General features: G+C 40.7%; 6 protein-coding genes and 2 long non-coding RNA genes across 16 annotated transcripts in view; 2 read left to right on the top strand and 6 right to left on the bottom strand.

The window, feature by feature from the left end:
* Positions 1-60,086: 60,086 nt before the first annotated feature.
* On the top strand, positions 60,087-66,921 carry LOC119008166. 2 transcript variants are annotated; one of them, XR_005071347.1, is made up of 4 exons: positions 60,087-61,699; positions 62,463-62,499; positions 63,162-63,354; positions 66,734-66,921. It is a non-coding gene; the product is annotated as an uncharacterized LOC119008166 (long non-coding RNA). The 2 variants fall into 2 exon arrangements; XR_005071348.1 differs by lacking the exon at positions 62,463-62,499.
* On the bottom strand, positions 63,113-83,024 carry emx3 (empty spiracles homeobox 3). The gene is made up of 3 exons (XM_037078271.1): positions 82,168-83,024; positions 68,621-68,805; positions 63,113-63,336 (listed from the first exon to the last, which is right to left on the bottom strand). Exons 1-3 carry the CDS (start codon positions 82,526-82,528, stop codon positions 63,163-63,165), a joined length of 720 nt encoding a protein of 239 aa, XP_036934166.1. The 5' UTR covers positions 82,529-83,024; the 3' UTR covers positions 63,113-63,162.
* A 7,361-nt stretch (positions 83,025-90,385) lies between these two features.
* On the bottom strand, positions 90,386-126,428 carry ccdc69 (coiled-coil domain containing 69). 2 transcript variants are annotated; one of them, XM_037077467.1, is made up of 9 exons: positions 126,229-126,428; positions 107,670-107,730; positions 100,210-100,388; positions 99,355-99,442; positions 96,382-96,455; positions 96,195-96,296; positions 95,986-96,105; positions 95,547-95,644; positions 90,386-94,808 (listed from the first exon to the last, which is right to left on the bottom strand). In XM_037077467.1, exons 1-9 carry the CDS (start codon positions 126,247-126,249, stop codon positions 94,640-94,642), a joined length of 912 nt encoding a protein of 303 aa, XP_036933362.1. In that variant the 5' UTR covers positions 126,250-126,428; the 3' UTR covers positions 90,386-94,639. The 2 variants fall into 2 exon arrangements, with proteins under 2 accessions (XP_036933362.1, XP_036933361.1); XM_037077466.1 differs by having other exon boundaries at positions 107,670-107,733; positions 126,229-126,426.
* A 6,363-nt stretch (positions 126,429-132,791) lies between these two features.
* LOC119007989 lies at positions 132,792-137,101 on the top strand. Of its 2 annotated transcripts, XR_005071298.1 has the most exons (4): positions 132,792-132,864; positions 134,840-134,915; positions 135,604-135,990; positions 136,535-137,101. It is a non-coding gene; the product is annotated as an uncharacterized LOC119007989 (long non-coding RNA). The 2 variants fall into 2 exon arrangements; XR_005071297.1 differs by having other exon boundaries at positions 132,793-132,864; positions 135,604-137,090.
* ltc4s (leukotriene C4 synthase) lies at positions 133,714-138,970 on the bottom strand. Of its 2 annotated transcripts, XM_037077998.1 has the most exons (5): positions 137,949-138,970; positions 137,348-137,447; positions 135,905-135,975; positions 135,742-135,823; positions 133,718-135,006 (listed from the first exon to the last, which is right to left on the bottom strand). In XM_037077998.1, the coding sequence occupies exons 1-5, from the start codon at positions 138,010-138,012 to the stop codon at positions 134,865-134,867; spliced, it is 459 nt and encodes a 152-aa protein (XP_036933893.1). In that variant the 5' UTR covers positions 138,013-138,970; the 3' UTR covers positions 133,718-134,864. The 2 variants fall into 2 exon arrangements, with proteins under 2 accessions (XP_036933894.1, XP_036933893.1); XM_037077999.1 differs by lacking the exons at positions 137,348-137,447; positions 137,949-138,970 and adding an exon at positions 136,533-136,718 and having other exon boundaries at positions 133,714-135,006; positions 135,905-135,985.
* Positions 138,971-140,932: 1,962 nt separating this feature from the next.
* Positions 140,933-175,444, bottom strand: maml1 (mastermind-like transcriptional coactivator 1). Of its 2 annotated transcripts, none has more exons than XM_037076857.1 (6): positions 175,067-175,444; positions 173,814-174,315; positions 156,995-158,368; positions 148,688-148,945; positions 147,220-147,349; positions 140,933-144,410 (listed from the first exon to the last, which is right to left on the bottom strand). In XM_037076857.1, exons 2-6 carry the CDS (start codon positions 174,138-174,140, stop codon positions 143,356-143,358), a joined length of 3,144 nt encoding a protein of 1,047 aa, XP_036932752.1. In that variant the 5' UTR covers positions 174,141-174,315; positions 175,067-175,444; the 3' UTR covers positions 140,933-143,355. The 2 variants fall into 2 exon arrangements, with proteins under 2 accessions (XP_036932752.1, XP_036932753.1); XM_037076858.1 differs by having other exon boundaries at positions 173,814-174,108.
* A 3,999-nt stretch (positions 175,445-179,443) lies between these two features.
* On the bottom strand, positions 179,444-200,247 carry canx (calnexin). Of its 3 annotated transcripts, none has more exons than XM_037076694.1 (16): positions 200,097-200,247; positions 193,675-193,911; positions 191,806-191,879; positions 189,938-189,996; positions 189,700-189,841; positions 189,529-189,610; positions 189,218-189,410; positions 188,882-189,071; positions 188,535-188,648; positions 188,282-188,438; positions 186,976-187,191; positions 184,562-184,681; positions 184,229-184,324; positions 183,789-183,918; positions 183,619-183,707; positions 179,444-183,206 (listed from the first exon to the last, which is right to left on the bottom strand). In XM_037076694.1, exons 2-16 carry the CDS (start codon positions 193,906-193,908, stop codon positions 183,147-183,149), a joined length of 1,956 nt encoding a protein of 651 aa, XP_036932589.1. In that variant the 5' UTR covers positions 193,909-193,911; positions 200,097-200,247; the 3' UTR covers positions 179,444-183,146. The 3 variants fall into 3 exon arrangements, with proteins under 3 accessions (XP_036932589.1, XP_036932590.1, XP_036932591.1); XM_037076695.1 differs by having other exon boundaries at positions 183,619-183,701; XM_037076696.1 differs by lacking the exon at positions 184,229-184,324.
* An 11,050-nt stretch (positions 200,248-211,297) lies between these two features.
* mgat4b (alpha-1,3-mannosyl-glycoprotein 4-beta-N-acetylglucosaminyltransferase B) overlaps positions 211,298-270,000 on the bottom strand; it is a 110,702-nt gene continuing 51,999 nt past the window's right edge. Inside the window, exons 5-15 of one of the 2 annotated variants that reach the window (XM_037077379.1) lie at positions 263,589-263,635; positions 262,119-262,232; positions 250,365-250,440; positions 243,993-244,107; positions 234,921-235,051; positions 234,418-234,525; positions 231,401-231,594; positions 230,583-230,661; positions 221,418-221,505; positions 215,746-215,858; positions 211,298-212,942 (exon numbers count right to left, since the gene is read on the bottom strand). In XM_037077379.1, coding sequence (XP_036933274.1) covers positions 212,919-212,942; positions 215,746-215,858; positions 221,418-221,505; positions 230,583-230,661; positions 231,401-231,594; positions 234,418-234,525; positions 234,921-235,051; positions 243,993-244,107; positions 250,365-250,440; positions 262,119-262,232; positions 263,589-263,635 — 1,089 coding nt within the window. In that variant the 3' untranslated portion in view covers positions 211,298-212,918. Of the gene's footprint in view, positions 212,943-215,745; positions 215,859-221,417; positions 221,506-225,253; positions 225,496-230,582; positions 230,662-231,400; positions 231,595-234,417; positions 234,526-234,920; positions 235,052-243,992; positions 244,108-250,364; positions 250,441-262,118; positions 262,233-263,588; positions 263,636-270,000 lie in introns of those variants that run through there. The other variant, XM_037077380.1, reaches the window with a different exon arrangement.

Genomic DNA, 270,000 nt, shown 5'->3' with positions numbered 1-270,000 from the left:
CAGTCTCATCCAGATTGACTGAATTCAGCTTCAATAAGACTTCAGTTGGAAACACTTGATAACTGAGACAAAATAAAATAATTCCATTATATTTTCCAACACATAAACATTTGTTAAATTGTTGGCGATATCATTAAGCTTTCTCTGTTATTTTTGTCATAAAACAATATTAATTTGAGCCTTAATTATGATCAAATTATTATTTTCACAGCCACTTAATTAGAATAGGGAACAATCTCCTAGAAAATAATGAGAGAAGAGGAAAGAAATCAGCTGGACCTGCTGATGTGTCTCCAGGCAACGCTGGTCGAGCGCTCCGACTGTGAGACTGTTTATTTAAGCTCTTAACACCCACTTGAACTCTGTTTTAGAGGAAGAAAAACGGCTCTGAACCGCAGGCTGAACTCAGATCTGTGGAATCGCTGCGACTGAGTCAACAGAGTACACATAGCAGCGAATGACGAACAGAACTTTCAGACCTTTAACCTCCAGCTTCCTCAGAGGTCAGAGTTTTCATATTTTGCCTCGTTTCCAGCTGTGGTTTACAAACTGGACTGTTTCAGAAAACCATTACTGTAAAGGTATAAAACCTGGAGACAACACTGTGTCTCATTCAGTTTCTACACAACAGATTAGCTCTGTGGCGCAAAGTTAAACAGATCAACTCACTGATTCGTCTAAAAGTAATTAATCTTTGTTCTTAATGTTGAAGTGACCAAGTCCTGTCTCACATATAGGGAGCAGAGTGATAAACAGAGCGGTGACACTCCCGTAGACCTCGGCTGTAAAAAAAATGGTGGTGCTTTTTACCACCTACTTCTGGGGTATGGAGCTCGAATTAGTTCCAAAAACTGTCATTTGTGCGCTGAACCTCATTCACTTACGTTGCTGCGCGTTGAGTAGTTCCAGAGGTAAGTTGCTGAAATATTGACCTCTTTTGAATTGTCTATATTGTATCAGAGGCCCTTTGTGATGCTTATACTGGTCTTCATTTGTAAATGCACAGAGTAATTCTCTATATTTTATCTTGGTTGTTAAAACCAATTTTCAAGCATTACCTGCTAGCTAGTTAGCTAGCTCGACTTTGCCAGCTATGAAGGTAACGTAAGAGTCCAGTAATGAATCGCTAGCAACTTTTATATTAATGATGTTGGGTAACTAACAAGCAGGATTTACATGTATTATCAAGGGGTTTAATTTATTTTGACTTTTATCTGCTGAACTAGATCGTGTCAGCCATCGTTAGTTGGTTACGTGTGTGATATAGGACTAGTTCTAGCTGCTAGCACTAGTAGTGCCTACTGACTTTTGATTATGTGACATGTTGGCTGTACTTAATTTTTTGTACTGTTCTGTGTTCACTTGGCTGCAGTGAACAACTTGCCTAGCACTTGCTGATGCTTGATGGCATGTTAGCTGATAGATTCCACTATCCTATCCTTTCTATGATCTTGTGATGAAGGCATGTCAAGGCGTTGTCTGTGACTGGTGATTTGAGCGAGGGTTATTTAATTAGGGAATTTCAATTAGTGAAACATTGCTTTGTGGAAATGGATGATTTATCATTGGTAGGTAACCAGAGTAATAACACTAGTGAAATTAACATTCCTTCCTCTCTCTCTTTCTCTGTCATTAGTCCTGTTATAATGCAATTGATGTGTATCACTCACTTTTTTTGTCAGTCAGACTCTTTCTCTTTAAGGCTGTCGTGTCCCCCAGAGATGTTCCAGGGATGTGCCTTTCATTGGTGTGGACTTCACAGGCAATTTTTCACATTTGTAAGTTGACTTACAAATGTTAAATACTACTACTGTATACTGTTATGTGTTTTTGCTGACATCCACCTGGATGGTCATAAAGCCTACTACTTTTACACAGTGACTGTAATGAATGCAACCATCTATTATCGCATTATTTTAAAGACACCAATACTGTCAATGTACATTTTGTGAAACAGTCTCATTCTCACTGTTCTCTTGACCCACCCAAATTTGGAGTGAAGGTTTGCCTTTCCCTGATGTGGAGTTTACATGTGTTCCTTTTCTTTCATTGTGAGTTTGCTAAATAGCTCTTATTCTAATCCCGGAAGAGACGGTATCAGATGAATTTAGCATATCAGACCTCACCTCTGCTTTCTGTCGCCCTCAGAGCACCAGGGTCCATGCAGCCTTTTGTCTCAGCATATGTAAGTACAAAATAAGCTATTATCTCTCTGTTCACCTAAACATTATTTAAACTATACCTTAACTGATCCCCGCTGTCTTTCTTTCCTTTGTCTGCCTGTCTCTGCATCTGTCTCTCTATCTTTCTCTCTCTCTCATTCTCTCTCTGTTTTTCATGCTTTAAGGTGCCACTTTCGTGAGGAGGTCTTTGTTGTACATGGATATATGGTCTTACTGTGGGCATAATTGTGTATTTGTATAAACAACACTGAAAAGACATCTCTAGCAGTGTTCCTTTGACATCCACTTTCACTTCAAGATGGGAATTGTGACACTGTGGCCATCTCTCCCAAGATGAAAGTCTCTAGAAGCAGTGACAGAGCGCATCAGTGTTTTAACATGGTTACTCTCTTCCATGTAGGCTACTGCACTTTATTTTAAGCGGCTGCTGCTGGTGGTGATGGCGGTTGCTGTTGGTGAGGGTGCCTGACAATGGTGGCGGTGGCTGTTGCTGCTCTCCTTTTAATTCATGTTACTTAATTTTTGTTTTAACACACATCACTTTTTTCATACACTGTTCTTAACACTGGTTCACACATGTGTTTGTCACTTTTACTCTGTTCTTCCTGTTGCTCTTGTCCAAACACACCTATCAGTTGTTCATCCACAACACTTCTTCACACGTTTTGCTCGTATTCCTCCCATGATTAACTTTTGTTTTATCCACTGATACTCTCCCCTAGCTCTACTTTGCTGTTTGTGGTTCACACACTACCTTTGCTTTGTTGTTCTTATTGTTGTTCTTTTTCATACTTGTTCACTCTTGTCTTTGTTCCACACTCTGCTTTTTAATGTTGTCTTTAAATGTTTTGTAGTCAGTTTTGTGCCAGCAGTAAATCAGAGTTGCATGGGGTTTTGTGTTATGTATTGTGTTCACCTTCTCCAAAAACCATGAAGTGGTAAGGTAGGGCTCTGATCTGTGCTCCTCCACCACCATGTACCTCAGGGCAGCACTTGTTTTGTGTTCATTGCCCCATCTTATCCCACTTTATTGTTCTGTTGTTCTAGTTGTACTAGTGCTCTAATTTGGTCCTTCTCCTGAGGTGTTTTTTTTTTCATTTGGTTCTTCATGGTTGCAGTGTCATGGATCACCTGCCCCTGTTTTTTTTTTTTTTTTTTCTTGATCACTGGAAGTAGAAGGATGGCAACGGCGGTGACGGCAGCAGCGGTGGCTTTCCTCCGAAATAACCACAAGCAAGTGCGCCATTGTGCATTTAGTTGGTGGAATTATCATGTACACCATATACCAAATGTACAGAGATGTAGCTTCTCCTTGCTCTTTGTATGGCATCTTTCTCGAATGCCGAGGCAGCTGGTGACTTAAAGAGGTCAGCCGGAGGTGGCTCTCTTATCACAAGTGTAATGAAAATGTAAGTTTTCACAGACTGTTACACTGTGATATATGATGTCACTGCTCACACACTCTGGATCATCCTGACTGTAGGAACACTGAAGAGCACAGTGGATCATTTATTAGAAACACATGAATCCAAACGCAGAAATTAACAGTTGACAGAAGCAAAAATAAACACAAACTCCTGATATCATTCTGAGATTATTTATGATTGAGAAACTGTGAAATGTGTGTGTGAGCGTCTGTCATGTGTGACACTAGTGTGTTGTGTGATGTGAGTGAACAGTAACATGTCTTGATACTGGAGCTGAAGATATGTGAAGTTGTTGATTCTAATTGGGCCTAAACATGACTATGAGTGTGACAGCATGTGTGTGTGTGTGTGTGTGTGTGTGTGTGTGTGTGTGTGTGTGTGTGTGTGTGTGTGTGTGTGTGCAAGTCTCATTGTGGGTTGGAGACAGTTTTTTTTCATTTGTGCATCACTTGTGATTCATTTGCAGTTTTACTCGCGCTGTGAGAACCGGAGGCGTCGACTTCACTTCCACTCCGGGGCCGAACATGCTGCTGTGACATATTTCACCGCGCAGTCGTGCCAAACACGCCCTGCCACACAAGGCAGCCATTGTTTCCAGCGCCACGTCGTGTTTTCACAGCAGTGTTGTTGTTGTTGTTTGATCAAGTTATTTTGCAGGTCTCTTGTTTAACGTGACATATGCTGCTGAAACTATTTGTGTTTCAGACCTCAGGAGGGAGGTCAGAGGCTTTCACACAGATATAGTTAAATCATATTCAGTTATACATCACACACTGCCATCTGTTTACATACCTGGAGGACCTGTGAGGTTATTTGTGGTGTGTTCAAAGTCATTCTGACAGCCAGCATTTATGACTCTGGAGAAACATCTGCCTCAATATCTGGAGACATGTACCTGGGGCATTTATCATTTGTCAGTCTTTTGCTTCTGACTCAGAAAACCAGGATGTTTGTATGTAACCTCCCTGAACGGGCCCTTGCAGTCCACGTGTGTCGAGGCATGCTGCTGTCGGGGCGTGCCGTGTACCCGGCCCCATTGCCTGATTATTGTGTATGCATCTCTTAACTGTCTGTGTTTGTAACAGTGCAGGATGGGGTTAAATGTAATTTCCTGTGTTCAACATGTGGCGCTGTGACTTTGACTATATATTGTATATGTGTGTTCAGGGCTGGACTCTTATCAAACATGTGAAGTTTGGTCCAGATCGGAATGAGGAAGTTGTTCCTTTATGACCTGGTGGCCTGTGTCTGCTGGTATTAAATAATGTACGCTGAAGTCAGAAGAACTCTCTGCAATCTACATAAAAACAAAATGGACTACAGGTGAAAAGCATGAAAATGGACCGTGCCATGACACCCACCATGTTTGACATAGGCGAAAGCTTTTGATAACTTTTCATCTTCAAGATTTGAGGATGATACTGAGTGAATTGGAAGTCTTTGGTGTTCAATCTGTAGGAGGAGTTTGTCAAAGTACAAGGCATGGAAATTGATCAAAATGGGTGACTTCCTGCTGGAGTGACAGTTTGGTATCCTAATATTTTTTGTGCGTCTGGTCCTGATACATATGCATACTGAATGTCATTCATGTATATACATGTAGGAGGCGGGGCTTGGATTTTTACTATTCCACAGGGCGCTCTAGAGTCCATTTTTGTCAGGAGGGTGTGCAAAGTTTCGTACAAGTTAGTAAAATCACCTGGGAGGAGTTGGAGAAAGTAGGTTTGCGACATTTCGCGAATTTGAGAAAAACGCATGGCAGAAATGGGCGTGGCCTATATCATGAGATTCGAAAGAATTCACTGAAGGCGTGGATATAAGGTCTTTGAATGTGCGATAAAGTAAAAAGGTCGAGACCTGCTCAGGCCCTAATTAATGTTGTGGAGTGGAAGTATGTATTATGGCCAGTTAGCTCAGTTGGTTTAGAGTGTGGTGCTAATAACGCCAAGGTTGCTGACGTTTGGACAATGAAGGTGAAGAAGGTTATGGGTCCAGATGGGATCAGCTCCAGGCTCTTGAAGTCTTGCGTATGTAATAGATATTCAATATAAGCCTGACACTGGGAAGAGTGCCAGGAGTGCCAGAGTGGAAAACCTCCTGTGTGGTACCAGTACCAAAGATCCCTCACCCAAAAGAGCTCTCGCATGCTGTTATATACAGACGATGGAGCTCAGGAAAGGCTGCCTCTTGCAGGTATTTGCAAATTGTGGAGAGGTCTGCACCAACAGAGGAGAACCTATTTTCCAAAATGACTTGTGTAAAAAGAATTTCATTACAAAGTCTGTCACTGCCTGTACTACCTGTCAGCTTCTGCAGGGGACCCCATATGCCAACATCCAGAAAAGAGGGAGCCTGGGGAGGAAGGCAATTCACTGCTTTCATGAGATCAAAATTGCCTCTGGAGAACCTGGTCACCATCTCTACAATGGCTCTGTCTAAAATATTGAGAAGAACTCTCTTCAGAGACTTGCCTGGTGTCATGGAGTCTTGAGTGTGGACTACAGTGGACAGAACAACACTCCCTGTGAGCTGTGAGCTCATTGTCCTCTTTCCTTTAACTGCTGGAGTAGTATGTCAAAATTGGTTAATGACTCATCATCTCTCATCTCCCTCAGGGCCTCCAGAGATGCACTGACTACTTCACCAGCACAGCACCGGCCAACAGAATGAGCCTGTAGAATGGCATTTGCAGGCTTCAAGGTACCGAGCACTTTCGGGAGGAATCCTCCCACTTCAAAGATCACATCAACAGCCCTGATGCCACTGTGCATATATCCACAGCTGCTGCGCTGTCCTCCGAAACCTCTGAAAGGATACTGATAATACCATCCTGATTCTCCATGAGGCACTTTATCACGTTACCTTATCTCTAACAGACATTTAAGGGAGGGGACGTCAGTCTGTTGTGACACAAAATGTCGATGGAAAAAGGAGTGCAGTGATCCAGAAAGGTCAAAAAATGTTTTTGCACATGACTCGGTTTGCACAGCATGGACCACTGCTAAGTGCAGCTGGTGGCTGTAGCAGTGGATATATGGAATGTCCTTCCCTACCTTCTTTTGCAACAAGGCCTGAAACCCACCCCTGATCCCACTCATGACAGCAGCTCCATCATAGCATTGACTGATGATTTCATCTGCACTGTAGCCTGAGTCAGAAAGATGCTGCAGAATTCTGCATCTAACTGATTAAGATCAAGCAAACCAATCAGCTGTCCCTCTGGAATACATACGTTCACATGCACATCTTAGTCAGATTACAGCCATAGTTCAACTATGCTACTCAGTCAGACAACTACAATTGTCCTAGTATACATGCCGGTGAGAATGTGTGTTATGTCATTCCCCCGGTACGCTAGGTGGCGCTGTAGTCATTTCAACTAGTGGTAAGACAGTCATCTTCCGCTGCCTCAGCATTTGAGAAAGATGCTATATGAAGAGTGAGGAGAAGCTACATTTTTGTACATTTGCTATCTGGTGTACATGATAATTACAAAAACTAGATGCACAATGGTGGTCTTGCTTGCGGTGATTTCGGAGGAAAGCCGCCGCCGTCGCCGTCCTTCTACTTCCGGCCCACGGCTCCGCGAAAAAACTCTTGAGCCTGCACAGACTGCAAAAATCTGATCCGATCTGATTGAACGTATACAGGCAGGAGTAATGCGACTATCAATCGAATAATCTGGGTGTATTAATCTGACTATGAGAAATCCAATCTAGTCCCATTTTAGTCAGACTAAGGTGTATACATGCATCTTAAAAATCCGATCATAGTCAGACTAACCCAGTAATTTGGTTTTCTCGAGTGTCATGTACTGACACACTGACTGTTACAGATGAACCGAATCATAATCGAAAGATTTTCCACATTGCATCTGTCTATGGTCCCATCACTTTTAATGCTAAATCCTGCGGGATCTGCATTGTTATATTCATTTTTGATCTCATGTAATACTAAATTAGCTAGCATGTCAGTTATTTAATTTTGGATATTTTGGACGTGTATTTTGCATTTTGAGGAATACTTTTGGTAAATTCATTAAGTTTGGGGTCCTTTGCCAGAGTGAATTCAACCAGTTTAGGAAGAGGCATCCTGGTCATCATGTATGCTTTCCAGACTGCCACAAAGCGGAAGCTCATTAACTGCAAGGAACTTCACTATTTCTCCGATGCTTTTAATGTAGTACCTACATTTTTCTATCTCAGTGGGCCTGAGGTTTGCAGTGGTTTCCCCCGTTTCCTCTCTTTCCTTCATTTGCAACCAGGCTACAACACTCTTCAAATGGCACTGACTAGACGCCTGTTTGGTGAATCCCTTGTCTTTCTCCAGTGCAGTTTTCCAGTTATTGAAACCTTGCTTTGTAAAAACTAAATTTCTGTCATTATTTGCACCATATTGCGACAAGGGAAACAGAAGCACGCATCTAGCTTTGCTGAATTCTCCAGCCATGGTCTCCCATGGTACCAGCCCGAGTAGAATGCACGAGCAGTCTGGCCAAAGTGACGTTTGGGGAAAACAAGGATGGGCTGCTATGGCTCCAGACTGTTCAAGCCACGGTTATTGTCAGCCATTGCTGCACCACGAATGCTGTCAGGGGTTGCCGTACTTGTGCAACTGGGGGTCGGGTTGAGTTGAGTTGAGGAGCAGTAGCATGAGACGACACCATGGAGCCTACCTCTGTTGCAGTGGCATTGTGAGGTCTAACCAGACTATAAGCAACTACAGAGAGGAAGTGAAGTGATTAGCTATTTATTAATTGTAAGTATTAAAAAAAATTATAGTAGTTTAAGTTTAAAACAAAGGGGAAAAGAACAATGCAGGGTGGGAAAGAAATAGTGGTCAGTGATTGGTAATTGGGCATATATGGCACGCATGCGTATCCACAGCAGCTGCCAATGGGACGATGCTACTGCTATGCTACCACTCTGAGCAGCATTTATTGGAATAAATTACCGTATAATGAATTTGAATATACTTCTCTTTTTTTTCTTTTTTAAAATTCGGAATGAAGCGGGGTCAGTTGGTAGACTAGTCGAAGCATTTGGGGGGCACTGCCCCCCCGTGCCCATGCCTAGATCCGGGCCTGACTTCACCTGATTTTATATCATCATGGTGGGAAGTCCTTTTAGTAAAAAGATCTAAAATATACATTTTGACCAACAAACATATTTCTCCAAAATGTGTGCCCCCACCTGGCTCCTGAGCTCTCAGCAGGTGGCTTGTTGAGTAAAATGTTATCTGAGTGAAGTTAAAGATATAAATCACAGTTTAAAACATCAGAATGGTCCTTTAACAGTCAGTCAGGTGTTTGAATCATCAGGATGCCAAAGTCGGACGTGTCGTTGGCCGTCACGTTCGTCACTAATGAGTCTCCATATCACCTAATTGTCTGACAAACTGTTCCTTTAATATCGGCCAGTGTGTAGAGTGTGTGTGTGTGTGTGTGTGTGTGTGTGTGTGTCTGTGTGTGTGTGTGTGCATGCTTCCTTAATTTATGCAGGATAATACAGACGCCTTCTGCTGAGCTGCTTCCACAATAACACACATCTCCTCCTCCTCAACCTTCTGTTCTCCTCCTCCTCCCTCATTTCCTCTCACTGCCCCCCCGTCTCTCTCTCCCAGACAACTGTGACTGTTTTAATTCTGACCACTGATTAGCCCGAATCAATTAAGTCCTCCACGCTGTGTCCAACAGCACAGCAGCATGGGGTATTTAGAGTATTTAGGCTCCCATTCATCAGGCCCAGCCTCTTAATCACCCTTTAATTACAGACTACGACTCTGGGAGCTCGAGTGGGACATTAGGCTCGCTGCTTTCTCTGCGGCGGTTTGAAACGGGCTGTGGAGTGGACACGGGAACGAATCAGGCAGCAGCTCTCAAGCTGTCGTGGTGTCGTGTCAACTGATTGAACACAAAATCTCCCTGTGTGTCGAACAGACGCAGCAGCAGGACTCCAGATCAATTATTGTGATTACGAAGCTGTAAACAGGAACATTTAGATATAAATTTAGATGTAATGCACCTTTATACATTTTAAAGAGGAAATTGCAAGGGTCCCAACCTGAGGGTCTGGACCAATAACAGGAAAATGAATCTGGGGGGTCATGAGAGGGTTAACAGAGGAGAAAATCCAACACGCAAAAACAAACTGGGAACATGACACAACTCACAACTTAGTCAAACAAGATGTCGTTGGTAGTTGAGTTGAATGCACGAGCAGTCTGGCCACCTGTTTTAAGCTTTAAGAGTGACATCTAATATGTTGTGTAAATATGAAACCAGTTAGCTTAACTTAGCATAAAGCCTGGATCTGTCCAAAGGTAACGAGATCCAACAACCAGCACCTCAAAATGGGCTTCAGTTTCATTCATGGCGGTCCAACAAAGGATCGAGGGGTCTCTCAGTACATTAGCCTGCAGCTAGCTTAGCATTAGCCTGCAGCGTCACCTCCAGACTCTTCTCCTGTGTGATGAAGATGGTCAGCTGATGATCAGAGGAAGCTCTAACAGCATCTGAAATGTTTCAGAGATCCTTCATAGATTTGTTTCTGAGGAGGGTTCACTTTGGACAGCTTTGAGAAACTGAAATTTTTAACAAACTGAATTTCCATCTTTTGTTGTTACTGCTGAATCACTGAAGGCTGATGTTTGTTGGGTTTTTTTTTTTGGCTAATATATTTTAACTTGTCAAAAAGCCTCCTGTTATTGTAAACTACTCCTCTCTTTGTAAAAAAAAATAGTTTGTCAGGACATGAAAATAAAAATCTGTTAATCTTTACTGATGTTAAAGACACATTTGATTGTCTACCAACAAAAAATCTGTACAGAAAAACAACAGATTGTGATTTTACAAAGGACAAATTTATATTTTCCATATATTATAACTCTTGGAAAGAAATATATCCAGATAGTTCTTCAATTCCTTCCAGGATGAGAATTTTTCTTTTGCTACTTTAACTAAGTGCTGTGAACACATGAATAATGCTGTAGAAACTGCAAGTACATGTTATATTGTAAGACTGGATTTTACACAGAAACAGTTGAAATATATCATCACTAAAGATCGTGCAGCTACTATGGTAATCTGCAACTTGGCAGATATTTTAATTAACAAGTTTTCTCATTATATTGAGAAAATAAAGTAGCTGTTACTAAAGCATGTAACTTCTCCAGGACGGGGTTGTTATGACCAGAAGGTGAACAAAGTAGAATTAAACTAAAATATCATTAGATTATGTGGCTGTAAAGGACCAGAGGTGGCCATGAAATTCTGTCCTCGGGCACTGAAACATCTTATGAGTGGTGTGATATTGGCTCAACAGAAACTATGAGCCCTGATGCTTCACTTAAATATCTTCATTTAAATTAACTGAAACTTGTGAGGAGGAAGTTAAACTCTGCTCTTTCTCCTCGCAGCTATCAGCGTTACTAATCCTTTTTGTGCCTCTCTTGTTCCGTGTTCAAAGCAGCGGCGGGGATAACATCACTTCATTGACGATCGGCCGTCCTGGTTTGTCAATTAGACCTTGTAGTGGACTAATCTCCTGCAGGCCTGCTCTGGGTTTTCACTTGTATGAAGGGAAAGAAAAGCAGAGCACTTTAATGCCATCTAATGACGTTATGGGAGGAATAGCCCCATGCCGCTGGGAACCTAATAATCCCACTTTGTTCCTTTTGGATTTACTTGAAAAACCCTCCTCCTCCCCTCTCCTGGAGGCTGATCCTCTTCGTGTAGCGCTGACACAATGGGGCCCCCGCCGTCGAGCCCCATCCACCTCTTATTCTCTAAACACCTCTCTCATTTGTCGGGCCACGGTCGGGGGCGCGCACCTTATTATTTTCTCCTCAATTAGCAGAAAAGGCTTGTGTTGGTCACTTCCTCTGCGAAGGTGAGCAGACATTCCTCCAGGCTGGTTTCACGCAGGTCATTAAGGAGGTTATCAGTGGTCAGGAGGAGAATCATGAACACGAGGAGGAAATAATATTCCGCGCTGATCTCCGTGCATGGATTCAATCCAGAATCTCACCAACCGCTGTCGTCTGAACCTGCACAGAAAGCCCCGATGAGAGTTTCATGTCACGTCTGGTTGGCAATGGGACGCAGGCCCTCAAAAGCTCCTCCCTCCTCTTTCAGCCTCATTATGGCGGCTCCTGTACAAGGGGGAGAGGAAGGCTTTGATGAACCTGTCCTCCCATTTCCGCTGGACTCTCAAGGACTAAACTCTGCCAAATCCTTCAATCCAGGAGCCCTCCCCCCTCTGTGGTGGCACAGGAAAGGTGAGAGCTGAGATCAGGAGCGGAGACAACTGATAAAAACCAAGAAAATAATAAAGACAGGGTGGCTTAAAGGAACAGTTCACCCAAATAAGTACTCCAGTCAGATGAAGTGTCGTAGTCCACAGAACATTTCTGGGGCTTCACAGTAATCGAGAGTTGCAGCATTCTGCTAAACAACTGAAGTAGCTGGAGACTTGATTTAAAACCATCATTCACATATTTAAAAGGAATCAGACTTATTATGTGTTTTCTTGTATTTCATCGGAGCTGATCTGTGGTCATGTGATCATCTCTGGTCTCAGCGGGGTTGGTTGGATGAGCAGTTGCCGTTTTCTTCTCTTTAGAGACTCTTTTGTCTCGGCGTGTCGAGGTCGGGGCGACTCTTCTGCCACCCCCTTCCGGGCTGCACCCTCGGGTGCCAAGAAAAACTCAGAGAGGAGAAAGACAGATGGCCGCTCTTTTTAAAATCAGTCCTCAGCGACTCAAGACGCCGTCGTGGTGCGTCCGCGGTCCTGCCGGAGTCACAGGAAGCAGATGCACTTACATATGCTTTTCCCTCAAATGATCCTGGAGACGAAGAGGGACACGGAGCGGACGGTCTTGATCCCCGAGGTCGGACCTCTATGGTCTGTGTTTGTAGATGATACCAGAGGTGAGGAGGACTGCACAAGTACACTCCAGTGCTGCCCCAGTTCACTCTAGCACAGAAACAAAAACGCATTGATTCTAATATGGGTCATTTTTGATCCACTTATGGAAGAGTGTAGGGTCCAATCACTCATGCATCTAAGGGTTAAAACACTTTGGTGTAAACATGCTCCAAACACATTCAGGTCACTGAACATCCATCATGTCGAGATAAGACTGAGCATGGACCAGTGTGCAGTCAGTCATGTGTCTTGGCTCACAGTAAGAATATATGACTCTATAATCTAAAATCTGACAGAGAGACAAACTTTGTCTTGAATCGCAGCAGTGAAAAATCATAAACAAATAAAACTTCATCATCAGACCTGCGACCTCGTCGTTACAGGACGGTGAGTCTCATCACATCCTCCATCATCTTGAGCTAATTACTGCAGTAACAGACGGTGGCTCTCCCACACCTTCAGACACCAGCAGCTCACTGGCAGCAACATGTGACGAGATAATAATAATTTTGGAAAGATTTCACAGTTTGTCTCTGAATGTTCAGATTCTGAGTCTAAACTGTTTGTGTTCAAACTGTCGCTGCATCTGTTTTTATCTGCTGACAACACAACTGGAGAGATAGCAGGAACGGAGGCAGGTTGTGTTTGAGTACAGCTGTACGTGACGGTGTTTTGAGTTTATCTTCGGTGTCATGAGAACTCTTCTCTGTAAATAAACTCCTTCATCCCTCTGTTTTTCTTTCTTTCTCTTCCTGTGTGTCTTTTCTTTAACTCCCTCCTTCTCTTTCTCATCTCACACACCTGCAGCGCCTCAGGGCCGATCTGTCGTCCACTGCTAACTCCAAACATATCACACACACACACACACACACACACACACACACACACACACACACACACACACTCAGCAGGAGGAAGTGAGGAAGTGTGACACCTCGAGTGTTTTTCCACAGGTCAAAACATCTTAAAAGATTCTTCTCCATCCCTCCAGGAATCAACACCGACAACTCAAGTTTACCTGTCAGGTTACAGTGTTGTCTTTGACTCTGTCCTTCCTCCACTTTGTCTAAAGAATACTGAGCTGTATTCAAAAGATTACTTCGCTAAAAGTACAGTTTATAAAGTACAAGTACAAAAAGGAAAACTACTCATTATGCAGATTGGCCTGAGAGCACAGTATAGGATTGGATTTGAATTATTGATGCATTAGTGTTGCAGCAGGTAAAGGTGGAGCTCATCATTAAGATCTAATAATACAACGTAATTAATCAGCTGATCTTTCCTCGGCCACACACTGATCTTTGTGGTACCAGGAAGCTTCAACAAACAGCTGAGTTTATGGTTTCATGAGACATTTTAGTTGAAGCAGCTCTGAAGTTACTAATGTGCTGACATGGGATGGATGTGATCAGGATCTTATACATACATTCATACACTGATGGTGGTGGCTGCCATACAAGGTGCTGACCAGCACATCAGGAGCAGGACACAACCAAACTCTCTGTAGCTGTTCCGTTGTGTTAGCTTGTTGTTGTGTCAGCAAGTTAAGGATGGTCGCTACTTTCAAATTAAAAGCCCCTCGCTAAGAACCCAGTTCTAAACTCCTATGGGGTGCAATGTGAATCTCTTATTTTGAAGACAAATTCTATGTCAGTGTTCACAGCCCAACTTCGAGCTTCACGTCACGTCACATGTTTACGCCTACCTCAGTGGCAGCTTTTGGAAAAGGAGAAGTATTACGCCTCGGTTTTAGAAAGACCGGCCGGCACATTGCCGCCCTTACCTTGGAGCTAATGTGCCACCTTTCCTATCTAAAAAGGGATACTGATAGGGTGTGACCTCTAGTGGCTGTAGTAATTATCATGGCAGCAAAGGAGGAATTCAGGTGAAGTAGAACAAAGAAGGACAGAATCCACATAGTGAATAGGATGGAGTGCAATGTTTGGTAAAAACACAGGACTTTCTCTCATTATGACTGGTATAAAACCAAAAGTTAACAGAGAGTCAGTTGACGGCCCAGAAACAACAAACAGACTTCAGAGAACTAGTGTGCATGAAGACCAACTGCAAAGACTACAGCTGCCGGCCAGTTCTGCAACTGTGTGACAGGAAATATATCTCAATACCACGAGGTGGTCCGTATTCTGAAGTCTCAGGTATATAGATATACTAGATATACAAACTGATGACAGTGTTTTTTGACACCACTCTCACTAAACAGAGTCACAACTGATGGAGAACAAGTCTGATAACAGGTTGTAAATGTCACTGGTGGAAGAGGAAAAGACGGGAGAGAACTTAAAACAAACAGCACCTGATCAAAACTGATCTCACTGAAAAGCAAACTGATGGTGAGCTGATGAATAAATACATAATGCAGCAGTGAGTTTGTGTGTGTGTGTGTGTGTGTGTGTGTGTGTGTGTGTGTGTGTGTGTGTGTGTGTGTGTGTGTGTGTGTGTATGTTCCCTGGTGGTATTGGTGGGAACCGAACCCTGCACAGTTATCCACAACCCCCTACACCCCACCTCCATCAGCACCTTCCTCCTCCTCCTCCTCCTTGCCTTGTTTAGCATTGACACCTCAGCTGTTCAGCAGGCTGCTGAGAGGAAGGTGTGGGGCGAGAGAGAGAGAGAGAGAGAGAGAGAGAGAGAGAGAGGGAGGGTTGATAATGAAGGTGGGGTGCTGTCACTGCACTATTGCTCAGGACCTTCCGTGTGTGTGTGTGTGTGTGTGTGTGTGTGTGTGTGTGTGTGTGTGTGTGTGTGTGTGTGTGTGTAACTGCTCCACCCCTCCAACATGGACTCCATTACTCTCCAATCATCCTCCAAATACACACGCAGTTGTAACACAGTACTGTACTGAAGTACACATTTGAGGTACTTGTAAGTTCCTTGAGTATTTCCATTTTCTGACACTGTTTAACCTTTTGCTTTAATAATTGTTTTACTTTATATATATATTTAATTTATATTTATATTATATATATATATATATATATATATATATATATATATATATATGTATATATATGCTGAATTTTTTTTAGTGTACTCATTAGTGTACTCTTCTGCTTCATCTCACTGTACAAGTACTGTACAAGTACAAGTACAAGTACACATTTGAGGTACTTGTAAGTTCCTTGAGTATTTCCATTTTCTGACACTGTTTAACCTTTTACTTTAATAATTATGCTGATTTTTTTTTTGTGTACTCATTAGTGTACTCTTCTGCTTCATCTCACTGTCAGCAAACCAAATTTTAATTGGATGTAATTTGATTGGATGTTTCTTACCAAATGCATCTTGGGAATTGTAGTTTACGTAATGTATACAACTTGTACCTTAGACTTTTGGCTTAGTGTCAGACATTTCCAGACTGAAACTGAAATGTCTCAACAGTTAATATATAAACATAATATAATATTTAGATACTATATAAATATATAAATATCAATTTAACCATCAGTATTGATTTTGAAAAATTTCACATCGTCGCCATATTCACTTGTCTCATTAGCTCCAGTTAGCTCACAGCGTTAGCTCCTTAACGATGGGGAGTTCAGAGCCCCTTCAACTGTTTATCACTGACAAAGAAAAGAGCAGGAGTGCTGTCAACGTCCACGTGCAGGTGATACAAGAGATCAGTGCTACCAAGAAGTGCTAATGTAACAAGTGTAGCAAAACACCAACATTTTGTGAGGTTGGTGACAGTTAGCATTTCAACCTCACTTAAGTGTGAAACAAGATGGCCCAGTTAACTGTTGTACAGTGTGTGTTGTCCTGTTGTTGAACCAACAATCTGTAATGCTCAAAGCTAAGCTAATCCCCCTTGAGGACTCCCAGGCAGAGTCCCTTTTAGTAGGAAAATACTTTGATAATCTCACAGCACCAACTTAATGTACTTGTGTCACAGTCAGACAGTTGGAAGCCCCGATAAATGTAACAATTGAATATCTGTATCAAATATCATCATCTTTCAAGGTACAACACGCTGACACACACATCTAAAGACACGTCTCAACTCCTGCAGCCATATTCCTGTGAGAGTGACTGCATGTTGACGAGGGTCACCTCTCATCACCTAGAACCAAATCAGTTATCGTCAGTGTTGTTTTTGGCAGCCAGTCTTTGGACTAAAATGCTTTTTAGTTTTAGTCTAATTTTAGTCATTTCTAAATGTGATAGTTTTAGTCCAGTTCTAGTCGACGGAGGTGTCCATCAGATGTTACTAATGTTATGCAATAATGCCACACCATTGTTATCAAATACAATAAAAGATCATTTGTAACTCTTGCACTTTAAACAGGACAGTCTTTTCCTTCCTCCCTACAGTACTCAATAAATGTTCTTCTTAAGGCTGCACAATGCAGGACTTCCTGTCACTGCACACATTAAAGAGTGTGTGTGTGTGTGTGTGTGTGTGTGTGTGTGTATGTGTGTGTGTGTGTGTGTGTGTGTGTGTGTGTGTGTGTGTGTGTGTTGATTAAAGGCCTTCAATCATGCTGAAGAATGGGAATCATGTGAGGACTGATGCCTCCTCCAGCAACAGTGTGTGTTAATGTGTGTGTCGATGAAAGTGGTGAAACATTTCCCCTGGAGCTGCAAAGCTTCCGGTATTTGTAAAATGTGAGCTGTGAATGCACGTGTGTGTGTGTGTGATGGCATTAAGCGGATGTATAGGCTGTTTGTGTGTGTGTGTGTGTGTGTGTGTGTGTGTGTGTGTGTGTGTGTGTGTGTGTGTGTGTGTGATGGCATTAAGCGGATGTATAGGCTGTGTGTGTGGGTGTGTCCTGCGGGTGTAAGGATGTACACTGGAGGTGTCGGTGGGCAGGGTGATAGATGTGTGTGTGTTTTGGATCTATATTACTGTGTGTGTGTGTGTATGTGTGTGTGTGTGTGTGTGTGTGTGTGTGTGTGTGTGTGTGTGTGTGTGTGTGTGTGTTTTTGTGTGTGTGGATGTGCGTCACACTGCCGCTGTCAGCAGCTGAGGTGGTAGCTTCCCCACAGAGAGAGGAGCAAGGCATTAACACTGCTTGAGCTGCTGGTTTGATTCCCGTCGGGGTCACCTGTCTGTTGATGACAGCAGAGAATTAAAGGAGTAGCTGGTGAATCGGACATGTTAGCAGGGTGGAGCAGACCAAATGAGATTCTGGACATGATCTCAAATGTTCTGATTCTAGTGGAGGAACCAATTTCAGTCCCAAAACAAAACACATTTGTTTGACACTTTACATATATATATATATATATATATATATATATATATATATATATATATATATATATATATATATATATATATAAGAAATACAAATCTTTGTTTATTTCCAAACCAAATGGTTCAGCTATCAATGGAAACAAAAAGTCAAAGAGAAACAGACAAACAGGAACATGTCTATGTAACATTTAATAACGTCTGTCAGTCCTCACAGACATATTTACATTTTCTTTCCATTCTGACATAATGAAAAAGTTATTCTCATGAGAATTATAATGTGTATTTCTGCCACGGCAGGAAAACAAACTGCTCAGTGTCACTGCATAACATGAAGAGTTTGATGTTAAAACATCATGTTAAAACATGTTATGTAACACACAAAACAAGGCTACACATCATAACAACACACTCAAACTATTTATCTTGCTATAAAATGAAAACTGTTTGTTATAGCTGAAAACATTTCACATTATTACTGATACTTAAAGTGAAAAATATCTTGTCAAAGCACGAGAACGAATTGCTGTACCAGAGAAGAACTTATATTGTTATTGCAAGAAACTCTATAATGTTATATGTGATAACTTGTTACTTATGATACAAAATGTGTTGCGTTATGATGTAATTATAAAACGTGAATCTATCTTGTTAAAACATGAACAGAGCATTTTGTGTTCTGGCATTATAACTTTAATAAAAACTTGAAACCTTTCAGGTTATTATGTGATAGTGTACCATTATAATACACTGTTATAACTGTAATAAAAAGAAAAGCTTACTGTGTCAACATAACTTTTATTATCATTCTGTGTATTTTAGAATAGTGTGAAAATATTTTTAATAACATGAAAAGTTATTAAATGTTAAATGTTATTATGTGATAATATACTATAAACATGTTTTGATGTTATGTGAAACATTCTATGTTTTTACATTAAAATAATATATACTGTCATGTAACAAGCTTCTTGTTTTAACGTAATAGGTTCGTCTTATGTCATAATGTGAAAACAACTTTGTAACAACAACAAAAACTCACATTAAAACGTAACACTGATCCATTTTTATTAAAAAGCGTTCATAAATCATAAAGGTTTAAAGGCCTTTAGTTACATATTCATGAAACCGTTGCTGCTTTATTTCCTCACAGGTTCAATAATGTCCATAATATCTGGAACATCCTGTGTTAGCTCATCACACATGCAGGGTTATGAGATAATATCATATGATTTTTCAGTCTGCAGTCAAAGTGCTAATGTAATGTGTTGCAGCCATGTCGTACCAACCACAGGCTCGCTGCTAGAAACACTCTGATCCAACGTGAAGATTGAGTCGAGCCGTTCGCTGCAGACAGAGCTGCATTAGCAAACACTGATTCATATGTTCATAAGTTGAGATGACAAATCATTAATATCCCTCCCTCCAAATAAAAAAAAAAAACTTGCTAATGATACAAAACAGGCTCTGCTTGGCTGCAGATCTGCAGCCGTTTGCCACCAGTGTTTCTCCTCGTACTATTTGCACCATCTCTCTCTGAAAGTGAGAAGTTGATTGGCTGTCAACAACTTTCCACATTTCTCTCTCTCTCTCACTCTCTCTCTCTCTTTTTTTGCATCCACACTGTTCTCCTGCAGCCTAATTAACACAAAATGTGCCACCGGGCAAATGCAGAACGCATGGCAATATTTGATTACATGAACAATAAATTACCATCAACAACACGCTCATGAAACACACTGGAAAATAGTGACAATGATAATTATGTACAGTTAAAACCACCATGTCAGAGGGGGTGGCGAGGACAGGTAGAGCTGTAACACCGTGCTCGCTGTTATCATAATCACCGTTAACACGGAATCTGAGCCGCTCTGCCAGGTCGTCTACCGGCCAATTATACATGCGTGTCAACAACACCTGAGGAGACGATACAGACGAGATAATGAGCCGGAGGATGAGCTAACACTTTATTAATCTGAATTAACCCGTGCATTGAGATATGACAGCACACTGACTACGGTAAATACACAGTAGAGTGGAGATAAGACGGTAAGGGCCTTCATTAATTTAACAGTTATTGTCTGTTAAATGGCGTATGTGTTGCACTTCTCTTTCAAAATGCCATTATTTATTTATTTTTATTTTCTATTTACATCTGTCCTCTTGTTGCTTGGCTATAAACTCTATCATTAAATGTCCCACAGTTTAGTTATCAAGCTCTTCATGTGTTAAAAACAGTTAGCGGTTGCTAACAAATGTCTAAATGAGACTACAGAGGTTGTCGGGGACATTAAAGGTCCTCACAGCGTACAGGCCCACGTTAGTTACAACTATTCTAACTCTGACTTCACAACTTGTATACTCATCAGTGTAGAGAAAACCTGGATAATAATTGTGTAGTAAGACTCCTACTGGGGGTGACATTTAAGTCATGTGACTGTGATGTTGTCTGTTTATAGCCTCGCTTCTAACTTCAAACATCACAAAAATGTGTTTATCTTTGTGATCCTGGAAGGATCGTAAACTTCCAAGTCATAATCAAAAATCCAGTTAAAAAACCCACAGCTGCTAACTTCAGAGTTAGCCCACAAAAATACTCTGAATGGTTTTGTTGTGATTTATTAATTAGGTTCAACAGTTGGTGTCAATGTCTTTCTTCCAGATATAACTGAATCTATAATCTGATCTCCACTGGTTTTATCATATTTTTCATTTTTTCATCGTACATCGACTCTTCTTTGTCTCTTTATCTTTTCTTCTTCTGCTGCTGATGTCTGTTCGCTCACAGACAGATGTGGAGCTGCTAAGCAGTGATAAATCCTCTTCAAACCTCTGATTTCCGTCACCGAATCCAAAGATTGTGACACGTTAGAGACACGAACTGTGACATGTTTGTCTTTTTATCTTTACATGTAAATCTAAACACTCTAAACACATTTTTTATCCTTTTCCACTGCCTACATTAACCCTTTCGATCACTCTCGTTCTGATCTAATTTTTGTCTCTGGGTATTTTTGTTTTCTTCCTTCCTCCAAGCTTTCCTCCTCTCTCAACATGCTCTCGTCTTTCTCTTCTTCCTCACCTCTCAATCTATTTTTATCGCTCTTCCTCCACACTCTCACCCTTCATCTCTCTCCAGCTCTCCCTCTTTTCTCTTCCTTCTCACCACACTTTGTCGTCTCTCTTGATTTGATTTCCCATTTCCTCCTCTCATTTTCTTTTCATTCTCTTCTCTCCGCTGCTCACTTTGACCTCTCATGCTGCATCTTTTTCCCCCTTTTTCAATCTTCTTACTTGTTTCTCACATACCTTCTACTTGTTCTGATCAATTCACAGAATTGCTCCTCCAACATAACAATTCTTTTGTCTTCATCCTCCTCTTCAAACCTTCACTGTCATCTCTACAATCTTTCTCTCTTTTCTTTTTTCCTCTTCTTTCATGCCAACATTTGCTCCATCTCTTCCTCCTCTATTTCTCAGTCTTTACCCCCGCCCCTTGTTTTACTGCTTTTTCTTTTCTTGTGTATTTGATTGTTTTAGAGGTTCTTTTGCATCATCTTCATCTTCACTGTGTTGTGACAGCTAGCTTTATTTGCATTAGCAAAAAGGACAGCAACAGTTTTCTTTAATGAGTGCAGTTTGATGAGTTTAATGAGTTTGTTTAATGCAGTGGATTGATGCGTATGATCAGATCATTACAGATCAAACTTTTCCCATGCAACTGTTATTTTTATCACAATCTTCAGATAATTTTCACTAGTAATCTATAGATCTCTAACATTAGTGAAAAATCCTCATCAGTTTCCCAAAGGGACATCTGTAAATTTCTTTTTTTTTTCCAATGTGCTGTCCAAAGCACAACTCCTAAAATCTTTACATTTAAACAGCTGGAACCAGCAAATGCTCTACATTGTTGCATCAATCACTTATCAAAATAGTTAGTGAGTCATTTTCTTGTGATCAACTTATCGATGAATTGCCTAATCGCAGCTAACTGCAGCTCTATTCGAGGCCCTTTTATTTCGATTGACTGGAAATCTTAATGTTACAACATACAATTGGACCTTTGATGACCTTTGTTCCATCAACACAATAGAGAGCCTGAAGCCCACAGGTCTGATGTTCCTAGAATACACTCTGGTATCATCGACGTATGTATACGTAACTTGACTGACGTTCTTGACTCGACGATCTTTTCCTCAAACTAATCAAGTAGTTTTGATACCTGAACGTGACCATGTATTTATTTTTGTTACCATGACGATGAACGTCACTTGATACTGTCTGGATAATAAGCTGTTGACAAAAGAGCTTAAGGTCAACTTGGACATTTTTTTATTTTTTTTTACCGTTTATGTTTCAGGATAATGGACAGCTGAAACAATCTGTGGTGGACAGTAACTCAGGACATGTCCTCCAGCACTGGACTTACAGTGATAGTGATAGTTGGGGTCTTCTGATGTGTTGTTGTACGCTGCAGTGTGTTTCCTGCTGTAGATGACTGTCAGTTCTCCATCTGTGTGAAGCAGCGAGTGGCACCAGCAGAAAATTGTACTGCTAAACGCCACCGACAGCAGGACGTATTTTGTCCATCTTAAAATATATCCGTTTAAGAGAACACTATGTTTTCCTTTGGGACTACATTCCCTCAACCATAAAACATCCATATGCCTACGCACAAGCTCAGCAGTGTTACGCGTAAAATGTAAAATCTGAGTGCGTGGTTTTTACTTTGAGTAATGGTGCACTGTTGCTTTTATAAATCAATCTGGCTGAATAACTGTTCATCAGATATCGTACTGTGTGTGACTGCAGCGTTAACGTGTCCACAAACTTTTGGCATCTCCTCTCCTTGCTTTCATTTTAATTCTCTCAATAAATCTCCATCTTCTTCTTCTTCCTCCCCAGCACGCTCTGTTTTGTTCCGCCTCTCTCTTCTACAACACGTTTTCATCTCCCGTCTTTCTTTTCTCTCTCTTCTGACACATTTCGCCTTCCCTCTCTCTTCTGTCAGGACACACACACACAGACACACAGCGGAGGTGAAGTCGAGAGGCTTGTCTTAGCGTGCCATCTGTCCTCGGCGCTGACGTTGGCTCTAATTACTGCGTCTCCCCTGGCTAATGCTGCCTCATTAGGCCGCCGGAGCATGTGCAGCCGACACAAGCGCCGCCGAGAATTTGCACCAGGAAACACGAGCTCGAGCCATTATGGGATCAGGAAATCTGTCTGGTGCGACAGGCAATTCACACCAGTGGCTAAACGCTCATTTTGCTTCTCTCCCTCTCTTCCCTCCTCACTCTTTAGTTCTTCCTCGCTCTGTCGTGCTCTCTCGCTCCTCCCGTCTGGCTCTGGTATGCATTTTCAGAGGCCTGAGTCCAAGCACCAAAACAAAGGAGTCAAGAAGGAGTCCTGCTCCAAAAGAGAGGCACACAATCCACGAAACATTAGTTTCTGAAGCCTGATACCACGTCAAGATCTTTAAATTTAACCATTAATGTCTGCTGTCAAATGTATTACAGTTTGACTTTTTATGAGCCGCTGAAGCAGGTTTATTTTAAAATGTGTCTTTCTGGGACATAATGGGACTTCAGGTGAAACATCATGGACACAGTAATAGAATATTTAACTCATACTCTTATCATAGATAAAGACACATACCACTCCTCATACAGTTCTTAATACAACACACAAGGAGGAACAAGTAAAGTAAAACTCAGTCCTCCTCTCGTCCTCCTGATGATATAAAGTCCTCCTCTCGTCCTCCTGATGATATAAAGTCCTCCTCTCCTCCTCCTGATGATATAAAGTCCTCCTCTCCTCCTCCTGATGATATAAAGTTCTCCTCTCCTCCTCCTGATGATATAAAGTCCTCCTCTCCTCCTCCTGATGATATAAAGTTCTCCTCTCCTCCTCCTGATGATATAAAGTCCTCCTCTCCTCCTCCTGATGACATAAAGTCCTCCTCTCTTCCTCCTGATGATATAAAGTCCTCCTCTCTTCCTCCTGATGATATAAAGTTCTCCTCTCCTCCTCCTGATGATATAAAGTTCTCCTCTCCTCCTCCTGATGATATAAAGTTCTCCTCTTCTCCTCCTGATGATATAAAGTCCTCCTCTCCTCCTCCTGATGATATAAACTTCTCCTCTCCTCCTCCTGATGATATAAAGTCCCCCTCTCCTCCTCCTGATGATATAAAGTTCTCCCCTCCTCCTCCTGATGATATAAAGTCCTCCTCTCCCCCTCCTGATGATATAAAGTTCTCCTCTCGTCCTCCTGATGATATAAAGTCCTCCTCTCCTCCTCCTGATGATATAAAGTCCTCCTCTCTTCCTCCTGATGATATAAAGTCCTCCTCTCCTCCTCCTGATGATATAAAGTCCTCCTCTCCTCCTCCTGATGATATAAAGTCCTCTCCTCCTCCTGATGATATAAAGTCCTCCTCTCCTCCTCCTGATGATATAAAGTCCTCCTCTCTTCCTCCTGATGATATAAAGTCCTCCTCTCCTCCTCCTGATGATATAAAGTCCTCCTCTCTTCCTCCTGATGATATAAAGTCCTCTCCTCCTCCTGATGATATAAAGTCCTCCTCTCCTCCTCCTGATGATATAAAGTCCTCCTCTCTTCCTCCTGATGATATAAAGTCCTCCTCTCTTCCTCCTGATGATATAAAGTTCTCCTCTCCTCCTCCTGATGATATAAAGTTCTACTCTCCTCCTCCTGATGATATAAAGTTCTCCTCTTCTCCTCCTGATGATATAAAGTTCTACTCTCCTCCTCCTGATGATATAAAGTTCTCCTCTTCTCCTCCTGATGATATAAAGTTCTCCCCTCCTCCTCCTGATGATATAAAGTCCTCCTCTCCTCCTCCTGATGATGTAAAGTCCTCCTCTCCTCCTCCTGATGATATAAAGTCAGGTGAAGTGTCGTAGTCCACAGAACATTTCTGGAGCTTCACAGTACAACAGAATTGCAGCATTCTGCTAAACAACTGAAGTAGCTGGAGACTTGATTTAAAACAGAGAAACAACCAAAGAAACATCAGATGTCTCCATACAGCTCATCTGCTGTGATCACAGTCTGCAGGAGAGAACACATCACAACCTGATCTGAGACCAGATTTACACCCTCAATGTGCGGTCAAGCTCGTGCACGCTAACACTTTTAGCTTAGCAGCTAAAGATTTCTGCTTGAACAAAAAAGTGTAAATAACATCTTATGAAATCATGTTTGGTTCATTTTGGGGCAAACTGTTCCTTTAAGTCAAACTTCTGTGAATACATCACAATTTGGTATTTTATTTTTATTCTGTATCCCTGATCTGAATTGTTGAAGCATCTAAGCTTGTAAATTAAATGTAAACTACACCAAGTAGTAAGCTAGTTAGCCAGTTATGCTAACATGTTTTGGGTTCCTCACAATTTGTTCATGTTTTTGGTTTTGGAGATTATTTAAAATGACAATAAGCAGCAAACTGTTCGGTTCCAGTAGTATAGTGATGTTCACGCAATCCTTTTAACAAAATTAGGTCTGATGTTTTCATGATTTATTGGAAGTTTCATTGGTTTTAGTATCTTTTATCTGGGTTATTTGCTTCTGCCTTTACGGTGTCACAGTGTTCATAACTTGTATTTTTCTGTATTTATCTGACAGACAATGAGAGAGAGTGCAGAGGAATGAGAGAACAGATTTAAATGTTAGATGAAGTACGCCTGCAGGCAGCTCTGTGTTTCATGGCTCGACATGCAGCAGCTGCAGATGTGCATTGTTCCTCACAGTGTTCTCATGTCGGCCTCACACTTGACGCCTTTGTGTGAGTTGGTAACACTCTTTATGTTGAGTTCAGCTGTACATCTGTGGCTTCAGGCTTTTATTTCAAGTGTCAGGGCCCTTTTTAGGCTGCAATTAAATCATTTTGACAACACTGCGACGCAGCGCTTTGGGACCCCAAAAGCACTTTATAGAAAGATCAGTAGATGATCTATAGTTAAGAATTCAAATATAATATGTGAAAATTAGATTGGATTTCGTTGATGTTCTCATGCCTGCAGGTTGGCCCTCATATGTGAAAATCAACACCTGCCAAAAACCAAATGCTGTTTTTAAAGACTGCAAATTGAACGCTACTTGGAGCTTTTTTTATTTTAAGATCCAGTTTGGTGAGCGGAGTGTATTCCCTGCTGTCTGTCGAGTAAGACGTGAGTCTCTGCAGCTCTTCACCATGAATCATCTGACACACGGCAAGATAAAGATCTTAAGTCTTTATCTCATGTCTGTTGCGGTTTCCTCGCTCTGACAGCAGTAAATCTGTGGAAATTGATAATTGCAGTTTATCAGCGACAGACGTCTGGTGTCAGTAACTGTAAGTGGTTCTGCTGACTGTCTGAAGTCTTTGTTTATCAGAGATGTTCACAACAGGCACTGTGGCAACTGGTTAACCAGAAACACAACAAAAGAGCAGGAGAGGTTTATGATGTGACTGCAGATCAGACGAGACGAGCTCAGGAGGAGAGGTGTTAGTCACGTGATCGAAAGACTTGTTTGTCAGCAGACTCACATTAATTCAAGCTGACATAAAGAACAGAAGCTGTAATATGCAGCATGTAATATACATCCAACCCTTCAGGTTGTTAGTGGTGTTTTCAATTGGATTTTAAACCAGACCCACAGTATTCTCCATTTGTAATTCACACGACAGTTACAAACAAAGGCTTACGGCTAACTAGTTTATTTCAATAGAAGTCAAAGCGGTTTTCCACCAGTGCAGTGTGAAAATGCAGCACGGCAAGACATCTTTCATCTTTCTCTGTTTAGTTCATAAGCACATTTCTCCATCAGATTTGGTCATTTATGTTTTGTGAATGGGTTCATAGCCTTTCTATGACCAATGTACAATGTTATAAAATGAATGTCAGCTGAACATTTGCTGAGGTCACTGATGTGTTTGTCACACAGTGTTGGATGCTGTGAGACTAGATTAATGAGGTCTTCTCCTGTTTTGACCTGAGCATCAGCTGAAAGGGCTGGTCAAACTTACATTTCTGCAGACAGTCCACTTACATCGAGGTCCGTCAGGATATTTTTTCCCCTGTGCGATTGTTCCTCAGTGATGTGCAACAATATGATCATCAGAGCATGTCATTTGCTTTCTGCAGCTTTTTGTCTGGTTACAGTTGTGTTAGAAGAAGCCTCACAGAGACCTGCACCAGAATTTAAGCTAACAAGCTTGTGGTTAATAGGCCTCTTCATACCTCTGTGACTGGCGTCCATAGATCTGTAAATATACTGTACGGATAATGACCCTTGTGTCCAACAGGAGAAAGTCATTTCTGTATGGATGGATAGAAACTACCTGTTTCTCAGATTCTCATTGTTACAATTAAAAAATTTCTAATGATAGAAACTCACTTGACATCAACATGCGACTGAATTGAAGGACGCAGCCTGTTAGCTAGTTAGCAGCATGTTAGCTAACTGAGCACACTGTCACACGGCCTCTCTGAAATCCAAAAATTAAGGCAAATTCCAGACCAAAATATTACGGAGGAGAGCAGTTTCACAGGCACGTCTGGTATCACAGTGATTCTCAAGGGAATGAATGGACTTCCTCCATTCACATACTTATGTGGAAATGACTTGTAAGACGTAAGAATAATCCAGCAGGTGACATAATGGAGGAAAAGCAAATGCATAAAGATAAAGGGAAGGCTGAGGCCGTTTTCTCACACAGACAGAATTCAGACAAAACACTCCAATACTGGATGGCAGTATATTAAAAATAAAACAATGAACTTCCTTAGTATCGTCATCTTTAGCAAAAACATTAGCAAACACATCACATATCGCATTGGTCTCCGAGCTCTCAGATACATGTCCACTGCCGAGTCTGTGACAGGCTTTTATCCGTCCTGCTTATTTGAAGTTTACTTTGCTTCAGAAAAGCATTAACTACTGAACACTGAAACCTTTGAGATTTAAAACAAGTTTAAATAATTATTTTGTGAGCACAGAAAAGTCGAGTGTCACTATAACTTGATTTCATCTACAACTATAAGAAACAGCAACGCTTCTCTGCAAAGTCATTCTGATAACATCTCTGCTGATTGAACACTTCTTAAGTTTTCTTAAAGTCTGCCAAAAATAAACAATTTATTGAATAAACAAAAATATTAGATTGTTTTCAAAGCTGTGGATTGATGGATACAATCGTTGGGGTTTACAAAACAATACATTTTTAGTACTGGATTCATTTGGTCCAGTGAAATTTGAAAAGTTTGACAGACTTCGTGAGACGAACGGGACTCGATGTCGATTGGGATATTTGTTATTTTCTTAAAACGTCTGTGATTTTTGTGCCTACAGCTTCTGAATGATGTTTGAAGGAGATGTGGTGGCTGGAGGAATAATATCACTTCAGCGACCATGTTTTCTGAAGTGCTCCAGCATACTTTCAAAGAACCTATAAGATTATAAATGATAAGCACTAGGCAGATCATGCCTGAAATATGTAGTATATTTAATTCTAACACAACATAAACATTATGGAGCCAAAAAGACCATTAACACATCTCTGTACCAGCTCTCCACTTGTGTTCATGAAGTATTCCCCCGGTGTCGTTTATCTCATATCCTCCATATGTTCCTTATTCCTCATGAAGTACTAATGGAGGTGATATCAAGATGATGGCCAACTAGGCTGCTGACCAACTTCCTTTAGTGCCAGAATGTGTTTTATTGCATGTGTATTTATGCATGATTTCACTGCAGAGGACTAAAATAACCATTGTCTGCTTGTTTCTTTTCATTATGTGGTTTTTAATGTCACCAAATGATTTGTGCAGATTTAATTGAAATTTTATTCTTAAGGGGGGTCTTTGTGTCCACATTTAGTTTTAAGACCTACTTCACTTCAGTTTTCCTAGATGTTTGCGCCTAAATTGATGTGTTTAAAGGAGTAAGATGTGAAGTATGTCCAGAATTTGAGGGTTGCTCCAAAAATATAGAGGGCAGCACATCACCACAGTGACAAACACCTGCCTGCAGGTATGACTGTTACCGTTGAGACAGAACATGTGATCCAGAAGTGACTGCGGAGACAAACCAATGCTGTTCTGGTGACTCTGATTGAGTTTGTGTCCAGTTTGAGTGAAGTGTGTTTGACGATGAATTAGCAAGGTGATTAGACTCGTCTGACTTCAGTGAGAGAGACAAACTTGAGTTCAGATGGTGGACGGTTGTGTTTTTCTGTTCAGAATGGGAAAAAGGGGGCCATAATATTTCCTTTCTTGACATATGCATGTATTTTGTACATGTGTAACACTTAAAGCTAAGAGTGCTTGTGCAACATGTCTGTCAAAGAAAGCTGATCCACCAGAACCTCATCCTCTCCTCTGTTCTCATTGTCTGCAGGATTATTATGCTGTTTCATTTGTAATCTATGTTTATTGTTTACAGCTGGTTTAGAAATGTAGAGATGGCACGTTTAACGCCAGCAGGGAAACATGTGGAGCCTCCACACAGTCCTGAAAGAAGATATTTTTTTAATTACCTTGGTGATCGCTTTTACTCATTTTATTATCTCCTTTATTGTTACATTTACTTCATCATAGTAAATAAAGTGCATACAAGTCACTGACTGTGCAGGAAGTTTGAGTTCTACCAAAGTCACTTTTTGGTCAATGGGCTTTTATGCTGTGCAAGAACTTGGTAATAAGTGTTTGTCTTTGTTTTACATGATTTATTATCTTGTGTGCACAAAAGTTGGATCAAAGATCTTGCACGAACAAGATACGGAGCATTTGCATACAAGATAATAACCTGCACGGACAAGTTATTATCTGAGGTAAGCGGGATTTAAAGATATCACTCATTGTTTTGTAATTATGAAGCTCTGCAGAAGCTTCAAAACTTCTTTACTGTGAGAACTTTAGGCTGAGATACCTGCAGGTTTCTGTAGTTATACTCATTTCACTGCATGTTTTGGAGAACTTCAGGTTTATACTGTGATTCTACATTAATTTAAAAGATTAAAAGTTACAGACTTCTTTTAAATGAAGTTTTTATTTTTGAGTTCAGAACATTCTCCTGCTCAGTGGATTAAATGCACTGATTAAAACCCATTGAGTATTTTAAGGCACTGTTTGTTTTGCTGCTGCTGAAGCAGTCCAACACGGAAGAGCTGAAGTTCATTGAGCTGACCGTCAGACCATGACCCTGAAACCAGTTCACCAAACTGATCATCATCACGGATGAGGCCGAACGCCCACTCAGCTTCATCCCAAACCTCCACCGTCCACCCGAAACGGAAGGCCAAATCCAGACCGACACCCACGCTGCGACGTCAGGCCCAACCGGGCCAAACTCCCACCGCCGCCGGCATCCTCGGGCCTCGGCCGCTTCCCACGTCCGACCACATCATCTGGGACGAAGCTGGGCTCTCACCGCCGTCGTCTGTTCGGGTCAGGCCTCAGACACCCACCATGAGAGGAGGGGACGCACAAATTATCCCTCCAAGCGCTGAGGAACAATGGAAACATGCTGATCCAAGAATTAAAAATCACTGGAAAAACAAAAAGACACCTACACTTATGATTAATGGAATGAAATAATGAGAGATAATTGTGCTTTTAGAAGGAGACTTGGAAGACGACATTTTAATTAGACAAGAGAAGAAGAAAATGTAAAAGGAACTAAAAGTTTATCTTCCTGATGGTTTTTCTGATTTTATTAACGACTGATGACAGTAAAAGCAGCCAGCATTCATTCACTGAAACATTACTTGTCGACTTAAAATACCCTGACAAACAGTTATTTCTGAGCTGTCCTGTGCTTTCTATCCATCTATTTTTAGTTGAGATTGAGCAGCAGATGAATAAGCGTCTCCGTCAGCACGTCTCAGACTTCTGCAGCAGGTGGAGGGTTAAGATGTCAACTCGAGGCCCGTTTGCTCAGCTCACGCTTTGCTTTGTGCAGCGTTTCGTCAGGAAGGAGTGACTGGACGTTCGTCATTGTGTTTGCAGCCGGCCGTTGGCGAGCGGGAGCCGGTCCAGCCATCTTGTGTGGAAAATTTCGGACTGGGCACGAGCCGGCCATCTGCAGCTCCAGGCCTTCAGCAGCCAAACGCAGAAACACTTTCTGAAACACGCTACTGGAGTGTTTGGAGGAGGGAGGAAGGAGGAAATCAGCAGCAGAGATGTCTCTGATTTATTTTTTTTTATCATACATGACTGCAGAGTGATGAGATGTATTGAAGGAGACGAGGTTCTGCTACCTGCACTGGACGGGTTCCAGTTTGGGAGACTTTCTGTATTTCCTGCACTACATTTAAAATATAGAAGTACAGCTAACAAAACCAACAGGCAGGCAGGTTTTTATTTGAATCATAGAAACTGATGTTGTACGTATTGGTTTAAAAGATGAGGCTCAGTCACCACAAACATAAAGTCCCAGTTCTAGAAAATAAAATATAGTAAATCACTTTATCTCATTTGTAGGCAGGTTTTTTTTTGTTTTTTTTTGGTTTTTTTTGGGCCATGCTGGGTGGCGATCACTTCCACACTTTAAATAAAACATTGACTTGTGGGTTGATTGATTGACTGATATTTTCTTGTACAATGTGTGCTGAGTTGTCATGTCTTGAATTTTATTCTCATGTTTACTGTCGCAGATTCAAAGCAAGTCGGATGCACAATTGTTGGATCATTCTGGCAACTATTGTACATTAAGTTTTTGTATTTTGTAGAAGATGCTAATTTGTTTTAGTCACATTTTGTTGATTTTTATCCCGCACAGTTTGAGTCTAGCTTCAGTTTAGTTGTAGTCTATGAAAAGTCATGCAGGCTATTTTAAATAAAACACACGTTTCTTCAAGATTTTTTAATCAAATATCTATTTTAGCTCGTCAAACTTTGTCAACAAATATGTTCAGTCGTAGTTTTCATTAACACACAAACAGCTGTTTTACCTGACACACACACACACACACACACACACACACGTTCTATATTTCCATCAGAATCTCCATTTTCTCCTCCACGTTTGTATTGTCTGCAGGAATATTTCACTATTTCTTTCACAGAACTCCAACAGATGGTATCGTCTATGATGGTATTTACAGCTGGTTTAGAAAAGTGAGACTCAAGTCTCTAGTGTAGTAAAGACAGCAGAGATGATTATGGGGTGATTACACCCAACAACATCTTCCCAAATCAGGCTTTATCTGATTCCTTTCTTTAAGTAGAGAATCAGTTACGTAATCTTATCTGTACTTAAGTAACAATGACAGCACACAGTGAAAATACTCCACCACAAGTAAAAGTCCTGCATTTAAACAAGTATGTAAATATCAACAAAATATTTCATCATGAACATTAAAACCAGCATATCTGGAGATGATCGATTCAATCAGAAATCAACTTTGAACTTTTGAATGTAGAGAATTGACTCCCATGCTTCTCCAAGTTTTCTGTAATAAAAAATGTTATATAAATCTAATCTGTTCCTCCGTATCTGATGTTTGCATACTGTTTGCTCTCTGGGCTGCTGCCCGAGCTTGACTTCCTGTTTCAACAGGAAATTCAGGACAATAAGGAAGTCATACAGAGGTTGAGGCTTTAAGATGGTCTGCACCGTTTGAACAAACACTTGAACACTGTTCATCCACCTCCAAACACCTGAGGAGAGCAGAGTTAAACCCATAGTCAGGGTCGGCGTTCCATAGTATTTAGATATTAAACTCATGTATGTGTATCTTTCATATTTGTAAAAGTAAATAATAGCTCAAGATTGAATAGATATTTGTGATCATCTTATGGGCAGAGAGAGCTGTTGGTGACATGAAGTAGACTCAGATTGCTTTAATAAGACAAGTGTCATAGCAGCCTTTTTGCAAGTTACCTGTAGAAATCATGTGAATTAGAGCTTGACGGTGAAAGGAAACCATAATTACCTCAACATAATTTTGCCTCACAGATATTTAACATACAAATGTTTGGTATAAATACTGTAAACCACCCTCACACCCAGCCCACACGCCAAGAGAGGGACACTAATGTGCTTTAAACTGTAGTTACCACCACCACTGAACAGAAGATGAACAACCAATCATGTCGCAAGACCAAAATTATGATTTTTGCATTATTACTGTTGTCTAATAGGAGTATAATGTTTTACTTGTCACCAGCCGAGACTTTGTTTAAGTATTTTAATCAGTATCTCTCCAAAGCCTTTAACATCCTGCATTTCCTGTATTCATAAAATGGCACAGGATGGTAAAAATATTAATAATTTGCCCAATATCAGTGATCTTTTCTGGTTCAGATCTGGGTAGATAACTAACATGGAGTCAGACATCAATCTAAACCACTGCTCCTCTTTCAGACGAGGAAAAATGTCACTAATTGATTATGATTATATGAGTTCTCTGAGTCAACTTAACAGTGACTGAAAAAAAACATCCTTTCTCAGCCTGACATGTGAACTTTTTCCATCTTTTTTTTTTTTTTTCAGACTCCAGGTAGAGCGCTGTGTGTGTGTGTGTGTGTGTGTGTGTGTGTGTGTGTGCGATCACGGTGTGCAGCGGGGATGCTTGTGCAGTTCCTCTTGTTGTTTAGGAGACGGTCGTGGAGGGAAGGTGACATCATCTCTACACCTGAGGCAGGCGGCAGAGCTGACACCTCCGTCTCTGCGACAGGTGAGAAGGCAAAAACAATCCAGAGCTCATAATGAGGTTGACTGCTGGTCTCAAACAGATGCAGATCCTCGCTTTGTTTCAGTGGGAACGCTTTGGTTTTTTGAGGGTATGTGCAAATGTTATCAACTTTTATTTTTAATTGTGTTAGAAGTAGACACGTTCAGCCTTCAGGCTATTACAGAAACTAGTGTTTAAGTTTAGCTCTTTGCATATTTTTTATATGAGGGGACCATAATTCAGAATGTTTTCTACTTTATTTAATGAGCTTTGTGTAAAATCTGACTGTGACAATAGAGGCAGTCAAAAATGCATCTGCTAATCTGATGCTAACGCCAACATGTGGACCTGTTAGGAATCAGAGCATAAAACCAAACAAAAGCTCATCAAATATCCTGCTGTGACGTCAGCGACACTGATATTCCATTTAAAACCACACATTTTAACCTGATATTTGTTTACATTTTGTCAAAAGGTCTCAGGACACTGAATTATCTGTTAGAATCTAATGTTAGCAGTGTGCACATAGATGTAGAGAAAACTGTCTCTGGATCACTTTGACACTGAAGGAAAAACCTGAAACACTGAATGGGCTTTTTTCAATGATTTTTTTAGTGTATTTATGGATGTTTATTCTGGATGGAAATGAGAGATCATGATATCCTCAGGAAGTGTAAGTCACACTGAATCAGATCAATATGTGTTTCATGGCTGTGTTTGGAACGTATATGCAGATTTTTTTAAGGAGACTGACTCCATTCCCATTGCTAGGAGACGAGTTTACCTTTCTGTTTCTGTTTTTCTGGTGCTGTGTTCAATGTAACGAAAAGGCTAGAAGACATGAAACAGTGAAAGCAGCATGAAGGCCAGGGACCAAACTATTCACGCCCACATTTAGTGGCATCGTGCTGGAAAAGGGGCAAAAATGAGCGTGTCCACCCGGGTGACTCCTGCAGTCATGAAGACAAAACTGAAGACAAAAGCCAGATGTTTGAGGGTGTTAGTGGTTAATTGTCCAGTGTTGAGGAAGGTTTAGGATTTTAGGGTTTCAAGGTGTCATCCATTTGACGGTGCAGCTCACAAAAGTGTCTAGTGAAGTAATTTCAGGCTGCAGATGTACAAACAACAATGCGTGAAATCGACTTTGGAAATATGGAAGATGGAGACGCTTACCTCGTTCACACCTTTGATGAGGGAGCTGGGGTGTGTGGGTGTGTGTGTGTGTCCGTGTGTCTGCGTGTGTGTGTGTGTGTGTGTGTGTGTGTGTGTGTGTGTGTGTGTGTGTGTGTGTGTGTGTGTGTGTGTGTGTGTGTGTGTGTGTGTGTGTGAGAAGGTGGGATAATTGATTTGGACAGCAGCCAGGAGAAGCAGGGACATCTGCTGACATCGCATCGCACACCTGAAATCTGCACATGTTGATTTCTTCATATATTCTGAACACAGTCTGGATTCATCAGCTCCTCATTAACAAACAGGGAAGATCAGCACTGAACAGAGGCTTCAAACAGAAAGGACAGACAAATGAGAACATTTCTGAGTGAGACTTTCTGGTGTTCTGTTTATGTGATGATGATACATTGCAGGTCTGTAGTACTGTTATCTGAATGACACATTTTAAACATTTTAAAGATGGTGTAAGAGCTCAGTCGTAGTGGCTGCTTGTGGTGAGTTAACAAGCTAGCACTACTATTGCGCGAGCAAACTAACTGTTTTATAGGTTTTATTTAGAAAAATGTGATGATGGTTTTATTTCAGAGGGACTGTGGTGTTAAAAAGACAAAGACCGTGCGTGATATTGTATAATCCATGGATCAATTAGATTTTCAGTTTAAACTTGTTTTTCAGCACAGACGGCTCTGTCATTGTCAGACAATCACATGTGGATCAGTAAATATCAACAGATCATGGGTTTTATGTCCTGACAAACTCTTCTTTATGAAGCTAGAGGTATTTCACAGCAGCAGCTTGACTTGGCGAGAGGCTTTTAGGCAAGTTCAAATCAAACAGCAGCCTTGAGTGTTTCAACCATAAACAGCATGAGACAAAAATTCAGTTTGGTACAAAGTTCATTTCTCTAATCTGTCCAGAGTGAACCCTCTTCACGAACAAATCACTATAGGATCTCTGAACAAAAAAACAAAAAAAAACAGAGTTTTCTTTGGTACCAGTCAGCTGATTGTCTTCATCACACAGTAGAAGAATGACACCCTGCTTAATGACTAATGATGAAGCATCAATGCAGGTGTTTTTGGGTGGAGTCAGTCTTGCTCTGCTCCACCTGTAACCCTACTCAGCCGTGATGTCACACTTCTACATCATCACAGCAAAACGAGCGGTTAAACCGTCTGAGGTCTGAGAAAATACCATTATTCACTGCTGTTGTTAGTTTAGTTTTTATAAATCTTTCCAGCCGTTCTAATGAATCCTAACGTCCACGATTCACTAATATTAGCCAAATACGTTTCTGCAAAGTAAGTTCAAACAGAACATTTCTTCATGTTTAGACTTTATGTATGTTTAGGATGTATGTTCTATTTATTTTCTTGTTACAACTCTCTGTTGATGCTCTGGTTAGGCTTAGGCTCAAAACCCACCTGGTTAGTGTTAGAAAACACCATGATGATCACCTGGAGATGATTCAAAATGTCCCTGCAGACTTGAACTGCAGTCAGATGTTTGGCAGCCTCATTCATAATATCTCCACCTCCTTTGCTTATAATCATTATGCGAATGTGATCTGACACGTTTGGGACAAGTGTCAACCTTGGATGTATCTGTGGTTTGCAGAATCCTCAATTCTCACATTGTATCCTGGAGACTGAGCTGAATACAGACACCATGAAGCTTTGCAGCATTTTCCATTACATTAACTGTAATCAGTGAGTTTATCTCAGAGCTCTCCTCTCTGGCTGGCCTCCTAGTGTAAATACATTTAGTCTAAAAACACTGAAATCACCTTAAAGATGTATAAGCATCAGCTGTAGAATGTAAACGTGGCCAAATCCCCCTCAGAAATACTTCAGACATGACCTTTTAGGTCCAGGATCAAACAGCGCAGTCTCGTCTTAGTGTGATCTTCAGTTGTGTTGTGTGTTTTTGTGTCATTTGTTTCCCTCTTTTTCTTCTTTTGTGTGTTTGTCTCGCTGTGTTTCTCTCTCCACCCACCCGCTCGGCTCAGCGCTGCCTCAGAATCTGTTTCACTCACTAAATTGGCTCCTCAGACACCCTTCCCCTTCTTCCCCATCTCTCATTTAAAAAGTGAGAAATTATAATTATCTGAATTATGCTTTTAATGATGCGTTAATTAGAGTCATGCAGTGAGATTAGCCTATGAAGTATTACTTGTGAAATCCTTCCAGATTTGTTCGAGCTCCTCATACGGGCGCAGAGAGGAGGGAGAGGAGAGAAATGTTGCTGTGCTCTGTGATTAGCGCACCAATAAATAACAGAACAGATTGTGGTGCATATGCTTACGATTACAACTTTTAAACCAACGCTTTAAACTCACACCGACTGTCTTGTGCTGGCAAGAGGTTTCTGTACCAACAGCCCAGTCAGTTCTGTGCAATTCTCACCAAATGTGAACTATTATTATACGGTGTGAATAGAAGCTGATCCCTCAGCTTTTACTGCCTGAGAGCTCCACTAACACTGAGGGAGGAGGAAGTGTTTTGAAATGTAGGTTATGATCTTCTTAAAGCTCCATTTATTTACATTTTGTCAAATGACTGTATTGTGAAAGGTGATGGTAATATTCATAAACAAATCATCAGCATCTCTGCAGCTCTTCTGATCTTTTTAGCCTTTTCTAGTTTTGGTTTTGCGGCACATTTCCTGACTGCTCCGGTCCTACTGGTAAACAGTGTCTGGTGTTGACACCACAAACAAGGCTGAAAAAAAGTCCCGATAGCAGCAAAATTCAGAGATTATCAGACTTGTGTCTGGCTCAAACTACACAAAATCGGCCCAACCTGGACAGCTGGAAATGTCTTGATACATTGTTAAAAATATCCACTTTTGTCACCACAAACACAACAGGAGATGTCATGACACCTTGTTAAAAACACCCAGTTTTGTTCCCTTAAACATGGCTGAAGATCTCCTAATGTCCCGTTAAAAAAAACACCCATTTTTTGCGCCACATTATTGGTTGGAAGAGTCCTGATGTTTCGTTACAAATAACCATGTCTGTCACCACAAACACTGCAGGAGATTTCCCGACATCCCGACAAACCGATTTTGTTGCAACAAACACAAGTGGAAACATTCTGATGTAAAATATCTATATGTTTAAAAATATCTGTTTTTTTGTCACATCAATTTGTGACAACAAATCATTAGAAATATCCAGTTCTGCCACCCCAAGTGCCGGTGGAAATGATCAGATGTGTTGTTATAATCACCCAGGTTTGTCCTCTCACCGATGACTGGAAAATGCCCCAATGTCTTTTTAAAGCACCCTTGTTCCCACAAACACAGCTCAAAATGTCTGATGTTTCAATAAGACTTTGTGGTTTTGATGCCAGAAACATGGCTAAATGTCCTTGACTGCTCCTTAAAAATATCCGTCAGAAATAACAGGGCAGGAAACATTTCTTACAAAATATCTGGTTTTGCTGTCTCTACCACAGCTGAAACATCGATTTATGACTCTATAATCTGTAATCAACACTTGAATACAGTGACTCCCAAAGATCCTGTACTCTGAACCCAACATTAGGTTCAACAAGTAAATACAGAAACTGCTCTATGAGTTGATCCTGATACTGTGCTGGGTATGGAAGTAGATGAGATCAACTGTCGAGAATTATTTAATCTGTAATCATGTTTCGATGTTTTTTTCAGATTATTATTATTATTATTATTATTATTATTATTATTATTATTATTATTATTATGTTCCTCAGTTATCAAATAAAAGATCATTTTCGTCATCATCATCATCATCATCATCATCATCATCATCACGGGCTCATGGAAACAATTTTAAATTCCCCTAAATAGAATAGAATATATGTGGTGACACAAGGGTTATTACTATGTTATACACCAGATACCAACAACGCCACCTTGGGTTAGGGCCCAAGGACCCATACTAAAGGTCAATTATTACCTTCTAAATGAAAAGGACCCTCAGGTTTGTTTACTCAAGGAGGGAATGAGGTGGCGTTCAATGATCACATATGAATTCTGTTATTAAAAATAAGCACAAGGAATCTCTGTCTTCTGTGTTTGTGTGTGTGTGTGTGTGTGTCTGTCTGTCTGTCTGTCTGTCTGTCTGTCTGTCTGTGTATGTGTGCCTCAAATATCTCTGCAGATCAGGATCAGACTGACCTGAGAGTTTCAACATGGCTGCTGCATGGTTCAAGGGTGTGCAACGTCATATTTGTTTGGATTGCAATGATACCGTTAATAAATTATTTCATAAATGCTTTACGAATTTCACTAGCATTGTTTGATTTGTGACATAAAGCATGTTTGGAGTGTATAGTTAGTGTGTTATATAGTGTTTAGTGTAGTGTGTTTAGTGTGTGGTGTAGTCGTTTTTTCTTGTTGTCAGTAAAAACAAGGAGGAGACTGCTGAATGTGGAACAGGCAGGAATGTGCTGAGGAGCCCTGAGCCTGAGGCATTGCCTGCATTTAAATGTAAATAGTTATATATAACTTTGTAAGTTTCAAAAACTTATGCACAAATTTAGCAAACAACAATTTATATTTGCATTATAACTAATGCAATTGGTTCATTAAACATATTAGTGGCTTTCACAGTAAAAAATCTAACTTTTTCTTACTCTGATTTTCTGGGGGGGTTTTTTTTGTGATTTTAGGTCCATAGTGTTAATATAGTATGTCAAAATGAAATAACTGTACACACACATGTGAGGTTGTGCTGAAAATAATGACACCAAACAATGTAAATAGTTTTTAAGATGAAATATAATGGTAAATCAAAAGTAGTCAAAAAAAGCCAATTGTATCCCTGATGTCCCACCTTCAAACACAGCCTCATTTGGCCATCCATGAAAAAGCTACTGAACCTCCCACTTTTCTATAGGAATACATGCTTCCTATGGGCAATGCACAGTAGCAAGAAACAACAGAAGCACGTCATAACTCACCAGTGCTCTGATCGGCAGTGGTAAACAACCCAGAACGATCAGCTCAACCGCGGTGGAGACGCTGGATCTGTTAAGGAATGATGGTTTTAATTACATGAAACACGGACGAATATACACAAAGTAGCACGGCATAGTGCGCCTACCTGTGCTCAGATGCTAGCGGCAAAGACAATGACTCGGAAGTGGGCGGGCCGAAGAGGCAGGAAGCGAGAGGTCAGGAGGAGGGACACGGCCTACTTTTATCCCTTTGCTGAGAGCAGTGATTGGCTAATAAGCCAGAGGGGCAGTGGTGCAGCCAAACCAAGTTTAATATGACAGTGGTGCCTCATACCACTACATATACTTATTGTCCCCTCGGGGAAATTTGTTGTGGACTCAAAGTGCATAGTGCATAGTAGTAGCTGCCCTTACAGATGATAAATACACATAAAATACATATAACAGCTCAAGGCGTACACGTAGGCTACATACACACTCAAGATACATCTAATAAAAGATTAAACAAATAAAAAAAAGCTTCACTGTTTCATGCTTCATGTTTTGCTCAGTTAGCTGTTAGCCCTGTTAGCTGTGTTAGCTCTGTTACGTGTGAGTTGTTCACCCTGCTGGTTAGCTGTCAGCCGAATGCACCTGCTTCTAATAGCTCACAGTGAAGTAGCTCTCCTCCTGATGATTTCAACATGGTGCGCTGTGTCCTTTCTGAATTTAACGCAGCATGTTTTGTGTCAGTCTTGTGCTGAGCAGCCAGTCAGATAGCTTAGCTATAGTAACAGCATGTGCGGACGCACTCCGTCGTAGTCGGCACTCAGTTCCAGCACCAGCACCAAAATACAACATATGCTGGTCTTGCAAGACTAGTGTTTTGGTGCTTGTTTTGGTGCTGGTCCATGCTGTTTTTTCCTGCAGTGTTGTTGCCTCAGGATGTTTTCATCAGTTTACTTAATCTTAACACATTTATGAAATCACTGAATTTAATCATTATCTAAATGATCAGGTGGATGTTATTGTCACAGTTTTGACCAACATTTCTACTTTATTACTTACCAAACAGAAGAAACAGAAGAATTCTTTCAATGAGCCATGTTGGAAACAATCCAAAAGCAAAACTGACTATATCTGTGTGAAGTTTTCAGGAGTATCTGATTTGTTTTGTCTGTGTTTGTCTCTGCTTGCAGAGAAACAGAAAGAAAAAACCCAAAGCAGTTTACTAGCTCATTGCTCTTTATGTAAAACATGTGTGCCATTATTAGTCTCCATGTTCCAGTCAGCTCCTCACATTTACATGAAGGGAGGAGGAGGAGGAGGAGGAGGAGGAGGAGGCGGCTTTCCTGTCTCAGCCAGAAAACCTCGGCTGTTAAACACGGCTGTTAAACAGGGTTAATGCCTCCATTAGTGGTGAGTTCGCTCACTTCCTGCAGCAGAAAAATTAATCTCTCCCGCCTGGTTCATCCAAGGCCTCCTCAGAACAGTTGAGATCAGAGAGGATTTCTCCTTCCAGGAGCTTATTTGTGCATGGAGGCATAGTCATGTTGAAGCAGGAAAGAGACAAACTGCTGGAAGTGTCTAAAATATCATCGTATCCTGTAGCTTCAACATTCAGATTCATTTGAACCAAAGGACCCAAACTAAAAGTCCTGTAGAGGATTAAGTATACAACAGAAATCAAAATGCAATAATCTAATTTGCTGATGATCCACTTTTCATTTTACTATTCAATGTTTACTCATAACACAGACAGTATTCACCGACTACATTTACATATCATCTTGATAATGTCCCCTGCGGGCTGCCATATTTGGTTACTTGAACTTGATTTTGCCTAAACGTGCAGTTCATAGTACTTCATGTCACTGTCAGTCTGTCCCTGTGTACAAACATGACTCTCACTGTTTAACCATTAATTCTGTCCCAACAATTTAGATTACATTCATTCATTATATATATATTTTTTTTGTACTTTAAATGTTTCATTAAAGGAGCAGTATTTAATTTATTGAAGGAATTCAAAGAATGTCACTTTTTACAATATTAATGAGGTGATAACACAAACTTTCTCCACAAGTGAATAAACTCAAGCTCAGAGAACAAAAAGGTCCCAGAACACTGTTTGAAGCTAGAAAGGTGGTGGGGTCTGCCATATATAAACACAGTAAAACAATTTAAACTGTGTTGTCCTTTCAGAGCAGTTTGCTTATTCAGTTGATGAATAAATGATGATCAGTGATCTTCCTCTGCTCAGTCCTCTACAGACTGCTCCTTTAAACTTCATTTTAGTTTTTGTCTAAACCGAGATTCAGTCTGATTCTGTTGCACCGATATTTTAAACTGTGATCCAGCATTTAGTTCTAGTTTATTTTTTTAAACTTACACTCGAGGACTACACTTAAATTATTTTTTGATGAACTGAGCATAATAATCAATTTACCAGAATAGAAATGAAAAAACTAACTCAAACAAAAATTAGTTTTATGATGCTGCTGAATTTCTGTCATGATACTACGCTGGAGGTTAGCAGGAAGACAGAAAACAGGACAACCTGCTTCAGGGTTTATCTCTCAGTAATCTTTAAGTTTGTCTTTAGTCGATGACATTTAAAATCGCAGGCTGATCCATGGCTGTGACTAACAGTCAGAGGAGAGTCTGTCTGAATAATCAGTGCTAACAACATTCCAATAATTTGGTACTAAACACATTTCATTTCCTGTAAGTTCTTAATGATATTGTCTTGATATGTCTTTTGTTATTTTGGTATTTCAAAGCTTTTATTGTGAAGCAGCAAAAGCTGAATTTAACACAAGTCCTCAAAAACACGAATGTGATGAAACTAAGCTAGGAAATCAGAGCAGCCAAGAGAATTACAATGTCCACAGCACACACATTGATTTGATTTATACTGTTTGACTCTGGTTTACATCAATACATTTTGCTTTACTAACTTTTAAAGATTAATTTTTAAAAGAGCTACAGAGCTCTGCTCAATTTTAAATCTGGATTTACTCTTTTTCCAACCAGTTTTGCTGGAATTCTAATTAAACTCAGACAAAGTTAATCCTTGTTGGTGTCACTCAGCCAGCATGTTCTGTCCTTTGGTTTGTCGGATCTGATTGAGATCATGGACCTCTGAACTCGCAGACTTCGGTTCAGGTCATAAACTTCAGTCCGTGATGATGACAGTCCTTCACTTCCTCTGCTGCCAGATCCAAACAGACCGTGCAGTGGACATTTGGGTAATCCATGTTTGTAAAAACACTGGCTGGAGCGTTTTGAATCGGAGGCGGCCATCTTCGCTCAGCCACTGTGACGCTGGCCTCAGTGTTTAGGGCCTGGCGATGAGCCACGGGAACCCTCTGTCAAAACCCCGCGAGGGAAATCAGCCTGCTAATTTGCAGGATGTGCTCCTCCTCGAGTTAAGCATGCATGGCTGCAGCTAAACAAGCAGAGCAGAGGAGGGGGCGCACAGAAAAAGGCTCGCTTTCACTGTTTGAAAAGACGGAGCCGGATAACGAGGCCTCCTCTTAACCTGTTGCTACCTCTTTAAACAAATTAACTGAGCTCACTAACTGAGGTCTTTACTGTGGCTGGGAAACCTGAGGGACGAGGAGACGTCATGAGGAAACACTGAGTCACTATGATACCAGTTTACGATGACTAAATAAGATATGAGGCAGAAATAAATTCACAGTCAGAGGCTCAGTAGTTTCTGCTGTTATCACGCAGAATCTTTACGTCTTTACTCGTCAATAACAGATCAACATGATCTGCATCCAGCTCGCTGCATGATCAGCAGTAGTCTCTGAGAGTTTATTTGACTTTCTCTCTCTTTGATTTGACATGCATATTAAATACCGTGACAACAAAGATAATAACTCATCCTCAGACAACATCTTCTTCAGGTTTTAATCTGAAGCCAACTTCCTCAAACTCTGTCATCACCTGTTTAACAGTTTCACATTTATGTATTTAAAGGCATTTTATTGTATTGATAAATACATTTGACAGCCAGTAGAACATTAAGATCAATTGTGACAGGACGACTATAAAAGTGGATTGATTGACAGTCGTAAAAATGCAAATGCAAAGTTTTTATAGTAGTAAGTCACCTGACGACAGAAAAACAAACGTGACGTTACGAAACCTGCTGAGACTTCACTCACTCATAAAATGAGTCATTACATGTGAAGACGGAAACCTTAAAGCCTCTGAGACGACTATTTGAAGTGTTTATGTTGTTGAAAGTCATGCAGTAGACATACTGACAGCTTTTATGATTCATGATGAAAATTATCCAGAAAATTCAATTCAAGCCAATACATTAATGTAATTAAAGTTAAAGGTAGAATCAGTAGGATTTGTCCCAGCTGTTCCTGAACGCACCACAAAGACAGTTTATTGCTGAGTTTCATTCCCAGGACGTCAAATAGACACATGTTGGGTTGGTAAAGCGTCCCGAGCAGCAACAAAGAGAGAAAAATCTGAAACTTTCTGCAGATACGAGACACTAACACGTCTTTGCTCCACATTCCAGCCTCCCTCTCTGTCTGTTTACGGCTTCTTACATCTTTTACGTCTTTGTCTCGTCTCGCTGCGTCTGCCGTGCATGATGTGCACTGAGTTGGATAGATCAGTCTTGTAATGTTGGGATGGTGGCATGCAATGATGCCAAATATACATTATCCATAATTCACCTCAAATGCTTCAAAGTAAAGTAATGAGCCTGTACAGTATGTATTTGTACTTGTGTACCTTTGACACCAATGGAGGCCCACTGTTGCGTCACCACATGTTTCCTATGTCTTGTCCAAAAAAGATGCACTTGACCACACCTCAAAGACAGATTTGAATTTTTAAATCTGCGCTGCACAAGCTTGACGTCGAGGGTGTAAATAATGTCTGAAAATAGTTGGAGAGATCTGAGAATGAATGGATCAGTTTACACATCATGTAGCAACGTTCAGCAGTAGACAGTGACCCATTTCAGGATGAAATAAATCATCAAGGTGCCATCAAAGCCCGTCTTAATGTGTCCAAGTCATCATCCAGCTTGCAGTGTTGAGTTCACTTCCACGTAAGTCGTATTTTATCTGAGTGTTTGGAACTGACGGAGGAGAAGAGGATGATGGGATTTAAGAATTCTGGATTCTGTCTTATGAAGAGGTCCAGCCTGGTGTTCAGGTTGGCGTCGGTGTCTCCTTCAGGTTCTGGATTATCTCCATGCTGCTCTATTTCCTCTTCTCATACTTCCTCTTGTTCTCTTTGACTCGGTAGTCACCTGCTCCAACACCTTTATTGGTGCCTAATTGCAATTCCTCAGACACTGTTTTAGTCATTTATAAGAGTTAAATATAAGCACTGCAGTAAGTGTGTGTGACTGTGTTCATCAGACCTGCTAATTGTTGAAATATTTAATTTTCCTTTGTCTTGAATGTTATTAGCACCTGGCTGGTATCAATGAAATCAAACTTTATTTACACGTTCAAAGGCCTGAAGATTCACCTGAGACCTGCAGGATCGGTTTATTCTCCTCAATCTAACACTTCGATTCTGACTCAGAATAGAAACAGAAGTCTAGCAAGTTGTTGAGACTCCTTCCTGATGAACACTTTGCACACCAACAAAGGAGAAACAAGAAGAAGAAGAGGAGAAGAAGAAGAAGAAGGAGAGGAAGACGAAGAGGAGCAGGAGAAGAAGGTGAAGAAGAACAAGAACAAGAAGAACAAGAAGAAGAAGAAGAGCCACTCTGGGTGTTAAAACGGCTCGGGGGCCTGCAGGAACACGACCGCCCTCCTGCTGAACAGGAAGACTGGAGGTCCTCTTGTTTTTCTCTCTTCTCCTGCTCCACATTATGTTAATGAGCCCCTCCACCTCCTCCACCTCCTCATAACATTAATTAGCACAGTGCTACCTTGCTCAATATTTGGTAACAGAGCTGCTGTCGGCGGATGCAGAACTTTGCAGGATTCGGCTTTTAATTAGCTGCAGGAGAGCACAGGTGCACTAACGAGGTAAAAGAAGCTAATTTGAATAGAGATCGTCTTGTTTATGAGGAGGGGGATTTAATTAGCGATAGCGAGGTAAACGGTGACACTGTTTATAGCCTCTGCTGCACAGAGTCGTTCTCCAATTGAAGTCTTCCAGCGGCGTTTAAAGATCGGAACAGCCTGACACACGTTTACTACAAAGAATCAGACTCATGTAGAAACAATAATCAAATGACAGCTTTCTGTCACGTTAAGATTCAGGTCAGCAGAAAATGTTTCAGAAAGTAATACAGTGTTTAAAATACAAGATGGACGGAGGATAAACTGGTGACGCTCATCAAGAACCAGTGTTTACATGTGGTGTTAAATATTACTTTGCTATGTCACCCATATGAAAAGTACTCACAAAGTAATCACAAAGTATCTGAAGTAAATTATACAAATATTTACAAATGTACATGTATGTATGATGATAGCTTGAGATGAAGATGAATTCATTTAATTAATTTAACTACTTTGGCTCTGATGCATCATGTCAGAAGTAAAAAGCACAATATTTGTAATAGAGTAGAAATATGAAGTAACAGAAAATGTAAATACTCAAGTAAATATTACTTTGATTACAGTGAAATTGTACCTGATCTTAAAGGACAAAATAAATTAATGTAAAAATATGCTTATTTAGCTCACATACAGCGTGTAATCTGTAAAGTAACTAGTAACTACAGTTATCTAATAAATGGAGTGGAGTGGAAGTATGACGAAGCAGAAAAGGAAAAGTCATGCCAGCCTCACAGTCTGTCCAGTGATCGACAAAGTAAAAGAGAACCACAGCAGCTGGAGGTGAGACAGTGGAGGACACCTCAAGAAGAGCTGCAGCGGAGGGACAGAAACCCAGCAGCATCATAACACTCATTTGGTTTGAGTTCACTTCGTCATTTTATTCCAGATATTTTTGCTCGGTTCATTTGAAAAAGTTAGCGGAGTTAAAGTTAAATGTCCTCAGTTAAAATCTAATGTGCTTTAACTATACGATACATTTCATCACTTTGTTCTCAGGTTTGCTCCACACAGTCAGAGACAGTTTTGACTTTGCTGTCTTAAATTTCTGGCAGTTTGGGAAAAATGTAACTTTCATTCTTGATTTGGAAGACAGAAACATGAAACAGCTTCTAAAAAGAGGACAACAGAAGAAGTCTGAGAATCAGATCGACGTCTTTTCAGAAATTTTGCAAGAAATGCCTGGAAAGGCTTTTCTGTGTCAACGCACACGGCTCGATTCCATCATTTAAACCTTTTAACTTTACTGTAGGTCTCAACATGAAATCCAGAGTTTTAAACATTTTGCTCTCAGATAAAGAAAAATTCTCTTCGGGGCTCCATAGTCAGAATTCATTGTGAGATAAATTTGTCATACTGAACAAAAATGTACTAATCTTAATGTTACATTTAGAAAGTCGTATTGAGCTTCATCTGTCTAGTCTAAGCTCCATCACTTCATCAGTGCTTCATCCTCTGCTGTGTTTCCTACAGTGTGTGCTGACCCTCCTCTTCTTTCCATTTTCGATGTCGTCAAACTCGAGTCGTAATGAGACCCAGCGGTGACAATTAACACCGAGCTCTGCTCACCTTCAGCTCGCCGGCTCATCTTCAGAAATGATGGTGTTTAAGACTTCATTTTCACTGTCTGCATGTCGTAATGAGACGTTGTTTGTTTGCATTGGAGCTCCAGCAGCGAGAGGAGAAGAACCCGAGGCGTAACGTTAAAACGCCTCCCATATCTGCATAAAGCTGCAATTAGTGTGTGTTGTGAAACAAGTGTCGGAGATACAGGCCCCAAAAAACCTCCTTTCCCGCGACTCGAAGTAGACACCTCCACCCACAGATCATACCTCCACCTTTTGTTCGACACCTTCAGACTGCAGCAGAGGCCTGTTGCGTTTCCAGCTGACAGGAACAGGAAGTCATCAGACAGACGCTGGGTTGATCAGAAGAGATGGGCAGAGGTTAAATGACACAAACACCAGAATCCCCACAAATCTGTTAAAACGTTCAGAAAAGATCATGTTTTTTCCTAGACTGACATGCGGGCGTCTGACACAGGTGGGTGAGTGTATCAGGTGGGGATGGCGACCGTTTGTTCATGTAGAACTAAAACAACTTTCCATTTCTGGGAATCCAAACCGTCGCCGCCCCATTCCCTCTAATAAAGAACCACAAGAAGAGTCTGTCTTGAGCTGGTCTCAGCAGGAGACCCTGCAGCTGCCTACCTGTGTGTGATCACCTGTGCTGACTTGTATCAGAGGTGAATTAATGACAGAGGACCGTCCGATCTGCAGCTTTTACAACAACGTCACCCTCACATCGCCGCGGGCTTCACCAGGAAGCTGAATGCCAGTTAGGAAGCTGTCCAATCATGTTCACCGGTTTCCTCGCTGCCATCAGCTTTCACTCGTCTGTTTTCCGCTGCAGGCTTTGTGTTGAGCTGTTCCTGCACAAGGAGTGAGTCAAGTCCGGTTGGTGATGAGAACAAATAATGAGTGTCAGTGGAGGAGAAAGTTCTCACATTGTTACTTATTATCTATTATTTGGAATTCTGACCCTGTCTTTATATATTTTGGTGTCTGAATGATTAATAGTACAAAAGCCACAAAAACCACTTGAATATATCACGTTCCAGCTTAGAATACCTGCATATCTGCGCTAAACCTGTCTGGAAATATCCAGACATCACATCTAAAATATCTAGTTTTCACACCACAGACTAGAAATGTCTTGATCTCTTGTTCAAGAGGTAACATTTTGCTCTGTTACCACTAGACCAAGTGGTATCATTCTGACTTCTCGTCAAAATGTCCATATTTGTCATCACAAACGCATCTAGAAACACCAGAAACATCTATTTTTTTTTAATTTTTTTTTGCCTCAAGCTCAGCTGGACACGTTCCAATTTCTTGTTGAAAATATAATTTTTTTATCCGTCAGGAAATGTCTTGTCGTCTTGTTTTGTTATCATAATACAGCTGGAAATATCTGGATGTCTAGTCAACCAGAGCAGGTTTTGTTGCCACAGATTTGCCTGGTAATGTCCTTACATCTCATTTAAAAAACACGCTGGATGTGTCCTGATGTCTCATGAAAAGTTCAGTGTTCAGTGGCTGACAAATGTTGAAACACAGTCTCAAACTCTCTGGCTTCACAGCTGTCTCACTTAGCTGTAACACCACCTCCATTTATAAAAGCTCTGAACAACACGAGTGAGACGACCTCAGTTTGTCAAAAATATATTAGTAAAACTCAGGATGAAAATGAGAATATGAGCATTAAAATGTGTGTAGATGAGTAAAGCGAGATGATGCAGTGAGTCAGAGGACCGTATGAAGACTTGTATAATGTCTGTGTGTGTTGAAGAGCTCCTGGCAACCAGCCATGCTCTCTTAATGAGCTCTAATCCTCCATCAGACACGCAAAACTGTCCATGCTGTAAACAAAGACGACAAAGCAGTGGCCCATCGGCTGTCAGTCAGTCACAGCCGCAGGTCCACCGCCTGTTACAAACACTGCGCCGCCGGGCCTGATGGGAAATAAAGATATGAGGGCAAAGACTGGTTCCTGGAATCTTCTTCTAAAAACTTTATTTAAAACGGGACCCTCTGGCTTCCTGTGAGGCTCTAACACATCATCTCTGCAGGCTGAGGAATCATGTCATTTATTCTCTTTACACCTGAGGGTTTGGACATCAGTCAGGATTGACATTGTTATATATGAAGCATACATAATTCCCTGACAAGTTTCAGACTTAATGTTGGTGGTGTGCAGAAACATTTCCTGGAAATTTACAGTCGTGTTTGTGGCAACAAAGCAGAACCTTTTTGACAGAACTGTGTTTTTTTAATGAGACTTCTTCTGGCTGTAATCTGGTGACAACACCGGTTATTTTTGGCAAGCGTCTGAACATCTCCAGCTGATTTTGTGGTGACCAAAACAGACGTTTTTAAATGAGAGTAGAGACGTTTTCCAGCCGGGTTTGTGGCAACAGAGTTGGATAATTCTGTTGAGTGCTTGGGACATTTCCAGCCTTGTTAATGTTGACAACACCGGATATTTTTTAAAAGACTTTGGGACTTATCGGTCATGTTTGTGGTGACAAAATCTGATGTTTTCCAGCTGTGTGCGGGGCAACAACAGTAGATATTTCCATTGAGACATTGGGACTTTTTCCAGTTGGGTTTGCGGTGACTAAACTGGATGTTTAAAACAGCAAAAGGGATTTTTAAAAATTTTGATCTAAAGAAACTCAAAGTTGCAACATAAAGACAAGTAATGTAAAAGTTTTTCCATCCGTGGTTTGCAGAACAGCCAATTGCCAACGTTTATTTGCAGGCTGCAGCCGACTCCTTATATCTGAAGTCAGTCTGGTGTTAGTATTTATCTGCTGCTCTCCTCATTAACCCTCTGGTGACACTATTAAAGTGTCTGAGGGGTTTAAAGTGTTATTAAGTGTAATCATCGTTATTAAGGCTCATTATGTGTGTATCAATAGTCTGCAGTTCATCAATTTAACTAGAGATCCGTCAGTCGGGTTCAGACACGACATCCCAACGTTTTCCCAACGATGATGCACAACTTCTGAAACTGAGCGACTCAGCCGTTTTGATAGCAGGTGCTGGTTGGTGACGAGACGGACACGATCGTCACCATCCAGCCTCCGGAGCATGATGGGCGGCTGTTTGTCGTCCAAACATTCATATAATTGGTGTTTTTGTGTTTTTCTGCTCACCAGTACAACAGGTTGGGTCACATCGTCCTGGAAACAGTCAACTTGTGTGTGTGTGTGTGTGTGTGTGTGTGTGTGTGTGTGTGTGTGTGTGTGTGTGTGTGTGTGTGTGTGTGTGTGTGACACTTTCTACATTTTCACCTTTTTCTCCGGAATCAGAAAACGTTGCAGGTCTAATCATTATTATGTTTGTCGTGATGGCAGAACCATTATTTTGTGTTCTCAACATAACACGTTTTCCTTCCTCTTAATTATTTCCTGAGCTCAGGTTAACACACATTGTCTCCTCCTCATCATTACAACAAAACTAATGAATTAGTTATTTTCTCACAATCAGATATCAAAGCTCTTGATTAAAGTCGTTCAGAAAATGATTCCTCTGCAGAGATCACAAAATGAATTGTTCACATGATCATGTTGTCTGTGAGTCATTTCATTGTGATCACAATAATGAAAATATATGAATATTTACCCATTATGAATCTTCTGAGCGAAGTGAATGTCCTAATAATAAATGTACTGAAATTCAACAACAAAACGGATTAACTCACTCATAAAGTTGTCACTTACAAAACTGTCTCTGAAACTTGATTATTAAATTAAATTATATCATGTTACAGAAAAAAAACATAATTGTCCAAATCAAATCTATTGTTTTTGGGTCCAATACTATATATGTCAAAGTGAAATTTAAAAAAAAGTAAAGATTGTAAAATTAAATGAAATAAAAGTGATAAAACAAAAGGTACAAAAAGTGGTGAACATTTTTAATCAAAATGAAAGCCAAAATAGCTTTGTGAAAAAAAAGTTTTTCAATTGTATTAACTTTATTAATCAATATAAGACAGGCTAAATAAACACATTAAAATAAACTTCATTTTATATCTCAAGAGAAGCCTTTGAGAAAGTCAGTTTTAAGTGTATTTTTTTATCATTTTTAACCGAGTGGGCCTCCGTAGTAAAAGTCTGTGTGCAAACATGAAACCGTTAAATTTTCCGACACTGTAAAAAGCTTAGCAGTCGACTTACTAACACAGAAACGAGTTTGAATGAATAATGAAACCAACTCTGAGTTTGTCCAGATGGCTGCATCATTACGTGTAATTAACTCATCGTCGTTGTGCAGCTCTGGTGTCTGAGTCCTCAGCCATCATTACACTTAATCAAAGCTCTTTTTTAAACTGATTCATCAGAAACCTCTTTTACTGGCCAAGCTCCGCGGCTAGAGGCGGCCCTTCATTTCCCCCCAGCTCAGCTCAGCCAATCACAGCGGCCTGTCCAGGTGGCAATGTAGGAAACGCTGCAGGGGTCAAGGTCGCCTGCGGGTGCTGATTCAGGATCAGCTCTTCCTCTGTCTCCTGTCGAGGTTTGAGGCTGATCTGGGAGCAGCTCCTACCGCGTCCCAACCAGCTCTTCCAGTCTGTAAACGCAACTCCAACCCATCATTATCCCGTCATGGCGGCCGTAAATCAACCCGAGCTGCAGCTACAAATCACACTGGGAGCCAACAGGCGTTTGGCAGCTCGAGGAGTTTGAGAGAAAGTCTACTTTAGGTCAAACGAGGTGTTTTATATACATGAATCACCGCCCAGGACACATTCTGCAGGACGAGCCTCCATTTTGACTCGGCGTGCAGAGTTTTCACCTCTCCTGAAGTAAAGCCGGGAACATTAATCATCTTTGGAGGAGTTTATCTGACAGTTAGCGAGGTGGAGCAGCCTGTTGCATAAAGCGCTGACTGATAATTGATGGACGTAAATCAAAGATTTTATAGTCGTTCTTCTTTACATGGTTATTTTCTGGCAGTCACTGCTTCATGTGCTGAAGAGTCACATTGAGATAAAACAGGAAGTAACTAAAAACAGAGTGAATTGGGTTGGGGTTAGGACCATAGACATAATATACGTCTGCTGCCTATTGGAGCTGACATATCAGCGCGGCCGCCATCTTGGATGGGTCTCCAATACGACCCCCCTGCATTTATTTCTCCTGAGGAAGGTGTATCCACAACTACAATGATCACAACCTCCCGAATTTTTTACTGGATTTTCACATGGTTACAAACGGCAGAGATTTAGTTATGGTACAGGGCGCTGTCACAAAAAATATTAAAAATAGATAAATAAAAAAATCTTTTTTGTGAAAGGTAATCCCCACAATCTGGTAACAATACTGCTCCGGTTATTACAACCATAAACTGCACAAAATACAGTCATAGTTGCTCGTTCTCCGTTGATTCCGATTGACTCTGGTGCTAGCCTACAGTGAGGAGACCCAACCAAGATGGCAGCATACATATCTTATGTTTATGGTTAGGACCGTTAGTCCTAACCATAAACATAAGATATGTATGCAGCCCTAGGCATAGGCAGTGTAGGCAAATGCTAGGGGCGCCATCATCCACGGGGGGTGGGTCGAGAGGTCAGTGTGATGAAATGAATGAAATTAATAGTTTAATGATCGTAGTTACCATTGTTGGAGCAGAGTGTTAGCTTGCTAGCTTACTTCGGACGATAGCAGCATTGTTTAATAATAAACAGCTGAGTCGACGTGTGCTAATGTTACTCCACCTTAAATCCATCAGGGACATTTGAAAAGATAACATTAGGCCTGTTTAGGTGTTATTTTACAGGTGTCTTTCCTGCTGGGATGTCAGTTAAAATGCTATTAGTTTTCCATTCCCTTTGTAATAGGGTAACGTTAGTTGTAAGCCTTTGGTTCATTGTGTCACAGTTGATGTTTGTAAAAGTTTGTATCAGTGTAGTTAAAGTGTATTAGCCTACTGTTAATACTCCACACCGTAGCTTTCCCATATCATTCATAGGCATAGGTACACTGCACTTGCACTCTGGGGAGACTGAATTGCATTGTCATGACAATAAAGTTGAATGAATCTCATTGTATTTTCATTATTAGTCTATATTAGTCTTATGTATAGCACACATCAAGCATCTGTATTTTTTGTTTGTTTTTTGTTTTTGTTTTGTATTAAAAAGTAACAACAGTGGTCATATTTACTTCTCTTCTCTCTTCAGATGCACTTTTAACATATTCCAGCAGCAGCCCAGTGACACAGCACCAGGTGCTGCTGTCCCTCTACCTCAGCACAGCAGAGTGACACAGCATCAGGACTAAAGGCACCAACAGACCTGCTGACTGGACATCTCTTCTAACTGACTAAGTGAGATGAGAGTTAGTTCACAGAGGACCGTTTCAAATAAAATAGCAGTTAGACATTTCCCCAAAACAAAGATGGGAGAGTGTCTATGTAACCGGGTTTAATGAAATATGTATGTAATTACACACAATCTGTTACTGCCTGACAAGAAAATGCCCCCAAATCTGCTGTGTTTAGACTGTGAGTGTAGCTCGGAGCTCCTCCTTTTTAATTTCTTCTTCTGTGGTCCCCACCATAAATGCTCTCTGCACCCCCCACCTCTGCCCTTTTGTACAGATCTCCTGTGGGAGAGGTGGGTGTCATTATTTCATTCAGTTGATAATTGTTCACTGTATAATGTTTTTACTGCATAGTCACAGGCCCTTTTGTACAATTCTCCTGCAGGAGAGGAGCTCGAGTGGACTGTGAATTTACATGGAGGTTCTGCTTGTTTTCTGTTCTGTCAGAATAAATGGAGATCGTCTCCAAAGAAGTCCTGGTGTCACCACATCATTCAAACCAACACAACGCAGCACTGGTCACGTCTACATGACTTTTGTAACAGTCTGAATCAATGGGAAAAAATCAAAAGAAGCTGGCTGATGTACTCAAACAGAAATGATAGCTTGCACTGCTCCTGCTGCTAAATGTCTTCTCCAAAGAATACAGACTTAATAAGGAAGGACTAAAGGACTGGAAACATGCTAGCCAGTTGCTGAAGGTTCATGAGGATAGCCAGCAGCACAATACCCACATGGCAACATGGAAGGAGTTGGAGGTCGTTTTGCAAAGTGGCTGACAATAGATAAGCAAGAGATGGCACTGTGAGGCTGAGAGATAATATGTTTGTGCAATGCCTTATTTATATTGTATTTCTATCACTTGTTTCTTTCTTCAGTTTTTATTAGGTGTGATATTTTTGACTTAAAAGAAATAAAATCTTGAATACATACATGCCGTTTCTGTGTGAGTGTATGAAAATTGATTGTGAGATTGACTGCGATGCAGGGGGGCGCCGGCTAAGATCTTGCCGAGGGCACCAAATTACTCAGGGACCACATACTTGTGCGATACCAACAGGATTAAAGTACAGTGTGGAATGTTACTAAGTACCAGTGTTGTAAAAAGTATATATATTCAAAGCATATAAGCATATTTATAAAGATGGTGTTGGTGTTAAAATATTACTTACTGGTAAATGTGAAAAGTACTTGAGTATAAGTCTAAAAGTATCTGTACAAGGTACAAGGTAAAGTAAATGATATTAGTTACTTTGGCTCTCATGCAGCATGTAAAGTAACTAGCAACTAAAGTTATCAAACAATGTAGTGGAGTGCAAAATACAATATTTGTCTCCAAATTTTAGTTTAGTGGAAGTATAAATTAGCAGAAAATAGAAATACTCAAGCAAGGTAAAAGTACCTCTAAACTGTACTTAAATACAGTACTTGAATTCTTAGCAGTGAGTGTGACTAAGAGCAGTTTGGGGGAATTTTTGCTTCATTTTCTTTCTTCTCCTGCCACTTTTTACTCTCTGCTTTTTTACTCCATTACATTTGTCTGACAGCTTTAGTTACTTTACAGATGAAGAGCTTCACAAAAGTGAAGATTTGTTGCTTTTAATGTTGTATTAATAATTCTAATGTAATTTTGAAGGTGAACTATTATTGTTGTCATATATTTATCATGTTAGAACGACAGATGTTCGTGTTAAACGTTTCAAATGTTCATATTATTATCTTGTCTTCAACAAATTTTATGCAGAAAATATTTTCTGTTTGTCTTCTGCCAAAACTTTAACTGATTTATGGAGTTTTCTGTCGTTTTTGCAAAACTAACCACTAACTGCTGCTACCTTTAATATTTGCTGCCATTAGGAAGCTAGCTCAGTTAACTGAGCAGTTAGAGTCTGTTAGCAAACAGCCTAGGATCGCTAACTGTAGCTGTTAACTAGCTGCATTGCTAACTGAAATAACTACCCAAGCAACAAGTCAAACTGTCTGTTCATCCACTTTCTCCATAAAATATGATCCAGTCACACCAAAATAAGTGGCAACGTTTTGAAGTTGTGTTTTTGTGTCGAGGCTCAGTTGAGATGCTTCAGATGAAGGGGGAGACCTGTGGTGTTGCATTAGGGACCACGTAAGAATAAGATTATTTTGAACTTCAAATCATGCGCTTGAAATTAATATAATATTTCCTCATTAATGTTGAAGGTTTCACTTTTCACATTGTTTTCACCAAACAATCGATGATCCATGGAGAAAATAATCAACATAAAGAAAATAATCCTTAGTATCAGTCCTACAAGTCACAAAATGAGCTGAATTCAACAACCACAACAGCAATATCCCACTTTAAACACGTTTTACCGATTATACTTTTACTTACATAACATTTGAAATGGTTGTAACAGAGTAGTTTCACACATGTACCTCTGACACAGCTGACTTTAAACAAGATCAGTGTAAAGTGTGTGTTTGTGTGTGTGTTAAGATGAAGAGAGGAGGAGGAAATCCCCTCCGTCAAGTCCTGACACCAGCAGCTCTCCTCCTGTAACACTCACACACACACACACACACACACACACACACACACACACACACACACACACACACACACACACACCGCCAGATATTCCCTCTGTCAGAGCTTCTTTTACGAGTTATTGTTGTCACGCATGTTTACAGTCACACACACGCACGAACATGCAAATACTGGACCACATGTAATGTGCACACACACACACACACACAGTGGATCCTGGTGTTTTGTATAAAGAACTGACAAACGGGCCATACACAGGATCGGTGGAGGGAAAATATGTCAGAGGTGTGATCAGCAGATATTTGATCAGTACTGCAGTCCTGATCTGCTGAGCTATAGCTGTGGAGCACGGCTGAGTGGATAACAACAGCCTCTGATGCTAATTGCCTTCATTTGCAGCAATTAAGTTGATTTGGCTGATTAGAGGGTTCATAACGAGTAGCTGGGTTCATTTGTTTCATTTGGATAAATACTCTGATTTACTTGAGGAAGCTGTTCAGCCTCTGTGATTCAACACACACAGAGCTGAAGGGGGACTGATGCTAATCATTGCACTCAGCTGATTGGAGGCAACAAGCTCAACGAGTGTGAAACAAACTACTGCAAACAAAAAGGTCCAACGAGAGGAGAACCACTCAGAAGTTTGAATCCTCTTGTGTGTTTACTTGGTTTGTGTCTGGGTATTTTCCTCACCTTGGAATTCTCTTTGCTCGTCTCTTTCTGGCTGATTTAATGTGGTTAAAAAATGTTCTCGATGTTGTTAGCAGCAGTTAACTTAATGTCTGTCATGCCAATCAAAGAAATGTGTTGATTTCAGAGTTGTTTTTCTGTGATATTGGGTTCAGACTACATGATATCAGCGCTGGCCCAGAAAAAGGAGGTGTGACAGTCACTTGTTTAATCCTGTGCAGTGAATCACCATGTATGATAACCGAAGCAGAGGGAATGACACAATGATGATTTTTCTTTGATTTTTGTCCCTGGCTCCTCCCCCCTGATGACCTCACTCACATTGTTTCATGTCGTGTTTGCAAACGTCTCACGGACATTTGTGCGTTCATATTTGTCACGTAGGTTGTTTAACAGAATTCACACATTGTGTTAACTGTGATCTCAAGAATCTGATATGCACTTGTGTCTGAACACTACCTGGTTGAACCAATCAGCGTCCTTTGAGGAACCAGTGTCAGCTGTGGGCGTGGCTTAGAAGTGACAACCAGCAAGAGAAGTGACTGTTGGTTTGAAAACAACAATGGCGGCTCTTCCAGGCTAGCGTAGCTGCTGGCTACCTCAGTAAACAGTTTCCTGACAAGTTTCTTGTGGTCTCTAGTTTCACGTCTTCTTCAACTCGGCTTGATGATAATTTTGTAAATGATGGTTAAACTTCTACAGAACAGCTGGATTCCCTCTTCACGTTCAATCTATCAGCCTTTTGTTTTTAAAGCCGTCTGCTCTTTTTTTTTTCTTAATCCTCGTCCTCCTGTGTGATAATTGACTTTAATAACCGTCAATAACCGCCGTGGCTCACCTGGACTCACCTGTCAGTGTCGCTGGTGTTTAAAACAGTCGGTGTGCTCCGAGGAGATAAAAAGAAGTGATAATTTGTTTCTGTCAGTCGTGCACCTACATGCCTCCCACCATCTGTTATTTCATTTCAGCCTCTCATTGTGAATATTGAAACATTTCCATGGCAACGGCACCAACATACAGGCAGGTAGCAGCGACCGGAGGGGGAGGACACAGCTTCCTGATATCTCTATCAGACTCACATCACTTCATCCTACTGTAATATTTTTTTTTTCATTATGTACCTGCTTTTTTATCTCGTACTGTTGATGTGTTTCTGTAACATTATAAAAAGTTCCTTCTTTAATGCCCCTGGGGAAGACAAGACATGACAAAGTGCCTCCCAGTGGAGAAAATGAAGGGCCCTACAGGCCAGGAATTGATTTGACCAGTGTGAGCCTCTAAATGGTTAAATAGTTAATATCTCCCTGTGTGTTTATTGCAGAATTTATCATTTATCATCAGAATTGTTTTATTGTGTTGTACTGCAGATATATCTACTAAAGTTAGCATGCTAACCAGCTAGCAGATCTAAAGCTCCTGTGCTAGTGGTGTAAACAACAACAGCTATCTGAGCTAGCTAGCTAATGACAGCTAGTTAGCAAAGATTAGCAGTTACTTTCGCGATATGCTACAAGGAGATAAATTCTTACATATTGCACCTTTAAGTAACCTCCATTTAACATCAGATACTTTAAAACTTTTACTCAAATATCACTTGTATAACTTTAACTGAAGTTGTAGATTAACTTGACATCTTTACTTTTACTTTCTTACAACCTTATGGTGACTTTTGGGGAATTTTCTTAAATAGCCTTTTTGTGTACTTTAGCTACTTCAGACTGGGCAGTGTTGTTATTGAAAACAGTTGTTTTTGTTGCCATCCACTGGCAGTCTACTATGAGTGAATTAAACGCTCCTAAATGACCTACTTGAAAGTAAGGGATAATTTAGTTTGACTTGATTGTTTATTCTGTTTATCTGTTTATTTCTATTTGTGAATATTTTTCGTCTCCGAAAATCACACATTGATAAAACACAAAACACATTTCATTTCGACCTTTATTGCATATATCACATACATGCACCCATCATCATCATCACAATATCCCTCACTAATTTTGTTTAGTGTGTATTTTTTTTTGAGACATGACACTTGATTGTATGAAATGTTAACATAAAGTTAAATGAGGCTGAGTCAGGGCTGATGTTAGCCGGTTAGCTTCTTGTATAACCATCCTTGTTGTGCAGAGAGATGTTCTGGCATTAGGAAAACTATTTGGTTCTGACGCTGAAGGAGTGGATCATGTGGCAGATTCTGCTGGTGTGGACGGGTTTCAGTCATGTCCTTCAGTTAATTTAGTTCAACTTCGTTAGATGCTGGCCAGGCCATGATTTTATTATATACACTTTTAACTCGTAAATTCGTTTACAAATACATTGTAGCCTACTGATTATTCGTAAATACCTGATAATTATATTTAATATTTATGATAACAGAATGTAGCTACGAAAGTCAAGATTTAATGTCTTAACGAACTAAAACGAGACTCCCCCTCGTGCTTAATGTTAAATTTTTTTTTATGTTGAAAATGTAATCTTTAATGTTAGAGGCCTCAAATCTCAACACGTGGAGACTTCCGGCTGATCGGCAGGTGAATCTTCGTCAGATATGATGAGTCCTACCTCAAGAGGGACTTCAGTACCGTATATAGATGCAAAATACTGCACTACTATATAAATGTAGCTGTGAATATGTGTCTGTTAATGATCTGTTCGCTGTCTGCACACCCAGATCCCGCAGACACCGGAGCCTCCGGCGGAGCAGCTGCAGACAGAGGCCGCACTCCGCGGCACACCGGGACTGAAGCTCTGCTGCAGCGGGGACCCCCGCTCATATCTCCAGCTTCTTAAAGCTTTTCGTTCCACTTTCAGGAGAGACCGCCGTGTAGACATTTTTTTTTTTTTTTTTTTTTTTTTTTTGATATTGTAAAATGTTTTTTTTTAAATCGTCACTAATCGTGTAAATTGTATTTCATTATCTAACTATGTTCCGTTTCACCTAAACTGTCTGTAGAACTGGCCTATTTCAAAATGTAGGATTATAATGAAAATAATAACGAACCAATACTGAAATACTTTATCATAATTTTAAATTAAAAAAAAGTGTTATTCCACTTCAGCACCAGATCTCACACATTAACATCCATGAATCAAAATTGTCATTTTCTTTCCTGTAATAATGTTCAGTTATTTTTGCACACACACCACATGTGATAGAAATGTCCCATTCTTTTCATATCAAGTGAGTTTTAGTTACATCTAAAACTAAAAACCACTATTTATAACAATGACACCGTTAACTTTAGAGTCAAGTTTTTTTGTTTTGTTTTGTTTGTTTTTTTAAAAAAAAAAAAAAAAAGAAAAAAGAAAGAAAGTTTCAGGGTTGAAAAAAAATGGCAGATTATCATCAGATTTACAACAAAAACAAACATTTGATTTCATCTCATTTTATTCATATTTTTTCCAAATCTGAACACAGGAAGTACAAAGCTTCTATCGTTTTTTCCCCTTTCTTAAAAGGAAACCAGTTGTACAGTTAGTGCATTCAATCCTAAAACGATGAAAAAATAGATCTGACTAAGAAGAAGAAGAAGAAGTGCTACATAAGGAGATGATGAGGTAAATCTGTCCAGGAAGAAGAAGAAAACAAACAAATGAAGGATGCAGTGAGACAAACAGACAGTCCACACATTATTATTATTATTATCATCATTATATACACGTCAGATGCATAGAATACTTTCTCAAATCCTTTTTTTACATAAATACCTACATTTTGTTTTCAAAAAGACAAAAAACTACCAGCAAGATGAAAAGTGAAACCGGTCCAAGTGTTTCTGAGATCAACTCGCCGCTGAGCAGGACACACTGCTGCTGATGCATCATGGGAAAAGCCTCAGTGAAAAACAACTGTAATATACAGCAGACTTTTCTGATCACGCCTCCATTATTACCAGTGTAATTTTAAAGATTAAGTTGGTGTTGTTCTGTATTTTTCTTGTCGTGTGTGTGTCCTGGCTGACATGTTCCTTCATTACCATGAACATACACTGTGCAAAGAAACATACAGAATATGTTCATGTTCTCCAAATCTCAGTCCAGGCGTAACTTCAGTTGTTTTTCATTTGGGCTTTTCAACAAAACTTTATAAGACGAGAAAACTCCAGGTTCCTCCAGCAGGAAGGTAAGATTTGAATTCACACATTCCAAAACGTATTTATTGTGGAAGAAATGTTGTAATTTCCCTGTTTTAGTCTCATCGACATTGATCCTTACTTTCCTAAATTTCCCAGAGTGCTTTTCAAGAAAAGCCAGCGAATAAAGACAGAAAGTGGATGATTCCAGCCTCGACTTTTAACTTTATCTCTTCTGTGTCTTCTATTTCTCTGCACTGTAGCCATTAATGATTTTCTAAAAAAAAAAAAAAAAAATCCCTGAACTGTTTTATCCATTATTTACACACGTATCTGTATGATTATGATTAGAATTACATTTAATCATTTTTAGATCTCTGTCCTGAAAGTCAAAAACATTTGGTAGAGAGTCGAGTTAAAATACAATGAATTTCAAATGGAATTTGGAATGTAAAGAACATCACAACCTGCTGTTCAGGAGGATTATTCCTGTTAGCAGAAAGAAATTAAACTTCCATCTGAATGTTTGCTGTTTCTTCTCTCCTGCTGGAAGAACCTTATTTTCTTTCTTTCCCTCAGACGTGTTGTTGAGTGGAGCAGATTTCCTGCGAGCCGGCCGCCGTCTGTTGCAGACAGACGCTCAGAAACCTTCTCACTTTAATCGTCTCTTTTTCAGGACGCTGGTTTTCGTTTGGCACCAAAATCCACCATCGAGTGTTCAGTCGACAGCTGTGACCACGTCTGGACTCCTGTTGGGCTTGTTTCCTGCAGTCCAACTCCAACAGGAAGTCACAGTTTGTTTTTTTTAATCTCCTCTTTTTAATGTCTTTTTTCATCGTCTTTAACAGGAGAGGTCCGACCTCCTGCTGTCTGCATGAGCGCTGATGCCTTCAGGGACATCACTCGGTCCTCGGAAAGGTGAGTTGTCAACAATTTGTGTGTGTTCTTGTCACTGTGTGTTTGTCATACATGCTGTGGTGTGTGTGTGTGTGTGTGTGTGTGTGTGTGTGTGTGTGTGTGTGTGTGTGTGTGTGTGTGTGTGTGTGTGTGTGTGTGTGTGTGAATACATTTTTGCCAGTTTAGCGGGACATTTTGACAGCTTATATTTTTAAAAAAAAATAAAAATCAAAGCTATCAATGACGATTTGAGAGTGAGTGAAAGAAACATTTAAAATTGGGGCTTCAAATCTGAGTGAGGTCATGTCTTCTGAAAATACTGCAACAAGTTCTTAGCAACTTTCACTTTGAATGTGACTCAGCTCGAGTGACAAGTATGATTTGTTTTGAGAAGTCAAATGTGTTGAAATAAGAGAGATGTTGCAACATTGACTTTTATTTTGAAATTTACCTGCTAACACTACCTAGCTCCATTGCTAATTAGATAATTTGTCTGTGAGCAGCTTTGCGCCTGTTTAAGCTTGAACAGGTTTGGCCTTCATGCAAAAATCAAATGTTAATGTTGCATCATCGACTTTAATGTTGTCCTTTTTACCGCTGTGCTTGACAGATTATTGATTGTGTAATTGTGGTTATAATGATGTGAACTCCAGTTACTGTTTTGATGACAAAAGGTAAATAACTTGATGCGCATAACCTTATTCATGATGACTCATCAACAACTGAGTATCATTATTATAATACAAATTATATTGTCATGTGTTTTTGTTGTTTTTTTTTACAGATTAGGCAAACTAGGAAATAATATCATTATAAAACAGGTAATAATACCTTGTATTTTCACCTTACTAAGACCTGATACTGCTGGTTAGTGTTTGTTTCCTCGCCTCTTTCATTCATGTTTCTTTAAAGAGGTTCTAGACATTGAAAGACTTTAACACATCATCAAGCTCTCAAATCTTCTTCCAGACTAGTTTCAGCTCATAATTGTTTCCTAGTTAAGTATGTTTGTCCTGAACGTCACTGGTACATTGAACACACCTCAAGTTGGCCTTGTGGAGTCTTCAATGTCAGTTCAACACATTTGTCCCGCTGTCACCACAAATAATTTTTTTTATGGTATGTTCAAGTAATTCTATGTCCTTTGACAAAAAGACACAACTTCTCCCTGTATTATTTAGAGCTATTCCTCCTTGGAGAATTTTTGTTGGGTATTTCAACATCCATCCACATGATCCACATTCATGATAGACTCAAATGTTTGCTTCAACATTTTGATGAGCAGGAAAGAAAAGGCCCGTTAACAACATTAGCTAGGTTAGCTAATTGTGTTCACTTAGACCTAATAGTTTTTTAAACATGTGAAAAAGGCTCCTGAACGCACCTTGAAAGTGGTTTTGACATCTGACTGAAATAATGACAATGACAATGTCTGTGCGTGTGTGTGTGTGCACACATTTTTTTTTATGTATGTGTGCTGCAGTCTAGTCGTCGCTGATGACGTCCACGTCGTCTCCACCCCCGCCCGGCTGCTGCGTGGCTGCTCTCCAGCGGTTCACGTGTTGACTGCCCTTCCTCTTCTGCTGAGCTTCAGGAGACTCTTCCTCCAACTTCTGACGCTTGTGCTTCGTCCTGCGGTTCTGAAACCACACCTTCACCTGCAGCGAGACAGACAGGTGAGTGATCAGACAGGTGAGACATGACTGATTTAACACACAGAAGACATTGTTACTATTGATGTCTTTTCAAAAAGTACAGTAAAGTGTAAAATAAATACGGTGTTAAAACATTACTTCAATCAGAGTTAAAGTTACCTATGAGTAGTACTTGAGTAAAAGCCTTAAAGTATCTGATATTATACGTACTTAAGTACCTAAAGCATAAGTAAATGACACACACATTTACATGTAGGTATACAATGTTTTTTGAATTACACAAATAAATGTAGTGGTGTAAAAAGTACAATATTTGTCTACAGAATGTAGTGGAGTGGATGAAGTGGCAGGAAACTAGTTGACTGAAGTAAAGTACAATGTCAAGGTATGTGTCATTTACTTACTTGAGTAAATGTTCTCAGTTACACTCCATCAGTGGTTACAAGTTAAAAAGAAATATTACACTCTGAGAGGGGCTGTTTAGGATTTATGTGCTGCTGAAAATAATTTGAACTCTTTACGTTTCACTGATATAAAAGATTTTGTGTACTGAAGTTCATTTGTTAGAGAGCAACTGTCAGGCAATCAACACATGCAGTATGTAATCTGCAAAGTTACTAGCAACTAAAGTTAGCAAATAAATGCAATGAATGTACATTTATAAGCAGAAAATGGACATACTAAAGTACAAATGTACAATTTCATAAATTCACACATCAGTAAATTTAATTTATTTGAAGTAATTTTTCAGTACTCAAACTTTAGAGGAGCTATTCATATCCTTTATTGAAGTAAGAAATACTATTATAAGTAAAAGTCAGGAAAATATGCATAAAGGATTCAAAGTAAAAGTACTGTTCTTTATGAAAGTACTCAGGTACTTTGTTTAAACATGTTTAGGTACTTGTACTTTAATTATCTGCAACTTTCTACTTTACGTTGGAGGAAGTAATCAGATCCTTCACTGTAAAATTAAAAGTACTGCACTGAAAAAGTGTTATAAGTATTCAAAGTACTGAGTGCAGTTTGAGCCACTGTGACATCAGAGCTGTTTAGTTTGGAAGTGTCTTTGAAGCAGGCAGCTACTACAGCCGTCCTGCTTCCCCTCCTGACAGTAATCATAATAAATGTTCTGGAGCTGAACAGTGATTTAAAACCTCCCTGCTGGTAAAACATGAATGTGACACGTTCAAACACGTCCAGCTGCGTTCTGACTAAGAACTCGTGTTGCTCAATCTGTCAGATCTGAGATCAGTTTGACACGATCCACATTGATGCCGCCAACGGCCTCAGGTGACACTTTAATATCCATGCTCTGTGTGTGTGTGCGCGTGTGTGTGTGATGGCTCGGTGTGTAATTATGATAGCGATGTCACTAACTCTGACGAGCCAGACGCTTAAAAAAGAAAGAAAAGTGTGAGGAGGTGATTTCCTGTCGATTAACGGGCTGACTGTAATCCTCTCACAAATGAAACGTCTTGTCACTCTCTCCTACAGAACGCCTCAGTAAACAGATCTTAATACCAGAGTAAAAATACTCCGTTACAAGTAAAAGTCCTGCATTAAAAATCTTAGTTTACTCAAAGTACAGAAAAGTACTCACTTTGCAAAATGGCCTCCTTCAGACAGCAACACGTTTGACTCCTCTACATTTATTTGACGATTTCAGTTACTAGTTACTTTTCTGATTACATGCTGCATCTGCCGGTTACTTACCAACAGTAATCCTCTTTCAAATAAAACCTATAACCTTCTCTTAAACACTGCTTCCATACACAAATCTAAATGAAAAAACTCAAGGTAAAAGTACAAGTAATGCAAAAAGTAGAGAGCTGAATAAATCTTTTAAGCTTATAACCACTGATGGAATGTAAACTACATACATTTACTCAAGTACTGTACTTAAGAGCAATTTTGAAGTACTTGTATTTTTTGCTATTTAAATAATTCCACAGTGTGGGGCCAGCCACTTCATCTAGTTACTTTACAGATTACATGGTGCACCAGGCCTAAAGTAGAATATGTTAAATTAATTTATTTTGTCTATCATCACATAAAAATTAGTTCAATATCAGATGTGCATGTAATTACATGGATCTTTTCTTTGTACTTATTGGAAATACTTCAAAACTTTTACTCAAGGACTGTTCATATGGTTGACAATCTCTGTTACCAAAGAAATATTTTAACACGATATCTTTACTTTAACTTTAACTGACTTTTGGGTAAATCACTAAATTTGGTGTTCAGTGGTCAGAAGTGTGTTTCTAATTACTTTCCATATTCAAGTTTGTAAAGGTCAAACTTGACTGAGTAACTGTTGCATATTATGGACTGAATCACAGTGTTTGTTTGTTTACAATAAGTTTGAGTTAGAAAATACTGCATCACTAATTAGTTGACACACAATTTAAGTGTTTTTTTTTTTCAGTCTAAATAATCTAAAGTACATGTTTGATTCTTTTATAAACTAGCATTTGGTCTGAGACGGCAGAAAAGCAACACGGAACATAAAATAATCACAGCAGAAACATTAAATCAGCGGCTGGTTTTCTACCCTGAAGTAAACGTTCATGCTCATGTGACATCACAGTGATTCAGTATGTTCACTACAGTCTGAAGTCTGGAGTCCTTAGCTTAGTTCAGCATTTTGTGTGTAGATCACACAAATGAGACAAAGAATATTTATCACTAAATAAGATAAAAATAACTACTTGTTCACTACTGTTGTTAAACTTACTCAGTAACTAAACCTTCAGATAAAAGTAAAGCGTACAGTGCAGGTGTGTTTCTTTCTCAATTAAAACTCAAACTCAAACTCAGTTAGAAATTTTGTGACTACATTTTTCATATTAATGAAAGGATTTTTTTTTCTGCTGCATTTTTAAAGAAACATTACGTAAGTTTCAGGCAATAAATATAATAACCCTAACCCAAAGAAAGTTAGTTAATAAGTCTAATTCCAGGGACATCAAATACAGACGTAATCAATGTAATCTGGATACTTTGAGACAAAACAATAATCAACAGTAATCCATGACAATGTAAGTATGATCCAAGCACACATTCTTCTTCATCAAGTCTTTCTCCAGAACTGATGTACTGAGTTGCTGGATGATATAAATAAATATTATTTTTAGATCTATTTTCAGTGTTTTAACGATCTCTAACAATCTGAGCGAAAGTCGTAATAAAGTCATAATAAAGTTGATGTGAACACTTCAACGCAGCCCTGAGATCTGTTTTGGAAGGCAGATCACTCGATCATTATCTTCTATAAAAGTGCAACGATTGCAAAATGTCTTAATTTATGTGTGATTAATAACTGCTGATGGCTGCGACTCTGTGCTGATTGATGGATTACTCGCTCCTCTCTCTTCCTGTCCTGTTGTGAAATTAGCTCATAAATACTTGAGGATGATTCACTTCGTCTCACTGGCGTCAGTGCTCGTATCGCTGTAGCGACCTGATGACAAACACTGTCAATCACTCCTGAGAAAAGGTGGAGGGAGCGCCGAGGATCTGACTAACCAGCGACTCACTTCCCCCTCCATCATTCCTCAGAGCTGGGGCGACGCCAGCGGCTTCAAACACACCCTGACGTCACATCAGTTTGTCCTCAGACACGTCGAGGACGTTAATGAACAGTTTAATCTGAGACATTAAAGTGGAAACATAGCGAACGAGTTCACACTGAAAACAGATCAGAAGTTTGTCTGAAGCATTTCGAGCAAATAAAAAGCTGTTACTGAGCAGGAAGTCTGTCGTCTTTCATATTTGCTGGAACATTATTTTTTGTGAGCTAATTTTTCTGGACGGTTTTTACTCTTCAGTCCATTCATGCAAATTCTCTGCAGGATAATCTTCAAGTGTTGAGCATTTCTTTGGTACAGCATCCATTTTGATCTAATCACATGTTACTGGTTGTTTCAGTCTTTCAGTATTTTTTGGATGATAATCTGTTCATTTATATTAATGGTCAAAATAGCTTAGTTTCTAGAAAATATTGTCTCGTAGGATCTATCCATACGTTCATCAGTTGATAATTCAATCATTAATTCATTCATTTATATTGTGTGGATAGGTAATTAGTTGATGACCATTCTTTGGAAAGATTTCATTATTAGGAGGATAAGGCTTGCTAGTTTTTCCAGATTCAGTTTGTTTTTGTAATACCCTTTTTGACCACCAGTGGCTGAAGTGCACCACTGCCGCATTTAGGACTAAAAGCATCCATGTATCTTTCAGGGGAGTTTTCATTTCTCTACAATGAGTTTTCTTTGCACCTGAAAATGTGAAAAAACTCAGATGGAAAAGGGAGTGGTTTTATATAAATCTTATAAAATCATCCTGCAAAACTTGTTTCCCTCAAGTTCTGAGGTCAAAAAAATATTTGGGTCAGACTTTTTAATTTACGAAGCTCTGAGGGACAATCAAGAATTCTTTGTTCTGCTGATCCATTTTCTGAGTGTGATCCAAATTGTTTTTCTCCCATGTTCATGACTTCAGAACTGGAGGGAAAACAGTTTTGAAGGAGATACATTCCCTGAAATGTTTTCGCATCTATGAAAGAAAGAGAAAAAATCAGGAGAAAAGATTAGCCGCAATTACAACACACTCTTCTTCTAAGGAAAGACATGACAGTAACGTTACATCACCTGCTGACACACAACAGATGTATGCGGTGCTCAGTGTGCAGTGAAATGCCTTTAACACGAGGCAGTGGAGCCTTCAGCCTGAGAAAAATCACCCTGAAGAAGAAAATTAAATACAGTTTTTCCCACTGTTTTAGATTAAAAGAAAAAAAAGTCCTCACTTGCCCCTGAAGGCTTCACTGGTTCATTCATTTCAATTCTTTTTCTTGCTGGTAACATTCATTCATTCACTTGTCAGGAAGAGATCTTGCTGTTTTGTTTAAGTCATTTGTTCTGAGCATGTTTAATATTTTCATAATCTGCTCTTTTGTTTGTTTACTTTCATGTTACACATAGATTTGTTCATTTATTTTTAATTTTCGGCTTGTCATTCATTCATTCATTAAGAAGTGTTGAAGTGTTTGTTGTGTTTTTAACCGTTTTTATTCATTCAGACACTTCATGTTTTCTAGTGATGTACAAGAACAATTACAAGTAACTTTTTACTTGAGTAAATGTATTTAATTACTTTCCAACACTCTGATCTCTTTCTATGTTGGATGAAAGAAATGTATTTTAGATCATTTTTATTTGATTTTGTATGATTTCAGCTAGTTTAACATTCCCTGTCGTCAGTTACCCATGATGCCTACCTGCGTCTCAGTCAGACACAGCCCACTGGCCAGCTGCTTCCTCTCGGCTCCGACCACGTAATGATTCTTTTCGAAGGCTCGCTCCAGCCGCAGGAGCTGCGACGGCGAGAACGCCGTCCGGATTCGCTTGGGTTTTCTGGAGAACGGGCCGTGAAGCAGCATGTTCTCTGGACTGCTCTCCTCACCTGGACAACCACAGACAACCAATCAGAACAAAGATCAATGAACACGTCGACACCTGCTTTACAAATCAGTTGAAATTAAGTCGTGTTCATTCTTCCTCAGACATGCTGAAAGAGGACAGAACAACAGCTTTTAGGTCATTTATCAGACTCGTGTGTCCAAAGTGACTTACAGTAATTCATACACTGATGGCTGCCATGCAAAGGCAACAGGTATCAACAATGACAAGCCCAAACATTTCTCCAGAATCTGACTGCACCTTTAAATTATTTCGGGATCAACTTGTCGTCTTCTTCATTAAAAGTGAAGCAAGAAGATGTGATGATGTCACAGCTCTATGCAGGATTTGATTTGCTGTTTGGAAATCATGTGAATGCTGCAAGACTGAGGAAGAGAGGATAACTCATCTGTTTCATGGTTGCTCATATTTTTACATTCTGGAAAGACAAACGGATTTTTACTCTAAGTCTCTTAAACTGGTGACGTTAAAGTCTGTCACTCTTTTAAAAAAATCAATTTTCTTTTTCTGTCATTTCCTGTTGTTACTGTTTTGTTCTGTCTGCGTTTATTGAGCTGGTTTGACTGATTGTTTGTACATTTATATACTAACAGCTGCTTTTTAAATTCTGTATGGAAATATGGTCTCTTTTCTGGTCATTTTCTAAAAAGACTAAAATAGAGTACAACGGCATGCAATGATGGAAGACCATCACCAGCATAAAACTACAGAAGCTCTGAGGGGCAAAATGTAATGTATTTTTCTGGTGATGCATTTTCTAAGTCTGATCTTAATTATTTTCACTTCTGTGTTTTTGACTCTAAACAAACTTTATGAAAAAACAATGTTTTTCCATCTGTGAAAAAAAAAACAGTGGAGGAAAATAATTCGGGTATAAATCTTTTTTTATTGTTCAAAACCAAGAAAAATATTCACAAGAAAAAAAAGTTCCTGGTGTGAAACTAAGTTAAAAAAAAAATAATAATTTGTGACCTTTTCGATTTTTTTTCCCAGGAGATAAAAAAAATTGTGTGTGGAGCTGAACTAATTTGTTTCCAGAAGAAATGCAGAAAAAAAATGTATTTAAAAAGAAAATAAATCAGTTCTACACAGGAGAAACATGGATTGTGGAAAAAAAAAGGCTGTCCTCAGCTCAACACAAGTGTGTGTGTGTGTGTGTGTGTGTGTGTGTGTGTGTGTGTGTGTGTGTGTGTGTGTGTGTGTGTGTGTGTGTGTGTGTGTGTGTGTTTTGATTGCATTGGCTCTGCAGTCAAACCACAGATATAAATCTGACTCTGCGTTTCAGTGCTGCTGTATCATCGCAACATGATGTCATTAAAATAAAACAGCGTTTCCATTTCTCCTCTCAAACACAGACATACTAATTATTGAGATCTAATTTCATGTTTACAGTTTTTATGTCACAAAAAAAAATTCTAAACAGATTGTTAACATGTGAAATCAAAGGTGCAGTAAGTACAGATTCAACCTGCCCCCATCCAGAGACCACCAACACTCCCCCGGTTCTCCAGACTCCAGGCTGGTTTTGTTTGTTTGTTTCTGTTTCTATTCCTGTTATAAATAAAGTTGTACTGAATTAAATCAAATCCTGAGCTCCTCACAGCTTTATAATCAGTTGGTGGATTTTTGGTTCTCAATTTTTTTTTGTTACACTTGCATTTTCTTGTGTTCTGTTCATCACCTGCATCAGTTTTTTCATGTGAATTACTGTTATATTACATTAGTTTAACACAGATTGTTAAATGTGCACTGTTCTGCTTTTCTCTGTTTTATGATGATAAACATGCACTTGATGATCCAGCCAAACCAAATCATCTCGAAACAAAAAGAAAATTTGATCAAGCACTGGAACTAAATCTCAAAGTACATTAGAACATCATCAGATCACAGAGACTGATGTGTAGTGAGGAAAATGTTGACAGCAGACCGAGTGGAAACACAGGCTGAACAAAGTGAGTTAAGGATTTGCAAGATGTTTTCTGTGACGAAATAAACACATCCTTGGATCACCATCTGCTCTTCAAAGTGTCCCAACTATGTGGAGAAAAGAAAACTGAGATAATCAAGCTGCACTAAATGTTTTCTAATGATTAATGTTTGATGAGTAATATGGTTTAAATGAATCGTTATTTTGTGATCATTTACTTAGTTTTCCTGTGTTAAATATAATTCTTCAGTAATTCAATTGGCAGTAATGTAACTTCAACGTTCGTGCCAGTAAAGCTTAGGAGTGAATATCTTTGTTGATGAGACTCATGAAGACGTCAGCTTGGATGACTAATGAAGGTTGTGTAACTTGTAGTTTAGTACGAATATGAATAAATTAGTTTTGTTCTTTTTACTCTTTACTTTGTTTGCATGAAAACTGAATTCTGCTCAGTTTCTTCAACCATCAGACAAAGTACAAAAAAAAGTGCTGCTGTTTAAGCTCCTGAACTTCAACTGAACCAGCGTTGACGTTATAAACTGCTTAAATACAGAAATAATTGAATGTACTTTGGTTACTTAAGTACACTTTCTGTTGTGGTTCAACAAATTTTACTGACCACGTGAAGGGATTTGATCAGCACTCAGATTCTCGCAAACTGAGGCTAATTTGTTTGTCAGACATGTTGGCGTGCGGTCGAGCGAATCTGAGACGCCGTTGGTAAAAATGGTCGTTGTGTTTCTTTTGTCTTCTCGCTTTTGCTCCAAACCCACCTGCAACATCTGCTTCATTTTTCTGACCATTTATTGAAATCTCACGTAAATTCTTCAAATCTATTTTACATAAAAACAAATCCTCGCTTGAGAGAAAAGACTTGCCGTCGCCGGCATGCCGCACGCAAAAAAGTCGGTTGCTTGGCGGCTTCTAGGACAATGATGGCGTGCAGACAGCTACACGTGTTCACGCCTTTGATTCAACGTTAGCGTCTATAAAGTCACTTTCATATGCAAACTCTGAGCTGGGCCGTGACTGATGGAGGTCAGCAGGCGTCTCAGAGGCCCCACTTGCAAATGCGACGGTTGATTCTGTTGAATGTGAAGTAACGCGAGATCGCAGCGTGATGTGACAAAGTGACAATGACAGCGTGGTTACAGAGAGGTCGGAGGTCAGAGACGCTCGGCTGGTACGATCTCACGCAGGAGTTGAAGGATTTATCGCCAAATTAACAGTTAAAAACAATTAAAGTCTTACTCTGCGTTCCACTCTGAATGCTGTTCAACACCGAAATTTTAAATACAAGAAATACAAGAACATAAGCGAACACTCTGAATCAACCAAGAAAACCACCGAAGGAAAAGTTTTGTGAAAGAGACACACTGCTCGAGGAGAAACAATCTGCTGCAGGGACACTTCCTGAAATCCTCCAACAAAGGATTTAAAACTACATGAAGCTGCTGCTCTGTTCTGTTTGCTGATGATCCAACCTAAAGTACCAAACACCTGAACAAAATCGGAAACAAGAGTCCGTGCTTGTTGTGCATCACAGTTCAGATCTGTCATTTACCCATAATGCAATAGTGCAATGCAACACATATGATGAGTCAGAACATGTGAATACTCCTGTTTACATTATGTATAACGGTATATCCATTATTGCCTCTCTGATTTTTGTAATTCTATCTAACAAGGGCATAACCAATGTACAGACAGTGAGGGTTTTTTAAAAAAGGAGCGAGTCATTTTCAGCTCCAGTGTTTGAGAAGTGCAGTTCATTAGCTGCAGAATTACTTGTTAACTGTATCATCAAAAAAGCTTTCATGCAGGATCACCATGAGGCAAACAGACTGCAGATGAGAACCAGCTGTTCAGCTAACTCTGCCACACTTGTTTGAAAGTTGAGCTCATTCAGAAGTCTCTAATGACGTTTAGTTTGAAGGTTTTAACCCTTTTAACGACAACAGCTGACAAAGTAGAAGCAGGTAACGATCACTTGCTGCAGCATAATGACAGAACAACAACAACAACAGGAGCAATTTTAAAGACCTGTCTGACCTGCGCACACATTAAAAACCTTTCCACCTTTTCCACAATACATGTATTTCATCTTCGTGCCGCCGTCTGCTACTTTATTTAGGATATTTTTTAAACTGAAGTTGACTGCAACATTTCATCAAATGTACATCGCTGAAAACTCTTTGGTATTATCATTCTGCTGCACTTCCTCCTAATCAACCTAGTTATCATAACATACAACCTGAAGATTTGCTTGTAAATCACACAAGTTTGTCAAGAGTCTGAAGAGCAAAGAGCGAAGTGAAGAGGAAACAACTGAATGGTTTCTCCGCTTTTCATTTCTGTCTGTCTGATTTGGCTTTATGTTGGCAGAAACTTGATTCACAATGACACAGAGTTGTGGTGACCTATAATCTTTCGCCATCTAGATTTGATGCATGTAGATGCTCATCTTTGTTTACTTCCAGCTCAACTAAACGTGTAGATGTTTCCTCCAGAATACGCACAAAAAAAACAGCTTCAACTGACACCTCAACCACAGTTTATCCTCTTAGATCTAATATTTCATACAGTTAATCTCATAAGAAATGTACAAAACTAAATATGTATCAGGTGAAAAAGAGGCCAAGAAGAGAATCCATACTTTCAGCTGCAGAAACAAAACAGCAGCAATGTGAACATACTTCCAGTCACTGACTCATCACTGACAAACAGCTTCAGCTGCTGTGACGAAGGAAGAAAAATGTAAACAGAGGCAGAGATGATGTCAATCAAACAGACTGCTGCTTTTACACTTCTCCTTGTTTGTTCAGTGGCTAATGCTGTGAATGCTAACAGCCCGCTTCTTCTACTATCTCTCATAAACACGCAGTATATCAATATCATATCATTATTCCAATATCCCGTGCAAAAGGAAGGGAAGAGCTTTAGTGCGACAGAGAGAGGAGCTCCAACATGGTGATATAAAACTGATATAAAAATCACTAGGAAATACTCTGGTATGTTTCATGAGACAGTGAAGGGGATTTAATAGTTTGAAAGAAAGCCTGGTCCACTGAGCACCTCTGACTAACTCAACCAGAAATATCAAACATTTTTGATGGATGTCTGATATGCCACAAGGCAGTGACATGAGAAGAAGAAGAGGAGGAGGAGGAGGAGGAGGAGGAGGAGGTCTGTTCATTAATTAAACAAAAAAAAATAAGAGGGGGAGGAAGAGAACGGAAGCAGGTGAGGAAAGTGTGAAAAGACACCAAGCGGGGAAAGAAGTGGAATTATCGCAATAGAAAGAAAAAAAAAAGAACACCGCGACACCAATGGTGTGATGTTTCACTGCACTGCTGACGACAAAGAAACATTTCCCAGGAAGGGGGACACCAAAAGGTCCTGCCAAATGCACTGTAATACTAAATGTATACAGATCACAAAAGGCACAAAGAAGTTTGGATTTCTCAAGTTATATATTAAAGGATCTTTGACCTACATGTCTCCAGTTGTTCATAATCTCAATTATTACAGATTAGAATCTGAGGAGGACATCAGGTGTACATGAAGTACCTTACTTAAAACAAAACTGCAACCTAGGGTCTTTTTGATAATGTACCCGAGTCAAAGGTTTGTTTAAAACAACACCGCTGTGTTTTTGTTTTCAGGTCAAACTCATTTTCAGTGGAGTGCTGGGGGCAAATACTATGTTAGCATCAATATCGCTATTTTTAAAACACTAAGAAGTCTCAACACAACATGAAACTTTGCTCGTAGTATCATCAGGGTCTCTACACATGAACACGAGCATTGAGAACATTGTTTGTGTACACAGAGTTTACTGAAAAGAAGGTTTTTGAACAACTCACTTTACCAGTTGTTTTTTCCACTCACCGCCATCTTGCCACTTGAGAAGTGTTGATCTCCGAATGTGATGTAACCGGGAGGAGGATTGAAGATTTCCCCTCCCTTATAAATCGGACAGTGCTACAAAGTTTTCTCCGTGCCCGCAAACTCAACTGGAAGTGGCGAGCCACCCCAGCAGCTTCAGGAGTTTCCCACCTTTTCTCTCCTCCCTGTTACATCACATTCAGACATCAAAGATCACTGTTCAGAGTCACTGGGTCACGTGACATGGTAGCAATTCAATACAAACGCTTTCATAATAAATGTTCATATTAAATAGCAGATAGATAAAACATTCAATAAAAATCCAACAAACAATAAGGTAATTTGTTGATGGTCCCTAAGTCAGCCTCCAGTGTGGGGGGAGGCTCTGGGAGGCAGCTAACCGTCCTCACACTGCTGATATTGGATGACACTGAGGAGACGCCACCGGGTGTCTCCAGAGTGAATGTCTGTCCAATATCCAACAAACACTAACCTCACCTCAGTCTCCACCCACAACTGTGTGGAACTGCAAGCGAGCTGACAGTGGACAGAACCACTGTAACTGGGGGGCGGTAATCTTTAAAAACTTAAATACACGTTGTTTGTGTGTTTAATTAGGGTTTTGAGTTCCTATTATTCTAATTTTATTATATTAATATATTACCTAACTTGATATGTTGTCTCATCAAACTAATGAAATACCAGAGTGTGAAAGTACGTCGTTATAAAGTCACAGTCGACTGTCATCAGGGATGCGTCTCCTAACTTAAACACTGTAGAGCTGCTCCTGTATATCAGCAGCTCACAGAACTGAACCAGGACCAGCAGTTATGAATATGAGCAGATTTATTGTGACATTAATTCTTGTTAACAAACTTTTCTGAGCCCGGCTGACTCCATATTGGCGTTGGTGACGTGTTGATGAGACTATGTAGTTCAGTGAGCTTTAGCACACAACTACATGAGGTTTGACAACAAACTGACAAACATCATGTGTGATACTCATGACACAGCTCAGACAGGATCAATACTTTATCTATCTCTTCATTCACTACCAGAGGGAGAGAGAGTGAGAATGTCCAAACAAAAAGTACTTTTCTAAATGATAATCAGAATAAAATAATACAGACTGTTAGTGATTAAAGATATAACATATAATGTATAACATATCTAACATTATTTACAAAGTGCTTTGATAGACAGCAAACCCAGGAAACTCAGGAGCACAATTTAAGAAAATAAAAGCCAAACAGCAAGAAGCATAGATTGAAGCAAAGTTAGAACAAGACAGAATGAAGATAAATAAATGGAAATAAAAGTAAAAAACATATATATAAAATAAGTCTATAACGGCCTTTTCTCCTCAGGCAGGTTGTTCCAAAGTCCTGAAGACAAAAGCACGAAGACCTTCAAATCTAAGTCTCAACTTTGAGACGAACAGCGCAGCTTTAAAAACTTTTAAAGTGAACAATTAAATCTTCAGATCAATTCAAAAATCAGGAACGGGGCCAAAGTAATGTGAACTGCCGAAGTCTGGACCAGCTGGGGAGAGAAGCTACATCTCTAAGGATTCGATTACATAAAATGTTTAACAATTATTATAATAAGTTATTTACTGTATTTGTACAAAGTCTGTCTGTTTTGCTTCATTAACGTATTAAATTAATCTTTTTTTAAAGAAAAGAAAAGAAAAGAAAAGAAAAGACGCCAAAATAAAAGTGGCAAACATGATTGATTTCATACAGATTTAACAAAATGAAATAGTCAGAAAATAATGAGAGCATGTGGCTGTTAGAGGAGGACTAAGAGGAGAAGGAGGAGACAAGTTAAAACTAAATGCTCATGTCAGTGTGATGATTAACAAAATAATCAAAGAGAAAATGCTGAGAATATTTTCACTGTCAGAGACGAGGAGGAGAAGGACGACGACGACGACAACAAGGAGCTTTGTTGGAGCAGATGGCACATCAGGTTCCCCTGGCACTGGAAACAAGTCCAGACCTGTGACAGAGAAAAGTGTGTGTGTGTGTGTGTGTGTGTGTGTGTGTGTGTGTGTGTGTGTGTGTGTGTGTGTGTGTGTGCGCGCATGTGTGTATGCACGTGCGTATGTGTGTGTGTATAACAGACACAGACCTCCTCCTCCTCTATGTTTTAAATGATAATGACAGAATTATCATTTTTTGGGTGAACTGGTCCTTTAAGCTGCTGTAACTTGACCATTTCCTGCTGATGTTTCACATTAAAAGCTCGTCACAATCAGAAGGCCTCAGACTTTAAGGAGCTGACATCAGTGTCCAATGAAATTTAAACCTTCAAGTGCTCAGGAAAAAAAATGAAATCTAAGCATCAGCTAGACAAATTGAGGGAGCAGGAGGGGATTGTTCTCAAGGTCAGGGATGAACTTTGACCCTCATCTGCCTGGAGGACGTCCTGTTTGTCCTACCCAACACACACACACACACACACACACACACACACACACACACACACACACACACACACACACACACACCTGACCATAGAAACGGGACACAGGGAGGTGATGGAGGCTGTCAGCTGCTTCCAGCTAATGAATAAAAATGTGTCTGAGTGAACGAAGGAGCTGTGAGGACTGTGAGAGGAGGAGGAGGAGGAGGAGGAGGAGGAGGAGGACGAGGAGGACGAGGAGGAGGAGGACGAGGAGGAGGAGGACGAGGAGGAGGAGGAGGAGGAGGAGGAGGAGGAGGAGGAGGAGGAGGAGGAGGAGGAGGACGAGGAGGAGATAATGGGATCACCTGTGTGGGAGCGACAGGTACTTCGGCTGTTTACCCTGTTACTGTTTGAAAGAAATCTGTTTTTAAACATTTTTCTGGTCGTCAAAATCTTTTTTTTTTTTATTTAATTCAGATCCAGTATTATATCTATTTCATTTTTTATGTAAACAGATAAATTAATAGAACAATGTTGTACTTTGGCTCTGATGCAAATGTAAATGAATGCAAATGAATGTAATCTGCAAAGTAACTAGTTACTAAAGTTTTCAGATAAATGTAGTGGTGTAAAAAGTATGATACCTGCCTCCAGAATGTCATGGAGTGAAAGGATAAAGCAACAGAAAATGAAAATACTTCAGTAAACTACAAGTACCTCAAAAGTTTACTACACTACAGTCGGCTGCTTGAGTAAATGTAGTTTACTTAGTTACATCTCATCACTGGGTATTATTCAAAGTCATTTTATGTGTTGTCTGTGTATCAGACACTATAAAACTGTTGACTTTTTCACAATAAAAGCATTGAATGTCTCCAGTTTCCTTTCAACTAAAATTAAAAGCACAGAAAGGTTCAGAGCTGCGATCACTCTCACTCAGTTGGATTTTCCCTCTCTATGTTTTTACAGCCAACAGACAGAAAATCCACTGACTGAACAGAAGCCTTTAATCTGACAGGTGACGAGCTCAGTGTGTGTGTGTGTGTGTGTGTGTGTGTGTGTGTGTGTGTGTGTGTGTGTGTGTGTGTGTGTGTGTGTGTGTGTGTGTGTGTGTGTGTGTGTGTGTGTGTGTACATTACTCATCCAGGTAGTAAAGTACTAATCCTGAAATAACTGTTGTAAGTAACTGTTATATCCAAGAGGGTATCAAGCTTTATATTAATATTATTAGTAGCGTTGATATTAATTTGACCATGTTGCATCCTCTTACTCATTTATTTTCATTTGCACTACATTGTCCACTGTTTTTTGTTGTACTGTTGTTATGTGTAGTGTCCTTGAATGCTTTGAAAGGCTCCTTCAAATCAAATTCATTATTGTTATTATTATTATTATTACGTTGAGCTCATTTTAAATAATTCATTTATGTTAAAAATCATCTTTCAGTTCATCTGAAACATTATGAAATTATAAATCACAAGTTAGAGATGCATGTTTTTATTAGAGTGCAAACCTGAGTTATATTTTCTATGAGCTACATTTTATAATCAAATAAAAACAACAAAAAAAACTCACGCTATTTGTAGGAATTTTTCACTGATTAATCTATTATTATTGAACTAACTGATAGTGTGCAGGTTGATCGATGATGAGGATGATGGTCAGTCGCTCTGATTGTGATGACACCAGACAGCGAGGGGTTAAAACTAACAACAGGACAATTGATGTGTCGATTGGCAGCCAGTTGTGTCGTATCAATAAAGCTTTGTTGAATTTAAATCATTTCAGCAGTTATGAGTCGTCAGCTGTCAGTTACATATTTCAAACTCAGAGAGCTTTATTTACAATCTTTGAGGAGGAAATCTGTCCTGAGGGTTTGTAAAATGATGAAAAAACAAGTCGTCTCATCGAGCTTCAGAAACACAACGTGTGTGTGTCAGACAGAGAGGAAGGAGAGTATCAGCGTCCCTCAGCAGCTGTTTGACTCAAGAAACTGGACGTGAAAGAGTTAAAACAAAAACTGAAGAAGAAGTCCGAAACTCCACTTCCTGTCTGTGTTTCTTACATTTACATTAAGAGCATCAAGCAGATGCTTTTGTCCAAAGTGAATCACAGTAATTCATACATTCATACACTGATGGCAGTGGCTGCCATCAACAGACCAGGGGAATCAAACAGGCAACCTTAAGATAACAAGATGCTGACTCTACCCCTGAGCCACAGCCGCTTCATTCCTCTTCTATGATTAAATAAAATCCTCTCAGCTCAGCTTTTGTCTGTTGCCAATGACTGACAATAAAGATTAAAAGTGAAAGTCACCCATATGAATAGTACTGGAGTAAATGTATCAACACGACAAGTAAAAGTGTGTACATATACTGTGTACTGTGTGCTGTGTACTGTGTACTGTGTACTGTGTACTGTGTGCTGTGTACTGTGTACTGTGTACTGTGTGCTGTGTACTGTGTACTGTGTACTGTGGGTCGACTGATCAGATCTGATGTTCAACATTTTTCTGATTATTGGAGCCAGTAAATTCAAAATGAGTTACTTCAGCTCTGATCCCGCAATGTAATCTGTAAAGTATCTTGTAATCAAATTTATCAGACAAATGTAGTGAAGTGAAAAGTACAATAGTTGCCTCCAGACTGAAGCGGAGTGGCAGAATAAAAAAAAAATATCTTTAACACAAATACAGTATTTGAGTAAATGTACTCAGTTATATTCCATCAGTGCTGTCAAGTGTTGGAGGAAGTATTCAGATGGTTCTCTTTAAAAAGTACCACAGCACAGAAATACTCTATTACAATAAAGAATCCTGCAGTAAAAGTACAAAAGTATTATGAAGCGTACCAAAGTAAATTATTGCATTATAATTATTGATGCGTTAACGTTTAAGTTTAATTACGCACTTCTGTTTAATGAAGGCGTTCATTTACATTACAAAGTAGCAGAAAACGGAGATACTTGAGTAAAGTACAAGTAGCTGCCTGGAGTCAGTGTACTCAGTTACATCCATCACTGAGTGATGAAGTCTGATATCTAATTGTTTTCATGTGAATCTGAAGGTGAAATATTTTTTTAAATCCTCAACATGATTTAATGTTTTTTTTTATATATAATTTGCAAAATGTTGTCATTTTGTTTGTTTTAATTACAAATATAAAATATAAATATAAACACTGAGATATAATTATAATATATAAAGACTATAAAGACATACAGACTACTTTGATGTTTAGATATTATATTAAACTTATATTTCATAATGTATTCTACTAGGTTTTAAATCATTTCTCATTATCTTAATATTTTCTTCAGTGTTAGAACATGTTTTATTGTTTATCATTATTAGATGTTTATGTTTGACAAAACCTGAGGATTTCATTTTAAATTGTTGTTGGGAAACTCTGGATTGATTGATTGATTGATTGATTGATTGATTGATTGATTGATTGATTGATTGATTGATTGATTGATTGATGATCGTTTCTCTTTTATTGAATTGTGATTTTCGAAAAAAGACTTTCTGTGTGAAACGTGATGATTTGAGTTGATTTTATTTCCACTTTCTTTGATTAGTAGTTAACCGCGGCGGCTTTGACACGTGAGCTGTTGTTTGATTCATCCAATTATGATAAAAACTGATTTTGTTATCGATAAATCAATCAGACCGCAGCCGAACTCAATTAAACCCGCTCATCAAATTCGATATTTGATTTCCATCCGAATTCTTTCCCCGTGAGGTCATCAGGTGGATTTTATGTAAACGGCGCACCTGATTCAAATTACAACTTTATTCAAAATGCATTTAAAAGATGAAAAAATGTGAGAAAATATCTCAAACTAATGCTTTTTCCTTCTATAAATTAACAGAAGGCCACGAAGTTCACATCATTTGTGTTTTAGTGACTATCTGAGCTTTAATAACAATAATGTAGAATCTAATTAAATATCTATGTTTTTTATTCCAACAGCCTGCAGAGTTTCATTTAACTATAGTGACGATTCCTGTCGTTTAAATTAAGTTTAATTGACTTTCTTGCAAAAACACGAGCGCGTTTTATCATCTGTTCAACATGTTATAGATCCAAGTGTTAATGCCGCCATCACATCAGTCTGATATTAATTCTGCATCTCAAATCAAGTTCACACTAAATTCAGCTGTTTAAAGGTTTGACAAGTTTTCACTTTTAATTGAAGGAAGGTTGAATGGAGTTCGGTTGGTTTCAGTAAAGATTCGGGAGCCAAACAACAAAAACGGTCCGGAAAAAGATTTAAGAGATTTAAAAAAAAAAAAGACAAAAAAAAGACAAAACCCGTCACAGAGCAGCAGAGAGCAAACACAGAAATACTTCTGTCAGATCACTGTGAGCACGCTGCGGTATTAAAGGAATAATGAAAGAATATTACAGGAACTAAAATGAGAGGTTAAAGGTCGCTCGAGCTCCAATCTGCACTAATAAGAAATGGGATTTTCGCAGGAAATAATGATTAACAAATCTTGACAAATAAAATGATTAAAATGAGTCATGTGTTCAAGAAAATGATCCAACACATAAATAAGATATATTAGTAATCTGATACTAACATGATATCTGACGTCTGAAGTGAAAATGAGTTGGGGGGGTTGTGTGTGTTTCCACACCGCAGAATTTATGTGACGGAGATCAAAATATCCAATAACACGATCGATTATCGATTATTCAGAAAACGCTGCAGTTCATCTACCATCAAATACGCTGTACTGCCAGTCTGTTCACTAATAAGCATTTGTATTATTTTCAGTAATGATAATTCACGCAGTGGTCTGCACATTCTAAAATACCCAATAATCATAAAAACAGCAGAAAAACACGGAAAACAATAAAATATTAAATGCAAAATAATAAAGAAAACAATATTTATCCTGATATTTCTCTTATAATAACATTATTTCTGATCAGGATCTGTGCAGCTCACACAATAAAAACTGGATCTTCTGTTAATAACTGGACCCCAAACTTGTTTGAGAGAAAATTCTGATTTAAAGAAAAAAAAAAGAAAACCTCCACAACATCAATTTAAACTAAAACATTCATCAGCATAATAATCCATATGTGAATGAAAGCAGCGGCTCACCTTGGAAGCGGTGTCCCAGGTAGCGGCTCCGCAGCACCCACGGGTAGAAGCTGAGCGCGTCGCGGTGCTGCGGACTGAAGAAGCTCTGCGGGGGGATCTGCAGCGGGTGCAGCGGCAGCCCGCCGGGGCTCTGAGTGTGAGTCCCGGCCTCCTGGATCACCAGGTCCGGCCCGGCCGAGTACAAAGTCCTGCCGCTGCCCCCCTGGAAACAGGAGCCGAACACCCCAGGGTGCAGGGACTCCGGGAAGCGGAGCGCCGTGGGCCGGATGGGCTCGTCCCCGGAGCCGCTGCCGTGGCTGATCGCCTCCTTCCCCACCAGAGACTCGATGGTGAAGCACTTCTTGTTATTGCTGCTGAACATGGTGAGCACCTGGAGCACCGGGAGCACCTGGAGCACCTGGAGCGGAGCGGAGCGGAGCAGGATGAAGGTTTCACCGTCCACTAGTTCCTCGGACCTGGGATCAGAGACCCAGCTGGACCCGGAGAGCCATGCCTCCCCTCCGACAGACCCTGGCTGCTGCACCTGGAGGTGAGGCTCCTCTCACCTGTGTCCGGGGCGGTGTCTCGCACGCGCCTCGCTCCTCTGTGGCCGCCGCGCGTGCAGAAATAAAAAGCACAAGCTCCTCAAAGTGTCCGGAGAGTCAGCGGGGATCCTCCGAGCTGCGGCCGGGAGAGAGCACGGAGCGACGGGCTGCGGGGCTCTGATCAGTCCGTGTGTCCTCACGCCTCCTGCCGCCGCATGCTGCACTGAAGCCGGGCGGGAGAGTGTGACTGTCGGTCAGCAGGCTGCCGACAGATACCTGCCCTGCCCCCGGCAGAGGTGCGCTGAGCATGCGCAGAGGAGACTAACCAGACAGCCATTTTGTTGTTGGATGACGGAGAGTGATGATGATGATGATGATGATGATGATGATCTAAATTAATCATTCTTTGATTGTATAGCATTCATAAAGTCACTGGCGAAAAGAAACACAATTTACATTTACTCATACTGTGAAGTTTAAGGTTCCTCCTTACTGAGAATTTACTAATCCATTACAGTCATCTGACAGCTATTACAGATTCAGATCAAAAATATCATCAGCTCATCAAGTACATTTAATATAAGATACTTTAATACTTACCAAACCAAAGTAATAAATAACATTATCAATAAGTAATGATAACCTCATATCTTTGCTATTACTATCATGACCACTTGGTACTTTTACAACACTGAACTTTATTACAATCTCATGAGTGAATCATGGCAAGTAACTAAGTTAATGACCTGAGTAGGCCTGCTATTAGCCTAGCTAAGGTGCTTGTACTTTACTGGAGTATTTTCACTTTCTGCTACGTTATACTTGTACTCTATTTCATTTATCAGACATGTTTAGTTACTTTACAGATTCAAATCAACAGTATGAAATATAATCTACAAGTTTGGTATATTTAAAATCAGAGACTTTTACTTGAGTACTCTTCATGCAGGCGACTTTCTCTTTAACCAAAGTAATACTTTAACACCATATTTGAGACCATATCTTGAATATGACTGTTGGGTAACCTACTTTTTTTTATATAATATTGTATTATTTATCTGACAGCTTTAGTGACTTTAGCGATTCAGAATCAACAAAGAGATTACTATATAATACTTGATTACCCAGCAGAATATAAAGTAAATCAAATTAAAGATTATATCTAATTATAATCCCAAATATTGATAGATATCATTGAGCCACATAATGGGTACTTTGCTTCAAATTCTTTACTACTTCTGTACTTTTACTCAACTGACATTTTGGATGTTTTAACTTGTAACAGAATTTTTCTACACCATGGTGCTTTTACATAGGCAAAACATTAAAAGCAGTGATGAAGTGTAACTGAGTACATTTACTTAAGTATTGTACTTAAGTTGCAAGTTATTGTACTGGTACAGTTTTGAGGTACTTGGCCTCTAAAACCAGTGATGAAATGTAACTAAGTACTGATACGCAGACAACACATAAAACAAAAATATGGCTGCTGTTCAAAATGATAAGAATTCATATTTCATATCTATATCGCACGTGCCTGATATTAATTCATGCACATTTTGACATAATTAAACAGTGCAGTCGGTTAAATGCAGGATTATTATCAGGGATGGAGACCATCTCAGAATTTTAATTGATTAATTCATTAATAAAAGTGTGTTCTTGTTACTGTGTAAAGGTAAGAGCTACATGTAACAGGTATTTTGATGATCCACGATGAGTGTCCAGGTGTTTTAATAGCTATCATGCTAGCCATGATGATGGAGGAGTTGTCAAGGTAATATTAGTTTGGTTATAATCAGTTTATGAAATAACATTGCAGCAGTCAGGACAAATGATTAACAATGGATGCAGGTGCATATAGTAACACATTCATGTGAAAGTTGCGACAGAAAACCTAAATTTACTAAAATACTTTCAATTTTCCATGACATTCTCCCACAGACCACATTCTCTCGCCTTTCACTTCACTTCACTATAAGACAGGTCGTGGTTAACACGCTCTAAGCAGAGGTCAGAGTTCAACAAGATGGCGACTATGTACAAAACGATGCTGCTACTGTGAACTATGTTACAATAAAAGTTGTTGAAGTAAACGGCACTTCAAGTTTCCAGCGTCCCATCATTGTTGAGTTAACACCACAACGTTCACTCAATTCAGTCATTTGAGCCAGAGTGCCACTGCATCTTACTTACTATCTCGCGAGTGAAACTTACTATCTCGTGCACACGAGACAGTAAGTCGCACTCACGAGATTAAAAAACAAAATCCCATGTCACCCCCAGGGCTCCGTAGAAAATGGATCCTGAAGAGTTGAAAAAAAGGCAAGTCGAGATTTTAAAAATAGCTGACAATATCTCAACGACACTCAAGTCTGATGTTTGGGATAAATTTGGAGTTACCTAATGCCAGTCATTTTTTCAAATGTGGGTCGGGCGTCGGTATCAATTTATAGCAGGTAGGCTTGGGTGCGGAATGTAATTTGTGCTGCTGTGGGAAAATGGGTCACATGCTGTTTTAAATATGGAAAAATTAAATATTGCAAAATAAGACCCGTGCAGGTTTACATGTAAATGAATAAAACTCATCTGTGACTTTGTGTCAAAACTGTCATTTTAAACTGGATGGTTATGATTTTAAAGGCAATGTGAGCATGTCCCCTCAAAAGTGTCATTTCATCAATCATAAACTGTGATAGTGACGTCTTTAAATGTCTTAGTTTCTGACAAAAAAAACACAGAAAAGTAAGTAATAGATTTAAGTGTTTTTTAAAGATGTCTCTGAGCTGTGAGACAATCAGCGAACATGACGTGACTTCAGTCACAAACTAAGTCAACTGAAAAGATCACAGAGACAAAACAGACAAACGCACTTCCTCTAACTGTGTGTGTGTGTGTGTGTGTGTGTGTGTGTGTGTGTGTGTGTGTGTGTGTGTGTGTGTGTGTGCGTGTGTGTCTGAGCAACAGCTCAATTGACACGGAACAAGACAATTGACCTCAGGGGCCAAAGGTCAGAGGAAACCTCCCTGCTTTATCTGTTCAATCACAGAGAAGTTTCAGCTCTTGAACCGACAGACTGAGCGTGCATAATAATCACCCACCTGTTCAAACCTGTCAATGATTTACACTTTCATCAGTTAGTTGACACCAATCAAGCTGACATGAGTTTTACTCGTCATCATCAGGTCGTTCACTTCATTCTGCTGGTTCCCCCGACAGACGTCAGGACACCTCCACATGTGGCGTTTGTCACTGGAGAGGTCAGAGTGAAACAGATCAATGTTAAGATTTGTAATTTGAGTATTTTAATGAGTTTGCAGATTCCAAAATATAATCAAAAATATGAAGATATGGATAAAGATATGGTGGCCCTGAAGGTAAAAACACAACAACACTTGTGCTTTTCTGCATTAAATACCAAAAGTCACAATTAAGTAAAAGCAAAGATATTAAGTTGAATATGACTTCAGTTAACTTCTTGTCTTCAGCACACTGACTGAGACATCGCTCGGCTCCAAGGGGAGAAAAAAAAAACTGTATTTTATTGATTGTGTGACTGTTTTAATCTACAGTGAAATCATGAGGCCATGTTTAATCCATCAGTTCAGATAATGTTAATAGGTTCACAACATGTAAGTATCAGGAGCTGAGACTCAGTGTAAAACATGGAGACTCCTGGGGATCAATACATTTGATCAGAACAGCTCATCGGAACAAATGTCAGCATCATTTCTACATCATAATGATCATCTTTAGAGTTAAAGTATCTGGCTCTGTCTCCACAGACGCAGCTGCTAAATGTCCCGACATCTCATTATAAATATCCAGCAGTTTCAAGCTGACAGATGGAACACAGGGTTGAACACTGGTCTCCGGCTTTGAAGCCATCTTGTTGTAACTCCACCTCTAGACATGAAAATCAGCTCATTTGTATCAGAACATAGAAGGGACGGTGGTGGCATTACAGCTAGATGAGATGGCAAACCAGAGACCACTGCTCAGGACTGTGTTTCAACATGTGCAAGTGTGAAATCACTGGAGACATCGGGCCAGTACCACAGAACCTGTGAAATTGAGCTCTGGAGCTGAAAACGCCACTTCTTATGTACTGAATGTAGTTTCACACCTACTGTTTCCATCTCTGTCTGATACCTGTTGAGCTGTTTTTCACTGAGGTTTGAAAGACGCAGCTTGTGATGGTTTGTGACATAATAGATGATGTCATCTTGCTCTGTCACTCCATAAACAAATTGTCATATTATTTCACAATATCAAACTTGTATGAACTAACTAACTAACTTTTGCATGGTTCCATGACCACGAGCTGCTCTCTCAGCATGCTGTCTGTCTGTTTGAATTAAACTGTCAGTACGCTGAACACACATGTTTAAAACATTAGGAGTGACAGATGACACACTCTGTGTGTTATGATTCCTGTTTTCCCGACTCGTGTCTCCGACTGGTCGTCCTCCTCATCAGACACAATTTGGACGTCTGGTTCGACCCGCGCCACCCGGTCTCGGCCTGGACTCGGCTCTTCCTGTGCAGCTTTTGGACCTGGAGGACAAATGGCAGCCCATTCAGGAGCCTCAAATTGTGGCCTGGGAGGCTCCACAAAGCCCCCCTGCCTCCACCCTCAATGAGCTGCCCTGCGGAGGCCCGTGTGAACCGACGAGCCCCTTTTCCTTCCATCCTGCCCCCCCCCACCACATGTTAATTAATAGGCCTCAGTGCAGATTGGATCCCGCTCGGCTTTGATTGAAGGCAGCCATTAGCATCTATTAATTCTGCCTCTGGCGTTTTATCGCCGCTCTGAAAGGAGGAATTAAGTGGTGTGAGTTATTGTGAGGGCTCGGGGTGTGAGCCTGAGTTAAAATGTGATTATTGTCCTGCAGCCCGGAGCCAGCTAACTGCTGCTAAGCCCTCTTGAAAGTGAAGGGGCGCCTCCTCTCATTAGAGCCCAACAAGAGGAAGATATTAACAGGAAATAACTGCAAATTTCCTTTTTCTCCTCGTCTAATCTCTTCTCTTTATGCTCCACATGAAAAGGGCACTTAAAAATGTAAAAGGGGAGACGTGGAGCGCGAGCGACGTGGCGAAACAGCGACAGTGACGATACAGTCGTCCAGCCAGTGGATGTCATTCTGTTTGTCAGAGAGATCAGATTTAATTGGGCGACGAGGAGCAGCTGCACGAAGGTCAAACATGGAGGCAGTTTGGCTCCGATTCTCGTTCATGTTAAGTTTGTTGTTTCAGGTTTCTAACTCACAAAGACTCCGAGATAAAGTGACAAGGAGAAAAACAGGACGCAAAGGTTTTTAAATGTTCTAAAGGTTTATGCATCAAGAACGTCTCAGAAACACGAAGGTTCTGCTCGAAAGCCTGTTCAATCTCAAGCACAGGAACAGGGGAGCAGTTGAGAGATGTGCTCTCATTAATTTATTATTGTGCCGCTTTTGAATGAGTTTTGTTTTGTTGTGGCAACCGTGGATTTATGTGGATTATGTAATGTGGTCATGTGACCTACCTGTTCTGTTGATTACCTGCGGCTGTACAGAATAAAACCCATGTGTGCCGTGATTGCGGTTGTTCACACAAAGAGAGCAAATGTGTGCAGTGTGATACGTGAAACGCTGTGAAAGAAAACTCTGTCAACAGGAGCACACCTTTTAAAAGCTTTTAAATCATCTCTATTACTTTCTACCTGTGAGATAAAAGCTCAGCATCACTGACTGGAGTGAAATCTGTTGTGATAGGATGATTGTCTATTGATCGGTTTGTTGTTTCTCTTCATGGAGTTTTAAATTCATCTTTCTTGACTTTTTATTTGAAATTTGATGACTGAGGTTAATGTTTGTGGGTGAACTATTACTTTAATATTTGATGTTTAATATTACGTGATAAACAATATGTGGTTATAATTCCATACTGTTTATTGATATTGATAATAGTCTTGATTTCTGTTGCTGTCAACCTCCATAAGATGTGCAGGTGTGAAGCAGTGATGCATTGTGGGACACACTGAGCTCTGTGGGTCACATTGAGGCAGTGATATGATGAGTGCTGAACTAAATCATCATGTTTAATGTGTGCAGCTTGATTCATTGTTTCCGGTCTGCAGTGTTTGGTGTTTGTTGCCCTTCAATGGTGACGGAGCTCATCGACACTACTCTCAAAACTCATCCGTACCGTTTATGTGATGATCAACAATAAATCCATGGAGGTCGTCTAAGGTGTTTGACCCACTGATGGACTCGTCTGTGTTTGTTCACACTCTCTCTCTCCTCTTCAGGTGAGTCCAGGTGGCTGTGAAGTGTCATGGGAACACTGTGACATGACAGGAGAGGCTGTGACCCACAGCTAACACACACACACACACACACACACACTCAGCAGGAGCTGACCAGGTATTGTCTCATCTTGTCAAACAGCCTCTGACACACTGATCCTCTTACATCCTCTCAGTGCTTCACACACACACGCGCGCGCACGCACACACACACACACACAGAGCAGCAGGTCAGGGGTGTTGGGCCTCCTGGGCTTCAGTCAAAAATCTCATTGTCCAAAATCAGCAAGCTAATTTCACATTAAAAAATGAAAATATGTATAATATATAATTTTGAAGCCATGAAAATGATGTCCATCCTGTTTATCTTTTAATAAAAAAAACAGAACAGAGGAATAAGCTGTGTTTGAGTAAGCAGATGCAAAAAATATAATATTTTATATCAAATTATCTGACAATCTTATCATTTTCAAACAAGTTATTTAAGAGTAACAGTTCATATGGTACGACCACCGCTGTCAACACATACAATAAAGCTTAAGGTGTCCCTGCAAAACATCCCCTTGCTGCTGCTGGGCTGCAGCGCCTCCTGCAGGCGGATCACTGCGTCACTCTGTTACAGTCTTTGTTCTGGTCTCATGATGTGGTTTCAATCATCATCAGCTGATTTGTGTGGTTGTTTCTGCTGCCGTCAGAGCTGAAAACATCAGACTGATTACAGGAAACTGAGCGCCACAGGTTTGATCTCCCGTCTCAACGGTCCTCTGCTGCTCTCTGGTGGCCAAACAGCTGAATTACAGAGGATCAGAGGAGGAGGAAGTACTCAGATACGTTACTTCAGTTACAGTAACTAACACCACACTGTGAAAAGACTTCAAATTACAGTCCTGTACTGTAAACGTTACTCAAGGAAAATGTATTAGCGTTTTTAAATTGATTTATGATTGATAATATTTGATAGTTGTATTTTATTTCTGTTATTGTGTTTTATTTATTTCATTTACGTGGCACTTCCTCATTTCCTGTTTCTTATTGATTACTATGTGTGTGCATGTGCATTACTGTGATCGATTGTTGTAGTTGTTTAGCTGTGTAGTGAATATTGGGTATGTATTCATTTTTGTATTAAAATAAATGAAAAAATGTATTTATCAGATATTTTTGAAATATAACTTGCACCTATGACATACACATTTTAATTATTGTCACAGTTTTAACTCTTTGAAATCCAAACTCTCACAGTTAACTAAACCTTTGTTCTTTCATTACAAAGTAACATTAAGTCTTCTGAATAACTGAAATACGATTTCATGTCAGTCAAACTGTTGTTTTGTTGTTGTGTCTGGAGTCACATGTAATCCAAAGAAAAGCTCAAAGACGGAGTGACACTCTCCAGTTTGACAAGTCCAAAGTGAGGCATGTTTATTCAGGGACACGGCATCTTTTAAACATGACACTGCTTTAGCTTCTTCTCCATGCTGTCATCCTTCTCTACACATTGCTTGGGGTTATTGTGTTGTCAACATTACATTACACAATAGACATTGTAGTCACAATGATCAGTTTAAGTTTCAGTTTTTTTATTTAGTCAAGCCAAAAAAAAGAAAGAAAGAAAATCAAATATCTGGACTTAAATCCAACCAATGGAAGAAGTTTTTATATACAAGTCGAAAAAATTCAAAACTATACAAATATGGAAAAAAATCTCTCTTATACAAAGTCCTAGTAAAATACTGGTCAAAGTGCTCGTGCATAAGGAGAAAGTTGTCAAAACACTGACAAAGGTTTGGTTTTTTTGGCAATACAAAAAGGTCACATCCCATAAATCCAACGCCCCAGTAACAAAAAAGCAAATAAGGTTGTAAGTTGAGAAGAATATTTTCACATCTTTTAAAAAGTGACACAACAAATCCAGAAACAGAGATATCAAGGCGACAGTGCACAGTAATCATTGTTCTGTGACGGTTTACAGAAGATCTGATGTACAATTAAAATATTATCTAAAAATGTAAACAGTGAAACCTTCACAATAGTAAATAGACTTTACACCGTTTAGTTGCTAACTGTTGCAACAGTTCTGAACTTTTGGGAACAGAGAGCCGATTAATCCAAAATGGCAGATTCTATCCAATGTCCATCATATTTTACATTTGATCTAACCCTGTTTTTACAAAGTATGAAATATAACCGTCATGCAAAAAACACAGTGTGTCCCTGTGTAGTTTGTTAACTCCTACATAGCTAACTGTTTGTGACCCAGCTCACTCTTTGAGCTATACTAGCTTGCCACTGCCTGCATGTTACTTGCTTGCTAGCACATTATTAGTTAGCTCTCCAGGTACAGTACAGAGAGCCAGAGAGTCTGATGGAGGAACAAGCTATGCTAACTTATTTTTGCTTACATGCCAAGTAGCCATCTGGCAGTTAGCAAACTGATTAAAGGCAAGAGTGTATGTACTGAATATTGTTCTTTGATTGTTGGAGTAGTTCTTAATGTAAAAATTTAACTATGATGTAAAAATTAAATGATTATAAACTCTTAAACAGCCTTTACACTGTCCAGATGCTAACTGTTCTGCTGCTAAACTTTGAGTAAACAGGGAGTTAATTAATCCAAAATGGCAGATTCGATCTATTTAGCTTACATTATTTTAGATAATTTTGAACCCTGTTTTATAGTATAAAATATTATTCTCAGTCATGGTATAAACATAGCATGTCTGTTAACTCATACTTGAATAACTGTTAGAGATCCAGCTAACTCTTTAAGCAATGTTAGCTTGCTAGCACATGATTAGCTCTCAAGCTACAGGACTGCCGACAGAGAGCCAGAAAGTCTAACGGAAGAAAAAGCTATGCTCCTTTTTTTTTTTTGCTTCAAAAAGGTAAATAATCATCTGGCAGTTTGCAAGCTAGCTGGCTTGTTAGGCTATTGTAGCAGGCTAGTCGTAAAGCGTGGTGGCATAAATGTGCCAAAAGCAGGTTCAGTAAACCGCTTCAATATTCAGTCCTGATAATATTTGACCAGTTAGCCCTGTAGCCACAGTAGCTGACCAGCTAGCCCCCAATGGGATGCATGGAGGAATTTCGCTGAGTCACTGATGTCTGATGATGATTTAATGCTTGCTAACAAAACTGTTTCAACATTTTTTAAAACAACACAAAAATGTTATGATTTTTATCACTCGTGGTGCTAAAACACTGAACTCAACTTTTATCACTGCCAGCTGTAGTTTGTGCTGAATGTGCTAACTGTAGCATGCTAACAAGATGGATTTTGACATACTGGTATTTAGCATTTAATATCTGGTGTTATGACTTGTTACCACACTCATTAAGTGTACAATCTGAAAACCCATTAACTATCATCGGATGAGGATTTAGCCTGAACAGGTCCAATACCAAAATCTGTGTATCAAGATAAGGTAGCATGTAGCATGCTTCCTTTTATGTAAGGTAACAGTGTTTTAGAAAGTTAGAATTCTAACTTTAGCATTTCATGTTAGCTCTCTAGGATTTTGTCATTTGTCAGCTAAGATGCTAAGATGCTAAAAACACTAAGACTGATATTTTTAGCTGTCATTTTGTACTGACAAAACTAAAACAGACCTCTGTGTGTTGAGAATATGTTTTGATTGTGAAGCTCATGAAACACCAAAATAGAAAGAGCTCCACGTGGTTTGTTTGTTCGGCTCCTGAATACTGGATTCATAGACTGTATGTAAACACCAGATACTGACAGTGAAGTGGTGTCGCCCTCCAACAGCAGCGATGAACAGCCCTACGATAATAAGGTGTCGTCAGGAGGCGTCTGTGTGTTGTAAGGCACCCAGACGAGAAATAAAAATTAAAAACTTACGTGGCATGAGGAAGAGGAAGAAGTGAAGATGAGGAGAACAGTTGATGGTTTAAACTTGTTTAGTTTCAGTGTTGAAATGTTTGTGAAGCCATTTCAGCTCTCTAACTGGACATCTAGGTGTTTTCCAAGGAAAATCTGAGAGGGTCCTCGATGTTTTCCTGTGAAGATCTCAAAGATACTCAGTGACATCTCATTGTAGTTCCAACAGGCTCCAGTGGACACGAGCGTTCAGCAGTCACAGGTTGTGTTTTAGAGCAATGCCTGTAACTACTGTGGCAGTTTAATGATCTTCCTCTGAAGAATGAGCTTGAGCTGCTGCTCAGCCACAAACTGTGTAAAAATCTAAATATATATTTTATCTGCATTTTTCAGTGATCATCGGTTGTTGTGCTGACGGTGGCCAGTTTGAAAACTTGAAAAATCATCCAAACCCTAGTGGACACTTTGTAGGAACTTTGCTTGAAGAAATCAATCTATGGAAACGTCATCCACCTGAATTTACCTCCTGGCACCTTCAATATAACAGTAGCTCTTGGAAGACGTCCAAGTTGAAGCAGAACACTAAATCAACTCAGTCACAAATATGTGCTACTGAGCAAGACAATTTAATTTGCTGGAGCTGCTCAGAGTCCGACAGACAGAGACAGTCATACAATCTGGCATGAAGTGTTGTGTTTCAGAAAACAGAGAAGTCGGTTTTCTTCCATGGTGGTCTGTCGCCTCAGAACCAGAAGATGCAGCTTCATGATCAGTTATTACGCGAGTCCAAGGCCCTTCAGCAGGTAGACTGTGGTCACTCAGGCCAGGTCACACTAGTATGTCATTGTCATGATTAGCGGTTTTGTTCGCAGCAAACTGAATTCGGACAGCTAACTGACTTGAAATAGTCGTGACTGAGCTGACATTAAAGTGAACGGGCTGACAGACACTGTAGAAACAGCCAGTTTTATCTGACCTGAAAGAAGAAGCAGCACGGTCTTCAATAAGCTGTGGGATGAAAGCTGGTGGGGATGAATCTGTCTCTGAAATAAACAATGCTAACAGATTTAGCTGAATGGCTAACCAGCAGCTAACAAGCTTGGCAGGCTATTGTAGCTGGCTAGTTCTGAAGCATGTCTGCATAAAAATGATTACAAGTGTAGCTTCAGGACACTGGAGAGTACTCAGTCTTGTTTGCTTTGACATTAACAGTTAGATAGCATTTCACCAGTCAGCTAATTAGCTCTCCAGCTACAGTAGTAAGCTAACTAGCCTGACAAATAGCCACAACATTGTGACTTTGACACGTGACTTTCTGGTGTGACCAAGCGCAGAGGATGCTGCTACCCTGATCTGTCCATCTGTCTCATAATCCTTTAAAAAACTTAATTTGAGTAAACATGAAGAACTGAAGAGCTAACAGTCATTTGACTAACAGATCAGCGTGGCAGCAGTTTTACCACGACAGCCTGAGGCTCAGAACCATCTGAACCCACAGGATCCAGTTTAGAGTCCATGTAGCTGCTGGAGCAGAGTCGCTTTTCACGTTAGCATCAGAACATTTACCAGTGGAGTCACAGCTCCAATGGGAAATATTCATCCTTGTTGTTGTGGATCGATGAGGATCCAGCTAAAAGTCCTGACAGTTGTGTTGACGCTGCTTGTTGCTCTTCAGACGAGCAGCTGCAGCTGAGTTTAAATCCCAGTCAGAGGAGAACCAGGCCGACTGCAGGTTACCTTGTGAATGATGATGGCAGCTCGACAGACACACAGTCTGCTCACTAGCTACAAGATCATGTGACCAGAGTCACATGATCACAGTCAACTGGGCGTGATCTCTGGCAGCATGGCGGGCAGGTGGATGGTTGGACACGAGTCTCTGTGTCTCAGTTTGAACATCAGCTGCTCTTTTTCCTGAGAAAGCTTCTGGTTGATCACCAGCTGCCTCTCCAGCGCCACCTTCATGTCTTGCTGCTCCTTCGATAAACCCCTGACAAATACACGACAGAGAGAGAGTCAGCATTACTGCATTTAAGTTCATGTTTGGAGTCAGAACCTGGATCCAACACAACTTGATTAAAACCTATTTAGGTGATTCAGTGATGATGAACTGCCTGTTCTCTGTCCTCAGTCTGTCCTGTTTCTCTGCACAGCCGACTACAGTGTGTTACAACATCAAGAGATACACATTTTAAATAAAAAAACTACTGCAAAAGTTGCAGAATTCTATATCATAACTGTATGTTAAACAGAAGAATACATTTTAAAGGCAATCCTGTCTCTTTAAATCCAGAGGTTTAAAGAATAGCAACCATTTTATTTTGTGTATTTCATGTTTAGGATTTAACAGGTGTTGGTTTGTGGTAGCAGCAGGTCAACGTCACTGTCATGTGATGAGATCACAGCCAAAGTCAGATATTTTCTAGCACTTGTGTGTTTGTGTTTAAACAGTTTCAGAGACATGTGGACATTTTGGAGGCTCCAAACTGTGTTGTTGATCCTTCAGTTGAAAAATCCACGAAACCCACTAAAACTGATTTAAAGATGAAGAGCTGATTAACTGCAGGTCTGTGGCGTTACAATAAAATAGATTTAACTCAGTGAACCTGAGCCATTTATAATTTGAAAGTGCGTTACAGGATCTTTGTGCAGTTGTGAACTGTACAGCAGGTGGTGCCATAGTCCTTCATAATGAGCTGCTGGTGGTGACAAAGAGGAGAGTTCTTACTGAATCAGAGTCTGGCAGTTGTCTATCCGGACTCTCAGATCTTCGTTCTGCTGCAGGATGTTGATGATCTGATCTTCCAGAGACAAATTCTTCTCCACCTGAGAACCACCAGAAGACAACAAAGATGAAGGAGCAGGTGAAGGAGGAGAAGACAAAGATGAAGGAGCAGGTGAAGGAGGAGAAGACAAAGATGAAGGAGCAGGTGAAGGAGGAGAAGACAAAGATGAAGGAGCAGGTGAAGGAGGAGAAGACAAAGATGAAGGAGCAGGTGAAGGAGGAGAAGACAAAGATGAAGGAGCAGGTGAAGGAGGAGAAGACAAAGAAGAAGTAGTAGGAGTAGGAGTAGGAGGAGAAGAAAAAGAAGAAGAAGAAGAAGAGGAAGAAGAAGAAGAAGAAGAAGAAGAAAGGTGATGATGCAGTGTTTCTTCAGTTGACTCACCAGAGAGTCCATCTGCAGCAACTTCCTGTTCTGCTCCTGCACGCGCTCACTCTTCATCTCAATGACAAACAGCAGAGACTCCTGCTCAGACTCCCAGAATGCACCTGGGCTGCCGTGGGCCTGGAGGACAAACACACTTCTTAGTTCTTCTGTATGTTCCTCATGAAGAATAAATTAATTATTTGGTTTGTATGTTTGAGTTCACTCACCTGAATATTTCTCTGCAGGTCCTTTTTGAACGTCGACTCTTCCACTCTCATCTTCAACTCGTTATAAACCTGCAGGTCTGACGTCAGTTCCTCCACTTTACCCTTCAGTTAAAACACAAAGTTAATAATAAAAGCATAAGAGCTGATAAACTGATGAAAAGACAGTTACTGATCTGCTCTATCTTACCTTAAGGACGTTCTCAGCAGCCTCAAACCTTTCTGTCAGTTCAGTTTTCTCTTGTTCGTGTCTCTTCTGCAGCTCTGCAACAAAAAACACAAACTCAGACTGATGGTGTCACATTAAACAAAAGACCTGAGAATTACATACAATAAAATCTATTTATTAACATTCAAATGAACATGACTACACAGAGCCACACTGGGTGAGTGCAGGTGTTTTTCTGCATCTCTTCAGTTCCTAACCTTTTATTACTTCTATAACTGTTTCTTTTATAAACAACATTAGCTTGCACAACACATCGTGACTCTGACACTGACTGGATGTGGTCCGATAAGTTCTGAACGGGATGCACGGTCTGGATCAGTAGTCACTGATTTTGTTTTGTTACAGTGCAATCAATACAAATGTATCCCAAAAACACATTTAACAGTGAGACTGGCATTAACACAACTGTATAAAAGTAACATTAACTGCATAATCCAACAATTTTTAAACCAAAAAAGTGCAGAGAAGAAGAAGAAGAAGAGCAGCAGAAACATGCCAAGGAGAAAGGTATCTCATGCAGTCGGCAGCAAAATTGTCATAATAAGACTGTCATAAGACCGGTTTAGACTGCTTACACAAGTTGACGCTAGCTGCACTTTACAGCACTTGTGTGCCATGAAATTAAAAAAATGAGTGAACGTGAAAAGTCTATCATAACTGTCCATATAGCAAAATTAGATTAGACTCAGTTTTGGATTAGTTTTAACTTTACTGTCAAGTTCAAGTACCGTGAAATACAGTTTAATATCTAACCAGAGTGCAAACTAGTGAAGTGCTGAGTGAGTCAGTGCCTCATATGCGGATGAGGATATCAACATGTGGACTTTATAGAGATGAACAGAGACAAGTACACACTGCATACTGATGGAATATTGTATCATAAAAGTTGAGCATAATAATAATAAATGAAAAAACAGTTAAGAGTTATGTTTGTACAGGGAGGTATGCACATAGAGCTGTGAGCATATGGGACTAAGCAAATTTATATAAAATGAATGTCACAATTAAAATACTACCATACTACTACTACCATTAAAATATCTGGGACCACCTGCAGTTGACTCATCAGACCAGGAACAGCCATGCACCTCAGCAGTTTAATGTGTCAGTGAATGTTTGTGATGATAAAAATGTACTGACTTATGTGAAAATGACAATATGTTGTGCCATGTCTCATCCAGTCAATGCATTTGCTCTTGTGTGTTCTCTCTGTGTTTATGGACCTAGAGCCACTAGAAGAGACACTACAAGAGCATGCTGCTCTTCCTGCCAACCTCCCCCTGCCTCTAACCACTGAGCCTGGATGTTCAGGTGAGTGCAAGCTGCTCATCTTGATTGCACCTCTGATTCCACACTTGGTGTGTCACAGGTGTGTTCCTGGTGAATGTAAAGATTTAGAGCAATAACTTGACTGTCCTGTTTTATTCATCAAGTTGGCTCAAGAATGTTTAAAACAATATCAGGTTACACTTTATGCTGCAGTCACACAATAGCATTACAATGACATACTTATTCTATATCTTGTGTGTGTGTGTGTGTGTGTGTGTGTGTGTGTGTTTTAAGTTATCATGAATACAAGGTAAGAAAGTGTGCTTCATGTGTCCTCTAGATGCAGCAAACACTGGCAGTTCCCCTTCAGCTGATCCTGCTGACTGGCCTCTTCATGTAACAGACCTAATGAGAACAGAGTTGGTTCGGAGATGGTCGTATCATGTAACAGATGATTTCATTTTTCCTTTTTGTGTATTTACCATTGAACATATTTATTCATTTGCACATATTGTTATATTATTTGGATTATCATTACTTAAATAAATGAGCAATTCTTTGGACATGGTCTTTGGTCTTTTCTTGTGGGGATGGGGAACTATCAGTAAAGTTCGCCTGGGGCCCCATATGGTCTAGGACCGCCCCTGGCGTACCAGCACGTTATAACTCCAAAGTGGAGTAAATGTAGTGTAATGCCAAGATGGTAGGGCACACTGGTGATTCAAAAACTCCAGGTGACGAAGAAAACCCTGATCCTCTACCACGGAGATGAGCTGGTTATACAGAGCGATTAATTTAATTACCTTCTCTGTAACATCTGTGGCCATGTTGCTGTCTCGAGGATATTTTCTGTCCTTCTGAAAGTATCCGCAGGTGTTTGTTGCTTTGGTGTCTTTGCCTGTGTTGCTTGAGTGAACTCGTTGTATTCTTAGAGTGTTTGTTTTTTATTTGCCATATCAAATGTGTGGTATTAAATGCAGCTCTTTTGTTAGCCCCCCACGTGAAACGGTCATATTGCAGATATTATATGTCACCATTGGACTACTTTCAATATCTAAATTCAAGTCATTTCCACACTGCAGACAGGTTTACCAGAGTAACGTTACGCACGCGTCTGCATTCTACCAAAAATTGTGCTCGGATGTAAAAAAAAGAATAGAAAATCGGTCTTGGGACACTCAAACCAACCAATCAACCAACAGTGTCACTACAGCAAAGTGATGTCATGCCGCACGCATTGTTCCTGTGTGGAGCTGAGATGGTCTATAGATATCTATCTATCTATCTATCTATCTATCTATCTATCTATCTATCTATCTATCTATCTATCTATCTACCTACCTACCTACCTACCTATCTGATCCCTGATGGGAATGTAACGTCCGATTCCGATCTCGAGTCTGATACCACGTGATCAGATCATCCCTAGTTAATTTACATGATTTGTGATTTATCCCAATATGTTTATGTGCCTTTTCAATGAATGTGTGCCTGTTAATCAGTAGAATATGAATAATTCAAAGTTTCAGACATAAACATTAATGGTATATGAGCTCCGGATCACCTCAGCTTGTCTCTACGTGGTGTATTAATAAAGTTATGTGACTGTAAACGCTCCGTCTCTGAAAATCTGTTCGTGCCGAAAATAATCTCGACATTTGTTACCTTCCAAGTTTCTCTCATGTTCTTCAGTGGCAGCTTTATTTTTCTGTTCATGGAGGACATTCAGATCGGCCGTCGTCTCTGTTTTCACCTGAAAATCACATCAGAGGAAAATTAAAGACGAAACATAAACTACATCATTGTCAGAACCAAGCAGAGAGAAGGTTCATTATAACAGCAGATAGATAGATAGATAGATAGATAGATAGATAGATAGATAGATAGATAGATAGATAGATAGATAGATAGATAGATAGATAGATAGATAGATAGATAGATAGATAGATAGAGGGAAATGTTCAACAGGCTCCAATTGTAAGAGAAGTTAAAAATATGAACATGAACTGAAGTTTGTCGGGACACAATCAGAAAGCTGATAAGCAGAGTATTCAGGTGGTCACGTGACCTGCAGGAGCTGCTCAGCTGCTGTAAGACGAGGGTATTAATAACTCCTCTGGCTGACACTTTCACTCCTCCTGCCAGTGAAGTTGAACTCAGATGTGATGTGATGTTTGTTAATCTGCTGCCCTGACAGAATCCATACTTTAAACCAGATGTTGAAGCTGCTGTGTGAGAATCACAGAGGTCAACCCTGACAGTAATCAGGTCTGAGGTCAGGAAGTTCCTCCACAAGAAACATCTGCCTCCAACGAGTTATTTATCAAACAATAGTGAGACAGCAGCTGTGTTCCCATCAACTCATCAAAAAGTTTAATGGAATCAGAAAAATAGCTGAAAATCTTCCTAAATTTCAACAAAGGAGACTTCACATGGCAACAGTTTAATTAACTGAAGCTGTGTCAGAATAAATCCTGTTCACGTTCATCAGTGATGTTGTGATAATAACGAACTCCTCACCTTATCAAGGATGCTCAGGACGAGGGCGCACACCTCCTCATCAGCGTGGTGCTTCAGTAGCTCCGCCCTCTCCGGGTTCCCATTGGACGAGAGCACTTCCTTTAACGTCCTCAGCTGCCACTCGAAGCGCTCCAGCTGCTTCTCCAGATACACATCCTGCTCACCTGACGTTCGTTTACCTGCAGGAGAGAAACGACATGGACACAACTTAGTGACACCCGACAAACTCAAAATTGTTACATGTATGTTCAAATAATTAAAAGAAAAACAGCAAATGGTCACGTTTGTGAAGCTGGACCCATGAAAATAATGTTTTATATAAATTAACTCAGCCAACAACTAAAACGGTCTATTAATCAATTAGTGGAGTCACAGAACAATTTATTGCCAACTTTAATGCAAAACATTTAAATCCTTACTTTGTTTTGTGTTAAAAATCTTAATTTGTAATCTAACTTGTGACTGAGGCCATTTGATAAATGTAGTGAAATAAAACATGATGAGAAAAATATATAGTGCCTCAGTATTTGAGTACATGTCAGTAATTTGTGTCATCTTCTGGGGGATGACCGTGTGAGTATCGCAAGATTTGAGCAGAGGTGAGATCCAACATGGCGGCACGCTGTTGTTGACAAGTGAAACAAGACAAGACTACTATACTGCTTTGTGATTAAAAACTTTGCATCGACTACCACATACACAAGCCAAGCTACGTTCCGACTGCACCCTGGGGGATTTAACGGACTTGGAGGCTTTCATCGAGGACCACTATCAAAACCCTCAGTCAATCATGGACCCTGACCAGCTCGCAAACCAACCCGACTCCATCATTGCAAAGTTTGAACACTATCAACAACAACAAAAAAAAAAAAGCAAGGGAAGACAACTCAAGCACACCAAGTATGGAATGAATGATCAGTTCTCACGTGAGATAAATCAACGGAAAACCGAGCAGACAACATGCATGAAGTATTGGCAGTCGACAAAGTCTATATAAATGAGCAGCTATTCAGAAGCCCTAAAATAACATCATGGCTTTTCTCAATGAATAGCCAACACAAGTATACATTCTTACACCTCTGTAAACAATATTAGCTAGCACTATACTGCGCTTTCACTCTCTCTCTCTTAATTTGCTGAAGTACATTTGCTAGCAATCTCACTCCCTCTTTTACTCACTCTATATCTTTTTTCTCTCATTTGTTGCTCTCTTTATATCTCTCACATACACATACACCCACACTCCCTCTGTCTCTTTCTGTCCTTCTCTCTCTTCCTCTCCTTTCAACTCTAATCTCTGATCTCTGACTACTCTCTTTGTCTCCCTCTCTCTCATCTCCCTTATTCTCTCTGACTTCAACAGAATCTTTATTGTTTTTTTGGTAATTGTATGTGTGTCACGTCTATCTGTATTCACTGATAACACTACATGTGTTGTGTTTCGTGTGTCCAGGCCATATACGTCCTGTGCTTTTCTGAGCCAGCCAGAAAAATCTGTATGTATGAATTGTATATGGTTAATACTCTGAGCTTGGAGAGGTATTGATACACTGGAGCAGATTCAGCATATTCTTACACAAAGTTCATTGTGCATAATACATGTAACTCATTTACATATATACACCTAATCTCCACTCCCTCAGTCCTCTCTTCCCTCCTGACCCCATTTGCTCCTGTTCCGTCCCCCCTCCCCATGCAGACCTATCTTTAGTACAAATGCTACATACTGTACTCTCCCTTCATGCAATCATGCCAACACTTAACCTGATATCATGGAATGTATGTGGCTTTTATACTATCCCTAAAATAATTAAAATCATTCACCACCTCATGGAATAAAGGGCAGATATTTGCTTTTTACAAGAAACACACTTAACAGAGAGAGCTACAACACCTCCATTTCAAACAATTCAACAGAATATTTTTGTCCACATTTAATGGCACACAAAGTGGCGTTTCAATTTTGATAAACAAAAACACCAGTTTCACCCTCAATTCATCCATTATAGACCCAGAAGGAAGATTTATTATTGTCAATATCTCAATCAATCACTTAACTTTTACCCTTGCAAACGTGTACTCCAAACACACTCCAAACATTGATGACCCTCATTTTTTTCATAACCTTTTTTCACTACTGTATAACTCCACAAATCTCATAGTAACTGGAGATTTCAACACTGTTCTCAGCCCATCACTTGACCATACAAACAACCATACCAACTCACAAGTTTGGCATTCTTCAGAGGTAATAAAACAGCACATGACTGACTATGGCCTTGGCGATAACTGGAGAGCGAGGAACCCATTGGTTAGAGAATATTCATATTTTTCTTCAGCCCACCAATCTTCCTCAAGAATTTACTTTTTCCTTGTGAGCAACTCCTTAATTCAACCAACCAATTAATTCAGCCACCCCATACAAAAAAAACCCTCTAATAGATGGCGTTTCAACACATCACTGCTAGAAGATCCCAGTTTCACCACTCTGATAAAGAGAGAGTGGGCCCTCTTTCTCTTTCTGGAGGAAACATCTTTTTTATGACCACCAACACCAATTTACAACTCATACAATACAAAACCATTCATAGAACTCATATCACTTTACACAGTGTGTCCACATTATCTCCGAATGCTCCACGTACAGCTACGGTATTGGTTTTCCTCATAAGCTGCCAAAGACAGTTACAGTTTCTACGTTACTTTTGTTTGATCATGTAACGTTGCTTTGTGGGACATTTCTCTTTATTTATTTGAGTGAAGGACTCGTGTAGTTATCAGACTAGTCAGACCAACCCGCTGCCACTCCAGCTTATCCGTTCACACTGGGGCGGTTCACCAATAATGCGGCCCTCATACTACCTCCAGAGACGGATCAGCGGCGGAATGAAATTTCACCCCCTCTGCATCTGAAACTTTCACACAGAGGAGGGTGCGGAGAATTGGCGCAGGATCCCCACATGCAAACGGCAGAGTGAATGGGGCTACAGACACTTGCTCACAGTGAAATTTGGGGAGCACTGACACCTATTTTTTATGCAACCTGGCTCTGCCAACCTGTTTTTTCTCTCTGGACTACAGTAACTGAGACACTATCCACAATCCTGGACTCCAGAGTCCCACTGTCTCCTGCACTCTACCTTTTAGGCGATACTTCAAATACTCCCGTTCTCCCAAAATACACTATCGTAGTCCTTGTCTCTCTAGCTATTGCTAAGAAAATAGTCTTTCAAAATTGGAAATCTAGAACACCTTGCCATTTCATCCATTGGACCAACCTAATCTCAGAATACATTTCAATTGAAGAAACTGCAGCATACAAAAAGAGCAATATCTCTGCCTTTAAAGATAGTCGGGATCCATTCATAACCTTTCTACAAATCAAAGAGTAAACAAAATCCACATACAGTCCCAATACCCTCACTTCTCCCCTCCCTACCACTTTTCTCCTTTTCCCCTTTACTTCCCATTCATCCCATACAACTCCTTTTACTCACACACTAAATTCAGATACACCAAGTAATTTGTGTCTTCTGAGTGTTTTTGAGGAGTTGAAGGGTTAAATCAAACTTCTCAGATCTACAGGAAGTTGTTCTGGCTATAATTTAATTTCAACCTGTCAATTACATCATCGACATGTAGACACACGCTGACAGACACACACAAACTTTGAATGACGTCTTCAGGTTGGATGTCATCTCTTCAGGCTAAAAAACATCTCAAGTGTTGTAAACCTGATCAGAGTCATTATTATTATCACCACTGCTGTAAAAACCTGAATAATGAAAAAAAAAATTATAAAACTAGGCTTGTGTAGCTCAGTGGGTAGAGCTGGTTGACTAACCGCCAACCAAACCCTTGACTAGTGACTGGAAGGTCGTTGGTTCAAATCCCAGCTCCCCTGGGGTGGAACTGAGCAAGATACTGAACCCCAAAATTGCTCCTGATGTGCAGTTGCACCTTGTGTGGAGGCCTCTGCCATCAGTGATGAGCGGGTGACTCGTCCAGGGTGTACTCTACTTTCACCCATGAAGATATACTTGCAATCTCTGCAACCCTCATAGATAAGCAAAAGAAAAAGAGATTATAATACTTGTTCTAGTTGTCAGAAAATATCTTAACAACAGACTGAAGGAATTAAATGATGAATGTTCCTAGTTCCAACAAGAAGCCAAATGTTTGGCTTCTGTATTTCAGACAGAGGTGAAGCACGTCGCAGCCTGTCCGTCTGCAGGGGAATTGATTTTTAAACAAAGAGGAGCTTTAGCTTCATTCTGCTGCTGTTTGACGGTTGAGAAACAAACATCAGAGCTGTGGGATCGTTCACAGTCAAACAGGAGGACATCAAATATGGAAAAACACAGATGTTTTAGGTAGTTTTGTGACTCAAGTCATTTGATCCATGTCATCTTTATTTGTCAAGCCAAATTATGACGAGTCCTTAGCTGACCTAAAAATGATCTGAGTGTGATCCAAGTCTCTGACGATCCCAAACTGATTTGAAAAGTCGTAATTTACACCGTTGACATGCAGTCGAGCTCTTGCACTGACTTCAGACAGGTCACACTAACACTTTTATCTTATTTCATGTTAATAAAGGTGTAAATCTGGTCTCAGATCAGGTTGTGATGTGTTCTCTCCTGCAGACTGTGATCACAGCAGATGAGCTGTATGGAGACATCTGATGTTTCTTTGGTTGTTTCTCTGTTTTAAATCAAGTCTCCAGCTACTTCAGTTGTTTAGCAGAATGCTGCAACTCTGTTTTACTGTGAAGCTCCAGAAATGTTTTGTGGACTACGACACTTCACCTGACTTTATATCATCAGGAGGAGGAGAGGAGGACTTTATATCATCAGGAGGAAGAGAGGAGAACTTTATATCATCAGGAGGAGGAGAGGAGGACTGAGGTTAATGTTTGAGTGAACTGTTCCTTTAAGGCTTTATGACTCCATCTTGAATTACCAGCTGTTTTCCACAGTGTTTTCACTCCAACATCTGTACAGTGAGTCCAGCTCCTCGTGCCTCAGAGCCTCAGTGATTCAGAGCAGGATGACGACAGCATGTTGGTACCTTCCTGTTTTAATGAGAGGTTTCGGTTATGTCGTCTAACTGAACAATCTGCTCGTAAACAGGAGGAAATGAGGGAACAGCGAACTGAGCAACAGTCAGCGCTGAGTCACAGCAGACGATTCATTTGCTCACATAAACTTCACCTCACACCTGTAATCACCTGAGATCTCTCTAACCGTTAACTGTCATCACTCAGACGTGAGGAGGAGGTTTGTTTTCGTCTTGATTTTTGTTCGTGAGAATCTCCTGCAGCCTGTAAACATCTGAAGTTACTTATTTTATTTTCCACAGCAGCTGTCTCAAACTTTAGACCATTTATTTTTTTACGTGCTTATGGCAGAGTTACTGCATGTTTTAGGTTTGAGTTATTTGTTATTTTGAGAAGTTATGAGACAAAAAGGCTTCGTGTCATTTGAAATCTAGATAATATAAAGGACAGAATTTTATTTATCCAGAAGGAAACTATTGACTACTTGGGTTTTCACGATTCTTGGAATCCACCATGTGATAACATTTTCGATTTAAACTTTTATTTAGCACTGAGTAAGTAAAGATCCACAGATCACTGGTTTTATGTCCTGACAAACTCAAAAGAACTGCTCGACTTTAACTTGTTTAACTTTAAATCATATTCACCAAATACAAAACAACAACCATCAGCCTTCAGAGACTCAACTGTAAACCACAAAATAGAGAAATTCAGTTTGTTTTTCAAGTTCAGAGTGTCCAGAGTGAACTCTTTTCACAAACACATCAATAAAGGATCTCTGATCTCTTATATATTTATATTGTATAGTTATATTTTCTACTTTTTAAAATAGTTTATATTGTTAATTTGTTATATTTTCTATTCTTTAAATAGTTTATATTGTTAATTTGTTATATTTTCACTTAATAGTTATTTGATGCATGCACTAATATCACCACAAAAAATTCCTCGTATGTGTAAAATCGTACTTGGCAATAAACCTTTTTTCTGATTCTGATTCTGATACAGAAAATAAATCAACATGTCTGGTGCTGTTAGAGTTTTCTCTGTCAGCTGAATGTCTTCATCACACAGGAGAAGTGTCTTGAAGTGACACTGCAGGCTAACATGAAGCTAGCTGCAGGCTAACATGAAGCTAGCTGCGGGCTAACATGAAGCTAGCTGCAGGCTAACATGAAGCTAGCTGTGACAACTCTGAAGACTGCTACTTTTGATTGCAATGCTAAAAAAAACTGAAAGCTTATTATAATCCATTTTGCAATCTGCTACTTGTGATCGGATTCACCTGCACTTCATCACTTTTATAATGTTCTTTGTTCAGTCTGACGAACATCGATCATTATTCACCTTTTCACAGCAACATTTTGACTCATAGCAGGAAATTCACAGGTTTTCCGTCCTGTGAAGTGACCCAGGAAATCATGACAGCAAACCAGCATGTAGGTAACTGGGTCCTGAACGAGCTCACCTGACAGGAATGCAGTTATTGGTTACACCTGTGATTTACCTGCTGTGACAAGTCAAACTGAAGAAGGTCTCAGTTCACCTGCAGCTCTCAGATTACTGATACAAACATCAAGGTGACTGAGCACAATGTGTTTGTAACAAAATGATGTCATTGATATTTCTTCATCCAAACACACAGCCAGTTTTCAATCACATTGATCTTATTATCAATTATGTTGTTTTTGTTTTATTGATTAAAAGCTAATTATTCTCAATTATACTTTTTAATAATAGGTTACATGATATCTGATGTATCTAATTAACTTCCCCCGTTTTGTATTGAGACATTTAGCTCCAGTGTTATTATGTTTTAAACATCCAGCTAATGTGCTGCTACATGTCACAGTGAGCTAGTTCAGCTAGCTGTAACCTAATGACCTCTCTGCTCTGAAGACAGTCATCCTCATCTGATTTAATCTGATCTGTGGGGTGGGTGTGTGTTCTCAACTTGTTAATATAGAAATAAAAATAAATTTACTGTAACCATGACAAGGAACCAGAAGTTCAGAGACGAAACAGGAAGTTTTCAACTGCAGCAGCAGCTGATCTCATCAGTTGAACAGGGTGAAGCGTTAAGCAGCTAAAGAGACAGGTGTTTTAATCAGGGGGTGGAGGAGACCAAAAACAGAGCTTAAAGAACTTTTCTGCTGCCCCCAAGTGGACAAACAAATCTGTAACTGGAAGTTTAAATATTTTAGCTCTGTTTTTTGTCCTCAAGAGTTAAAATGATCCAGTGTTTCACAGGATAAAGTCTCAAGACAGACATTCAGTCATCAGTCAGATTCTCATGACATAAAATGAGACATGAAAACAGGAAGTGAAAGAACGTAAAGCGAGTGAGAACCACCAGAGGAGGAAACCCACATATAGTTCACACAGATATGAAAACACTCACCTCCTTCATCTTGACGGCTGTTTTCTTTCCGCTTCTTCTCTCCCTTCTTGCCTTTGCTCTTCTTCTGATAACGACAGGAAGAGAAGAAGAGGACAAAGAAGACGACAAAGAAGAACAAGTTTCAGTGACAGAATCAACAGATGAACTGCTTCAGTCCTTTGCTGCCATGTCAAAGACAGGAAGGATATGAACATTTGTTCATGCATTTATTCAAAATGTGTTTCTCTATTTTTCCATTTGTTGCAAAAATCATAATTTCAGCACTTGCTGACTAGACTTTATTAGGGTTAGGTCTCGACCTGACGACTGTTTTGTCCCAAATGATCGCATTTTTCACTGCCTTAACGTACCCAACTCTCACCAGGCCTCACCAAACTTGGAATATAGGTCACACCTGCCAAAAACTGGTATAATCTATTGTGAATTTCCACCACTAGGTGGCGCTAAAATCAAGGATAGTGCATTTTAGCTTATAAGTCCAATATACTTTATCACACATTCAAAAAATGTTATCCTCCTCCCAGGCGATTTCACCGATTCGCATGAAACTTTGCACACACATCTGTGGACCCTCTTGACAAAAAGTCATTAAAAGAATTTTGATATTACAAACAATACTCAACTTATTAAATAACAACTTCCTGCACATTTCGTTATAAACAGGAAGTGTCTCCACATTGGGGTGTCCGAATGACATGTAACTCAGGTTACTACTTCTCCATGAGCCCCTGAGGCTCTCTGCAAAATGTTGGCAGATTACCACTGGGTGGCACTCTATAAATTTAAGTATTTTATATCTCCATATTGGTAGGTCAGATTAACACTAAACTTAGTACAATCATTGCCAATGCCCTCCTGATGATAGCTGACAAAAGGTGTTACCACAGGACTCTATAGCGCCTCCTGGAATATTAACAATCCAAGCCCCGCCTCCTACATGCATATACATGAATGACATTCGGTAGGCATATGTATCATAACCACACGCACAAAAAACATGCACCGCACCAAATGTCACTCCAACGGGAAGTCGGCCATTTGGTTCAAAGTTCCCATTTCACCCCCATTTTGATCCATTTCCATGCCTCGTACTTTAACAAACTCCTCCTACAGACTGGAGACCACAGACTTCCAGTTCACTCATTATCATCCTCAAACCTTCAACATGAAAACTTATCATAAGGTTTCGCCCACGTCAAACATGGTGGGTGTCATGGTGTCCATTTTCATGCTTTGCCATAAAGCATCAAGTCCTTAAAACTTCAACATACAATTTCCCATGTACACCAAATTTATCACACATGTATACGATGTCGTCCTGAACCTCCATGCATCAATACTGTGTCATATCCACAGCGCCACCTACTGGACATGGGAATTCACACAAACATCCTATTTATAGTTTTTTTCCTCCATATCATACACTACAAGATGACATGCATCTAAAAAGCAGGCCACCAGGTCATAAAGGAACAACTTCCTCATTCCTATCTGGACCAAACTTCACGTTTGATAAGAGTCCAGCCCTGAACACATATATACAATATACAGTCATAGTCACAGCGACAAATGTTGGACACAGGAAATGACATATAACCCCTTCCTGCAATGTCTGAAACACGGACAGTTAAGAGATGCATACACAATAATCAGGCAATGGGGCCGGGTACACTGCACGCCCCGACAGCAGCATGCCTCGACACATGTGGACTGCGAGGGCCCGTTCATTGCTGCTTTAATTTTAATGTTTATTTATGTATTTATATATGTAATGAATCAAACTGCTGATGGCGGTGATGGTAAAATAATCATGACTGTGAGATAACAAGGAATAAAGGCCCTGACACACCAACATCTGGACGAGGTGAATGTTGTTGTGGTGAAACTTTCCACTTCAAACATGTTCAAAGTATTAGGTCAACAGTTTTCTAAGGACAGTCCAGAGCCAGCAGAGGCGGGAAGTCAAAACATGCAATTACTTAGTTACAGTACTTCAGTAGGTGTTTCATGTATCTGTACTGTACTTGAGCATCTCTGTGACTTTCCTTCTCTACATCTGAACACAAACATCTGAACTTTCTCCACCTCACAGCTTCAAAACAGGCTTGTTACTTTGTATGTGTTCTGTGGGATCTTTTTACAGGTAAACAGCAGCTGACAACAATAAAATCATATTTTTATATTGTACAGCCAGGACTTCTTCCACTGCTTCGTCCAGGACTATGACCTGATTAAAAGTCGACTCCCTCTGATCCATTTCCTGCCCTCCAGCAGTGTTTTTTTAGTACCATTATACTCCAAGTCATTCTGGGCACCACTGAAGTCAAACTGTTGTTCCAACTTTTTGTGCACAAACATGATTATAAAAAATCTGCTACAATGTTAGATTTTTATTGAAAAAATATGACATTTTCTTTTGGGTGGAAACCCTAACACAGCGCCAAATATGTTGCACCTAAATCTTCGACAAACCTCAGAGAAAATCAGCTTCAAGTCCACTACTTCACAGCATGTTTGAGAGTTTTATTATTAGAAATGATCTCAGGATTAAGGTCAGATCATATTATTTTTCTGAGCTCACAGCTCCAGACTGAACTGAATTTATCTCTTAAACTAATACAGATAATCTGAAGTGCGTCAGGAACATAAAACAGGTGGTTGGAGGGAGCTGAAGCTTCGTCCCACTAAGGCTCCTGGTTCCTCCTGGTTCAGGTCTGACTGTTGGACTCAGTGAGGCCTTGTGATTCAGGTCAGGCTGTTAAACTGGAGCAGTACGGTCGTTATGAAAGCTACAGATGGAGGTCTGAGTGACTCTGAGCTGCCAGCTTCTGTCACATTAGTCTCCACATGACTGACGCTGTAACTTTCCCTCTTTTCTTTCTGGGTTATACAACTTCAGCTGCAGCTCAGACGGACTGCAAACAACAGGACCACTGTTTGTTTATGATGACAGGGTCTCATACCTGCACATTTAACACTTCACTGCACTGACAACAGGAGCAGCTCACTGGCCTTGTTCACTTTGTATGAAATGTCAGAGAAATAGAGCAAAATGTCACTTGTTTTTGTTAGTTTAAGGGCGATCTGACACAGATTTGCTGTGAACTACGAAAAAGCTGAATAATCCTCCAAGGATCATCAATATGGACAGCAAACTATGATGAAATGACTCAGTTGTCTGTGGATGGAAGCAGATTCTTCAAAATGATCAAAATCATCACTAATAAATGATTTGTACATAAATCGAGATCATATCATCCTTTGATGTGATTTGATTGATTCAGAGTGCGAGGATGAGATTATAAAACAATTATCAATGCATCACAGTTTTATCTCAATACGAGATTCACTTTGTGAAAACGAGCTCCTTTTTGTAGAGAATCATGAATAAAATAAAATAAAATATAAAGATCATATTACACACAAACTCTATAAGAGCTACTGGCAAGTTTTCATCTGTTACTTTTCATCATCTGAGTGGTCCAGCCGTGACAAACACACAATTTCCTACGGTTTTCTTTAATCATTCAAAATAGATTTGCGACACAGGGATGTGAGTCTTTGGCATCTCACGATTTGATCTGATTTAAATGATTGTAAACAGCAGAAACTATCCACTCAGCACATCTGATCAGCAGAGAGTGAAATATTTTGGTTCTTAATGACAAACTTCAGATTCTTAAAAAAAAATAAAAAACAGGAAATAAATACTAGAACTAATGTCTCTGCAGTTTATTGATTATAGACCAAACTATCACATAATTCTACAAATTCTCAATTTGGTTTGACTTCAGTGCTAAAGGTCACCATTCAATCTCATTGTCTATGCAAGTTATTTTGGCATGTACCAAACTAAAGGCCCCCACACACACTGCCCAGATTCAAACCAACAGCCAACTGCCTTTATCCAACCACTCTGTTGCCTCTCTTCTGACCCGCTCAGCAGAAAAGTTGCGTTGAACATTCCACTTCAACGTGCTGCCAGCTCCACAGTAGCATGTACATTCTGCGCTTGCACAAGATGAAATAAGCGGGTGGCGCTACTCACGTGCCAGTGCTCCAAAACATGAAAACAGAAAACGACAGAACAGAGTGCATAGAAAAAACAAAGCACACACAGTGTTCTGCCCCCCCACACACCGCGCTAATTCGCTAGCACACCGCCAATCAGAATGGTCATACAGCTAGCACACAACCAATCAGAGAATCCGATGGCTCCGACAGCCAACGTTCTCAGACTTTGCATGTTGAATCGGAGCAGACAACATCTGCGTGGTTCCAAAAGCTTCCAAAGCAGCGGAACACGCCGAACAGATTTGTTTCCGACCTTGTCCGAGTCTCCCCAAACGTTTCAGACGTCCAACGGTTGGGTCAGTGTGTTCCTACGTTAAGGCCCCCTTGTTACGGTGAACAAAAGTATTTAATGTGCACTGATGGGAACAAAAACACAAAATCAAAATGACGAGTCACTTCAGATGATTATAAATCCTTTGGACATGGAACTTACATTAAGCTTTATAGGGTGCTCCGAGATGTGCATACAACCACCACTGTATCACTCCGATACTGAAGAAACAAAAGATTCTCCAAGGAGCTCTGAGTGGAGCATCTTTTTCTAAGATGTCTGAGTGGATTTATGGAGGTTTATACTAATCAAACATATTGAGCCAGCTGATTTATCCCTCTCACTTTGTCACTATCACAACAGATTCCATAGTTCTGAATAAACTACTGAGGTTGAGCAAACATAACATTTGTGTGAGTTTGTTTTTACCTTCACATGAACGTCAGCAGGAGGTTTATGGAGATCTGTGCAGTAGATATGAAGACAGCTTTAGGCGTGGATCCAAACATCCACATTACACAAGAACACAGATCACACTGCATACACACACACACACACACACAGAAATGAATGCTTACTGTATTGCCTCAGCAGCCACACGCCCTCGCATTGCTCAAGTACAGTGAGGCCAAACAATCACACCCTAACACACACACACACACACACACACACACTATAAACACCTCTAAACTCTGTTTAGCAAACTGGATACCAACTTTATTTAAACTGTGAGCTGAAACAATAAATATCTCTGGTTTAAACAGAGACGGGGAGCATCAGTCTGAGGAGGAGGAGGAGGAGGAGGAGCATATGTTCCTGCAGGCGTTGGAGGGGCCCTCGCTTTTAAAAATGGCCATAAATCAGAGCGAGGCTCCCTCCTCTGTTTGTGCAGAACTTCAGCATCAAGAAAAACCTGACAGCACTGAGCTGAACATTTCAGCAGAGAGACTTAAGCTTCTGCAGATGTTTGTCAGGAGAATGTGAATCTTCTGATTGGCTGGGGGTGGAGCTAAAAAGCTATAGATTTACAGATGAGTGATTTTTAGATTGAAACTCATCAAGGGGACTTAAAAGGAAAAGTTCCCTACAAGCTTTAAAGGCCCAACACATTCAAGCAATTCAGATGAGGTAGTTTCTCACTCACTCACTGCTGCAGTCACCCTGTTTGTCACTGTCACTCTATCAGCAACCATCAACTGTCTCCCATCATCAGCACACAGAGTCACAGCCACATTAACAACATTAAATCGACATTTAATATCATATCACTCAGATCACAACACATTTAAGACCTTACATCACAACAACAATAATTCAAAGCAGCCTCATCATCCAACAACAGGCTGATATCTCTTCATGTCTATATCTTGACTTGTTTTGGGGCAAATACTTTGGGGCAAAAAGCTGACAAATAAACAAGATAAAAAGATCTTGAGGTATAAAAAGGCACAAATAGGAAGTGACATCACACTGCAGCACTATGACACAATGAGGACTTAATACAGTATCAGTGTGTCAGTATGCTGACTGGACAGTATCACCAGATGAGCTCTGACCTCAGTCTGAGAGGGCAGCAACACAGGAAACATCCTCTGACTCATAGATTCAATGCCGTTAAAACTCAACAACAAAAATGAGACGTTAAACTTCACAGAGACGTGCTGATGTGACCACAGAGCATCATTATATTATCGTTGTCTCACTTGTCGATGGGATAATCCTACTAAAACATGATTTTTATTGAAGTTTAATAATGTTGAGTTTGAAAGAAAGACTGCAGTAAAATGTACAAACTTCTGATCAACGTAACATAATGTAACTAGTGTTGTTTCCCATTTCAGTGAAATGTGTCATCTGTGACGTCAGTCATGTACAAGGCAACGCTTCAGATAAAGATCACAGACCAGCTGCTTTACTAGTGTGAAGTGAGAATCGGTTCAATATGCAATTTATAAAAAGGCATAATACAATATTATTACAAGTCTATTTAATCAAAATGTACTTATTTGTATAAATGTCCAGGACAGAAAACTGATCAAAATAACTAAATGTGTGTTTGACATTTTCTTTAGATAAGAAATGTTATGGAGGTAAAAAAAAAAAAAAAAAGCCTCAAATCTCAAAACTGACCAGCACATGACATGTTTTTGCTTTTCACTTAAAAGTGAACCGAATTAGTCGTTAGCACTTCCTGTTTGCAGTGTAAACATGGACGTACAGACAACCATCATTGAATAACTTTGAAGAAAACTTAAAAACAGGATAATTTTCTGCAGAGTTCTGCAGTTAATAGAGCATTTTTTCTTTCTGTGATTTCCAAATGTCCATGTTTACAATGGACATGATATCCTCTGAATCTAGAAATATGTGCATCGTGTCTGTATGTTCAGCCTGAAAGTGTGTCATTATATTTATCTTGTAAAGTTCAACATCTCTGAACTTTGAGGCACAAAGTCACATCTGCAGGCTGAAAGTCAAAAACATGTTTCTGGACAACACTAATGACCGTTTTCCTCCTCTGACAAACCACAAAACAACTCAAGAAAGTGGAATGTGAAACGCTGCATGTTCATGTTGCAGCTTCTCAACTGTGAAGGGATCAAACACACACACACACACACTTTTCCTGATTCATTCATTACTTTGATGTAAAAACTCAACTTTGTTTTTGTACCATTTTGATTTTAAGACCAACTAAATACAAAACACCACTGTCTCATGATCAGGACATGATTCACACAAACGACAAAATGTTTCCCTGAGTGTCTAAATATTCCTCGGAGCTCGTCTGGAAGCATTACGGGACAAAATTCAACATCTCCTGTACAAGGTTAAACTCTCACAAGGTGATGAAGAAAAAGGCTTCTTTTCCCTTTGACGTGTCAAATGTCTCACATTCGAGCAGAAGACGGAGAATTTAGACATTAAACTGAAACTTCTCCTCTGCCTGCTGGAAACAAACAGATGAGGTCTCCTCTGAACACCTGCTGCTCATTGAGGAGCGGAAACTCATCACAAAGACTTTCAGAGTCGAGTCATTAAACCGCTTGCTGTGGGAAAAACAACTCTTCATGTTCTCCAGGACAAACTTTATCAAAAGAAAGAAATGTTTTACTGTAGATTCACTTTATTTAAAGCTTCCTTTGAAGAATTATAAGCCCAGTTTAACTCTAGTAAAGCTGTTAAAGAGGTAAAAGAATCTCTTAAAAGATTAAAAGCAGAGATAAACCTGAAGGATTTGACTTTTCTGACAAATATAAACATTTTAATTTCACTTATTTTACATGAATTGCACCCTTGAACTGGAACAAGCAGTTGGAAGTCACGAAAAAATTACTTATTTGCCGCATTATGTTGATGAAGTGATTAACTATACTCGGCCGAGTACTGATCAGCAGTTTTAATTTAAACTTAAGTTTATTTAAATGTACGAGTGTTTGGATTAAAGGAGAAACCAGTAATGGAAGGTAACTAAGTACATTTTGAGGTACTTATACTTCACTTGATTATTTCCATTGTATGCTACTTTATATGCTACCTCTCCACTACATTTATTTCTATAACTTGAGTTACTAGTTACTTTACAGATTACATCCTGCATCAGACCCAAAGTAGAGCATTTTTAAATTAGTTGATTTTAGCATGACTCTGATAAAACAATATAGACTCTGTTCAGAAAAATGTTGAATAATGGATGAGATATGAGGCCATGTCACTAAAATCATACTTATATAAATGGATTTTTTACTTTAACTTTTAATACTTAACTATATTTAAAATCAGATACTTTAAAGACTTTTCCTGAAGTACTATTCAAATGGGTGACTTTTTCATATTTACCAATGTACAATTTTAACACCATATCTTCACTTTTACTCGAGTATGACTGTTGAGTACTTTTTACAATATTATTTATTAATGATAGAAAAACAAAAAACACAAAAGAAGCAAAAATTATCCTTTAAAAAGGTAAAAGTTTGCACTTCTTCTTTCAACCAGGAAGCTAAGCAACCTACTTTAGCTCAGCTTATCTTAGCTTAGCTTAGCTTAGAGACTGGAAGCAGGAGGAAACAGCTAGCCTGGCTCACAAACAAAGCAAACAAATATCAGTCACAACAGCTGCTTCACACGCTGATAACTCTAATCTGATAAACTCCTGGAAAAAAGGCAAATAAACGTATTTTGCCAAATGTAGAACTGCTCCTTTAAACTGATCAACTAGGCCTGTGCTTCCAGTCGTGGTGAACAAACGTCATCTGGCTCCTTGGACACGAAGAAGCAGCAGCTCTCCAGATGTTTAAAGACCGACAGTAAGAAACTGTGAACTGAGCCTTTAATGACTTCCATCTAAAAGTCTGCAGTTTGTAAAACATGAAGCAAAACCTCATAAGTTCTTTACAGTTCAGTAATGAGATGCAGCAGGTCAAAGGTCATGAAGCAGGACCTCAGTTACTGCAGTGATGAAGTAATATTACTCTAATCAATATCACTGTTTGTACAGTAACAATCAATACATTGATAAGTTCTGTTCTTTTGGTCTGATTGTGACATGATCACCTACTGCAGGAAAGTTTACAACCATCCAAACAGCTGCCCAACCTAGGTCCTGTCAGAAGACAGTTGATTTTAGGTTCCACGCTGCAGCTCAGAGGAAGAGGAGGTAAAACTGGTGGTGTTCAACAGGGGAGTCGTCAGGTGACTGTAGTGGTCCTGTCTGTTGGTGGTACATTTACTCAAGTACAGTTCTGAGGTAACTGTACCTCTTTAAATAGTGTACCATTTACTCCACTACATGTATCAAAAAGGTAAAGTTTAAGTTTAAAAATTGCCGATTTACGTGTGTTTTCATTTTTCTGTGTCTAAATGTTACTCACCAAAAACTTCTGATTTCCCAACTTAACTCTGATTGTATTTTTCATTTAAATAGTTATTAAAAACCCTAACATTTAATAATAAAAAAAAAAAATCTGAGAAAAGTCTGACAAGAACTCCTCCTCAGATTTATCAGATCAAGTACTTTTACTGAGGTCATATACATGTTTTAAATAGCTCTCCCTCCTCCGGCATCAGTATCTGTTCTGTTCACTGTTTCTCTTTGTCTGTATCTGACTGGAGCAGCATCACAACAGATGATTCAGGACAGCAATGTGATGTTTCCTCGTTGCCATAGTGACACCGCCGGTCATATGAAGGACTCGGGATGTGTACATATCTGATAAGAAAACATTTATGAGTCACATGAGGCAGTTTTCTGCTGTGGGAAGTCACAAAGAAACAAACACACGATAATTAAACACCAATTCATTCCTGAGCTTCAAACACAGCTCGCATGCTTCATTAGATGAAGTCGTTTGTTCAGCTGTCATCACGTGACTGAAGGAACGAGCTTCAGTCCGACGAGGAGGAGGTCATGTGACTGGAGATTGACCACAGACACCAGATTAAAGAGAATATCTTCAGGGCAACTTTCATTCACCATTAACAAACTAACAATTAATTCAACTAGACAACCATTAGCTCAATTAGCCAACAATCAGCTCAACTAGCTAACAATTAGTTCAACTAGCCAATGTTCAGCTCAACTAGCCAACAATTAGCTCAACTAGCCAACAATTAGCTCAACTAGCCAACAATTAGCTCAGCTAGCTAACAATTAGCTCAACTAGCCAACAATTAGCTCAACTAGCCAACAATTAGCTCAATAGCCAACAATTAGCTCAACTAGCCAACGATTAGCTCAACTAGCCAACAATTAGCTCAATAGCCAACAATTAGCTCAGCTAGCTAACAATTAGCTCAACTAGCCAACAAGTAGTTCAGCTAGCCAACAGCTGCTCAACTAGCTCTGTGTGTGTGTGTGTGTGTGTGTGTGTGTGTGTGTGTGTGTGTGTGTAGCAGCAGCTCCATGTTTCTATGGTACACACGTCCAGTGGTGCAGGTTATTTATCATGCGGAGCTGCGGAGGGCGAGGTGATGGAGGCTGAGCCATCTCCCAGTGGGCAAAGCAGTAAGGGCTTATCCGAAACAAATACATTTGTTAGATCTGCTGCAGTTCTGCAGAAGCAGGTTGGATTTGAAGAATTAAATGAAAAGAAACACTACCGGCTAAAGAAACATAACAGCACTGAAGAAGACTTCTCTGAAGAAGAGAAACATTAAAAAGCAGGTCATCTAACATTATCATGATGCATCACAGGGTTATTCTGCTGGTTTACTGTCTGCTGCTGCTCTTCTCTCTCTCTTCTTCTATGGATGGGCTCAGGGTGGCTTCTTTAAATATAAATGGAAGGAGGGATGAAAAGAAAAGAGCAGTCACTAAAGAACTGTTTGTACAAAAGAATTAAGATGTAATTCTCCTGCAAGCATCACACTCTCACTCGGACAACTGAGACTGAGTGGGCTCAGTGGACTCAGGTGTTGTTTGTCTTAAGTCACAGAACCAATCTTAAAGGGGGGGCAGCCATTTGTTTTTCTACACGGTTGGATTTTAACATCTTGTCCTCTGTGGAGATTGTGAGAGGACGGGCCTTGGTGGTCGTGGTGGAGATAAAGAAGGTCCCTTTTTCTTTTATTAATGTCTACACACCAACTCAGGGCCAGACAGAGGGCTTTTCTTTGAGCAGCTGAGAGATGAACTGCTTCTTTTAAGACTCAACAACATCATCATGGGTGGAGACTGGAACTGCACAGTTTGTTGCTTCATCTGCCAAGGTCAACTGGGCAAAAAGGCTGAAAGTCTTATCACCACCAGATTGCCTGATAGACGACATCCAGAAACACGTTGTGGACTTCTTCTGGACTGGACAGCAGCACTTTATCTGCCAGTGGAGGAAGGAGGACAGGGACTGGTGGACATAAGATCTGAATGATGTCCTTCAGACTGTCCACAGGCTGCTGTATCAGTGTGGTCTGCAGTGGCAGGAGACCGCGGAGCAGCTTCTGCAGAGGGTAAGCCGACTGGGATATTACAGACAGCTGTTCCTGGTCCGGCTGGATGAAGTGGACCTTACCGGCCTGGCATCCTTCTATAAATCTGTCCTGGAAGCATGGAAGTGTCTGAAGCACACCAGGGACTCTGCTGCCTCACCTGGCAGGTGACTCCTGGAGGAACCCCTGCTGCATAACAACTTGATAACATCTCAAACACTGTCCTCCACCAGTCTGTGTTGTGCTCTGTGGAGAGCTGGTTGTGTAAAACTTGGTCATCTGCTACACAGCTCTGCGTGAAGGTGTGTCGTCCAGATTCCCTTGTTGGAGTGAAAGTGTCGAAGTGGACCAAGTTGTTTGGCCAGGAAGTCCCTGACAGCCGTCTGTAGGTCCTTGTATAAGCTGCCTGTAGAAAAGCGTTCACCTGATCTGCAGTGGAGGATTATACACAGAGCAATAGCTACAAACAGACATGTAGCACACCTGGACCCTGGTCATGGGAGGGGCTGTCTGTTCTGTGCACAGGACGAATCTCTGGTTCACCTGTTCACCGAGTGTCCCCAACTCGCTGGTTTGCTGGGGGTGGTAAAGTCATGGTGCACTGGTTTTGGGGAATAATTTTCTTTAGATCTGTTTATTTATGGACCAAAATACAAGGTGAGAAAAAAAAATGTATTCTGAGGGTGAGCAGGTGATGAAGGGGCTGCTGGCTGCACGTATCAGGGTTGAACATGCTTATTATCAAACTGTTGATGATCTGGAATGCTTCTCAGCGCTCTGGGAGAGGGAGGAGCGTTGTGCTATGTGGGCGGCGCAGGAGAGCTGCTGCTCTCTTTCTGATCATCACACATTTCAAAGTCAGCTCAGCAACAGACTGATACAGACTGATTCTGATTGTCGACTGTTATGGGTTTGTTTTGTTTTGGGTTTTTTTGGTTGTTTTTTTGTTTGTTGTTTTATTTATTTGTTTGTTTGTTTGGTGTTTGTGTGTTTCTTTCCTGGTTGTTTAAATCTGCCAATGCACATTTGATTTTGAGAAAAAAAGTAACTGATAAATAAAATTAATTTTAAAGTCTTCTTCTTCTGGGTTTTCAGCAGCCGGCATCCAAAACTTGCATTGCTGCCATCTATGGGACTCGCACCGTAGTGCACTATATCCTGCTATATAGACCCAGGGTTCTCTCCAGACAATGGAACGGTGGTGCAGCACCGCTATACTGCTAGCTCAGCGGCACTATACTCATTTTCAATGTTAGCTGATTTGTAGCAGGTGAGGGTGACAAGCGACCGTCTCGGTCCATCCCCGTCCAACGATTGCGACCACCCCGCCCCTGAAGACAGTGCACAGCTACACTAACAATTTCTGGGGAGAACCCTGAGATCAGTGTCTTAAGAATTTGAATAAACAGCGTTTTCCCCTAATGCTCGACCTTACTTCTTGCAATTCTCTGAGGAGATCTTGTCTTTGGCAGTCATAGTTTCTACAAGAAATCAAAGCATGTTGCACTGTCTCTGGTTCCTGATTTGAACACAAGCCACAGAGCTTCTATTGACGCTCCTTGCATTACTTATAGGCAAGATGTACTAAACGCTCAAGTTGGGTCCACCATCGTACCAGCATCAATATGGCAGCAAGCAGAAGCAAATGTAAACAATGCCACATTGTTTCAAATGTAAATATATGTCACTGATTATAATGAATTATCTATAATGAAATATCCAATAGCTTGCACTGTTTTCATGTTGTAGGCTTGTCAATCGCTGCAGCATTCGAGTCAGTGATTAATATGGAGCATGAAGCCATAAATGGTGATTTTAAATACCTTTACTGGCTCCTAAAGCACTTAACTGCCCACCAATTTATTTTTTCACTGATTTAATGCAAGGCAGTATGGAACCACTCTAAACTCTACTACATCATGAATCTGTTACCTATAGGGCCATCAGTCAGTTGCTGGCCTGTGTCAGGCCCCTGTTACCAAAAAAAAACATGTTTCGTCGCTGGTGAGCCGCCCTTCCAACCCGTCCAACCCTTCCAAACTACCACCAGGCTTAGCAAGTTTTCTGGGGGAAACCATGAAAGGGAAATTCCACCAGTGTTCCTCATTAATGTGTGTTTACAGGTGCTGGGGAGCTCCACTACATGTGTGAAAAAGTAGTATCAAGCTGGCTGCATTCTGGGAAAAGTAGGAGGTCGGGTTTAAAATGGAGGAAGAATGTGTGGAATAAAAAGGTGATGTAGCTGCTTCATTTGTTCAACTGTCCATAATGAGTCCAACAGAGTCACAGGAGTTCAATGACAGACTGCTTTTCAAAACCTGGGGCCTACATTACCCACAATGCCACCTGGGGGTTAGGTAAAGGTGACCACAAGCAGCAGATGTTAAACTACACAATGAGAAAACAACTTCCTTGTTGTGAAACTCAGGAGCTCACAGCCTGTTGGGTCACCATCCAGTGAGACGGGGTCAAAGGTGTGAGCAGTTCTGATAATATTTTGTCAAAATGAGGCATTTATTAGATTCAAAATGGCGTACATGTTCTCTGTCCGATTCTCATGACAATTTCTGAATATCTCTGGGTTTAAGCCTGCTGGTTGAACAAACCAGGACTTTCAGAAATGTCACTTTGGGCTGTGGGAAAACTAGGACGGACATTCATCTCCCTTCTGACTTTAATTTGTAAAACAATCAGCACATAAATTGATAACGACATAATTGTTGAAGCTCTAGCACTTGTTTTGTCACTTCCTATTTCTTGATCTGTTACAAACTCTGCAGTTTGATGACATAAATGATTTTGTCACTTTCTGTTCCTCCTGATTTCTTCAGTTTAACAGTCTGTTTAAGTTAAAACGTACTCGAGGAGCTTTAAACTTCCTGTTTTCTTACCCAATGGAGTTTTGTTTTAAATGGACAGTATTGTTTTAATGTTGTCACTGACTTTGTGAACAAAGCCATAGACTGTTTCACTACAAACACCAAACTCAGACAGGCCAGAAACTCTACAAACAGAACTCCATTTGATTTTTTGAGGTTTTGAGCTTAATGTCCACCTGATATGTTGTAAACACTCTGGTCACACTGTGAGTTTCTGTGAGGTTTTCATCTTTTAGACAACTATAGGCTCAGAGTGTTACACCTCACACAGCTCAGACGTAGACCGAGTTCAGGTTTACAGTCTGAGAGGCAGCCGGTGGAAAACTGTAACCTCTCCACCATCTGTTGGCGCCGAGACAACTGGACGAGGGCGACTCACAGAGCTGAGGTGAGAAATGAGCCAACAGGCTCTATAAAAAGTAAAGGTTGTTTTTATTTGGTCCTGACTGTTTTAAAATCGTGTCGGGGTTACATGAGATGCTTATGGGTCTTATTTAGAGCCGTAATGAAGATTTCTTCTTTTGCAGCTTTAATTTTGTGTCACAGTAATTGAAAAAAATAGAGACTGAATAAATGGTTTTGTCTGTAAAATGTCAGGAAATGGTGAAAATGTTCAGATGTCAATGTTGAAAAATATGTTTAGATTTATATCATTTTGGAGCTGGAATCAGATAACTTCTGACCCCCTTTCTAAAAGGAGACTTAATTAAATGATACATTATCACAACAGCTGCATAAAATATAAACTGATTATTTCAGCATTCCATGAAGAACAACTACTTAGGAAAACTTTAATACCCATAATTCTTCTAATGTCTCATCAATGAACTAAATAAATCAGTGTTTGTCTGTAACTTAACTGTGTACATGAATTTCTTTGATTAGCAACTTTATAAAAATGTGAATAAAACATTCCATACTTTGCTTCAACACACTGGCTCCACATGTCAGCTGTAAACTCTGATAAGCTGCAGCATCAACACATGTGTGAAACAGACGTGTTGGAGTCTGAATGTTGGTTTGGCAGATTTGCAGATGATCGATTAACCGCCCAAACTCCATGTTTAAACACAGAGAGAATCTGACATCAGCACAATGGAGGTCCATTTTTTATTCTGTAGGAAACATTTTGTGGTCACAATTCTGAAAACTACAAATCAAATTCAAGGAACCTTTATCTTCATTGTGTATTTATGTTATGAAATCATCTTTTTTTAATCAATGACAAGTGATGTATTATCATTAGACTTTTTAATCTCTTGTAAAGTCTCAGAGGCGCTTTGAGTAGTTTGATTACAGTGGTAACAACAGTGCAGTACTATATACTATGTCCTCTTAAGTGTAAACAGCCTATCACACTTCTCTACAGATCACTGTGGTGCAGAGATGTCATGATCACTGAGTAACTGAAAAACAAAATAAAATAAATCAAACCTCCAACTGAAGTCTGAAATATTTAATATGATTGAACTGCTGTTTCACTCTTTGCGCTGTAAAACCAATGTTTTACAGTTTACTACAGGGAAAAACTGTTTTAAAGTAGAATGCAAAAACAGCAGATTAGAAGTTAGAAACAAACTACAGCAGGTGACTGTGCTGAGTTTGTGTTCTGTCTAAAATTAAATCATTATTGAACCATCAGTTTGTGTTGTTATTGGTGTGATTGATCCCCTCCAGCAGCAGCAGCTCAGACTCTGAGCCTCTAAAATCTCTTCTATTCTGAGCTAATCAAAGATTTACAGGATTTAAGTTATGTAACAGCTTCTGAAACCGCTCAGTGTTCTTCTTCTATGATGAAACAAAGCACTTTATAACAGAGGTTCAACATTTCAGCAGAAAGGTTATTAACGATTCAGTAGAAACTCACTTTCTCTATGATCACCCGTCTACTTTTCTACTTCCTCGTTCTGTAGAGCAACACTTTCTCAAAGTGCGGCACACGGGCCAATATCAGCCACCAGAAACATTTTGTGCGGACCCTGAATGTGTCACCTTGTGTATCCAATCAGTGCTCAGTCAAATCACTCGCAAGTCACAAGTCACTTCCTGCTCTATATGAAACAAACCCGTCCATCACTGGGACAAACAGACTCCATGTTTCTACTCAAAGACAGAAAGAAATTCATGTAGAACATTTGATTAATTTTCAAGAAGGTCCAAATAATAAAGAATGAGTCAGAGACAGTTTAGTTTAGACTGTTTAGTGTCTGTAAAATGTGACATGTTTGATCAGTAAAATGTTTCTTCTTTCATAAATGAAATGTAAATGGTGAAATCAGTGTAAACAGTGTGTTCAAACAGCTGAGACAAAAAGTGTCGAACCCCGAGTGCAAGCGTGGTGGACTTCCTACCTGTTAGGTCGCACTCTGGGATCGACACTTTTTGTCTGCCATGATGACAGCACACCGGAGATGCTACCGCTTACGTGAGTTGTTCAAAAACTTTCTTTTTAGTAAACTCTGTGTACACAAACAATGTTCTCAATGCTCATGTTCATATGCAGAGACCCTGGTAATGCTACGAGCAAAGTTTCATGTTGTGTCGAGCCTTCTTAGTGTTTTAAAAATAGAGTTTTTGATGCTATTGTAAGAGTGCCCCGAAAACGAAACCATGGTAAATCTTAAAAGTGCCTCTTTCATGGTAATTATGCTTTTACACTAAGATTTGACTCATATACATTCACATATAAAGCCGCGGTTGCTTTTTGGCAAGAATTTCACTTTAGGGGAGTCTGTTAATGTTGTGATTACTAGTTCAATGAAACAGTGAGTTTAAGAACACTGGCTGCTAACATTGACATATATAACACACGTACAGTCTCTGACAAACTGAATAATAACTGATTAGCTTCATATTTATGAATCAGAAGAATTTGAATCTGGCAGATTGTTAATAATAAATGCACAGTTTGGCCAATCTGAAGATTTCATTTCGGGCTTAAGGGAACACTGATCGACATCAGGCAACTAATAGGAGCCTGATCTCAGTAACAGCATACACTTTAAGCGCTATACGATTTGTTTATAAAATATCCTGCAGCGAGTTCGTGTCAGTGTTTGATAACCACATTTCAGGTATCATCCCAAATAATGCGTGAATATCAGCTGATATGTAGACATCAGAATTTTTACTCCCTAATGTCAGTATTGGCACCGAAAACCAAGAAGACGCTATAGACCGATCAGTTAATCAAGATAATAATCAACAGATTAACTTTAAGTGAAAACTAGTACATTTAAAATGAAAAATACAAATAGTGCATTAGTTATAAATCCTAAAATTTTGTCAAGAGTAGACTTCTATGACACAATCACAACCCATCGATGTACTTGTCAAAAGATCACAGAAAACTGATCAATAACTAATCAGCTTCAGACCTCAGAACAAAATGTAAGAGTCAGCTGGCTGTAGCCGATGTTCGGATTCAGGTTTCTACATCCTGATGACCACAAACTGGATTGAGTTCATCGAGAAATTATCCAATGCTGAATGTAAAACCGTGATCAGACTGGTCTTTGCATTCACAGTCGGTCTGTAAACCTCTGACCCACATGAAGTCATTCACTATCAATAACTGCAGGAAGACAACAGCTGTCAAACTATGGTGATGTCACAGTTTAGACCACTCTACACACAATTACACTGACCTCACTTTAAATATACAAAGTCCATAGTGACTGACAACATGGAGGAGCTCAGAAAAACAAGTTAAAAGAGATGCTATCTTCAGATTTTAAAGAATATTAACCATTTATGTATATATATCAATATCAAAGAGCTGTGAGATTAATATCAGAACATCTCAGGGGTTTACACTGATTATGACACCATGTGATTCAGTAAGGCACTTTGAAATCACTGCACACAGCAACAACTCACATTAGATCATATATTGGACCATTAGATCTGCATTTTATGTCATACAAACTCCACAAAATCGTTATGAACCCACTTTAACTCACAGAGTGGTTGTTTGAGTGATAAATAAAGGCGTTAAAATGTACTATATGGCAAAATAAAAGACTTTGGAGGTGTCCATCCTGAGAGAGCACCGTGGGAAAACAGCTCCAGGATTCAAACACGATGCCAGATTAGAAACAGATGTTTATACAATACGAAAAGTAACGTTCACCGCTTGTCTTTGTTTCACACATTTAGGCGCCAAACCACCACATGTATATGTGTTTATGTCACACATATTAGATATGATTTATAAAGAATGGAACTGTATTTTGAGCACACGGTGTTTTATCATCCGGAGCTCATTCCCGGCACGTTTTCTGTCCGTGCAGCAGCCGCCGCCGGCCGCCTGCTAATGAACTTCCTCCGGCAGAAACAAAGTGAACTTCTCCCGGTACTCGGCTGTTTTATGCCGGTGTTTGAGTCGGTTTGTGTCGGTGATTCTCACCTTGCTTTGGCTGCAGCCCATTCCTCCTCCTCCGAGCTCTGCTGTCGGTGTGAAGCCGCTCTTCTTCTTGCTCTCCTTCTTCTTCTTCGTCTTCTTCTTCTTCTTCTTCTTCTTCTACTTCTTCTCTCTGTTGACAACTTTCAAAAACTGTGAAAAGGGCCGTGAACGCACCGCTCAGGCCGCCGAATGCAGGGGGCGGGGCTAAGCTATGATACCTTCAGGAACGCTTCGTAAACTCGGAACTTTAAACTTTCTTTAAACTGTTCGTTTAAAAATAAAAAATATATATAAAATACAAAAGTAAGATAAGCCTAATTTTTATCAACAAAAAACAAATAAATTAATTAGAAATTTAATGAGGCGTTGACTATTTGTATTTTATTAAACACAATTACACAACATATAATTTATTCACTGATCAGTCTGCAACAGTTGCTGTCATGCTGAAGTCACACAGCCATCAAAAGGCTTGTTGTTTTGTTAGATTTCTACAATTGTAATTCATATGAATCTCTGCAGTTCAAGATGTTTGTGATCATAAACTGGAGAACATTATTGATATATCCTGATATTAAACATAGGGACTGAGAACATGATGTTTTCACACACCGTTTGGTGTAATTTCCTCTGTATAACAGAGTGGGAGTGTCAGATTTTTAAAATTTTCTTGAGATCTTTGAATGGACCACTTTTTAAGCCCCGCCTCCCTTTACTGTTGCTATGGCTGTCAATCTTGTCATACATTAATTCATCTGATTTCTCATAATGATATAATGGATCCTTCATGGAGAGATTTTTTTTTTTTTTTTTTGAGATCGAAACAGAATAGGTTGCAATTGAAAAAAAAATATGAGAGAACATATTTCTTCAACTTTAAAGTCCTGTGTAAAGCAAATTCAGCCATTTTCTTCTAAACACATTAAAAAGGTCATAAATGTATTTCTTTAAAACATGTAAAAAGCATTCAACCATTTAGAATTTAATTTTGGAGCTAGGCTCACAAACTGTGTTTCACGATTTCTGTGTTCAGGATTTAATGGGCGGATCAGGAAATCATGCAAATCATGGCTGCGTTACGTAATGCGGCCATGATTTGCATAAACCCGGCCCTACTGCGGAAGCTATATAAATACACTCAGCGCATTAACTTCAGTGGTTTTTCTGCTGGCTCTACAGTCTTGGATAGCATCTCTTAGAATAGTTTGCAGCTAGTTAACCAGTCAACCAGTCAGCTAAACAGTCATGTCTCCTCCACATCGCTCCTGCATCTTTCCTGGATGCCACAGTGTGCAGAGTAACAACACCGTTAGCTTATTTAAGTTTCCTAAGGAAGACAACATAAGGTGGATCGATTTTTTCAAAAGGAGCTACTGTGGAATTAAAGTTAAAAAGATAAAAGAGTTAAAAATCACCACCAACACCTGTCTCTGCAGTGTCTTAGTTATATATAGTTACAAACTGTCACCAGGTAAAGTCTGGATATCTAAAGAGTCTGTTGACGCTGGTCAGTGGGGCCGAACCGACCCTCTCCGTCCCCGGCTTGCATCCTCCCGTCCCACCGACAGCGCATGCTCTCATCTCCGCCAGCATTATGTCCCGCCTGCGACCGTCCCGCCAAATAATGACCGTACTTCCAGATACAAGAGGCGCATCTCTCTCCTCCCTCCACGTTGTTTGTGCCGCTGGTGGTTTTACATGCGAGTGAGTGTCCTCGTGCAGAAAACGTGACTCCTTGCTCACGTGACGTCACTCCCCCAGATGCAAGAAGAAAAGCTAAAATAAATAAATATTTTTACTAAAGAAAATGACAAAAATAATAGTTACGCACAGTGATTTGTATAAGTAACTATAATCTGATTGGTTGTTTGGAAATTATTATTATTATTATTATTATTATTATTATTATTATTACTGCATTAGATTACTCCTCACTGAAAAAAGTGGTCAGATTAGAGTAACGCGTTACCGGCATCACTGATTGTGTAGTGTAAGTACAACATGGAGCTTGAGAATGTCCGTTATAACAGCCAACGTATTAAAAAATTGCTCAGCTGGGCTCGGGTCGGGCTTGATTTTTTTGGGCCAGATCTAAGCTCTAAGTGTAAGTGTGTGCTTTTGTATGTTATAAATATTGGACATTTTGGCAATTAAATGCATTTTGCTGAAGGTGCAAATCCTGAAAGTGATTTTACACCATGCATCCTGTCATGCCCATGTAGAAAATGCTATTGCAGCGGGTGTTTGTGGGCTGTCGCGGTCTTCTCCGTCCGTCCGTCCCCCAGCTGACAGTACTGTTGCGTAGGAACAGTGATGTTTTGGCACCGCGAGTACCATGCTACATGTCAGGGATAATGCCCGACGAGGTATCCATAAACAGAAGTTAATGGACGACGCGGAGGCCTAAGAACCGTCCGACGCGCAGCCTTTAGTCAGCCGTGACTAGCAGGGACAACCATGTTGCTGCTAATCAGTGTGCTTGCAGCAGCAGGGCATTATAATTCATTACTTGTGTTGTTGTTGGGAATGTACGGCAGGCTGTAGCAAATGATATATAGCGCAATTCATTACTTATGGGAAGCGTTTGAAGAGCAACAGGCTTGCCTCCAGGCAGCACAGCACAAGGTAGAAGTGGGTGTAATGCAGAAGACGTAGCTGGTGCTGGAGCCAGGTCAAACCAACCAATAGAAACTCTTCTCTCATCCACCAGCGTAGGCCCCGCCCATCAAGTGCAGTTGAAGTCGCAAGCAAAACTTTAGAACTTGCAAGCAAAGAGGACTGATTTGCAAACAAAACTTTGTAACTTGAAAGCAAAGAGGACTGATTTATAAGCAAAATGATCATATGTTTTTACTTACAAACATTAGTTTTGATTAAAGTTGAAGAAATATGTTCTCTCATATTTTTTTTTTCAATTGCAACCTTCGATCTAAAAAAAATATATATATGATTGCCACTCTTTTTTGCTCTCACATCTCTCAAATCTGAGCCATCCTCTTATTTTTGGCATTTTAAGTTGATTTTGGTTTATTTTTGTAATGTTGTAACTACCATGTAACAGAGTATTTCTACACTGTGTATTAGTACTTTTACTGAAGTAAGCTATCTGGATACTTCCTCCCCTGGTTGACCTGTCAGGTGGCGTCTGTCTCAATCATCCCATGAAACCTCTGACATCATCACATTTCTAACAGCTGAGGTCACTCTTCAAAAAGCCAGCTGTATCTTTTATAGTTTGAGGTTGAAGCTGCAGATTTATTTTCTTGTGGCGCTCTGGAGGTTTTTTCTCCTCCTGCTTCTGTTTTATAGATGTGTATACGAGCAGAACGTAAAGCTCATAAAACCCTGACACACACACACAGTTGTTTCATCACTGGTGGGAACATTACGTACACTTACATTCATTTCCTGAAAGTGTATTCTAACTGTATTCTAATGACTACTTACCAAACCCTAAAACTAACCTTTATTTTAACCTTTGACCCTGAGATCTGCACTCTGAGGCTCAATGATTTATGTTATGAGGACCTGCGTTTGGCCCTACAAGGAAGGAAGGTCCCCACAATGTGAGTAGTACCACACACACACACACACACACACACACACACATAGTTTATCATCAGGTTGTGTGAAACCTCCCTGTCAGCATGAGATGATTAACTATGTCTTACTGGAAGAAACAACGTCAACATTTAAACTCTGACGCAGTTTAAAACTGAACAACATTCTCACACTGATGATAAGGTAACACAGGTAACAGCAGGTCACATGACTTGCCTGTGTGATGTCACCTGGTCTCAGCTCTGAAACTGAACTGAAATTGCAATTCAGTTTTTAAAAAGACTTCCTGTTGCTGTGAGATAATTCAGGTATATGAAGAACATAAAACTATAGATTTATAGAAAACACAAAAATCTTTAAATCATCATGATTAAAAGGCTCATCACTGTCAGCCTTTATCTGTCAGGTGTTGAGCAGCAGGTGAACTTCCTGCAGCAGCCTCTCCCTTCAGTCTCTATTTAATCTGTCTGCCTGTTAATCTGATTAACAGCTCTTTACTCTATCCTGTCAAACAGTTTCTCCAGATCAGCCAATCAGCATCAAGCTCTTAATTGGATCAGGTATAAACAGGAAGTTGGAGAAGACAGATGAGCAGCTGGAAAACAAATGGACAGATCCGTTTGAGTCTTTTACACCTATATGCAGAATAATGAGACAGTGGAGTTTTCATAACTGATGACGAGTACTTAAGTACAATCACTCCAGTACTGTACTTTACTCCAGTACTTGTGGTTTGTATTTGTACGATGACATCATGCAGCTGTTGGATGGAAAATTAATGTGATGCTGAAAACGACAACTGCTGCTGTCAATGCTAAAAATACACACAAATACACATTCCACACATGAGCTGACCAACGTGTGAGGGAGTGTGTGTGTTTGTGTGTGTGTGTTATGGGAGTAACTGCTCCATTGCGTGGCAACAATGTACAGGGTGTGTGTTTGTTTGCATGTGAGCATACAGAACATACCTGTGTGTGTGTGTGTGTGTGTGTGTGTGTGTGTGTGTGTGTGTGTGTGTGAGAGAGAGAGAGAGAGAGAGAGAGAGAGAGAGAGAGAGAATGTACTGTAGCTCTTAATATAAACGGAGGCTGAGCTGCTCCATAAATAACCTTCAGTTTGGTGTGAGACAATCCAAACATATTTTACCCACAATGCACTGCTCTGGCTGTCCCCACAAGTTTACACTGTAAAACCACTGTACGTTGTATATGTGTGTGTGTTAGTGGGATGTTGAGCGCCGCATCAAAGGAACGTTTGTATGAATCTAATCTAATAAATATTTACATTTGAATTTCAAGTTGAAGCAGCTACATGAACTTTCTTTTGTGTTGATTCTGGTGCCTCCTGTGGACAACAGCAGTATGACAACCTCCTGCTGTCACTTTGTTTGTTCATGGAAGTGAATGAGAGAAATTTTGTCGTTCTGTTTTAAATACACATCTCGGCAGCATCATAAAAGTCCAGAGCGGTTCTGTAGGATGAAGAATTCATGTTGAGCCAAAGTCCAGGATAAAACAATATGAGCTAACATTAGCATTGGGCCAATTTCTGGCTAATATTACTACGTGATGATATCGGTGCCTTATGTTGATATTTTAGAATTAATTTGATTCAGTCAGAGTAATCACACCCTGTTCCACCACTCCACTAATCACTCGTTCTCTGATTTTTTTTTTCAAGCATGGCCCTGATAAAGGGAATACTGAAATGAGTAGCTATCTCCACTAAATCATCCTTCCTGCAACTACTTGTTCAACAGTAAGAAATACTACAAATTAATCCAAATTAAACTTTTCTGCCATGGGGCTCAGTAGCCAGCAGCACTCACTCAAGCAGACAGCTGAATCCCTAATGAGCTCACTTAACTTACCTAGTAATCAAAGGAGTTCAGCAAACCCTCACTAATTCATTAAACACTGACAGACCCGATGCCAGTGTCAGTTTATATTTTCATTTCAGATCCCGGACGAGCCCCCATTTATGTTACGACCCAGCTTGTTTTGGAGAGTAGTAACATATAATTGCGATAGGAAATGAGGTGGGATGCAACAACTGGACAGGTGCTGGTTAAAGTCAGGAGTTTAATTAACCAAGGAGGTTGTGCTTACACAAGGAAATATAACAGAAGGAGGCTATACAGGTGCTGACAAATAACCAATACACAAAATGACCTTGAATAGACAACAGTTATTTAGCTCTTGGCTCAAAAATACGCTAAAGATCAAAAGGAGGTCAGACACACAATGGTATGCAACCAACAGTGAGGCGAACTGATCACTGGTTGCGTGGAACTGGGACACACACAAGCTACTTAAATGCAGCTGGGGTTGATTGAAGACTCCCAATTGGTAGGTTCGGTAATCACCGCCACACCAATCACAGATGCCAGCGAACAGCAAGCAGGAAGTAGGTGGTCTCAGCTCCAGAAAGACCAATCCTCGACAGGAAATCACACTGCTGGATTTGCATAACCGGCAGAATCACACATGGAAACAACACAATTAATACACGCAAAATGGCAGCCAGCAGCGGCCATAACACCAATTGTAACACTTAGACTTCTTGTTCAGGCTTTTCTGTCACCTTTTTTGTGGAATATTGGATCATTTCACCTCTTTGTGTGAAAATGTAAGTTTAAATGTCTCTTGAGTGGAACTGACAGCAACTCAGAGACACAACTACACACTGGCTTGTGTTACTGTGTAAGTGTCATGATTCCTGTTTGTGATTGTCCTTGTATCTGGTTTGGGGTTTTTTGTATTTGATTCATGTCTTTATATCATGTCTTGTTGTGTCCTATGTTTTGTTTTGCCATGTCTTGTGTCTCATGTTTTGATTGTCCATGCCCTCATGTGTCCTTTAAGTGTCTCCTATGTTCTCCCCTCTGGCTCCCTCCCTGTTTTATTCCCTTCATGGTTTCTCATGTGCTCCTCCCCCTCGTTACCTCACCTGGCTTCCTCCTCTCTCCTCACCTGTTCCTCGTCATGTCATTAGTGTCTGTGTATTTAGTCTCTGTGTTCCCCTCACTCCCGGTCTGGTCATCGTTTGTCTTGGGCTGTTCCTGCTCCCTGTTTGGTACGTTTTGGATTTTTTTTGCATTTTTTTCCATGTTTGATTTGAACTTTGTAGTTTTGCTTTGCTACTTTGTCTTTCATCCCCGTTTGTCTGCTTTTGGTTTTTGTAATCAGCTTTTGTTAAATAAAAGCTCGCCTTTTGTTACGCCTCCAGTGTAACTGCGTTTGGGTCCACCTCCCCTTCCATAGTTTTCCCCTTTAAATCCCCAACCTGACAGTAAGATGTCAAAATTCGAAATGAGTGCAAAATCTGTTGAATGTTGTAAGGTGAAGAGCGCATTCACTGAAATATAGTGAAGTATAAAGCAGCAGAAAGTAGAAACACTCAAGTAAAACACATAGTTACCCTTCAGCAGTGATTACATGTTTTTGTCTCTTTCATATAACATAAGATTTAAGAAAATAACTGAAAATAATTAAATTTAGAATTAAAACATTGAGTGAAAATGACATTTGTACATGGTGGCTCCTGCTGAAGTCTTCACCATGAATGAGGTGGATATCTTTGATCTTCATCTTTTAACAGAACGATGTTTATTAAAGAACAGCTGAGTTCATCAGATCTACACACAGAAGACTGTTCCCAGTTTGTGTTTCTCTCCTCAGGCTGTAGATCTGATGACCATCATGTTTTTAATACCAGAAACAGAATTATTCTTCGAGTCAACATGTTATCTAATCTCATATGATCAACTCTAAATGTTTTAAAGCAGTGTTACATTGATGGATGCTGCAGTTAGTGGACCAAACATTTTAAAACCTTCAGACATTTATATCTGAAATGTTAAAAATCTGAAACAGTATTTAAGTTAAGTGTTTTCGTTGTGACATTGTGTCCCATCATTGTTTTCAGGCTTATACTCTGTGACAGACTGATTAATATAATGAAAGAATAAGCTGTACATTAGCACTTAACACATGATACACACAAGTCCTGTTACATGTGACTTAACTGTGTGTACTGTTCGATACTTGACTGCGACAGAGTATTTCTACACAGAGGTATGAATACTTTCATTTAAGTAAAATATGCAACTGTCAACAGCGAACGCAACACCATCAGACATTTGAATAGATTCGAAATTAGAATATCCATTACAAGTTAAACATTTATTTTACTTTTCACTTTTTATACTATTGAATTGTTGCCCAGCTCCTGAAACTCATCCGCTGATGTGTTAATCATAACATCTGTGCTGCCACCTTGTGGTCAAACCTCATATTCAGCACACTTTTCATTTAAGAGGCCAAGAGGTTTTATTTCATCAGCTGTCTCTAGACAAATATTACACTCTACTCAATAAACACATTTCCCTCTAACTTACTGTCTATGACACCATCAGACACTGGTTTATTAATAATCTGTATTCATATTACAATATATAAAAGACACACAAAGCATCTAAAGGGATAATCATAATTTCTTTAAAAAGTATGTTCAGAATGACCTGACTTTGTGACTCCTCCATGAAGAAGAGAAACAGTTGAAAGAGTCAAAGTTTTATTACCACAGACATATGGTTCGTCAGCATCATCAAATACATTACAGAGAATGTTTCAATAAGATGGGACGAGGCAGAAACGGTGTTTATAAAGGTTAATACAGACATGTCACAGACAGGACGGACATGTCGTCATACTGAGGCCATGAACAGGAGACGAGCATCTTTAGAGACAAAGTCTGAAGCAGGATGTTTCTGTTTCATGCAACGAAATTTAAAAACACTTCACAGATCATGTTTGAATCTTGAAAGTGTCTCAAAATGTTAAAGCTAAAATAAAATACATAAAAAGCGTGACAACAGTGAGATTCCTTTATAAACCCACATGAATAAAAGATTTCAGTCATCGTTCATGTCTCATAAAACACAGTTGACCCTGAAGGTTTGTTTCTTGTGATGACAACATGATGTTAGTTTCACTAATGAAGTCTGTTTCTGCCCTGACTTCTGACCTTTGACCCCTGATCCCATCAGCTCCTAGCACCTCATCTCGTCCCCTTCAGACCAGACTGAGGGCAGAGCAGAGCTCCTGCAGCAGGTCCACGTTCAGGTAAACTCTGCATAGCGTCAGGAATATGCCAAGAGACGAGAGCCCGATTAGAACCCACAGAACCTGAGCACTGAAGTAGAGCGGAGCCAGACTGCAGACAGAAAACAAGCAATTAATCACAGCTGACAGGCTCCATTATTTCACTATAGAGAAAGAACTCTGAAACAGATTTCATCAGGTTCAGGAAATTTGCAGGTTTTGATTTCCTGATTTGTTTCCATGAATTTAATAAGAGTTTTTAAGTGAATTTCTCTGCTAAAATCCCTGACAGGAAGTGGGAAAAGTTCTGAATCTTACATCAACATTTCAATCATTTTCTATCACACTTGTTGTTTGGACTAAAAGATATGCCTGCAGATATGACTCAGGGCTGAGAATGTCATTAACCATCACTTATTTGTCCAACTTTTACTGGCTGTAATTGTTGACTTCCATGTTTTTCTGTTTTTGTGTGATACCTATGTAGCCAGTTTTTCATCGGGTTCAGGAAACTCGGGGTTCAGAATAACATTAATCTTAACTGTAGGTACTCGTCACTGGCTGTAATATCACATTCAGTGGTTTTATTTCATCGTTTCGTTTTGTACTGGCTGACTTCAAGGTTTTCTGTCTTTGTGTGATACCTATTGAGCCTGGTTTTAATTGGTCCTGTGAATTCAAAAGAATCTTTCACATTAATTCTTCCTAGAAAATCCCTGACATGAAGTGGGAGAAGTTCTGAATTCTGGGTGAGTTCTGCAACCAAAGCTTGGCCCTTCTGATCTGTTAATTTGTTTAAAGATATTTAAACCAAACAGACATATGGACAGGTGCTGTTGCTTCCTACCGTCCCTGTGCCGACTGTGAATATCCACGAAAGTATTGGAAGCGTCCGTATAAATAGAGCAGCCCACAGACTGCAGACAGACCTGAAACAAATCAAACATGAGCTGAATGATACAAACTCAGGACTGTGACTGAGACTCAATCAGCTGTTTGTGTCTGATCACCTTGACTGAAGAAGACTCCAGATGTCCACAGGACGGTGATGAAGATCGGGAAATACTCAGAACAGTTGGCTCTGAACATGATGAAGGTTTTAAACAATTATTGATCATATCTCAAGTGATGGAGGAAGTATTTAGATTATTAACTTCAGTAAGGTACCAAGACTGTGATGTAAGAATACTTGTTGTGCAGGAGAAATAACAAAATAAAAGCACAGCAAGTTTAGCAGCAAAAATGTACTTTAAGTATTAAAGTTAAAATAAAAGATATGTTATTGCACTTAAATTGTTCAGAAAACATTTGACTGAATCATTTTTTATTAAATTTCACAGTGAGGAAGTTTAGTATCCAACCAGACTTCAGTCATCTTTTTTCCAATTTAACCACTTCGCAGTGAGACAGTCCCCTCTCATTTTCCCAGCATGCTTTCTTATTGTGTCTCAGATTTGATTTCTGTCTTTTTAAGTCTTTTAAGTGCTGAAAAAAAATGACAATTTGAAAATGCATGTTTTTGAGACGAGTGATTGAACTGTTTAGAGCAGCTTGAGTCTATGAAAATGATGCCAAGTGCTGCTTTCACTTTCATTTTCATATTATTACAACAATTGTCTTTTTATTTTTTATTTCTTTAGAAAAGTGCGCTGACACATAAATGTAAAGACCGGCAGAGAGCTGTGTTGCTTATTTCATTTGAACATCGTCCACTGTGAGCTGGTCGAGTCTCTGAAAATGAAATGCGCAAAGCTATTTTCACTCTTATTTCACTCTGCATTTTCATTTTTACTGCAACTCAAACAATGTCTTCTCAAAGGAAAATTAGCCTCATTGTTTACACTGCATTCAAATGATGTCTTATTATGGAAAAGCAGATGCAGTAATGAGGACGCTGCTTTGTTTATGTCATTTGAATACTGTCCACCACACACAGCATGTTCACTCTGAAAATGAAACATCTTTTCCATTTTCATTTTAATATCGCCACAGAACGCTGATTCAAGTGTGAAAATGAAAATGCTTATTGGGTTATTGCATTTTATCTTTTTTCTCAAATACACGTGGACAATCATAATGCTTTTGCTGAATTAGATTTTAATTTTCAAGTTTATCTTTGTATCATCTTAATAAAGTCTCTCACAGGCTTCCACAAAATTCCAGCCGTTGACATCAAGTGAGGCACTAAATAAACCTCATGAACAAATTATTCATTTTCATGTTATTTTAATCATTTTGTTGTTGTTTTTAAATAGAATCTATCAAACGAGACTGCAGGAACTTTAAAATGGGAGTTGGTTCTTTAGTTCTTTTTAAAGCTTTTTTATATCATAATAGAGTCTTGGACAGAACTTGAAATAAATACTGAAAAAATGTCATTATTTGCAGCTCTAGTTTAGACTTGTTATTCTTTTGAGCACTTGAAGAGAAAAAATCACTCTGATTAAACTGACTGAGCTCTGAAGACTCTCTCAAACTCCGGTGATCCAGATGTGGCAGGTGGAGACACCGAGTACTTCCTCCGGGCGTAGATCACCTGCAGAGAGAAATAGGCTGCGCACACACACACACACACACAATCAGAAATGAGCTGTGTATGGTTGCACACACAGGAGCAGAGCCGGCTGTAGAGTCTGAGAGCAGCAGGAAGGACCTGCGATACCTCTCACACTCACACGTAACCATGTCAGCATGGTTACTTTCTAAATATGAATAGAAGTGTAACACCAATCAAAGTTCACACTGTGTTAGAAGCAAATGCAAAGATGATTCATAAAAAGAACTCAGTGTAAATAACACAACATGAGCGTGGAGGCAGACAGGCTTATTATTATGTGAAGTTAACAAGATTAAACAGTAAAATAACTAAAAGTACAAACCAATGAGTGAAAACATTAAAATACATTTAAAACATCTAAAGACGAATTCATCTGGTCTCACAATTATTTTCAGGTCATCTATATAAACTCTACAGAGGATCCAACCAGACTTGAGTCATTTTTCATCTAATTCGCTCAGACTCCTCTCATATTTCCCAGCATGCCCCTTTCTTACCTTGCTCCAGGACGCCAAGCACGGTCACAGCGGCGAGGACGACCGTCTCCTCCATCATCGTCATCAGGTGAGACTAAAACGCACCTGAGCACTGACACACTGTCAGGAAATACTGACAGGTAACACATACACACAAAGAGGGAGAGAGCACGCCTGCATGGGGCGGGGCCAAAACACACTCACAGGTAACCAGGTTAATGAGTAACCAGTCGTCTCCTACAGCTGGACGTTCCAGGATCGTACTTTCAGTACTCACAACATAGATGAGCTAACACGGCGACTTTCACTACATGTAAATCTTACGCAACGTAAAGCTCCACATTTAAATTAAATTAATTTGATGCAGACTTATACATTAACTTTTTTAATTCAGTTGTCACATTTTTATCTAACATTAATATCTGATTCAAGTATTATACATGAAAGTGATGCAATTCAGTCTGGTTATTCTTTCTCCTATAATAAATGGCACATAAATTGATTATTTAATTTATTCACAACATGATAGAAAAACGTTGCTTTACTTAATCTTTACGGCGAACTTATGTAAAATAATTAGATGGAAGATTTAAATTCAATGAACAATTCTTAAAAAGTTGATGTTTGAAGTAAATTAATTCCTTTGAGTCTTTTACAGTTCATGAATGTTATTGATTAATTTATTCTTCAAGTCCTAGAATTCTTTTAAGGATAGTTCTGATTCCACATAATTAGACTCAAAATCTACAGATAGGTCTTTGGAAATGATACATATGTTAACGAGTAGTAAAACCGTGCCTCGTTAAGATGTTAAAGTATCTACAATTCACAAGAAAGAAGCAATGATTTCATAAAATTCACTTTATATTAAAGGGCCTTGAATTGAGCGCGTAAAGTCTATATAAAACCCCTTAATTATCCATTGTAAAACAGCAGTTACATTTAATTGGTGCATCATCTACAGCTAATAAATACACAATACATTACGTATTTATATTTAATACATTATACTTAATAAAGCAACAATAAAAAGCTTAGTAGAGGTTTAACAATAACAATAAGTTAAACTCAATTTAGTTTCAATGTCGTTATGAACTTTAAGAATTAAAGTCATTAATCTTATATCAAAGCTTTTAAGTGTAAATTAATGTGTTACAGTTAATGTACAAAGTGTAAGTCTAATAAACAGTTTAGTGATTTTATTACCATTTGCTACAAGGACTTTAATGAGAAGCGTTATCGAACAATTCCCCTCTCGTGTTTAATTTAGATATTAAGTTTTGGCCTGAACAAGAAACACTCAATACATTTACTGAATTTGCTGCATAAAACATTTTCTCTGCTCTTTTCCCATCAGTTTAATCTCATCATCATGTCAGAGGAAAACACACACAACAGACACACACCGACAACAAATTTGTTTCTAAAGAACTATATTTACATAATACTCTTGTTTTACAGAGAACCATATCAAAAGTATAAAATACTTACAAAAAATCCGCTGCAATATATAAAAATAACATCTATCTTCTCCAGATCCATAGGAAAGGCATACATACAAAAAATATATTTATAGACATTTACAACAGTTTAACCCAGAAGACCCCAAGAGGCCAAGCCGCAGACTGAAGATCCGTCAGGAGAGAACCAGAACCAGCCCCGAAGTTACATAACAAATAAAATACACAACAAACAGTACAGTAGATAGAACGACCGGGCCACAGATCTGCCTTAGAACAGGACTACCGGGTCACAGGTCCACCTTTAAAGAGGACCATCGGGTCACAGATCCGCTTTTTATACTGCAGACTGTCATCAGTCACACAGGTGAGTTACAGGTAAACAGAGCAGACGAGGACTTTAAAGATGAACATGTTGAGAACTTTAAACTTCAGTGTTTAAAAATCATCGTCTGATAGGACACGATGGCATTTAAAGGAACAGTTCACCCACTTCAGACAAAGTGCATGCTAACTCTGTTAGCTCAGCAGCTCTAGTGAAGCCTTCATCTTAATAAAGGTGTAAATCTGGTCTCAGATCAGGTTGTGATGTGTTCTCTCCTGCAGACTGTGATCACAGCAGATGAGCTGTATGGAGACATCTGATGTTTCTTTGGTTGTTTCTCTGTTTTAAATCAAGTCTTCAGCTACTTCAGTTGTTTAGCAGAATGCTGCAATTCTGTTGTACTGTGAAGCTCCAGAAATGTTCTGTGGACTACGACACTTCACCTGACTTTATATCATCAGGAGGAGGAGAGGAGGACTTTATATCATCAGGAGGAGGAGAGGAGGACTTTATATCATCAGGAGGAAGAGAGGAGGACTTTATATCATCAGGAGGAAGAGAGGAGGACTTTATATCATCAGGAGGAAGAGAGGAGGACTTTATATCATCAGGAGGAGGAGAGGAGAACATTATATCATCAGGAGGAGGAGAGGAGGACTTTATATCATCAGGAGGAGGAGAGGAGGACTTTATATCATCAGGAGGAAGAGAGGAGGACTTTATATCATCAGGAGGAGAAGAGGAGCACTGAGGTTAATGTTTGGGTGAACTGTTCCATTAAATCTGTATCATCTGCTGTCGTATGAGGAAACACGAGGATTTTTTGAATTTGGGAAATATTTAAGGCGCTGAAACACTGCATTACAAACATGTTTTATCTTCATGAGATGGAGAACTTTGAATTAAACTGCAGTCAAAGATTTAGAGATTTCAACTCTGCCCCCTCACTGCATCTGCTAATAACAGAGAGTCTGTGAAACAAAACCCAAACTTTTTGACACTTTAAACCTGTCAACATGTCTGCAAATGTCCAATTCAGGACCCTCACCGTCAGCTTCAACATCTATGGAGACAGGGTTTATTGGAGGAGCTGCTCCACCAGGAAGGCTTTCTTCAGGTTGAAGAAAATCAAGTTTCATGACAAGTGATTTATGAGCTACCAGCTGGGAATTCAGTTTTCCATTTTGTTTGGAAACTCAGAATGAACACATGCAACAGTCTGCTTTTAAAACTAAAACTTTATGAATTTTTATCACTTGTGTGTTTTGCTGTTCCTGTGCTGCATTTAGATTACATCTACAGCAAGATGTCAACTCATAAAAATGTCACGAAAACCTTGAAATACTGAAGAGAACTTTGTCGGCGGAGAAGAAGAGTTTAATGCTTCATCCCTTACTCAATGTCTTGGCTGTCAGAGGAGAGGAAAACTATGAGATCAGCTCAGTCTGACCCATTTACAGGTCAGGAATTTAAAGTTCACAGGCAGGACGTATTAATGATACATGACCGACATGATGCAGCACGAAGACTGAAGCATCGACTCTGTGGCCTCGTGCCAGTGCAGCGGGAGGAAGTGGAGCTCTGTCTTAGTTCAATGAGAGAACTCTTACATCTTAACATTTGCTGGTCAGTGTGCATGTTCTACAGTTACTTCTTGTACTGAAAACGTTTTGACTGATTGGTCTGAAGGAAAGAGAGAACAGGAGGATGTTTCAGTCTGGTGAACAGAGCGATATCTGCAGTGACTTGTTGGTGTTTATTTAAATAAAGATGTTATGGAAGATCCAGACATTGTGCAGATCATCCAGCTGACTCACTACTGAAATTATAGTTAGTTCTTGACTTCGACCTTAAATCACTTGCCACGACTGCAGATCATTTCCCTAAACAAAGTGTTGCATGTATTGTATTAGATATTTAAATATTTGTCCTCCCAGCAGCTGACATTTCCCTACAGTATGAAAATCCACTGTGGCTCTGCTGTCACATCTGCTTTTGATTTCATCAGTGACATGTTGCTGTTAAGTCAGACCAACATAACAGAAAACTATGATGAAACTAGAAAAATAAAGGCAAACATGAAAGATGTTTAAAGGTAATTAAATGTTTGTGAAGTCGTCACAGTGATGAATACTGTAAAACGTGCAAAAACACCACAATGCTCCTTTAAAGTGACTTTGTATGTTTTCTTTCGGACTGATTTGACATCGGGTTGTAAAAGGTTTGTTGAAACCGCAACTAGGTGCAGCTGACAGTCTGTAGGTGGCGCTGTGGGCGGCAGCAGTGGTTTAACACTGAGCTGAGGGTTCAGTAGTCTCAATACGACTTGTCTATTCAGTCTCCAGTCATCAATAAACACTGTGGTGTGTTACTGAATCAACACTATGAGCGTCTGCAGACGAGTCACTCGGTTACAGATTTACACACCTGAAGAACAAAAACTCAAATAACAGATATATTAACTCAGTATATTAACACATGACAACCAAACAGACGTGTTCCCTGTGGAATGATGATGACACCTTGGGATTTTAAAAAAAACTGACCTGAAATGCAACAGAACAGAGACAAAACTCCAGCTGGAAATTTTAGTGTTGTGTTGTTGCTGCCGACACAGTTCAGCTTAGAAAAGGAAAAACAAAGTATAAAGATCTTATTTTTTGTGATGATTTCATTCTGAGGCTGCAATTTGATACGAAAATGTACACAACGAGACAACAGAAGCTCATCAACCATCATAAAGGTTTTCATACAGAGGCTTTTATCTCTACATATAATCAGATTTTTTTATCTGAGGATGTTTCAGAATACTGTGCCCAATGTTACCCATCAACTAAGTGGGCTGTTTAATGAATATTTCACATAAATGAACCGGAACCAGAAAGTTTGTCTCTGAGCAGGTTTTCAAATTGACATAAAAAATGTGAAATCCAAATAGATTTAAATATCATAACATGAGGAATCAAAACTCACTGATTAAATGTGCATAAACCCTGAAAACTAGCAAATTGAAGCAGATGAAATTGGTTAAATGTTGCAGGTACATGTAGCTCCAATAGCCCAGAGCTAAAAACTGATATTTTCAAGAGGGGCTTACTGTTAAGTGAATGTGAAAATGTCTGTTAATATTGGAGAATTAAAGTAGTTCTTCAAGTTCTGTTCTACCAGGTGTGTAATTCTGCTATGAGAAAGTCATCGTTAAATTTGGAGGTTTTTAAATGACGTCTGGTGTTGAAACACATCAGGGCTCATCTGTAACTCGACTGGTTTTATTTCTGACCGTCTGCTGAATTAAATCTTCAACTCGCTGACTGATCTCTGACATGATGTCATTAACTCTGCTCTGACTCAGGGAACTGAACTGATGATGAAAACAAAACCTCCTGTTTCTACTCTGATGAAATCAGATTCAGTCTCATCACATCAGAGCAGGAAACACAACCTCACCAGCCAGTCAGCTGTCATACCTCAGACAGGTGAAAGGTACAGACTGATGTTCACCATCAGCTAGCTGTGAGGCTAATGCTAACACTGTCAGTCTGTATTTAAAACATTGCGGCTGCGGCTCGTCCTCCGGGTACAGCAGTGCGGCCTCTCAGCTGAGCAGGCTTCAGGTTCTCCAGGTGCACACAAGTGAGTCTGACTAGTGGTGGCTGGCGAGCAGTTCGTCAAGGTCAGCCATCCACTCCTGGGTGCTCTGACCCTTCAGCAGGGAGTCGACCAGCTCGCTCTCTCCGGCGAAGCTGCCCGACGCCACGTTGTATCCGAACGACACCTGCTGCTGCTGCTGACTGGCAGTCCTGCTCACCTGGTAACCTTGGTTACACTGTAGTCCCTGGCGGCTGTTGCCCTGCGGCTGTCCGAATGCCACCAGGTCGGGCAGGACAGCCTGGTTCTGATTGGCCTGTTGTTGTTGAGTCTGCTGCTGATTGGTCATTGGCTGACTGAGGCTCTGAGGGTTAGGCGGTGCCCTCTGCTGAGCAGCTGCCATGTTTGTCTGCATCATTTGCTGCCCGGGGTTCAGGCCCCCCATTGGACGCCCACCTGGGTTTGAACCAAAGGGTGCAGACCCAGGCGCCATCTTGGGAATGCGCGTCTGCTGCTGCTGCAGGTGGAAGCTGTTGGCGCCGTTGTTGAAGGCGTTTGGTGGCAGGCTGCTGTTACTGGAGGGCGGCTGGTTGACCAGCTGCTGCTGCCAGGCGGCACTCTGAGGTCCCTGCATGCTACCGGGCATGGAACCAGACAGGTTGGCTGCCATACTGCTCTGCATAGAGCCCGGCATGCGGGCCGCAGCGGCGGCCAGCTGCTGCTGCTTCAACATGGCAGCATTGGGCTGCGTCTTCAGGTGCTGCTGCTGAGCCAGGAGGTTCTGTCTGTAGGAGGCGCTCATGGCACCCAGAGGCTGGCGCTGCAGGCCGGGCTGCTGCGGTGGGTGGGCTGGGTGGTTTGGGTGGCTTGGGTGAAGGTTCATGTTGTTGTAAAGCACCTGCTGCACGTCCACACCAGCCCCGCCCCCTCCGCAGGACGACAGACTGATGTCAGCCTGACTCGCTGCAGGGGGCGGCGCTACACCACCTGATGGCCCGCCACCCTGACCCATGTTCATACCCATCATACCTTGGTTCTGAGGGAACATACGCTGTGAGCCAGGGGCGGGGCCTCCCATGGAGCCGACGCTCCCCATTGGCTGGGAGGAAGCTGTGAAGAAAAAACAAAGAGTTTGTAAAGTTGAGACAAAATGTTGCACATTTAATTATTTACACACAGGATATTCTACATCAATCAATCATCTTCTCAGTTTATTGTTTTGTTGTTTAAATGTCAAAAAATATTTTTTCTAAAAATTACAAAAGAAGTTTTCAAATTTCTTCACTCTGACAAAACTAGAAACATTTCTGTTTTCTTTCTCTATTTTATTCTCTATATTATGTAACACAAAACAAAGAAAAGCAGAAAATCGTCATGCCAGAGAAGCTGCAACAAGACAGTGTTTGGTTTTCATCAAGATAAAAGTCTTAATGAGTTGTTATGACGGTTTCCAATTAATTAAGCAATTAAACTATCAGAATAACCAGCCTCTAGAAATAAATAAATCCGGTGAGCATATGTTGATCAGATCAGTTTTATCAAGCAGCAACAGTTGAATCTGTAAATTATTTCATCTCTGTGTTGTTATTCAGCAGATTAATGTTCCCGTTTTAAATTTAACATTAAAGCAGCAGCAGTCTGAGCTGCTGTCAGGAAGCTGGGGGACAAACACATGATTCATCAGAACTGTTATGTCTCACATTTACCAGTCAAATCAGGGGTGAGCATTATTTGCACACTGACACGAAGAGGAATGTTTGTCCAACAATAACCTCATCATCAAGTATCCTGATGAACCAGCTCACAGCAGAGAAGACTCCTGCTGGAAAATTACTTTATTTCAATAACAGCAGCTCTTAACCGGGTGGAGGGATTAGCTATTATTTTTTGTAAATATAAATGGTACAACCCTGATTGTTTGTCACTGAATGTTTTCAGAGTGTTCAGTCATTAGTCCTCACTTGTTTTGTTATTGTATGAACTGTATTGTTGTTTAATTCATCTGTAGTTTACCCTGTTTTTGAGTTTTTGTGAAGCATTTTGTAACTTGTTTTGGAAGTATTTTATCACTTTTAGCACGTTAAAAATCCGATTTTAAATTAAATATGTATCAGCCACCTGTCTTACCAGTACTAGTTATTTAACTATAACTTTATCTGATGATTATCACTTTTTAGCCAATGATTATCACTTTTTAGCCAATGATTATCACTTTTCTTTTCTTTTCTTTTTTTTTTTTTAACTATTTTTAACATCTATTTTTTCTTTATCTGGCAGAAATGGGTTTCCACAGATGGGGCAGAAACTTCCACAAGTCTCTCTCCCTCTTTCTCTCTTGCTTATCTTATTCATCTCTGCCCAAAACGTTTAAGTTATTCTAGAGACCTCCACAAAGTTAGGATTATAAGTCGAACTCTGACGGTAACAAACATTCAAACTCGTAGCTACAACCTGGATGTGATGTAAGCAACATGAAGTTTTAATTACAGATTTCTCACCACACCAGTATCTTGGCAGTCTGTGTATTATTCTGTGTTGTCAAGTGTGTGGATGTAATATTTAACTGATGGTCATCTTCAAAGAAAGAAGTTTCTGTTATATCACAGCGTTAACACATGAACTGGATGATTTCTATCAGTGACTGTAGAATAAATTCCTCCTGTCTGTCTGTCTGTGGACCTCAGTGACTGAACATATGTCTCGGGGTTCAGTCTCAAATATAACCAACAGTGAATGTCTTCCTAAAAACAGGCATGACAACGGGTCAGGGGTGAAAAAGGTGAAAATTATATGAGGCATGGTCCCCCGGAAGAAAATTTTGAATATTTCATATTTAAAAGCATCAATCTGATGCATTATGAGAGAAAAATCAAGCAGAATGAATGTATAATAAAGTATCTATCTATACATGGTCACATTATGCTATATAAGAAATGAGACTAACAACTTCTCTTGTGAAATGCACAACAGCACAACTTTAATAGCGCAATCTGCTGCAGAATGAAAAAAGCAAACCCTTAAAGAGTGTGTTTTGACAAGATGAATATGAGTTTAGAAGAAGCTGCTGTCTTCTGCTTGTAAGAAAGGTGCTGGCTACACTGACAGTGTGCCTGCAGTGCATGGCTGCCCTTGTTTGCGTAGTTAATAACAGTTTTTATAGTGGGCAGCAAGCTGCCAATTTGGCTGTCCTTTTTGCGGCTAGGTCCATGGATTTAGACAGAGGGCGGTATATTGGGGGTCTGTTTTGGTCCGCCAATTTGCCGCCTCGGAGGGTACGCTTTTTCCCACCTCAAGTGCTAACGTTATCTATATCCAAGCCGTCCATGTGTCGGCCCCTGCGTGAGATGGGCAGGGGTGTTGATGATGTGCACTGTTGTGCGACCCTCAGCCGGGGAGTTTTAAAACCAGGAAACAGCTGATCACAGCAGTTAGTCCATCACTTCATCCGCGGACATCAGGATGAGCAACTGAGCGGCCGCTGAGATCCAGGAGATGCTTCTCGGTCTCTGTAGCTGTCTTTGTTGTCCACTTATTGTTCTAGTGGCAAGCTACGAATGGTTTCTACTTTCAAATTAAAAGCCCCCCCCCCATAACAACCCAGTGCTAAACTCCAATGGGGTGCAATGTAGAGCTCTTATTTTGAAGACAAATTTATTGTCTTTCTGACAGAGAATACAACATGCTTACTGAGCTTCCTGAACACATCTGTTAGATGGAAACTGAAAATGAGTTGTAGAGATTTTAAAAAAGTTGTTTTTATCGAATTCAAGGCTCCCCTCAGGTGCGCTCAAGTTTGTGTCTGAGGTTCGAGAACCTCAGACACATGTAGTCCTGTGGTGCAGGTTCGTGAACCTCAGACACATGTAGTCCTGTGGTGCAGGTTCGTGAACCTCAGACACATGTAGTCCTGTCCTCCTACCTGTAAACTGGTTGACTGGTGGCTGAGGGAAAGGGTTCTGATTAGCCGGTTGTCCTGGCTGGTCCTGGTACTGTGGAGGAGGTCTGGTCAGGTGTCTCTGCAGCTGCTGGTCCTGCTGCCGCTGCTTCTCCTGCACACGCGCACACACACGCACATTTTTGATCAATATCTAGCTACTTAGTTTCACACACTGTACAGCTCTTTAGTTTGATACAGACACAGTATATTCCATTATTTATCGAAACATTTCTATCTTTATGATTGACCAAATTGTAAAATCAATTTCAGACCACTGGCCAAAAAGTGAGTGAACGTCCAGATTTTACCAGCCACTTGTTGTTGTTATTTTGGGCCGGTGAGTGAAGCAGATCTACCAGTTACTTTCATATCATCTATACAGCATATGGCTGGTAACTGGTGCAAATTCTCTTTCCTCTGAAGTATTTTTTTTTTCTTTTCTATTCTATATATTGTCATTATGCGCCAAACACATGGTAAAGCTGTATTTCCTCCGGTGTTTCTAAGACAGATGGGCTAGCAGAAGAAATGACTTGACTTTAAATAATAAAATTAGCATTCAGGAAGAAGAGTCCAAGCAACTCTATAGAAACATCGCTGGGCCTGAAGTAAGCATAGGTGTGATTGGCATTGAAAATAATCTTATTACACTGGATAAAAACGTTAAACGCTGGGTTGAAAATATATATTCGAATGCTTTAAAAAAAATGGAAAGTCGATTGTGAAAATTAATATTCGACTATGGAAAAAACACCAACATCAGCAGCTGCTTTGCAAGTGGGCGCACGGTATGACAGGTCAGGGACAGGTCACTCACTGCTGAAAGTGAGACATGACAAAAACTGTGTCAGATGCAGATGGTAGAGAGGAAAAAACAAAATGGCCGAAAGTTCAGAGCCCAACTAAGAAGCCCCGTTTGGAAATATTTCGGATTTTGGTCGGCAGACAGCAAAAATGCTGAGCCGGAGATAAAGTTGCATGCAAGCTGTGTATGCTACAGTTAGCTTATCATTCTACCACTGGCAACATGAGGGCACATCTCAAATGTGCACCCACATGAACATGCCATGATGTCTGGTACTCCAACTAAACAGCCACGTCTCGACTCACATTTTTCACCGCCCGCCACAAGCTCTTTGTCTGCAGCATGACAAGAGGCTTGCATGAAGAAACTTGCTTTGTTCATATGCGAGGACATAGGCTGATCAGTACCGTACATGACGCGGGCTTTGGAGAGTTCTGTCAAGAACTGGAACCGAGGTTCCGTATTCTGAAAAAACTTATACAAGTAGTTATGTCTCGTTGTATTAGTTTGTACCCCTGTTATTAACATATGTGCAAATATAGATATTCGAATGGTTCGAACCTATGTGTATTTTTTAGAGCAAATATTCAAACGTCATTTTGGAGCAATTTTGACAGCCCTATTGGTGTCACTCTTCCACTCTACCTGTTCAGCCATGAGCTGCTGTCTCTGCATGTACTGCTGCTGTTGCTTCTGCTGTTCCAGGATCTGTTGATGTTGCTGCTGCTGTTGTTTCAGTGCTGCCACCGCCGCCGCCTGGCTGCTCATGTACGCTCCGTTACCGTGGTTACCTGTCAAGGCACTGGCCCCCGGCTGGGCCGCCATACCGTTGTTACCGGCCGCGGATGTCATACTGTTGGCAGGGCCCGGGCCATGTGGAGGAGCAGGATATGTGTTCTGGTCCTAGTAGGCAACATAAGATTTTTAAAAAAAGATGTAGTTATAATTGTTTCCAGCAGGAGGAGCTGTTTCCAGAGAGGGGCTGTTCAGATGTACATGAAGCTTCCTAAACATTCGGAGAAACATTAATTTTCTCTAAGGTTGTTTGACATCTCTGATTTGAAAGTTACAAATACAGACTAAAACATACATTAAATCTGTATCATCTCCATCTGATCTATCCTTCTGTCTGACAAACGTAAATGTAGCAAAAGTAACAACATTTTCTGTTAAGAAATGCAGTGGAGTACAAGTACGGAGTAACTTTAAATGAGAACACTCAAATGTAGTACAAGTAACTCCAAATTGAACTTAAATGTATTAGCCGTATTTGTGCAGGATGTAAGCTAGTCTTCTCTGGGCAGAACTGTTTGCTTTATGTGGACTATACGGGTGCATTGGGCCCTCGCACCACTAGGGGGCCCCCTCAAGTTGCAAGTCCAGCCTCAATATCTGAGGAGTGACCCCTGCTTTTCCACTGCAGAGGGAGCTGCTGTTCCTTCACAGACTCCTCTGCTGTTCAGTATTTGCCACATAACATTCCTTTAGGATTATTTTCATGATTAATTTAACAATGTTAGTGTGTCCTCAGTTTATAGATCTCTAATGTGAAATGTACTTAACAACACACATATAGGCCTATGTTAGGCCTATTGTGGATTATTATAGACCAACGGTCCTCAATAGTCGCCCCCGGGCTGCATCCAGCCTCCTATTTGTGGCCCCCAAACTGTTATTCCTTCTGTTTTTGTTGGGTCAGCACTTGTATACCGGGACTTGTCTCCATGCCAACAATAAACAGACAGCTGGGTCTCTCACTGCTGCAAGCACAATTTTTAACTTTCACTTTTGTTTTTGGAGCAGTTTGCATATTGACATTTTGCCGGCTGTAGGAGCCTAGAATGCACGAAAATGCTGTGTTCCAAGTTCACTGCTAAAAGAAAAGTAGGCAATGAAAATTGGCAATTCAAAGAAGAATGGACTGAAAAAATTGCATTCATTCTCCCTCCAACCAGCACAAGACCCATGTGCTTAATATGCCAGGAGACTATAGCTGTGTGATGAAGATTTCTAATTTGAAATGGCATTATGAGACAAAGCATAGGAATTTTGAAGAGACATTTCCTCAAAATTCAGAGGACAACAAAACAACAAAAATAAATGCACTGAAATTGTCATGTCAAGTTGCAATCAGGATTCTTGTCACATCTATGACACAACAACAAAAAGCAACAGTGCGCTCACTTAGAGTGGTGTGGATTTTGGGTAAGCACAAGAAGCCATTCTCAGATGCAGAAATAATAAAAGAATGCATGACTGAAGTGATGGACACAATGCTTGAAGGCAAACAAAAAGAGGAAATATTCAACTCAATGTCTTTTAATTTATGTCAAAATGGAAATTACATTTTATTTTAGTTTGTATTTTTGTTGTTGTTTTGAATGAAACAGACATTTTGTTTTGAATATTACGGTATTACTGTATGTGGCCTGACCAACCTCAACACATGGACCTTTAAGTCATTGAAAAAATCATTGTGGCCCTTTAAGATCTGTATCTGAATACCCCTGTTATAGACTGTTGTGGCAGTGGATTATTGCTCTGTGTGGATTATTGTTAACTCTGAGTTAGTTGCTAACTGCATAAAAGTGACAACTCTGAAATTGGGTGCATGCTTTAAAGGGACACTGTAATGTATATAGCATGGTTAATATTAAATCAGATAATGAATTTCTGGATTAGTGCAACATAACTCAATTATATAGTATGAATATTTGCTTATGATCTATTTTGATTGGAACACTTTTTTGAGGAACATTGCATCAGTTTCATTTATTGACCTCTTCTGGATCCCCATCATTTACCTTGTATTATCATTTTCTATCAGTTCAACTTGCTAGGATGGGTCAACTTAAGATGTTTGATTTCATGCCTCTAGTCTGTTTCACTACTAAAATGTAATAAATTGTTGCATCTTTGAGGATCACCTAAAAGGGTTAGGAATCTAACCATCCTCGTTTGACAAAATAGGGGTCAAACAGCATGTTGCACAGGGCTCCCAGAAACACATAAACGGCCCTGTCTCTGAGCACAACACTTGAGTAAATGTACTTAATTATTTTCCACCCCTGATGATGTTAGAATAAGGAAGCCTTGCAGGACAAAAACTACAGAAGTTGTGAGTTTAAGTTTCACTGGTGACAAAGTGCAGCAGGAACAGAGCGTCCCGTCTGCTTGGAGGAAAAATACGAGCAGCTAAATTTAAATACACACAGAGAGAGAATATGAAAGGCTGCTTTGTCACAGCCTCACTTCACCCCCCTGTGTGAGCCTTAGCAACCAGCTGCCTCCACACACACACACACACACACACACACACACACACACACACACACACACACACACACACGAACACACGCACACACGCACACACTGGTAGAGCATGGGGCCCAGAGCAGCTGAACAAAAGGCCTCCCTGCTGCAGGCCGACTTCACCTCCACTCAAACTGCTCTAGACTGGTCTTCATCTGCACTTGTTGGACTCAAACCAGTACAGCCAGCAACACACCAGTCTGAAGTATACTGTGGAGGCTACACAGACAGGTTCCTAATGATTTTAACTGACAGTGACTTGTTAGAATAAATAAAAATCCAACAGACTGATCAAAAATGTCTCATTCCTCAGAAAATGACTCAAAAAACCTTTTCCTGTAGCACCCTCTTCAGGACAAACGTCATATGTCTAAGAGAGGCTCAATCATCAGGAAGTAGTTTGTTTGATTTTTAGTCTTTGACACAAAAGTCAATTCAGCTTTCTTATTAACTTATTCAAACTGTTTTCAACTGCTACATCAAGTGACTCCTGAACTCAATTTCATTTACAAACTGGTATTTTAACTGTTTGCATCTATTAAACTTTAACTGACTTCACCATTTACACTTCAAATTATATTCTACTAGTGCAGTGCCCGCAGGAAATATGCATTTCTATAGAAAAGTGGGAGGTTAAGTAGCTTTTTCATGGATGGCCAAATGAGGATGTGTTTGAAGGTGGGACGTCAGGAATGTTTAGGTTTGTTGTGAAATCTGATATTCCAGGGTATAATCAGCCATTTTTGAGTATTTTTGATTTTGCCATTATATTTCACCTTAAAAACTATTTACTTGGTATCATTATTTTCAGCAAAACCTTGCATGTGTGACTGTACAGTTATTTTTTTATTTTATTTTTACACAATGGACCTAAAATCACAAAAAAAACCCCATAAAATACAAGATTTTTTTTTACTGTGAAAACCACAAATGTTTAACAAACCACTTTTATTACTTATACTGCAAATATTAATTGTTATTTGCTAAATATGTGCATACATTTTAAAAATAAAAAAAAATCTGCCTGAGCTCCTTCCAGCTGAATGAAGAGCTGCACTGCCTGCTCCACATTCAGCATCTCCTCATTGTTTTGACAACACAAACCGACTCCACTACGCTCTAAACACACTACACCAAAACACTACATAACACACTAACTATACACTTCAATGGTGTATCTCTCAACTCTCAATATCGCTGTCTCTACATCAACCGTCGTTGCCTGTCATTCATCCGCCTCCATCCCACCCACAACTTTCCCTGTTCCTCAACAACCAAACTTGCTGCTTGAACCCTTTGTGACAAAAAGCTGTTTTTACCGTTTCTTCCTGCACCAGACACAAAGCAAACGTGACGGCAATGCTCGCGAAAAAGCGTGGAGGACATTATTTACCCTAAGCCCGGTTTTGGACGTGCCGGTGCGTCCGTCGACTCAAGAGGTGGGCCGTGTAGCTACAGACGAACATCCACAGATTTAGTCTCATTAATCCACAACAGTCAGTTTCAATGCACAGAACAGAACGGGACCACACCGCCCGCAGGACCACAATTCGCTTGTTTCTTAAGGTGTGTCGTGGGCTTGAGCTCTGCATTGATTGGCTCTGGTGCGCACATGACTGTGGTGGCTCCGATGGACAATGCTCAGGGAATTTGTAAATCATTTATGAAATAACTTATTAACGGTATCATTGTAGTCCAACAAATCCGACTTGAACCAAGCAGCAGCCATGTTGAAACTCTCAGGTCAGTCTGGTCCTAATCCGCAGAGATATTTGAGGAACAGACACACACACACACACACACACACACACACACACACACACACACACACACACACACACACTCACACTCACACACTCTCTCACACTCACACACAGATTCCTTGCTTTTATAGAGAGATATAGTTGGACTTCAGCGCTTCCACTTCAAATGAAATATTGACTACTCTCACCACTGTTGTTTCTGATGTTTCACACTTCCAGCTCGACTGATCACATTTCAGTTCATTCTTTAACTTTACCAGAGGCTTACGTCTCATATTCACATAGCTCTGTGTGTGTATGAGCATCTAATCAGGTCTAATTCACCTCTATGGGTACCTCAAAGATCTCAGACATCTTAGACAGACCTCGTTCACTGTGTGCCACAGGAATTATAAACAAATCAGTAAACTGGCTGATGAAAGTCACTCGGCTCTATTCAAATATCGCTTCCAAAGAAAACTGCATCATATTTAGCAAAAATTAATAGCATGCTAGCTGTGTAACATATAGTCTAATTGCATTATGTTAGTGGTTCATATGTTTTTCATATTTTTAATAATCAACAAAACTGGATTATTCACTTATTTGTCTCTATGTATCATAGCTCATGTTTTGTAATGATATAGCTGTGTGGACATATGAAAACAAAAAAACTCATGTTAGCGATGGTGTTTATCTATCTGTGAAGAAATGCGTTTCCTTGCAGTGAACACCATGGAGTGTAAGTCTGTAACCAGTCACAAAAACAAAAAATTTTATGGACAAGAGCTTTTAGACGAATTCTAGCATATGTCAAATTTAAATCACATTTTCAACTTCTTTCATTAATCTAACTTCAACTTCATTATTCAAGCGCTTCATTATTTTTGTAAGAAACTGCATGCACCAATCACATCCAATTATTGTCATTTCTGTGCACACTATTTTCCTGGCTCTGTCCACATTCTTAATCCAGCCTCAAAAGCTGTGATTGGCTCGGTTGTTCTACTGATCTGGTCAGTAGGGGGCGCTATTAATACTTTATAATATCAGTAAAGAATTGGTTTTGCTCATAAAAGTTACTTCTGTTGATGAAGGAAGTAGAGTTAAACAGCAAACCGCAGTTTTTTTTTATCTGAGACTACAAGAGCAAAACAACAGACTGGAGTCAGTAGGAAATATTTCTAAAAAGTTGTCCTCCATAAATTCTGTCTGCCGTCACTGAATCTACAACATTAAATCTGAGAAAGTTAACAGACCTCCCTTTCATTGTTTTGGGTCCAAACTCAATGAGGCAGCAGGACTTTGCTGCTGCAACAGACTCTCATTGTTCAGTCTGTTCATCAGTCTACTACAGCTGTGTGGAAGGTCAGAACTGAGTTTGGATTCATTTATCAGATAAACATTTAATATTTTAGTGAACCACAAAAAACTAGTCATGAAGTCTGTTGTACGAAGTAAGAATCTCCAGACCTGTGCAGATTTGGGAGATGAAGCGGTAGGTGTGTGTGTGTGTGTGTGTGTGTGTGTGTGTGTGTGTGTGTGTGTGTGTGTGTGTGTGTGTGTGTGTGTGTGTGTGTTATAGTCCAGGAATGTGCTGTTGGCCTGGTTATGAAAGCAGAGCAGGAACACTCTGATCAGTTTGAACAGCTTGTTATTGTTGTAGTGCTCTGATCAAGGCCCCAGGAAGAGTGCTAGTCTTTTAAGCCAGTTTCCACAGTGGCCACACTGTGAACTACATCATCACGTGATGCACTGTAAAGTGTTTTAAGTGTCATTAACTCCTGTTGATGTTTTATTAGGGGTAATACTGATATTTTGTAATCAAGGTTATATGACGCAAATGCTGACAATTTTAAAGATGCAATAGGTTTTTCTTTAACCCTCTGGGGTCCAGGGTATAATCAGCCGTTTTTGACTACTTTTTGATTTGAACATTATATTTCACCTTAAAAAAATTAACGATCCATTTTTACAACTTAGAATGCAAATTTAAACTGTTCTTTGCTAAATTTGTGTATACATTTTTAAAATTTACAAAGTTACATAGAACTATTTACATTTAAATGGAGGCAATGCCTCAGGCTCAGGTCTCCCTCAGCTCCTTCCAGCTCAAAAAAGAGCTGCACTGCCTCCACATTCAGCAGTGCACTACACCACCACGAAACAGACACATCAGCTGAGGTTAGCATGCTAACAGAAAACCTCTTTTTGCAAACGACAAAAGTTCCTATATTAGCAGTGTAAACACCAACACTCCCAAGTTAGTACAGCCAGCTGCACAGCTAACTGAACAAAACAAGCCAACAGCAGCTAAAGTTATGGATGGCTAAACATCTCTCTATAAAAGCAAGGAATCTCTGTCTGTCTGAGTGTGTGTGTGTGTGTGTGTGTGTGTGTGTGTGTGTGTGTGTGTGTGTGTGTGTGCGTGCGTGCGCACGCTCCTCAAATATCTCTGCAGATCAGGATCAGACTGACCTGAGAGTTTCAACATGGCTGCTGCATGGTTCAAGGGTGTGCAACGTCAAAATTGTTTGGACTGCAATTATACCGTTAACAAATTATTTCATAAATGCTTTACAAATTCCGCAAGCATCGTCCACCGGAGCCACCACAGTCACGTGCACACCAGAGCCAATCACTGCACACCATAGCCACAGGCGCACCAGAGCCAATCCCTGCAGAGCTCACTTCCATGGCAAACCTTAAGAAACAAGCGGATTTATACCTGCAGCGGCGTGAGCTGGACCCTGATTTTGCCAGCGGTTCAGTCCTGTTCTGTGCACCTAAACCGACTGTTGTAGATTAATGAGATTAAACGAGCCCAGACCGAGTCTGTTCCGGTCTCAGAAGATCCCGAGGACAACAAAGCTGAATCGGAATCTGTGGATGTTCGTGTGTAGCTAGCTGCTAGTCCAACGCCACGGTCCACCTCCCGAGTTGACGGACGCACCGGCAGGTCCAAAACCAGACGCCGGCGGTGATACAGACAGCGACAGAGATGGCGAGTTTTGAGAGTTGAGAGATTTATGACATAAAGCATGTTTGGAGTGTATAGTTAGTGTGTTATATAGTGTTTAGTGTAGTGTGTTTAGTGTGTAGCGTAGTCGTTTTTTTGTGTTGTCAGTAAAAACAAGGAGGAGACTGCTGAATGTGGAACAGGCAGGTATGCGCTGAGGAGCCCTGAGCCTGAGGCATTGCCTGCATTTAAATGTAAATAGTTACATATAACTTTGTAAATTTCAAAAACTTATGCACAAATTTAGCATAATGAACCAATTGCATTATAACTAAAGCAATTGGTTCATTACACATATTTGTGGTTTTCACAGTAAAAAAATCTAACTTTTTCCTACTCTGATTTTATGTTATTTTGTGATTTTAGGTCCATAGTGTTAATATAGTATGTCAAAATGAAAAAATAACTGCACATTCACACATGTGAGGTTGTGCTGAAAATAATGACACCAAACAAGGCAAGGAAAATAGTTTTTAAGGTGAAATATAATGGTAAATCAAAATTAGTCAAAAACAGCCAATTATATCCCTGATGTCCCACCTTCAAACGCAACCTCATTTGGCCATCCATGAAAAAGCTACTTAATCTCCCACTTTTCTATAGCAGGGTTCTCCCCAGACAATGGAACAGTGGCGCAGCGGCGCTATACTGCTAGCTCAGCGCCACTATATTAATTTTCAATGTTAGCTGCTTTGTAGTGGTTGAGGGTGACGAGCGTCCGTCCATCCGTCCGCCCGCCTCCCCGATCTCTGTCTCTACTCCACACTAATATAATAAACTCTACCGCTGACTACAGAGATCTTTGATCACTAAAATCACAACAGTGTGAGAAAGTGTTTCTTTGCTGTTGACAAGGAATATTATTCATGTGTATCTTACCTGTGTGTGTGGGATATGCTGGCGGAAGTTCATGTTGCTCTTCTGTTTGATCTGCTGCTGTTGACGGAGCAGCGTCAGCAGTGCCGCCTTGTTCTGACTCTGGGTGTTGGGGGGCCGCGGTGGTCCGGGCCCTGCCTCAAAGTGCGACAGAGGTTTGGTGTTGTTGTAGCTCAGCATGGCAGCCGAGACCTGAGCTCCAGGGGCCGGCGCGTGACTGAGGGGAGGCCCTGAAGTCGGGTGCCCCAACATGTTCGGGTGTCCGGTGGGCCCCTGCATGTAGCTGCTAGCCCCCGCCTTGGGAGATACTTTATTGGGCTGACTAGGCATCAGCAGCTGCTTCTGCCCGCTGGGGTTGAAGTCCTGTGGGTACAGAGAGGGGCTTGTGGGCTTGTCCATACCAAACGCGCCCCCTAGTGGGCTCTGAGAGGTGTTTGCCATCTGGGGCCAAGGCGGGGGGTGGGCATGGGGCCCCTGGTTGTGAAACTTGGACCCCGGCTGTGGCTGTTTGTGCTGCATCTGGCCGTGGAGGTGCTGGGCCCTTTGCTGCTGGGCAGCCAGCTGCTGCAGCTGTTGGGCGGGGGACAGGTCTTTAGGCACCGGGGGACCCGGAGGGAGGAGATGGTTGGGGGGAGGCTGAAGCTGTCTGGGGGGAGGAGCTGGCTGAGATGGGGGCAGAGCTGGGGATGAGGCAGAGGAGGAGGCAACAGGGGAGCTGGTGGGGTGAGGAGGAGGCCCGGAGGAGGTGGACCTAACATGGGGGGAGCCAGTGCGAGAGTCCTGCTCAAAGGCCACCGACGCCGGGGAGAACTCCGACTTCACATTGACCAGATCAGGAGGAAGCAGACCCTGAGATGACTGGCCTCCTACACCTCCTGCTGCTCCGCCTGCTCCTCCTCCCACAGCCCCAGCCCCACCTGTAGTCGATGCCAGCTCCAGAGGGTCTTTACGGTCCTCGAAGCCGTCATTGAGAATGTCCTGGATGTCCTCGTATGCCACAGAGCAGTTCAGCTCCTCCATCAGCTCTGTCCACTCCTGCTCGTTCAGGTTCAGGTCGGGGAACAAGCTGTTGTTGCCTCCTCCCGATGGAGGCATGATGGGCAGGATGTCATCGGGCTCCTGCTTCATCTCCTTCCGATGGAAGTCCGAGACCGACTCCCTGCCGCTGTCCGTCGACTCTCCCACCTGCCCGTGAGTGCCGTTAGAGTTGAGTGCATCGCTGATGCCCAGCTTGGAGTCGAGCGGGGAGCCGTTGGCGGTTCCGTTGTCCAGACAGGCCTTCTTGTTGGGGGGAAAACCGTCACTGAAACTGTTGATCTGATCTCTGCCCAGTGGAGAACCAGCACTCTCCAACTTCCTCTTCACGGTCTCCTGCAGCTGGAGAACAAACAGAACAGCATCACAAATGGATTCATACCCCAACTCTGCTTAAGTGTCTTTGAGCAACAAATAAATCCAGTAAAAGATTTCATAAAATGAGAAGATGTACACTTGTTGAGACATATGTAAAGCACTTGAAGATGGCAAATTAAAAAATAAATAAATAAGCTAACCACTAAATCATACAAGTTAAATATTTATAGATTCTACTTGACATGTTTTTGTTGCAAGTTTTTCAATTTTTTTTTCTGCTAAATTGAATAAAAAACATGTCATTATCCATTAGTGTCTGTTATGACCCTGGTTATTTCCTCAAACTATTCAAGAGCTGCAAGTAGCAAGTATTTTCATTATCAACGAAATCTAACTACAACATTTGCTGCACACCTATGGTGTCACCTTTACCTTCATGTCTTAATTAGACAGATAACCCAAAGATGGTTAATTAACAACGATATGAAACAAAGAGAAAGAGCAAATAAGTATATTATTTCATAGTTCATATAAGTTCAAACTACTGGTCATTTGTCATTCCAGCTTAAATAATTACCAATAATTAACTGATAATCAAAAAAGCTGCACCTTAATATGCTTGTTTTAGTTCTAAACAATTTGATTAAAAAATCCAGAATGTCTGAATTTAGATGCTTACATCATAAAATGAGGTTAGAGAATGTTGAGTAACACAGCTGTTAACTTATGACAGTATCTATTTCAGTATGTGTAGGGGCAGTTTTCAGGCTGTAGGGGGTGCTGCAGCTGTACAGACAGATTCATACGAGTTGGAGTAGAAACCTCCCTGGCGTCTGTGCAGCAGCCTTTAATAGAATCAGCTGCAGGCGGTCCGGTCGGCTTACATAATACAGATAACAATGAGCTTCCTCAGTGCAGGCAGCTCGACCCACTAACATCTGACAGGAACATTCACAACTTACTCCACATCAGCTGATCCTCACATGGTTTCACTATTACTTATTCTCCACACATGCAGTCTCAACCCAAGAAGACTCACCAGGTGGATTCAGGTGACGCTCTCTCTGATGTTTACATTCAGTTTGACCTTTTCAGTCAGTTCACAGCTACACTAACCTGCGTCTGAATGACCACAGTGATCAGCTGTCACTTCCTGCTCTATATGAAACAAACCTGTGCATCACTGGGACAAACAGATTCCATGTTTCTACACAAAGACAGAAAGAAGTTGATGCAGAACATCTGCTGATTTTACAAGAAGGTCCAAATAATTGATAATTAGTCAGAGACAGCGTTTCACAGAGTTTATAAAGTGTCTCCAACTCAACAAATCACTTAACTGACACATTTCATGACACTAACATGATCACAATGCCAAAGCCAACAAGCAAACGTTTGGCAAATTAGCCGTAAACACAGTTCAGCTGTGGCAGGTGTGAATTTCTTTAGTTCTGCAAATAATCTGTCATAAACTACAGTACAGAACGCATTAACGTGTTGACCTGATTATGGCGCTAGATGATAAGTATAATTCATAGGAGAAAGAATTCATCCTGAAGGGAAACATAAATATCTTAACCACATTTCATCACAATCTATCGCAGAGTAATTGACATGTTAAGTCTAGAACAAAGATGTTAGTGACTTTTCAAAGTATGTCTGAAAAGTTATAATAACTGAAACTAATCAAACATCCATATCCGACTAGCTGATTCTAAACTTATTTCATCCATGAAATTAAATAAATATAATATATAATAACTGATGGATTAAAACATTAACAAACCTCCTGCATGTGGCACAGGCTGTTACTTTTAAAGAGAATGTGTGGCGATTATTACAAGTTAATTAGAATTCAGCCTAAAAACCTGATCAGAACGTCTTTATAACTCCAAGAAAGACATCAGAGGTGAAACAGAAGGTAAAAATGTGTCCAGGTCTCAGCCATATGAGCAGAGTGGTGTCACAGTGTAGAGAACGGTGACATTTTCTAGAAAGCATGCAGAGAATTTCCTGATCAGCCTCGCTGGTGCCAAAATGGCAGAATCAAAACATTTGGACAGAAAGTTGGCCAGTAGCTCCTTGATTCTGGCTAGTAACTCTGGAAGCAGCTAGAAATTGTTTGGATTAAAAACTACAGGAAACTTTAACTGTACGCAGACAGAACCAGACCTGTACAGGGCCAGACTGGAGCTTAAGCCACATTACATAGACAGAAAGAAGAGGATCAGACCTGTGTTCAATCTGTCTGAAATAATCAAAAGATTTTTTTAAAATTGTGATATAGATATTTTGAGCAACAGAAATGTTTTTTTTCTTCTTGTTATGTACTTTACAGCAGAGTTTTACCTTTGTATTGACTTCATATTAGATCAGTTTTCTAAAGGGAGAGGGCATGAAAACATTGTGGTCCTGTCATTGACATGTTTTTACTGCCATGATAATTCTTCTTTTTAATATAATTCTGTTCAATTCCAGACTCAGTAGCAACATTAACCACTTGGCAGTGATCCTAAAAGTGCCTCTGGGTGAGTTTTGTTCCCTAGTTTTTTCCCTTAGAAAACAATAAAGTGAGGCTGAATATGGTCCAGGTAAAAGATTTAACATTCTTCGGACAATGGCTACAGAAACAAAAGTCTGATCTAACAATTATGTAATCAGAGTTGTACTGTGTGTTTTGAAGTTTTAACGGTAAATACATTGTGGGAAAATGTTCTGTCAAAAACAAGGTGTTAAGTTGCTACTGACATCATTTGGCTGATTCTGGTATGTGTCCCTGAATGCAGCATTTAGTCAATTCATCATTTAGTCAAGAAAACAGAAAACCAACAGTGCTCCAGGGTGCGATCTCACACGCAGCCAAGAATCTGTAAAGAACAACTTAACATTGTAGTTGGTAACACTGGTGCGCCTGATATTCAGCAGGTCAGATTATAAAATTAATAAAAATATATTTCTAAGACAAACTATATGTGGACAATAGCCTCTAAATGAATGTAATCCTAAGAACACATTTTTTGTAGATTCAGTTGTAAATGTTTATATTGATTAATGTTGTTTTAACAATACCCCTATAATATCTGGGATCTGACACTTTAAACATTAGCACTTTCTTTTTTTTCTTTTTTTTTTTTAATTTAGAAAGAGCATTTACAAATGACAGTGCCACAGTCTGTTACAAACAGCCTCAAGCACATGTATGTATACAATGACATTATCATATAAATAGTCACAGATTACCTGCATATATTTCTATGTAGCTCTTTCAGATGTTTTTAACATTTTATGTAACATTGTTAAGAACTATTAACAAAAAGGAACATGGGAGGCTTTCACATTGGAGAGGTATAGAAAACAAAATGCCAGTGTGGCAATATAACAAAATAAATAGGTTCAGGTTAAAAAAAATAAATAAAGAAAGGAAAAAAAAAACCTAGGTCAATAGAACAGTTTTCCTGACCTTTCTCCAGTAATTTAGGAGAAGTCCATTCTTATAGGTTTGATATACTCAGTCCATTTGCTCCAGATTATGTAAAATCTATCTTTCTGGACTTTAAGGGAATATGACAGCCGCTCCGTTACATAAATTTCATAAATCATGTCTATCCATTCATCTATAGTGGGTAGATGGGGTTTCAGCCAGTTTCTTGTAATAAGTTTTTTGCTTCCAGCTAGGAGAATTTGGACCAACTTTATATCGTTATTTCTCCATCCGTCAAATTGAATGTCTCCCATATAAATTGCATCAATTGTAAAAGGGATATTGACTCCAAATACATTGTTAATATGTTTGTGGATTTCCTGCCAATAAGGAACAATGACTGGACAATTCCAGAAAACATGGAAATGATTGGCATTGTCCATCCCACATTGTCTCCAGCAGCTGGAACCCCCTCCCCCATATCTTTTTTGTAAAGGTGTAATAAAAAACCTAATTACATTCTTCCAACAGAATTAAACATTAGCACTTTCTAACTCTTTTTTAATAAGGTTATCACAATTTCATGTTGCATGTGCTGTGATTTAAATAAAGAAAACATTCATCTGAACTTCTAATCCTGTTCAAAAATGTCTTAAGAAATTAAATTAAAATGTTTTAATAGGCGCACCTAAATGAAAAATAACGCCTACCAGAAGTTAGTCTGGAGTTCTGATAAATCTGCAATAATTTTGATCATCCATTCTTCCCAGACGGTGGAATAACAGCACCGCTATACTGCGAGCTCAGCGCCACTATACTCATTTTCAGATTAAGGGTGTATATTTCCTATATCTTTAACAATATGCAACGTGACTGCATCCGTAACAGCTGACAACCGGGGCCCTTTCTTCCCATACGAAGCACAATGATTAAATGATTCTGCTAATGTCAGCTGCTTTATAGCGGGTGTTTGTGGGCTGCCGCGGTCTTCTCGTAGTGAGCAACAAGTGTCCCACTCTGATACGTGCGTCTGCTTGAGAGGCTCAGATAAACGTGTCGGTCTGCTGTCTTTAGTCACAACAGCCTTTGAACAAACTGTGCAGTGAACCGTGGTTTGTTTGAGGTCCGACGCCTCAAAACCAAGTTACTAACAAGACAGTGCAGTTTTAGGAACAAGCTCTTGGCGAGCTGCATGTTGTTGTGTTTCTCTGTGGAAAGTCAATGCGGGGACGTATCCCACTATGATCTACGGGAGCCCATGAGGAGCGGCGGAGGAGCAAGTCACACACCCTCCCGGCTCCCCCCGGCTGACAGTGCGCCACTATAGTAAAAATTTCTGGGGAGAACCCTGATATTAAACTGAATGTCTTTGGTTTTAGACTGATGGACAAATCAAAACAATGAACTCTGGGAACATGACACGTTTTTCACTTTTGGTGACTGTTTATAGATTGAACACTGAATACAAAGAGGAAATAAATCAGATATGCAAAGCTTTCTAGAGAAATTTTTTTTATATTGACTGTCATGCAGATAAGATGAGTAGAACCAAAGAGCGTGGGTGGGGGGAGTTGGGGTAAAGAGAAACTGATGAACACACAGGGAGCGAGATCAGTGAGTCTGCCTGAGGAAAAGGAAACTCTGGTGACTCATTGAACGTCTTAAACTTGAAATACAGGTCTGACTCCGCCTCCTCGTTACCACGAACACAGAGCTGGGTGGGGGTGGTCCTGCAGTAGCTACACAGTCACTGAACAGAGCACACAAGGGGCATTCTGGGTATTTTAGTCTTCAACCAGCTTCATCTGTCAGGTATCTCAAGTGAGCTGATACCACTTGCCCTTTTTACACAGAGCCACATTTTCACCACAGTGGAGCAGCTCCGCCATAAAGACGAACCGCTGTGTAATTCACACAGAAAGCCGGCACTGCGGATCTTAAAGAGTAACGGTACAAGTCACGATGATGACGCCTGTGTGGTTTTTTTAAGGTGTTTCGCCGGTGTCCTCCTATCAATCGAAACAGGAACCTGCTGACAGTTTACAATCATATGGATGCTGTTATAATTAGGGATGTCCTGATCCGGTTTTTCTTTTGTTACCCCGATCTGAGTCCTTTAATATCTAGTATCTAGTATCTAGTATGTATGTATGTATGTATGTATGTATGTATGTATGTATGTATGTATGTGTGTATGTATGTGTGTATGTATGTATGGATGGATGGATGGATGGATGGATGGATGGATGGATGGATGGATGGATGGATGGATGGATGGATGGATGGATGGATGGATGGATGGATGGATGGATGGATAGATAGATAGATAGATAGATAGATAGATAGAGAGAACTAACCCTAACCCTATATATAGATATATATGACCCCTGATCAGGATGTAACATCTGATTCCGATCGAGTCTGTAACCACATGATCGGATCGGGACACCCCTAGTTATAATGTGTTGTTGTTGAGATCCTGACTGACTTGATGAGTAAAAGCTTTTTGCAGGTGACAGACGCAAGGACAGGTGGGAGAACAGACACTTCTCCAGGTATAACTGTGGTATATTTTTCCTCATATAAGTTGCCAAAGATGGTTACAGTTACTACATTACTTTTGTTTGGTAAGGTAAAGTTGCTTTGTGGGACATTTCTCTGCATTTAGTTGAGCGAGGGACCAGTGTAGTTATCAGACTGTCCAATCGACATGCCCTCAATGCACGCCGATTTACACTGGTTTGGTTCGCCAATACCGCGCCTCTGATAGTACCTTCAGAGGTGGATCAGTGCCAGAGGGAAATTTCACCCCTTGCCACATCTGAAACGCTCACAGAGGTAGATGCGGATAACTGGCGCAGGATCCCCACACTCAAAGGGCAGTTTGAATAGGGCTACTGTTGCTACTGTAACTGTCACTGAGATGGTCAGTAATTGATAATTGTGCTCCCCCACAGTTCACATACAAGGTGTCAATGGTCAGAGTTAGAGATTCAACAAGTTGAAATGACATTAGTCTAATATTCAGGAGCCATTTTGAGTATTAACTCTAAAAAAATGACTGTACAAAGTCTTTAAAATGTTATTCATTAGGGCTGTAACAACACACGGTGTGAGAAGGCAGAATCGGGACACAACTTCCAGTCCAGTTCCAGCCCTACGAGCTACGTAACACCACATTAACACCACAGCAGTGGTTCGCCAATTCTTCACCATTGGTCACTCACACAGAGCTAAGCACCTCTAGAGTAAAGTTGTGTGTTTGATGTATCGTTACAGCCCTATTATTTATACTGTAATGTCTTAATAACCAGCTGGCGTCCTAAAATTAACAGCAATACAACAGCTAATCAAAGAGAAGACAAAGACAAATGCGCTGACAACAATGGAGGATGTTTTCTATTGCTGTTACAATAGTTATCTCTCTCCTTACAGCGACGTGTCAGAGCTAGTTACAATCACTGGCTCACTACTCAGCACAACACCTGAGTAAATTATAATGTGCTTAAATTCAAAGGATGCAGTCGACTCCATCAATGGGGATGCACAGTACTTTTCCCTGATAATGTTGCACTGTAAACAACAAAGCCATGTCGAAGTCAAGTTGAGTCTGCACATTCAGAAGACTGTTATGGCTAAAACAACTAAGTCTGCATATTTGACATAACAAACAGTCAAATAAATCTTCCAATTATCTTTAGAGTGACTCACACTGGAACTGCTGGTCCCCGCTTTGCCACAGAAATCCTAAATATCTGGTGAGTTCATGTTAGCTTATCAGAGTTTTAGCCTCATGTTTGCAGCTGGAATACTGTGTTTCTTTCACTTAAATTCATTATTTGACTCATGTCCATTCTTCTATTTTCTTTAAAATCTCAGCAACTTTTAGAAGCAAAGCAAGCTCTGTATCATTATCATTGTACATTGGAAGGTATGCAAACTGAACTCACAGGACTTACAGTAAGTTTGTCTATATTTGACCTTTATTTTGTACCGTCTATATATGTACTGTGAACTCACACTTACTGTCACTGTGTCTTTTATTGGTTGATATGGTATGATAGGATATTTTACAGATTAACAAATGTGTATTGTCTGAAACACCAGTGGACTGAAATGGTAAAGCTCTTGGAAGTTACTGATTATCAGTCAGCCAAAGCATCTTTTTCTGTAAAAAAAAAAAAAAAAGTTTTATATCAGCTGATATACATCATAAATGCTGGTATATCTGTGACAGGCCAAAATGAGCCGATAATATCAACAAACTGATATATCTGCTCTAATCATTTGTGAATAGGTATCCTTGATTGGATATCAGAAAAAATAACAAATGAGATTTAAAGATGTGAAGATGATGGAGGAAACAATAAGATAAGTTAAAACTTCATTAGTCCCACAATGGGGACGTGACATAATCAATTTAGTGTGTATGAATAATTTCTCAATCTTACTAATTAAGTCTTTATTTCATGACTTTGATGATTTCAAAATAATCATCTTCTGTAGGTGGACTGACCTAGAATTTACAAGTGATGTGAATTGGTTGCTGCAGTAAATAGTTTTAGGGAGTTTCTCATTTCCTGTCATTTTCTGATGTGTGATTCTCTACGCATTCCCCCCAAATTTTTGCATCTTTGGAAAGGTCCAAAAAGCGAGTACTGATTTTTTTATTCAACAACTTCTCCAACTTGTGGTGCTATCAATTTTAGATACGTTTTTAATTTGGGGGAATTAAAAAGATGTTCAGACAGAATCTTGGTGCACTACAGAGACTTAACTTCATCATTTAACAGGTATGAAAGACAGGATTAAGAACTATGTGAGCACTGAATTTTCATGTCCTGTTACTCAACACTGGTAAATTCATTGCATTGGTGTAATTTGCTGCTTGTTTTTAACTCTGTTGCATGAAATGGTTTATGCTGCTGTCTTGGGGAGGACTCCTTGTAAAAGAAATTATGAATCTTGAAGACAAAAAAAACAAAATAAAACCAATAAATTCAGTCCACTGATGAGGAAGAAGACAGGAACAGAACAGAACAGGAAGAAGAGAAGTAGATCATTTTGCATGTGTTCCCATTGTTAACTGGTTATTTTATCATATGCGTCCCTTTAGTAGAGAAACCAATCACAGCTTTTCAGAGAGGATTTAGCTCCTCCTCCCACTGCCTTTGACATCAAGCAGAGTGAAAGCGAGGTGTTTCCTGTGTTAGTATTCAGGACACACACACACACGCACGCACGCACACATACACTGAAGTGATGAGTCAGCTGTGAGGGGGCGGTTGGGGGTTTCTGTTCAGATTGAGTCACCTCTCAGGACTCCAGTTAGTGTTTGTCAGTCTGAGAACAGATTCACTCTGAGAAACAAACTGATTGTAACAGAGAAGCAGAGGAGCACGGCTGTGACTGACTCATATCAGATTTAATACGAGACTAAATAAACACAGAATGACAAAACAACAACTTTTTGTCCTTTCTAATGGAGGGATGAACTCATTATTTCTAAACATAATCCCATCATTTTGTTGTTGTGTTCAGCTGCTTTAAGTCGCCAGAGAAACGCTCAGAGCATCAGAACTTTCTCCATGACTAGTGGAGTGACTGAAACCTCGTTCCCACTGCCTGGTACAGCTCAGCCCGGTCACCAGGTACTCATTTTTGTTTTCCACTGCAGACACTTCCGCTTCAGCTGATCGTCATAGCAACACCATGTAAAACTGCTGTGACATCATTTTCAACATGACACAAACACACACAGGAACCATGGACGGTATGAAGGGGCGATTGTTGGTCAGGCAAAAATCTGCTGAAACAACAGGAGAGTTTATGAAACCCTTGATCTGAGAACAGATGAAGAGACGATTCAGCTCGCTACATGTCACATCAAGTGAGGAATCTAGTGATGATTTCTCTGACCAATCAGTGCTCAAACTGTTTTAGTGAGGTGAAAGGTATCAGGTATTATCAACACTTCCAATCAAAAAGACCCCAAAAACTCCTCAATAGCCACGAAAAACTCTGAGAAGGACCCCTGGAGCTAGGGATGAACGATGTGGATTTCTTCAGCCTACAGATAACCAACAAGAACCTCCTTCTCCTGGTTTATACCGATTACATAATCGATGACTTCACACTTTTGTATTTTAATAAAAAGTTCCTCACCTGTAGATTATGCACACCCGAGGGTAACAAAGGTTCAGACATATTGAGCAAAGATGGATGATTTAATATTCTACATTCTTCTTCTCCTCTGTGTTTATTAGTGTATCACAGACACAACTTATAAAAAAGGTACAAACAGCCAACTACTGCTTCACAGTGATTTTTAATTCAAGAATATTCAACAATACTGATGAATACCTAATAATATGAATTTTCAAGTCAATTTTATTCACATAGACCAAAAACATGATCGTATTACCTGGGATCACCATATTTTATAATTCATTGATCCAATATATCTCTCACATGCCTACCTAGACCCTCCACAGCAGCCATTACAAACTCATATTGGACCCTGTAAACTATGAATAATGAGGCCTAAATGTTCGTAAAAGACCCCTAGAGGTTCCTCAGAGGCCATCAGAACCGTCATAAGGACACTGAACCTCCTCTAACGACACTAGAACCTTTTAAAAGAACCCCTTAATCTTAAAGAATCTCTAAGCTTCTTAAATACCCATAGCAACTCCTCCATAGAAACTAGAACCCCCTGATGGATGACGGATTTTTAATTACCCTAAAAATCTCAAAAAGGACCTCAGAACTTCTTCAGAGCATGTCCACATTAAACCAGTAGAATTTGAGAATGCATCTTTTCCATTTCAAATAAAACTATGTCATCTTTTCTAACACAATGACATCAGCCAGTGAGGGTCGGGGGCAGAGTGCCAGAGCAGTTATGAAGACAATTGGCCTCTAACTTTCTCTGCAATTGTTCATTTTAAATGTCAGTGCAGCTGAAATTCACAGTAGAGCTGATGTCTGATAAATGAGATTTGAACGCCACAGCAGCTTTAGAATGACTGCTCACCAATATGTAGTGTTTATGGGCTGAAACTGAATCACTGCTATGTGTCAACACAAACAGAAAGTGTACTTATCTATCACAACTTAATGAATTCAGCTGCATTAAAACAGTGATCACAATGAGCAGGAGGAAACTGAGTAGACTTGTGACTGTGGCAGTAAAAGTTAAGAAAACTTTCTGTCTAAACTTTTCTGTGATTTTGTCATTCACGACAATGAACTAATGATTCCTCTTCCTCACTAAATGTTGGCTGAGATGCACTTTGTTAAAACAAAAGAGCAGGAAAAAGATTTTGTAGTTTTCTGGACAGGTGTTTCACCGTGGAAACCGCCCTCTGCTGAAGTACCTAAGAAACCCAACTGTGGACATACTTGCAACTAAACAGTGTTTTGAAATGTAGTCAACTTAATGCACATAAAGCCTCAGTGGTCAGCAGAACATCCTGAACTAGTACATCTTGGTATTTTCTTAAATGCCTCTCAGTAAGTCAGTTTGACAGATTGCCTGGACACAGTTTGATTTCATGTACCGCTTTTTCTTCATGTTCAGCCCATTTGGTGTCCTGAGCTGCAGTTTAAACCTGATCAATCCCACCTGCAGCAAGTTATCAGATGGACTTTGAAGTCTTTTACACTCTTTTTCTCCTCTGTCTTCTAACAGCTGAGTATCTACTCACATGTGCTCTCACACAAACACACACACACACACACACACACACACACACACACACACACACACACACACACACACACACACACACACACACTCTATCTGTCAGGCAAAATGGACACATACAGGATGCAGTGGAGGAGTAAACCAAAACTGAAACTGAGACCACTAACTCAGAGTGACAGAGTAAACAGAGTGGCAACACTCCGATAGACCACCACTTTTCACCACCTACTTCTGGGGTATGGAGCTCGTACTAGTTTCAAACACTGTCACTTGGGCACTGGACCTCATTCACTTATACTGCTGAGCACCGAATAGTTCCAGAGGTAGGTTGCTGAAATATTGCATATTTTGCATTGTCAACTGTCTATATTGTATCAGAGGCCCTTTGTGATGCTTATACTGGTCTTCATTTGTAAATGCACAGAGTAAATATCTATATTTTATCTTGTTTGTTACAACCAATTTTCAAGCATTACCTGCTAGCTAGTTAGCTAGCTCGACTTTGCCAGCTGTGAAGGTAACGTAAGAGTCCGGTTATGAATCGCTAGCAACTTTTATATTAATGATGTTGTGTAACTAACAAGCAGGATTTACATGTATTATCAAGGGGTTTAATTTATTTTGACTTTTATCTGCTGAACCTGACCATGTCAGCCATCGTTAGTTGGTTATGTGTGCGATATAAGACTAGTTCTAGCTGCTAGCACTAGTAGAATTACGGGGACGTTTGTGATAAATACTTCATTTGATAATTCATTGAATTTTGGGACATACTAACTTTTCATTATATGATGTGTTGTTGGCTGCACTTAATTTTTTGAACTGTTTTTAACATGGTTACTCTCTTCCATGTAGGCTACTGCGCTTTATCTTAAGTGGCTGCTGCTGGTGGTCATGGCGGTTGACGATGGTGGTCACGGCGGCTGACGATAGTGGTGGTGGCTGCTGCTAATGGTCTGCGACTGGCTGCTAATTTGGTCCTTCTACTGAGGTTTTTTTATTATTTGGCTCTTCATGGTTGCGGTGTCATGGATAAAAATACTGTCTTTGAAAACCTTCATTTGTATCAGCCATCCTTACATTGGTTTCTCAATAACTGAGTGTTTTGTTATAACAGTTAATTGCTTAAGTTATTTGGGTTGAGTTACAGCTACCCTTACTCTTACTCTGCACTGTGCACTAACCCAGAGCCATAGAAAAAAATCTTAGTAGCTCCGCACTTACCTATAGACCCAAACATACAAGTGTAAAATAGTTTTTATTCTGTAATAGTTTTGATGTGTATGGCTTGATCTGAAATATTCTAGTAATATTCTTAGTCTGAACATGATTATGTTTCACATTGTGGTCCTGTGGGTGGCCACTTTCATCAGAGGAAGTGAGCTAGCTGCTAGGTAAATGCTGAACGGATCACAGCAGATCACTTTACCATGAAGGTAAACAAATGGCTAAATCTGAATTTATAAGCCAAAACACGGGAATCAATAATACAGCCCAGTTGCGCTCAAATGAAAATCACGAGACATCCATCATCAGATGAATGATATGGAAAAGAAAAGTTACAGGTCCCAAATCATAAAAAACACGTTTTCTCTGGTCTCTAAATATATAAGCTGGTCTCCCTGAATGTGCCAACTCCCAGAATGAGGAAAACAAGCGATTCCTGTATGGTCTCTGCAGCCCACCCACTGGTAACATGGCAGTCCTACAAGCCGTTCAGAATCTTCTCCTTTCGTTATGTAACGAAAGGAGCAGTCATTATCATGGGCCGACCTCCTCAGGTTTTATAGTATTTATAGTTGCCTATGAGTATGGTGAAGTCAGCTGGAAACCAGCTAACTAGTTAGTGCCGCTTCAGTCCGCTATGTGATGCCGTTTGAAGCGAGTTTAATGTTAATAATATTACGATGGAGCTTGGTTGTCACAGTAAAAAGTCTGGAAACATGTGCAGACTGGAGACAGAGACGATGCTAACAGTGTCCAAGAGTTTGGAGACTGTGTTGGAGACAAACACAGCTTTCACTAGCTGTTAGCTACACATACGAACAAACTAACATTATACAGACACACTAACCATTCTGAAACGTCCTGCTGCAGCCGCAGAGTCTGTACTTCTTCAGGAGCCTCTCATTCTGGGTCCAATTCTGGGTCCAACTGGTATGGTTGAACGAAAAAATCTCTGCAAGCCATAGCCTTATTTCCACCGTAAACATTAGCGCATGCTACTGCTAACGCAAGGGGCATCCTCTTCCTGACAGTGACATAGCAGGGAGGGCTCTCCAAGTAGGCGCTGACAGACGGAGCTCATCAGCATTTAAAGGTGCAGGGACAGAAACAGACTGCTCTGAATAGAGCTCTGTAGAGCGACTTTTAGAGAGCTGAAATTCAGGACCACGGATAGGTTTGGGGCAATGCATATTGAATACAGAGCTGTTGGACCTCTGACAGCTGTGAGAAATTGATGACAAACAGTATAATATGGGACCTTTAAACATGAACACTAAGCTTTCCCACTTATCTAAGTAATACACAGCTTTTCGTTGTCGGGCTCGAATCTAAAACACTCATGTGGTACAAGTATCACTCCTTGCTGAAGATTTGGATGTAGAAATTAAGTATATTTGTATCAAAAACTTTTGACACATACTTTCAGAAATAAAATCCAGACTAGACGCACATTTCAACAGTCTGAGCAACTGTAAGAACAATGTGACAAAGAATAGTCACAAACTGTAACACAATCATCTGACTCCTGCAAATGTTTGATATTCTTATCTAACAAATTAGTCTGTGCATCTTCTAAATCCTTTATCTAAACTGTCATTTGTAGGATGATATTTATGACTTCTTAAATAACTTACTGGGTTGTATGACTTTTGCCAGGTATCATTTTTAAACTTTATTATACCCAACTCGTTTTATAATCCTTGTATTGTTTTTTAGGTTTTTCTCCATTTTCTGTGAAGCACTTTGTGACCTTGTTTAGAAAAGTATAGTTTTTTCAAAGTTTATTACTATTAATAAATCGTCAACTGACATAATAAGCAGATCAGTTAACTGAGTAATTGTTAGTGAAATAAACACCAAAACAAAAAGATAAAGCAGTCAAAGGTCAGGGGATCTTACGTCTTGCTCATGAACACTTCAGGAGGATGAAAGGCTTGAACCAAAACAGTTTGTGTCTGTTACAGAACCACAACCAGGACCACAAGAAGGACTTAAGGGAAACACACAAGTCACATGACCAGACAGACACATACACACTTCCTCTGTCAATCACACACACACACACAGAGACAGCAGTGGTTTCAACTGAGTGAAAAAGGCTTCTCTGATCAGCAGCTTCAGCACATCAGTGATCAATCTGTGTGATCAGCTCTGATTAACAGACGCAGGAGCTGTCTGAGCTCAGTGAAACACTTCAGACAGCAGACAAATAAGATCTGTGTTAAATATCTTTTTAACACACTAAAAAGCACCTCTTCACTCTGTAACACTGTGGGTCAGACTTCAGACATCACCGACATGTTTATCGGTTTCAGAAGAAATCATCAGGACATTGTGTCTGAATACTAGGTGCAGTTTTCTGATCTGTTCATTAAAATGATAAGAAATAATACACTCTGTTGCCAATTCAGTTCCTCTAGCTCAAACTTACACCTCGAATACACCAGCACCTGCAGAACAAATGACATTCACATCAGCCTCAACTGGACACACTAAGCTAATACATTGAATATATTAAAGTTGCAATAAGTAAAAATTGGTTGAAAACCTTTTTTTAAAATCGAATCAGAACAGAATGACAGTTCTAACAAGATCAGTTGAAATTAACATGCTAACCAGCTAACACTGTCATGGTCTAAACCATGTGCCCTAACTGAGGAGCTGACAACTGATTTATCACTGCAGTGCTTGCTGTCTTGGAGTGTTCAGCAGACACGTTTCTAACACGCAGTAATGTTTGTAAGTGCAACTACTAAACAAACAACCAGACCTTCAAGAGATTACACTCAACAACCAGTGTAAACCAGTCGAAGTCTAGTTGGACACAACACATTTTGCTGGTGTTGTTTCACAAGTTAAACTAGAATGGAATGGTCCCCAGTACTCTCCATTAATGTCCTGCTACTTATAGCACAGCATACAATCTATCTGCAGCACCATCAGCAGCAGCAGCAGACACACTTTGTGATTCCCCTGTGCTATGATTCGTACAGCCGATAAATCAGTCTGGATCCGGTCTGTAAATGCCAAATATTTGATATCTGCCCGCTGTGCGCAGCCCATCCAGCACTCTGCCGTGAGTTTGTGTCTGCATGTGTCCAGTGGTCACTCACCGCTATCAGGGTGCTGTTGCGGCTCTGCTCCGCCGCCGTCCCTCCGCTCTCCCCGTGTTCTCCGCTGCCGCCGCCGCCCGGCGCTCTCTGGCCGGACTGGTCTCCGCTTGGCTGGGGCTGCCGGTGCTTGTTGGACCGCTTGGCTTTGGCCTGCAGGCAGCGCTGGTGCAGGGCGAAGGTCTGTTGCCTCTCCAGCTCCAGTCGCTCCAGCGTCGCGTTCTCGTAGCGGCTCTCGCAGCTGTTGTGATGCTGCCGGAAGAGCTCGATCCTCCGGCGGAGCCTCTCCATCACCGCGCTGTGTCGCGGTGTAACAAAATCCGCCATCATCAATAAAGACTTGTAGTAAACTCCCGGTTCAGGTTTCGTCCATAAAATGCTGAATTTGGCTCTTTTTCACTCTGGGCGTCTATACACCCCCCCTTGCCCTTTACAAAGACTCCTGTGCTGGCTCCATGGAGGCGACCTTTGTCTTGCTAATGGCCTTCAGTCACAGCGGCACTCACTGCCGAAGAGGAAAATTAAGGTTTTTGGGTGCAATACCATTCAGCCTCCTGAATTTACCCGTTTAAACCCGAGTGTGTACTATCAACCTCACTATATACACCAGCTCATTTAAGTTGCTGTGTAACGTTAAAGCAGAGCTGCTGGAGTCTTAATAGAGCCACATTCCACCTCAGTTTAACCCCAAAAAACAAACCTCTCATTTATCCCTGTGGTCTGAGAACAAACCAGCCCACTACTTTCTGAACAAACCCTTTAACTAGTTCACTCTACGCTTCCATTTCAATCAGAGACCAGTGTGCTGCTCTCTCGCTATCAAACTCACTCCCGTTGAGCTAAGTTAAGTTAGCACATTCCTCCACTCAAAATCAAAGTTGGAGCGTCGAAAATTCCTTACAAAATTTTCTGAACTGCCATTAAAATCAGGTTATTTTGGAGCTGGCTTCCGTTAGCTTCTCTCTTCACCTCCAGTTATTTGTGAACACTAACGTTACGGTGAATGTGGGCATCATAACGGGTCTGTAACTTGTATGAAACTTTATTTTGCTCAAGTATTAGTAGTTAGCTTGGTTAGCGGAACAAGAGCTAACAAGCTAGCGCTGGCTAACAACTTGGCTTCTTCACAAACTTGGCAGCAATTACTCAGTTAATGAACGCGTTAATTCATCTAACACTACAGCTTCATACGGCACAAAACAAACGACACGACTTTCTAGATAATTTAAGCAGAGTAAGTTTTTAAAATCACTTACTGTTAAAGTGTTGCTGTCCGCTCTTCCTACAGCATCTGTCTAGCAAACAGCTGATCCTCCGCCTCCTTGCAGCCGTTAGTCGCTAGCTGCTAGGGCTATGTTTTGGGTAGACAGGCTAACGAGAGCTCGGCTAGCTGGCTTGCAACCTAGCTAGGTGGCTAGCCTGAAACATTTAAATAAAGCATCATACTTTTAATTTGTTTCTGCCAAGGTGCCGGCGCGGATAATCCTCCCCTTGGCCGAGCCCGACTCGAGATGAGTAAGGTGTAAAGAGCAGGCAGCGGATTCGTCAGTTAGATCGGGCTAACTCTGTCCCTCTGTGTTGTTTCTATTGTTTTCCAGCGGACAGGCAGGTCCACGCCGCCATCTTGGAAACTTTCTCTTTTTTTCCATCAGCGACAGGAGGAATGTTCCTGCTCCCGCCTCACTGATGACTGACAGTAGAGACAGCCAATAGAGAGCGGCCATTTGACTCACTGAGGTCATTCAGCAACAGCCATGTCCAGCAGGGAATCATGAGAAATCAGTGAGAAGTCATGAGTAACTGATAAAAAAAAAAATAAAACAAAGAGCCTAGTGATGAAGTGATGAGAATATAATAAAGTTCGGGTGATAGATAACTGATCAGAATGAAATAAAGATCTGACGATCAGAAGACAATTTGTGCCGTCAATCATGACGGAGGTGGGAATACAGTAGTAAAAAGTCCCGCCCACTTCCGGGTTAGCTTCTGCTCTAGTAGTTCTGTTCTTTTGTCTTTCCATGTTACCCTTCCTTTGATTGCTTTTTCTCAGAAGTTTGAACATGTGGTGCTGTTTAGCTCAGTGCAGTGCCATAGAGAGAAAGAGTTGTGACACTCTTTGATGTCGCTGCCTGGGCAGTCAAGTGGTTCATGTAAGCCCCAATAGTTCCAAAACATAGGCTGGCTGTCATGTACTTCTATGGGACAGACAGCAGCGATTGCATTATTGAATGGTATAACATAAAAATAAAAAATCACACACCCAAGTACTTTTTGAGCTGTTATTGAATTATTGCATTTTTGTCAATGTCACTTTTGCATTTAGAGAGGCAGGGTGACAAAGAAAAGCTGTCTACTACTTAAATAAGTTTTACATTTTTGGAGGGAAAAGCTTAGTGTTCATGTTTAACTTCTCTTTTCTATGTCATTCATCTGAGGATAGAAGTCTCATGAGTTTCATTTTTGTGCAAAGTCTGGGCTGTATTATTGATTCCTGTGATTTGGCTTATAAATTCCGATTCAGCCATCAGCTTACCTTCATGGCAGCACTAAGAGGTCTGCCGTGGTCCGTTCAGCATTTACCTAGCAGCTAGCTCACTTCTTCTGATGAAAGTGGCCACCCACAGGACCACAATGTGAAACATCATCATGTTCAGACTAGAATATTACTAGATTATTTCAGATGAAGCCATACACATATTATCAAAACTATTACAGAATAAAAAATTCTTTACACTAGTATGTTTGGGTCTATGGGTAAGTGCAGAGCTATTAAGATTTTCCTCTGTGGCTCTGGGTAAATGCACAGAGTAAGAGTAGCTGTAACTCAACCCAAGTAACTTAAGCAACTAACTATTATGACACAACACTTGTAACTCCTGTTACAGTTATTGAGACACAAATGTAAGGATGGCTGATACAAATGAAGGTTTTCAAAGACAGTATTTTTTATTAAACAATGACAGACAACAAGAATTGTGCTTGTGTGTCTGTGAACAAGAAAAACAAAAACCAGGGTGATCCATGACTGCTTAACGATGAAGAAGCAAATAAAAAAAAAAAATCAGGAGAAGGACCAAATTAGCCGCCAATTAGTGGACCATTAGCAGCAGCCACCTCCACCACCCACAACAGCCCCTTAAATTACAGCGTGAAAGCCCGCATGAAAGAGAGTAACCATGTTAAATTGAACATGGAACAGTACAAAAAATTAAGTACAGCCAACAACACGTCACATGATGAAAAGTTAGTATGTCTCAAAATTCAATGAAATGTTAAATGAAGTATTTATCAACAACCCCCTTATTTTTACTAGTGCTAGCAGCTAGAACTAGTCTTATATCACACACGTAACCAACTACTGATGGCTGACACGATCTGGTTCAGCAGATAAATGCCAAATAAATTAAACCCCTTGATAATACATGTAAATCATGTACATCATTAATATAAAAGTTGCTAGCGATTCATTACCGAACTCTTACGTTACTTTCATAGCTGGCAAAGTTGAGCTAGCTAACTAGCTAGCAGGTAATGCTTGAAAATTGGTTTTAACAACCAAGATAAAATATAGATAATTACTCTGTGCATTTACAAATGAAGACCAGTATAAGCATCACAAAGGGCCTCTGATACAATATAGACAGTTGACAATTCAAAAGAGGTCAATATTTCAGCAACTTACCTCTGGAACTACTCGACGTGCAGAAACGTAAGTGAATGAGGTTCAGCGCACAAATGACAGTTTTTGGAACTAATTCGAGCTCCATACCCCAGAAGTAGGTGGTAAAAAGCACCACCATTTTTTTTACAGCGGAGGTCTACGGGAGTGTCACCACCCTGATGCCTCTCTAGAACAGGCATCCCATGTACAGAGGCTTTGTCCTTGCTGCAGCAGACCAAGGTTTGACTCCCAGCCTGGGGCCCTTTGCTGTGTGTCACTCCCTCTCTCTCTCTGTCACCTCTTTAGCTATTCTGTAATAAAGCCATAGAAGGCGAAAAAAAAAAAAAAAATTTAAAAAAAGGTTTGAACATGATTACTGAGGCTTTCTACCCATATCGGAAATTACAGAGTAATTAAAAGGTCTTTCTGCAAATAGAGGGAAAGAAATGAGAAGGTCGAAAAAATAATATGCTCATATAGAATCAAAACTGATATATGGGGGCAAAATTATTACCTTTTTAAAATACCAAAATTGCTTTGCCAAGGTATTTTTGAAGCAGCCCAACCCTTTCTAGAATACAAAGTCAAAATGAAACCATTAAAAGTCAAAATTATGAGATACTAAGACAAAATTGTGTTACCAAGTTAACAAATGACAGGACATGTGTCCGACTTTATGTTATGACTTTGATTAAAAGCACATTTTCCAGTGAAAATTCTGACATGATTTGAATTATGGCATCAAAAATTTGTTTCAGTTTGATAGAGGGATTTCTCAGATAATGGCACCAGAACAAGTTGATATGAGCCATTATAAAAATAGTTATCAAAGCTGCACTCTGTAGTTTTGGACAAAAAATTCAAACTCAAAGAATTTTAATATATACAACATGAGGTAATAATACAAACTCAGAAATATGTGGCAGACTCTGCCACATATTTCTGAGTTTGTATAAACAAATTAAAATATTATATACATTTTGGTGTCCTTTAAGGTCAGTTTTTTTATTCAGTTTATTCTGTCACGAACAAAAAAAAACAGCCAATAACAATCTTTTTCTGCTCATTAACATTTTTTCAACAAAACTACATAATGCTCCTTTAATTAAAACATATGTACACATGTAGTGTAGAGAAACTCAACACAGCTGTACAGCGATTAATGTACATAAACAAAATGATCAGCTCAGTTCTCAGATAACGTGATCATCAAGAATAACATTAAAATGTTGCTTAACTGTTAAAACATGATCAATATTCCAATAATACGATACGTATGATGTCCAGTAAATATACTAAATCTTGCTTATTAGTTAATTTCCTGTAAACAAGTATTTTTATGTCACTGAAACATCTAAATATCAGATTACTTAAACCGTTGTCTTTTCTCATAAAGGAGCAGTCCGTAGTTTTGTTGAAGAAATGTTAATGAGCAGAGAAGGATGCACATTGGTTGATTATTTAGTTTGTTTAGGCAGAAAAAAAATCAAACTCTTTGTTTTCATGACTGAATAAACAAACTACACAGTTTATACTGTTTTACTGTGTTTATATGTGGCGGACCCTGCAACCTCCCTCGCTTCAAACAGTGTTCTGGGACCTTGTTTTCCTCTGAGAACAGCAGGTTTATTCACTGATGAAAACAGTTTGTATTTTTACCACATATATTGTAAATACTAAAATTTTAAGTTGGAATTTCTTCTACTGAACTACATAATGACCCTTTAAGGCATCGCAACATTCCAAAAGTCCAAAGTATTGTATAAATTATAAATCAAAATTTATACAATATCTATGAAAAGTACTTAAACCACTGTCTTTTGCAAAACACCCTTTAAAAACATAATTTATAATACAAGTCTAAATGTCTGACCTAACTTAATAAGAACATAAAGTCAGTGATTAAGATCAACATCACCTGTAGTTACCTTTAAAAACAGCGAATCTGAGTACATTAAAAACAGTCGCTCAGTTTCCATTTGGCCTTTTTTATTCATCAAAACAAATGCTGACTGCTTGTCCACACACACACACACATCAGGCTCCATCATCACAGTATTTCTATTCAAAGCTGGACCTTCCTGTGGTGTGTCAGCAGGTCCATCTCTCTACAGAGTGTGTACATCAGAAACAGGCTGGGCCAACAGTTTAGTTTAGTTCAAACACATTTCAACAAAATAAAAAGTACAGAGTTACAGAGTCATGTAAAGTTTCACCAGCAGATACAGTGTTCAGTCTAGTCTGTTAGCTAGGCAGCTTCAGCCGGACGTGACCGGAGGAAAGAAAAAGAATCTGAGGCTAAAAATAGAAGGGGGATGATGAAGAGAGCGGCTGAAACATACAATCTTGGCGGGAATGTCACGCTGCTGCTGCTGCAGGAGGCGATTTGTCCTAAAGCATCATAAACTGACACTTTAAATTTAGAGACGACACAGGAGAAAAATAAAGACTAAAAGCAGCAGAGCTTACAGCCAAAACCTAACTAGCTCATGTTTACGCTAAGGGGAGAAGGAAAATAAAGGTTAAAGGTCACCTGACATGGAAGCAAGGCCCAAAATCTGATCTCACAACAGCCAGAGATACAAACACATCATCAGCTCTGGCTTTACACCTGCCCACCATTTACTAGTCAACTGCCTGCCAAACGCTTGTTCATGATTGGTGGGAATCCTGAATTAAATGGACAGAAAACAGACATCTGAAAGAAAAATTTAGTTGTTTAACTGTCTGGAACACAGAAACACGGACAGAACAGACATGTCAACAGTCACCTCATGGACACAAGACGGGACGAATGTTTGTCTTCTTCACACGTTCAGATTCACAATAACAGTTTTGTTTCAGAGCTCTCTGAACTGTACACCAAGAGTCACATTGAAGTAGAAGTCACAGCATCTTTATAGCATGTCTTCATCTAGTTTCCTCATAATCCTTTTAGTTGATAACATGATTGGTAAAAAAGAACACAGAACTAATACACTGGCATCTTTACAGGAAAAGTTCATGGAGTTATTTCATGAAATCCTTGAGAGAATTTCACCACCCGTGGAGAGAAAACTGGATATTTTGTCCTGAAGGCGCAATGAGAGGAAAGGTCAGGAGGTCACAAACGAAAAATCTGGTTGTTGGGATATTTTGCTCAGGATTCAAGTGTTCGGACAGAAAGAAAACATCATTCCTGTGAGTTTTGTCTTCCCTATGACTGTCAGGTTTTTAAGTTGACTGGAAGCCATTTCTGATGACAAAGCTATGTTAAAAAAGGAGCAATATGCAAGATTTTTAGTTGAAAACATTCATAGCAAAAATATGTGTAGCATGCTGACGAGCTAACCCCAAGCTCCCACTTCTGAGCTAACGGCAGCTACAGTTAGCAGCAGTTAGTGGTTCCTGATGAATTCAACAGGTGTATAATTCGTATATACACTGCACCTTCACGGTATATTCTTTAAGATAGTAGCTTTGGTTTGTTTTAACAACACCTAGTGGTGACAAAATGACTGACAGTGTTCACTTTGGCACTAATTGATGATGCCAATTAATGCATAAAAAAAACAATTGCAGAATAAAATCCAGTAACAAACAGATTCTAAGTTTGGAGTTTGTTCAGCTATTGTCACATGACCCAAAGTCTGTCACAGATGGAGAGCAAGCTTTGGAGGAAAGCTGGTAAGTGAAACATGAGTGAAGAATATTTTGTCAAAAGGATATAAATCAACTTTCACGCTCAAGTGCCGTCTCTTTTAAACATGGGGCTAAACTCTAACATGGCTTCAGGATCCATGCAGGAGAGCGTCTGTGATTGATGAAGGTGTCTTGGTGCCGCAGGTGGACAGGCGAGAGTAAGCGCCTGAGTTTTTCCCTTAGTGCCTTTTTCTTTTCATATGGGGTTGATGAAAGAGGGACTGGATGTCTGTCCACCTGCTGACATGGTGATTTTTAATCTGCTTGGGGGGCTAAACCCAGGGACAAAGATTCTGAAAATAAAGTCTGATTGTTGAAGTAAGCAGTTATACAAGCTGCTGGAATGTTTGTTTGGACTGAAATCTCAAAAAGAAAAGAAATCAAAAAAAGTCTGAATCATTAGACTAAAACCGGTTTCTGTAGTCAGAAGCTCATCTGCTGCCTGTAACCATCATCATCAATCATCTGTATGCGCACAGCTGGTCCTACAGCATCCACCTCTGTGCCGGGTAACATCACCTGGCAGTCACCCTTACCAGCTCTGACACCTTCTCTGCAACCATTTCAGGCTCTGTATTTCTGAGCAGGGTGACCTCTGACCTTTCCCCGTTGCCATCAGGACAATAAAACCTCGTTCAGGGGACAAAACGTGACCTAAAGCCGTCAACAATGGAGCCAACAGCTTTGGAACAACTAAATGACAAGAATCAAGAAATGCAAAAATAAAAGTTGTGTCCATTGGAGTGTTCCTGTTAGCGTTTTTTAAATTAGCATGTTGCCAAATTGGGGGTGATTTTAGGATGCCAGCTGACTCATGTCAAATCTAGAGAGGCTAACATGCCAACCGTTAGTAGGTGAATAAGCTTTTAGCAAGCTAATTAGGTTGGAAGTTACATTAGCTGCTGGCTTTAAGCAGCCTGTTGTTTGTCCATGCAGGATGATAGTAGGCTACTTTACATTGTAGTGCAATTAGGCATCATGAGCTAATTAGCAGGCCAGAAGACCAACTAGCAACACTTTTAGTCAGTTACTTCTCTGACCATTCCAGGTGCACAGAAGGTTTATGATCCAACTGTTAGCAGGTGAATGTGACTAACAAGCTAGTTGCTAGCCTAGCAGTTGGTGGGAAGTTGGTCACAATATTTGCAGGATAATCAACAGCTTATTAACAAGACTATTGGTTGGTGGTTTCTCTGACAGTTTGTTGAATAAGTCTGACTACTGTTAACTTAATTAGCACCCTGACAGTGAGCTATTTAGCAGACTGGTGGTAGCTTTAGCAGGAAGATGGCTACTTTGGATTGCTAACTATGAAAGCTAAATTATCTACTCATCCAGGCTAATTAGCAAGATTTTCGTATTAATGTTCTTGACCTTTTGTATGCTTATCCTGACCTTCGGTAACCTCATTAGCGGTGGTGGTGGGCTACTCAACAAGACTCATGGTCGGTGAATTCTCTGATTATGTGTATGCTAATCCTACCTGCTCTTAGCAGTAGTAGCTTGTTAGTAGCCCAAGCAGGATCATGGTAGACTTCCTAAGATTGGATGGTGGTAGCCAAACATTCATCTGTCAGGAGACTGATTACAAAGTTGATGAGAGCTAATTAGCTGTTGGTAGGGCAGGGCACTTGCTAGCTCAGTATGGCGCTGGGCGGTGCTTCGGACGGGACTGGACATGTTGATCCCGCAGGTTCGAGTCTGCTCAGGTGTTGTTAAGGAATGATGAAGGAAGTTTTAGTTAATCTCAGTTAAATCTCTTTCATAAACAAAAATCCTTTAAATCTCGCTAACTCAGTCCTGTTCATACTGGAATCATCATCATCATTCGTCCATATTGGAGGTCTTGATTAGGTTCCTGTTGGGTTCACGGCTTCAAAACGGGTTCCATTCTGGTTTCATCACCTCAGAGCAGAGGAGAAAGGGAGCAGGGGGTATTTTAGGGTGGGGGTCAGGATAGGGATGCTGAGGTCAGGGCTGTGGATTCAGAGATATCAGTCCCTTCTGACTTTCCTGTTCCTGGGAGATCTCCGCAGAACGTCATCCTCCAACTTCTACAGAGGAAACAAGACAGAGGTTGTCATGTATTGATACAAACGAAGAGGACACAGCGCTCCCACCTCATTCATAAAACTACTTATCGTTTGTTCCCTGAAATATTCACAGACATGGTAATGTTACGACTTTTTACTCCCAGTATGTTTAGTCTTGTTCTCCAACTTCCCTCCTTACTCTCACACAATTACACATAAACCTTTTATGCAGAATTCTTGTTGTTGTCGTCCTCATCATCATCATCATATTATTATTATTATTATTTTATCATATTATTGTTTTATCATCATCATTATTATTATTAGTATCATCATCATCTTATTAATGTCTTTTTCTTGTAAAGACAAACTCGCTTGAACGCAGTGTTACACTCACATCACACCAACACAGGAAAACAAAACCCTGTCTCACCTCATCAGCTGTCGCCTCCTTCTCGTCCTCCTTCTCTGCATCCTCTTCCTCTTCAGGATTATCCTCTCCATCACTCTTCTCTTCTGTAGCTGAGAGAAAAGTTTGACGAGTCAGTGACAGACAGATAAGACACAGAGAGATTAAGACTTTTCTGAAGAAGTCGTTGTAACCTGGACTGCTCTTCTCTGCCTCTTCAGCCTTCTCTTCCTCCTCCCCCTCCTCTTCTTCTTCCTCTTTCACGTCGGGCTGAGCTTCATCTGTCTTCTTGTACTCTGCTGCTGTCGTCGCTGGAGTCTTCTTCTGTACAACAGACAGCAGAACAATTCAGCTTGACTTCCGATGCAGATTCAGAACCACTTCAATGTCACATTTATAGCTTCATCTACACAAAAAAAATCTGAAAAAGAATTTGGTCGCACCAAAACAGTTCTACCTTATTGTCATGGTATGGCGGTTGCTGGTGACTAATGACGTTTCTCAAGTGAACACACACAACACACACACTGTTTATGCTACAGCACCACAGAATAAACAGAACGGTCACCATCAGCAGCACAGAGAAACAAGCACATCAGACACGAAGCTAACAGCTAACAGCAGCGTCAGTCACCAGGCCTGAGGAGATGGTGGACGGGCGTCTGGCTTCCTTTAAGTCTTCCTGTAAGGTGTTGAGACTCAACTGACCCTGAGCTGATCCTGAAGACCTCTGTGGACAGTCACACACACTGGGACATCAGCTCTCGTAACAGGCTGCAGGAGAGTTCATGTCAAGGAGACATTCAGGACTCCTTTCTTATGAAGGATTCCTGATGAGTCCTTAAGCCTCATCACTGAATTTCCCTCAAAGATCCATTTATCCAGCTAACACAAGTCTGTGTGTGCGTGTGCCTATCCCTGTGTGAGTGTGTCCGTGTGCGAGTGTGTCCGTGTCCGTGTGTGTTACCTTTCCGGTGCAGCAGAAGACGATGATGAGGACGAGTGGTAGAGCCACAGTGAGGACGTAGACAACCCAGAGCCACGGACGCTCCTCTGCAGCGTTCAACATCTGAGTGGCCAGACTGGGCTGCAAACACACAAACATCATCAATGAGTACACCACATGTCGTTGATCAGAAATGCTCCCTGCCTGGTAAGCATCCACAGCTCCTGACAGTTCATACACAGGCTGTGAAACACTTAACGTGACCAGTAAAACAGTTATAATTAAATGTTGTCCTGGTGAATCATGTAGCAGTACCAATGTGTCCCTGAACGCAGCATCTGTCTGGATGAAACCTGTAACAGTGACCTGACACTCTGTGATGGTTACTGAGTAGGGATGTATACCGAGGACCAGTATCATTTGGTACAGGCTCCTAATTTGATTGGTACCAGGGTACCGTTATGATTCTGGACAAATGGTACTGTTATCGGTACTTTTTGTTTTGATGATTTTTTTATCGTTTTGTGATATGGATGGTTTTTGAACATCTACCCGACTTTAATGACTACAAACTTAACAACAAACGAAACTGGGTGCCGCTGGCAGGCACTGCAGTCTTTAGCGTTAGCCGGGCTGCTATCTTAACTTTGTTATAGCAATAAAACACACTGCACTCCTTTAGCTTCATACTATGCACGCGCTCCAAGTGTTTGGTGACGTTGATTACCCCGAATTTCCACTGGACACTGGTTTTGCTCCGCCGTCTGGTTGCATTTTGAGTCAGCCATGGCAGAGTAAGGTAGACAGCTGGTGTCGCAAGGCCGGGGAGTTTCCGCGATAATCACATGATCACTCACAAGCACAGTTATAGGTGTGTGTTATAAAAAACACAACAGGAAGTGTTCCCGACCGAACACTTAGCAGAAGAGCTTGTGTTTGTCTCTTTCTTGAGATTTGTGTGCTGGTGTCAACACGGAGTGTTTTAATTTGAAAAGTAACCGGATGTTATGTTGTTATTACGGTGCTTGACTTCCTGCCTGCTCGGTGCTAAATTCAGCTGAATTGCTGCGTCATGCTCAGAAGTAGATACAGATACAGGAGTATTTGTAATTGCATAGCTTCTGTTCTGTTGAAGCTTTATTATTACATTGTGGTAATAAGAATAAGGTTGAATCTTTTAACATCATGTAAAGTCTTTTTTTTTGGCCTTTTCTGGCTTTATTGATAGGACAGCTGAAGAGTGTGACAGGAAACAGGGTAAGAGAGGGGGAGAGAGGGTCGCGCGCACTACCAACCGAGCTAAGCGGCGCCCCAAATTCATTCTCTCTTTTTTTTTTAAACACAAAATTACATGTTGTAGTATTGGTAAGAATCGGTACCAATAAGGAGTATCTTTATTGGTATCGGTATCACTAAAATCCTAACGATATACATCCCTATTACTGAGTAGACTGTTATTAATCTTCACACCATCTATTTGTGTCTCACAAAGAGATGCTGCTTCCTCCAGAGGATTTCATCATCGCTGAGGTCACTCATGTTCAAAGTCATATTTCATGAAGTTATGAAAAAGAACCTTGAAATTTAAAGTATCTGAAGGTAAACTGGGCCTAAAATATTTGACAGCATAAACTTTATTTGCTGCAATCATATTGCAATCGTGTTTCTTTGTGAATCTGACAAGCAGATGTTTCTTTACATCGAAGATATTGACATTGTGTCAGTGTGATGATCCTTAGTCTCTAATCTGAGGGGGTTAAATCAAAATTAAACTGTTTTATAAATCTACATTATGATTAGTGTAAGTTTTATTTAATTCTCATTAAAAACACTTTCATAAAAAGTTACTCCACTGTTGTAATTCATCATTCTTGGTTCAAGTTATTTGATTGTTGGAAGGGTTTCAGGAAAATTACAAATTCAATTAATTTCCACACCAGATTTCAAAGTAGCAACTAAGTTTTTCTTTCTTCCTTTAACGCAACTTGAAGTACTTTAATTCATTTTGTTGCCTATTGCCTTATTTCATTCTAATCTATGGTATCAGAATGATACCTCTTCACCTGTGCCTTTTATTGTTAAAGTTTTTTTATTTTATTCTTCTTGGGTCTTTGGTCTTATCCACCAATTTCTTATGTGGAGCTAAATATTCTGTGGAGATGTTTAATTGCTGAATTGTGGAATCTATCAAGTTTGTGATATAAATAAATAGAAAAAATATTTGTATTTTCTGTGTATGTAGCACAGTCATGTAGCTGTATTTTATTGTGAAATCCTGTTATATCATGAAAACAAAGATAAAACTTTCATCCTTTGTTCCTCTTTCGTACCTTCTGATGCCATGTTGAAAATTTTATTTAAAAAGTCTCCTCAGCCAGAACTTCACTTCTACACTCGAGCACTTTCCTCTTCAAATCGACCCTCCCTTCACTCACCTCAGCGGCACCTTCTGCAGCCTTCTTCAGCCCCCAGCCGTCATTGGCCCAACGATCAGCCGTGTTGCGGTCGTCTGTGATGAAGAAGTTGTCGAAGAAGATGTCAGAGGTCATGGACCAGAGCTCGAGCCCCAGTGCGCTGAAGGGAGTCATCTTGAATGGCTGCAGATCCTCGAAGAACGCCGGGTTGGGGATCTTCCTCGGTTTCCAGACACCCTGACAACACAAACGTGTATTTAGTTGTGTCTTCAGTCTTTTCTTCTCTTTTGTAAAAAGGTCATAATTAGGGATGTCCCAATCCGATCTGCAGAATCAGGACTGGGGCCGATATGGACATTTTCCCAATCGGCAATATTAAACATGAACCCAAGTCACTTTTTTTTAAAAAAAATGTCAGAACACAATTTGTGACAGAACTCAGACACGCACGTAACGTTACTATGGCAAACATGTGGATAAAATGTCTGCAGTGTGGAAATATTGTAAACTAGAAAGTAAAAGTAGTCCAACAGCAACATGTAACATCTGCAATATGACCGTTTCGCAAGGGGGTAACAAAAGAGCTGCATTTAATACTACAAATTTGATACAATAAAATATTACAGAGAAGGTTATTCAATTCATTGCTTCATCTGGATAACCAGCTCATCTCCGTGGTAGAGGATCAGGGTTTTCCTCGTCACCTGGAGTTTTTGAATCCCCGGTATGCCCTACCATCTCGGTATTACATTACATTGACTCCACTTTCAAGTTACAATGTGCTGGTACACGCACTAGTTTCGTGGGTCTGACGCAGCAAAGCATGTAAAACAGCCAATCGAGGAGATGCTGAACACGTGTGAAATAGAAAAGCAACGCATCCACGTCATTTTACAATACAACGTAAGGAATATGAAAAAAGCAGTGGATGACATGGAGGCAACAAGCGTAGGCTGAGTCACACACACACTTCAGCTGGCTGTACAAGAAGGGTCTGCTGTCAAAGTGCAGCATCACAGACTCACCTGCTAACACAAGGAAGGAGATAGGCCAATGCTGCAATAGCATATGCAGATTAAGAAAGAGCCATATGAAAGTATTTTCTTTGTTTCAACAAAATAAAAAATAAAAATAAGGAACAGCTTGGATGCAGATAGCTGTATTGTACAGGAAAATATTAGTTAAGGCTAACTATTGGATCGGGACTCGTATCGGCATTTACTAAATATTAAAGGGACTCGGATCGGGATTAAAAAAAAAAAAATCCTAATCAGGACATCCCTAGTCATAATCTGAGTGTCTAAATAGGGGTGGGGTTACAGCTCACCTGGTAGTTGGGGTTGTCAATCATGGGGGGCTTCCACTTGCCCTTGTAGTTGGGGTTGTCAATCATTGGTCGTTTCCAGGTGCCACAGCCAGGGGCGGTCTCACAGGCAGGGTTAGGGACCTGAGGAGCCTCCCACTCTCCGTCCATGTCCTCATCCCTGATGGACAGGAAGTACACACAGATAGTTATTAGACAAATGGGTGGTGTCAGCCAATCAGTGAGCTCTGTCTGTGATGTGACGATATAAACTCACCAGTCTTCAGGTTTGACGGCGTCTGGGTCTCCGATATACTCGGGCTCGTCATCTAGCCAACCCTCAGGTTTAGCTGCGTCTTCATCTGGAATCTGAGCGGGAGCGTCCTCGTCCCTGAAAACAGACAGACATTTTAACAATTGCTGGATGGAATGAGAAGGGAACTGTCGATAATATTCTGTTCTTTATCTGATATTCATTAACTTCAAGTACTTCCACAAAAAAAAAAGAAGAGAAGAAGCACACATGATCTTCACCATGTAGTAAACTAGTCAGTGACTTCGATTCAGGAATATTTAGTTTGGAAACCCGTTCAATGTCCAGAATCAACCGTCATGTGTACTGACCAGTCTTCAGGCTTGGTGGCAGAGGGGTCCTGGATCTTGGGCCTCTCATCCCAGTCCTCGGGCTTCTGGTCGTCAGGGTCTTCAATCTCAGCAGGGGGGTTCACAGGGGGCGTCATGTCCGTCAGCAGGCTGCCGCTGTTCACTACTGTCTGATCCACCAGCACCTCGAACGTGTTGTCAGGATTCACCACTGGGGGGCGACAGAGACAACCTTTACACCTGATCTGTCATTCATGTCTCACCCAGTGTGCACAGGTGTGTGTGTGTGTGTGTGTGTGTGTGTGTGTGTGTGTGTGTGTGTGTGTGTGTGTGTGTGTGTGTGTGTGTGTGTCTTACCCAGTGTGTACAGGTGTGTCTTCTTGTCGGTGTAGTAAGTCCTCAGGTCAGCGTCAGGTTTCTTGGCGTGTTTCTCTTCGTACTCTCCAGTTTTGGGGTTTTTGTGTCTGAAGATGAAGTGCAGTTTGTAGTCCTCTCCACATTTGTCCGGTCCGAACATGATGGTGTACGGAGTTTTATCTACAAACTGGTCCTGAACAAATGCACACACAGTTTAGGGAGACCTTGCCAAGAATGGTACAGAATTTCAAGATGATCAAGAATTTATTCCGATGTTTTAGAGGTGTTTGTGTGTGATGAATCAGACTAACCAGGTCGAGATCAGGAGTCTGAGTCAGAAGCTTGACGTAGGCGCCGCCACAGTCGATACCTAATTGGAAGTTCACCTCATACCTGAACACAGAAAGAGACAGCAGAGTGATAAACAAGTCCGTCAGACCACTAGCAAGGAGAGGTGCCATGACAGAGAACGGTGTTCTTACTGGATGATCAGGGGCTTTGTGTCAAAGGTGAAAGGCCGCAGCAGCTGGGCGGAAATGGCGTGATGTTTGGCTCGAGATTTCAGGACCAGACCTTTATCTCCGGGTAGCTTACTGTCCTTCATCTCCTCCACGGCCCATTTACCTGTTCAGAATGACATCATCATCATGGTTTGTTTATTTTAGGACATCTCAGCTGATCAGCTTCAGTCTAACAGTTTTGACGTTGTTGTTTACCTACCATCATACTTTGCAATGTCTTCATCAGCATCCTCCTTCTTAGCGCTGGATACCACCCACCTGAAACAAACAAAGGAAGTTCAGTTATACACACCTTAGCAAAGACCCAGAAGTGTTTTAAAAATGTAGATCAGTGTTTTATCCTCAAGAGACCCAAAAAATATTCAATTTACGGTCACAGAGGAGGAAAGAAAATAAGAATATTGACGTTTCTTCAAACATTACTGAAACAGACTGATTGCTCATCAAAATGGTTGGTTATTAATTCAACAGTTGGGAAGGAATTGATTAATTGTTGCAGCTATGACACAGAGGATATCTGGATAAGAACCAGTTTGATATGTCAACCACAAGTCTAAACACTGAGGAGCTGTCCACACCAGCCCGGTTGGTTATGCGACCGTGAAGTTATGTTCCTGGTTTTACTGTTCTGTCCACATGCAACCATGCTTTTGGAACACTGAAACCATGGTCATTTAAACCAGAGTCCAGGGTGAGGTTTTCAGCCGATTCGGGTTTCAGCGGTTGCGTGTGGATATGACAACTGCGAATATTTCCATTGCTTACGTCAGAGCTGAGCACGTGCCTCTGTAAATATTGTATGCGCATCAATGTAAACACAGAGAGTAACGACAGTTAAAAGGTGATTAGAGGTTGTTAACTTGCTTCGTTGGATAACTTGGCTAAAATGGACGTGACAAAGTTGTTGTTTACTGGCTTGCTGTCGGCTGTGTTCGGCTGTCAATGTCCAGCTGCTCAACCTAATGCAACAACAGTGGCGCCTGGATGAGCAACGAAGGAGACTGCTCCTCTTGCTAGCAAACAAACGATGCACCCTTGCAAGACACCATTGTTGTTTGTGTTTTGGTATTTGCCACGCTTCCCCTTTCCGGTTTTAAACCATTTTGATTGGTTAAAACTGCCTTCGCGTTTTACCTTACATCCCCACCTATTGCTGTGGATTATGTATTACACGTATATTGCATCACTTGGTGGCAGATTTTACAGTTGCGTGTGTACAGAGTTATTCTCGTTTTTTTTTTTTTTTTTTTACACTACTCATGTGGACGTGGAATTTTATTTAACAAAACCGCGGCTGCAAAATAACCTGGTCTCGTGTGGACAGAGCCTTAATTTGAAGCCAATTAAAAAAAAACAACAGGCCATATACAACAACAGCATTCGGTCTCACTCTTATCGCTGCTGGTTGGTGATAGCAGATGATAAGAGCGCAAAAGATAAGTGTGGAAATGCATGATGTGAAACTTGACTACTGAAACGACAGGAGCATATTTGATAAAACGGAAGGAACAAAATTATTTGTGGTCTCAAGTTAGAACAGTTTCCAAGTGAAAGTCCAAATTAAGACTCCACGGGCTGTGACTGATGAGGAGAATGGATGAGAACAAAATTCTTATTTCCTTCTTTTTTGGCTCCTCAGTCCTCTTGCCCATGATCCAGAAATCAGACTCAGCACTCCATAGTGAAGGAGGTCTAATTTCCCAAAATTCTGCTTCTGTTATATTTGTTATTTTAAATGCTAAAACTTTCTTGCTTTCACTGTTTATGCAGCACCTTAGGTTTGAATTATTTATGACACATTGTTGACTGAATTAAAAGTAAATATCCAGGTTGTAATGAGCTGACAGAGATCATTAGAAACAGACAGATGATGCAGATGTGTCACGTCATTTAACTGACACTGCTTCAAAATGCGGCTCTAAATGCTCTTTGCCTGGCTACTCTCTCCTTGTGTTTCTTCCTCCTATGCTGACATCTCATCTGGGAGGGACCAATACGTGAGGAAAGGAGGCAAAGAGGTATAAACTCAGAAATGAGAAAAGGAGTACATGTGCGTAATGTGCTCACCCGTCAAGTGTTCCCCGGTCAAAAGACTCCGCAATGAAATGTTCCCCCATTGGCTCTGGAGCTTTGTAGGTCACCTTAGATACAAAGAAGAAAGTGTTAATGATGAAGTAAAACACAACAGAACATGTATTCTGTTCCTGACCTCTGTCCTCACTGTAAGGGTATAATGATTGCCCCATAGGTAAAAAATCTTGTGGGTATGTTAATTTTTGCATTTTTATTCATTTTATTCAAAAGAAAAATAGAAACATGATGATGTGAGCTTTGCTGCATCTGTACCAATCAATCATGGAGACCCAGATTTGCAGGTCAGGATGTCTCAGCAGCGCTTCAGTGCATCATTATTAGAGCTGTCCCAAACGATTATTTTTCAAACGATTAATCCAGCGATTATTTTTTCAATTAGTTGACTAATCTAACGATTTATTCAACGTTACATGACAAAACAAAAGCAACATAGTAACTAACTGTTGTTGGTAACTTATATGAGGAAAAAAAAATACCACAGTTGTAGGCAGAGCAACGTCTGTCCTCTCGCCTGTCCTACTGACTCTTCATCACATTTCTGCCCGGAAAACAGCATCTGTCACCGGCAAAAACCTTTAACTCACTCAAGTGGTTGTGCTGATAGAAATCACCGCGATGGTCAGCCCTCCCGACCGAGGCTTCAGTGAACTTTCCCCCAGAAAACAGCCTCCGTCCCCGCAAGTGACAGAGTCATACAGCGCCCTGTTTACTGATGGTGATTATGTAAGAATGTAATTTAACTCTCACTTTCCAGGATGTTTATGGGGCCAGGTTCTCAATCACTACACATTATAAACAGTCAACGGGTTTAGATTTACAGGGGGGGACACCTGGGAAACCCACCGACGTCATCATTATGACGTGTACCGTCACGTCTCTTTGGGAGCCGCAGCGCAGCTTTCTGTGTGAATTACACGGTGGTTCGTCTTTACTCCAGCGGTGCTTCGCTCTGTGTGAATGACCAACAGCGGAGAATTGATCAACCGCTGCTGCGGCGTTAATGCAGCGTCTCTGTGTGAGAGGGGCTATTCTCAGCCTCTGCAGGTACTACCACTTCCTGTTTGGGACGACGCGTCGACGCAAATTATTCATGTTGACAAATTTATGTCATCGATTACCCAGTCCTAATCATTATAATTTACAGACAACACTTCTGTTTTGGAACGATATAAATAATGAAGTCAGTCTCAAGTTAAAAAGGTACTGAAGAGAGAAGTCCCCTCATGTTCTTCTGCAGACCATTTTCTCTTTGTACCTTTTTTGAGAAAAATTACAAATCAATTATTTACTGTTAAAGTTCTGCTTCTAATCAAGAAAATGATTTAGAACATACAAAAGTTTCAGGAACAAACTGAAACAGATTAATTCGACCTCAAACTGAAGTGTGTTGCGTTTTCTTTTGCTTCCAGTATGAATGCAGGTCAGTAGATCAGCAGGTCAGCTCACTGTTCTTACCAAACTGACCTCCTGTTTGGACCGTTAATAAGTAACACAGACACACTTCCTGGTAAACATCCTTATTGTTTAAATGAAATGTCATAAAGTTAAAGAAGATCAGTATATTTTCATGGAGAGCAGCAAGTAAAAGTGAAGTTAGTTGTATTGATACAGCTCAAAATCAAAAGGATTTACAACATAGATTATGTGACACCCTCTACTGTCATGTAGTGAGAGGTCTACAAAACTGTCATAAACCACATTTGTTGTTGCATATAAATACCTCCAAAATGATTCTTTTGCAGACTAAGAAAGAAATAATTTCTGTGTGATGAATATTGGATACAAAGCTCAAAATATGTGTAGCTACCCAAAAACAACTTTTGTCACATAATAGAAGATTACCTTTGGTGCAGGAGGAGTTTTAGGAGCAGATGAATCTTCATCCTGCACGTCTCCATCCAGCTCCTCCATCTCCTCTTCCTCAGCTCCTGCCAGACCCAGATCTAGCTCGTCCTCCACGTCAATGTCGTCACCCAAACCTTCCTCAACAAGCTCCTCAGCCCGAGATAGCGGGGCTACACTGAGGCATAGGAGGCCTGCTGCCAGAAGAACAAACAACCCGACCCTCTGATCCATAGTCTGCACAGAGGAGGAGAAGAAAATGATCACATCTGGTCCAGCTGTTTGGATTCTGGCTTGTTTTCAGTCTCAGTAGGACAATAAGTTTGAATAACATGCCGTTATCAGGCTACAATAATCCTTTTTATTCACGTCCTACATATTTAAGGTCTTTGAGCTGTCATGACGTCTATCTTAACATAAGTGAGAGGCTGAAGCATGATCAGAATTCATATGATCGGCTGAGTGATGATCATATGACCATCCCAACATGCACTGCTGTTACAGCAGGAATTCTGGTGTCACATTTTTCTACAACATTTTCCACACTTTGATCAGTTTTAAACAGTCAGATTTCAGCATTGAATGTAGTCACTGTGAAAGATGTTGGTGCATGACTGGTGGAGGATCAACCCAGACGCACACGATACAAACTGATCTGTAAAGACTTTTTACAGCTGAAATCTTAAACATCTTGAAAATAAACTGAAAGTGTTAGCATCAACTGCATGTAAAGGGTGTAAATACAATTATTTCAGATCACATGTCTCCATACAGCTAGTCTGCTATGATCACAGATGAGCGGTATGGAGATACCTGATGTTTCATTGGTTGTTCCCCCATTTTAAATCAAGTCTCCAGCTACTTCAGTTGTTTGGCAAAATGCTGCAACTCTGTTTTACTGTGAAGTTCCAGGAATGTTCTCTGAACTACAATGCTTAACCTGACTCTATACCATCAGAAGGAGGAGAGGATGACTGGTTCTCACTTTTTGGGTAAACTGTTCCTTTATTGTCAAATAAAATGTCTTGTGTTTTGGCCACTGCCCTTTCAAACAGTCTAACTATATTTTATATATTTATATATTTATATAGTTTTTGCTTAATCAGTGTTACAGTCTCATGTGGTAAGATTAACTGTAATTTTCCTGATTTTAAACCAAAAAACCCGACAAATGAAGAACGATTCACAAATGAATGAGTATCAGCGCAGCAGGAAGTCCACATGTTGATTCATGTTTGACAACTGCTCACATCCCTGCTGAATTTTAACGCTCCACTGACACTCTGAGGATTAGTTGTCTATAGCAGCAAACACAAACTGTGTATTGTGTCTGCCATCATTCACACACACACCCTGGCACCTATCCATCGCCATGGTGAACAGGCAGCACCCACAGGACACTCAGCCTCTGCTCCGTTAACCTTAATGAGATTACACCCCGTGGGATTACTGCAGCACCCCACAACACACACGGGTAATTTACTCTGCAGATAAACACTGTGGAGTCTGTGGTGAATGGGGGTTATCTAACACACACACGCACAAGCACAGGGTTTAGAGGTAAGATCTTTAGCCCGAGCCCGAGCCCAACCCGGCCCGAAATTCGGGTCGGGCCGGGCCTAAAATGTCAATCATTACGTTCGGGTCGGGTCGGACTCGGTCTTCTCTCTCGCTGACTTTTTTTTAAATAAATATATGTTTATAAAAATGTATACTAAAACGATGTGTGGATACTAAACTAAGGAATACTTGTTGTATATAAATAATTTGGATAAAACGGAGAAGGCGGCGCTGTAAGGTAATTGCTATATAACTACTACTAAACAGGAGGCGCAGAGCAAGAGCACGCTTTGCGGACATTTCGTGAACGTATTCTTGAAATTTCGGGTTTGCTTCGGGCTCGGGCCTCCAAATCAAGTTAATTGGTCGGGCTCGGGCTGGGTCGGGCTTTAATGCCTGCGGGCCTGGGTCGGGTCGGGCTGGATTTTTTAGGCCCGATCTTACCTCTAACAGGGTTGGTAGTATGTAGATTTATTCACCTCACAGCAAACTTTAAGACTGAGAAAAAATTGTTTTTCCCCACTGTGAACTACATTTGATTTACAGGATAAAATCAACAACATGAAAGATTTAAACAGTACAGGCTCATATATGCTCATATCCAATATCTGCTCTGTCACTATTTATTTTATTAGACTTGATCAGGTCTTAATTCACCAAAATAAAGAAACGTTTTGACTAAAACAACAGCTGAGTGGACCAACAACCTCAGGAGCTGTGATCCTGTGTGTGTGTGTGCGTACGTTTGTTTCTTTACTATGGAACCTGACTCAAACACAGGATGGGATGTGGGACTAATCACAAATTGACCAATTAACCTATAAAAACAACTTTAGATAAGAGCTAGCAGATAAATGTTATATGTTGATGTGTAAAATACAATAAAACCAGCTCTCTGCTCTTCAGCGTGTTAACCTGCCGCTACTCATCAGCAGACTGCCAGGCTAATAATCAGATTAACAGGATTAGCATGCCTGGCTAACAGCCCGGCCACATAGTGATGAGTGTGACCACCACCACGACTTTCTGTTAGCTTTGCATCAAAGCTAAGGGCTAGTGGCCACATGGCATTAGAAGGATTTAGCTGCAGGGTGACAAACTCCCCAAAGAAATAATGTATCCTTACCTTTAAAGATTGAACTTCTATTAGCAGCCATGACAGGACATTAACCCTTCACTACTTCCTGCCATGTGATGCATCATCAACCTGCCACACGGCTGTTGAGCTAAATTGTGTCTTAACGTGAAGTGAACTGGCTCAATTAAGCATCAAAACTGACACCATCACTACTCAGTACTCAAGTCTTTAAACATGTCAGTACAGTTTTCACAACAGTTGGCTTTAATGTTTGCTGATGCTTCAAGGATCAGTCTGATATTATTCTAAATTATCCGTATTGTCAACAAATCTCAGGTTCAGACTTTCTCGGCTCCTCATTGGTTCCTCCTAAAGACAGAAATGTCACAAATATAATCTAAGGCTCAACTGGGGGCACAAACTGAATTATTCCAACCTATACTGTAATTAAATTGGCATTATTCTTAATAAGTCACACCAAGGGGCTTTTATTTCCAGTGTATACAAGATCAGTTTGGCTCAGTTGTTTCCTAAAACAGTTGTTCACTATTTTTCTTAAGAGTTTGTTGGGGGCAATTTCAGTGATGGATTAAATGACATGTGCTGCTCTGGTGAGTATCTGTGACAGCAGGACAGTGTGCGACGATGGACTTCCTCCATCCCCGCTGGAGTAAAGAGCTTTTCGAGGGTCTCTGGCTGATAGCAGCGTCTCTTAATCAGTTAAGAGAAAGGAGCTGAAGTTGCTGTTCTCCACCCAGACTTACAGTCAGTTAATCTATCGATATTAGAGTCAGTTAAGCCTGCAGGACATCTGCTGTGGCTCTGATTCACTGTCTGATAACCACACTGCTTTCTATCAGAGTTTGATTAGGAAACAGAGATGTCTGGAGGATGACTGGACTATGTTGGTGAACATCACTATAAGGCTATATTCCTGTTATCAGTTCATCTGTAGGCTACTCATTGGATGAACCCATTGATCTATGAGATGTTATTAGGCTCAGAGTCCAAAATGACATCTTCAAATGTCTTAATATGTCCAGGAACTGTCTAAACCCCACAATATCAGATTTTCTGGAATATAAAATTAATAAAATATAAAAAGCAAGAAAATCTTCACATTTCAGAAACTGTAGCAAACATTACATTTCAGAGAAGATAGAACACCTAATTTTTACTAATGTGACAATATTTATGAAATCTCTATAAATGCAAGAAATAAATCCACTATCAATCATTATACAGAACTTAACATTTCAACTAAGTTGAAATAACACTGAATTCATTAAGAAAATTGGGTGAATTTATTCAATTGTTTCAAGCATTTCTGGGCATATGATGATGAGAGTGGATGATTTTAAGAGTACTAGCGCTTCTTCAACAGACAAAGAGCAGAATGAGCCTTTATCAGCCTGCATAAGTGAAGTGAGCAGCAGACAGACAGGACCGACAGGTTACTGTTTAAACTGAAAAAACACTGAGGCATCATTTTCATTTAGAAAGTGAATGACTGACTGTGTTTCTACAAATCTGTCACTCATCTATATCAACTGCTTAAAAACAATGAGCTTTAAAAAAAAAAAAAAAAAAAAAGGATTCTGAATATTCTCTTACTGAATATATATCTATAATATACAAGATTTTAGTTATTGTGAAGTCAGGGCACAGTTCTTGACACTGATATTTTGTTATTAAAACTGTATACAATATCAAAATGGGAACAAAATGTACATACAGTTTCAATTTTATGAGACTGATTTTCTAAACAGACATTGTAGAATGCTTATCTATTTGAACAAGATTTCAGGCTTTACCGATAATGATTCAGCAAGATTGATCAATGTTCTTAGCATGGGTTATCAACAAGTTAAATGAGATCAGAGGTTACCAAACCTGCAGATCCACATTCAGATTTTACCCGATTTTCAGCTGTAGCAGCCATGTGACTACATTTTTGGATTCACCTGGGTGTCAGTGTATTAACTGCAGTAGAAATGGATTGATATTAAAGGATGGGTTCACTTAATAAATCAAAATTTATCTCTTTACCCTTTGGATTACACCAGACGAGCTGTACAGAGCCATTTTATATTTCTGGGGTTGTTTCATACTACAAATTTGTAAAAAGATGCTATTTTTAACCTTGAAGATTTCATCTTAAAAAAGGGGTGTAAATAACATATTTTCAAATCAGTTAGAGCAATCTTAAATGACCATTTGGGTGTGTTGCCATTTAGTGTCTAAATTCACTCTGCTGCTTAACTGGCCAATGAACTTGAGCAGAAATTTGTGATCTCTATAATTTGGAGGAGATTAAGTACAGTGTCAGTTTCTGTCTGACTGACTTCAGATCAGTGCGGGTGGCGGTCAGACACAACGTCCTGAACCCTGAGAGAAACCAGCGGGTTGCACCGGTCGGACTGCTTCGTCTGAGAGAGGAACATTAACCATACCCCATGTGGACTCTGTGAACACCACTTTCTAACACAAAATCCAGCATCTGACTTAAATGATTTTTGCAGCATTTCTCTGTTTCTCACATCTGCACATGTCGGTGAAGCTCCAGTCACTTTGAATCACTACTAGCATCTCAGTTCCGGTGTCCAGGTCAGACTGAATGGTGAAGTGCTAGGGTTTGTCATTACTTCAGCAATTAAATTCAAAAAGAAAAATGTTTTGACCCTCCTGTTGAAGATGGTATACCTTCAAGAAGTTCACTACAAATCACATCTTTAATACCACAATTTCAACAAGCAAGAATCTCATTCATAATGTATGTTTTTGTTTCACCTATAGAATAATTAAAGAAAACACTAGTAAAGGGGAAAATATGAAATCAAACCTGGTTGTGTTTTTAAAGCTACATTCAGCAAGAACATCATTGAATAACTTATGAATGAATTGAATATTTGAGATTGTGGAGGACGTTTTTGTTACATATACAAGAGAATGATTAATCAAATAACTAATTGACAGGTTGCAAGCAATCAATCATTGCAGCATCTTACCACTTGGCAACTGAAGAAAGAATGGGACCTCTTACAATTTTAAATAAAGTTAAATATTAATTAAATTAAATATTTGGCATCATTAAATAGTAAGCAGCAATAACATCATTTTATATAAAGTTGTGTGTTTGAACAGCATTTCAGGTTGTAAAACGTTGCTTTGTAAACGCTTGAGGGTCTTGAAGATGCTAACGTTAGCCCCGACACAGGCTCATTCATTAGTTTTTAACAGCATTCTATTTAAACCACTTTGTCTGAGCATTTCTACTGATATGTATGTTCAATATCAATTCATTAATCTCTCCGAAGTGTCGCCGTAAGAACAACCGCTCTCGGTTTAGACAGCTAACGTTAGCTTATCTTAGCTGCGATGCTGCTTATGAAACAACTGTCAGTGCAGGAGCCGAGCCAAGAAAACTTACGCTGTCTTCTGACACACACAAGCAGAGTTTGATTCGCCTGAAGAGTAATAGTTTCACTGGAATGTTAAGCGAAATGTAATAATGATGTATATGCCAACTGAAGTTAGTAAAGGCCATCGCTTGAGGCTAACTGGCTAGCTGAATTCACCTGTAGTTAATTAGCCTCAGTTAGCCATTCAGCTCAATGCTAACAGCACGCTGGAAACAAGGAGCTTTATTTTTAACGGCTAAAAACCTCTATTATCTAAATAATTAGTGTTCAGACTTTCTAAATAAACGGACATTTCTCATAAAACGTCCCACTCCCGCTGTGCTACCCGTTTAAAAGTGACATTTATCGGTCTCTTTACTCACCTCCGGCTCGCTGATGTGACCGCCAGGGAACTACTGAGGAGGGTCACGTGGGATATCGGAGGACAGAAACCGCCTTCTCCGGTTGCTGATTGGTTATCGAGAGCGAACATTTGACGTTTCCTGTCAACTGTCAACAGCTGATTGGTCGAAGGAGAATCTCAGTCGTAGTGGACAGTGCGCCCCCCCCGCCCCGTATCTGAACCTCGTGGACAGCCATGATTGGTCCAGCTGTGACAGGAAGTGTGCGATGATTGGGTGTAGTGCGGCTGATGAAAAGGCTGAGATTGAGACGGATTTTACTAGAATCCATCAGAGTGAAGAGTTGTAAAAACACTAAATGATTTTTGTCATGTTTATTAAAATAATTAAGACTCTTCTTATTTCAGCTCTTTGTTTATGAACTCAACATGTCGGCTCTTATTTTAAAGAAAGGAGATACATTATAGTATTTAAGTAGTGAACAAGGTATTGCTTTAAAGCACTACCTTATTGTATAAAAAATACACTTGCTTTTACTTCCTTATATTTCTGATTAATCTGCTGTAATGTTTACTTCGCTCAATATCTGATGACTGTCAAATATACAAAAAAGTCAACCAACTCCAACAGTAAAATCCTGCTTCTACATTATTGCATGAGTCATAATGTCATAGGGGACATTTTACTGCATTGAGTACCTTTACATATTTTAACTTAGAGATGTCACAATATTGCGATATTCACAACCACCATAATGAAAAATTAAATATTGCTATTGTGTTGATAATACACATGTGTTAAGATGGTGTGAATAATCCAGTTAAGATGTTTGGCCTTCTGCATCTTTTGTTTGTGAGTTAATCTGGTTCACTATTGACTGAGTAGCTGATAGTTTAGATAGCTGTAGATTATTTTACAGTTCTGATTAGAGACCTTCTTCACGTCCCTACACTGATACTTGGAGAGTCATTTATTTGACTGAAAAAGAGACAAGCCCACAGTAAACTAAATTAAAAAATGATTTCAGTGCTGGCATTTTCTTCCATTGACCACAATAATCATGCAGAGAAAATCTGGTATTGTGACAAGCAATACTTTAAGTGAATATTCAAAATGTTTCTTAGTTTTACTTCAGGAACATTTTCAGTGCCTGATTTTTTCTTCAAACAGTATTTGTAGTACTTTACCTAAGTGAACATTCTGAATTCAGAATCTGAAGCTGACAATACTTTTATATTGTTAAAATTTATACTTTTACTACATGAAGTAGCCAATACACTGTATTTTGAATACTAATACTTGTAATGTACTTTAAACTTTAACTTTTCATGCAGTATTTTTACTTGTCACAGGGTCTCTTTTTTATATCATATTATCATTTATATTTATTATATGCTTTTTGACCTCACTGTTAAGATTATTTCCTTGAGTATGAACGTATGTAATTCCCATGTGTTAGGCTGACCTTATGAGCATCCAGGACCAATAGTGAGGAGACAGAGGCACAAAGTACAGCAAACCCAAATGGGGCATTAATTTACAATTAAGTTCAGAGTTCATGGGTACCACTCAACCATCCTTCCCAGGATGTGCCCAGGCTACTACTACTACTCTTGACACTTGGACACCATGCAGCCTTTTATAGTCCCCACCTACGGGTGCTACGAAAAACAGGGGTGCTCTGATGTGACCCATATTATCTCCCAAACCTAAATACAACAAAACCTCAATATACATAGCGGCTAAATATTTACAATGCATTAGTTAACTTATTCATAGTTAACACTCAACACAAAATACCACAGCAAAGCTAACAAACATAAACCTGACCAAAATGCACCCCCCCCCATCTGATGGAACCCTCAACGATGGAACGATATAGAGGCGCTTGTTGTCCCAGGGAGTCTTTTACTCGCGCACCCTGGGAGTTGGAGACAGGAGAGCACAGGTAAGCGTTTAGCACAAGACATAATGTTGTAACTCTTAACCTTAACCATGACACAATTAACATAATTTGACACTTTACTCAGCAATGAAATAGCCGCTCTGGGCTCCGCTAATCACATCATTTAATTATCTTTTCCACAGGTGGTGCAACCAACTCAACCACCTGGCATCTGGAATAAACACGCCTGCGGAAAACACACACACACACACACACACACACACACACACACACACACACACACACACACACACACTCTATCTGTGTTTTACTGTGTGCAATATCATACTGTGCAAATATGTATCGCCAATAATGAAGCTCTTAATACATGTAACAGAGACTGAAAGGACCTCCATTACATTTCCTTCCCCCTCTCCCCTGGAAGCAAAGCATCTCAACAGTCAGGACTATGGGACAACCAGTCAGCTACTACGTTGGACTTCCCAGGTCGATACTTGACAGTGAAGTTGTATGGCTGTAAGGCGAGGTACCACCCAGTGATGCGCATATTTGCGTCGTTCATCTTGTGCAGCCACTGGAGGGCCCGATGATCCATCTCCAGGATGAACTGGTGCCCCTGCAGGTAGTATCTCAGGGAATTGATGGCCCACTTCATGGCCAGGCACTCCTTTTCAACTGTCAAGACAGCAGCTCGTTCTGACATGTGAGGGATGAATTTGCGATACCAACCGACTAGCCCCAGGAAAGACTTGGCCTACTTCTTCGTGCTCAGGATGGGGTAGGAGGTGATTGCTCCAAACTTACTCACTTGTGGTTCGATGACTCCATCTCCAATGATGTATCCCAAGTACTCCATTTCTTTCCGGGCAAAGACGCACTTACAAGGGAATCGTCAATCAAGCAGCCCTGATACAATGGAGGACCTGTTGCAGGTGGGACAGATGTTCGTCCCAGGTTTAGCTGGAGACCACAACATTGTCTAGGTATGCAGCTGAGAATGCAGGGACCTCCTGCAGGACCTGGTCCATGAGCCTCTGGAATGTTGCAGGTGCCTCCTAGAGACCAAATGACATCACTTGAAACTGGAACAGGCCATAAGGCATTGTAAAGGCAGTCAGCTGCTTGGCCTCTGGTGCCAATCTCTTGCCCATAACCCTCGAGGTCCAATGTACTGACAAACCTCAATCTCCCGACTCTCTCCAGCAGCTCATCAGCTCTTGGCATCGGATATGAATCGAACTTTGAGACAGAGTTGAGGTACCTGAAATCGATACAGAATCTTATGGAGCCATCTCTCTTCAGCACCAGCACAACTGGACTGCACCATTCACTGTTCGACACTTCAATAATTCCCACCTCCAACATCAACTGAATCTGAGTGCTGGCAGTAACTGCTCAGGGATGTGATAGCTTCTCTTTTGGCTGGGCGCAGCCTCCTTGAGGTAGATGTTGTACTGGACTAGATTGGTGAACCCAGGTCTCTCTTGGAACAGCCCCAGATCAAAGAGAGCTTTCATTCCCCCTGCTGTGTGGATGTGAGATGAGTAACATCTACTGGACTGGGTTCTGCTGCGCTGGTTGGCAAAAATTGCTCCTCCGCTTCCTCCGCCTCAACTGCTTGTAAGAAAAACTGTTGTGACACTGGTTCTGGATGGACATGGAACTCTTTTAACTGATTAATGTGAAATGTTTGTCATATGTCAGGCATATGGATCTCATAGGTAACCTTACCGACCTGTCTGGTGATGTCATAAGGGCCCTGGCATTTTGCCCTTGGCTTACTTTCACTTGAAGGAACCAGCAGCAGCACCTTCTGTCCTGGTTGGAATGCCCTTTTCCCTGGCCTTCTGGTCATACCAGGTTTTCTGGCTCTTTTGAGTCGTTTCCATGTTCTCTTTTGCCAGGGCAGCCATCATCTCAAACTACTCCCTCATCTTCACCACGTAAGATACCACATTTGTCTCTGACACCCTCGGATCCTCCCAGTGGTCCCTCAGAAGGTCCAGCGGCCCCCTCACTTGGTGTCCATAAGCAGGTAGGTAAGAACTCAGTGGAAGCTTGTGGCAACTCCGGTGAAGAGAATATATGGCAACCACTGCTCCCAGTGAGAGCCTGTCTGAGAAAAAAAACTTGCACAGCATATTCTTTAAAGTTTGGTTGTGCCGCTCTACAAGCCCATCCGTTTGAGGATGATATGGGGTAGTCTTAACCCTCTGGAGTCCAGGGTATAATTGGTCATTTTTGACTACTTTTGATTTTACCATTATATTTCACCTTAAAAACTATTTGCCTTGCCTTGTTTGGTGTTATTATTTTCAACACAACCCCACATGTGTGACTTTACAGTTATTTTTTCATTTGACATACTGTATTAACACAATGGACCTAAAATCACAAAAAAACATAAAATCTGTGTAGGAAAAAGTTAGATTTTTTTTTTACTTTGAAAACCACAAATATGTTCAACAAACCAAGTTTATTACTTTGAATGCAAATACAAATTGTTGTTTGCTAAAATTGTGCCTACATTTTTGGAATTTGCAAAGTTATATGTAACTATTTACATTTAAATGAAGGCAATGCCTCAGGCTCAGGGCTCCCTCAGCTCCTTCCTGCGTGCTCCACATTCAACAGTCTTGTCATTGTTTTGACTCACAAAACAAACAAAAAAAACCCACTACACTACACACTAAATACACCACACCAAATGCTACATAACTTACTAATGATATACTCCAAACACACTATACACGAATCTCTCAACTGTCTGATCTCTCTATCTCTGTCACGGTCTCTGTCACCGCCACTGTTGCTGTCACTCTTTCGCTCCCTCCCACAACTTCCCCCTGTTCCTCAGCAACCAAATCACGTTTTGCCATATAATTTTTTGATTGGTTGGTGTGGTGCCTTTTTCCACCAATAGGAATGTGTGTTTTTGGCTTGCAAACACTTCCTGCTTGCAGACACTTTCATGACAAAAGCCAGTTTTTACTGTTTCTTCCTGCACCAAACGCGCAGCAAACATGACGGCAATGTTCACCAAAAAGCAGTATTTATCATAAGTCTGGTTTTATTTGGCCTATCAACACAATTTAGAAACTGGTGTAGGAACATGTCCTGTCTTTATTCACCTCTATCCAAAGGCCTGTTGTTTCCTGATGACTTAACTTTTACCCACTGCCCTGTTCCCCCATCAGAAAAGCTAAAATGCCCCTTTGCCACCTTTTGCCCCGGCCAGGAGGTGACACTCCCCCCTTTCATTCAGCAGGTGAAAGCCATTTGTCACCTCTTCCCCTCTTTTAAGACACTTGTTCTTTTCTTTATGACTGTGAAATAGTGATGGGAACGGCAGTTCTTTTTACTGAACTGAATCTCTAGAATCCGTTCAGTAAAATGACTCGTTCAAAAGATTCGTTCACCGAATCGTTCACTGCTCTCCAACTACCTGAACTGATAAGCAGCCAAACGATCCATCATTCAGTTAATAATGCAGCCCTGAGATTCACGTTCACTTACTGAGGGACAGTGCGCAATCATTCACGGGAGACGCAGTGCTGCTCTGAGTGGTATACATGCACTAAAATTCCACTTCCAGCACAGTGCGTGAACAAGAATCACGTCCTCAGCGTCAGTTCTCTGCCTGCAGTAGGTTCGCGAATCATGAACGAATCACAGGGCGAACGTGATTCACGTCCTGGTGTCCCTCGTTCGCGAATGACCTGCTGAGGACGTGAATCACGTTCGCGCTGTCACTGAATCAGCGTGAACGTGAATCACGTTCAAAAACTTGAGTGACGGCAGCTGCTGAGAATCACGTTCGCAAACGTGAGTGACTTTTATTGTACAGTAAAATCACTTAAGATGATGCTACACGGATGTTAGCAACACAGCGCTAATTTTAGCAGTACAGTTACTGAACGTGAATCATCTCCTCTGCCCTGGGTGAGTGACATAGCGCCACTCTCTGAGTGAGTCGCGGCAGTTCCACTCCCGGCCGGCATTATCGCGGCTGAGCTCAACTGAACTGAGAAAGGAACGAATCAGTCCATGAAGTGATCCCGTTCACTTCGTTCACTGAAATGATTCGTTCTTTCGAACGACACTCAGGGATTCAACAATTCTACATCTGGAGTGAATAACAACTGTTTTTCTATAAAAAGGGTGCGGATAACTGAGTGCCCTGTTGATTGTAAATTAGGAACGAGTGGTCACTGGATCGTGTCGTCCCTTTTTCTGTTCAACATCTGATATTCTGTTTGTCTTGTCAAAGTGTGGTATATGACGTGTCCTGTTTAAAAGCTGTTTGCATTCCCATTCTACAGCAGAAGCCAGTAAGACCTGATTTCAAGTTAATCCTGCACGAGTATCAAACTAGGATTTCACCTTTTTCAAAATAACATATTCTTAACCAGCATGAGAAGGTCTCAAATTTGATGTTTGTCCCATTGTTCTGATTACAAATTCTGGTTTAACGCGTCTGAATGTTTGGTGGAACCACAGTGTCACTTTTTGGTAAGTTCTGGTATAGTTGTAAGAGAACTATGAACAAACTGATTTTGCATTAATGCCTATAAATATAATTATCTACCTCTGATATATATTTTTGTACCAAGGATTAAGCTAGTACTATACGAAATGTGTACGAGCCATCAGTGCTGCTGCTGCATATGTGTGTGTGTGTTTGATATATTTTAACAAGTTGGCAAAACAAAATTATAAACTAAAAACAAAACGAAAAGGTAGAACTGCCGGCCATTACCAGGCCAAAATAATATAACACTAAATCAAAGATTACTGAAAGAAAAAGGTGTTTAACAAATCATAATGTGGGACTGTGGTGTTGCTGGGTCTCAGCCTCCTGAGCAACTGAACATGCTGGCTTATAGCAGGCTGCTAATTGGGCGGTAGCAAATTGGATCTGCTGCAGGTGTGCCAGCCTGAATAAGGAAGGAAGACATCAGTGCACAGTGATTGAATGTCTGAGTGAGTGAGTGAGTCATGGCCACATGCACAACACTCGTGATTTCGGTTATGTCATTTTAAAACATGTAATCAATGTCTGTTAAACCATGGTGGATTTCTGTGAACAGTGAATCGTGATCTTAAAACTTTCAAGACAATAAGAATAGTTTAATAAGTTCCATGAGATAAACTGTGGTATCGCTAGAGGAAGTGACACTGTTAGCCCGCCTTCGGTTCCTAAAAACACTCCGTTCTCCCTCTTGTACTCTCTCGCACTCTCTTTCTTCTCTTAAACTTTTGAACGCGTAACCCTTTGAAACTTTTATTCTTTTGAATTTCCGTACTTTTTTTCGTTTTTGCAACACACTCCGAGATTTGCGATCTCTGTAGTTTTGAACCACGTGTTCATTGTTTTGAAGTGCTTTTTCCTAAGTGTTATTATTTTGAAAGCTCAAGCAAGAACGAAACTTATTTTTTTGTCTCATCCTATATATTGTTCAAGTATTGTTGCCGAAGAAGAAGTTACCTTTTTCCAATTCTTGTATTTAGTAATAACGAAAGACTCGCCCGGCCAGCGTTTCATCCTCCAGTTATTTTTTGACAAGATATTAAATCAGTACATAATCGAAGCTGAAGAACTACTGCTCTCAGAAACTCTGAACAATGATCATTATTCAGAAGTCAGTGCAGTATTTCACTGCTCAAGAAGCCAAAGTCTCCAGCTGAACTGAGAAATTTTCATCCGGCCACGGCTGTCCGCCCACAGCAAACTCAAGCGAAAACTCTGCTGGGCCTGTGAGTCTCGTCATCAGAGAAGAGATGCAACATCATCTTCCAGCTGTTGGACAGAGGCCACACACCTGCAGCTAAGCTAAGAAAGGATCAGAAGAGACCAAAGCCTTGGACTTTGTCCATCTACAAACAAAGTAGGCTAAACCTTCTGTACACAACTGGATACACACACAAAAGATCAGAGTTGGTGTTTGTAAAGCTTCGATTTCCATCTTATAAGCTCAAAGAGAATTTTGGATAGGGCTCTCTTAGTGTAAAAATTACTCCCGTAATAATTTAAATTAACTACCTGTTCCGCAAATTCACCATCGTTCAAAATCACCTTATTTCAATATTTTACCCTCACAATTCTCCATATTTCCTGTTATTTATTGTCATCTGTTTGAATTATTATTTCATATTATTTACTCTGCATTATTTAGTTAACAAACATATAAATAAATAAACATATATATGTCCTTGTCTGTGCAAGTTTAATTTGACATGGAAAATCAATGGATCTGTGAAAAGAAATCACTACTTCAGAACATGAAAATCAATAAATTGAATAAATTGATTCTAATGTCTAAGCCAGTCTTGTGCCGTTAGATGTTTGGAATAATTTCCTCTGGCCTATTCCAATAACAATGGAGGTGGTGCCCCACCTATGAGTGTGTTATTAATCGAGAGTGATTAATTACCTTTATTATCAAGTAGTGTGTCTCCTACACTGGTATATAGTTTGAAGGCCGCACGAGCACATAGCAAGTCGGAACCGAGACTCAATCCAACTCCATCTAGCTGCTCCGTCATTTTAAATCAGTCACGTGATTTGATCATGCCGGCATGATCGTCCACTCTTAAGGGTCAATTCCCTGGCAGCTGAGACACCTGTTGCAGTAACTTAGATAGGAAGTTGGTTCCACAGTCAGCGAGGACCTCTCTGGCTATCCCAACCCTATAGAACAACGGTAAGAGGCAATTTGCCACATGTCTGACTTTGATTGATCTCAGGAGACTCACCATTCCTATCCTCTCAAAAGGTGTTCCAGCAAGTGGCAATGGCTGTAACTAAGCTTTGGCTACTCCCCTCCCTCAGGCAATCAGACATGTGTCACAGGTGTTTCAAAACTGGAAAAGTTGGGTGTACATGCCTGGCCATGCAAAATGACTACTGACTCTGCGCAGGGTTTTGTGGAATGCCATGTGGCCAGCCCAGGGAACTGAATGGCCTAGCTCCATGACAGTATACCTGAGTGACTGGGGTAATGCTGAGGCCTCAGTCTTGCCCTGCAGCCGGTACAGGACACCGTTCTTTAGGATGTAAGTAGCATCCTCCAAACAACCTGTGCTTGCCTGTGTGAGCCCATCAACCTCTGACACTTTGTCAAACCACTGTTTGAGTGTAGGATCCAGTGTAGTGCACCTACATCAGGGGGAATGTCAAAGTCTAAGGAATCATTGGGTTGGGGAAACTCTACCCTTTCCCTAGGGGCACCCAAAACTTGTCCCCTCACTTTAGGGCCTTGGTCCTCTGCAGCTTCACTGGACCTGCCTTCAGCTCAGCCTTGTAAAATGGTAGCTCCCTAAGGGTCTCCTTTACACTCTGAGTCCTAGTGACAACATTGCAAGACTTTGACTGGGTCCCTGAGCTTGCCTCCAACTTAACCTTCAGGGGTTCCAACTCCCTGGGGGCTTCTCCTGCACACTACTACTTTAGCTTCTCCGTGATTGACCTGGTGGGTCTGGGAACAGAACAGAGACAGCTTACTCTGCCTAGCAGCGGGACATGAGTACTGATTGTGGCCAAAGTCATTACATTGATAGCACCTAAAATCTTGCCTAATTGGCTTTTTGGCATGGGTGGGTCTATTGGGGGGTGTAATGTCTACTGCTGGAGTTTCTATCTTGAGTCTGACCATAACCCCTCTCATCCCCATAGGACTTACTCTTCACGATGGGGTGACTGGAACACTTTGGCGAGGCGGGCAGCCTCCTTAGCAGTCTTTGGGTCATGCTCCCGAATCCAAACTTCAATGTCTGGAATCACCATTCTCAGAAACTGTTCGAATATCAAAAGTTCAGAAATGTCTTTGATGGTGGCGGTTTCAGTTTTGACCCACTTAGAAAACATGTCCTTCAGGCGGACATACAGTTCACGCAATGTCTCACCCGGATGATTGTCCAGGGTACAGAATCTTTGCCGGTATGTGTCAGCAGATTTCATATTTATCCAGAATAGCCTCCTTTACCTTATCAGAGTCTTCTGAGTCATTAATGTCCATGAGTACATATGCACTATGTGCCTTACCCATCAGGAGGGGGACCACTTGGACAGCCCACTCATCTCTGGACCAACGGCAGACATGAGCCATTCTTTCAAATGTAGTTAGGAACTGTTCTATGTCATCTTCAGGAGACAGGGGTAACAGTTTTGGATCTCAACACATTGGTGGGTCTCGCTGAAGTCTGGGTGACCGGTGCCTGGACATCCACGTACCCTCTTGCTGATCATCATAGTTGCTTTATCTTCAATGCTGCTCCTCGTCACCATCTTGCTCCGTAAACTGCTCCTCTCTCAGCTCTGTTTCTTGGGGCTGGATCTGCTTAAACTGGTGCTCCATATTCTGCCATCTCAGCTCCTGGTGAGATAATTCCTTTTCCAACTGCTTCCCTCTCTAGCTGCTTGAGTTTGCATGAATGACTTCACCATCCTTTTCAGCTCCTCCAACTTGTCCCCTTTGTCACCTGCCGTGGCCCCCTGGCCTGCTGCTGAAGTAGCCGCATTGCCATCTGGCTCCTCCCGTTGCTTATTTCTCTTTCCTCTGATGGTCAAATCCCACATCTGACACCACTTGTTAGGATGATCTTATGAGCGGCCAGGACCAATGGTGAGGAGACAGAGGCACAAAGTACAACAAACCAAAATGGGCCATTTATTAACTAGTTCAGCATTCATGGGTACCGATCAACCATCCTTCCCAGGATGTGTATGTGTATATATGTGTATATCTGTATATGTATGTATATGTATATGTGTGTGTGTATGCATATGCATGTATATGTATGTATATATGTATATGTATATATGTATGTGTGTGTATATATATACACATATATACATACATATATACATAGATCATATATGATCGTGTGACTTTCATCCATGTGACCTGACTAGTTAAACAACAGACTGCTTTAATTCCTTGAATTCACTGTGATGAACCATAAAGCTGCTTTGTAACATCCTGAACCTTTAACATCCCTCTGAAATGTTTCCTGTTCAATGTGCATTTTTATTTATATTTGGACATAGTTACAAACTTTTTCGCTGGATCATGTGAAATTGACGACATAGCTTTTATTGTGAAAAAAAACTATTTTTGGGGTCCCACTCAGGGCCACTAATACTTCCTGTAATCTTGCTTTTTCTGCATGAAGTTAAACTCAAAGATTTCCATTTCCCAGCCAGTGGGCTGATGTTCTGTCATTTTCTTTTGATGAAACCTGATGCTAGAAATCTGCCCACCAGCATCCTCACAAAAATCATAGAGTTATGAAACACACAACTACATCCAAAAAACTCATTTAAATTTCTGTCTTTATTACAATTCACAGATTGGATAGAAGATCATTTAAATAGTTTATCTAAAGGATACAAAAGACAAACACAAGATTATAGCAATGCATTCCAGTGCATCTTAGAAAGAAAAGAAACGTCGGGATGTTTCCTGAAGCCCAAAGACGCGCAATTCACATGTGTTCAAACTGTTTTCCATAGTGTGAATGAATGAAGTCTAGATGTGACAGAAGGTGAGCTGCAGAGTCTGGGAGGTGTCAGAGGAAACAGGTTGTTAAATTGCTCTTTTAAATTATTAATTTTGTTCTCTTATATTACTCACATTTGCTCCCCTAAATTAATTATTGGTGCACATTACTTACTGTGAACTCAGTGGGTTTGTTGATTTAAAGGTGACTTTGTTTGAAACGTGAATGTTTTAAGACTAAACCATTGTTTTCTTGTTTTAACAGCATTTAACTGGCAGAAAATGTTAAAAGGAAACTAATTAGCATTTCGTGGGAACCCTTTGACATGTAGCTCGTGTGAGTCCCAGAAGCAAAAGGCAGCGTCTTTACAGAGAAATGAAAATTGAACTTATGGAAGGAGTTTTCAGCAAAGGTTACGACAAGAGACTGAAAATGGAAGAACAATAAAAGATGGGCAGAATCTCTATTTTGCACTGGACTGGAAAACTACAGTACAGTGAAGCACAACAGAGTGGAAACTAGAGTACGGTGTAGTACATTAGAGTACTGTTCAGTACTGTAAAGTACATTAAAGAACTGTGCAGTAATGTGAAGTACATTAAAGAACTGTGCAGTACTGTGAAGTACATTAAAGAACTGTAGAGCAGAACAGAGCAGTTGTCAGTGAAGGCCTCAGTAAACTTAAACACTTTAAAAAAAAGAAATACCAGCAGTCATTGTCAGTAGTTTAAAGCCACAAAGATATGAGCGATGTCTGATGTTGCAGCAAAGGAGTCTGGGTATTTGCTGTGGCTACATGTTTCGGTCTGGGGCTCGCTTCTGCTCTTCATCTTTGTTAAGGCAAATCTTTCACTGATGGAGGGAGAAGATGTGAACCCCAAGCAGCAACTACAGACACATATCAACACACTGAGAGAGCATTCATATGATAGTGTGTACATCTCTACGCATATACGCACATACATGGTTACTGTGCGGGGGTGGGTGGGTACCGATGGGACAGTGTTGGCAGAAAGGTCCGGACTGCAGATAGAAAGAGGCCTTTGAGTCTTTGATTTTGAAGCAGCGGTTTCATCATCAGAAGCTGTGCGGCGCTCTCGCCATACCTCCATAATTACCAGTGTTTAACATTGACTTACTGTATGTACACATAAATACAGACTCTTCAGGATTAATTACAGCATCATCTGAGAGGATTTTCTCTTTTTGCATGTTGTATCAGGCAGGTGTTTCCTGCTTGGTCTGTCTGTGTGTTCTGTGTTGTCAGTCTCTGATCTGATCAGCTCTGCAGTGGCGAGGTCCAGCCAGACGGCGGCGCTGTGGCACCACTGTGGGGATCTGGTGAGCAGGACTGGAGCAGGACGGCAGCTGACGAGCCTCCGGTCAGCTCAGCTGAATGCTCGGAGGTGCTGAGGTAACGCTGAGGGGGGAAAGCTTCAGTCGGCTTTCTTTATGAAGATCTGAGGGAGAAACCAGGAGATCCAGTCAGGAACAGTAACACACATACAGTTATATGATCCAGTATGGACCAGTCCAGACTGATGCTTTATAAGCCTGTTAGGGTCGACTAATTCTGAATTTTAATGATCCAGATATTTTTGCATTTAATAATGTTCAGAAATTTTTCAACTATTTAATTAAAAAAGCGTCTTGAACAACATTTTTACATCATGTGAAGCTAAAAGCCGTCACTGAACTGAGACTGATGCATTCTTTGAAGGGTTAACATGAAGAGACTTTCTCCTCAGTGACCCTTAAAGAAAGATCAGGGGTCAGAGGTCAGGAACTCAGACTGAAGTATTTACCCCACATTCATACTTTAAAGGCAGGAACACACTGGCCCAACTGATGGACGTCTGAAGCGTTTGGGGAGACTCAGATGAGGTCGGGAACAAATATGTTTGGTGTGTTCAGCTGCGCTGGAAGCTTTTGGGGCTGGCGGACGTTGTCTGCTCCGATTCAACATGCTAAGTCGGAGGAGGTGGGCAGTCGGACTGAGCCATTGGATTCTCTGATTGGTGGTGTGCTAGCGAATCAGCACGGTGTGTGGGAGGGGTTGAATACTATGTGCACTATGTTTTTCTATGCACTCCGTTCCGTCATTCACTGTTTTCATGGTTTGGAGTACTGGCAGGAGACTAGCTGTAATGTACGTTCAGGACAAATTAATCTGTGTTCATTTGGTAATGCCTTGCTGCATGTTTAGTATGCAGCTGTTTTTGTCGGAAATAGTTAAGTTTCATTTTGATCGAAAGTGAAGGGAGCTGCGTGCATAAACCTCTCGTCCAGCATCTTTTTTATACACTAGTGCCACCCGCTTACTGCATCTCGTGCAAGCGCAGAACATACACGCTACTGTGGAGTCAGCAGCACGTCGAAGTGGTGTGTTCAATGCAACTTTTCTGCCGAACGGGTCAGACAAGAGGCAACAGAGTGGTCGGACAAAAACAGTTAGCTGTTGGTTTGAGTCTGGGCGGTGTGTGGGGGCCTTAAGATGTCATGAAATTAATCCTTAAACAAAATCTCCTTTTGGGGCCAAATCCAATTGAGTAATTCTGATTGAAAAACTGAGAAGTGATGTTTTTTTTTTTCAATTATAAGATGCCTGGAATTCTTCTGAACAAGTTTTCAAGGATTTATTATGATATGGAAACAACAAGAGTCTAATCTGAGTGTTACTTCTGTTTGTTGAGATTCCTGAAAACCCCTCAGTATTCTCCTGGATCTTACATCCAAGTACACATAGCACTCCTCAAGGACACCTGAGGCCACGTTGAGTCCCTTGAAAGATATTTAGAGGGTCACTGGAAGCAGGTTCCATAACCTGGGAAACATCCCCTTATCTCTTACATCCCCCTCAAAAATGTCTGGAATCTCATTAAACACCAGTTTAACCTCCACAGTGCCATTTTAACCTTGAACCATGGGGCACTTCAAATCTCTGATTTTAAAGGCCAAGAAAACCTATTAGGTAGCCTGAGAATGACATCCCTAACAAGCCCTTGAACTTGGACTTGTAGACTTGGTGAATCTCTGAAATCCCTTGAACTGCCTCCCAAATATCCCACAGTTCCCTTCACAAAAGCCTGGCACTTTGTCAAGGACGTCAACTTCCCTTCATAAATGGTTTGGGTAAATGGGAGGTTGACCTTGCGGATCATTTGTACCCCATTACACAAAAGTCCAGTACCCATTTCACCTCTAGGAACATTTAGATTTCACCACTTCTGTAACATACAGATACACAATTTTCTTAAACCTTTGAAACATCTCTGGGACCTGGGGAACACATTGGACTCTCTCCAGGATGCTTGGAACTCAATCAAAGACCTATCAAGAACTGAAGACAACTCTATAAATCCTTTGACTAAACGCCTCTAGAACCCCTGAAGTTTGTTTTTATGAGGGCTTAGAAAAGTTTAAGCTGGTTCTTTAAAACACTTTGACCTTTGCAGGTATATACCAACTCAATTAAGTAACCTTGAACCCCTTCAAGGAACCATTTATTCAAATTACAGGAAGTTACTTCTGGATGTAGCTCTCCTCAATGCTTGGAAGCCCATCAAAGACCCTTTCAGCTCAACACTCTGTGACTATGCTTTATAAAAGCTTTGGGACACCTTAAACTCATCTACAGAAAACTCCTCTAGAACTTGTCATGCTTCAAACACTTTTGACACACACATTTTCTTACAACTCGTTGAATCTGTGGCCCTTTCAAGAACTCCAGTCACACCTTGATCAAATCCATATAACCTCTACAGGTACCCATTGACTCCAATAAAGAACCTTGAACTCTCTCATTGCCCCCAGAAACATCCTGGAAGAACCCTTTTTTCAAAGTACAGGAAGTAACATTGGATACAACTCTCAAGGATGTTTGGAACCTGATCATAGAACTAACAACAAGTGGAGACACCTCTATGAAACCTTTGCAAGTTTACCTTCAACATATCTAAACAGAAAACACATTATATCTCACAACACCCTCCAGATTGAGCAGATCTTAGCCAAACTCCCTGTGAGCAAGCACTTCGTGAGGGGGCGAAAAACTGCCATTCAACAGGCAGAAACCACGAGCAGAAACAGATTCGATGTTGGGTGACCATCTGCCTCGATTGGTGGGTTGAGAGATACATAAGGAACCTAGAACACCCTCAGTTCCCTCAGAAACCAAACTAAGGAACCCTGTATGTAAACCAAACAAAGTTACACTACACTGGCTTAAATCTGGTTCCAGTGATCCGTCCAAGGTTGTCTCACCTCGCTCAGGATCACCCATACTGGCGAGTCCGTCATCACTGAGAGACGCATGGCCTCCAGGGGCCCGAAGGTGGGGTCCACCTCGCCCTCTGCGATCCCGTGTTGAAAGGTTCCTGGAAGAGATGAAGATCAATAAGATCAATACAGCTGATGGAATCTGTGATATTCTCTGACTCTCAGGATGGTGAACACACTTCGTCCACATCCAGAATGTCCTGTGACCACTTTTAGAAAACCCATGGTAGTTTAGACCGAGAATTGTGTAACTTGTAACTAAATACAAGTACTCAATTACTGTGCTTAAGGACAAATTTAAGGGTACTTGTACTGTATTGTGTCTTGTTTTTCTACTCCTACTTATCTAGTAACGTTACCATTTTCAAACAAAACAAATGAAGTGTGTTGATTAACTTTTACTTTCATACAACAATAAAATCCTGTTAATTTTGGTATCTGGAAGTAGTTTTTCATTGTGATTAAAGTGGTTGCTTTGTACGTAGCAAGAGTCGATTTGTTTGTTTTGCCTAATTGATGCCTTTTAATTTCCGGTGACTTGATTAAAGACAGCGTGTCTTGGATTTGAACATTTCTTACTTCGACAACATCCAGGGGGAGAATCAAACTTGTAAAGTTCTAATGCAACAAAACTGACCAAGATGAAACTAAACAACATTATACTTGACAATAAATCAACAAAACAAAATTAAATAAAATGGAAAAAACTACACTTAACTAAGATAAATCAACTAAAGGGTATGAAACCAAACTAAACTAAACTCAATGAACTAAACAAAATGAAATCTTTATAAAGTTGATCCATTTATTTCAAAATCTAAATTGGATCTAAAGGCAGTTCTGACTCAATATCTCAGCTTTTTAATGGATTTCTTCCCTGTGATATTATTTATTTATTCATCTGTTGATGGAGGTGAGTAATTAAGGGGTTTAAATGCTTTTTGTGCATATTTACAGGGTTATTAATGGTTATTGAGACCCATTACGTTTATCATAGTCCATTAAGTATACCCCTGTGGTTCTGTGATGGTTCCCTCCCTGAATCACTGCTGGTTTTACATTCAGTCAGCTCCATCAGCTCATCTGGCCTCCCGCCGAGCTTCAGACCAGTTTCAGCTCAGTGAAGTTGGTTTTGGTGTGACGGCTCCTCAACAGAGCAAAAATCCCTCAGAGGATTTATTTACTGGGATTATTGTGTTGGCACTGATGCTTCCAGGTACGGATGTGACTGTAATCCCAACAAAGAGCAGTGTCTGGGCTATGTGTTATTGTTTATCACAGGGTATTATCTGTTATTATTAAGGCTTTCACTGAGAGTCCTGTATCATGTGCACAGCTGCTGCAGAGATTTACTCAAGAACAAAGATGAAACAAAGATAACACTGAGACAGTGAAGAAAACAAAACACAACTTGTCTGTCACAACTTGTCAAGTAATCTAGTATTGTGTAATGAGATACAGTTTAGGTGTGTGGACTTTACTTGAGTGTTTACATTTCAGGCTACTTCATTCTTCTGCTCACCTGCATTTTAGAAGCCACAATTTAACTTTTTACTTATTTATTTTGGTAGCTGGTAGTTTCTACTTGCTTTGCAGATTTAGATCATTAATACAAAACATAAATCGACACATTAATTATAATGTGTTTGTAGAATAAAGATACCCAGAAATAAACACGTTGTTGACGTTAGCTAGCTTCATTTTTATCTGCTGACAGTAGCGGCCTATACTGTCAGCGTTGAATGTTGAAAAATTCACAGACACATTCAGTTGTAGTCATTTTTATGCATGTCATATCATGTCACATAACATATACATGAGCTCACTGTCATGTCATGAGGTCGAGGACATGATGATGATCAGACAATTAGACCAGACAGCTGCCAAGAGACCACTGTTCAAGATTGTGACAACATTTATAAGCTTGAAACCACTGGATGTTTCTTTCTGGATGAGGTGTCGGGACACTTTCCAGCTGTGTTTGTGGAGACGGAACCAGGCACTTTAAGAGAAAACCTGATGTTTTCCTGGCACTTACCAAGTGGTATTTGTGCCTAAAGCTATCCAGTCCATGAGCACAGTGATGTCATAGCATATATTCGACAGTTCAACATAAAGAAATACAGAAAAAAAAAAGTTTCAACATATCTGTGGTTCATCTCAGAATCCCTCATTCAACCCCTGAGTTAAACACATATATTAAACTGAGTAATTGTCAGGTGTCACTGAATTTTATGCGAACACCAGGTAACAAATTCATAACTTGGTAAATCTGCACAAAAAGGCTGTTAAAATCCTTTCGTTATGGATAATGCCAAAAGTGTATGAAAGAGCAGGGATATTATGCTACATATGATGCTTAACTGAATTGCTTGCATTAAATTGAAGGAGTATATAAAGTTATAAAAGTGCTGCCGAGTCCTGAATCTCTCAGTTGGTTAATCTGAGGGAATATTTCTACGGAAACAAGCTTAAATAAACAAAAATAACTCTTCTAAATCTTGGACGATGCTCTCAGACACTGAACCGCTTTGCGTTTCTCAGCAGATGCAGGACATCTGAAGGCATCGAGCTGAAATTAATAGAGTGGAGGAGAGCCAGCCCGATCGATCCCGCCGACTCATCTGAAAAATTGATGAAGGGGATAAAGAGCTGCTGGTAATTTATGATGTCAGATCGAAGCTGGCCTCCTTTCCTCCCACCGCTCTCCTGCCGTCATGTTTGCTTCTTTAAATCTTCCTGCATGTCTGTCTGATTATCCTTCTGATTTAAATCTGAATATTTGGTTTGGTCTGTGAGGAAACTAAAATATGAGAATTGACTAAAAAATCTGGAGTGAAAGGAGACACAGTGACACAAACAGGTAGATATACTAGAAACATTTACATATGTAAACACTATAGACTACTATAGATAGACTAATAAGAGATGAATAGATCAAATAGTTATAATAATATATAATAGATATAATATAATATATAACAGAGTTCAACCACTGTTTTTAAAACTTTGAATTGGCTTAATGTGAACATTTAAGTTGAGAACATTCAAACATTTACTAAAATGATCAACAGAATGTGAATAAAAAGCAGTTTTGACATTATGAAGTCTTTAAATGCCTTGGAGATTTTTGTTTTGTTGCTTTATGGTGATATCTTCTTAAGTTAGCATGCTAACCAGCTAACCCCAACCCATCCCCTGGTCTCTGAGCACTCCAAGCAGTCCAAACTGCTATCTGCACAGCTAACTTCGCCAACTAGCAAGGGCAGTTACAGTTAGCAGCACTGGTAAGTCCATTAATATGCTGTTCCCTATTGGTTTAGAGTCTGAAACTGTCAGACTACCAGATCTTACAGAGTGCACCTATAAGTGTATAATCCAATTTATAGTCGCTTCAGTGATTCTGGAGGAACTTCTGATGAAGAGACGTCCCGTTGGTTTCATTTTTAGGACCCAAGCAGGTCTTCACCTGCGAGGTCCCTATTGTTTTTGTAGTGACGACTTTTTTGTCCCAAATGATCACATTTTTCACTGCCTGAACATACCCCAAAACTCATCAAACTTGGAATATAGGTCACACCTGGCAAAACATTTTATAATGTATTGTCGATGATGGTCTGAGCTTTGTCAAAATGTGTCTAGTTAAACTTCCAGTTATGTTTTTGTTTGGGATCCTATGTGTGTTAGTTACTGACATGCTAACCCTTTTTGCAGTGCTTGGGCACGAATCTTAGTAACTCTTGTCCACAGCACCTTTTTGCATTGAATATCTCATTTTGTTAGGAAGCAGGGTGCAACTGCCATTTATTTTGCTCCCCCTTTTTCTCCTGTTTTTGTTAGTTTAGAGAGTTAGGTTTAGCCATTGTAATTTTATTTGTTCTTTTTTTTTCCCTCCCAGGTCAAGTTACTTTGGTCGAGAATAGCCTATTTTGTTTATTTTGGCCTTGGTTCACCCCGAAGAGATGCTTCACTTTGTTTTCTATTTAATTTTGTTTTTGACTGTGTCCACCATGTTGTACAATACTGTTTTTTTTCACTATGAGCTGTGAACAATAAATTACAGCTTTTTTTAAAAAATCTGGTTACAAAAACGTCGTTCTCTGCCTCATTTATGTTGTGCCCCTGTTCCCATAGCCTGTGGCATAACAGTCGGATTAACACGAAACTTGGTACAGTTATTGCCAATGCCCTCCTGAGGATAGGTGACGAAAGGTGCATCCAGGGGGCTCTATAGCGCCCCCTGGAGTAGTAAACATCCAAGCCCGACCTCCTACATGCACATACTGTATATGAGCAACATTTGGTATGCATATACATCATGACCAGACACACAAAAAAACACTGGGGTACCAAACTGTCACTCCAACAGGAAGTCTGCCATTTTGATTCAAAGTTCCCATTTCATCCCCACTCTCATACATTTTCCATGCCTTGTACTAACAAACTCCTCCTACAGATTGAACACCATTCACTTCCAATTCACTCAGTATCCCTAACCCTAACCTTCAACATGAAAAGTTGTCAAAAGCTGTCGCCTACTTGAGACATGGTGGGTGTCATGGTGCCATCCATTTTCATGCATTGCCATGAAGGATTAACTCCTTATAACTTCCAAATACAGTTTCCCATGTTTGTCGTGTTCCATATTCTCCATTTCTCAATCCTATTGAGGATTTTTTTTTCTGACTGGTGATGGAAAGTGTATGACCGAAAGCCACAAATGCGTATACCCCTCTCCAAGCTATGGAAGACGCATGTGGAGATACAGCAGTTGGTGCTTTTCATGGCTGGATTCACTATGCTAAGCGATATTTCCCCCACTGCCAGGGAAAACACTGCTTGTGATATGGATGAGGTGCTGTGGCCAGACCGAAACAGAAGACAGGATGCAACATGCAACTGTAGTAAGTGTAACACTGAACAAAAGAAAAAGGCCTAAGTCATTATGATGAATGGAGAAGAAGTGTTTTCCATTCAGTTTTACATTGAGCACATCAGTGTTCAACTGGTTCTTATAAATGTCCATTCATATGATGGTTTGTGTGTCATTTGAAAACAATACCATTTTGAGAAGAAATAACATTGTTTTGAATGTAAAGTTTCAGTTTGCAGGAGAATTTAGGGGTTTTGCCCATTGCGTGTGTGTTTTTTGATTTGTGTGTAGAGTTCTGAGAGTATGAGGCGTACGTTCAGAAAATGTGTGTAAACAATCGGGAAAAAATTTAATACAGTAATTAATCTGTCACTTCAAACTGTTGTTCTGCTGCAAATACTACCAGTGTCTCTAATAGTGCTACTACTTGTGTTACCATTACTGCTATTAATACACTTCTACTGTTATTTCACCGCTTATATAAGGCTCATAAAATTAAATGAGAATATTCCTAAAACGGTGAACTTTACGTCATCGGCCAAACTTGTAAATGTCCCACAAAACCACTGTGTGTGTGTGTGTGTGTGTGTGTGTGTGTGTGTGTGTGTGTGTGTGTGGAGAAGCAGAGGAATGTGTCCCGAAGAACTTTCCTCTCACTTAGCAAGCAGCTTGTTTCTCTCGTTAAGACTCAAACCGAACTGAGTGAACGTTATTGATCAGCAGCAGATTATTCTACATTATTAATATCCAGGTGAAGCAGCTGATGTGAGAACTCATCACGTACCTATTCTGATGAATCCGTCTTCTGTCCGATGGTACTTTGGTGTTTTCTCTCTCCCCTCTGTCAAGGCCTCTTTTTCTGCCTGGATATTCTGGAAAAACAGGAACACAAGTTAACTGACGTATCAGAGGAATTTATTACAAGAGAGTAAATGATGTTAAAAATGAAGAGAGGGATGGAAACATTAGAACAACTCTGTAAGGATTTTGCTGTATGGGAGTCTGTTGCTGCTGATATTATATATATTTAAATCTTTTTATTGAGTTTTCAAATGCAGACAGTGCAACATACATTCATTTAATGACATTGTAGAACCTCAGAAAACATCAGAAAACATGAAAAATATAAAGAAAGAAAGAAAGAAAGAAAGAAAGAATTTACAACACAAAAAACAACAACATTACAAGCGATAACAAAGTGTATGCTGTCCAGAAGCAAATTTTTCTTTGAAATAGCGTAGAAATGGGCGCCAAATCTTATCAAACCTTTTGATGAGCCTCTTAATGAATATTTCAGCTGTTCTAACTTCAGAAATGACATAACATTGTGTACCCATTGGGAATGTGATGGTGGTTTGGCGGATTTCCACTTTAACAATAACAGTCTCCATGCTAGTAATGATGAAAAGGCCACTGCGTCGCCCTGTGCCACTGACAATGAGATTTCCGTAGGGCAACCCCAAATATGGCGATTGCTGGATCTAATGGTATCTCTTTCTCACAAATATATGTAAAAGTCTCAATAATGGCAGTCCAGAATGGAACCAAGGCAGGGCAGGCCCAAAACATGTGCCAAAGGGTGGCCTCATCCTGATGGCACCAGGAGCAGATCGGGTCGGAAACAAGAACAAGAATCGAGGCAGAATGGTCATTTTGACAGAATTAATTCTGCCCGCTAGCGAGATAGGAAGGACTGACATCAGTTTAAGTCTTGTTTGGCTTTCTCCAATGCTGGCAACATGTTGTATTTGAACAGGTCACTGAATTTATGTGTGACTGAGACACCTAAATATGGGAATCTGTCTCTGGCTACTTTAAATGGGAATAAATTGAAGTCCAATTGTTGTGCAAGGCCATTTATTGGGAATATGATACTTTTAGAAAGGTTAATCTTATATCCTGATACTTTTCTGAATTTTGATATAATATCCAAGGCTTTGGGAACAGAAGAATCTGGCTCCGAAAGGTAGAGAATAAGATAATCATCATATAACAACACTTTCTGTATGTGTCCGTCCCTGTTAAAACCCATCAGGCCTGCCTCTTTTCTTATTGCGATGGCTAATGGCTCTATAGCTATGTCAAACAGGAGTGGGGAGGGCGGGCAGCCCTGTCTCGTACCCCTGTGTAAGGGGAAAGTAGTCTGAAACGAGTCACATTTCAAATGGTCCTTATCCTTTTTGTGCAAAACTGAGATTATGGCTTGTGTCATGGTGGGTGGCAATGTCCCTTGTTCAAGCATCTCTGCAAAAACGTCCTTCAAGATGGGGATCAATTTAGCTGAAAATTTTTTTGTAGAACTCGATGGGAAACCCATCGGGTCCAGGGGCCTTCCCACTCTTCAATCCCTTAAGTGCTTGATCAATTTCCCCAACTACGATCGGCTGTTCAAGTTTCCCCCTATCCACGTCGCTAACAGTTGGCTAGATTCATAAGGAAGCCATCTATCTCCGGTCCATCAACAGCCTCCAATGAATATAGATCCTCATAGAATTTCTTAAACTGATCATTAATATCTACTTGATCTGTGGTTATACCATGAGGGGATTCAATTTCTGCTATATATCCGGTCTCTCTCTTAGTTTTGGTGCCCGCCTGGTCCATCGTGGTCTTGAACTCCTCTCTTAGCTTGTCACATTGGGTTCTTGATGGCTTGTTTTTCCACTTTCTCGTCGATTTTCTTGAGTAGCTCAGATTTCAGTCCTCTTATCTCTAATCCTCTAGTCCTCTAATCGTCTCCTCTTGGTCACCACCAGTCATTTTGTCGTTGTTCTCATCCTTCTCCACCACAATGCTAGCTGAAGCGGCCATGCTAGCCGTGCTCCCGCCTGGCTTTGACTTCGATGCAGGACTAAGATTCATGTCTAAGTCGCTTAGCTTTGTGCTAGCCTGCTTTCTCTTATCCTCATGAAAATGCGAGAACACTTAAAACTGGCAGAGAATGTATTTTTGGTCGAATTAGTTAGGCTTGGTGAAGCGCTCAGCCTAGACGTGTCTTCACATGGCGTTGCTCAAACGGGAAGTCCCTCAAACTGGAAGTCCCAGGCTGCTGATATTAAATATTTATTTCTTTTTAAAGTGTTAATTTGAAATGCAAAATGCAAATTTAATTTTCATGTTTGAAAAAATAAAGCACCAATGATGCTCAATGAGAAACAGACATCCAGTTTGTTTGGTGAGCTCCTGCAGGTTAAAAACTCATTAGCAAAGTTATGGATCTGATGTAAACAACACTCAAAAATAGTTCAAAGGACCAGTCTGCAGTTCTATTCGAAGAATAAGCAGAGAAAGATGTTCATTGGCTGAAACAAACAGAGTTTTACTGTGTTTGTATGTGGCAGACCCTGCCACCTTTCTAGCTTGAAACACTGTTCTGGGACCATATTTTCCTCTAAGAACAGCTTGTTTATTCACTCTTGGAGATACACTATATTACCAAAAGTATTCGCTCACCTGCCTTTACTCATTCTATGAACTGAAGTGCCATCCCATTCCTAACTCATAGAATTCAATATGATGTCGGTCCACCTTTTGCAGCTATTACAGCTTCAACTCTTCTGGGAAGACTGTCCACAAGGTTGAGGAGAGTGTTTATAGGAATTTTTGACCATTCTTCCAAAAGCGCATTGGTGAGGTCACACACTGATGTTGGTCGAGAAGGCCTGGCTCTCAGTCTCCGCTCTAATTCATCCCAAAGGTGTTCTATCGGGTTCAGGTCAGGACTCTGTGCAGGCCAGTCAAGTTCATCCACACCAGACTCTGTCATCCACGTCTTTATGGACCTTGCTTTGTGCACTGGTGCACAGTCATGTTGGAAGAGGAACGGGCCCGCTCCAAACTGTTCCCACAAGGTTGGGAGCATGGAATTGTCCAAAATGTTTTGGTATCCTGAAGCATTCAATGTTCCTTTCACTGGAACTAAGGGGCCAAGCCCAGCTCCTGAAAAACAACCCCATACCATAATTCCTCCTCCACCAAATTTCACAGTTGGCACAATGCAATCTGAAATGTACCGTTCTCCTGGCAACCTCCAAACCCAGACTCGTCCATCAGATTGCCAGATGGAAAAGCGTGATTCATCACTCCAGAGAACGCGTCTCCACTGCTCTAGAGGCCAGTGACGGCGTGCTTTACACCATTGCATCCGACGCCTTGCATTGCACTTGGTGATGTGTGGCTTGGCTGCAGCTGCTCGGCCATGGAAACCCATTCCATGAAGCTCTCTGCGTACTGTACTTGGGCTAATCTGAAGGTCACATGAAGTTTGTAGCTCTCTAGCAATTGACTGTGCAGAAAGTCGGCGACCTCTTTGCACTATGCGCTTCAGCATCCGCTGACCCCTCTCCGTCACTTTACGTGGCCTACCACTTCGTGGCTGAGTTGCTGTTGTTCCCAAACGCTTCCATTTTGTTATAATAGAGCTGACAGTTGACTGTGGAATATTTAGGAGCGAGGAAATTTCACGACTGGATTTGTTGCACAAGTGGCATCCTATGACAGTTCCACGCTGGAATTCACTGAGCTCCTGAGAGCGGCCCATTCTTTCACAAATGTCTTGTTTCACAGTCTGCATGCCTGAGTGCTTGAATTTATACACCTGGGGCCAGGCCAAGTGATTAGAACACCTGATTCTGATCATTTGAATGGGTGAGCGAATACTTTTGGTAATATAGTGTATATTTTCATCATTAGCTCATTAATAGTGTAAATATTAAAATTCTGAGTTTGAATTTTTTCTATAAAACTGCATAATGCTCCTTTAAATGGATGACTGGCCTTGCTCCTTCCTGTGTTGTGGACATGCTCACTGAAGACACAACGGAGAGATCCTGCACATGTTCACATGAAGGTCTTCACCATACCTGTAATTAATACATCAGCTCATTATTCTCTTCAATAACACCTTTTCATCTGATTCCTTTGACTGTGTTGTTGATTTATTTATTTTGTTTATATGTTTGTAGAGATGTTTTATATTCCTATCTTATATATATCCTATCTATTGTATATGATTTTGTCATGTTTGGTGTTTACATGACTTTTTATGCTGCCCTCATGATTATAGTTCATAAAATCAAACACGTATTTTTAAATTTTTCTTTGACAGTTTGAAAAAATCCTTGTTTGCTTTTTTCTCCAAGAACTGATCAATGATACTGACAACTCTCACGCGTCTGTCCAGTTTGTTTCCAGACTTTATGCTAAGCTAAGCTAACTGAATGTTGTCTGTTGCTTCAAATGTAGCTTCATATTAAAGTTTTATATAAATATTTTATATTGAACACATTTCAGTGAGAGGGGTGTTGATCTTCTCATTTACCTCTCTGCCAGAAACCAAAAGTGTCCCAAACTGTTGCATAATGACTTTAAATCTTCTTGAAAACACAGTTACAAGATTACACGTTCATTACCTGTTTCTTAATGCACATGTGAATGAGTTCAGGCACTTACAATTTCCCACTTCAAGCACCGATTAACTGTTTTTAAACACGTTATTCTTTTGGGCCTCTTTTGCAAAATCAACTGTGTCAAATCACTTGGCACGTTTTTACCGCATTGTTCCCTCTGGCAGAACCGAGCCACAAGCCGGAGATCCAACATGAAGACACAAACTGAAAAACACGAAGCGGACTAATCATCACTGTGTCTCTCTTTGTTAGTTTTTAGAGAAGAAGCTGAAATCCAAATTCTTCTCAGAAACAGAATCACTGACGGTGATTAAAAATGAAAAAACTCTTAAATCTCAGACATCTCTTCTTGTTTTTGTCATCTTGATTAACCACATCCTTCCTTCCCATCAGTCCCTGACATCATCTCCCTCTCCTCCTCTCTCCTGGTCAGTGTTACCCCAGCAACCACCTCCACCTCCTCTCTCTCCCTCAGCCTGCTCTAGGTGTCAGCTGATTTTTTGTTTTTTTTGTTTTTTTTACTCCTCCCTCTCCTCTGCTGAGGTTGATCTCAGCCGGGGATCCTCTTCCTCTCTGTATCTGTCGCTCTGTCCCGCTGTGACACTTAGTCTTAATCAGCCTTCATCTTACAGGAGACCACAGAGGAGGAAGAAGCAGTGATCCATCACTCTGCCTCGGCTCCCAGAGAGTCTGTCCTCAGTAATATCAGGTGTTGATGTGTGAGTAGTGAAACAATATAATTTGGTACAGATCCATCACACAGCTGATCTCTTGTTACAGATAAAGTTGATTTATTTCCAATTATGAAATGGGTTCATTTAAAAAAAAAATATATATTTTAAGTATTTTTTTGGCCTTTTCTGGCTTTATTGATAGTACAGTTTGAAGAGGAGAGTGATAGAAAACAGGGTAAGAGAGGGGGAGTGACACGCAGCAAAGGGACCTGGGCCAGGAGTTGAGCCCAGGTCCGCTGCAGCGCCTCGGCACTTGGGTCGCGCGCGCTAACCGAGCTAAGCAGCGCCCCGGGGTTCAACTTATATTTGAGTTGTGTAAAGTTATCATGCTGCACTCATCAAGTTAATATCTGAGCTCTGGTAACACTAAACTTAAACATCTTACAGGGCAAGAAGCTTTTCTTTTTTTCAACTTAGATTTTATTAGCTTTTTTGACACAGAAATGGCAAGGGGGTTTGAAGTTTCCATGTTAGTGTACAGGGTAGACGGGGATAAAACAAACAAATAAAACAAAATGGAAGACACCACCTCAAAACACGTTAACAAATATCCTCTTCTTTTTGACCATTTTGAAATGTATAAGTCATTCTTCAGTCTGAGTAAAAATGTCAGTCTCTTTATCTCATTGATCTCCGCGATCACCTTAAGCCAATTGTCTACCATTGGTGGATCAGTCTGTAACCATTTACGAGTTATTGCTTTCTTTGCTGCTACTATCAGTACATTCAGAAGATATCTATCATTTCTTGTTATTTCTTCAGGAAGGTCACCCAAATAAAGTGATGTACATGTAAACGGAATCTTCCTCCCACGAATATGTTGCATCATTTTCCGTCCCCAAGTACATCCCCAAAATAATTATATCTTTGGGCAGCTCCAAAAGATGTGGTGGTGGTCTGCTCCATCATTCCCACATTTTCTCTAACAGTTATGATCTACTGATGTTAGGTATGTCATCAGGTATGTCATTTTAGAAGTAAAAAAAAAAACAGACAAGGTTCTTCCAACAGAATTCACGCCAATACATGGAGCAAGAGGTAGAGATGGCAGTTTTCACATGTTCGCCCATTGCTGATTGGATATCTTATCATTTAATTCTTTTTCCCATCTCTCCTTTATGTAGAATGTAGTAGCCCCCCTCCCCTTTGTTACTCCCTGGTAGAAACCACTGATTTAGAGCCACCCATGTATGCTTTAACTGTTAATTGCATTATTTCATTAGGATCCGTAATTGCCTAATTTTTCCCAATTTCTTTCAAAAAATATTGCCGTAGCTGTAGGTGTTTAAAAAAAATCACATTTTTCTGAGTTATATCAGTGTGTGATCATTTTGTCATGTATTTTTCACCATTATGGTACAGTAAGGAATAATACCTTTTTTTGACAAGCATTTAAATCTAGAATCCATACAGTTTAGTTTAAATTCTGTGTCATGTGCAAACCAAATAAGTTTTTTCAGCTGGGTCCACAAATGTAATTGCTTAACCACATCAAACCAGGTGTGCAAAGTGAATGAGGGAAGTTGACTCAAGTGGTCCTGACAAGTTATTGTTCATTTATGATCTCCAGTCATTGCCTGTATCGGGACACCATTACATTCAATCTCCATCTCCTTCCACCTTGCCTTATATTCACTATCACACAAGAAAAGGTCTTTGATTGGGCAGTGTGGTAATTATCTCTAAGATTAGGTAGAGACATACCGCCTCCCACCCTACTGGTAGTTAAAGTACTGTATTTTACCCTTGGTTTCTTACCATTCCTAATAAATTGTGAATTTTTTTTGTCCCATTCCTTAAATTGACTGTTGGGATCTTAACTGGTAGTGACACAAATACATACAGCAATCTGGGTAGAATAGACATTTTTATTGTGTCACTTCTTGCACTAAAATTTAGTAGGGATGTTGACCAACTATCAAAATCCTCCTTCATTTTCTTGTTTACAGTTTCATAGTTTTTTTTATACAAGTCACCAGGACAATGTGTTAACCAGACCCCCAGTTATTTGATTGCTCTTTGAGACCAGTCGGTAGAGATTCTTTGCTTAAGCCCAGACAAGCGATTGTAATTAAATGTTAATATTTGTGTTTTTTGTAGATTGAGTTTATAGCTTGAATATGTGGTAAATATGTCAAGGAGATCCAGCAGGGCAGAGAGACAGACATCTGGATTACGGATGTATAGCAAGACATCATCAGCATACAGTGCTATTTTGTGTTCCCTATTATTGACCATAATTCCCTTTATTGTACAGTGTATATCGTATAAGTCCTCCTTATTGCTTGGGCCAAGGGTTCCATGTAGAGTGCAAAAAGGGCTGATGAAAGGGGGCATCCCTGGCGGGTAGAACTTTCTAGTTTTATACGATCAGTAAGACGACCATTTATCCTGATTCTTGCTGTAGGGGCGGAGTATAATGTCTTTATACTATTAATGGATTTTTCAGTAAATCCAAACCGCTCTAAGACTAAAAACAAATATTCCCAGCTAACACGATCAAAAGCTTTTTAAGCTTCCACACCGGCTAAGACGGCAGTAGTGTTAGATTTTTTTAGTGTTGTGTATTATGTAAAGGGAGCATCTAATATTATTTTGTGTTTGGCGTCCCTGGACAAAACCACTTTGGTCAGTATTGATTAATTCAGCGATGAAAGAATCCAGTCTCTTGGACATGATGGAGGCATATAGTTTATAATCCTCATGTAAGACTGAAATTGGTCTGTATGAGCTACATAGCATTTTGTTCTTGCCTTCTTTTGGAATGACTGAAATAACAGTTTCGCTCCATGAAGGCAAAGTTGTCCTTTTATCAAGTGTCCAATTAAAGGAGTTTAAAAGTACCAGAATTAGAGTCACTGCCCTGCCATCTTCACAAACGCATCCATCTGCTAGTGGAGAATCAGCCCTACAGGATGTAGGGGCTCCCTCTTTGCAGCAAGCAAAGTCTCTCTGCTTCTTGAGCCAAATGGTCATTTAGTTTCTTCATGGTCAGCTTTTTTTTTTTCCTTCTCTTATTTAAATACCTGGGATTAAGAGGAAAACATAAAACTAGAATACAGGTGTTTAAAAGTTGGGGAGAAGGGGTGTTTAAATTAGTGAGTCTATGTTAAGAATTGCATCACCTGCATATTATACAAATTTTTATGGAGCATTTTCCTCCACAACTTTAACTGTGCGATATCATATAAACAATACCTTGTGGTGTCTGATAATACAGTATTCACACTTGTTGTTGGTGTAAATCTCAGAGAGTTACGTCTTCAGGTTTTATATATCTCTGCCCAGGTTTTGGATAGCTTTAGCGATGGTTAAGTCGCCCTCCTCGCCACCTGACTCCATTCTTCACACGCTGGGTTTGCTGTCTCTTGATTTCTTTTCTTTACCCTTGTCATTGTCTTTGTTTTTCCCCAGTGCTTTCTTGCATTTAACCCCAGTCATTCTAGGTCATTTTAGTTTATTCTAATTGTAATTTTCGAGTTCTAGTGGAGTTTAATGTCAAAGTGACCGGGAGACTTATGCCACCATCTTGAGACTATGCCGCCATCTTGAAGCGCTCACCAGAAGTCCAAGAAGCTTTTCTTTAATGTCCAGATTCACCAGCATACCTGAAGGTCAGGGTTTTATCTGTTTTCTCTTTAAACATTTGTCTGTAAGCTGCTAATGTTTCTTGAACTGTCAGTCTTCTTTTCAGAGGCGTCAACATCAGATCTCAGCTTTTAACTTAGTGAGAAAGTTTTTATCGCTGATAGAAAAATTTTGTAATTGATAATTGGTTCAGTAACTGGACTGGATTTCAAGACTCACATCGAATGGCAGAACCTCCACTGACGTGTTGAACAGCTTGTCTCCTGGATGTTCAATGTTTCCGCTCCGAAAGAAATACCTGGAAGATAAAGAGAGACGGGCAGAGTCAGAGAGGCTGTTCAGTATGTGTTGAATAAAACTCAATTCTGCTGGTTCCTCTATATGAACATATAATATTTTGAGACTGCTAATATTGGGTATTACCCTATAGGAAGCTCTTGGGAATCCAAGTTTGTGTTACCAGGCAGGAAGTTGCCTTGAGACCATATCAATCTTTGTATGCTTCAGTACACTGTGACCCTGTTCTCCTGAAATCCTGTGACTCTTCGTTCAGTCTGCACCCTGATACAGCCTTGTATCTTCTGGTATCTGTTAAAACATATAACATCTGGTGCCCCTGTGTCCCTGACATCTTGAACACATGGTGCCACCTGGACCCTCTGAGACTCCTGGTCCTCTGGTAACATTTGGTACCTCTTACCTCAGGGCTCTCAAACTCAAATTACCTAGAGGCCACTGTTGTCATCTCGTTCAGGTATTATTAGACAGCACAACATTTCAGAAATCCTCTGGTACCCTCGTACCCCCGTAGCCTTCCTCCAGCTCTTGTAGCCAGTGAGGATTGCTAACCCCTCGTGCCCCTTGCTGGCCCTAAGCCCCCATCACCCTCCCTGGTGTCCTTTGAATCCTCTCACATCCTCTAAACTCTAGTACTCTTGGTTCCCCCTGAGAACATGTCAGGTGTCACCTGGTACCCTCCACAGCCTGTACCCCCTTCTAGCACTGTACCTCGAACCCAGTAAGTCTTTTGTACCAACCTCTCGATCCGGACAGGTGTGAAAAATCGTATCCGTATGAAGTCCCCTGCTACAGGTGTGAAGGCCCAGAAGAAGTCCTCCCCCAGGTAGGCTTTCTCCAGGGTGAAGTGCTGGTAGGTCTTCAGGCTGGTCGTCACCTCTGCCAGTGGGTTGGCATGACCCTTATGGAGGGTCTGTTTCCCAAAGTCCTTGTCCTGGAGCCAAGCGGGAGTGAAAGTGTTCATACAGCCAAACACATTCAGATATTTGGCACTCATTTCTCCACACGGTTTGTATTTGTTGCCTCACTGTGTCACTGCAGAGTCACCAGAAACACTGAGATGACATCACTGTGCACTGATAAGCACATGATCAGAACCGTTAGTCATTCCAGACTGCCAACAGCCTTTTACACTAGACTGGTATCATTGCCAGGCTTGCTAGCTGTCCTTGATGACTAATTTAGCTTCAGTTCAGTGCAGAGATACTTGCAGAGACACTCACAGAAAAACTCATAGAGATACTCGCCGAGACTGACAGAGACACTGACAGAGACACAGAGACTCACAGAGACACTGACAGAGACACAGAGACTCACAGAGACACTGACAGAGACACTGAGAGAGACACAGAGACTCACAGAGACACTGAGAGAGACACAGAGACTCACAGAGACACTGAGAGAGACACAGAGACTCACAGAGACACTGACAGAGACACAGAGACTCACAGAGACACTGAGAGAGACACAGAGACTCACAGAGACACTGACAGAGACACAGACTCACAGAGACACTGACTCACAGAGACACTGACAGAGACACAGAGACTCACAGAGACACTGAGAGAGACACAGAGACTCACAGAGACACTGACAGAGACACAGAGACTCACAGAGACACTGAGAGAGACACAGAGACTCACAGAGACACTGACAGAGACACAGACTCACAGAGACACTGACAGAGACACAGACTCACAGAGACACTGACTCACAGAGACACTGACAGAGACACAGACTCACAGAGACACAGAGACACTGACAGAGACACAGACTCACAGAGACACAGACTCACAGAGACACTGACAGAGACACAGACTCACAGAGACACTGACAGAGACACAGAGACTCACAGAGACACTGACAGAGACACAGACTCACAGAGACACTGAGAGAGACACAGAGACTCACAGAGACACTGACAGAGACACAGACTCACAGAGACACAGCCTCACAGAGACACTGAGAGAGACACAGACTCACAGAGACACAGAGACTCACAGAGACACAGACTTACAGAGACACTGAGAGAGACACAGAGAATCACAGAGACACTGAGAGAGACACAGAGACTCACAGAGACACTGACAGAGACACAGACTCACAGAGACACAGACTCACAGAGACACTGAGAGAGACACAGAGACTCACAGAGACACTGACAGAGACACAGACTCACAGAGACACAGACTCACAGAGACACAGACTCACAGAGACACTGAGAGAGACACAGAGACTCAGTTTCTTGAGATGAAGCATGATGTCTCTGTTTCTTTATTTTCACTCCAGTAATTATTTTAGACTTTTCCATATGAACAAATCTCTTGACTCTGTTATTACACGCCTCTCCACAGTTCAATAAATCCCACTTCCACTTTAATTCTTTTAATTTAACTTTAATTTTGAAACCAAGACTGATTTTCTTACTAAACCACAGTGAACGTTTCAGGCTGGAGGGTAATAGCTATGTTTAGCCTCCGTCTACAGCTTCCCATGCTGGCCAGCCTCATCGGGAAAGCGGTGGTCCGGGACGGCCAGATCAATACTCAATTGATTGGGCCAGATTGCAGCAGCAGTCAGCGGGGCTAATATCCATCGCTCTTAACACAGTAATCAGAGGCGAGCCGCGGCGTTCAGCTCTGAGCTGCTGGCAGGAAGAGAAGCTGCCACTGCTGTGAGATACTGCAGTTTGTGTGTGAACGCTTGCTGAGCTGCCGACTGCAGAGGCTTTTAATCTTCATTTCCACAGACTTAACTTGGACCGAACCAAACCTTTTTCAAACTCACTAAACTCTACACTTTACACTGGCTGCTGACCAGTACCACCAGTCTACTGCTCAGTGCTACCGGAGGTACAGAAAACTTTGACTTGCAGCTCAGATATAATGTCTTATTTTACCAGCCAAGAACATGAGAGAAGACAATTCTGCAGCACAGATTTCCATCCAGTATGTGCCCTGCATGTACACAGGGGTGCAGGTGGAGCAGGGCTGAAGCGTGGGAGTGGAGAGGTTCTGTCCTGCTGTTAGATTTGTCTTTGATTTCACTGACTTCAACATGAATCTTTGCCAACTTCATTTATCTTCCATGATTACAATCCTTCCGGGAGCGGATGCACACGTACAGTACAAAGACATGTCTCCATACATCCCACTGAACACCAGCTTCTACAGAGTCATCCTGAGACTGAATCTAAACCAGCAGACACATGAACACTGTGTATTTTGTTTTTTATAGCACGACAGTAAACAATGTGTTGTTGTAAATAAATGACTTCATTATTAAATATACCTGTTTGTCCCAGTGTGGCAGTGGGGCTCTAACCTACAAGTGTTTGCACTTGTGAAGAAAATGATTTGCCTCAGTCAGCAACAGGCCCGAGGGCAGAGTTGAGCTGAGCCTCAGGCTGGATGTTTGTCAGCTAGTCAGACATGATTTAATGAAACAATAGCAGCTCCATGTGAGCAGCATTTCAATCTGATCCTGAAACAAGACGTCAGCATCACTGGAGTTATCTCGTCTGATTTCCTAAAACACTATTATTAACTTGAGCCATGAAAAACATGAAATATAGCAACAGTCCAGGGCAAATGGAAGTTATGTGGCAACAGTGTCATGAGAAATAAAATATTTTCATTTAAACGTATACATGTGAACTAAATGTGCCTTTAAATCAAACATGAAAAGTGACTAATGGACATAAAAGGATTAATCTAATCTGCTGCTGGATGACCTCTCACACACACACACAGGTTACCTTGAGCTTCTGTATTTTTCCAGCCAGAGACGAGTGTGTGCCGACATGTTGGAAGAGAGACGGTTTGAAGCGAATCCTCAGGTTGGCTTTCTGTCTGTCACAGTGTTTCTGACAGAGACACAAATGCATTATCTTTATGAATCCTCAGAACATCCCAGCAGAACATCACAACAGAACATCCCAACAGAACATCCCAACAGAACATCACAACAGAACATCACAACAGATCATCACAACAGAACATCACAACAGAACATCACAACAGAACATCACAACAGAACATCACAACAGAACATCACAACAGAACATCACAACAGAACATCACAACAGAACATCACAACAGAACATCACAACAGAACATCCCAGCAGAACATCACAACAGAACAGCTGCTGAGGAAGAACACAGGATCAGTTGATCTTCAGTCTCTGTTCTGATGTTTCTTTCTGCAGACTGACTGTAAAGACTTCTGTTGGTGCTCATGAGATCAGTGTCAGATACTCACTGCATCCTTTTCTGGATTGCACACTTTGACCCACATGATGTGGTCCAGCAGCCAGTCGATGGGTTTGTCTTTGTAGAACATCAGCATGAACTCCACTATGAGCGACAGGTCCAGCGACTTGAACATCTTACCTGTCAGAGAATAAGATGGTTTAGATTGGTCAGTGAGAACAGCTCAGCTGTCAGAGTCTGATCTGAAACATTTAGTTCTTACTTCCAATTCTCAGCTTCTACTTTTCTTGTTCGGAATAACCACACAGTTTGATAATTAAGATTTATTTGATGGAGACAATTGCAATCAAGATTCATACATTTTGTCACTAGCAAGCTAGCTTGTTATAATGGACAGGAAAAAACGGGCATTTAATTTTAGCTGTTAATGTGTCAGTAGGGGGATGATAAAATAATAATACATGGTCTGTGACACTTAAAGCTAGCAGGCTAACAACAGCGTTACAACAGGCACTCCAACAGGCTAACATGAATGCTAGCTTCTCCAACAGGCTAACATCAGTGTCAGCTTCAATGTCATTTCTTAACAACAATGGTGCTGCTCATTTTGAATTCAGTCCTGGGTCTGTGGCCTCTCAACATATGTATTTCTTCAGTTAGCTCTGCTGTAGGCTTCAAGCTATATTCCTCTCCCGAAATAAGATCCTTCCTAAATAAACTTTGAGCTGAGATCAGATCTGAGTCATCAACGCTTCCTTTCATCCAATCAATCAGAGCTCAGAGGAGCTGCTGCTCAATGCTAAATCCATCTTTCTAATCTCATGTTCACTGGTTGGTTTGTTTTCTGAATGAATCTGAACCTTTCTTTGGCAGCAGCGAGCCTCCTGCTCAGCCAGCCGGGCTTGTTTCAGACTGAATTTGATGTGGAGATGATAGAGTGAGGTAGAGACACAACCAGAGAGAGAGAGAGAGCGAGAGAGAGAGAGAGAGAGAGAGAGAGAGAGAGTGATTTCAAGATAGATGGAGGTGAATACAAATGGAGGAGAGGAGCGATGGAGCCCAGCAGGAGTCTCGGCCTTGAGCTGGATGATGTTGATTTCACTCGCGGATGTTTCTTCTCCATCCAGACTGCCAGAGTGTCACATCCTCCTCCACGTCCTCCCCAGTCCTCGTTTTTGACCTTAGGATTCCTCCCTGACCCCGAGTTGCCTGCGAGCAGCGGCTGCTTTAATAAATTCATCAGGGTGAAGCTGACTCACTGAATTAAATCAGACAGAGCAGAGAGCTGCAGTGCTGCAGGGCCGCTCTGTAATTCAGCTGTTCAAATCTTGCATTTGCTAAGTTTAGCTTCAGTCCAGCCTTGTTTACATCTGCAGGGGGTTTTTATTCTGTTGCCTCGTCGCACATCTGGCCCTTCAGAGGCTGAAACGTCCAAACAAATCAGGGCGGAGCAGCAGGGGCAGGAGCCGAGCTGAGCTCTCTGTCGGCCTTTCAATTTACCCTCGTCATGGTTCGGTCCAGTGAGACGCTCTTTTCAGTTCAGTTCAGTTTTTGACCTTTAAATCCCTGAGAACGTCCCCTCGCCTCAACTATGCCTGAACTGTGTGTTCATAGAAATGAAGACAATAAAGATGTGAAGTCAGGAGTTCATTCAGGCATCTGCACTTTAAAAACGGCCACCTCACATTCTGGTTCAGTTGGAGATTCATCCAGTGATCTCTGGACAACTGAACCTAAGAATGTACAAGGCACCTCAGGACAGAAACTTACAGAGTGAAACACTCATCAGGAATTTTAATATTACAGAAATATGTTTTCTAACCACATTTGGTGTGAAAATGTCTCTGTCTATTTAGAGATGTATCTTCAGACAGTAAATCTGCAACTGAAGCACCATTTTCACATGTGAAGCTACTTTTTAAGAAAATAATGCGATGGGCTAACATTAGTGTGAGCTCCACAACAGGCTAACATCAGTGTGAGCGCTCCACATGCTCACATCTGGTCATTATCTCCATGATTATTCTGGTTCTGCTGTAACACTGATTGGATCTCAGAGCTGGATGATCTTGGACTCTCCGACGCACTTATTCTCTTTGAGAACAACAAAGTGCGACACACACTCCTCCTTTGACTTCACTGTCAGAATACCCATCATGCAACAGTTTCATCAGCTTCACACGCAGAGGGAGTATCACATCAGAGGATTTCTGTCTTAATGCTGAAACAGAAGTATGAGTTTAAGTATGTTCTGCTCTGCACACGTACAGTCACGCTTAAATTAAAGGGATCAGAAATGCCTCTAAACATAAATCGGACTGAGTTCTGTGTGTGTGTGCATGCACTTGTGTGTCAGCAGCAGAGACAATATAACACACATAACGTTATAATTGATTCTTTTCACCACTATCAGTGAAATCTGTCACATCGTGGTGAGGTTGTCTCGCCTTTGGGATCTGTCCTGTGAATTCATGTTTTATTTTGAAAATAACTCTCCTCTCGTTTCAGATCACGTGCCCTTCCTCTTGTGTTCCTGGTCTGACATCATCCCTAATTCCTGATTGTTTGCACCTGTGTCTCCCTCCCTCGTGTGTGTGTGTGTATAAAGTCTTTGTCTTCCCCTGTCTGCGTCGCCTAAGTATTTCGTCGTCTTGTCATGTACCCAAGCCCTTGTCTCACAGTCCTTGAAAATTACGTCTTGTTAAGTATTATCTTGTTTTATTTTTCTGTGTTCAGACCTCTTAAGAGAGTGATTTTGATTTTGTAAATTTTCTGGTTAGATTTTGTGTTACAGTTTAGAAGTTTTGCATTTGTTTCTTTTTCCTCCTTTGGGAGCGCTTTCTGTTATATTTTGGTTTTTGGATAGAGTAGAGTATTTTTCATAGCCTTGCGCCATCCTCTGCGGAGTGACTTTTCTTTTGTTAAATTTCATATTACAGATATTAAGAGTAGAGTAGGTTTTCCTCCTTCGGGAGCGTCTTATGTTGTTTTGTCTTGTCTGTCCTCAGAGATTTTTCATAGTGTTTTATTTATCACGTCTTCTGAAGAGTCGCGAATCAGAAAAATAAAATATTGATTCTACTTCTGTCAATCTGCATCTGAGTCCTCTCTTTTGTCCCAAGTCTGACAAAATCAATAATTCACACTGAAAATGTTTAATTTGTTTTGGTGGAGGAAGCGAGGCCTGGAGCAGGGAGACGATGCGGAGACTCTGGACTCAAACCAACATGTCTTCACCTCAGTACTACAGAACAGTCTCAGGGTGTATGGTCCAACTGAAGCTGGTGATTGGAGGAGGGAACTCAATGACACACTAAACAAACATAGTGCATGTAAACAGACAGAGCTGGATTCTGTTTACCTGACAAGAAGTCTGATCGTCTGATGCAGTTCAGGAAAAGCAGATTAAAGATTTGACATTTAAAGCTGTAAATTTCATTTAGTTCAAACTATTTGTGTTGTGTAACTTTTTGCAGCATAGATAGGACATATATCACACAGTTACAAAAGCATGTAACTGATGCTCTTAACAAGACATTAATTGAAGCTTATACAGCAAAGTTTCAGGAGTAGGACCACACCTCAACAGCACCAATTCCAGTATCCTTATAAATAACCACCTGACCCTCTCCTTTTTTTCGCTCTCGTATTCTGCGCCTCGTATTTTGCCAGATACGAAATCACACAAGATCACGCAACATCGCCTCGAGCACATCCAAACTTTTGCACGGGCAACATTACTCACCTCATTATGGACTTCGTATCACTATCCCCGTCGGACGATGACCTTTTCAGACGAGATCAGGATTACCATTCACCAGAAGCCGACAACTTCCGCTTCACCTCTTTACCCGAGACCCCAATTTCAGTGACTCAAAAGACGCCCAGGAAACGAGTGAGTTCAAAGAACACCAACTCGGTCTCATCCATGGTCCGTATCCCACCTGGTTTATCTCTTCTCAACATCCAAGATTACCATAGTTTGCCCGAAGAATCCTCTGTGTCTCCCAGTCCACCTCCTTCAGCAGCAAAGAGAGGACGAGGAAATTCTGGAACAGAAAGTCGTTGTCACTGCAGTTCGCCGACTCCTTCGCCTCCGAGACGCGAAGCCTCCCACCATTGTTCCGCCAACACCTGCCGAACAACTCGCCGGTTGCAGCGTCACCACACTCCGGTGAGATCCCCTGACCGGCCTTCATCTTCAAAAATGACAGATTGGACAGTAGCCCCTCTCCAGAAAACTTTAAAGGACAATGACTTCTGTTTCACTTCTGTTGTTCTAGCCATTACAACAGCCAATCTTTGGCACCGGGATGCCAGCGCCCTCTATTTATTGTCACACCATATTGCTTCAACCGGAGCTCATGGCACTGAGATGCCAGTGCCTTCTCCTGCCTGTTTCAAGCAACCACAACAGAGTGCTTCAACCGGGGCTCATGGCACCGGGATGCCAGCGTCTTCTCCTGCCTGTTTCAAGCAACCACAGCAGAGTGCTTCAACCGGGGCTCATGGCACCGGGATGCCAGCGTCTTCTCCTGCCTGTTTCAAGCAACCACAGCAGAGTGCTTCAACCGGGGCTCATGGCACCGGGATGCCAGCGTCTTCTCCTGCCTGTTTCAAGCAACCACAGCAGCTTGCTCCAACTGGGGCTTCTGGCACCGAGATGCCAGCGCCCTCTGCTTCCTGTTTCCAGTAACCACAGCACCTCGCTTTAACTGGGGCTCATGGCACTGAGATACCAGCGCTCTCCACTTACTGTTTCCAGTAACCACAACAGCTCGCTTCAGTCGTGGGCTCCTGGGACCGGAAAGCTAGCGCCCTCTGCTTCTTGTTTCCTGCAACCACAGTACCTCGCTTCAGTTGGGGCTCCTGGCACCGGGATGCCAGCGCCTTCTGCCAACTATTTCCAGCAACCACAGCACCTCGCTTCAATCGGGGCTCCTGGTACTGGGATGCAAGCGCCCTAGGCTGCCTATTTCCAGCAATTACAGCAGCTTGCATCAAACAGGGCTCCCAGCACCAGGATGCCAGCGCCCTCTGCTGCCCTTTTCCAGCAACCACAGCAGCTTGCTTCAACCGGGGCTCCTGGTAACGGGATGCCAGCACCCTCTTCCAACTATTTCCAGCAACCACAGCAGCTTGCTGTAGCCGGGGCACCTGGCACTGGGTTGCTAGTGCCCTATGCCTGGATGCAGGGATCTTCCATCTCCCAACTCCATCAGTCCCAGCAGCTCATGTCAGCTGGGGTCATTGGCACCGGGATTCCAGCACCCATTCTTCCCCCTCAGCAGGCAACCACTAATTTCACTTTATCCAACTGCCCACACCGAGCTGCACCAAAACCGAACAAGAGCTTCAGCCTTCTCTCGCCTGTTGTTGGCAGCTCCACCAGCACCCATACCTCCAAAACAGGTGTCATCTGCCCCTTCTGTCATCTTTCCTGTAACCAATGGCGTAGATAAGAAAGGCAGACCCATCATTCACCAAGGAGGTCGTTTGATTTGCAGCAACTTCAACAGTACCGCATGCACCATGTCCCAGTGCCGCTTCCTCCACGTCTGCTCCCTCGCATGCCCGCATGCCCACACAACCATCCATATCTTTCAAAATTAAATTAAATTTGCCCGTCCTCAGTTTCTTAACTTCCACATCAGCCCCCTTGGCATCGCAACCAGGAAATACTCCAGAAAGAAGCATATCATCATCGATCTTTCAGCACCCCACAGTAGTGTCATCCCCAGCATCAATAGCTTAATCCCAAGTGAGGACTTCTCCCTTCACTACGCCACCATCAACCATGCCATCGCCCTCTACTTATTGTTTCCAGCAACCACAGCAGATTGCTTCAACCGGGGCTCATGGCACCGAGATGCCAGCGCCTTCTCCTGCCTGTCTCAAGCAACCACAGCAGAGTGCTCCAACCGGGGCTTCTGGCACTGAGATGCCAGCTCCCTCCGCTTCCTGTTCCAGTAACCACAGCACCTCGCCTCAACTGGGGCTCCTGGCACTGGGATGCCAGCGCCCTCCACTTACTGTTTCCAGCAACCACAGCAGCTCGCTTCAGTCTGGGCTCCAGGGACCGGAATGCCAGCACCCTCTGCTTCTTCTTTCCAGCAACCACAGTGCCTTGCTTTAATCAGGGCTCCCAGAATCAGGATGCCAGCGCCCTCTGCTGCCCTTTTCCAGCAACCACAGCAGCTCACTTCAACCAGGGCTCCTGGCACTGGGATGCCAGCGCCCTCTGCCAACTATTTCCAGCAACCACAGCAGCTTGCTGTAGCTGGGGCATCTGGCACCGGGTTGCTAGTGCCCTATGCCTGGATGCAGGGATCTTCCATCTCCCAACTCCATCAGTCCCAGCAGCTCATGTCAGCTGGGGTCATTGGCACCGGGATTCCAGCACCCATTCTTCCCCCTCAGCAGGCAACTACTAATTTCACTTTATCCAGCTGCCCACACTGAGCTGCACCAAAACCGAACAAGAGCTTCAGCCCTCTCTCGCCTGTTGTTGGCAGCTCCACCAGCACCCATACCTCCAAAACAGGTGTCATCTGCCCCTTCTGTCATCTTTCCTCTAACCAATGGGGTAGATAAGAAAGGCAGACCCATCATTCACCAAGGAGGTCGTTTGATTTGCAGCAACTTCAACAGTACTGGATGCACCATGTCCCAGTGCCGCTTCCTGCCCGTCTGCTCCCTTGCATGCCCGCATGCCCGCATGCCCGCACAACCTATCTCACTGTAGCTAGTTTCTTATAAAGGACCTGAAGAAGGTTTCCACCCTGGACTTTCCACACAACCATCCGTATCTTTCGAAATTAAATTAAATTTGCCCGTCCTCAGTTTCTTAACTTCCGCATCAGCCCCCTTGGCATCGCAAACAAGAAATACTCCAGAAAGAAGCATATCTTCATCGATCTTTCAGCACCCCACGGTAGTATCATCCCCAGCATCAATAGCTTGATCCCGAGTGGGGACTTCTCCCTTCACTACGCCACCATCAACCATGCCATCGCCCTTATCAAACTTGCCGGGAAAGGGTCTTGGCTCTCAAAACCAGACATCACCAGTGCTTTCAAAGTCCTCCCTATTCACCCCGACTTTTGTCGTTCCTTAAGTGTCTGCTGGTGTGGTGCATATTACTTTGCCGTTAGGTTCATCTTTGGTTGCAAAGCAGCCTAAACTCTTCGACACGCTATCTCAAGCCCTCTGCTGGATCCTGTCTAACAACCATGGGATTCCATTCCTCATCCATCTCCTGGTGATTTCTCATCATCTCTTCTCCAGGTGACTGAAACCAACGATGCAATGGCTGAACTTTTCAGCAGTGGCGAGAGGATGTGTCATGGGTTTAAGGTCGTTCATGCTGACAAACTTTGATGGTGAAGGAGGAAGGTCATGATGTCACCAAATGTCTTGAGGTTAAAGACTGTTTGATTAATGAAATAATAATGCCAAATAAACTCCATCATTAAATGTCCCACAGTTTAATTATGAAGCTCTTCTGTGTGTTAAAAACGGAGACTCATCTACTCACCAGTCCGTCTTTACAGGCCCACTTTAGTTACACACTGTTCTAACTCTGACTTTAACCTGTACTCTGATCAGTTTATATAAAATCTGTATAGCAATTGTTTAGTAAGACTCTTATTGGTGTTGACTTTTAAGTCATGTGACTGTGATGTTGTCTGTTTATAGCCTCACATTAGCTTCTAACTGCTACACACTTAATTTATGTTCATCTGTGAAGATTATCTTGATGAACAGAGCCTGGGAGGATCAGAAACTTGTGTTTGACACAGATTATTTTCTTATTTTATTTTCCATGCCAACTTCAGGGTTAGCTTTAATGAACAAAGTCATTTGGAGACAAACTTCAGTGTTCGTCGAAAGCTAACCAGACTGTGAGCATACGATGAAAGTCTGACTTGTTCATAGATGTGGCCTGTGGGTGTGTCTGTGTCATTAGCCACTAACACGATATTCTGGGGACTGTTACAGACAATGTTCAGAAGTTCAACCTGCGCTCGCTCTTCACAGACAGCGATCGTTACCATGACAGTCAATTCTTGTTTGACGGAGTCTAAAACTGGAACTGTTCCTTTAACACCTGCAGGTGTTTGACCACCTCGGCTTAAAGTTTAGTGTTGGCGCTGTGTGAGATCACTTTGTGTTGTTACAAAGACGCTCTGCTTCGTTGTCGAGCTGCTCTGTCTCTACGGGGACGATGGGGAGCGCTTGATTCATCTGTCCCCAGCCTCAGTACTGACGGGCTGAGCACCCAGGGACCTATTAGAGGGAAGTGGAGCAGCAAAGCCTCATGGGAAGAAAATGACGATGGGTAATTTGTGTGTATGTGCGTGTGTGTGTGTGTGTGTGTGTGTAAACACTGACTCGCCTCACACAAACACACTGTTTTGTTTTGTGTGTGTTTTGTGCCATTCAGTGTTTATTTTAGTCAAACTGTACATTTTTGTGTACAATTTTGTCGTCTTTTGAAGAAAATATGTTTGTTTGAATCAAATCATTAATTATTTGTCATATGTTTTGTCAGTTTTGGTAAATAACTACATTACTGAGTCATCTCTGTCTAATTGTTGTCATGCATTTTTAATTTTTATGTCTCCCAAACATTTGAAGGTGTCCGGTTGCCATGGTGACATCTTAAAATGTGCTAACCAGAGCCCAGATCAGCTGGAGCTTCCAGGCGAGTAACGCCTGCGCTCCATATGTCGGCTGATTGGATCCAGGACCACAGGAGTCATTGATTAGCTCTGACAGAATCGTTAGAAAGCCGATCAGCCCGAGGAGACGCTTCAGTTCATCTGCTAGTTATAATGCAACCATCAGACGGACTTCAGCTTCCTGCTTCACCTCGCTGCTCCTACAGAAACTTCTCAACTGTGAGCCTCTTTATTGACCTTTGAGAACACGATGTGACACCAGAACTAATCCCAAAGGTCCACTTACTCCTTGTCTTAGATCTTTCAGCCACATCTCACAGTCTGCAGGACGCAGAGGACTAACAAAATCTACATACACATCATCACAAGAACATCATCTGGATTTATAATTCAACGCATCATAATTATTAATGTGAGGCTTGTTGTTATTGACTCACCGATGAAGCCGAGCTGAGAGAACTCCAGGATCATCCACTCCTCCAACGGCTGCTGCAGAGCAAAGTTCTTCATAGTGGTGAAGTAGTTTGGACGAGCCACTATATCGTCCTCTAGCTGTGTGTGAGAGAGAGAGAGAGAGAGAGAGAGAGAGAGAGAGAGAGAGAGAGAGAGAGAGAGAGAGAGAGAGAGAGAGAGAGAAAAGAGACTTTAAAAGTACTGATATGAAATAATACAAAAACAAATTGAGGTAAATTTCCATATGTATTATCAGCTACATAAAGTAAAAAGTACTCATTTGGTATAAAATTAGTAATCCAGAGGTTCCCAACCTCAGGGTCAGATAAATATAAAGATAAATCTGAGGGGTTGTCACACGATTAATGAGAGAGGACAGAAGAACAAACACAGTTCTGATACACAAAGTGGTATTACTGGAGAGCTTGATGTCTTGCAGTAAATGAAACTGACATCAGAGATGTTACAACGGACCTGAACAGACTCCTCGTAGAGACTGAAGGCGGAAGAAGACTCAAGATCCTTTACTCCAGTTCAAGTGCTCATACCACATTGTACAAATACTTACAGTATAACTTATACGCTTGAATTCCTAATGAGTTATATTATCAGTAAAATGTAAAAGTATCCAAAATAAAAGTTTGTGTTATTACTGATGCATCATTTATGTGATGGTATAAAAAAAACAGTCTGTCAATCAATCAAATCAACACTGGAAATGTAAGCAGCATGGAATCATGGGAGTTTTCTGGCACACGGGTTCTCAGATGAGGTGATGTTTTAAAGTTTTCTTCACCTCGGGAAGAAGTGAGGATTAATCTGGTGTGATGATGTAGGAACACAACCCAACAACATGTAGAACACACATCAGGTCCTTTTTATTCATAAACACATTTCGATCTTGAGTGTTGATGTTATAATTGAGTCGTGGTCTGGCTGATGTCAGATCTTTGTGCAGCTCTGAAGTTTTTAGATGAAATAAAATCCCTGGTGGTCAAATATGTCTCTGACCAACAGAAAACTGCTGCAATGAAGATGCAATCGTTGAAACAAGGGTCTCACACAGACATCGTTCAGAGGCAGAAGACATGTTGACTGATCAGTTTTACTTTTGTTCAGCAGAGACACACATTCATCTTCACAGTAAAGATACCTGCTACCTGTTCCTGCTCCCTGACAGACATTTACATCCTCCACTTTTATCCCAGGGGAGTTGACACGAAGTAATTATCTTCTCCACCTCCTTCCTCCAACACCACACACCACCGAGGAAACACTCTGCAGAGTTCAGAGGGAGTTTAGGTGTCATAACAGACAGTCTGACTCTGCGCTGCTGTCAAAACACTTCCCAGCTCTGCCACTGCCAGCAGAGATGATGGCAGGGAGATCGCTCCATCACTGGAAAGTAGCCAGGAAAAATAACCCCGGTTTAGCTCCAGCAGGGCCAGCAGTGTTCAAGGACAAACCTACAGAGTCATAGATCACACTGAGGGCAACAGACCCAACTAGAACATTCATCTCCAGAAATCCTCTTCAGTCTCGACTGTGAAAGAGACCAGACACCTTCCTGAAAACAGAAAACACTGCTCACTTCACCGAGAACACACTCAGACAGGAAAATACAGGAAGTTCATTTACATTTCAACCAGAACAATATGGGTCCAAATATAGCTCCCTAACATCTCTTTTATGGTTTCACACTGGAAAAAGGGGCAGCTGTAGCTCAGCGGGTAGAGCAGGTCAACTAGAGATCGGAAGGTCATGGTTCACATCCCGGGCAGGGCTGAGCTGCATGTCGAAGTGTCTTTGAGCGAGATACTGAACCCCACATTGCTCATCAGTGAGGGCCCTGTGATGAGCTGGCGACTTATCCAGGGCGTACCCTGCCCTCGCCCTGAGACAAGGCTGGGATTGGCTCCAGCAGCAACACCCCGCAACCCCATGGAAAGGGATAAGTGGTTACGGACAATGACATGACATGACACTGGAAAAAATGCCACCTCAGAAATAAGAAAAAGAAGAGGGCACACAAAATGTTTCTTGTTGTTAATAAAAAAAAAGGACATTTTCCTAAAAAAAGTTTCCTAAAGCTGACTGAAATGTTACTTTCAAGCTGCTTGCATCTCATATTGAATGTATAAATTACACAAATATACTTTGAGACTTTGAGAGCTTTGAAGTTAAAGCGGTGAAGTACTGAGTTGAGGTTCGTAGTATTTCCACTGCATTATATTCTCTACTCTTTAAACCAACATTTCCATCTTTGTTCACTGATGAACTCCACTGCTTCAGTTCACATAACAACATTTACACATATATACGGGCAATATATCACATTCACAATAACTATATGTGACCCGACTCTTATCTCAGGAGGGGCTGGTGTAACAAAGATAGCTGATATTGCCAGAGACCGCTGTTCAAGAGTACATCTTAATATTTGCCAGCATGAAACCAATGCATGTTTTAAAGAGACATCGGGACATTTGCCAGAACTTTACAAAGTGGTTGTTGTCCCTCAACAAGATGAGAAAAGAGATGGCTGCCAGGCCAGGGATTGCTGTGCATCCCTGCATTTTACCATTTGTAAGTATGAAACCCTGTAAGTATGAAACTATATGTGGACTATGCGGGTGCATGCGGCCCCCACAAGTTGCAAGTCTGGCCTCAATATCTGAGGAGTGACCCGTGCTTTTCCACTGCATGCTACGGGCTCGACTCGACTCGCCTTTTTTTTCCCTGGGAAGAGTCGTGAAAGGTACCTGGTACTTTTTTTCATAGCACCTCTGCTCAGTTTGAAGCCAGCCAAGGTGATACGCATGCTGATTGGTCAGAGAAAATCATCATCCAACAAGAGCTTCAAGACCAGCCTCTCTACCGGGCCGCGCACATGGCATCAAAACAAACATATTGATCTGGTGCTGAAAAAAGAAGAAACTAGATGAAGAAAAACAGTAAGGTTTGCTTTCATGATGTGCATTGAGAGGGAGCTTTAATGCTGAATTTTTAGCTAGCTTAAAGTGAAACTCCCACCAAAAAGCAATCAAAGCTTTATTTGCGACTGAATATGTGTCAAATCTTCACGTAAAATCACAATTAAGACAAAAGAGGCACGTTTAAGATTTACTGTGGTTTTGTTTTTGGGCAAGCGGGCACTTTTATGCTAGCATCAAAATTGCTATTTTTAAAGCACTAAGAAGGCTCGACACAACATGAAACTTTGCTCGTAGTATCGCCAGGATCTCTACACATCTCTACACGTAAAAGTGCCCCTGCACCCCATTGAAAATTAGCTTGCCCAAAAACGAAACTAAGCTAAATCGTAAAAGTGCCTCTTTCTTCATAATTATGCTTTTATACGAAGACTCGACTCATATTCAGCTACAAATAAAGCCTCGGTTGCTTTTTGGCAAAAATTTCACTTTAAGTGTTCGCTTTAGAAAAGGTGTATATGTCACATGTGAATGCCATAAGACTGACTGAAGTGATGGTTTTCTGTGAATCATAGCAGGTCCAGCATGTTGGCATTACATTTGGGAGGGAGGGTGTGTTGTCAGGCAGATCTCTGTCATGTCTGCTTCATCCTCGTCCAGTGGGAGCTGCTGGTCCGTCATAGACCTCCTCTGCTTTTCAATATTTGCGACGTAACAGTCCTTTAGGATTATTTTTTTGATTAATTTAACAATGTTAGTGTGTTCTCAGTTTATAGGTCTCTAATGTAAAGTTTGCTAAACAACACTCATACATATTAGGCCTGTTGTGGATCATCATAGACTATTGTGGCAGTAGAGTATCGCTCTGAATGGATTATTGTTAACTCTGCTGAGGTAGTCACATCTTTCTTTACCACATTTATTATAATATCTATTGTGGCAATAGAATTTGAACAAATTGGCCTACATTCCTAAAGTTTAGTTATGTTTTTGATGTATTACTTTGTTTTATTCAAAAGAATCATAGTAACACAAAATAAAGTACATTTAAAGTAAACTATACCATATATGACCGTTAGTTCTGCCCACAGAATATAGGTTAAGACCATAATCAGTTAGGCACAAGTAGTCCACTTTTTAAACCTGTGAAATATACACAAACACATTCCTTCAATATCACAAAGTGCTCATCAGGGACACTGTAATATATATTGCAGGTTCAATATAAAATCAGATTAGGAATTTCTGCATTAGTGCAACATAACTCATTTATAGTATAATTATTTGCATAGGACCTATTTTGCTTAGTAATCTCTCTCTCTCTCTCTCTCTCTCTCTCTCTCTCTCTCTATATATATATATATATATATATATATATATAGATGTTTAATGTTTAATAACATCATCTTCGTCATCAAATCTGACTTTTTATTATTTGTTTTCATTTAGTTTTCGTCCGTAAAAAAGTTGAAGTTTGTTGATGAATATTTTTCGTAATAGTCTTCGTCAACTAAATTAACACTGCTCTAGAGGATCCCAATCATTTACCTTGTGTTATCATTTTCTATCAGTTCAGCTTGCTTAGGTGGGTCAACTTAAGATGTTTGATTCTAATTTGAGAGAGGTTTTCACACCTCTAGCCTGTTTCACTATTAAAATGTAATACACTGTTGCATCTCTGAGGATCACCTTAAAAGGTTTAGGAATCTAACCATTGCAGTTTGACAAAATAGGGGCCAAACAGCATGTTGCACAGGGCCCCCAGAAAGACAGCCATCCAGCCCTCCTCACCTCCACAGTCAACTGACTTAGTCCTTCCTCTCTGGCGGGTCAGCACACCACACTGATAGTGTCACCATGAGCTACAGCTCCTGCACCTCCCACCTCCACACTACCAGAAGAGGACTCCGCCTGGAGCGCTTGACTACTGTACTATCAGATTCGTATTGAAAATAATAAATTACTTTTGAAACTACTTCTAGCTTCAGTGTCCACATTTGGATCCTCACTCCAGCCAGCCTAACAAACGGCCTTGGTGAAACCACTGCATGCAGGTGGAGAGTCTGATTAAAGACCTCCATCACTAGTTAAATGTTCTTTCTCTCTATGAAATGCGATTCCTCTATAAGCATTTGAGTAAAATATCAACATGTGAGATCTCCTCAGTGTGTTACCCTTCAACAGGTGGCATCCAGCAGCACCTGCTTTAGTGTTCAGATGTGAGAGGAAACAGGAGGAAACAGTCGCTGCCTGTTTCTTCTTCTTCTCATCTTTAAAAGGAACAAAGAGTGTTTGTTGAAGCACTGAGACACCTCCATTAACTTCCCTGTCAGTCTACCCACAATGCAACAGTTTCGTCAGCCTCAAAGGATTACATCAGAGACACTTTTTATTTTAATGGCTGTCCTGATTAATCAGATTCAGTGCAGGGACATCAGCTGAGTCCCACATGTGAGAGTCTAAAGTGAAGTCTCTATCTGAAACACACTTCTCAACAAGATGTTCTTGAAATTGTTGGATTTTGTTTTTGCTGCTGCAGCTCTCAGGGTGTTTGATGTGAAACTAAGGGCCTGTGTCCACATTGCATTTTTTTCAGGGATGAAAAGTTCTGGCTGTGATTTCAGCTTTGAGAGGAAAAACACTGCATGTGCATCTTGTCTCTATGACAACAGCATGCTGACAGCTGCAGGCTGTATGATGGACACTGATCCTCTGAGGTTCACTTTGTCTTTGAGATCAGGACATCATAGGAGGAGGATGTGGGTGATGACATCATCCATAGGAGACAAAAATACGGTGATGTATGAGTCAGGTTTGAGTGTAGATGACTACACCAGACGATGAAGTTTTTTAGCAGAAACATTAACTGTCACTGTATGATCCTGGAGCTGGGGCTGGGCTGATCACTGTTAAATGATCTGTTGAATAACTCAAAGTGACTTGTTCTGAACAGACACTCTCTTCAAGACTGTGTGATGGAGGCATCAGGTGAGTCAAACTGACACTTTACTGGACTGTTTGCTTCCTGGCGTCAGTGCTTCAATGAATATATTCATAAAAGTCAACAGCGACGAGCAGGGAGTGTTTATATATGCATTAAAATGTTAATATGAGGTGTGGAGGGGGCGAGAGAATCCATCAGTCAGCTTTTATCAAGTCCTCCACGATGAAACAAACAACATGTTGTTTGTAACCCACAAACAACAGTTTGTGATGTGACCAAGGAGAAAACCACAAACACGTTGAGAGTCAACAGGGATTCATGAAATGTGAAATGATCTGTCTGCTGTCTATTCAATCACTGTAAGGCTCAGTGAAACTCAACACTTCCTGCAGGTGTTTCACATTAAAAGCCCACCAGAAAAGGCAAGATACATTCAGCTGCTTTTATTTTGAAAATCTGTACACTGTGTTCTTTCCTACCTGGACATAGTAAGTTCCTTTAGATTGAGCGTACATCATCAGGAAACAGTAGTCCAGGTTCTGTTTCGTCCTCCACCTGAGGAGGAGGAGGAGGAAGAGGAGTTGGAGAAGGACAAAAAAGAAGACAGAGGAGATAAATATCATAAACAAGAAGAAATATTTGCCTTCCACACACACACACACACACACAGTAAGCTATAATAACAGACTGCTCAGTGGATAATCAGAAAAATGCCGCCAGGGACAGAATAAGACCCAATGAGCCGTGAGATTACACACACACACACACACACACACACACACACACACACACACACACACACACACACACACACACACACACACACACACACACACACTGCTACTGTCCTGTATGTGTTAGATCCTGAGTGTACCAGTGTGCAGGAGGTACTGGACCACCTCTCCATTATAAAAAGTCAGTTCCCTAAACCTACAAGGTGTTACTTGAATGTGGATTTGAAGAGGGACTGCTTCAGCTTCAACTGTTGTTAAAATACAAAGTTGTGGGCACTGATTTTATGATTCTTTGGCAATAAGTGTGCAAAAGACCTTAAAGGTTCTTAAAGGTTACTCTAGTCTACCAAATTAAAACAGTCCATAATGGTTTACCAAAGGCCCCTAAAATTCATCCCAGCATCAAACCCAGTTCTCAGATCATTTAGAGGAGAGCTGTTTTAACAGCATGGTTGGTGGCTGTTTCTGATTCAAGGAGTATTCAAGTCAGGTGCCAAGTCAGCGGAAGCTGGGTAGACGTTTGGACGTAGACAGTGTGAAGCTAGGTGAGTCTCCTCGCTACCAGCTGAAGCAGTTCCTCTTTAAATCCATATTAAAGTAACAACTTGTAGCAGCTGGTCCAGTACCTCCTGAACAGGGGTACACTCAGGATCTAACAATGTACACAGCTGCACACACTGATGTGTGTGTAGACAAGCCCAGTGTGAGTGAACATGATGAAAACAGTAAAACACATCAGAAATGGGTTGAAGCTGGATTTTAGGGGGAGACAGGTGCTTGACATAGGTTGGGTGCAGTTGTGAGACCACTCAACTTGGTGCAGATAAACTGGTGATGAAGGCAAGCTCATTTAATTAACCATGTTTGTCCTCATGGCTAAGATAAATTGAGCCTTTTCACTCGTCAGTAACTGACTGAACATGTTGAAGATCCACATTTAGTTTGTCAGCATTTTCCATGCTAGCGTTGCCAAGACACACCAAAGGCAAAGGTCATACCTGAGCCATGCTCAGACCTTTATCCTGCAAACAGCCTCCATAAATTAATTAGAGCATAACAGCCCAACAGTGTGACGTCAAATATTAAACCATCCACCACATAGAGTTTAATCATATCATTGTCTTATTGGTCATGTATCAGATGTTGAAACTGAACTCTGGACAGGTACTCCTTCAGACAGCCCAACATCAGTGTTTAAATGCAGACTCATTACATTAAGAGCAGCCTCAACAGTGACTGACCTGTCAAAGATACAGTCTCCATGTTTTAGTGTGAACTAATTTAGTCTTTCCTTCACACTGACGCTTGTATGTACCCAATCTTCACTTTGCAGTAAAGTCTTTGATTCTCTTCTTCATCAATCCTCTGACCCTGATCAGCTGACTGGATGATGGAGTCTCTTCAGAGGTCACAGTGACTCACCAGTCTCTCCTCTCATCGCTCTCATAGCTACAATCCTTCCTCATTTCTGCCACTTCAGACACTCAGCTAAGAATCCTTTGAAACTTCTCCATGTTTGATGGAGTGAACCTCCTGAAGTGAAGTTTGTTTTTCTTGGTCCAACTCTTCACAGTTCTTTATTTTGAAGGTAACTGATGCATCATCTGTCCACTGATCCCTTCGTTTGTTTTCGTTATTTGTTATATGTTTTTGCATATGTTTTGTTATGTCACCATCCATATTAGCTGCTGTTAAGCTAAACCATCAATGTTTTCACAATTGAAACTGCATATTTAATATGTTTGTGCATTCATTGAGACAGATCAGGAGGCAGGTATTTGCTAACCCTTTTTTGGTCTCAAGACGGTTTAAGTTTCTTTTTTTCTTTTTTTTTTTTGCCATCATTTGATTATGGTGAAGGAGTGGCTGGCAATCAAATTCTTAATTCTTAGACAAGGAGGAATGACAAACAGTCTCTGCTCAGCTTCAATCTGTAACTTTGAAAACTACAAACCACAAACCTTGTTGTAATAATGGACTGAGACCTGAATTTCAGCAGCCACACCAAGACAATTATGAAGTCAGTCTGCTGTCACCTTAAGAATTTATCCAGGATAAAAAGACTTATGTCTCTGCAGGATTTGGAAAAGCTTGTCCATGCATTTATCTTCAGCAGCCTCGACTACAGTAATGGTGTCTTTACAGGACTCTCTAAAAAGTCCATCAGACAGCTGCAGCTGATTCAGAACGCTGCTGCTCGAGTCCAAACAAGAACCAAAAGCCAAAGATCACATCACTCCACTTCTCAGATCTTTACACTGGCTTCCTGTATATCAAAGAATAGATTTCAAAATCCTGCTGTTGGTTTATAAAGCACTGAATGGTTTCTGGCCAAAATACATTTCTGATCTGCTGCCATGGTCTGAACCATCCAGACCTCTGAGATCTTCAGGTTCAGGTCTGCTTTCAGTCCCTGGAGTCAGAACTGATGATGGAGAAGCAGCGTTCAGTTATTATGAACCACATACCTGGAACAAACATAAAACTCATAAAACTGCTTTAAAAAGGGTTGTAAATGCAGGTTAGATTACTCATTCTCTCAAACTGCTCGGTGGTGTTGTGGTAGAGTCAACCCAGTCAACAGAATACCTATACATATTGTTTACATATCCGTAACTGACTGAACATCTTGAATAACTAAATTTAGTCTGTCAGCATTTTCCATGTTAGTGTCACCAAAACACAAGAGAGACAGCTGACCAATACTTGACAGCTGGAGGGGTCAGCCAAGACAAGGTCAGACCTTTATCCTACAAACATAAAATAATTCGAGTGTCATAGCCCAACAGTGTTAGTACTAATAAAACTTACAAATTAAACTATCCAGCATATAAAGTTTAGTTATATCAGAGTTTTATTGTCCATATGTACAATGTTGAGGTCTTTTCTCCCCACTGATGCTTGTATGTTCCCATTCTTCACTTTGCTGGAACTGTGACTCACCGCTCTGTCCTCTCATCACTCTCATAGCTACAATCCTCTCCTCACTTCTGCCACTTCAGACACTCAGCAGCTTTCAGGTTAAAGTTGAGTTCGACACGTAGTAAAACAAAGAGCCTGTCACAGCCCTCTGTCTGTGGGGTTGTTAACAGTTCATCAGTTTGTTGTGACTCAGTGTTACAGGTCATCTCTTCAGCCGTGTTCCCAGCTCCCCGGGCACTTACATTGCTTTCCTCCATCTGTGTAGTAGATGAACCCGGATTTTACGTCACCTGACTGTTCAAGCCATTAACACCTGTTTTCATTTGTTTCATCTGCTCTGCACCTCCTCAGCTACATCTCATGTCACTGTGGATCAAATGTTGTTGCTGGCTGTGAATAGTGTTGCCACAATTACCTTGAAAAAGTAATCTGATTACTCCTTTAAAAAGTAACTTTGTTACTTTACTGATTACTTGTTTTTAAAGGTAACTAAGTTAGATTACAAGTTCCTTTGTTATATTCAGCAGCTGCCTACAACACCCCTGCCGCCATCATAAAAATGACGACCCGTTTTGCCAATACTCACTTTATTGGAAGTGCATTTTAAACAGTAACGCCAAGCATGGCATTGATAGTACTAAGGATCTTGTTTATTATGGCACCAAACGAGGGCGAGTCAACTGTATTTAGGCGCATTTCCTCTACAACATACCGCCCGACCAACTTCTTCAACTCTCCCCCACTTACTTGTTTTGCACCGAAGTCCAGATTTTGTTGTCTGGATGAAGTTGAGGCCGTGGCTTTGCTGGCAGCTCTCTGCTTAACACCACCTGGTAGTGGGACTGAACTGTGCTGCGACTCCAAATGTTTCTTCAAATTTAACGTTGTGTTTTTGAAGCTTGATAGTACTTTGTCACCAGCACAGAGTGTAAAACGAACCTTAATAATTTCATCTTTAGCTGACACCAACACAAAATATTGACCGTATTTCCTGCTAGAAAAGGCGCATCTCTCTCCTCCCTCCAATGTTGTTTGTGTTTATGTGATGGCGTGGTGTAACACCTGAGTGTTCCTCATGCTGACAAACATGACTGGTCTCAGACGTGACATCACTCCCCGAGACACAAGAAGAAAGCAAAAATATATATTTTTACTAAGGAAAATGACAAAAATAATAGTAATGCACAGTGACTTGAATAAGTAACTTTAATCTGATTACTGGTTTGGAAATATTAACGTCTTAGATTACTCATAACTGAAAAAAGTGGTCAGATTAGAGTAATGCATTACTAAGTAAATTAAGTTTCTAAGTAACACGTTACTGGCATCACTGGTTGGGAACGTGTCAATGTGTGAGTAATTATGACAACAATTTCAAGAAACATTATCAATACATTATAATAATATAATGTATTCTTTGGATGTCAGTATATTATGTCAGTATGTTGGTTCTGAGGTAATAGGAGGACCACCAACAATCATGTTGTGGCGAACAGATGTACTTTATTCTCTGTGTGATGGGAAGTGGCAGATACTGGGTTGAAAATCTATTAGGAAGAACATGAAGAAAGTAGGAGCCACCGACAAACAACTAGTGACTGGTCAATGCTAAACAAATCTTATTAGAAAGAAGGAAAGCACAAACATTGAGAAAATAATTGAAAACTGGTGCACGATGACAAGACACATCTACCATCATGACCACAAAGACGTGAGCTGAAGCCAGATGTTAGCAGCTGCTGGTCGACTCAACGATCTACCGACTTGAACTTAGACACATAAATCAGTTTGTGGGTCAGTTGGTGTTGACAGATGATAACCTCCAGCTCTTGTTCTCTAATGTACATCATTTCACTGCCTCACTGAACAAATCTACACCCAGAGCAACATCAACTCCACCACCGTCAGAGGAACGATGATCCACTGGATCAACTATCAGCTGGATCCACACGGCTCGTCTCAGTCCATACGTTCAGGATGGTACCAGAAACAGCTCAGAGCTCAACATCAGCAGCATCTTTTATTTTTAAATATTTTATTATTAGATTTTATACTTTATACTATAAGCTGAAAATACTGCTGATACTTACACTTGAATACAATTTAAAATGCAGAACATTTACTTATATTTTAAGATTGTTGATTAGTTAATTTAATGTAAGTAAACAATCTGATAAGTTCCTTGAAAACATGACTGAGTGATAAAGTTGTAATGTATAGAAAGATTTGAGCTCAGACACTGAAACATGTCTCTTATGTTTCTATTTCAGCTGGACAGCATCAAGTATTTGTAATAAATGTACTTTTTATCTTCTCCAATTATCAGTAATGAAATTAAGATTACATGACGACGAGCGACATGAAACACAACTGATGCTCGGTAACATCTTTTAAAATGTGTCCTGGATTAAATTCCTCACTGAACGACAGACAACAAGAAACAACTCTGACTAATATAATAAAAACTTATTAGAGGAGGATTTCTCTTCATGTGGCAGCTGATGCAAACACTATAAAGGATCCTAGTAAAAGGTTTAATTAAGTGTGACCTTCACAGCTTTGTTTATGACTTCAGTCTGAATGTGAAAGTGAAGAAAGCTGTGTGTGACGGGGAGTTTAGCGAGAGGCAGCCTCTGTGCTGTTTATAGACTTCATGGTCTGATGTGTCTGATGTGACTGGAGCTCCTCCGGCTCAGAGTCCCACCCTAAAAACAGACCAACATCACATCAAAAGTATCTCTGTGTAACTTTACGTAGCATGTGATGAACACATAGCATCTAAATCCTTCAGCCTGCAGACAAGAAGCTCCCTCCACCTCCACCCCTCTGCCCTCTAATTGTCTTTATTGTACCATGAATACCCCCCACCGACCCGGCTCATCTCCTCACACAGCAGTTATCCAGAGTTTAAAGTGTTTACTTACTACAGGGAGTCGATGGCCTTTTTATATCTCCACTGAGGTTAAAAACAACCCTGGAGAGAAAAAGGAGCTTTATATAGGAGGACAGTAAATCTCACAACAAGCGGCCTCGTCTCACACTCTCTGTCTCAGCCTTCAGCCATCAACCACATTTAACACAGTGAGAGTCAGCTGATTCACCACCCGAACTCCAACACAACAAGCCCCAGTGTCTTCAGATCATATGGCACTTATCTCTGCTGAGCATGAACACAGAGACTCTTAAGTAACTTCAATTGTCAGCCTTCAGTCTTTGAAATCGAAGTCAGAGTCACCACAGTTCATGTTTCAGTCTGCAGGAGACAAGCCAGAGACTGCCGTGTTTGAGTTAAAGAAAACTGACATTTCTAAGGAGATGTCAGGATAATTTCCCACTATTTGGTGGCACAAAACCAGAAATGTAAGGATATTTTCAGCCAGGACATTTCAACAAGAATTTGCAGCAATGAAACTGGATGTTTCTGCAGAGAAGTTGTAACGTACAGTACAAACTGGTACATTTTTGATGAGACATGGGACATTTTCCAGACGCATTTGCAGCAACTAAACTGGTCATTTTTGACAAGGATGTCTGTGGTGAACCAGATATTTTTGGCCAGATCATGATATTTTCTCACCCTAAACCTAACCACACAATGAGCACACAGCTGTCATGACAGAAAACTGAACCTAAAGAAAAGATGCAGCATGACGACATCTCAAGTTTAAACTTGTTAGATCTTTTCAGAAACATACATGTCCGACATCTGTACACTGAAATACTGAGACTGAACTGAACGACCTGCTTTAACATGCAAGGTCATGACTCTCATCTCATTTCACTGTTGTTACTTTAATGGCTCCCCTCAGACAGCGAGACACCTCAGATGGCATACAAACAGTGTTAAAAAGGACAATTCACTGCTGACATGTATCTGTCTTCTGAGTATTTGTTTCAGGATGAGACAAGTTTGACATATTTCAGCTCTGATCATCAACACTTGACATTTCTAAACGTGATGTTGGATTGATTTCCTTCCCTCCGTACTTCCTTCCAGGCAGCCATCGCTTTTCTGTTTATTTCTAAAAAACTCAGTTTAATGAAAAGACCTTGTTCTTGTGAACTCTTTCTGAGCCAAAGGTTTAACTTCATGTAGAAGCAGACGATTTCTGTTTACAAAAAGTTGGAACATGATGAAGCGAAATCTGTTCATTCATCCTAAAAATCCTCTGCATCTGTCATCCGTCCTCTTCCCCCTCTTCCTCCTCTAAGATCAGACGATCTCTCTACCTGTTCAGCCCTCCTTCGTACATTAAGCACTGTGTCCTGACACAGTCTGGTGGGATGAGAGCAAGTTTAAAAATGTCTGTCTGCAGGAAGACTCAGAGAAAAGTCTGCAACTGGTTCTCACTGCTTCTTCAGAGGAAGATGAAAATAACTCAGCCGTAACCAGACAGACTGAGAGAGAGGAAGAGGAGGAGGAGGTGAAGAGAAGACTTGTATGTTGACACTTATAATAATAATGAAGCTCATGCATCATTTAAACATTTCTCAAAAGGAAGAATTTATCTAACAAAGCCTAGACAAACTTCACATTAAAGGTTTCGTTGTTTCAGTTGATATTTTAGGCTAATATCTTGCCCTGACTAATGACGCTCGCTGTGAATAAACACCACATTTGATGCAATGTAAGGGAGGATATCAAATCATACAAATTCTAGATTCAAGATAAAGGAGGGTTTGTGTTTGCACTTTTCAAACAATTAACCAGTTTGCAAAGAAGAGCTTGGAGCCATTTATGTATCCATTAAAAAAGAGATAGAAATCAGTAAGAGATTAAGAAAAGAAAAAGAAGTTTAATTCCAAATTTTGAGATTCAGGCTTAAATCAGGTTTAAATCTGTAATTAAAGAAGAAACGTTAACTGCCTCACAAAGCAAAAGAGGGAAGGTGTTTACATCTAACACGAGCCCTTTTTAGATAGAAAAGGCGGCACATTTGCTCCAAGGTAAGGGCGGCAATGTTCTGGCCTGTCTTTCTAAAAAGGAGGTGTAATATTCCTCCTTTTCCAAAAGCCGCCACTGAGGCAGGCGTAAACATTCCGTTCCTAGCTTATAACAACAAGCGCACAAAACCATTGCTTATTATAAGCGACTTTGGGCTTGTTTTTCTGTAAAGATGCTTATAACTATTGGTCGTCACAGGTCGCAGATCTTTTGGGCTTGTTCTTCCTAAATCTTCTTCCTATTGTATTGTATGTCATATTGTTTTGAATTCCTGGAACTAAAACAAAAAAGGATCATAACATATAAAAACAATAATAAACGCAATGACACAATTCAATACATTTCTTGATTCAGGGTGATATTTCTGTGTGTGTGCAAAGTGTAATGATCTCATTTTGTTCGCTTGTTTGGGGCTTGTTTTCGTAGGCCCACTTGTTTGTTTCTCTCGCAAGATCTGGCAACACTGGACACAACTAAACAGCTGCAGAGACCGAGGAGACGCTGCATCTCCTGGATCTCTGCAGCTGTCCAGTTGTTCATCTTGATGTCCGCAGATGAAGTGATGGACTGACTGCTGTGATCAGCTGTTTCATGGTTTTAAAACTCCCCGGCTGTGGGTCGTACAACAGTGCAGGTCACTGACACCTCTGCCCATCTCGTGCAGGAGCTGGCACATTGACGTCTCGGATTTCGATAGCAGGCGAGGTGGAAATAAGTGTACCCTCCGAGGTGGCAAATTGGCGGACTAAAACAGACCCCCAATTTGCTGCCCTCTGTCTAAAACTGCGGACCGAGTCGCCAAAGGGACGGGCAAATTGGCGGCTTTCTGCCCTGTCTAAAAACGGCTAGTAAGTGAATTTTTCAGAGGCTGTGTCAGAAAATGTTCTACATGAACTTCCTTCTGTCTTTGTGAAAAAACATGGAGTCTGTTTGTCCCAGTGATGGATGGGTTTGTTTCATATGAAGCAGGAATTGACATCACATCACAGGTGGTCACTCAGACTCTTCTTCTACTCTACTTTCTCCTGACATTTTGTTCACTAGCAAGTAGCTGAAAGGGGAAAATAAAGCATTTTTAGCATAGCAAGATTGCTATAAAAAGTCCACACATTATATCTAAAAGAGGTTTTTGTAACATCGACGCCGATAATCTACTCCACCTCCCTCAATTTGGACTGTTTCTCTCTTTGTACTCTCCTCAATTTCAAAACTGTTCAGAGGGATCGTCATTGGTCAGCAGCGCTAATTCACAGGTCAAAGTTCACCGATGTTGAACTCCACATGGATTTATTTTGCAGATTATCAGCTTGTGGTTTATTTTAAATCCTGATGTGTCAAGACTAGGGATGGATATCGTTAGGATTTTATCGATACCGATACTGATACCAATACTTCTTATCGGTGCTGATACTTATCGATACTCTTACAAGATGTCAAAAGATTCAACCTTCTTTTTCTTACCACAAGGTTATAATAAAGCTTCAACAGAACAGAAACTATGCAATTACAAATACTCCTGAATACATAACCAGGACCAGGACCAGATATAAAAATCTGGTGGATGCCAGAGCACAATGCAGCAAAGCAGTTGAATTTAGCACCGAGCAGACAGGAAGTCAAGCGCAGAAATAAACACATAACATCCCATTACTTTTCCAAAAAAACACTCCGTGTTGACACCAGCACACAAATCTCAAAAAAGAGACAAACACAAATTCTTCTAATGTCCTTTGGTCGGGAACATTTCCTGTTGTTTTTAAAACACATACCTATAACTGCGGTCATGAGTGATTATGTGATTATCATGGAAACTCCTCGGCCTCGACAGCAGCTGTCTGCCGTAACGTTACTGCGGTATCAAAACCAACGATGGGGTTTAGCAGACGGTGGAGCAAAGCCGGATTGGAGCCGTAATGCAGCGGACAGTATCCAGTGGAAATTCGGGGTAAGCAACATCATCAAACACTCGTGCATAGCATGAAGCTAAAGGAGTGCAGTGTGTTTGATTGCTGTAACAAAGCCAGTAAAGTTAGCAGCCCGGCTAACGCTAAAGACTGCAGGGCCAAAGCAGTGGCACCCAGTTTTGTTTCTGTCAAGTCAAGTCATTACGGTTGGGTAGATGGTTAAAAATCATAAAAAATGAAAGTTAAAAAAAAAAAAAAAAAAAGTACCGATAACAGTACTGTTTGTCTTAATGGTTCCCTGGTACCAACCCAATTAGGAACTGGTACCAAAAAATACCAGTACACGGTATACATCCCTAGTCAAGACCTCCATCCTCAATTCCCCAATTCTTGTTTCATTCCTTTCCCTTCCTTTATCCATTCTTCCTTCTCTCCATCTCCTTCCTTCAATCGTTCCTTCCCTTTAAATTCTCCTTCTAAATTCACCTCCACCCCTCTCTCCTGTGTTACCACGGTAACAAGACCAAAACGAGGTGGAGCAACAATTTATTAACTAAAATGATGTCACCTCGAGCTGCACACTGACTCCTAACTAAAGTGTGTGTGTGTGTGTGTGTGTGTATGTGTTTCCTTTTAGGATGCAGAGGAGGGCCAATTTAACTGTGTGTGTGTGTGTGTGTGTGTGTGTGTGTGTGTGTGTGTGTGTGTGTGTGTGTGTGTGTGTGTGTGTGTGTAGTTAGCTCGCTCAGTGTGGTTCAGAGCATCATGAATTAGCCATGACAGGCTGACAGAAGCCAGGGGAGCTGTTAAACACACACACACACACACACAGCCAGAAAGAGAGGGGGAGAGAGCGAGAGAGAGACAGACAGACAGACAGACAGACAGACAGACAGACAGACACATACACTCAAAATGACACAACTTTCACTGATTACTGGAGCTGATAAATCGAACACAGGGGACTGTGTGTGTGTGTGTGTGTGTGTGTGTGTGTGTGTGTGTGTGTGTGTGTGTGTGTGTGTGTGTGTGTGTGTGTGTGTGCGTGCGTGTGTGCGTGTGTGTTTTAATTATGGTAAACTGCAGTTATTTAAAGTGGAAACTCCATAAAGTGAAACCAAACTGACTGGAGTAAAACACCTTGCATTGTAAGTTTAGACTGAACTCCTGGTCAGTTGGTCGGTTGGTTGTTTTATTGTTTTATTGGTTAGATGGTTTGTTAGCAAAAATCTCTCTCTTACATCTGTGCGGATCCAGATAAAGGGCTAAGGATAAGGGTGTGTGGAAGACAGGTACTTATGAGTGGCAACAACTCTATGCAGATCTGGATCTAGTGGATTTAAACACATTTTGTTTGATATTGAATTAGGCTTGATTGAAATAAATGGGACTGTTGGACTGTTGGACCTTGGCGGAGGTATGCACTCTGCTGGGTACCATCATACTTTACAAATACATTATTTGTAATGTGATCTAATCTGATCCTCTGTTGCACTGATGACAAGTTTCCTCCAACAACAAACAACTCAGACAGACTCCAGAAAGCGTTGTCATCAGACACAGAACCTTTTACACAACTTCATCAAGATAAACCTAATAAACCTCCTGTTTACTGACCTGCTGGTATTTAAATAGACAGTCAGAGTGAAAGAGAAGTTTCCTGTACTGAAGCCATTTCACACACACGCATGCACGCAAGCACACACGCACACATGCACAAACACTGACCTGACTCTCTCCTTTGGGTCTCCAAAGGACTCCCGGAGTCGAGAAAAGTCGGGGTAGAAGTGGACGGACGGAGAGACGACCTCCAACAGACCTGACTGGATCTCTGCTGGAAAACTGACAAACAAACACGCAATCAAACAAACAAACAAGATGTTAGTATACTTCACACTTCACTTATTGTTACATTCTTATTTCTTTGTTACATACGTACACATAACTCACTGTCTTCACCTGTTATGTCAATAAAGCTGACTGAGACTGAGTCAGAACACACAGCAATGATGGAGTCTAAATACATTTACTCTAGTACTTTCTTCAGCATCATTCTGATCTAATTTACTCAAGCATTTCCATTTTCTGCTACTTTATACTTCCATTCCACTACATTCTGGATGTATTAGATAACTTTAGTTAGTTACTTTACAGATTACATGCTGCATCAGAGACAAAGTAGAGCATTACACAAATGAATTGAGTTTATCATCCATCATTTTAAGAAAATCACCACAGAAACACAGCATATACATACATTCAAATATATGGACCAGTTACTTTCACTGGTACTTCTGATACTTAACAACATTCCAGTACAGTTTGGAGGTAACTTACTTGAGTATTCCATAATATCCTACTTTCTACCTCAACAACTTCGAGGGAAGTATTGTATTTTTTACTGCAATATGTTTATCTGACACTTTCAGTTACTTTATAGATTTATATTTTACATAAAACACATCTTTGAAGATTAAGAGTCTAAACGGAAAACAGATGTTGTGTTACATAACTTAAATTTTTCTTCTGTCCCATGAATCATGTGACGAGCCCTCAGATGTACCTGGTGACCCTCTGGAGGGGCCCGCCCCGAGGTTGAGGACCCCTGGACTAAACTAACTAACGGTATATGAAGCAGTTCAGACCTCCACCTGCAGCTGCTCCAACAGTACAATAGTGAGGAGGTAGGAGAGAAGGATACAAACATAAGAGGGGGAGGAAAGGAGAGGAGGATGTAGAGGAAAAGAGATGCAGTCAGGAGATGTGAATGAAATGATAATGAAGGGTAGAAGGAGGTGTGGGAGGAAAGGGAAAAGACTGACACAGATGGAGGATGAGGGAAAGAAAAAGAGCAGGTGGAGGAAAAAATCACACTTGATCTCTGAGTGTAAAAACGTTTTTACAAAAAGGTTCCTGCTGCTGACACAGTTCCTCCTGTGTGTGTGTGTGTGTGTGAGATAAATTAATCATGCAGTAACACGCTGCACTTTGACTACATGCTGTGAACAATGACACACACACACACACGCACACACAGCTGTTCACACACAGCGGCGATCAAAGGCTGACGTGTGCAAGCTGAGATCAAACACAACACACACACACACACACACACACACACACACACGTGGAGTGTGAAGATTCCCCTCTAGCATCTGTTGCCATAGAGATGGCATCCCATCATGAAGGTGGACTTACAGGCGCTTCAGGTTGTCTGCTACACTGCTGGCGTACTGCTGGTCAGCCTGAAAACAAACACACAATCAGGGTGTCAGGTTCTACTATGACATCATCAGAAGTCCTGGCCCTGCCCCCACAGGAGCAGGAAATTACCTCCATGTAGTGGACACACTAGGTACTGCAGGTCATGTGACACACAGCCTCAAAATAAAATATATAATCGGAAATAAAAACCCAGATGTCCCAAAACTTTCTCCAGATCGGTGACAACTAATCTGAATCTCTCCAAACAGAAATTCTCCAGAGGCATGCTGTAAACTGAGGGTGATAGCAACTTTCTGAGAGTGCTGATGTCTTGGTTGCTAACTAAGGAGCTAGCTTACACTGTTTTCACTGATATGTGTGACATTTGCCAAATTTCAATACAATGTATCTCATATCAGATCAAATCAAATAAACATTTAAGTAGAAAAAATATTTTTACATTAATGATATATTTAAACACACGTGAAAAAATATACACACATCCAAAAGACCAACTCTTCACCGACCGGCAAAAAGCAAAAATGTCCTCTCAGTCAAGTGGTATATATCACGATACAAAAACTCACAGGTCACTCATAGAAGGAGTTAAAGAATGTGCATGAATTCTCTATTTTCATTTTTTCTGCAGAATTAGTAGGATGTATGAAATGTATGAAAACCAGTTTTCCTTCCTGCTTCCTGAGCTCTGTGCATTAGTTGATCTGGTCCAGTGTGTTAAAGAAAAATCTGCATTTATTAGCATTTTGTCCAGCTGCTAACCTTGTATGGATGTGGGTGTATGGGATGCTGCTGGAGGCAGCAGAGTTCTGTTCCTAATGAATAAATGTTGTGGTGTCTGATTGGTGCACAGACTTGTGTACTCCCCAATGCAGTTTCCAGTGTTGTAACTTCAATAATGGTATCTGGTTCAGAAGAACTCTAGATTTAGCTCTCTAAACCATGTAAGAAAACAGTCCATCCTGACACTATTTTGCAGAAGCACCATCGCTCTATCCTGGATTTAACTAACCCCAAGCCAACTGGATTGGATTGGTTTAAAACAAGCAGGATGCAGGATGAGGATCGGTGCAGCCAGACCTTTCTCCTGTGCTGTGGAGACGCTTCACCTGCCTCCCTCCTAGATCACACTGTCCTTACTTTGGATTGAAGTAAATGAGAAGTTTAATTTCACTTTGTCTGTCAGTGTGTCTCTGCCACAAACATGAGGCTCTGCAAGAATCCTCAGAATGACATCACTGAATATTTTTATGTTTTCCACACCAAAAACACTCATTCCCCCTCAGTTGGCCAATCAGGGCCCAGTTGAAGTCCCTCTGGGACCCAATCATCTAACTGTGAAAGGTCGCTGGGAGGTTACACATGTTTGTATCAGCCAAGCGGAACCGCGGCCCGTCGGGCCTTGCAGAGAGTGTGCGATTTGTTTTGGCGTCCTGGAGGTGCCAGTTGGGTGGAGCTTACCACAGAGCTCAGTGTTAATGAGGAGCAGACAGAGCGTCGACTGCTTCTCACTTCTTACTGTCAATATTTACTCAGAGCTCTTCTCTTTTTGAGCCTCTCCAGTTTCTGACACAGACATTTTTTGAGTTTGACCATTTCAACTGCCTAAAGAAGAAAAGAGAGATTTCTTTGCTGTGTTTAAAGCGTCTGAATGAGTCCTAGGCCACCGTGTGAGCCTGAAACAAGCTGCAGATGCTGCTGTGGATCAGTTTCTCACAGAGAGGCGGTCAGCTGGTGTTGAGCTGAAGGAGTTTCAGTTCAGTTTGAGTCCAACTGAAATTCAGCAGCACGAGCTTCAACTGAATGCAGCTGAGAGAGAGCTGTTGGGACCGATGAGGCGACCCTGTCTGGATGTGGTGAAGCCAAACTTTGACAAAACAAATGATTTATATAATGGGATCATTAAATATGATCTCTTGAAGATAAAAAAAAAACATTATTTGGACAGCGACTGGTACTGGAATGAAAGTACAATTTACTTTTATTGCAGGATTTTAACTTGCTACTTTCTACTTCTACTCAGATTTTGAAGCTCTCAATTTGATACCGATGCCTCCATATGACCTACATCAGAAAATTAATTTCTATTGGTTTTATTTATCATTCTTAACGTCAGCCAACATGTCAGATTTGCCACAAATGAGATGAGGCAGTTTAAAGTATTTAATGACCGTCCAATTCAGTCACTTGGTAGGTGAGAGGCGGATTGTTGATGCATTTCCATCCAACAGAAATATGAGTTCGTCTTAGGTTTCTTTGTTGTCGTTTACTGAAAGTTGCACATGAATACTGGTACTTACATTTTACAGTTAGGGTGTGTTATCATGTGTTCCATTCACCTACTACCCAAAACTAACCTAAAATGATCTCTATATACACCTGGTGCCCATCTGCAATCAGTGACACCAACCAAACTTCCCCCAGTGGTCAAAACAAACACACACAAACAAATGGCTCCTAAGTATGAAGACCAGGGCAGCAAAAACTTCACCCGACTTGAGCCTGGAGCTAATGACTGGACTGAATGAGTCTGGCTGAGCTGCCCCTTGAAGGACGAGATGCTTTAAAGTGCAGCAGACTTTGAGACGAACACTGCCCAAGGCGTCTTCCAACCAGACCGAACTTCACCGCAAGTGATGCGATCGCTCCAGTCGAGAGGCAACAGAGGCACACGACCATCTTAACGAGCTTGGACAGAGATTTGACCGGATTTAAAAGCAAGCCTGAATTCATCCTCCTGGACAGAGCTCAACACCGCTGCAGCTTCAGAACATACAAAGAGACAAAATACTAATTAAGAAAATGTCTTCGTGTGCTGTCAGATTAGTGGAGATGTTGCAGTTTGTTGAGCTCTCAGGGCCATCGTGCCTTCCTCCCTCATGGTTTGGTCCGTTTGGTGAATAAATCACAGTTTAAGTGTTGAGCTGAACCAGAGACGTTTTTCTGTCGCTAACTTCCGGCTCTGTGTTTCTGTCACAGTCAGTTTCAGTGGTTTTACACTTTTGATTTCTTTTTCTCCCATAGCCAATTTTTTGTTTCCCTCCTTGTTTTCAGTTTGTTTTCATTTGTGTCTCCATTCGTCATTCTGATATCTTCTTCCTCCTGTTCTCATTTTCCTGCAGCCTGACGTTTAAACTCCCCTCAGGGCTTTTGTTTTATCTCACAGACGCAGTTTGCAATTTCCTGGCTGATGGATTTAGACTGAACCGAAGTTAAAACGGAGCTTGGCTCATCTTTTACTATGATGTTCAGGTTCCAGAGATCCTGAGGAATAAACTCATCATGATGAGTCTCAGCAGGTTTTGTTTTGCTGAAGCACTTAAAGGTTTTAAAGTGGAGAGATGTGTAACATGAATTTTACATGACTGAAGGATGTTGTACTGAGCGAGCAGGAGAACATGTGATGTGACTCAGTGGGGCAACACAAACCCGACCGATCCCCCTGCAGACCTACAACATGCTCTTTATTTCACATGAACAGGTCTGAAATCAGCTGCAACCTGAGTATAGACATCTGCAGGATAATGTCTCTGAGCTGCTGGTAGCTCCAAAACTCTTGGGGGCAGCATCACCTCTAACCAGTGGCGTAAGTACCTGCGGTGCAACTGGTGTAGCTGCACCAGGGCCCAGACGCCGTCAGGGGCCCGTGAAGGAGAAAAAAAAAAAGAAAAGAAACAGCTGTCCAGAATTAGGGGCGGGTTGGTAAGGTAATGCTGAGTGGCCTTGATGCCTGTCAGTCATGATGAGTTGCGTCTCGTCACCTCTCTGCTGTGTCTGCAGCTGAGCACTGTGGGCCGAGCCGGTGCATGTCTCTCTCCCCGGGCCGGGAGAGTTATCATACCGTAACATACCAAATAATAGCCGGGCGTTTATTTGTTTCAATCAGACCAGGCGTTTATTTGGAACCAGGCAGCAATTAGGGACAGGCGTTTAATTCCTCATAACTCTCTGAACTCTCTGGCATCCTTCTGCAGGTGAAGTTGTTGCGGCAGAGGATAAGATTTATCCAACCAGCACTCGTGGGAAACTCCTCATCTCTGCTGTCACTCACGGTGGTGTACATTTGTTTCTCCATCGCCCTGATCATTTTGCGGGACACTCTCTTGTGGCGTGCCCGTTTGCTGATCACCCATCCCCGCATGTTTATCTCAAGCTCCTCACTAGCCTTCCTCCTCCCTCCACCAGGCAGCCTGACCCTGTTGCCCTCCTCAGACAGACGCTGAAGCGCTGTTTTATTTTATCGCCAATCTCTCACGTTGTTGACTGTGTCGACAGAGAAATGTCTAGGCGCAGCAAATAAATAAATAAAACAGCTGTCCATCGGCCCATTATTGATCGGCCTACTGGGAAAAATCCTGGTACTCCCGATGGCCAGTCACCCCTGCAGCAGCAGTTCTCTTGAGTGGCTATGTGTGTGTGTGTGTGTGTGTGTGTCTGTGCGCGCGAGCATGCAGTGCACTTTTGTTTAGGGCACAAAAAAATATTTGCACCAGGGTCTATCACCATGATGTTACGCTACTGCCTCTAACTGCTGCTCACTGCACTTGCTGGCTGTAGCAACTAGCTGCTGTTAGCAAGAAGCTCAGTTAGCAGTGGAGCCGGTGGCCGTTTAGTTTGTCACGTTTGAGACCTCAGGTAACGGGGAGAGGTCACTGTGGGCCGTGAATGAGCCCCTCACATCTTCCTTACTCTCCAAACTGAGGATTTATTTGGACTGAACCAACACTGTTCTGGTGAGTTTGATTCAGTCCAGTGACTTCAATGTCACAATTCTGAGTTTAAAATGAATTCTGACCTTTTCCTCGGAAACAACCCTCAGTCTGAATGAAGTGAACGAGGCGATTAACTCTTCTGAGGTCAGTCAGAGAGAGAAACAACGTTTATGAGCTTATTTTGTTGACTTATTAGATTCAGTAGTGAACTGGCTGCTTCCACATCTCCAGCTTAAACTACAGTCTGTCAGACTGTAACCTCTGAGATACACAGTGCTGTAAGGAGACAGACAGCGAGCTGGTTGACATGCTAAGGATTTAAACTCAAATTCTTTCATCTGTGTCAATATCTTACAAATGTCCCCTTTAAACAGTCTTCAGATATGTCTGGCAGAGGTGGGAGTGAGTCACATACGTGCAAGTCATAAGCAAGTCTCAAGTCTTAACCTTCAAGTCTCAAGCAAGTCCCAAGTTACTGTGATCAAAATCAAGCAAGTCAAGTCAAGTCATGGCTAAGGTCAAACAAGTGGAACAAGTCACAAGAAGTTCATATGAATGTATTCTTCATATCTGTAGACACAGTAAACAGAAGAGGGTGGTTAGTCAGTAATATGATGTTATTGCATAGCTGATCAATTTTAGAATTTATTTTCAAACCCATGAACACAAGAATAAGAAGATTAGATTAATCAACACTGGAACTGCAGCATACTGCACACTCAGCTGAGAATATTACTCTCAGACATTGCCCCCTCGCCCACATAAAGGAGGCTGAAAATCACAGGACATGTCTGTTCTGTCCTGAAATGTGTGTTTCTCTTCTATAAAACACATTCTATATCTCGGAGGCGATGTCTCCACACATACGGCCCCTTCTCCTTTCAAACAGAGCAGAGCTCTGTGAGAAACAGCAGGAGAGACACAGACACAACACCTGAGAGAGAAGCAGGTCCGCTGCGGACGTGCACGAAAAAACAAGTGCTCCACACCAAATGTGTGCCAAAATGGTGCCGTATTGGGTTATGCGCACCTGCATTTAAAATAATGTTTTTGTGCGCATTGAACGCGCTATATCTGAAACACACACACGCTTTAACCAAGACGGCAGCCAAAATCATCCAGGCATGAAATAATCTTTGAATCCAAATTTGATGATTTTCAGAGCTCACTCCATGCTGCCTCTCCTCCTCTGATCCTGTCCGCCACCTGCCAGGCTTGCACGCACCACGTCATACAGTGTTAGAGGGCAGAGTATCAAAAACCAAACTAACGTCTCAATATATGCAAAAGAAAGAAAGAAAGAAAGAAAGAAAGAAAGAAAGAAAGAAAGAAAGAAAGAAAGAAAGAAAGAGAGCAAAGACTTTTGATTCATCTGTGTCAAGTCTCAAATTATGAATACCAAGTCAAGTAAGTCTCAAGTCCTCAAATTTGCGAGTCCCCCACCTCTGATGTCTGGCAATCTATATTTTTAATTTTGTCATCAAAACTTAAATTCACAATCTCCCGGTCATTTGATAAAAAAGTACAATAAGCTATTTATTTGTAAGGAGTTTTTAAAGATCTTCAGTGGGAGCCGATGGGCTTGGAGTTGAGAGCCACAGTCACACAATACTGACGGATGGACCAACATGTTGTTGTTTTTTGAGATTTGATTTGAAGTCACTAAGAAAGTTAAA

The sequence above is a fragment of the Acanthopagrus latus genome, chromosome 18, assembly GCF_904848185.1.
Source record: "Acanthopagrus latus isolate v.2019 chromosome 18, fAcaLat1.1, whole genome shotgun sequence".
Lineage (NCBI taxonomy): Eukaryota > Metazoa > Chordata > Actinopteri > Spariformes > Sparidae > Acanthopagrus > Acanthopagrus latus.
Note: the sequence above shows the minus strand (reverse complement) of the source record. Positions and strands in the feature narration are given on the sequence as shown.

Bases quoted from the DNA above. Each gene is read 5' to 3' on its own strand.
- emx3 (XM_037078271.1), bottom strand. From the start codon at position 82,528: ATGTTCAGCAGCAATAACAAGAAGTGCTTCACCATCGAGTCTCTGGTG. The intron at 68,806-82,167 runs GTGAGCCGCTGC...GTGGTTGTCCAG, and splicing joins CCTGGGACACCGCTTCCAAG to GTGAGGAGAGCAGTCCAGAG. The intron at 63,337-68,620 runs GTAGGCATCATG...GTCTCGCTGCAG, and splicing joins TGTGTCTGACTGAGACGCAG to GTGAAGGTGTGGTTTCAGAA.
- ltc4s (XM_037077998.1), bottom strand. From the start codon at position 138,012: ATGACGATGATGGAGGAGACGGTCGTCCTCGCCGCTGTGACCGTGCTT. The intron at 135,824-135,904 runs GTGATCAGACAC...GATTTGTTTCAG, and splicing joins TGGAGTCTTCTTCAGTCAAG to GTCTGTCTGCAGTCTGTGGG. The intron at 135,007-135,741 runs GTAGGAAGCAAC...TTCTGTCTGCAG, and splicing joins TCACAGTCGGCACAGGGACG to TCTGGCTCCGCTCTACTTCA.
- canx (XM_037076694.1), bottom strand. From the start codon at position 193,908: ATGGATCAGAGGGTCGGGTTGTTTGTTCTTCTGGCAGCAGGCCTCCTA. The intron at 189,842-189,937 runs GTAGGTAAACAA...CATTCTGAACAG, and splicing joins AGACATTGCAAAGTATGATG to GTAAATGGGCCGTGGAGGAG. The intron at 188,439-188,534 runs GTGAGTTTATAT...CCTGTCCATCAG, and splicing joins GCCGTCAAACCTGAAGACTG to GGATGAGGACATGGACGGAG.
- maml1 (XM_037076857.1), bottom strand. From the start codon at position 174,140: ATGATGGCGGATTTTGTTACACCGCGACACAGCGCGGTGATGGAGAGG. The intron at 158,369-173,813 runs GTGAGTGACCAC...TTTGTTCTCCAG, and splicing joins GCAACAGCACCCTGATAGCG to CTGCAGGAGACCGTGAAGAG. The intron at 147,350-148,687 runs GTAGAGTGGAAG...GCGCGTGTGCAG, and splicing joins AGCAGCTCATGGCTGAACAG to GAGAAGCAGCGGCAGCAGGA.
- ccdc69 (XM_037077466.1), bottom strand. From the start codon at position 126,249: ATGGGCTGCAGCCAAAGCAAG. The intron at 96,106-96,194 runs GTGAGTGAACTC...TTTGTCCTCCAG, and splicing joins ACCTGCAGAGAAATATTCAG to GCCCACGGCAGCCCAGGTGC. The intron at 95,645-95,985 runs GTGAGTCAACTG...GGTGGTTCTCAG, and splicing joins TGCTGCAGATGGACTCTCTG to GTGGAGAAGAATTTGTCTCT.